This window comes from Centrocercus urophasianus, unplaced genomic scaffold (genome assembly GCF_019232065.1).
Source record: "Centrocercus urophasianus isolate 14NV4802_14NV808 unplaced genomic scaffold, USGS_Curo_1.0 seq_16, whole genome shotgun sequence".
Lineage (NCBI taxonomy): Eukaryota > Metazoa > Chordata > Aves > Galliformes > Phasianidae > Centrocercus > Centrocercus urophasianus.
Window position 1 is genome coordinate 32,359,581 of NW_024884711.1, and position 288,358 is coordinate 32,647,938.

The window sequence follows — 288,358 nt, forward strand, 5'->3', positions numbered from 1 at the left end:
GTATTAAGAGAAAATCACATTCTTCTCAGTGGTACCTACTGACAGAACTGAAGGAAATGGGAACAAGTTAAAAAAAATTCAATGTGAACACAAGAAAACACTTTGGTGGTGGTTTGTTTGTTTGTTTTTTACTGTGAGTGAAACAGAGGAAAAGGTTGCTTAGAGAGGCTGTGGAGTCCCCACCTGTTGATATCAACTGGTCCTCAGCAACCTGCTCTGGATTTTCCTGCTTGACCAGACAATCTCTAAAGGTGCATTCCAACTTCAGTGATTCTGTCATTCTGTAGAAAGCTGGAACCTCATTCAAATGAGGAAAGTACAAATGAATATAAACTACAACAAGTATATGTAAAAGCAGAATAATATGAAACATTAAAACCTGGCAGGAGGGAGTAAGAAGATGGAGCCAGACTTCTTGTCATCATTGCCTAATGACAGGACAAGGGGCAACAGGCACAATTTATAATACAAGCTTCCCCACTTTGTGATTCTGTTTTAAAAATATCCTAAAAGTACACGTATAGTGAAGAGCTCTGCTGTGGTTGTTACCACGCCAGAAGGAGCGTGCAGGATTTCAGATGCATAAACATTGTTAAAGCGTAGGAATCAAAGAACAGGAATAAAGATGCAATGTAAGGAAGTAGAAAAAAATATAATACACAATTGTATGAATATATCAGTTCAGATCTTAGTGGTCACAAGTGAAGTGAATAAAAGTGAATAAGTGAAATAAAATTAGAAAATATTCAAAAATATTCATAGAAACCATTCCTCACTGGCACTCATATTTTGTGTACTTTCTACACTTCTAGTCTTCTCATCTGAAAAAAAAAAAAAAAGATACAGTAGGCTAAAACTAGAATTGTAATGATAACCATAGGAGGAGTAATCAGGCAGATCAGGATTCCTCTTGCTATTAAAGAACCCCATAAAACTATCAGAGGATATGATGGAAATCTATAAAATAATGAGTGGCATGGACTAAGCTGATATATAGTTGCTCATTTTCTATTCTAATATGAGAAATCAAATGAAAGTAGCAGATGTAGAGTATAAAATTAAGACTATATATGTACTCCTAGTTAGCTGTACAACTCCTTGCTACTTGAGGCTTTAGATGATAAGTGCTATTATGGTTTCAAAATATATGGATGAGAAATTCATTCCTATGAATCAAAATATAATTATTATTGAAAAGAATTGTAGCTATTGTAGATTAAGACACTATGGGCTCAGAAAGTCCTGGGTCACAAAATGCTGAAGGATGCATTAACATTTTAGGGAAGTACCATTACATGGTCTTGCTGAGGACACTACTGTTCCTGGTGACAGATGGGCTTTGATTGGACCCAATAAAACTGGTTGCCCAAATTTGAATTCACATTTCTTTGTGCGTTTCTTCCAGTGATTGTGGCAGCTTTAATACAGATCACGTTTGGCTTACTTGGCAGTCACTGCCTTGATGCTGTATCTCTGCCCTTTGCCCTCCAGGTCCTCAGATTTTTCATGATTGCTTCATGATTGCAAAGAGCGTTGTGTCGTGCAAAGAGTGTGATACTGCTGACAGTGGTTACTAAATCCACCCAGTGCCATTCTGACAGCTAATCCTACCAGGTCATAAAACCAAAGGCTAGATGAGGTATGCTAAACCTTCAGAAGGGATTATGGATAAGACGATCCCAAAGTAGGGATAGAGTTATCTCTTCCCTTCCTTGCTTAATGTTATCCATGTTAAGTACTAGAAGCAACTGGAGAAAGTTACATAAATATGTTCTTTCTGAAATGCAAAATAACTTAATTCCTGATTCTTCTCCCTTCAAATGATCACTTAAAGTAAAATCTTGTTAGAAATGAGAAGTTCTTTCAGAACAACTGCTTTCTGAGAAGGACCTCCAATTGTCTTGCTTGTGGGAAATAACAGATTTTGCTAATGTAAAAAAGTACTCCACAAAGACACATGCTTACCTTATCTTAAACTTTGGCAAGTTTACTGTATTCACAGAAAACCTCTTTAGCTCTGCCACCAACACAGGAAATCCGAAACAAATCCAAAAATTGCTTTTGAAAAATGCATGAAGCAGTGTAGAAACAGCAAGCTTTGGATAATGCTCTACTACTTTATATTTCACTAATATTCAGAGAAAATACTTCATGTGAACTTGGTTTGTCAGATATTCTTTGATATTCTTTTTCTGTCTTCTGATCTTAATGGTAAATATATCATACATTGTGCTGCACTGGATACAAACACACTTGAACAAAGAACAATTCACAGCATAAACTGTTCAATGTTTATGAAGTACACATAAAATTGGACTGCAGGAAAACTAACACTCAAACTCTGTTGTGCTTTCTGTCTCCTTTGAAAGCCGCTGTCTTACCTTTTTCATTGTTTCTTTACAGTCGGTGGTAGATGTAGCTCAAATATCATACCTGTTTTCTTATTATTTAAAGTATAATGAAAGTATTGTCAGGAATCTAACAATCGTAAACAGGAATCTACTTTATATCATTATTTAAATATCTCTATAGTTACCTTAGAGACATTTAAAAAAGAATATTTAGGTCATCCAGTCTTTAAAGCTGTCCTTAGTTTAAAGATTCATGACATGATGCAGGAAGATAAAATGCCATTTTTCAGATAACTGCTTGCATTAAGTGGGATTAAATGATTAATCAATTGATCTGAACAAAATTGAATGGAACTAGGAGGTGGCAAGCCTTTCTCACCATTTTCCAGTAGAGAAGGAAGATGTGGTGTATCTTGAATATTACACCATACACTTATCTATATAACAGCATTTAAATGCAAACAACTAATTTTTATTATTCTTATTATGATTTTCATCAAGCAGGTTACTTTAGCACAAAATCTGGAATCTATTCATCATCATTATGCAAGATGCTCTTAACAATCTACAAAATACTTGTTGATTTTCTCTGAAAAATCCTGTTATATCACTATCATGTATAAACCTAAGGCATATATGTCTTGGCATCTTTAATGGCCAAAACACTATTTTTCTTCTTGTTCTTCTCCAAACAGCTGACTCTTGTCTGTTATGACTCCAACACCATGTGTAATCCAGGTTTTAAAACTGAGTTGACTATAAGCAGTGTATTTTAATTGTCCACAGCTAATGTACTTGCAGTCTTAAATCTCCCCTTTCTGTCCACAGAAAGTAAGCAGGCACTGAGAGTATGAACAAATGGGAGTGCCCAGCTCTTGCTGCTGTTGGAGATGAGGGGAGAGATAAATATTATGCAGTTGCTTCATAAAAATAAGCTGGATTCTTCAGAAAAGGAGTGGCTAACCACAGTAATCACATTTACATTGTGGTCTCCAGAGAAGTCCTCCTCAGAGTTCTGAGTCTTCTTTCACTCCTTGTTGCTATTTGCTGAATATGAAATCATAAGGATGTGTTACTGTGTTTAAGCATGTCATGCAGAAAAGGAACTTCCCTGAATCTGACATATGATGACAGTCACTCATACAAATTTTGCAAATTCCTGCATGAAGAAGAGAAAACGTTTGAGCATGTGTACACATGTTGTTTCTGCTAGGAGTCACTGATGAGCTTAGTAATCAGGCTTGTTTCATGGTGACTCGTAACTGCTGACTCACTATCAGGACCATATATACTTTGGGTCAGCCACACAATCTAGAAATGGGATAGAAGAAGATGTCTTTGCAACAGGAGACCTGTAGATTGCTGTCAGCATCTTTCCGAAGTGGCTGAGCTTCTCAGCTTTTGCTGGACATTGTGCTGAGTTGGCACAACTAAGAAAACCCTTAGAAGAACCTATGAATTAAGGGCTTTGGGATATAAAGATGTTCATCAGTGTACTTAAAAAGCCTAAATAGAACCTGTAAATTTCAAAGCATCTTTTAACTTGTGATAGCATCGGTAATTAAAGAGACAGCAGGAGAGCCGTGCAGTTAAGTAGCCACTTTCTGACCAGGAAATTCACGGCTCATGTAAAACCAGACAGTGCTGACAGGGAAAACACAAACCACTGGCTTCCTTTTCAAATCAGCCCTTGATCTTTCTGCCATCTTCTATGGTAAACACAATTATCTCCATGTTTAAGCCACAGAAGCTAAGGCAGACTGTTGAAGTGAACTGACCAAAGACTCCTAGGCACAAAATTCACAGAGTGAGGCCTTGTTTATTCCAGGTGGTCTCTCATATTACTGACTCATGTCTGACACACTCGTCTTTGTTGCTAAGGGTATAGCACAGCAGGAATGAGCTGGATGGAAGTCCTTCTAGCCCTTGCTTGCCCTCAGTGGCAGCCCAAGGGAACACAGCTGTGCAAAGGTACCAGGGTCCCTTGAGGACACACAAAATTGAATGGCCCATCATTACAGATCTCAGTACTAAGTAAGGGGCTGTAAGTAACTGCCCATCTTTTGAGAGAGGCAATCACAGTTAGTCAGTCTCAATGACCTGTTTTCATGGTCAATGAAATGGCTGAAAGCCAAAGGACTACCACCTCTCTTTTCCTTAAATTGAGGATTAATTGAGACAAGGTGATTTAGGGTCTCCACCGAGTTGCAATTTTATATCAGTAGGATCTGGATGCTCCAAGATTTGGGGAGCAGAACTGTGATAAAGACTGTCCCAGATCCGTAATATATTGGACAGAGAATTTCAATACTGAAATTACAGGAGATACCTTTGTCAAGATGTTTTCCTTTCTTTGTCACATCCCTCAAGTAATCAAAACCTCAGGAACACTGATCTCATACACTTGCTGCAGCTGAGATGGAGCTGACATTTTTCTGTTTCTCTGAGTCCTGGATCTAGTCAGGAACTAGGCAGCTTTTATGAAGGACTGTAAAAGCATGGAGAGAAGTACTCTGTACTCTGAAGTCCAAATTTAATCTTTCTTTCACTATACATCTCCGTATGTGGGAGGAACTGACTTGGAACCAGTTATTCTAGTTTTCCACCACTGGACCATTTCCCTTAGCTGTTTATGAGGAATAAGGCGTGGATGTATAATAATTAAAAACTATTATATGCAGAGAAGTTAATCTGTTTGGTACTATTCTGATAGAATATAAAAGAGATCACTGAAAAAAATCAAGAATAAAGGGAATAGGAAGTAAAAATGCAGTCAAAAACTTTCCATTGTTCTTCTAGGAAGAGTAATAATCAGGCAGGGCTAATGATGCTGTTGTGGCTTGGACCTCCAAAATCTGAGGCCAGGATCAAAAGGGATCATAAAAGACGAAAATTTCCACAATTATTAAAGAAAAGATTTGGTTCAGTTGTCATAAGCGAGGACTCCTGATGAGTCCTGAAAAGCATGCAGGAAAGCAGACAGACAGACATGAATTACAGCAGGCTAGATGTCTCTCCCAAATCAGAGACAGCTTCACTGGAAATATCCTACACAAGTTTCATGGCAAAATAAGCTAATATTTAGTTCTAATGGTTGTATGTTTCTTCGTGAATAATGCTTCACTTTGAAGAAACTATGTCTGAAATGCTTTAATCATCCACTACCACTGGCTTCTGGAGTACAGCTGGTACATGCACAACACGGCCTCGCTTTCTGGAGTTAAAATAGGTGTCACAGACTGCAAACAGGTCAACTGCTGCAGACAGATTTGATGTCAGATAACTACTCGGCTCTGTACAAGGACAACACAAAGAAACACTGGTTCTTAAGGGGCATGCTGAGGAAGGTCTAAAGCATCACATCCATATGCATGAACTATAAGACGTTCATGCAGGGCAAGTTTTGCCTGCTTTCATGTGTCTGTTTATCATTAAGGTGAAGGATCTGATTGCCATACTGAAAAATTCTTCCTTCTGTGTGACATACAGAATTAAAATCTGAATCATGACTAATACCCATATTGAATAGTTTGATTCTGTGACTACAATGAGAAACAACAAAAAACAAATAACAAAATACACATTGCAGAATACTTTGCTGTTTGGGTCCACCTTCCAAATACAAATTCCAATTCTGTTCCACCCTAAGATCCCACAGGTCCTTAACACAGCATGATAAACTACAAAGTATAAACACACTCTCTTCCTGGACCACTGCAAAGCATAATCCACACCAAGAAAACAAATCTCAAATTATTACAAATAAACAGGCACAGTCCTGGTATACAAACAGCTATTTGCCCAGGCTTGATTATAGAACATGCCTTGATAACTCATAATTATTGTCATTATATTCATCTTAGGAGCTTGTTTTCTCAGGCAAAAGAGGCAGGACAGCAGATCCTGAAGATGGGAAGTGTATGGTATATGGCACCGGAACTGTTTACTACATAAAAGAATGGTCGCTGTCTTGATCCAGTAACCCAGCTGAAGGCAACTGTGCTGCAAAAAGAACTCTTTGTCGCTAAAGAGCTGTGCCCTCTGAAGTCTTCATGCTGACAAAAACAGTAAAACAGTCTAATCCATCTAATGCAAAACGCTGATGTGGGCTGATGTCTTTCATAGAATCACAGAATCACCAAGGTTGGAAAAGATTCCAAGACCATCCAGTCCAACCGTTCACCTACCACCAGTATTTCCCCACTAAACCATGTCTCTTAGTACATGTAAACATTTCTTGACACCTTCAGGGTTAGTGACTCCACCACCTCCCTGGACATCCCATTCCAGTGCCTGACCACTCTTTCAAAAAAGAAATTTTTCCTAACATTCAATGTGATCCAACTTGAGGCCTCTCGTAGTAGTGCTTGTTACGTGGGAGAAAAGGCTGACCTCCACCTCACCACAGCCTCCTTCCAGGCAGTTGTAGACAGCTGTAACATCTCTCCTGATCCTCCTCCAGCCTGAACAATCCCAGTTCCCTCAGTCACTCCCCATAAGCCTTGTGCTACAGATCCCTCACAGCTTTATCCTTTTCTGGACACACTCCAGGGCCTCAATGTCTTGCTTGTACTGAGGGGCCCAAAACTGAACACAGTACTCAAGGTGTGATTACAAAAGAGTCTTGAGCTTTTTGCATATGCTAAAGCCAGTATTTGCAGATGAGAAGATGCTGTCTTGCTGGCCTAGGAGCTACAATAAGAACAATTTCAGACATCAGACATACATTTGATTAGTAATAAAAGAGATTCCCTCAATTACATGTGGTCAGAGGGAGGCATTGAGCTGTAAATAGCAGGGTAGCCAGACCAGTTATAAAGAGCCTTTCCCACTGCAATCAAGTTAGAAAAACGTTCAGGGTTTTTATGGAAGGGCTCTGCTGGGTATGTTTTTTTGCAAGTTATCTGCAGCCTTGCTATCTTTCTAAAAGCTCCCTCAGGAACCTCACAGCTTTCACTCTCTAAAAGTGTCGAGGAACACACATTGCAAGCACATCTAGGGATTGTCAGGGGCCGGTCCTTTCTGCTCTTTCATTGTTTTCACAACGAAGCACGTTCAGAAAAATTTACCTGGAAATAAAATGTTACTGTCAAAGCATACAGATGTCGAAGATGGGAAACAAAAGGCTGAGCATAACCACTGGCCAACCATTGCCATGGTGACACGCCCAGAGGCGCCCACCACCAACCCCCTGGTCTGCCAGCCTTAGGGACGAACAGGGCTGGTAATTAAATGCCCTACGTGTTGGTGACCGGCTGACCAGAGTTCTCAGCTCTAGCAGTGCGGATACAGGCAGCTGGCCGTCACCCTGCAGATCAAGCTTTCTCCTTCCCGTCTGCAATCCCAATAGGATTTCTTTTTTCATCGATTTCCGACAGCAGAAACCGAAGACCAACGCTCAGGGCTCTCTATCCCCAACGACTTGTCCAGCACCAGTAGCACAGCTCGTGCAACGCTCACAGGTGAGCGCCGAACCCCTCACCCATCCGCACACAAGCGCCCTCTCCTCGCCTCGCCCCAACCCCTCTGCGAGCGCCGGCTCGGCTCCCTCCGCTCTGCGCACGCGCCAACCGAAGGGCGGGGGCTGTTTTCCTCCTCTTCCCCGCTGCCGGCACGGCTTCGGCGCACGCGCGGAGCGGCCTGCGAGGGGTGAGCGCAAAGGGGCGGCTGTGCGCGCAGGCGCAGGCGGTGCGGCCGCAGCCCGAGTGGGGAACGTCTGTCGGTCGGGGCCGGGCGCGCCGACGGGATGGACGAGGACGTGCTGACCACGCTGAAGATTCTCATTATCGGCGAGAGCGGCGTCGGCAAGTCCAGGTGAGGGGCTCCGTGCCCGGCGGTCTCTCCGCTCCGCTCGGCCCGGGCCCCCGGCGCCGCGTTGGACACTCCGCCCCCACCTCCGCCTCGGCGCGGCCTGGGCGCGGCCTGCCCGGGGTTGGGGGGAGCTTCCTCGGCCTCTGCGGGCTGGCCCCGCTCGGTCTGCCGGCCTCCTTCTCTGGTGTTCCGTCCGGGGGGAGAGTGGCGGGGCCGCCTGAGCCGAGCGGAGGAGCGGCCGAGCCCTGCGGACCCTGACTCGGGGACTTGGGCCTCCCTGCGCTCTCTGAGCCTTTGTCGTCATCGTGCTGTGCTTACTCATCTTCCTCCTGCCTTGGGGTCGAGCCTCACGTGTGCTCGTGTAGTCGCACACACGTCCCGGTGCTGAGGGAGAGGAGGGGGGCACTAAAGTACATATCGAAGTCGGTCTGCCGCTGACTCCTGTTGTGCTTTCCCAAGTCCTTGGGGCTGGTGTTTCACAGCGCTGTCACATCTTTTGTTTAAGCTGCCTTCTTTTGTCTTTTTTTTCTCCTTATTTTTTTGATAGTGCCATAGACCTTAATAAAATAAGTGATTTATGAATGTAGGCCATCTGGGAACATACCACGTTTCTTATGTTGATTATTACTATTTTCTTTTTTTGTGTGCATGGCCCTAAAAAACCTGTAAGTTGCTAATGGGAGAAAATAACCAACACCCTATTAATTATAAATCTGTCAGCCCTCCTTCGAGTTAGCTGCTGAATCAGCAGCCCAGTGTGGTAGGCCTCTTGTGACAGACATGACTTGAGATTCTCTCAACTAAAAGAAATCTACCCTTTTGTGTGTGGGTATGTGACACACAGTGCGCACAAATGCATAAACAAACATTCAGAACTTTATTTCTTCAAAACAGAAGAAATAGCTGTTTCTTGATTAGAATGTATTTGATGCTGAACTTGGGTTAGTTTGACATAGCATGTGGTTGAAGTCCTGACTTCTCAAACAAATGCTGTACACCTGGACCCTGCAGCAGTGCTGTGCTTTGTAGAAGACATCTCTCTTTGAAATAATGGCAAAATGAGGGATTGGCTGAGTTTAGCTCTCCAGGCTTACAAACTGATGTTTTTGTTCCAGTAGCAGTATGAGGGTTCCATATTTTGCCTTCTTTAGAGAATTAGTTCTGGTTGTCACTAAAATAGCTGCTCTTAAATAGCGTCTCCCAAAAAGTAAACAAGGCTTTGTTTTGTTTCCCTAGCCTGGAAATGAACAGAAGCTGTCAGTCATAGCCAGCAGCTGTCTGCCACATGGCCGTATTTGCTCACCACAGATGAATAAGGTTACTGATTAAAAAAAAGAAATAGCATACTAAGAAACTTTGTCTTGCCAAAATATTTACATTTGGCACAAGTGCTGTGGCTTATGGGTACTTCTAGGAAGGACCCTACTACTATAATGTGGGAGTAAATTTTGCTTGCATCTGGTTTATTGGTAACAAACATCTGTGGATAGGGAGAAATGTTGTATATGTTAAAGCTGTTGTGTGCAGAAATGGTACAAAACTGTAAAATGATTTGGAGTTATTTCTGCTGTTCAGTGCCTGTGTCTTTTTCTAATGGGTGTAATCCTTATTCTGCTGCATGCCTAATTCCAGGAATTATTTCTTACATCAAAAGCTGACTTGGAATTTTCTTCCCAAGCTTACGGAAATACTCTGTGAGACAGTGTGAAACTGAGAGAATCTTGCAGTCATACTGAGGCCTGGGAAAAGAGGAATAGAAGCAGATCACCTGGCTGTTAGGCAACCAATCTGACAGCTTGAGTGGCACTCCTTCAGGAACTCTGTAATGGTTGTATAGAAAAAGGCTGACATAGCGTGACTACTGTATTATTTTGTTTCCTTGTTTGTTTTATGTTGCAGGGTAAGGATGGGAAAATGAGATGTATTTTTCTTTAGCTATGTAATCTTGCTATTACTTTCAGATGTGTAATTTATAGGCTTTTGGCAAGCCTATGTAATAAGTGAATATGCTGCAATAACTAATTCTTTGTTTTTTTTTCCATCAGCCTTCTGCTGCGATTCACAGATGACACATTTGACCCAGAACTCGCAGCAACAATCGGTAAGTATGTGCTGATGCTACCTGAAAAAAATTTACACCGACTGCAGAATGAAATAGCAGTTTGTTTAGACTTGCCAAACCAGTAGAGAAGTTCAGTCATGTCTGTTATTCTGTGAGGAAAGAATGATGTGCATACAGTTTAGCATGTAGTAGTAATTAGTGTATTGTCTGTACTGGGCAGTAGTCATCCCCTTTGTGGTAAAATGTATCCTTGGCTGGGAAAACAGATGGTAAATGTCATCCTTGGTGAAGCTGTAAGTCATGTGTGGGTAGTGGGAAGCTCTAGTACAACAATCTGCCAATTTTTTCTAGCACTTCAGGCTAAAATGGAGTTGTAACAAACACCGTTATGTCTCCCTCTGATTTATTTGCAAAGTAGCTGTGAAGATGTTTGGATAGTCCAGAACTATCTGGACTGAGTAATACGATATTTGGGTAGCTTGAGTGTTAAAAATACTTCGGACTCTCTATTAGAGAATGTCAGCTTTTGCAACTTGAATAGTACTGGAGTGTGCTAGGCACTGTGTAGCTTCTGTATTTTCTGTACAGGGAAGAAATCACAATGTGTCTTATGTTTTTTCTAGTTACTAATCAGTTCCTTGGCAGCTAATAGTATTGAAAAATATTGAAGAGAGCCATGAAACTGGAGTTGGGGAACAAAGGAGTGAGATCATGACTGTGTTGATGTGATGCCTACCAACAGGGAAATTAATTGTGTTTGTGGAAAATGGTGCAGGAATGCAAGATATCCTATGTAGAGAGTTGCATCATGTTCTTAGAAGTTTGATTGTGCTTCCTTTGGTGGCCATCTGTGCCACATTAATAACTGAAGTAATGTAAAATGAAAGTAACTTCTCTGTAGAATGCATTTCAATTCTAAGATGTTTTGTACTTCCTCTACAAAGTTCTGGTTGAGGACTCTGATTAGGAGCAGCCAAACTTAGGGGAAAAAATGAATCTCGGTCAGCTTTGTTTGTTTAAGAAGTCTTCAATAATGTTAGTAAAATACAGGAGCACTTTTCATGTGGAGCTTTGAGAAATGTAATGATAGTGAATTCAAGGCAAGATAAGGCTTAATAAATAGCGTTACTTCTCTGTATGGCTTCTGCTGGGTGTGGCTGCTGTGTGGGAATCACTGCTGTAAGCGTATTAATGTTGGGGAATGATCATATGCAAAGGCAGTAAACAGGCACGTGTTGCTGCTGAGCACTGCTGAGGCTTTCCTATAGGTGTTGTATAACTTCCTGAGAAGGTGTCAGGGGTGGTATTTTTCCAGCAGATCATAGAGGTGCAGTACTGTGTGCTGGCCCAATTAAAACCAGCATGCTGACCTCTTCAGAAATGCAGGGGTTGGGGTTTTATTCTGAAGATTTTAAAACTTCGCGAAAGACTGAAATTCACTTCTGGATGGAGATGTTTTCAGAGTGTCCCTAACTCAACTTCAAATATCTGCCTAGCTGGGCAATGACAACATTTCAGAGTTGGTATTGAATTTGTAAGTGATAGCTTTCATGTGCCATCAAGCCTGAATACAGTGCTTCATCACCAAAAGAACAATTTTAATTTGTCCCAGAAAGGACAAAACAGTCATTTAAGCTGCTTCTGTTTTCTTTGACAAGTGTATGCCATGAGGAAATAATTGCTGGGCTGTGCATTGAGGATGCACGTTAGTTTGCTTGTTTTAAATAAAAACAATAAAAGTTCAGGTAGCATTGTGCCACTGTTTTCATTTTCAATTGTGTGATGCACAAATCAGTATCTTATTAGTTTGGAGCTAAATATATTGAAATCATGCATTGTGGTTTGTGACATTTGATTGCTGGGTAATAAGAAGCACACGTTTCCATGAGTAAATGAAACTGCATTACAAGAGAAGTTAGTCATGGCATACATTACTGCAAGCTCACTGTCAGACCATGTAAAACGTCAATCTCTGTCAAGAGCCCTTCTAGTTGAATGGCTGTGGTGAGCTCTTTCCAGAGGTCTTTCATTCTCTGGACTGAATGAGAGCAGCTCCCCCAGCCTGTCTTTGCAGGGCAAATCCTCTAGCTCTGAGCATCCTCATGGCCCCCTTCTGTACCCCTTCCATGTCCCTGTTGTGCTGGGTGCCCCAGGCCTGGGCACAGTGATGCCCACAGAGCCTCATAAAGGCAGAGCAAAGTGGGGAAAAATCTAGAATAGATGCTGAAAGATCCTGATGTGATTCCTTTTCTTCGGGATTTGCCGCACTGTATGACAGTAGTTAAGGTTTTGCAGCATCTTGTGTGGAGCACTTGTGGGATAGCAAATTACTGTGGATTTTTTTCCCCCATTTAAATGAAAAGGGAACAGAATCTGGGTTGTACTTGGCGTGTTTTTTTTTTTTTTTTTTGTCTTTAAAGCAGCTAAGCTGCAGCATCTCCACTTTCTGACGATTGTGTTACTGAGAGGCAGCCTTTCAGCTCTTAGGACAGGCTTTGTTTGTAGAGATGAAGTATTTGGGGGTGAATTCTTAGAGAATTCTTTACTGCTACAGGACACATCCTGGATGCGAAATACCAGGGTTTGCAAGATGGTGAGATGACAAAACGTTTTGTGAATCTTTACTTTTTTTTGAGTTGATCAAACGCAGTTTCACTTCGAGTTTGGGGTTGGAAGTACTTTCTACTGGGACTGCAGAGCACCACGCGTTTCCAAAATGTGTGGATCGATTACAGATAGTGTTATCTTTCAATGTCATCTGCTTACTGACTGCTGAATTGAGTGAGATGTCTTTGGCTTTCACTTAGAATAAAAAATGAAGAGAGAATACTGGGTTAAGGTTGGCTGCAGCAAGGCTGGTCTCTTTCCTGTTGAGACACGAGGAAAAGTGATCTTTGTGTCTTGCACAAATCTGCAGCTGCTGGGCGCAATATAAACTTCAAGCCGTTTGTTTGCAGGGTTTTTATTATTTAGGATTTACTAATAATCCTGCAATATTCGCAGGAGTATAAACTGATTCAGGTAAGTATTTTGGCTTCAGTAGCTTCTGCAGGATTAACCATGTCCTGTTCTTCTTACCAGGTCATTGTCCTCTTTGTGTTCTTTTGAGGCAGACTTGTTGCAGGGCTTCATCTCATGGATCAGATTGTGCCCCACCATTTTCTGTAGTCCTCACTGCTTTTGCCTGTCTCCTTGCTCTCTGTATGAGAGATTCTAGATGATCGTGAAATGCAGTCCTTATTTCATAAGTGAAATTACATACATCTCTTAGCTTTGTAGCCTTCCTTGCACTTGGAGTCCTGCAGCTCCCAGATGCCTGGCTTCTCAGTTACCTTTAACACAGATAACGTGCTCCAGCTGACTTTGCACTTGGTACAAATGCAGCATGCCATGGTGGACTAAGAGCAGCGGCAGCATGAAAAGGACAGAACTGTTTCTTGCAGACTGTAAGTCTGTAGTCTGTTGGTGTGCAGTGCTGGACACCCAGGCAGTATGGGTCTCCACACAGGAGTACAGGGTGGGACCGTGCTCCCTGGGTTTTGGCTGCCTCCTAGAGTATGGTGGAAAGCATTGTCAGCTTTCTGTTGTCAGGGTGACAAATGTCAACTCATCTTGCAAGCTTAGAACTGATACTTGTCACAGGAACGTGTCTGCATTTCACTGATTCACTTACAGAATAGAAATGTGCTGTTTGTTCTCTTTAACAAACAATTTTCTAGAGGCCTGAAGTTTTCTACTTGCTTTCTTATATTGTTTTTAAAAAAATATGTCTTAAAACATTTGATGTGTCTTAATCACTTGAAAAGATATATTTTAATGTGCTTTTTTTCTCTTAGCAATCAGTCTATAACACATGCAGTTTATTCACTATTTTAGTGTCTTAATTTATACAAATTGTGTGTGCAAATTTTAAACATTACCTCTTGATTTTAAGCTTATCAGCAAGGCTAACTTAAAGGTGCATGTGCACTTTCCATTAAGTGAAAATTGCAGAATAGACACGACATTTGGTCTGTTAACTTAATGGGAGCACAATAACCTGGCTTTGAAACACAGTTGATGCTCTAAAGGGGAAAAAAGTCCTTCTTGAAACTGCTGTGACATGCTTTGGGTTTATGTGAAGTATCCGATAGACTTGTAACACCTACAGTTATGGATTTTAATATCAGATTGATGGGTGTATCTGTACTATTAGCAGTCAGACATTCTAGCTGAGCAATGGTGATTTTCACAGTTCAGGGAAAGAAATACAGCATTGCTGTGGAGGAGGAGATTCTATTAGTGTAAAAGTTACTGCTGAATGCTGGAAAATTGTTGGGACAGGATGTTCTTTAGGACCAAGTTGTGGCAACCTGCTAGCATAGCAGCCTGCTGTGAACTAAGTTCTATGAACTGGTGTTTAAAAGATGAAAAGCTAGTGGTGGCACTTCTTTTCTGTGAACATAACTGTAGAATAATGTGCCATACTTGTGCATGGCATAAAGCTTTATATTACTGCTTAGTTGGGGATTAAGAGTCTTTGCCACTGGAAAATTATATTATACTTCATTTCAGAGCTGCTGGCTGATGGGGAGCAAAATGAAACATAACTGTACCCGACCTCTCCCTCACTTGTATTGCCGTAGTCTTTAACTTTGTCCTCCTGTTGTTGTGTGTAGCTTTTCTTGAGGAAGTGACAGGCTCTTAGCTCCCATGTATTAAAAACAAAGTAATAATAAAATCTTGATGTAGAGGTTGATTATTCATATTGACATTAGAGGTGTTACCATGATGTCTGTCTGTGTCTCCATCGTTGTGTGCAGTGCTTGAGTCCCTAATGCTGCTGGAATCCTCACAAGAGGCATACTCCATGTTCAGATAACCTGGAGCTTATTTGATGTGCTCTCGTTAGAGCAATTAGTGTCATCTGACGTTGTTTGTCACAGGATAGAGGTCATGTGTTAGATCAGTCCCTGTCTGTGCTAGTCTACCTCTGGCTGATCATGCTGATGGGACTTGGTCAGAATGTTAGAGATGAGCTTATTTGCTCTGTTTCCCTGCCTTGCTACTGCTTCCTCCTTTATTTTGAAAGGATGTTGTTCAAGGTCAGTGATATGCTCAAGAACATGTCTTTGAGTAATGCATTGAAAGTTAATCCATTTGAATTAAAACTTGAATGCTTGTCATAGAAAGTGCACTTTAATGTTGGCATTTTTTTCCCTTATTTCTGTAAAATATTTGAGTCAATGACCTAAAATGTCATTGGGCTTTTACAGAAACCCTTCAATAAAACCTTAAGAGTGTTAAGAACAAAGTGTGGAAGTAACCAATAGAACTTACTGCTGCTTGTTTTATGAGTTTGATTTTTTTTTTTTTTTTTTTCTTGTTTTCAATTTCCAGAACACATGAAGTATATATTTGAAGGAGTAACATTTTTTTTTTCCTTCTCCAGGTGTGGACTTCAAGGTGAAAACTATTTCAGTTGATGGAAACAAAGCTAAACTAGCAATATGGGTAAGTCTTGTCTTGTTCTTAATATATTGCTTTGTTTTGGGAATGGTGATGGCTTGTGTAGGGTGTAACTTGTATTGAATCATTTTATGTTTAACAGGATGGTAATTTGGAGGCGTGGGGGTTTTAGTACCTGAAGTCACTTACATTTTTGATATGTGAAGTCTGCAGCATGTTACTGCTCAGATAGATTAAATTATGTTCTGAACTTCGATAAGGAATGAGCACTCTTAATAGCTGTGGGGGTTTTCTTGTTCTCTTTGCTAAACTGTTGGCACTTCAAATTTGAGGATGTAAAGTTGAATTTACTTTAAAACATACATGCTTCTTCCAGCTCTGTCATGGGATGTTTTTTAATTGCATTTATCCTGGGTCTTTGGACTGAGATGTTAGAAGTGAGGAACATACCTCTACTACAGATTTTGATGCTTGCGATAAAATCTTAGTGTTACAGCTGTGTTTCTGGCTGGCTGCTGCCTGCTAGCTGTAGAACAAATGCTACAGCAGAAATAGTCTAATCGTTCTCTAATCCAGTTATTCACTGCACTTGACAGTTTAAATGTGTTTCCTGGGACAGACTATGCAGAATCTCAAAGTTAATGTGAGTGAAACAACAGAAGCAGATGTAAATTCAGTTATTCAGATTGTTGCGTATACTAAATTACTCTGAGTCTTATATTGTGTATTCTGTAGCATACCTGAGAGCTAAAATAGATTCTGCTCAAATTCTGAGTAACAGAACTTTTTGGATGGCTTTTTAGGATACTGCAGGTCAGGAGCGGTTCAGAACACTAACACCCAGTTACTACAGAGGTGCACAGGGTGTTATTCTTGGTAAGTACAGCTTTGCGTGCAATTTTGAATAAGTTGATGGTTTTCTCATGCATTGGAGTACTGACTCACCTAACCTTTCTATGCTATCCAATTGATTTTGAAAGCTTTTTTGTACCTTTGTGTGGAACAGTACCTATACTAAAAGATCTTGCGTTTTGTCTGGCTACTGTGTAGTCTGTCTCACAGGTCTGAGAAACAGGGATTGTGCATGAGTTTAAAAGCTGCTGCTTCTTAAAGGGATATCTTAGAGCTCTTTAAAGCTTCCTCTGATTGGAGACATTCTTGAGTAAGCAGTTATTGTCTCCAGTCCAACTGCTTAATTTGAAGTAACCTGTCAACGAGATTTCCTGGTGGGTTTTGTTTTGTAGGTACTGTTTTTCAAGTTCCATTATGTTCCCCATGTAGGAAAACACTGTCAAAACATGTCTTAAGTTCCTTAAGTGTTGCCTCTGAATTTACTACTTAGTATTAAATGCCTTGAAAGTAAGCAAACACTATTTGGGAGTTAGGAAGTTCTGTTGAGATTAGCCCTCTGTCTTCGTAAAATAATCCTCTACTATTTTTTGTTCAACAACTTTCTAGAAATCAGACTGTTCTTGCAAGTGAAACTGTTGCTTTGAGTGAAATGAACTGTTAATACTTATTTACATATAGGGTGGGAGAATGAAGAAAAAAGATTTTTCAGAGCTTGAAATGGTCATTATAGGTACCACTGGCTCCTGAAATTTAGATCTAGGATACATTACTTGTACCTCATATAAAATGCTACATAAAAAGGAATGCTAATAAAATGCTATATAAAAAGGGCATTAGTTGTCAGTTTACTTTCTTAGCTAAAAATGAGGAGTGACTGAAGAAATTGTGGCTGTTTGGTCTGGTGGAAGCTGAAGGGAGACCTTGTTAGTCATTTATAAATTGCACCATGGAGGATGTTTGTCTCAGGTGTCTTAGAGATAGAATGCAAGGAAACATTCTCAAATAATGCCAGGGGAGGTGGTTAGATTGGGTATTAAGAAGGATTTCTTCACAGAGAGGGTGATAAAGCATTGGAGTGGGCTGCCCAGGGTAGTTGTGGAGTTCCCAGCACTGGAAGTACTTGAAATGTGTGGACATGGCATTGCAGCGTGTAGCTTAGTGGTGAGACTGAGGAGATCATATTGATGGTTGGACATAATGATCTCAAAGCTCATTTTCCAGCCTAGATGATTCTGCAATTCTGTCGGCACCATAGCAGTGCAGTGTAAGTAACACTTTACAAGTGAGATGCTCAGTGCAGAAGGTCATGACATCCTCTAGGTGTATCTTCTGTAGTGATGTATGTAAGTATCCTATATCTGTGGTTTGCAGACATGGAATTCTTTGAAGATAACGGTCTCTATCTTATAAACCAGAATGTCTAAACATAACTGAATCTTAGAGTTGTTCTGCATTTGTATCCTCAATGGTTGGAGCTGGTGAATGAAGTCTAAATTGGATTCCTTGGGGTTTCTTTGATTTTTCTAATTCAAAAAACATAACTTTTGCTCTTGTTCTAATGTAGGGTGTCTTTCTTGGAAAAAATATTGTGAAATAACACTTATATCTTTCAGTTTATGATGTTACAAGAAGAGATACTTTTGTCAAGCTGGATAACTGGTTAAATGAACTGGAAACGTACTGCACAAGGAATGACATAGTGAAAATGCTTGTTGGAAACAAGATTGATAAGGTAAATGTGGTTCAACTGCACTGAATGTTCTGCTAGTGTATTTTGCTAATAATACATATTAATGCTGTCTTGTAGGAAAACCGTGAAGTTGACAGAAACGAAGGTCTCAAATTTGCGAGAAAACATTCCATGTTGTTCATAGGTATGTTACAGATACTTGCAGAGATTTTACTTCAGTTTTTGTTAGATGATGAAAGTAGCACTTCTGTAGGACTGAATTTTTATACAAATAAGTCGTGTTTCTCAGCTGCAGTAGGTGCAAAGGTAAGTTACACCCATCTTCTATAAATCTGTCTCTAACTGTGTCTAGTGGTCTAGCTTAACTGTCAATGAGTATACTTGAGAGCTCTGTAAGAATTAAGGGTGGAATACAAGATTGACTGTACTTTGACAAAAACTGTTATTGCTTTGAGGTTCTGCCTGGTTTCTTATAATTGTTAGTTGTTTTTTTTTCCCCCCCCTTAGTCCAGACCTACTTGCTGAGTTACAAACAGAAGCAAGGTGAATCAGGGAAAACTGGTACTGACAGCCAACTTTCAGTATAGCAAAAGAGCTGGTACTTGACAAACCTACAGTAAAAATGGAATGTAAAAAGAAGTGGGAGTGTAGTTAACTTGTAAATGGTGGGTAGGATGGAATAGTGACTGTCCTGACCGGAGGAAAGATGTTGGTCTCATTTTGCTGTGGGTGAGATGGGTTTAAAATTGAATTTAGAATGTGTAGTGAATTGATTCTTTATGCCCAAGTTTGTTAATCCTTTCATATAAGAATCAGCAAGAAGTACTTTATAGGATGGTTCAAGTAGCAAAGCAGTTCACTGATGTGCTCTGTGTTCCTCTGTGACGTAGATATGTTCCTCATCTGCAACTAATAACATGTTTTTGTTTAGCACTTTGCAGTGTTTTTGGCGTTAGAGTCAGATGTGAAAATTTAAGAAGCTCAAAACTGAGGTGCAAGCTGTTAAGTGCATGGAATATAAAAGGAAACGTAAAACTTAGTATACATGTGTTTGTGTGACTGTACAGAAGAACAGGGCAAGCCTTAGTGGAACTGAATAGTTGCAGATGGTTTCTGTTTGCTCTCATAATACACCCAGTGAGCAGTGTTTTGTGGTTTTGATGAAAGAAGTATTCCTGAATGAGATTACCAAGAATTCTGCTCAGTGCAGAAGAAATGAGACCCCTGATCAGTTTTTAACAGAATAGTTTTATCATGGAGGTTGATCCACAAACCTACATCATGGAGTCCTTTGCTTCTAATGATAGTAGTGCTGCAGTTCAGGCAGCAGAAAATTTTCCAGTCTTTCTTTTACTGAACTGCTTTCCACAGCAAAAATAAATGTAAACTGTAAGTCTCCATATATTCTAGTGACATTCAATCTAAAAGTTCTCTTAATAAAGCAGCAACTAGTGGGAACAAACGTCTGTGTAACTGCTAATTATGCTGCTACATGTTGTAGAACACGCTGTAAATCTAGGTGTTAGGTTAAGATTTTTCTGAAAGAAGCAGCACTGAACAAATTATTGGCAGCTATGCTAACATTGGACTTCTTGTGTCACTTTTCCAGAGGCAAGTGCAAAAACGTGCGATGGTGTACAGTGTGCCTTTGAAGAACTTGTTGAAAAAATCATTCAGACTCCTGGACTGTGGGAGAGTGAGAGCCAAAACAAAGGTGTAAAATTATCAAACAAGGAAGAAGGACATGGAGGAGGCGCTTGTGGTGGATATTGTTCTATGTTATAAACTTTGGGAGGCTTATTCTTTGCATATTTAAACAGATAGTGACATCTTTCTGTAAATAAATCCATTAAATGCTATTTTTAGGGACCTTGCAGTTTGCACATACTTGTTTTGTATCATGGCAGTGAACACTTGTAGGAAAAATGTTCTGCAGCTTTCCCAGTTTGAGAATGTTATGGTAAGCATGCTCAATTTGCCATCTTCAGGTTTTTATAAAGTAGCATAAATAATGTGCAGGAACAAATGCACTAAAAGTTTTATGATTATATACATCCATCATGTAAGTATTCTAAACAAATCCATCTAACACATGTACATTACTACATTGTCTGCTTTCTGTCTCATTTTTAAGTACTCTGAAATTACAGAACTGCGTAGTGTACACAGACCTTGAAAACAGTGTAAGCTATAAATGTAACATTTCATCTCTTCTAGTAGATGCTTTTTTGGTATTAAAAACACCACGATTATACAGTTCTTAAGTAAATGCTGAACTTTTATTTCAGCTGAGCTGTCAAAAATACAAATTGGCACAGGCCATAATTGATATCAGCACCTTCTGGAAGAGATGCCATGAAAGCTTCCTTTGCAAAGCTGAGGGATGCCCTTTTTTCTTTTTAATCATCACTTCAGTTGATGGCTTAACTGGAGTTTTAATCCTGTGATATTTATATACTAAATTTGTGGTACTCTTGCACTCTAGGTTTTTATGATGCAGTCTACTCTAGGCCTGCTATAGAAAGTCTTCATTTTTGGCAAGGAGTCTAAATGACATCTTTGTTCTTTCATTGTGGATCAGTTTGCCACTCTTCAGTACAGATGCCTCATTTTCTTAAATGTTTATAACTATCTCAAACTGTAGCTCACTATGGCTGTGAAGATCTGTATTATGTCTGCTTTGTGTGGCTACCTGTTTGGAAATATAACTTCCTATCACAGACACTAAATGGGAAGCTCTGGGGCTACTGTATGGAAAATACTATTACAATGAGTATTCACTTGAATTAACTGTATCAAAGCCAATGGTTTGTTTCAGAAGACTTGTATAGACTAATAAATTTTTTTTTTCCACAGTATTCAACTTTTCTAACCTCTTTCTATTGTAGAGTTGTATATTTTCTAGCACATGCAATTTAAACAAGGTCATTTCTTACAGAGAAATTATTTCTGATCTGTGAAGGACAAGACAAGGATGCTGTGTTAATTTTTATTTTTTTAATAATCACTATAGTGCAATCAGTAACTGAACTTTGGGCAACTTCTTGTAAATACAGCGAATGACTGCCTTTTCTTACTGCAAGGTTTTGTGTACATGTCAGCGTACATGATCTGTATTTTGCAGCAGATCTTGGCTGCTTCTGTTAAAATACACTTTTCTTCACATGGAAACTGCTTTCTATTCTGTTGTACACTTGCTTGAAGACGATATCAAAATTTGGAGACTTAACCACACTAGTTGTTTTTACCAAATATTGTATCTATAGTATTGTTGATGTAGTAGAATAATTTAAATATGTAAATGTAATTGTTATTAAATACACATACATATTATATTGAAGTGTTAGATTTGTATTACTGTTTCATGATGCAGAATGTGGGCTGAGCACATCTTACTGTTAGTGTTGAGGTCACTGGTTCTTGTTTAGTGTAGGTTAGTAGCAGTGGAGACCTGTAGAAGCATTAAAGCTCTGAATAACTTATTTTGGTATGATTTCACTAATGTTGGGCAGATGTTGTAATGCAGACGGAGGCCAGTAGTACTTCCACACCCATTTTTCCATCTGTTTTGAGTGCATCTTTATATCGCGAAAGGACTTAATTTTTAGTTTGTGTCAAAAAGATCCTTTTATCACAGGACCAGGATTCATCTTGTATTCTGATTCTGCCTAATCTGACAGCTTCTCTTCCCAAAGGGAGAGGAACTGTGGGGGACTCTGAATAGTGGCATTGTTCTGCAGAAGAATGAAGTCATTTGCTTCTTTCCCTGGAAAACTGGAGAGGAGGTGAGGGGAGAGAGTAGTATTTTGGAACAGCCTGCTTAGTAAGGCTCAAACAGAGCTGTCTTTTTTGTTTGTTTGTTTTGAAGAGTTCTCTATTTGATATGCAAGTAGATTTCTTCTTCCTCTTCTAAGCATGTTTAGATATGTCCTTAAGGAATGGCTTTTTCTGAGTCTCACTTTTTCCCTCACTGCTCTTTCAAGGAGCTGTGCACTGGAGGAGAGGTTTCCTGTGCTTCCAGTATGTTAGAGCAAACTTAGCATCATGTGTTCTTCCTCTATTTCTTTTGTTTCAAACTTTTTTTTTTTTTTAATTTTGTGGTTGCCGTCTTTCAAATTTTTCCATACTTTCACTGTTTTCTCTTTGCAGGTGAGTGTTGTACCAACACTTTGCCCAGTCCACTGTCACTGGCTGTAATGCAAGCATGTCTAAAACTACTGTGGGAAGTATCATGATTTGTCTTATTGATTTAAGAATTGATTGCTTTTAGAAGCATGTGGAACCTTAATGGGTAGCTGAGGGATAAAGGGGATGATAATTGATTTTATTTTTTATGGGGTAATGACAGCTCTTTCTTCTCCAGAAGAGTGGTCAGGTGCTGGAAGGGGCTGCCCAGGTGGTGGAGCCGCTGTCCCTGGAGGTGTTGAAGAAACATTTAGATGTTGTACTGAGGGACATGATTTAGTGGGAACTATTGGTGATAGCTGGGTGGTTGGACTGGATGATCTTGGAGGTCTTTTCCAACACTGGTGATTCTATGACTGTCCTCTTCAATGGCAGATAGTTTTATAAGCAAATACTGAACCACAATGAAGTAACTGGGATCGTGGAAGAGAATTAAGCCTTGTTTTGTTTCATTTATTTTGTTTTCAGTGTTGAAAACATCAAGCATCAGTTAAATACTGATGGCTAGCAGTGGTTGTAAGCTCTGGAAGCCTGGAAGAATATAGCAGAGCAGGTAGATCATCTTAAATTTACACTTCACAATACTACTGTTATGGTTTTATCTTTGATTCCTCCTTTCACTTTTTTAATATGTTAGAAAAAGGGAAGATGATAGGACAGGCTTTTGGTGCAGGTTTCAAGATGCTCTTTTTTAATTGATCTACTATTTCTGCTAGAAGGGCTTTTATCCAAAGGAAAGAGTCACTTTCCCCTGTTCTCCTACTGCCATAATGAGATCAGCAGCTGGCTCAAAGTTAAATGAAAATGTCAGTTCAGTAAATCCCTGAATGCCATCAACTGTCTCATTGACCTTGGCAGTGCTTCAGGAAGCAGCGGTGGTCTTGATGTCATTACGTATGGCAGTGGCAACTCCTCTGTATGCTTTGTTTTATTTTCCTTGTCTGTCAATTACCTGAAAGATGCATAGTGAATTGCAACAGTTCATTTAATCTTGGCCAATAGTTTTGTATAGTTTAAAAATGTTTTGAGGCTGGACTGGCTGTGATTTACTTTTTACTCTTAAACACTTGCAGCACATGGCTAGGCTGTGTTTTGATCACCACAAGTTATTGCTGTTTAGCTACTGGAGGATTGGTCAAGTGCTCAGGGCACTGCATCCACTTCACCTGTGCTATCTTGTTCAAAGCTCCTGTAATATCTTACAATGTCTCCTGCCTCCTTGATGAAGCAGCATTATCAGATACAAAAGTAGCATTATTATTAGATTATTAAAAGTAGCATTATTATTATTATTAAAGTAGCATTATTATTATATTATCACAAGATAGCAGGGCTATCTTGTGTTACCAGATACAACGTTGCATGGTTTATAGGGGTAGTTGAGACTTCAAGGGCAAAGTACAAGATGCTTTTCATGGTGATTTTCTAACGGTGTAAGACTTTTTAAGGGGGGAAAAGGAGAAGCGGTCCATTAATACTGTATCAAAACTCAAGTTTTCTAAGATTTCCTCATATTCATTCGTGAGTACCTGTGGCACCTTAATTAAAAATGTAGGGGCTATATGTAGGCAAAGGATTGCGAAGCCATGTTTCCAAACTGCTGCGTGCTTATCTTCCATGGCTGATGTCAGTGCAAGAGTAAAAAGCTCTGACCTTGTGCTTGTGCCAGAGAAACATCTGGTCCTTTAAGTTACAATAGTCCTGGGGATTAACTACTAAAGTTCTCATAGTGCTGGTTTCTGTAGTGTCTATGCATAAAAATAATAATAGTGATGTTCCAGAACTCTTGGGCTCTAGTTCTTTATCTTACAAGCTCCAAAAATACAGAACTGTTTAAAAAAAAAAAAAAAGCGTCTAGTTGCCATTAGAAACTTTTCTGGTGGAATGATCAGCTCTGGATTTACTTTGTTCTGGAAACGTCTTCTAGTTGGATCTTTTCAGTAGTTCTTGATTCCCCTGTTTTAACATCTGTCAGGCTGGGCTTTCTGGTAGGATGAAGCTGTTGTGATGTTGGTGAGAGCATGAACCTTGGTCTTTAAGCTTGAGCTACTTGTTGCTTTCTAAGGCTAGGAGCAAATCTATAAGGCAGAGGTCAGGGAACAAAGTTAGCAATAGTCCAAACTTTGAAGGCATTTACATATTTTAATATATACAGTAATATAAGTGTATGTTCTGCACTTCAGCCTCAGACACAACGAGTTCCTGTAATGCAGGGTTGGTACGACACGGCCTGCAGCCCAGTTTCATCCAGAAGAACAAGATTGCCTTTTTTGTACTTTTTTGGAGGCAAGAGTGAGTTACGTACATTGACAGTGCCTGAGCTTGGTGTGAGAACAAAGCTGGTTCCTGGTCAAGTTGGAGTGCCAGAAGACAGAGACGGTGTCTGCCTCGCTGTGGTTTCACTCAGAACCTCTGAAGAGTATCCTCGGTGAGGCTGGCACAGATCTCGGTTCAGCTGGTCCAACCCCTGCTCCAGTGGGGACACCCAGAGCAGGGGGCCAGGCCTGTGTCCAGGTGGCTTCTGAAGTTCTCTAGGGAGGAGACCGCAGCCTCTCCTGGCTGCCCCATCACCTGCACTGCGCATAAATACCACGGGCTTGTGCCACCAGCGTCTCTTGTCCTGTCGCTGGGCACTGGGCACTGCTCCAAAGCATCAGCTGTCTCTATGCGTTCACAAGCTCCTTGTGGAGCCGCCTCAGTGCTGAGCAGAGGGGAAGGATCACCTTCTGGGCTCCCTGCTGCACCACTCGTAACACAGCAGGACACCCCCTGGGCTTTGGCGGTACGGTGGTGCTGCTGACGCACTTCTGCCACAGCTTTTTTCCTCCCCACATCCTTTTTTTCTCTGTAAGGAGCTGAACTCTGTGAGGGCCCAGCGCGTGCAGCTGCCTGGGGCTGTTCCTCCCTGGGGGCGGGATTTTCTGCTTTTATCTTTCGGACTTTCCTGTTGGACTTTAAAAGGGAGCCTCCGTCCCTGGGTGGGCTCGAACCACCAACCTTTCGGTTAACAGCCGAACGCGCTAACCGATTGCGCCACAGAGACCTGTGCAATTGTTGGCAGAACAATATTGCTGATTCCATTTGCATTACCTGCTGCAGGTGGTGGCTGCGTGCGTGTGAATATCGATCACAGCCACCACGCTCCTGTGCTGGGCTTGAGGTGTCCTTGTATCAGAATAGTGCAGGAGATGCAAAGAAATCTGCCTACTGTGGAGTGCAAAAGATGAGGTTCTTTTCATTCGGAGAAGTAGCTCATGTTGCTCAGGAAGGAGGGCTTGGCATGGTGGTGTTAGGCCATGCTCGTATCTCAGGGGTGGGTGAGCTGTACGCTTCTTCTAAGCCAAAGCTGCAGAGTGGCCCAGCGGCACAGTGCTTGCTGCTTGTATGGGCACGGCTGTGAGAACTCTGGCAACCTCTGTGGCTCTGAGCTTCAAAGCAATTAAAGACATCTGCTCTTTGGAGCACAGGCTGAGACCCCAGGTGATGGTGATCCCTGGAGGAGTCTCACTGTGCCTGAGGACGAGAGGTTGGGAACGTTGGCTGGCCTAAAGATAAAGTGAAGATTTCATGGTTGAAATTACATATATATATAATTTTTTTTAATAGATGTGCTACCTCAAAGAAACCACAGATTACATCTGGTTTCTTGTGGGTGTGTTTCGCCAGCCAGGAAAGGGCAGAGCCTTTCACTGTATATTCCCTTGCAAGACTGCACTTCTGATTACTCCTGACAATATTGCTGAGAAATCCTTCTGCAGCTTAACAGCGTGAGTGTAGGAAGATGTCTGCTAATTATTTTAGAATTGACTTGAGTAATTTGCTTTCAGAGAGTTAGGAAACACTAGGTAAGAGAAATGACATGGGGCATGGCTGCAGATTCTTTTGTCCTGAGCTGGAATTGGAGGGCAGCTGAGTCCCGTGGGCATGAGAGCTCAAACGTAGCAGATTCAATGTAGGGAGGGGGAGGGAAAAAAACTGGAGAGCTGAACTTAGTATAGAACCTTCTGTGTTTTTAGGTAAGTGTTAATATTGGTCTTTCCAATGGTTTCCATGATTATCTTTTGGAGCACTAACAGCATTCAAGCTTTGGCAATAATGTTTGAACTAAGAAATTACAGGTTTTCAAGGCATTACTCATACAGTCTTTTCTCTAACTTAGAGTTTGAGACAAAGCTTGGAGGAGAGAGAAGGCATTAAATTAACAGGTCAAGCTGGAAGATCCAAGTGTTCAAGCAGGGGAGGTCCTGTCTCAGGTCTGTGGAAAGGCTGCAGTAATGCTGTTGGTGCGGTGTCCTGCTTTTTCTGGGTGTGAACAAATGTGTGATGAAATATGATGGGAAAGCTAACAGGTTTCTGTAGACCAAGCCAGAGGGTGAGTTCAAGCATAGGAATATGCCGCTTGCCTCTCTTCATCCTCTAAACAGAAAGAAAAAGCCATCTTCTCATCCTCAAATTTCCCTACTTTCAAAATCTACAGTGGGCTATAGGAAAGAAGGAGGCAGGTTCTTTAGGAGGGTTTGTTGTGTCAGGACAAGGGGAAATGGTTTCAAACTAAAAGAGGGGAGAGTTAGACTGGATGTAAGGAAGACCTTTTTCACACTAAAGGTGATGAGGCACTGGCACAGGTTGCCCAGAGAGGTGATAGATGCCCCATCCCTGGAGACAACCAAGGTCAGGCTGGACAGGGCTCTGAGCACCTGATCCAGTGTAGGTGTCCCTGTTCATTGCAGGGGAGTTGGACCCGATGACCGTTAAGTGTCCTTTCCGAATCAAATGATTCTATTATAATATATATATTTTTGCTTCCACAGATGACCTCTTCCGCTGTGGTGTTTTTTTTTTTTTTTTTTTTTGTTTTTTTGTTTTTTTTTTTAATAACCTTACCAGGGGATGCTTTCCCTCCAGCTTGGCTTTATCTCCTTTGCTGTAACTTCTTTTGCTGGGTCTGCTACTGACAGTGGCATTTGCAGGTGATACTTCCATGCTGAACAAAACCAGGCCAAAGGCTGTCTTGTTCATGACAAGTAAAAATGAAAAAAGCAATTACATTTCTTGCTGGGCTGGAAAGTTGCTCATTGCAAAGCAATGCCTTTTTAATATTTTCTGCTTTTTAGGGTAAATACAGTGCAGAACTAGGAATGCAAACTCTGAGCATTTGTTCTTTTTCATGCATTGTTCTGTGTGGAAGTGAATCATACAATCGTATCAAAATGCTTAAACATAGTGATAGACTTAATTTGTGGTGTGACTGAGGAAAACAGCTGAACTGCTTTGTAGCTCTGTAGTTGTATTTGGTATACAGGGAAACGTTTTTGTTAAAACTGAGTTCTGCTCAAGCACCTTGTAGTAGCCTGAATATTGCAGATGAGGTATTCTGTCCCCTGGAAGCAGTGCTGCCAAGGGCTCCAGGCAGATCCCTGGGGCTCACCAGCGCCGGTGATACTGTGCTTCAGGAACTGGGTGGGTGCACTGGGAAACACAGAAAAATACAGGGAAAACAAGTGATGAAGAGCCCCTGATTTCTTGGGCAGGTGTTTTTTTTTTTTTTTTTTTTTTCCTATGCAAGTAAATCATTCAGTTGAAAACCAAATCACTTCAGTTGTTTACATTCACACTTTATTTTTCTGCCCTTGTGCTTTGTCCTCAGGAGTTGCTTGATGACTGCATGCTTGCTACAACCTTTGGCAGCCTGTCCTGCACCTGCAGCATGGGCCAAACCCTCTGTCTGTCCTTGCAGAGATCCCTAGGCACTTGTATGGCATACCAATATGGGGAAGTGGGGGAGAAACTTAGCAAGAGGAACAAAGGAAGAAAAGTAGCCCTGTGAGGTTAAAGATGCTATCTATCTCTCTGCCTCTACCAACCCCAAGCTGCCTGCAAGACAAATTGTCAGCAAAGCCCATTTGTAGGAGGTCTGTGCCATTGTTCAAGCACATGTAAGCTTCAGAAGAAAAATGATAGCAAATCATGTGCAAAATGCATTTAAGCTGTGAATTTGTGTGTGTTCTCATTCTCTATGACCTCTGCCTCCCTCATGGACTTTCATGTAGGCTTTGTCATAGTTAGAGGAGTTATCACCAAGTAGAACTCTCCTCAAGAGCTTGTATCGTTAAAACAACTCACAGAAAAATTCTCCTTTTGCTTGTGTGTGACTGACTTTTATGAACTCCTGCTGAATCTCCTAATCCCGTTTTGGTCTTTTGGTGCAATTTACTTTTATCCCAAAGCTCAGCTCTCCAAACTTGCCAAAGAAAACACCGGGCACCATAGAAAGACTGGTTTAAATGGAGCTGCTTGAGGGAGCCTGGTAGGGAAGTTTAAAAAGACAGAAGTCAATGTGTTTTTTATATCTTTATATATAAAAAATCTTGATGTTCTGATTAGGGAGTAAGTGGACCCTTGAAACCACAGTCCCTTTCCTTACTGAAATTTTATATTTCTCAGTTAATATGGGGCAATGAAAGTGCTGGGATTTTTATTTAAAGAGCGAAGTGAACATTTAATAAGATATTTGTAGGCATAACTGAGAAATGCTGCAAAACTAGATTTTGCAAATTGGTAAAAGAGAAGATAGTCCATTTGTCTCAGGCATCTGCAGCTCTCCATTAACTTGGAGTGGAGCTCTCCAGATCGTTTACTCTTTGCAGTGCTTTGAGATGGGTAGACTTGCTAAGTCACTGCAAGACCAGCATGTGTTTCTGCAGAAGCATTTAGATGGTTAGATGCAAACTCACTTTTGAGTATTTGGGTATAAATTTTTATATGAAATCTGCCAAGGACAAAGAAACCTTCAGCTTGAACTGACAAGCCTAAGGTCCCATCTGGTGCAAACATGAAGTCAACTGGTTCTTTTCCTCCAGTGTGGTATATGTGGCTTCTTAAAAATTTGGTGATGCTATATATATGAAAACTTCACATAGTGATGCTTGGAATAGAGGGAAATATGGATTATGGTTTGACCCAGGAGCCATTAGGTTGTGTACACAAGTGTGGCTGAGTACAGTTCTAACAGTGTGGCTTGAGGTAAGAAGGCACCATTACTCTTCCTCTGGATTAGAGCAGACCTCAGAGTTTAGTTCTGGAACAGTCCGGAGATGATATGGTGAATATATATATATATTAGCATATATATATATATATATATATATATAGCATATATATATATGCTCTTGCAATAGACATAGCATTTACTGATATCACATAGTTCAGGATTTTTCTTTAGACTACCTGATATTGATGAAGGATCAAACTCCTTCAAAACCTGCATCATTTCTCTTACTGCTTACATTGCACTTTCCCTAAAGAAGGAAAATATTTCCCCGGTGACACCTCTGCATTTAAAGATGTTTAATTTTCCAGCTATTCTACTTTCTGGTCAGCTTCAGCTAGTTAAAGACTTGGGCTTTTGACTGGGCTCAGGCACCGCTTGTACCTTACATACCCCACTTGGTGCAGTTCCATGCAGTTCTGAAGGATGTAAAAGCTCCCTAGCGATCCTCTTCGTTCTGTAGTTCAGCTCTCTGGTTCATCCCTCCTTGCATGTTTTCTTGTTTTTATTCTTTATTAATGGAATACAGTATTATCTTTCTACTGCACTGTCTGAGGCCTACTTGTGTATAGTTGGCCTGTAGTCCAGGGATTCCTACTTGCCTTTTTGGATACAGATACAATACTGCAACTTCTCTACTGTGTGGAGTTTAAAAAAAAAAAAAAAAGTGTTTGTGTGAGTGCAGGACTCTCACAATGTTACGCTCTTGTTGTGACACAGTAGAGAACATTTAAATGCAAACCAGTGCCTTAGCCTTCCCTCTCTCCTCTCGTGGGCACTCCTTGTCTGAGATCTCTTTTCTGTCCTGCTGTGATGAAAGTGACAAAAGGCGGAATACTGTTTGAGACTGTACACAAATTGTCCCAGCAAAGCTCCCTGCAGTCCTGCATATGCAGTCTTTTTTGCCTTACAGATGGAGAAATTACAGCCTGGTCTATGTGCTGGCTTCAGGCTGAGCTGGAATACTCTTGCTTATCCTAGTAAGCATGTTAAGAGTTTCATCTTTGGTTAAACTGGTTCTGCTGGCAGTGCAGAGAAGACCGGAGATAGAGTGCAGAGAATGGCTTGCTAAAGATGCAGCAGAAGTGATGACTTTATCCTGCAAATGCTGATGGGCCCCAGCTGGCTACATTGGCTGGCACGAGGAGCCTTGTGTGAGGCACTGTGCTGCACTGTCACAGTGCACTGCTCCCCCTGACTTCCTGGACACTCTGAGAAATACAGGAAAATCAGAGCTGAAGTGACTTCCACAAAGCAGAATTCACCACAGTAGGCAGATCATTGTAAAGCAATTACTTTTTAAACTAAGAAAAAATTTGTTATTAGTTACAGGGTAAACCAAATGATATGAGAAAAGCAGCAAAGGAGGAAGAGCTTTTAGGCCAAATGCTTTACAAAGCCTCTTCCATAAGATGGCAGCAGCTTATTTTGTGAAATATGCTGCGAGGCAGAGTGAAAGGATGGCTGTGGGAACCTGTGGAATGGGTGCTTTATCTTTGTGGGCTTTGTATCTGTCTTTTGCTTGGTCCATGGGCCGTTTGGTCCGTGCCCTTTGTGACTGTCCTCACACAGGTTAGTCAGCAGCCTCGCTGTACATGGTAAAACATTTTCTCTTATTTGATGCAGTGGTGATAAATATAAACACAAGCAGAGATACTAAAAAACAAGCTGCAGGAGCCATGAGTATCTGATCACACTTCAGCATTTGCTGTGGGCAGGTGTGCAGAATGCAGGGGAAGGTGATGCTGTACGTTGTTTGCCCTGTTTCAGATTTTCTTTCTTGCGTGTGACTGTTTTGTTAAGAACTGCCCAAAGTGACCTGAGTTTTGAGAGCAGGAGAGGTAGAAGAACAGGTGTTTTTTTTTCTCCTTCCAAAACACGAGATCTGTTTAATGCCACAGTCAAACCGACCACGCTTTGTTCTGAAGGAAGGGATTGTGGAGAGGGCTATTATTCGTCTAACAGAAAGTGGTTGAAAGAAAATACATTGGAGATGAGCTATTTTCTGAAATCTTTTGATATAAAGAATTTCATGTCTCAAGTGTTCCAGTTATTCTTTCTGAGCATGTTCCATGTTCTCAGTGATGCCCACCATTCTGTGTGCAGCACATACGTATGCACGTTGTCTCCTTCTCCGTTTTTTTCCTTTACAGGTGCATACCAAATATTTAATAGTCATAAATAGTGTGATTTGCTCTAACAGTAGGTTCTATTTAAGAGCGAATTACGGATTATTTTCTCAGTTGTTTTTCTTGTTCTGAATGGGTAACACGGGAGGAGCTAAAAGAAACTTCCTTTTGGCTTTCCCCATTTACTGCCTCTTGTTAGGCACTGCTTGTGTGCCCTGTGGCCCTTTAGCATCCATCTATCACCAGTATTGTGGTAACTAATGTGAGCTTGAAGAGTGGGAGGAGAAAAACTCAGCGATCTTTGTCTTCCATTCACGTTTAAATAGAACTGCTGGACTTTGTGGTTTTGATCTCTGCATTGGTGGAGTGCAGACAAGTCCCTCATGAGCCTTTCCCATGTCACTCCTCTGTCCTCGTTTCTGGGGACTGGATCCTGTCTGAAAGTGAATGGACTGATTGCAGCAAGGAAGCACAGTTACACAGGCATGCGGGGAAAGAGAGGCACTCCAGTTCCCAATGGGGGTTCCGAAGGTTTAATCACATCTCAGAATTTGGGGGCTTAAAGGCTGAGAATTGCTCTTCCTTTGCTCTTGGACCTGCTTTTCTACTGCAGACAGCGATGGAGATGGGATGCTTTCATCCCTTTTCCTTTTTTTGAATTTTGTCTCAACTTCAACTAGGAAAAGACAGGCTTTCTGCTCTCAGATTTTGGCCAATGGTAAAGCTTTAAAGAGTTTGAAGAAGTTTTGCTTGGCAGGAAACTCAATATTTTAAGGGGTCATTTCATTGTTACTGGTCTACAGTGCGTGCTGCCTGATTTATACCAAGGAGACTCCTGGAATGCGTCCTGCTTACTTCTTTCTTTCTTTCCAATTAACTTTAAGGAAATAAAAGAAGAGATGAAAGTGAGTTATTTGGATAACATATAGGATGTTTTATTTATTCTAGAAAGGTTCAAATTCTTTCCAAGAGTCCAACAACTTCCATTTTCAGAAAGGAGCCCTTTTCACCTCAAATTATTTACATTGCAATTGCATCCAGGGGCTCTGGTCAGGATGGCTCCAGAGGGCTTGGGGAAACAAATGGGGTGAAAAGAAATGGAAAAGTAAATGAGAGCAGTTTGGAGCATATGGGGAGCCCTGGGCTTCATGCAGATCAGCAAGGGGCTGGACTGCAGCATGGAGGCTCTGGCTCCCGTTGCTTGGGTGGGGTGGATAGGGTGAGGGGTGGCCAAGCTCTGTGCAAGCCAAGGATGGGGCTTCTCGTGGCCATGTGAGCTGCTCTGCTTTGCCTTTCTGCAACGTTCTGTTATAAAACATGTTAATGGCAACCATTTTGGTTAGCAACTAATTCCTTAGAGCAAATGTCTTTAAGTCAATTGTGTATCAGATGTTGCCATATATTACTTTGTTTTGGTGTTTAGCCACAAATAGCTCGTGACAATATTTTTGTGTTATAACACACCATAATTTACTTCTACCAAGCATGTAATTCCTGAGAGATGGAGTGGCACTCAGCTTATATATTCTTTGGTCTTTGCTATATTCAGTCCAACACAATGGGTGCAGCTGAATGATTTAATGTCATCCCGAAAGTATTCACACAGACTGCTGAAAAAGAAAGCTGGCCATGGAAATAATTTGTAACTAAATGCATACATAAATGTAGGGCTACAATGCACACAGAGGCGGTGTATTGCTGTCCCCTGCTGAACTTTTCAATAATCTTGGACCTGTGCCTTCCTGGGGGATAAGGAAAAAAAAGCACCCTGTAAGGTAAATTTGGTTAAATAGTGAGCTCTGTGAAATGTTCCTTTGATGTCAAACAGGTGGAAGATCTGGAAGAAACGAGGACCATCCCAAAAATGCAGGTACTCTATTGACCCACTCGTTTGAAGTATAAGTAAGGAATCTAGGAAGTCTGCTCCCATCTATCTCCCCGCGAGATGGAGGGAATCTGGAGAGGTTTCAGGGCTGCTGTGTATGACAGCAGCAGTTTGCTGCTTCACAGTGTTTGCCGGAGAAAAAGAAGTCTTGGAGCTTTAGTGTCCATTGTGGAGGCACGTGCCAAGCCTGGGTGGGGGCTTGCTACATGTCTGACTGTTCCTGGGACAAGATCCTGACATGACACCAGCTGCAAAATCACTACAAATTCAGTGTTCTGTTTGATAAACCAGTTATCTGCTGGGCTTGACAGGTTGAAAGCTTGATACTTTGTTAGGATAGGGAAACAGCTTGCACCATTACCTTGCCTTGCACCATTTCTAGCAAACCGACTATGTTTTGATTTTGGAGGAGTTACATTTTAAATTTGTCAGCTTTCAACTCGGAAAAGCTATTAACCTCTTATTTACTGGAGCACCCCCATGGTTCCTTGCATTAGGATGCTCGTTAATTTTGCTGTGTGTTAACTGTGTCAAAAATCCACCGAAGTGAGTTCAGAAGCTTTCCTTGCCAGATATTTCAGTATATTTCTGGTGATTTATTCTACTTCTAGCTTATTTTATTTAAGCTTATAGCTGCTTGATATTCCTGAATGTGGGCCTAAATAAATCATTTTTATTTCAAAAACAATGGAAGTACCTTCAACTAATACTTGAGAAGATATTGCTAAGCAAGTGTAGTGCTTGCAGTATGGATTCTCTCTTGAAATAGTGCCTACAGCAATGCTAAATCAGATTTTTGGGGTAAAAATGTCCCCAGACCTGTAATAGAATCTACCAGTTAGCAAACTTGCAGCCCCTGAATCCCACCCAATGCTGGGTGTCTCTGTGAGCTTAGGGAACAGGGTCATTACAGTTGGAAAAGACCGCTAAGGTCATCATGTCTAACTGTCAGCCCACTCCTGCCATGCTCACTAACCACGTTCCTCAGTGCAACATCTACATGTTTCTTGAACACCTCCAGGGATGATGACTCCACCAGCCTGGGCAGGCTGTGTCAATGCCTCACCACTCTTTCTGAGAAGAAATTTTTCCTAATATCTTAACTGAGCCTCCTGTATTGCAACTTGAGGCCATTCCCTGATGTCCCATTGCTGTTACCTGGGAGACAATCTCCTTTCAGGGATCTGTAGAAAGGTGAGCAGTGCTGCCAGGTGGGGCTGTGAGATGGATACAGTGGCTCTTGGGAATGGTGAGTCCTGCAGCACATCTCTGACCTTCACAGCTGTGAGGGCTTGGGCTGCTGCCTGCTGCTCTCCTGGTGTGAGGCAGTTAAAGACCAGACAGAATGGACAAAACACAAGAGTTTTCCCCCCCTTCTTGCATCCATACAGGCTGATGCTGTTTAAAGTGCCTTTTCTTTGAGAGATCAGTACCAATAAAATACGCACCGGTAAGAAGCCAATTTATGTACCAGAAATGACTACATGTGTTACATAATTAGAATACCTGCCCCGACTCCTGAAATCCATCACCCATAGACCTGCTTTTAATCTTGTGTCATCTCCCTGGCTTATGAGATGAAATGTAGCTGGGGAGCGTTATGGGAACCAGATGGAGAGCTTGGCTGTGGGGCTGCTCGGAGCGCAGTGTGCGCGTACCTTGCAGGATACCTTAATCCATGATAAAGACAGACAGCTCACTCTTCCAAAATCAAAACCATACCCATCAATGGTAACCTCTTCCCAATGCAGCACGAGCTGCTGCCGCTCGGATATAGGCAGCTTGGAGCGCCTGATGTAGGCAGAGCTGGACAGCGGCCGTGCATGGATGAGATAAAATCAGTTGGCTACCTCATAAATAAATTTGAAAGATATTCTAGGATGATATAAATTCAAGTACTAACTTGATCTGACTTGATCCCAGAGGGGTGTTTGCTCCACCTTTCACTCACTGGATCCTGATTTATAGCACACATTTTTAGGCTTTATTATTCAAGAAAGAAAACCTTCAAACTACATCTGGCTGACCCAGCGCGCTCTGCCCGGAGAGCTTCATGCTGCTTAAATTAATACAACTTGTTCAAAAACGTCGCAGAATGGATGGGTTTTTAAGTCAGCGAGGATTCAGTTTGGGTAACTGAATGTTATTCCTACATGGTAAAATACCAGTAGAAGTAAAGTCAATAAACTCTAAAGGCAAATATATTAAAGAATTCTTATGCATCATGATTTTCCTCTTGCCATCGAGGGAAAAGATTGTATTTTATACAGGAACTGAGATGTTTCCCTTTCTGTAGTCCTGTGTGGATTTAACTAAAGCAGCAACTAAGAGAAACACAACGTTTCATAAAGAAAGCCTTGTTGATAATTATAGAATGGTGGTAAGCGTATGTTCATGGCCTTTATTTTTCTTGTTCAGAACTTTATTATGAATCTTTAAGTTTCAAATGACTCTTGATACTTTGCATGTGTGAGACAGATTTTAGGTAAATAAATATGACTTATTATTTTGGGACAATACTTCAAATATATATTTTAAAGGTCATGTTCTTTGTTTGACCACATATGACTCTTATAGATCTATATGCAAACAATTCCACACCAGATTTTCAGGTGGTAAATAGGAGAGGATGGAGCAAAAGGGAGAAATAAATGATGTTTCTAGGAACAGTTCTATTTCTGGCAAACCAGTCTTACCTGAAGCAGGCGTAAATTATGTAGTTACTCAAAGTCTTCATCAGTGCCAGAGGTAGAAAAATTAGCTATAACTACATAAAAATATTATGTTCATTTATGTAATTACAGGCTGTTGCTAAGTTTGCAGAAAAATGAGAGTATTTGACAGCTATCTTGTGAACAATCTGTTGTGATTTTTATCTCCTGTGTGCTTCACTAAGAGTAGAAATCAGTTGAGAAAAGCAAAACTCAGCATACCGAGTTCTGCCTTCACAAAGATAAAATATCTGCTTGGTTGGGATTTTGCCTGCTGCTTCTCTTGACCTCCACCAGTGGTGGTGTTACTGTGTAGTGCTGCAGATGCGAACAGTTTGATGGTAGCAGTAAACTTCAGTGTACTCCATTCATTGGTCTGGAAGAAAAACTGTCACCTCTGTAACTGCTTTTCTTTCCAAGTAGTGCTCTCTTTGGTAAACCATTGATATTAAACAACATATTCCGCTGAACACGGAGCATATGGCTGATGCAAACCTGCAGTATATGTCGTGGTGACTGCAGCACTGTGTGTATGGGGGAGTCATTTTCACAAAGTGTTGATTTAGAAGAGCATGTTTTGAAACTTCTGAAAGCTGAACAAAAGACTTCCATCCAGCAGGAGGTGTGAGCCGCCGTCACAGTTTGCCACATGCTGTAGCATGTGATGGATATTCAGACATACGCTCCATAGATCTTTCTTGGCTGTAGTCTATTACCTCCTCTTTTTTGCCAGAAAAAATTTGGGTAGCAAAATTAATCACAGCAGTCCTTTGAGCCCATATTTAAAAGTTTTGAATTTTAAAGAGCCTTACACCATGTTCCCACTGTTTCATGCTAGTCCTATCCCCATTTGCATATGACACTGTGAATTTTTCTGATTCACTTTTTTAGTCAAGGAAAGAGAGGAACATTCTACTGTGAGTTATAACAAATTATGTTACTGACTTCTTACATGCTGGAAGGCCAAGAGCCCGTGGTCTGTCTTGCTCAGATTTATTCTGTCCCAAGGTGTTGTGCAGGTCCTTATTCATGCTTTATTTGGGATTCCAGCCATTTAAAGAATGCTATTCTGCTAGTTATACAAAGCATTTATTTCATTGCACATAGCTGCTTTGTTATTTAATGCCACACAGAGTCTTCAAGGTGGCTTAGACTATAAGCAAAAGGGCAGTGTCAACTATTGATATCTACAACTTAAACCAGACCTGATACAGCAAAGGGAAAACCATTAATCATCAGACACGTGAGTGCCTGCACTGAGACTTGCCCTTGCATGGCAAGACAGGTCCCATGGGCAGATCCAGCATTGTTTGGCCCAGCTCCTCCATGTGCCCAGCACAGCAGGAGTTGCTGGTGGCTTTGAGCTGAGGGAGGCAGCGGCAGAGCCCCTCTGGAGGGTGACACCCAATGGATCGACGGTGTCAGGGGGCAGGTGTGCTGGTGGGGAGGCCGAGCCCTGAGAGCTGGCCTTGCTGAGCTGTGTGTGAAGGGAAGCAGGGTGGTAGGCTCAGAAAGCTGGAGTTAAAACCTGTCTGATTTCTTATTGGCAGTAGCACTGTCTGTATCTCCAAGAGACATTTTGTATGACTCGGGGTTCTGAAGGCAGATAGTGGAGACGTGGGTGTGTTGAGCCTCCTCTGAACTAATGTTCCCTGCCTGTCACTTGCTTCATATACAATATATTTCAATGTGAAGAGCATAGCTAGAGTAAATTCTTCCACAAAGAAGAAAGTGAAGCTTTTCACCATCTAATCAATATTTCCTTAAGACGTGCCAATGTTTACTGAGCAGAAATATGGTCTCTCTGTTATAAATTATATAATTCTGACCCCAATTCTTCCCTGCCCAGATGTCCTCTCTCCTGATGAGTGACATTTAGAACAGGAGTATTTGCTTTTAGGATGGGGACGGTGTGTGCTATGAAGCACACACTCTGGTGCTTTGCATAAAATAATCACTGAGTTAGTCCTGATGACAATTTTTGGGAAATTCTGACTGCCTCGGTCCATATGTCAGATTCCTGGGCTGTGTCCAGGAGGGTATTATTTATAACAAACATCAGAACTGCAGCCATCCACTGCAGCTAACTGCCATCTTGGAGGAAGATTAGTTTGTACACTTGTACTGCATGCAGACATATACAAAGTCTGGCTTTCTCTTGAAAAAGCTTGATGTTTTGGTGACTGACTAGATGAATAAACATATAAACTTTCAGGAGCTGGCAGAGCAGCATCCAGTTCTGGTTACCCTCTTTGCTTCCCTCCACCCTTTGGCTCTCACCATAATTGAAGACAACTGCTCTGACCACTGAGCTCAACATCTGTAAGATGAAGTTGTACATCTTGGGACTGAGGTCTCCAGACTTGGCACCCAGCTGCCAGCACATTGCTTTCTCTGGTATGCTCTGGACCTCAGCCTTGGCCTTGGAGCTGTCTACCTGTCTCTGACACTGCTGTTATGCTCTCCTAGCCGTTGTGGATAGCACTGGATTCCTGTGATGCTCTCCATTATGTTATGCAGAGGGGAAAGAATGGGTGATATTGTGAGAGACAGTTATATGAAGCTATCACTACACTCTTGCAAATTCACCCAGAGCAGCTGGCTGTTCTCACATCTTTCTGTGACCCAGATGTGAGCAGAAGAGCACTCTGCCGTCGTGCCGTGGCTCAGGGTACCTGTTCTGTAACAATAGCGCTTGATTTTCTATTTTATTTTATTTTTGGTGGAATACTATTACCAGAAAATTGTTAACATTTGCATGGAGGATGTTAACTCTTTTAAGTGGCTTCATGCCATTAAGTAGGAATGTAACCACTCAGTAGAGCAGTTTGTCCATGGAGAGGAAAAATAACCCTTCAAAATTCTGGCACCAGTTCCACATTAGAGCTAAATTACTGTAACAGATTGAAATGACAAGACTCACATTTTTAAATGAGCATGTAAACGAAGCATGTGCCCAGATTGGCATGGGACAGGAATCCTAATTTGCACATATGCTTTGGGATTTGCACACACACACACACAAAAGCAATTAAAAAATAATCTGGTGAAGCATGTCTAACACAAAGCTGAAGGGATGAGTTTAATGTTCTCACATGGTGGTGTGAAAAGACCTAAGCAGGCTTTAAATATTCAGTGTTTTCTTTAGTAGGCAGTATCAGGACGGCTGAAGGCAGCTCATCACAAATGATGGAGAAATACAATGCAGTATCTCCTCCACACTTTTGCATGGAGTTGGGTGAGGCACAGACCTGTCAAAATGCATCTGGAGGAAGACCAGAAAAATAATCCCGGGGATGGAACACCTCTCCTATGAGGACAGGCTGAGAGAGCTGGGACTGTGCGGCCTGGAGAAGAGAAGGCTATGGGGAGAGCTGAGAGTGGCCTGTCAGTATCTGCAGGAGACTATAAGGGGGCAGACTCCTTAGCAGAGCGTGTTGGGATAGGACAAGGGAAAATGGACTCAAACTAAGAGGGAAGATTTAGACTGGATATAAGAAAGACAGTTTTTAACCTAAGGATGATGAGGCATTGGCACAGATTGCCCAGAGAGGTGGTGGATACCCCATCTTTGGAGACACTGTCAGACTGGATGGGGCTCTGAGCACCTGATCAGTATAGGTGTCCCTGTTCATTGCAGGGGATTTGGACCAGATGACCTTTAAGGGTCCCTTCCAACTCAAATGATTCTATGATTCTATGATTTCTCCATGAGAAGGTGATATTTTATCATTAGGCTATCTAATACCACTGGATTTTTTGTTATAATAGCTGACTTTCAAATATGATCACACTGTGAAGTAACTGTGTGCAATTTTGTAGATACTTAAGAACAGACTCAGGGCTCCATCACAATGTGTCTACCACACACTGAAGTGACTGACCCTGATCCACAGCCGTGAGTTCAGCTCTGTTGCTGCTCAAACCCATATTACATACCATTTTTTCGGTCTTTTTTCTTCTGCTTAGTGGAAAGCTGTGGAGTGTACGTGCTGTCCATTGTGTCTGTGTGTGTACAGATGCTCACTTGCACCCCACTTGCTGGCAGTGTTACAATGCACCAAATAATCACTTTTTAAAAGTTGGTTTTAAAGATGATTTTAAAAAAGAAAAAAGGCATGAAAAGAGTCATGGGGTGGCTTTCCCAACAACATCTTGAACTTGTAATTCTGCAGTGTTGTCTCTGAGCCATTAATGAGATCCATATTGCGGGGATGGCCTTCAAGTAATGGAGGAAGGCAAAAGCAGCTGTACTTGCTATCCCGTGGCTCTGTCTTTTTCATTATTCTCACCCTTATTTTTGTGGTGGGGTGTATTTTCTGAAGCAAACAAGCTCCCCAGGGCTGGCATGCTGTGCAGCAGGTTGAGGGCTGGGGCTGTGATGCGGTGAACCCGCTCAGAGGAGCACTGCGGTGCCTCAGAAGGCAGAGATACTTTCCGTGGGTGAGAGTCCTGGCACAAATATCTGACTAAAAGACTCTGAGCCTATTACCAAAAACCAACCCAACCAGCAAGATACTGCCAGAGTTAGCTGAATGATCCAAGCATTTCACACAGTTGACGACCAGGGCAGATTTATCCTCCCTGAGTGACACATTGGAATAATATTAGCTAACTGTCTGTAGCTGGTTGGGGCGTCTCCTTCCAGACACATAATTGTTACTGTCACCTCTCATGCTGTATGGTATGCAAGGCTGATGCCTGTGAATTTTGCCCAAGTGCTTTTAAAGAGCTCTGGAGGCAGCCAGCCTTGAATGCTGAACAAACGGTGATGGCTCAGTTAATAATGGGCTGAAAAGTGCAAAATTAAAGCATGTGTTAGAGTGCATGCATTAGCTAGATAGTTTTTCAACAAACTGTCAGCCAGTATATGTAAGAAAAGTAGGGCTACCATGGTGGAGACAAAGACTGCTGTTGAATAACTGAAGCACACAGCACATCTTTGATCAGCTTTGCAGGGCTGGATCTGCTGTGCTTCTCCCAACTTCCCGTGAGCAGTGACTGCCTGGAGTGGGGCTGCAGCTTGGATGGAATAGGAGAGCCCCAGAAGAGGGGTTAATCCTCGTCAGCTCTCTGCAGTGTGCAGACAAATCTTCCCCCTAATGAAAGGCTGTGAAACTGAAACAGAATTTATTAGACACTGGCTGCGTTTTAAAAAGATCCAAATAATATAGGCGCATTGCTGCTTGATTTTTGGCTATCTGGTAGCTAATTTCTCCCAACTTGAATCTGCACATTTGTAATGCAAAATGTTTTACTTCACATTAAAGTAAGAGTGTTTGTTTATGCAGTTTCATTTCCAATAAAAGCTATGCTTTACAGTGCATTATACAGAATGACAGCGGTGCACTGAATTACAAGGTCATGCTATAGATCATACTCCCTCTGCCAAACACCCAGTGAGGAATTTTGAAGTCGTAGTAAGGGGCTGAGCGGCGAGCAGAGCCAGAAACAATACAGGTTAGAAAAATGTTTGTTTTATTTAGTGAAAGAAGAAAGAGCTTGACTTATTAGGGAGGGTTTTCCTACCATATTCATTCTGGGTCCAGATCCTGGAAAGAATGTTTGGGATGGAACTTCCTGCAGTTGACCCTAATCTGTCCTCAGAGTCTCATGCATCTTTCCCTAAACCGTGCAATACTGGGTGTGTTTGAAGATATAACTAGCAGTTTATGCTTAGCACTATTACATTACCAGACATGACTTTTCCATAATGTGTGTGAGGATGTGTCTGGCAAAAGGTGAGGAAGTGTCATCTGCACACAGACTGGCTGGGTGCTACTGTGCTTCTGAAAGCTGTGCCCTAGATAGTAAGAGTGCCTCTGTCCAGATGTTTACAAGGATCACGAAAATGATCTAAGGGATGGAATACCTGCCCTATGAAGACAGGCTGAGAGAGACAGGGCTCTGCAGCCTGGAGAAAAGAAGGATCCAGGGAGAGCTGAGTGTGACCTGTCAGTATCTACAGGGGGCTGTAAGAAAGAAGGGGACAGACTCTTCAGCAGGGTCAGCTGTGACATGACAATTGGAAAATTTCAAACTGAAAAAGGGGAGATTTAGACTGGATATAAGAAAGAAGTTTTTCAGCCTAAGGGTGATGAGGCACTGGCACAGGTTGCCCAGAGAGATTGTGGATGCCAATTCCCTGGAGACACTCAGGGCAGGTGGCTCTGAGCACATGGTGGAGCTGTAGGTCCTATTCATTGCTGAGGACTGGATCAGATGACTTCTTCCAACTGAAAAAACTTGATGATTCTAAAAAAATGGCTCCAGAGCAGAGAGAGACCTGAACAATGCAGCCACTACTTGCATTAGTGCATTTGCTGTGTGTGGAAAAGAATTTGGAGATAATTGTTTGGCTATGTAGAAGGCCAAGAAGTGCTGAAGCCAACATGGTGGATAATTTCAATATGGGAGTCAGTTTCTCAGCCCATTTCAGATGTGAGATAAGAGAAGTAGCATGAATGGTAAAAGCAGACACCCACAGGAGGAATGATTGTCAGATCTGCAGAAAACCCAGTATCAAAGTGAGATTTCAGTGTCAAATATGCTGTTCTCTAGATGTGACCAGTGAGATGAACCTGAAAATGGAGCTGTCTGTAGTGAACTGTCTTCCAAAAAAAACAAAGCTGAGTCACTGCTTTCTTTTGTTTCAACAATGGTGGTATTCTGACAAAGCTGGATGGCACTTTGGGGATCGAGCTTTTTGGTGGGGTTGTACTGCCTGAGGGGTACAGTTTGGGCAGCACAGAGATGGTGAGGCCATCTTAGAAGTCTCTTTTGACTTGGACTCTACCAGGTTCTTCTCTGCAGATAAAAAACTTGATGAGATGAGGAGCCACTCCAGTGCAATGTGATATTTTGTTGATGCAGAGAAAGCACAAGAAACTCAAAAATGAACAGCAGAAAACATTTCCAAGCTTCTCACTACGGGTGAATTTAGTAGGACTGCTTGCTTCTTTAAACCCAGCATGCAGGCCTATATTAGCAGTGATTTTTTGGCGGGAGGCTCTAGTACTGTTGCCTTTCTCAACCTGCCAGGTAATCACACCACACCACATGGTTTTGGTTGGCAGATACTGTTACAGCATGAGACTGATTCTTGCAGTGCCCTGAGGCTCCTGTCCCACTGTTCTCAGCTCAGATCTCTGCTCTGAATTCTGTTGGAGGATTCCATTTGTGACTGTTTGCTGAGAAGCTGAGTGGCTTCTGTGGCTGACCTAGAGAAAGGCTGAATCTTCTGCAATGAACTTCAGGGAATCCAAACAGAAGCAACGTCAATGGCCGCGCTGAGGAACTTTCATAAAAATAAGTGCTCCGTCACTCTGTCATGTTATTGCAGTTCTTTGCTTAGGCTGCACACCCTGTCTCTACACTTCTGAGCACAGTGGGGTCTGCAGTATGTCATACCAGGCCAATTAATCATTCTCTGTAGCCAAAACATATCTCCACTCCCCCTGCATCTGCCACGATTGCCTTCTGTCCAGAGTCCTTCAGCCTCACCACACAGGAGGGCAATGTTTTTCACTCAGTCTAAGAGGACTGTGCAATGCCATGGCCTCTGTGGTGAACAGCATTACCAGCAGAAACTGGATCAAGCTTTATTGGCAGTTCATCATTGAACAAGTCATGCTGATTGTTCCTTGTTCTAGGCTGCAGATATCACACAACTGCAATATCAGGTCAGATATGTCACACCTTTGCACTGGTTAGAGGTGTGTGGCTTTTGCTAGAAGCTACTGTCATCATGTTCTGAAGAAGACTTTTTTCTGGACAGATTAATGTCTTTGTCATGGTGGTTACTTCTGGAAATCTGTTACTCCTCAGAAAGTGCAGAAAAAGCAGGGCTGACTGCAGCAGGATAGATTGCATTTATTGAATTCTTTGATTAAAGCTCTTACTGTTTTCCCGCTGTTTTGGTGTCACAGTTTAGATTTTTACATTGAATGACAGGAGAAGGGGGAAAAAAGAGGAAATGTTTATTTAATTCATGTTACAGAATGTAATGACAAGAGATTGTTTCCATACGTACTGTTTTTCTTGACCTTTTAACATTTGGAAATGTCAGGAAATTCCATTACTGTAGGTCTATCCAGCTTTAACGCTACAATAACTTTATAGCTATTCACAAGGGAAAATATTGTATGTTGCCTGAAACAGTGAAGGTGCATACACACAGATCTCCTTTTCTTCTTCCCTGCCAAACAGATATCTGTGGCTGCATGCCTTCTTAGCTAAGCATGCAACTTTTGTGTCCCAGTAACTATGCCTTTTCTTTAAAACCTGCTGGATTTACTGAGACAGCAAAGAGAAGTATTTCTTTGAAGTCTAAAGAAACTCCTAGTATTGTAAAGTGGATTTTGACTTCCTTTGATTAGACAATGACCAAAATCATGTACGGTTTTTCAAATATAAACATTAATTTTGGTGGCTTCTCTTTTGCTTTGTTAATGTTTTTGAGGGGGCCTATTGTGAAGCCAGAGAGGCTCAGGAGGAATTTTGATCCTTGCATGTCATCTGCCCTTTAAAACTGAACAACAGATTCCTATCACGACTTTGATACATGAGCTGCGAAAACCCTGGAGGGTCTGCTGTTTAAGTAATGCACTTCTTGGTCGTGGTAGTGGTGCAGTACACATCTGTATCTTGTCATTGCCCAGACTTTGATGCAGAGCCACGAGGAGCCCATCACCTTGGACAGCACCAGGCCGGCCTGGGACCCATGTGTGCGAGGTCAGCTCCCTGCTGCCTGCGGCTGAGGTCCCAGCAGAACAAAACAGCAGCAGGGACGTGGTGTGGGAGATTCTGGCCCACCAGGAGTCAGACCTTCAGTGCTTCTGGAGGGTTGATGCTTTGTCCTTTGTTTAAGAAGACTCAACACATGATGGGAATGAGTCAGCTGAGCACTTAGAATATAAAAGAAGGGAAATTGAAACCAGAGAACACGTATACGCATATTTTAAAAAGTAATCTGAAGGATTAAAATTAATATTGGGAATGTGCATAATGATTGCTTGCTTTACGGAACACAACCACTTAAATGTTAGGGAATTACCCATAAGGTTATCATTAACATTACACTGTCTGCCAGAAATATCCTGGATCTTCCATATGCTGATGCAAGAAACTCTTCTGTCTTCAGGAGAATCACAATCAGCTGTGGATGTGGTCGATTTCACTTATCATGCATACAATTAAGAAACAGCAATCCCCCGAGTCCCCAGCTAGAAATGCCCTCCACCACGATTGTAATGTGAACTAATGAAGTGGTCCTGTTGTTATCACTTTGCAAGCTTAATTGGATTTTTAAACAAAGTAATTTTGAAGTACAACAACTGAATAATAATTGTCAGGTGTAATTTATTACTTTGCAGAAGTTTGGAAATGAGAACTGTGAAAACTTGCTACCCTAGAGCATGAACAAATCTCTTTTATTGACTGAGATCAAGCTCTCAGATGAAGTTTGTATGGGTTGTTGAAAGAATTTATGAGAAGAGTTTAGATTTTGACACAATCTGGATTTACTTGCATGTAACCTTTTAATTATATATAATTTATGCATGTGTTTCTTTAAATATAGTCTCATCCACACGGAGTAATCTGAGTACACTGTCAAAGTTCTCCATTGCAATTATTTTTTGCAATATCAGTGTTACCAAATGTTAGCTTCCAGATGTACTGAAAAAGGGCCTGAATATAAGCTTTCCAGTCATAATTTGCTAAATGTTTTTGCAAACCATGGATAATATTCAAAACACTGAACAGTAATGAATTATTCTGGTAATGACTTAAACTTCTTTATTTCTTATTCATTACATCAGTTAGGAAAAAATGAAATTAATTTTTATAAAACATCATTAAAAAATTTAGAGGGTCTTTGCATTTACACATATGTAGCCATGCAGTTATATCTCTATGTATGTTCATATGTATGTATAGACACACATAAACACACATGGGATTCAGCTTCTCGGATAAATTCTCTACACTTGTGGACAGCCACTTTCCAAAATTTTGCAAAGGTGTAAACTATAACTGAGAATTTAGAATGGTATAGTCATGCTGTGTTTAGGACTGTAGCATGCATGTACTTTATTACTTTGTCTCAATAACAATTTATGATATTTAATTATAAACTCATTCACTGTTATATGCATGGATACTAACAGACGTGCTTCATCTACAGCTGCAATGTAGTTCTAAATTGTTACATGTGATTTCTGGTGGTGTATGTTGTCTTTCTGACACCATTCTCATCTACATACTAAATAGATATATATTTTTTTTAATTCGGTAGATTTCTGATAAGTATAATTAAGTACAAAAATGATCATTAATTCACCTGACATTCAGTACATCAACCCAGTGGTGACCTTTTCAAGATTTTGCAGTTTTTCCAGACTAATTTGAGTCCATGAAGGATAGAAGATTTATTAGCCAGGCTCTTATTGCTACTGCTTGAAACAGAAACTCGGCTTCAGTGCTTCAGCCTGTTCAGAGTGCCCAAGTGCTAGGACTGGAGTGATTCCTGGGTGAGACACAGGCAGGAGAAGCAGATGACTGCAAGAAAACCTGAAAGAAAGCTCTATAAAATAATTGCTTGATATATAAGTCCATTACTCCTTATAAGAGAAACTAAAATGTGCAGTAACTAACTTTGGAGCCATCTGGAGTCGTCTATTGGAAGATGAGCCTGATGGTCTGACCACTACGCTACGGACCAGTGGGGAGAGAAGGAAGGAAAGAGGACAATGTTGCCTTCTCCTCACTTCCGGGAACAGATTTATGGATGTTCTCTGCCACATCTGCCCATGTATTCCCACAGTTTGTCAGGAATTGCAGTGGACATCTAATCACAGAAGTGACACAGTGCTTCTCCTGGCCCAGACCAAAGGGTGTGATTCCCCTTTTCAACCTGCAACACTGAGCAGGCAGAAGCGTGTTCAGAACTATCAGCCTGTTTGCACAACCTAAATTTCTGTATAATGATGCCTGATTCAAATCTTTTCAGTTACATTTATTTCCTTGGATAGAAAAATGACATATTAAACAACAGGTATATGAGTCAAATTACCTAAGTGAAGTAGCAACAGCCTTGAAAGAGTGACAAAAGCTAACATCTTTGAGGTACGGTGGCCTTGGTTTTGTGAAAACATCAACAAAGACCAGCAGCAGGCTACAGAGTCGTGGACTGCAAGCCAGCAATCCAAACTTAGATATCACTCATGAAAAGCAAGGCTTGCTGCCTCCTTGCCTGCATTCCCTGCAGTAGTGGAAAAGACAAATAGTGCCTTTCGGCAGAAGCTTTTGTCAAGAGCTGAACAGTCTTCAGGCAGGAGTGGTAGGTGCTAAAAGGGAAAAATGTGCATGATTTGATGCGTATAGATTAGCAATGAGCACAGTGTTGAAAATTCCTGGCTGTGAGTCAGTTTAACATAACATTTGGACAACACTTCCCTGAACTGAAGTTTCTCAGTCTGGAAATCCAAACTGGTGATAACAATTAGTTGTTCCCTTTGCTTCTGCCCTTAATTAGGAACCTATGGGGAGAGGTGGGGAGCGAAGCAAATTAAAAGCAATCAATCATTTTCAAACCTGTCAGAAGGTGAAAGTCAACCTGAATTTAAACTGTGGCTTATGTTTGATTCAGATTTGATCTGTACCGCCACACACCCCTCATACTTTAATACATCCTAGCAGCCAGAAGGACTGCATTTTCACATCACTTACCAGACAGCGTCCAGATAGCTCCCTGCAGAAGGCTATGAGGAACTGAGAAAGACAGGAGGTCATCAGTGACCACTAAAGGATCAAAGAGGGGAAGCTGGGTGGTTTTGTACAGTGAATCTCCTGTGGTAAATGATTTTATATTGCTTAAAGTCCAACTCTGGTGCAGTCCATTTTTACTGCTTTTCTAAATACCCTGACTTGTTCAGAAATGCAGTAAAAAGCTCTTGTCCCGGCCCATTCAACTTAAAAAATGGAAAACAAAATCCTCTTAATCCCTGCTTGGATCAGCCTGCAGAATGAAGTAGCCAAACTGGTAGTCACAGTACTGCTATGGTGCTCAGCCTGCTGCGATTCCTACACCTTTTCCCTCTCGGATCACCAGTGGGATCAGTCATTCTCTATTAGGTTGGAAAAGCACAGAAAATAAGAACAATAAAAATGTTAAATGTGCTGTGGAATTTCATTCCACTTCTATAATGAGCTTAGCAAACCCTAAAGCAGAGAATACATAATTTCAAACAGATTTTTAAACAGCACTTTTGTCAGCTCTCTTGGAAGAGGAGCAGAGCCAGATGATGATATTTTTCAGGAGTAGAAGCAGCAGCTTTTGGGGCCAATCCTGCAAGGTGCTGGGGCTGCCTGGAGATGGGTGAGCTGCACCCATTTGGACACGGACCCATCTGGGGGTGGGTACTGAGCTGTGGTGGCAACAGAGGAACTCCTGTTAATCAGGCACAGAACAACCAGATGAGTCTTGTGGGGGAACCAGTGGCTTCTTTTTACAGGAGAATGAGGTCGTAATTGTAGTTTCAATAAATCCTCTGCCATGTGAAGCTTCATCTGACGCACTCCTTAACAGCTCTCTGCTTTCAAGAAGAGGAGAAAAAAGGCTTCTCTATCATGGGAATTTTTTGGGCACCTTAAGCAATGACTGTAAAGTAGAGTGGGAGGATTGCAACCCAACACCATCACATCTCTCTCCAAAGTCTTTCTCTCTGTTCTTAATCTCATTTGACTGGTAACTGTTCAACAGAGCAATAAGAAAAGCATTTGAAGCATCCCATCAAGCCAGCAAAGATTTTTAACACAAGCCAGTCCAATTAGACTATTATGGGTGGCCAAAATAAGATCCTTGTGCTCTTGATAAGTCAAATAAATAAAGTCCTGGTTGATCATGTTGTAGTGAGCTATTTGAAGCTGAAAGCAAGACAGTTTTGAGTCCCAGTTTCTGTCTAGAAAAACAGACAACGCAGGAAGGCTCTGCTGGTCCTGATTTTAAAAAATAGAGCTGGAAATGAAACAGATGAAACCATTAGTTTATTTCACTTGAAAGCTTCTGCTTTGAGGAGAGCTATGCCATATTGTTCTGTACAAGGACACCAGATTAATTGCCTTTTCTCTCTCCTTCACCTTTTATAGTGATGCTGCACAAATGGTATCAAGCTGACAGAGAAAATTATAAATATACTGTGGCTGCAATCTAGCAGCATTAATCACACAAATTTAGTAGTTTTAGATGGTAGTAGGTCATCCATTAGCTGAGAAGTTGACAGTTGTAGCATAGAAGCCTGAGTTCAGGCCTCATCTTCCCCTTTCAGGTCATCTATTTCTTTCTCAGCAAAAACATCTGGTCATTTCAAAACTGTAATTTTCATGCATTTTAGCTAACAGTGGAATGTTGAAAAGCTGTTCTGAAAAACATAGTTCTTTCCTGTGCCAAACCAGTTGGCCTAGAGTTAGCAAATGTTGTTATAAATCTTCCCTTTGCTTTTTCAACAGCTCTAAAACTACAGAATTAAATGCTTCATAAAGCAGTGGATGCAGGTTAGTACGCTGAAGAAGTTAAACATGCAAAGCCACCAAGACTTTTTGAAGGCTGCCCCAGTCACCCCACAGAGCTCAAGCATGGAGAACCCCAAAGCTGCCTCCCACACAGTGATTTTGGAGTCATATGTAAGAAAGAAAATTTTTACTTCAAGGAAAACAAAACAAAAACAAAACTAAAAACCCTAGACCTTAGACAGAGGATCCTTTTGCTTTCCTTCCCTACTCCCAAACACAGCTCAATATAAGGCAGAAAGAATGTAGTCCTGCCTTCAGTCACATGTGTGAGTGCTGTCCATTATTGTGAGCCAGTAGGGATGGTCTTTCTCACTGCTTATTCTCCAAATCTAGCTCCAGCCTTTGGTCATAAATAGTAAGCTGAGGGATTTCTCCCACTCACCTTATTTATTCGCCAAAATGAAAAAGTAGAGAGAAAGAAAAAGCATCACAGTGTTTATCAACCTAACATAATTAACACTGCGAGTGAAAATCTTGGAAGAAATAAAATCATTCCTTCCAAAGTAAATTTCATCCATAAACACTGAGGACATCAGGAGTGTGCCAGCCAGTGCATTGCTTAGACCCACCAACTCACGGCTCAAGAACCTTGGAATAGCAAACCCAATGTCTTGCTGCACTGGAAGTGCCCTACCCCCCCTGTTTCAATTGCGTATAGCAGGGCATGCTGCACACAGGCCTGTTTTGGCCCAAAACCCTGTTCAGAGCTAGGCACAGGGATACAGAACCCCATCTTTCCTCCCCATACAAGCCCCCCAGCTTCTGCTCTGGAGATGAACACAGGCAAGATACCATTTCCTATGCTGTGAACAGTGCATGGATCTGCAGGCAAATCAGTGCTGATTTTTTAAAAAACATGACTGGAAAGAAGACAACCAATTTAAGTGGGGATAGTGTTCCTGGTTTAAGGTTGAAAAGTTTGGAACTACTGAAGCTTCAAATTCTGAGCCAAAATTTATTTTACTGTCATACTGACTTTGGTTGGGGTCCTGACGCAGACAGTGGGGATTGAACATTCTTTACAACCAAGTCTTCACCTACTAATGCTGCTCATCAAGATCAGCAAGAGAGCAGGAGGAAAACACTGATTGCAGGGGATATTTTCTCAGGTTCGTGATAAAATTTCTGGTCAGAGGGAGACAGCTAGAAGAGCCCAGCAGAGCAGAGTACTAATTTAACATGTGAAGGAGAAAAGTTCAAGTTGTTTGTCTGCACAACAAATCCCCAAACAAGGACCAGGCTGCCAGGAGAGCTGGGTTCCACTCACTCTCGTTTTTGTTGTCTGTCATGTGAACTGCTCAGCTTTATGTAAGGATTATTCAGAGCAAAAAATGAAAACGTGAGCTGCAAATTGTGTCCGTGAGTCTGCTCAGAACAGGCACTAGCCAGCAAGCAGCTTTGCTCCTGTTCCATAGAAGAGCAAAAGACTTAAAAACCCTTCACCTGATACAGAGCAGGGACTTGAATGCATGTCTTTCCCAGTCTAGACAAACAAATGTAATGCTGGTACTCTGACTTGCAGACTCACTTTTTCTTATTCTACATAAAAATATGAAATAGCCGTATTTTCATTTGAAGAAGGCATTTTAAGAGCTCCCTAAGGTAACACAATCTGGGAACCTGAGTAGAAACTTTTTAGGAACCAGTCATGCATTTATGTTAGCAAGAAGAACCCCACAGAGTTGCCTTTAGCCCCCGCTGCTGGTCATGAACGCAGTGCCTGGCAGCCCAATACCTAGCCACTGGCCAGGGATTCTCAATACCTTGGGATCGTCCTTCCAGTTAGAGTGCAGCACCAGCCACGAGGATTGCCTATTTCTGAAACCTGATATTATGATTTGCTCACAGGCGGATCCCCTCAGCTCAGCCAAGACCTTCTCCTGCTGTCAAGCAGGCAGATAATACCTGCTCTCAAAGGGACCAAGAACTGCAGGTACAGAAGGTATGAGCCCAGGCTGTTGGCTGGATGAGCTCCCAGGCTCACGTTTCAGTAGAGCTCATGTGGAAAAACGTTTCTTATTTCCAACTCTTTTAGCCAGCCATGGTAAAATCACAGACTAGCTTGTGAGCCAATGCCTGCTGTCAATTGCTGTCCGTGAATGTGGAAGCACATTTATTTACTAACGGAATTGAACTGAGCAATGCTGCTTGCTTGCCTCCAGACCAGAATTTTTTACACGCTGGTAACGATATGGAAGAAGGACTTGTTGTCCCTCACCTCTGCTTTGCCTTAGTTGAAGCCCATATGCCTATACAAAACAGTGTAAAGTGATACTCTGATGACAAGGTGTTGTTATATAGCAAAATTGCAGAGGCAAATGGTGACTTTGAACACAGTAAGCTAGGTAAGAACAGATTGTGGTTACACTAACGTTCTCAGATCCTAGAAACAGAGCAGAATAGGGCAGGTATTGCTGAGACACCTGTGTCTTCCCTGTGGCTTGCTGCTGTCCCTCCACCCTGCAGGCAGGTGATCAGGACAGCAGCAAAGTTATCTCAGTACATCATAGAGACCTGGCCTTGGTTTTACCTTGCAACAAATTTAATTCCCCTCTATCTGCCCTGTACTTTCTCACTATTGGGCCTCCTGCCTGGATTTGTTTACCTAAAGCATGCTGATAGTTATTCTGTTAGGAAAAAAGAATATATATCATCCTCCAACTTGTCCACCTCTTTTTTGCACTGGGCAGCAATAGCCACGCAGGTTTCCTCCGTCTTCCATGTGCTGTCTGGGTTTCTGCATGCTCTTCAGGCAAGGGAGGCACACTGAATTTTGGTGCTGATCTGGGAGGCAGGGGCTGCCCTCCCACCTCCCGTGTGTGTGGGGCAGGCGCAGTGCAGGGCTCCTGGCCGCCGCTTGGGGCTGGCAGGTCTGTAGGCTGCAGCCTGGAGCCAAGGAGTAAAAATGTAGAAAGCTACTTAACAAAGAGATTGCACATGTGCGGTTCGACCTGAGGAATGAACAATTGCTTTTCTGACTGCTCTAAAAGGGGGCTGCTTTATTTCAGTATCAAAAAAGAGATTCTGGCTTCCTCCCCGGCTACGGGCAGGGCAATTCTTTATTAGTGACGTTGCATGGAGACTTGTCTCAGCCTCAGAGTGATCTCAGCTCCTTAATCTCCTTGAATACACCCTGCTTCACTGTCACTTTTGCCTCAAAAATGGCAGTCACGTGGCTCTCAACACCAGCCCTTGCTCACTGCTGTCCCTGGGAAGGCTCCTGGGCTACAGGCTGTGGACTGCCATTCCTTGCCCCATCTACTTCAGCACTGAATCTGTTTGGCCTCCACACAATGCAAACCAGGTAACTGCCCCTAGCCATGGGAGCAGAAGGGAGAAACAAAAATCTGTGAACTCAAAGCAAGGATTGTCTGTAGTGATTGGCAAACCAGTTGGAGGAAAATTCTCTCTGCAAAGCGTGTCGGAGGAGGGCAAAACAGTACAGAAAGGATGGGAACTGGAAGGGGAAGAGGCAGATGAAGCCTTGCCTTCAGAAAGCACTGGAGCCCTTTCAACAAGATCATATTACTTGCACAGTATTCTGTACAAACTGTTTACAAATGCCCAACGTTTGAATTATGGTGATGTCAGCAGCCATTAAAATTTGATGCACTGGAAGTATTTTATGCTAGTTGAAGCTCACCTCCTGCTCCAAGGCTCTTGAAAGAATTTCAGAAATAAAAACAAAATTTAGGGTTTTTTTAGTTCATCCCATCCTGAAAAGGCAAAGAAAAATATTTGAGATGTCCTCTCAGACAGAGTGACTACGTGGAAAAAGAAGAATAGCACAATCCCAGTAGAGCAACTGCACTGGTCTCACACAGGAGAAAGACTAACCAAGAATTTAGGAACAAGTAGTGCACCAGAATGATAAATACACAATGCTCCCCTAACCCTTGACCACAAATAAATTGTTAACTATCTGTGATGAATGGAATAGGTTGGATATTAAGAAAAATTTATTCTCAGAAAGAGTGGCATTGTACTGGAACAGGCTGCCCACGGAGGTGGAGCATCTGGGGCTGCTCCTAAATTGCATATGAGTGCGGCTGGACCCAGAGCCCATTAATGCACACATATGGATGCTTTCAATACTGGATCTCACACATTTGCTCTCTCCCATCTAGCAAAAGGTTAGCAATGTTGTGTTCCAATTGACGTCTTCATTTTGTAGATCTCAGAAGCAAATGTTCATTTTATCTTGAGCTTCCACATGTAGCAAACAAGACTGAGAAAACAAACATTTGTAATTATCCTCAGCAACCACTGGATGTCAGTGACTGCTGGATTTTAGCAGTTATTTTGGTTAAAAAAAATTAAAAGTCTACATTTTCAGTAGTGCCTGAGTTGCGTGCATGACTGAGACCAGGCAGTGCAAGTGCAAGCAGATGGTTTGACAGACCAGCACAGAAACAGATGTGCTCATTTGTTTAGACCACGTGCTTGTGTTTGCATCCACCCACATTTATACACAGTGGTTCATAAAAAATGCTTCAAAGCAGAGAAGAGATTGGTGAAAAAGAGGTGTGCTTTTGACTGACAGACCTGGTAGAGCTTAATTGTCTCAATTAGAACTGCTCTGCTGCAGGCTTAGGAGAGCATTTCAAAAGGTGCAATCTGAAAACGTGGCACTGATGCATAGGCACAGGGAACACATCAAGGAAGAGAAGGCCACTTGTCTGTGTGTGAGCACTCTCCAGGGCAGCACAAAGGAAAGCAGAAGGCATAGCAAAGCAATGCAAAACATTAGATAGACATCTCCTGGGTCTTGAAGGCAATTGCACCAAAAGTAGTAACCAGGCTTGCAATCAGTGCTGGTAACTCCAGACTAAGATCTGGTCCTGCACTGGAGTTGGATGTAGAAGCAATGCTGTCCACTGCGCAGTACTTTAAGAATGCTGAATGCTTCTCATATAGTCTGTAACCGAGGGGAAAAGTTGCAAATAGTAAAACTTGGATACCAATCTGTGAGCATGCTATAACAGTGATGGAAAACGCTACAGAGGCGAGCAAGATCACAGAAGGGATGGAAGGCAGGTTAACATGCTTAATTTCTTCTGCTTCCATGGTTAAAATGTGAGAAAGTACATGAATGACAAAGTAAATAACATGTTGCACTGCAAAATCAGCGGCACTGTGCGGCTCCCTGAGTTGCAGGGACATCAGAGGCTTCCAGAGGCTCTCAATACCACCAGACCTAGAGATTGCCTCCAGCAGCAACACTTAGTTCAGGTCTTCTCATCCCCAGCAAAACATCCTGGGCTGGGAAGGAGACCAAGAGACATATCCCATTTTAAGCACAGAACTTTCCAGATTCATAACAGCCCCAGATAAATTGTTCCAATGAAAAAATACCCAATTTTTAAAAAGAAAGTGTGTTTCAGGAGCTTAAATACACCTTCAGCAATATCAGAAGGATCACATAGCAGCCAGGTTGTTTGGCAGCAGCAGCATATGCTGTGACACCAGACTGCAGGACTGGGAGATAAATGTGTAAGCCTGCAAGGATCCAATCACAGTATTTCACTTTCTTTGTGGAAGCTCAAGAGTGTACACACTGAGCAGGACTAGCAGGACCAGCCCAGTGGCCTCTAAAGACTGCTACATACAGGTTAGGTTAGAAGTTACGAAGAGAGTTTTTACTCAGAGGGCAGCGAGGCACTGGCACAGGCTGCCTAGAGAAACTGTGGGTACCCCATTCCTGGAGATGTTCAAGACTGGGTTGGATGGGGCCACAGGCATTCTGAGCTGGTGGGTGGCAGCTCTGCCCACAGCAGGGGTTTGGAACTGTGTGAGCTTTACAGTTCCCTCCAACCTGAGCCATGACTGGTTGGAGGGCTCCTACCATGACTGCTACTTTGACCAAGAGGCCCACATCCCATCTCTTCTGGGCGTTTCAGCACAACAGGTGCAGAAGTTCGGCAGCCGTCCCTATACTATGGAGGACCATATGCTTGCAGCAACTTTGTGATGTGCTACATCTGGGACTACATACAAGGAACAAGATGAGGTGAGAGGCTGATGGGGCTTCAGCCCTGTGCAGCTCCCCTCCAGGCTGATTTGCCATTGAGCAACGTCTTTGCACCATGCTGTCAGGCTGCCAGCCATGCCCTGTTGCACTATGGGATGGCTGCAGGGGGCTGTCCCTACTCTCCTCACTCCTCCCAGCACTGCATCCCCCTGGGTGAGGTGGGGTCTGCTGGTGGGCTCCAGGAGCGCTGTGCCTGGGCAGAAGTGAGCTGGCCTTCAACACCATGTCCTGCACTGCTGAGCCAAGATGTAAAAGTTCTTTACTTTCTTCACTTTTTTTCTTCACCTGAATATAAAGGCTCCTTTCAGCGTATTGTTAATGTGCGTATCGAGGCAGTGCTCCCTTTCTAGAGCCTGTTTTCCCCAGCCCATGGGGCCCACAACAGTTCAGTTGCCCAGCTTCCTGTCACAATGTCTTGTAAGCTTTCAAGGAACTCTTGGGATTATTTGCCACCAATCATGTGTTCAGAATTGCTTGTTTTATAGCTAAAAATGATCCCCTGTTCCTGCTATCATCATCGTGTTTGTGAATCAAATTTAGCCTGACTGCTGTGGGATGGGAATGACTGTTAGGCCTGACATCAGTGCTAGCCCAGCAAAGCCTGCAGCCATGAGGAAACACTTGCAGCCCTGTCCCACATCAGGTACTGCAAATACAGCTGGGACAGGAACATTTCCAGCTCGCCTCTCACAGGGTGAGACTGCTTTGCCTTTAGAAGATAGCTGTAATAAATGAAGCAAATTTCCTTCCCGAGCATATGCTTACTGCTTTAGTTTTTCTGTGCATGGTATTTTATATCTCCATATATATCCAGAGGTACATTTTTAACATTGCTTGGAAAAAAGCACTTTATTATTTCAGATTCAGTAATTCTGTGTCACTCTGCAAAGAAACTTCAGTACTTTATAGCAATGCATTTCTCTTTATGTATTTACCACTGCTATTAGAAGGCTGGGAACAGAAGAGTGGGTAAAAAAGCTGACAGGTGTAGAACAAAGAGGAATAGATTTCAGAAGGTCTTTTTCAGACTACCAGAGAAAGCTGTTATGTAAATCCTAATCTTTAGGTTAAAAAAATCATGAAACAACTTCTCTCCCTTCCTCTTCAACATCCCCAAAAGCCCATTGAGGTAATTACTGCCTTTAACCACGTGGTGAAAGAGCTCAGATGAAGGGCAGCAGATTAATTTTAAATCTATGTATCCTTTCTTTACAGGTCATAAAGAGCCAATTTTGCTTTGAAAGCTATTGCGCCCCTCATCTGTCAAGCAGCATGAGGAGACCAGGAGCACCTGTACCATTTCAGCAGTGATTTAGCCAGATTTTGGGTAACCTGCTTGACTCAAAATGCAAGATATACCCCAGAAAGAGACAGAGCCTCTACATTTAGCTGTGATTCTCTGTAAAAACCAATCTCCCAGCAGCACAGCCAGCCAGCATCTCCCAGCGTGGGTGGCAAGGAAGGTCTCAGGCTGCTGACGAGCCCTCACAGGGGTGCTGGAAGAGCTGGAGCAAGCCTGGAGCATTCACACAGCCACTGATTTATTATCCCCCAGGCACACACGCATGACTTCCATTGCTAATAACAGACGCTGCTCACACAATGAGAGAGAATAGACTCTCAAACTAGTCCTGACATCTGCTCACCTCCTGATCACTGTATCCCATGTGCCTCTGTTGGTCTCCATCATACCCTGCTTAAGTGTTTTGCAGTCATTATAGGCCAGGCTCTGTACTGCTTCTCACCTTGTGCAGTCATTTGCACCTATGTGAAGTGAGTGCAAAGTTAAGTTTATTTCTACTCCATGCAGGTGTAAATGATTACACATCCGTGGAAGCTTAAGGCTCTCTACTGAGGCTGCTCTGGCCAGAAATTGTATCTCTGCTGAAGCATAAAGAATCCATGGAAGGCAGGTGATACAATTACTCAGGAGGAGAGAATAATGAATATGCCATGAAGAGAGAGTCTTTTTGTTTTAATGTGAGCTTAACATATCTTATAGCACACAACCATAGTTCTCAAAGGCACAATGATAATATATAACTTTATATTTGAATTATCTTAAGGTAACTATAACGTTTGCTACTTTGTCACAGGAGAGGGGAGGTGAAGCTGGGAATGAAATAGGGCTGGAAGAATTGTTTGGCTTGAAAGAATTTTTAGATAACTCAGTTCCTGCTAGCACACAGATGCATGTCACCTCATTTTAAAAAAGGACAGGTTTTTGCCTTGCCTCTGTAAGTAGAGCAGAAAACAAGGTTTGAATGTTCTTTTTGATGGGAAAAAAGTGTCCGGTTGTTCTATCAGAAGGCACTTGATTTTATACTGTAGATTTATTGACTGGAGGAAATCTGACATTACACAGATGAAGAGAGTCTTATAAAGAATGTTATAAATATGTCTGCAATTACAACCAAAGATCACATGTATTAATGATGATCTCAAAACGTTTAAGATAAAATAGAAGTATCACTTTCTGATCTGGGAGCTGTATATAGATGCTACTAGAAGGAGAAATTACTCACTGAGTTCTGTTATTTTGAGGCTGTTTTTTTTTAAGTCATAGTGTCCATCCAAAGTTTTCCTTCTCATCGCAGGAGGAAAGGAACACTGAAGGGTTGGCATTCTCCTCATAGTTCCTTGCCTTTTGGCAAAATATTTCTTTCTTATCTTTTCATCAAGTTTTTAGGACAAAATACTTAATTTCTTGCTCTTCTGTTACATTCTGTCCCTATCACAGGCACCCAAGGTTCACAAAATAAGACCAAGATATTTTTCTTTCCATGAATGCCTCTGTAACGATGGCAAAGTTTCACAGAATCACAGAATGGCCAGGGTTGGAAGGGACCTCAAGGATTGTGAATCTCCAATGCCCCTGCCACATGCAGGGCTACCAACCTCTCCATTTAATCCTAGACCAGGCTGCCCAGGGCCCCATCCAATCTGGCCTTGAACACCTCCAGGGACAGGGCATCCACAACTTCCCTGGGCAACCTGTTCCAGGCACCTCATCACTCTCTCTGTGAAGAACTTCCATGTGAAGGCTGTTGATGTGAGTTCCATAAAAGACTTGATGTCTTCCCTTTGAAAGGCAGCTACATTTAACCCTTAAATAACCTTTTTTTCACTGTCATCAACATGGAGTCTATAATGGTTGTAGTCTAAAGAATATGTTTTAGAACAAAAGAAAAATTATATGCACTATAAATATTCTTTAAGTAGTTATAATTAAAGAATAAGATACTACATTCTTATTCAACACTCTTTTGTCAGAATCTGTTCATTTTGCTATTTCAAAATGATTTTTCCATCCAAGCAGTGGTGAATACATATAAATAAAACCTTTACCTCAAGGTGTGCTTCAGTAATAAAATTAATCATCTCAAACTAAAACCTAAAACTTTTGTGTCAGTCAGGATGCTTTGAAAAACCTGTTGTTGCTGTAGCAATACTCTCCCTAAACTCTAAGTTCTGTGTCTGTTAGCACCTGTCTCCCATATGAAGGGCATTTTACAATATAGAAAAGCAAACAAATTGTGAATGGTGCTCCAAAAGCCATTGTAACTGTATTCTGATGATTATTGGGATGGTTTTCCATCACAAGCTCACCGAAGCTCACTGGTGTCCTGTGACATCTGCAAGCTCAGAATTAAGCCCCTTATCAGGAAACACAGTCATCCCAGATCCTGCTGTGCTAAGAAGAGTGGCTGATTCTGGATAGTCCCATGGTCATTTTGCCAGTGGGAATTCCTCAGGCATTTCCTGGCGGCCTGTATGGGAACTACTGAGTCACGGCCTGAACCTCTGATTGATCACCTGAGGCGAGCCATGAGCCAGCCAGAGGAGCACAGGTGAAGGCAATTCAGCTGTGCTGCCGCAACGGGTGGAGCCTGGCTGCACCCCTCCTAGACCTATTTAAGAGCTGGCTACCAGTAGGGAAGGATCTCATCTGGAGATCCTTCCTTCTGCTGTTTTGTGGTGAGCCTAGCATAAGGGTAAGCCTTCCATTTATTCTCTCTTGTTATCATAGTCCATTTTGCCTAACTCTCTTGTTTATTTTGTGATTGTAACATCTTGATATCCATTGATTATGCACTGTCCAATACCAATTCCTCAGGCAATTCCTGGCTGCCAAATGTTTTGTTTTGTTTTTTAATTAAAAAATTCTTTATTTAGAGTTTTTTTTGTAGCCTGTCAGACTTACTGTTGTCTTGTAACCTCTTTAAAATCACCCCATAGGGTCTGTGAGCCACCCCATAAGGAGCCAGAGGAGATGACATCCTTGGGGCACAGCTGTGAGAAGAACTTCTGAAGCAGCCTGGGGTGAAATGGGACATCCATAGAATGGAGACACTGGTGTCATGGAGTTAACAGAGGCTGAAAAGATGTTTGGCTGTATCTTCATGATGCTGCTCTTGTGGTCTGATCCCCTGTCCCACAGCAGGGCTCATGTAGCTGTATTCAGTGATTGCTGAGGGTTGTATTCTGCCACTGTGAAGCAGACCTGGCTCCACAGCTGCTTATCAACTCTGGAACAGAAAACAAAGTTGGCTCTTCTGCGACAGTGTTCCTGGCAGGACCACACGACATGGGGCTGCCTTTCTCCTGGACAACCCAAGGGGATAGCTCAGTCTTTCTAGAATTTCAAGCTGCCAAGAACATCTCCCACACTTTGCTCCTGTTAAGCTGAGAAGTGGATGCTTCATGACTACTTTGCTGTATCTCAGTCCTGTGCAGCTTTGGCATTGAGAGGGGGAACAACTCCAGGAACCTCTGGCGATGCTCTGTAAGCCATCCTCAGCTGCTTGAGGAAATGCTCAGCATCAAACAGCTTTCTTTTGCGTCTATCTATTTTCTCTCTCCTTTCTTATGTATGTTTACAACATCTGTTTACTTTGTCATACTTTTTTTCACCGCTTCCCTTTTTTTCCCTTTTTATTTGCTGCTAGTCTGACATGTCTAGCAGGGCCACGGAGGGGACAGATGCCTGCTTCCAATATACCAACACTTGAGCAAAGCTCCCTTTGAGATCCTAGGACTCTAAACAGGTTTTAGTCTCTGGGAAGTGATTTCTTTGACTAGAAAGCTTACTTATAATGGTGCCTTTCCCTGTTCTCTGCAAACCAGTTGCCTACAAATCATTTTGCTCACCTGTGCCACATATTTATAAATGAATTTTCACAGACAGAGTCTGTAAGACATGGTTTTCCTGGCACTTTCTCAGCTGTTAGGCATAATGAAATCCAAACTGTTTATTAGCTCATCCACTATCTCGGCTATCCAGAAATCTAGCTCAAATTCCAGATGTCCAATTTGCAAACCCAACTTTCCCGACTGTTGGACGGATGCACATTTCCCTGTCACTGTCTCCATTCAAGAGCAATTAGTTGGTTCAGTTTTGGACAGACTACCCTTACTGTTTTTAGCATGTCTGCTCTATTAATGGTTATTCTCAAGGCAATGTCCACTTTTTCCATACATTTCCCAGATACTGGCAGATGATTTATAGCTAGTCTCCTCTTTGTTGTTCATCTGCAAGGATCTAAACAAAAACCTGGGACTTCGTTTGCTTACCTCTGGCTTTTCAATGTGGCATCCTTGCAACTCTCAGACTGGGAAAAGGGCTTTTTACTAGGCTCTAGTGATGTTTTGTTCTGGCCCAGCCTCCTATTATAACAAGTTGACATTTTATAGCAAACTTTCTGTACCAGCACTTAACTGAACCGCTTTCTTCAGATTTTATTGCCAACTTCTCTTGTTTTACAAACCAAATCTATCACTTTTCCTAATTGTTCAAAAATGCCATAGACCAGACCAGAGTCACCTTTTCCATTTGACATATCTGTGCCTATGGGGCTCATGGCAATTAATGTCCATCTAGCAGCTGCTTCCTTTCCTGGTTGGCTGCAGTGGAGAGAAACTCAAATTGTGGGGCAAATTCCCCAGACCTCTGGGGTGTCTGATTTCTTTTTGCTGATGTGGCCCTGCAAGTCCAAGTCCAGTTAAAAGTATATAAGTTGTTCCACTGCCCATTTATCCTGGGAGTCCTTGTTTGCACCAGGTTATGCCAAGAACAGGTCTTGCCTGGTCCTCAGCCAGGCCAAAGGATTCAGCTTTCCCCTTGCTGCTAATTCTCTGACCTGGCACTTTTAGCCTGATGGCTGCCTGCAAGCCACATCTCAACAGCTCCTGCAAACTTGGAGCTCTTGGTAGTCTGTCATGAGCTGCTCCATAGCACGGATGGAGCTGGAAACCTCTCATATACCTCTTCCTAGCCACTCACTTGGGTGAGGTGCTGAGCAGAGCCAAGAAACCTGTCAAAGAGTTTTCCCTCAAATAAATCCGTTTTTGCATTATTTGAACTGGACAATCTCTCCTTTCCCTCATTGGCCTCTGAGGGTTACAAATGGGGTAGAAAATAGTTTTACTGAGGTCATTTGGCTAACCAAGTAGTACAGTCAGGTGGCTGAGTGAGGTCTGCTCTGACCTCTGCCTCTTTCATTGCTTTCTCAACACAGTTTCTGAGGTCTGTCATTCCTCTCTGCTCACGTCTATTAGCAGATCTGTGGTTGTCATGATACCTTTGAGTCTGCCTGGCACCATGGAAATCCTAGGTTCAGAGCAGACAGGTCTCTGCTCCCAGCTATGGGGTTTCCAGTCTGTCTAGACATTTTGTAGTGCTTGCTCCAAAAGCAATTCCATCCACCTAGAAGTCATCTCTCCACTATTATTGAGTCTCCTGGATGCTTTTGCTTCTTCATTTGATGCTTTCTCCTTTATTCGTGCACGACTCTTCTGGCTGTTATAGCTTGGTGAGCTGGAAAGAGCTCAGATGTGCTTGGGGCTGTCCCAGTTCTTTTCCATTGCCACACCAGTAACACAAGGTAATACTAACAGCCAAATGGCTGACACAGGACAGCCCTGTGCTTCCTCAGTTCAGCACCATGGAGCTGAGAGGAGTTGAGGGAGGAAGGGTAGTGGAGCTCTGGAGGTAAGAAGAGATGAGCAGGAGGAGAGACGGTGGAACAGCAAGATTTTGGTTGCCTGCAGGCTCCACAGCAGGCAGCTGCCAATTAGGTGCACCCTGTGAGCACCACACTTCCCACTCGGATTTCAGATTTGCTTACACCATGGCTGATTTGGGGGGCATCTCCATCACCCTGTCATATACAGCTCTATAATCTCTCCTGGAGCCTGGTTTTTGCTCCTGATCTGCACAGTAATGTACTCCAGGTCACCTGCCAAAATTCATAGTGCTGTGGACTGTATTGATTAGGAGATGAAGGTGATGATAGAGACAGACTTGTTTATTGTGGTCCTGTGTTAACAGGGGTGTGCAATGTCCCATATCCTCAGGTACAGGAGGTATTAAGAGCTGATTTTTCTTGTCACAATTGTCTTTTAATCAACTCAGCCAAAATCTCTCACTGTTTCTCTTTCCTTTCCACTGCTCTGCTCCTGTAGGCGTAATCCTGATGTTGTTTAGGCTGTCCTTGGCTTCTCTGATCTGCTCTGCCTTCTTTCCATGAACACACAAAAACAATAACCAGTGAGACACAAGACACCTGTAAGCAGAGGTAATTATTGTGTTTGTGCAGGAATGAATGCATGGAGACTGCTTTGGTTTTCTGGTTTCACAAAACATCTTGAAGAATTTTGCTTCTCATCTTTATCCCGAAGAGAGATGGTGACTGTTACACTGCACTGTGACACCTCTGAAGACAGTCTCAGTGCTTGCCTGGAACTGCAATTAGCATCTCACTTTAAAGAAAAGGCAGCATCGTGTTTATTTAGTTTTTTTACCAATCGATTAGCCTCAGTGTCACTTACTTTAGCACAGACTAAGTCACAAGATTATTATGAAGGGATATTTGTGGTGGCCTTAGTCCCATCCATTTAGATTGGTATTTACAGACATGAACAGCGGCCCTGGCTGAGAACTGTATTAGGATCATTAAGAGCTGATCACAGCAATAACAGGTCTGGGGGAAGGAGAATCCATTGCTGACCATCTGGGAGGGTATGGAGACAAATTAGCACTGTGCAGCCAGAAGGGCAGCTCTTCAGCTTCCTTTGCCTGCTGTGGACAGCAAGTGGAGTCTTTAGCCTCAAGCACAGCCTATCAAGGTTCTTCTGCCAATGCTAAATCCAATCATTAGGAAAAAAATACTCATTGGGGACCTCTTCAAGTGTGATGCAAAGCAGCACGGGTGGGAAGAGAGGTAGAGAACCACAGAGTGGCTGGACCAAAGCTCTGACTCTGTAATTCAAATGGAATGAGCTCAAATCCTTTGAAGTTTATCCATTTGAAAACATTTCTGCTAACTTTTTTTCCTCTCATCAATTTGCTTATAGATTAATTTTTATAAGCTTTCCATGGGGGGAAAAATTGATAATGTGACCCAAAATATTTCTCTTCCAAGAATGGCCAAGTTATAGTGGAAAAAAACAGTTCAGCCACATAAAGATGTGATCGCTATAAAAGCACTGTGAGGAACTTGCACAGCTCTCCACCTGCAGCTGCTAATTAAGAAGCAGAGGCTGAAGTCAGATCTTTCCCCTTCATCGGAAAGGATGGCTTCCTGTCCTCCAGCATGGCAAAATTTGGGGCCTGCATCTGCGATTATCCACTGCCTTCAGCAGGAAGCCAGCACCAGGGGAGCATGGTAGTTAAAAGCCCTTCCCAACAGCGACTGCTCTTTCACGGAGGTTGTAAATAATGGCAGAACTAGGCCCTCATTCTCTCTTTCCTGCAGGGTTTTAGTTAGGTGAGAGATCAAAGCAGCTGCAGTCTTAGGAAGGGGTTAGACTTTTATATAGCCAAATAAACTGGTTCAGTTCCTGCACAGCTGCTGTTGTCTTAGGTCTGCTACCTCTATGAGGAGGGACCAAGATGGAGCAACTCATCCTCAGCCACACAGCAAACCTCCAGGACACTCCAGGAGTTCAGTTCTTCTATCACATCTGCACTGTCTGAGGATATCCATAGGCCTATATTGTAACTCAAGACCTTTGGGCACATCACTTCTACACTATCTGGAGTCATCCATAGGGCTGTTATATATGTTGAGACTTTCAGCAGTTTACACCTGCCCTGTCTAGGGCATCTCTAGGTTTACCACGTACCTCAAGACCTTCAACACATCACATCTGCACAATATGGGGCAGCCATAGGTCAACTATGTACCTTGAGACCTTCAGCATCTCCAGGCACTGCCAAGTGCAACTTTTTCTGACTACCCTCTAATCCTCACCCCTCTGCGCCCTTTCTGCTCCACTACATCCATACCTGGGGTCTTGACAGGGCAAGGCAGAAAGGTTGCTGAAAACTCTATTGAGAATTGTACACCCACCAGGAGTGGGGTGTACATGCTTGTCTCATTGTCTTGGGTATGTGCCAAAGGAAGCCACATCAGATGGACCTGGAACATGACTACCTCAGAGACTACCTTTTGAGGTTTGTGTTCGAGCTCATTTTTGTCACGAGGTCTGCATTTGTTTATAGACCATGGCTGCAGTCACCTTTTAATGATGCACAGACGGAGAGTCAAGCACTGGATTTATGGACTGCAAGCACAGAAGAGAGAAGCTATGTAGCCCTTTAATTTTCCAGTTACTGTACCTCCATAGGTACATGCTGGGGCCTCATATTTGTTCCCCAAATGCCTTTAACATCCAGGCCAGAACAGGTCTGCATGCGTTTCCATTTTCTTGCTCTATGTTATGAGCTTTGGCAGAGCAGCCAGTGTCCTGCCAGGTCCTGGAAACAGAGAGCTTGCTGCACTGCAATGTAGCTGTCACACATCTCTGAGGTTAGGTTTCACTGGTGACCACCACTTATGTGGGGGTTTCTGAAGGTAGGTGTCCTCATGTGTGAGAGGCAGAGTGGAGGTGTAGAAAACTTACCAAGAAAAATGTGTTTTAGTGGGCGCCAAGTCCCTCTGCATGCTCGCTGGAAGTTTAGATGTGATCTCCATCATATAGTTGGGAATTGAAGTGCCTGTCTCACATGGAAACTTGTATTTATGCTCCCAAATCTGGTATCTCAAACTGAATCACACCCATAGGGGCTAAGCAGGAGTTGTTCTCAGGAGAGGATGCTTCTTTAGCTCTGGGCTTACTTTTCCTACCTGGATCCAACCACTCACTTGAACCTGGCCTTCATCCTTCCAGCTGTATCCTGCAACCATTAAACCCTGACATCAGGATCTCACACCAATGACATCTGCTTAACCTTCAGATGGAGCCATAAGAGAAAGAAACTAAGAGGTAGGATCACACGTTAGTTCTAACCAGATAATGACCTGTGGAAAATGCTTCAGCAGCTGGCCTCAAGATCTGTCACCAGCCTCTCTCTGATGGTAGAAGAAAACCCTGAGACAGCTTCCTCCACCCCTTTTTGGAGCTGAGTTGAACACCAGGCTCATGACATATCCCCAGCCTTGGAAAGAGAAAGTATTTCTTGAAAGCTTCAAATCTACTGTCACAGCTGTGCATGAAACTTGTCCTTGATGGTCACTGGGTTCCCAGCACATAATGCCACTGCAGGTTGCTTTCATGTGTCTACATGAGCTCTCTCCCAGTGCCTCGTGGTGCCTTGCACAAAAGCAGGCATGACCTCTGCCTGAAGGAATTCCACAAGGCAGTGAGATGTCTAGCTGCTAGAAAATCACCTGCAATTATTCACACCCTCAAAATTGCAGGAGCAAAATGAGACCCTGCTTTTCAAAATCAGGGCCATTATGTGTCTGCAAAGTATATAATCTCCACATAATTCATCAACACCATTAATCTAAACTCCTATGTACTGAGCTCAATAGCGCATGTGTTTTCCATGTGTGTGTAATATCAAACAAACGTGTGTTTAACTTGTCAGAATATAATCAACTTCCATTAATTACTTCAGTATGAAGTCTCCGGTACCAATGGTTCTTCATATAATAACTCAAGAAGATTTTACTGGGGAAGCTAAACAGCTCAATAACACTAATTAATTGTGTTTCTTGGATGACTGAGATTGTGTAAGTGAAAAGGTGGCTTTGGTACATTTCCCACTACATTGATTTTCACATTTCTGGAACGCATTTCCCCATAATAGTCATTAGTGCACAGAGAAAAGAGTTGGAAAGGTGCGGTAGGAGCACGGCATTCCTGAAATATGATTTGAGATTTGTACTGGATTTGCACAGTTTGCCAGAAATTCAAACTCTGGCAAATAACTTAGCCTTTCTAGGCTGGTTGCCCAATAGGCTGAGTGAAAAAAACAGCAAACCTAAAAATCTGCCGATATTTATGTACCAGTGTGAGATTCAATTGTTTTATTGCAGAGTGAAAGTGACGTAAGAGGGAGAGGAGGACTGAAACTGTGAGTCCAAGGAAAAATATGAAGCATTTGAATGCTAGTGTTAAGAATTTTAAGACCTTTAATTAAACCACCCCAAAACTCACAAGCTCCACAAAACTGAGAAAGAAAGAAAAAAGAGCAATTGCTCTCTTGGGGTTTTCAGGGCTTTACTTCTACACATATTTTTCTAATTCCACATAGAGGAAAAAGAATGTGCTTTTTTCCCACCTGAGAAGTGTTGTTTGGTGATTCATGAAGCTTTCTCCCCTGTCTGAAGCAGAGATTTCTCAGTTACGTACCCCAGGGCTGCGCCATTCCAGAACGGAAGAGCTGGCGGGGAGGGTGTGAGGCCCATGAAGCATTTTGGATCAGCAGGATATTACTTAGTGTCTTGTGTGTGTGTATTTATATATTAGGAGTAAATGAATTGTTGCACTCAGTGGCATGGAAAAGTAACTAAAAGCCTCTCTTGGCTGCATCATGAACGCTGGTAGTGGATTTGATATGTGTTTCAAGGCTCCATTCAGCGCTGGCTATTATGCTTTCAGGCACTCCATGCAGCTCCAGTGTTATCTCAAAAACACCATCTTTTTGTCTAACAAATATTCAGCAGCACTCAAAACACAAATCTTGTCCACGTGTTCATAGCTTTTCCTTTGAAAACTTTTTCCCCAGTCACATCATCATAAAATTCAGCTTCCACTCAATGGAAATATACAACACAGTCAGTGCCTTTGTAAATCAAGATCCAAATGTGCTTAAATCCTGAGGGAGAAGCTTATTCCTGTTTAGTAGTAAACATTGCCACAGGGAAGTCCTAATGTTAATCAGTGTGCTACTCAGCCAGGCCCTGTAAAAGCCAACCTAGCCCTAAAAAGACTTCCTTCATGAAGTGGCAAACACAGGTTGGGGAGAGTGATGAGGGAGGAAAAAATGTTTTAAATAAATGTACTGTGATGGCTTAGGGCTTTACACTTTCCCCCGTTCAGTAAGGCAGAGTTGATTTGGACTTGTGTTTATCTGAGGACTGAAGTCTGCACATTAACTCAGTAGCTCTCAGAAAGTAATGAAATAATAATGATAATGATTGACAGGAACTGGAACATCCACCATCGTGTTGCAAATCTGGTAGTTTGGAAAACAGGTGGTCCAACATTTTTGAGAAATAATAGAGAAAAATATAATTACAAACTTTCAGACTCTAATTTCTAAAAAGACTGCTTATAGATAATTATGTCTCTCTTCTTCATCCTGATGCCAACAGTCCTCTCAAAAGCCATTTAATGAAAAGCTGGTGTCAAGACACAAATAACAGTATCAGCTGTTCCTGTGAGAATCTCAAGAGACATTTCTCTCACTCCATACACAGCTATGCTTCTGTAAGTCAGTTTTTGCAACTTTCGTTAAAGATGCAGAATCTTAACATGAGAAAATGGATGTTGGCTGAAAAAAAAAATAAACCTTCAGTCTCTGAAATCATAATCAGAACCTCTTTAATCTCTGTTGCAAAGTGGAGTTGAGTGAGGTGTCCATGTTCTGTTGTTAACAGATCATGTCTGGTGTTGGTCAGATCTTTCAGATCTAGGACATCTGGCTCCTAGCGTGCAGTACTTCACTTTTATAATGAGCCTTCCTTAGCAGTATCTGTTTTATTTCTCTTTTCTATCTTGAGAGCCAAAGCCTGTTTCTATAAGGCTACATTTGGAACTGTTTCACGTTTCATTGTCCTCCTGAATGTTTCTGACCACTTACGAGAGTCCTTTGCATCAAGAATATCTCAGCCTTCAGCACAGTCGGATTGTCAGCCTTTGCAGCGAACACCTTGTGAATCATGTATTTGGCAGAGACGGGAAATTGTATTTGCGCTGGTCACTGGATCTGATACAATGGTAATAAAATTTTTGTCTTTTTTGTATCAAAAGAGATTGTTCATCTCTTTGGATAATGGAATTGCAGGTGCTTGCAAAAAAAAACCCAACGTTTTATCATAATGAATATATGCAACTCATGGGCACTGATTTTCTTTCCCTCTTTCTATTTCTGGCTCAGTCTCCATCTTTGTACGCGCTTTTACTTTCCCTATCCACTCGTTTCTTTCTGAAGCGCTCACACCTAGAAACAAATTCAAAGTGTCCCTTTGAGTTAATATACCAAGTCTTTTCATACCCAGAAGAGCCTTACTTCTGAATGATCCATCTTGTCGTGTAAGGAACATTCCTGATGTTTTTTTAAATATCCTGCCGGTGCGCTTTCACGGTGCGGCTCTGGGGATTCTCCCGCAGCAATTTCCTTGGCTTTGTGGTGCACAGCGCGATTCCTGACTTGGACTACAGGCATTTGTTTTCCTGTTAGTTAGCGGCATTGACCACAAACCAGCCTGTCAGAAAGGGTGTCAGTTAACATGTTCAGCCACCCCTTTTGAAGCTCGAGGTAAACTGTGAAATAATTTCTTCCCCTGTTGGCATCTTTTGTGAAACTAGAATTTCTCAGCAATCGCCAGAGGCTCTGGAGCAAGTGTTATTTGAAGCAGGTCGTAGGATCTATTCCCATGTTTTTCTTTGTGGTCCGCCTGCCTGTGTTAGACTCCAGAACACAGTGCAAATGTTCAGTCTCCCATGACACTGAATAGGGGGCGTATAGGCTAGTCCTGCAATATGGCATTCAGAAAGCTCAGTGCAGGAACTCCAAGTTCTGCTCAAAACAAACATACCTTCTGGAGGGTTTCTGCCCAAGTATTTTTTGTGGAGGCCAAAAGCACTTACAGAGCTCAGAGACCCTTCAGGAGTTGTTCCATTGCACCTAACTGGAAATTTCCTAGCTTTCTTCTGGCAATTTTAACTTTCATGTTAAATGTACATCCTTCTCTGTCAGCTTCTATGTTTATCAAGTCTGTTGTTGTCTTCCGTATGGGAACCACCTTTGTCCTTTATGTTAGGCTCTGAGAGGCTGGAAAAGTTAAACAGCCTCCAATGGATGGCTGCCCAGTCTCCTCTGCTGGCTGGTGGGATCAGAACTCGCTGTCCTTCCCCTCCACTCTTACACTTGGAATGTAAACACACCTCCTAAAAACAGCGGAATAAACCAGCTGCTATTCACTCTTTTAACCATCTATTGAGCAGCAGACTACTATGCCATGTTTATAAGGCAGACTGCTGAAATGGAAAACGAGAGTGAGGAGGCAACCTCAAGAGGCCAATCTGCCCCTAAGCAGGATCAATTACACCTATTTAACTCTTGATTAATCTGTCTCTAACTTGTTCTTAAGAAAAAACTTCAGCAATGGAAAGTCTACCACCCACATAGGCAACGTATTCCAATGCTTCTCCATCTAATACCTCTTCTTCCATTGGCATAATCTACCCAGTAATGAACCTACAGTCTCTTTTGCTGCAATTAAAGCCCATTATTTCTCAGCAGTAATTCAAAGAATAACCCCTTCATCTTCCTGCTGGCCACACGTATTTGAAGATTTTCATCTTCTCTACACTTAATAATCCAAAAATCAATCAATTTTTCCTCCTACATCTTGTTTGTTCCTAATCTAGTGACTATAGGCTCCTCCTGGTAGTTTTTTACCTCCATTAAGAGCAATGCGTTTGTGGTTCAACGCAACCTCAACAGAACTCACTAGAGTGGAATAGTTGATTTACATGTCTTATAAACCTAAAAATACAATTTCTTGTGACATTTCTTTTATTTATTTGTTTTTTAACAACAGGATGATTTCGGATCCTGTTCAATTCATGATCAGCTGTAAATTTCTGAAGAATTCCCAGCTATCTCCCCAAGCTTTGAGCACTTTACCAATTTTTTCCCCTCAGGCCTTCTCTATCTAGTTTATCAATTCTGTTATTTCTCAGGTCATTCCTGTATTTTGTCAGGTGATTTTGAATAACACTGCCTTCTCATGTACTGTGAAGAAGCACCCATTTGGGAACAAAAAAGTAACAAGTTTCTGCTGTGCAGCAACTCTGCTTTGTTCCAGACCACCATGACAAACATGCAGAGGCAGAGGGAGTACATCCTGGCAGCAACAGAGATATTTTCAGGGCTGTATGTTCCCTACAAACTTGTTTTATGAAATGAATAGCACATATCCTGCAGCCACGGATCCCCTGCTTTACTTTACTAACCAAGCTATTGTTGAAAATATTGAACAAAACCAACAAAGGACAGACCTCTGTGCAAGCCTTTCATCCATACTTCCACATATACCATAGATGTGTGTATAACCAAAGAATATTAGGATGCTATAATCACAAAATAAACAAGAGAGTTAGGCAAATTAGACTATGATAACAAAAGAGAATAAATGGAAGGCTTACCCTTATCCTGGGCTCACCCACAAAACACCAGTAGAGGCAGTCTCCAGAAGAGATCCTTCCCCAGTGGGAGCCAGCTCTTAAATAGGTCTAGGAGGGGTGGAGCCTTGCTTCCAGCAGCACAGGTGAATTGCCTTCACCTGAGCTCCTCTGGCTGACTCATGGCTCACCTCAGGTGATCAATTAGAAGTTCAGGCCATGACTCAGCAGTTCCCATACACTCCACCCCTTCATGGTGTGAACCAATGATCAGGTTAACTAAAGGGTAAGCTTTCCCTAATACAGAGATCCGCTATATTGCGATGCTTATACAATTTTTATCACGACACGTGTTGGTACAATTCAAGACGAGTGATGATCAGTGGATGTCCATATTCTTCTGTAGGCCAGTGCTCGATGATGTAACTGGAGGCATGCGGTCATGAGGTGCAGGTCCGTGCTATGTTCCATCAGTCCCATGCAGACCATCACCAGGTGTTGCATGTGATCTGACAGCAACACTGGAATGCTTGATGGCATTTTGTTCCTTCCGGTGATCCTGAAGGCTCACAGACTCACAGGGAGTAATACAGATGTTTCAGAGGTACCAGGAGGGGAAGGTCAGCTCTCCAGATACAGGCTGTATTTCTATCTTGGGTCAACACTTCTGCTTGTACTGGGGCACATCCTGGCTGCCTGTACCACACTTTCTGGCCGGATGTCTGTGGCTCCATAATGATATCAGGCACCAAAGGAGGTGTCCTGATCTGCCACAGGGACATGATGGGGGTCCCTTTGGCAATGAAGATTGGAGTGTTGACCACAATATCAGTAGGCCACGCACCTATTAGTGGAGGGACTACTGAGCCTCCCACCTCCAACAATCTCCCCCAAGGTGCAAGTAGGCCACACCACTTGGGTCCTACCTGCACCTTCCAGGGCCATTTTATTTTGTGAGTATCCGGATCTAAGTTCTCAGGGGCAGGGAGCAGAAGATTGTTTTCGTTACCAATCTGGGGTCTTATCTGATGATCAGTGCCTGTAATTTGGATCCTAAGCAGGGTGGCCCATGTTGTCTGCAACATTCTCAGGGCACTGGGTCTGCCGTCTCGAGGTCTTTCATTCAGGTCCACAGGGTTTCATACAGTCTTTTCATCCACCCCTGCAGGGACTGGGAGTCTGTCTTCAGGGCAGCCTTAAGAATATCGTTATAACGTTCGATGAGGCCTGCCCCCGTTGGATTATACGGCAGGTGGAATCACCATGCAATATTATTTTCTTTTGCCCAGCGCTGTATTGTTGCACCAGTAAAATGAGTCCCTTGGTTGCTCTCGATGACTTGAGGTGTCCCGTAGGCAGACATCAGTTTAGTGAGTGCCTTGATGGTATATGCCTGGTTTGCTTTCGGTACTGGATAGGCCTGCAGTAGCCCACTTGCAGTGTCGACGCAGGTCAGGGTGTATCTTGCCCCTTCAGAGCGAGGAAGGGGCCCGATGTAATCGACTTGCCATCGCTGGAGAGGATTGTGTCCCCTAGCAAGATGGGCTGTTGTTTTGGGCAACGATCTCGGTCTCAAATTGAAGCAAGCGTCGCAATCCTGGCATGCCTGGACAATATCAGATAGTTGTATGGGCAGCAGTCCCCATGCTTTAGCAGCTGCCCACACTGCCTTTTGTCCAGCATGGCATAGCTTCTGATGTAACCAGCAGGCGATGTTCTCGGTGAATTCTCAATCCATCGAACTCGGGCCAGTGTGTCGGCTTCATCGTTTCCTGGTGACTGTAGGGCTGATGACCAGAAACATGGTAGACATGTGCAGTCCTGTGTTTGACCGTACTCCATATATCTAACCACACGTCTTTGCCCCAGATCAGTCGGGCGTGGATAATCCATTCCTGGGTGGCCCACTGTGCAATCCAAAGAGTGAGCCCCCAGTACACAGCCCAACTATCTGTGCAGACGTTCAGGATACCATCACCGGGTTCCTTGGTTATAACCATCCACACAGCTCGCAGTTCTGCCCATTGGCTGCTCTGACCATCCCCCTCGTCGAACCAGGCATCTTCAGGGATAGGATATTTTCTCTCCTGACTCTTCTCTGGTGGAGAGACCAGTATTTCTTTTGGTACATCACTGTGATACGTCATTGGGCCTAGGATCTTCTGGAGTTCTTCTTTCAAGGGTGATGAAGACAGACCACTCATTTGGCTGAGATAGGTGACCCATCGTGCCAGTGCTTTGCTTGGGCTACCCTGTCTTAGGAAGGTGGGTCAGATCTTTCACCCACCCCTGAATTGGCAGAGTGGTCTTGACTATAACTGCAGCTGTTTGAGTTATTGGCTCTACTGCCTGTAATGCCGAATAGGCAGCCAATAACTGTTTTTCAATCATACTGTATCTTTCTTCTGCTCCGTGCCAAACCTGAGACCAGAAACCAATGGGGGTCCGAACAGAGCTCTGGCATTTCCACAGGCCCCAACCGAAGCCGTCTTGAGTAACATGAACGTCCAACTCAGCTGGGAGGGTAGGATTAAATACACCCAATGCCTGGGCTTGTTTAACTGCCAGTTTTGCTTGTTGGAAAGCATCCTGTTCGGTTTTCCCCCAGTCCCATAGCTGCCCCTTTTTTGTGAGTCTGTACAGTGGCCTTAGCAGCTGCGCTAGGTGAGGAATGCCAGTAACCCAATATACCTAGAAACTCTTGCAGCTGCTTTGATGTTGTAGGGACTGGGAATGCCTGAACCTTATCTATGACAGCACTGGGTAGTACTTTGGTCTTTCCTGACCAAACCACCCCCAGGAATTTTACGGACAGGCCTGGACCTTGCACCTTTTGGGGATTTATAGCCCATCCCCTCTGTTGTAAATAGGCGGTTAATGAATCTGCTGCCTGTCCTACTGCCTCCAGTGAGTCGGATGTCAGCAGGAGATCATCAATATGATACAGGTTAACATCATCAGGTTTTGTCCAATCAGCCAGGTCATGCGCCACTAGATTGTGACAATACTTTGGTGAATGCACGTACCCCTGTGGCAGGACCTGAAAGGTCTACTGCCTGCCTCCCCACGTAAACGCAAACTGATCATGCGATTCCTCAGCAATTGGGATACTGAAGAACGCATTTGCTAGATCTAGGACACAACGATAGGTTTTTATCTCCCTACTTAATGTGTCCATTAGGGAGGCAATATTGGGTACAGCTGCATGAATGGGAGGCGTGACCTTATTTAATTCTCTGTAATCTACTGTCATCCTCCATGTGCCATCCGACTTTCGCACTGGCCATATGGGGGAGTTATATGGGCTGTGTGCAGGTCTTATAATGCCCACTTTTTCTAATTCCTGCACCGTTCTCGATATTTCACCTTGCCCACCCGGGAGTCTATACTGTCTCACATTAGTAATCTGGTGCGGTTTCGGCAGGCAAACAGGCCCATGTTTCGCATGGCCTCGTAACATTGCCTGCACCGTCCAGATACTGATACATCTCTGTTGAAGTCTGAACTCTCCCATGGTTGTCTGGAGAGCCAGACCCTATAGAATATCTATGCCCAGGATGTATTCTTGGACTGGGGCAATAGACACCTTGTACTCCCAGGGTGGGAGACGCCCAACCCCCAATTTTAACCATGTTTGGGTGACAGGAATAGTCTGTCCCCCAAAACCACCAATCATCACTCTGTCCCCATCAAATTTTGTCAGATCTCTGTATATAATTGATGTTTCTGCTCCGGTGTCTACTAATGCCATAACTCTGAATATTTTTTTGGGACCAATAAATTGTTAATTCTACATAGGGCCTCTGGTCCTGTCTGGAGGCCCTACGGGGACTAACATCCCTTGTCACACCATGAATTGTGCTATGGCCAATTCTTTTGCTTCCAGTGGCTCAAGCATTGTGGCCCAAGACACCTGAGGCGGCTTTTTTTTTTTTCCCTATTTGGAACAACGAAATCTTCTAGGTTCCATACTGTTGGTATTCTCTCTATAACCCTCACCCTTGATTTCTCAGGGTAGTTCTGGAATTTTTGATTGTCCTTTAGTTGTCTCCAGAGCTAGAGAAGGACATGGTTGGGCTGGCAGTCAATCTTAGCAAATTGGACCCCAGCCTGAATTAAATCATTAAACATTTGTTTTCTTGAGAGCCTTATGGGTACTGATTGAGGAGGTCGAGTAGCTGGCATTTTGTTTTTACTTACCAGCAGGACCTCTGCTTCTTCCAACATCTGAATGTTGCGCCTAGTCCGCAGGCGTTCTGTTTCTCCCAAGTCGGCCACTAACTGGGCAGCCTCCTGAACTACAGCTTCTGAGGCCACCAGGGGATTTAAGATAGAGACTAGGGTACCATAGAGATGGGAGGGAGCTTGCTGTAAAATCAAATCTCTCATCCCTGCTGAAAATTTGACCATATCTGGGCCATCAAATGTGTCTTCATAGATAGCCTCTCTTACACCCAGTTCACGGATATAATTCTGGAGGTCCTCCATGGAGGACCACATACCTGTATGTAAAGGTATGTCCAATTTATTTGGCCATACCGTATGGCAGGCCACCATTAACCATTCTATTATAGAATGGTTTTCATCAAGGTATTGATTACCCGCATATAACCTCTGCCTGAGAGCAGGATGGACAGTCATGGTGGCCAACTTGGCTATTTCTGGGCCATTCACCAAAACACTTTCTGCCCCAGAATCTCACAGTCTCAATAACCAAGCCGGCACACTTTCTCTAGGCTTCTGCCGAAATCACTGTACTAAATCCATCAATTCTGCTACCGTGTATGGCCAGGCCGTTACATGTAAATGAGTCTGGGCAGGGGGCCACTGATCAGGCGGCACCCTGCTGGTCGGTCCTGCACTTTTTTTGTTTTCTGGGTTATGACAGGATGGACTTCCAGTGGATCGGTCAAAATTGGATATTCAAGATCTAGTTTGGATTTTTTATTTTCTTGATCAATGAAGTCTGTTGATTCAGGAGTCTGGTCATTGTTTATTGAAATGTTACGAACTTGGCCTATGGGAAGATGTAGAAGTGGCTTCTTCCCTGTTAATACGCCAAGTTCTTGTTCTAGTTTTTCAATACAGTCTTTCAAAAGTTGGTTTTCATTTTCAAAAGTATTATTTCTTATTTCCGCATGATTTAAGGCACTTAATAGTGGCCATGCCACCGTGGAGGCAGCCACTTGTCTTTCTATAGTAATGAGCACATCCTTGCTGAGTCCCTGAAAAGTAATCCGCCAAGCGATAAGGGGAGATAGTGCCCATAACATGTAAGGGACCCCATTTTTCAATGATAACCGCTAGCTCATAATAGGGGGGTCCCACAAATCCAGGGATCTGCCCTGGAATCATTTTCTCTAGAGGAGTATTGTTCTCCCCCTTGACCCATTTATAGGAATTCCAAAGAAAAGACATGATGTAAATTTTAGTATATTTGGCCTGCTTGGCTCACCATGAAAAAATTCACCTGTGCTTCTCTGGCTGGCTCATGGCTTGCCTCAGGTGATCAATCAGAGGTTCAGGCTGTGACTCAGCAGTTCCCATACAGATGTGGTACTTAGGGACATGGTTTAGAGGGCATGGTGGTGATGGGTTGATCTAAGAGGTCTTTTGCAACCTTAATGATGCAATGATTATATGATTTTTGTCTATGAGCCCCTGATAACCTCTCTAAGTAAGAGTTTTCAGGGTTTTTTTAACACTCTGAGTGGTAATTTCAGCTACAAGTTACGTCCTCTGTTTAGTTATGAGAATAGCATGTAAAACTGCCGAAAGCCAACCAGAGCCAGAGTGATTGTCAACACAGTAGTAGGGGAATACAGATGAGCAGGACTTGGCTGCATCTTAGAGCCATTTGCTCTCTGGGTTCATGCAGCAGTGCTTGATGATGAATCACCAGCACTTGCAGTCTTGTTGCTCTGCCTTTTTCTGAACTACAGCCTCTCTGAAGTGTGTGTTCTACCTGAGAGGTGGGAGTCGTCAGAGTGACATTCTAACATCGAATCCATTGGTTTTGTTGAACTCAGCCCAGAGGTTGTGATATTTAAACCTTCACAAATGAAAAGGCAGTGAGTCTTCCTCATGCTACAGAGGATTGTTTTTCTTTTCATTCTCACAGACCAGGTTTAAAAAAATTACACTTGGTATTTGGTTTCCATGCTACCATTCTGTTGCTGTTGAGGGAATGGAACAAGAAGTAGCTAAGTATTAGTTTACATAATAACATTTCCACATGCTTGTATTTGGTTTCCAGTTGTAAATCCAGGTTCCACCAGATCCCACTCTCATGCTGGTACATGTCCTCGTGAAACAGATATAGGGAGTATTTCATCTTATGAATTGGTTATAGAGTTCCCAATTCAGCTGCCCATTAGGAAACTGAAAGGAGATTGTAACCTTCCTCTATTTTTGTTCCTGAAAGGAAATATAATTGATGCTTCTTGGAAGTTATTTAATATCAATTTCATCATGTAAAAAAATATTTACAGTTGTTTACACAGTAAACACTTCTATTGCAAGTAGCCTTGGAGATAGCAGTTACAGAAATGTGTTGAAATCTTTAATCCTTGCTCAAAGGATGGCTTCATATACACCTCAAAGTGACAAAAGCACCAGCCTTTCTAGTCAAAGTACCCTCTGATTTTGCCCTGGACATCACTCAATGATGCCAGCCTGGGCAAGCTGCTCTCAAGAAGATTCTTCTACTGCCCACATGTCAGAAGCAGACACCAGTTTCAGGAAAGTAGCCAGGGGACTGGAAGACTAGAAAAGGCTAACACTTTTCTTGCTTCACATCTCAAAATGTGGAGGGTCACTGACATTTGTTTCCACATTTTAAAAATTTAGTTTCACCATGAACAAAATGTTGTGTCCAATCTTGGACTCTGAATTTTCTGGTTTCCTTTACACCAGCTAAGAAATATATTTTTATTGCTATTACATTCTCTCTTTAAGGCAGATGCCATCTTCAGCCTCACACCTTTGCTTTCTCTTGCTTTCTCTGTTATTTGCAATCAACAGGCATGAACAAGCATCACCATGCAGATGCCTCCTCTCCAAGGATGCAGAGTTCCAGTAAATGCTGCACCTGCCTGCTGTCTTAATTTTCTGGCCACATGAAAATTCTCTTCATTAACACAAAAAGTAAGAGGAAAAGTCCCACAGTTGTTCCTCAAGCAGTATTTTTCTGAAGGCAACACTGGCAGAAGAATGTCCTTCAGCAAAAACAGCATGGTGTTTGCTGAAATGTTCAGCACCAAAACTCGTACTCTAAAATGAAGTATCTAGATACAAATTGTGATATTCACAGATGACTGTGCAAAATTGCTCTGATTTTGTGAATACTGAGCATTAGAAGTCCTTCCATGCCACACTGGGGAATATCTTTTTTGTGTTCTGTGGAAATTTTTGATCTGTCAAAACTTTCTTTTTTTTTATATGGGATTGGAGAGTGTAAACATATAAACAAATAAATATGAAGAGCCAAAAGAACAATTTTTAAAAGTCAGTAAACATAATTTGGTAACCTCAATATTTTTGTAAGTTTCAATAATTTCTGCGTGGCTTTGATTGCAACCTTTTTGCAATAATTGTGTTGCATTTCAACACAAAATAAAATCTAGAAATTAAAAAAAAAAAAAAAAAAAAGGAAGAAGAAATATGGAGTTTTGGTACTCTCCAAACTTTCTTAAAATAAATTTTGAAAATAAATTAAATAGAATATTCCTGTTACAGAAAGCTTCCATTTTGCTGACTAGGCATTTAATTTGCAAAGGTTGAGCTGAAACATTGCTGACAACTTTTCATAACTACACCGACTGCTGTTGAGTACCTGGAAGTTTTAAAATCTGACCGCGTATTTTGTGACCATTTCACAAAATTAATGGATCTCAGGGTCTGGCTGTCAATTTACTAAAAGGGCATGAAAAAGGAACACATCATTTCTTAGAGTGACAATTATTATCCTCACACCCATGAGGAAGATGAGACACTTTGTTGAACATTTCCAAGTCACAAGGATTCTCCTTTGTGAAACATCTCCTCTTATATCCGAACTTTTGCATCCGCAGTGTTGGACTACAATAGAACTTCCTTTTTCAGCTGGATAGAGACATTTCCCCCTTCTTAAGATGATTTTATTTTATTTTTTCCAAGTGCTTCAGTGTGCTCCTCAGCTGGTGTTACAGAGAAAGATAGATAGTGCTGACCTGAGTCCAGCAGGTCTCTTTGTGATTTAGGATTTCACATCTTGTTTCTCTCGTTTCCCTTGACTTGACCTGTGTCTGGTTTGGACATTTACTATCAGTTAGAAGTTTATTTTCCTTTTGCTGTCGATGAAGAAATTCAAGTGCTGCAGAAGGTGATGCCTGCTCTGTGACATGTGCCCAAGATGCAGATTTCAATTACAGTAACATCAGATACCTAAAGTTCCTTAAATGCACCAAACTGAGGGTGCCACTTACAAAACTGCCCTCTCCTACCTTCAGAGTCTCATAGCAGCAGGGTGAGCAGTGGGGGACATCTTGTTGGTATGATCCTCATCTCATCATCCACTGGTATTCCACAGTGTTTAGAGTATCCTCAGAGGAGGGTGTCAGCCCTTGCATGTGGACCAAACCCTGGATGAGGATTCCCAAGGCTCATACTGGAAGCTTGCAACAGAGCAGGGCCTGTAGTCCAGTTTTTCACCAACAAGGTATCTTTTCTTACACTCAAGATAATGTGCGTTTACCGTAAAGAAAAAAATGTCCCTAATTTGTGGTTATTTACAGCACTGTAAATCAGGCACATGCCACGAAGTACCAATAAAAATTGTTTAAAATCAGCCTTAAATAGCTAAACTCTCAACAGCAGCTCATAAAATGAGACTTGGCAGTTCCTAGGTAGTTATGGTTAAATTGACGGTCCTTTGGGGAGTTAAGATAGCCAAAAGTAGTAGTAGTTAGGAGTGAAGTGATAGACGGTAGAGCTTGTTGGTTGAAGAGCCTCCACTACACACTCCTGAGACTTCATATGTTCACTGACCCCAGGCTGGGAGAAGGAAGATATTAGACTTCATCAGTGAACACTGACTTGTTGAATCGTACACCCTTCACCTATGTAGAACTTGAAACTGCAAAGCCAGACAGAAGTATGAGCTTTGGCATGAAGGATACCATTGCTGTCTGAATGTAACAGGAGACTTTTCAGGCAGGAAGAAAGAAGGAGAAGTAAGTCCAAAACAGGCTGAAAGGAAGGTTAAGGAAAACTGAAGAAGGGACCAACACCACAAATGAAAAAAAAAACCATCCATAAAGAAACCAGATCTCAGCTCCTTTTAAAAAGTCAGGTGCGTGAGTTATATTAGCCTTGAGCCAGGTCTAACTTCCGCTGCCAATAACCACTTCCACTGCCAATAACCCAAGCTGACATAACAGCAACATTAAGGAGTTTGGAGATTTTTTTTCTGTTGCATTAGGCATTGATGTATCTTTCCCAATTTTTTTTCTTGTCACAAGGGAGCCAGACTCCTTCCTTCTTGTTAAACAAGAGGAGTTTCAAGATGGGGCCCAAACCTAAACCCTGCCTCAGCACTGTGAAAGCTGCAGGGCTGGGTCTCAGTTCTGCTACTAATGAAGACCAAGCTCACTCAGTGCCTGGCAAACCAGCTCATCCAACATGAGCTCACATTCCAGCAGTGTCAAAACTGTGCTCTCAGACAGTTCAGCCCTTTGCGTCATGCTTCATCACTTTCCTGCCTTAGGTAGCTAATATAGGTAGATATTTCACCAAAGTGGCTCCCATCTGGCCATGTCCATCTACACACAATAGTTCAGCCATGCAGCGCAGTAGTGCTATCCTCTTTGAAATGTTAACCTGAGACCAGAGAAATCTGAGGACATTGCTGTGGACAAGTGCAGGCATAGACTAAGCAATGGTCCAAAAGTTATACAGACATACTCAAACTGTCCTGAGTCCAATCCGTGCTCTGCTGAGGATCTTGGTGTAGCAGCACAGGCTTGCTGCCATATTAAGGTGGCTACTAATTTCTGAACTAGAACACTTTTTTACACAGATAGCTCAGAGCTGGCAAACAACAGTCTGCAGTTATGTGAACAAAATCTGGCCTGCAGGTCTTTGGAAATGGTTAGATTTGTTAGATTAGGAACCTGATTCCCTTTAAGGTTCATTCTGATTCTCCAAGAGTCTCACAGATTGTTCAAAATAAAACAAGAATAAAACTGCAATCTGCCATAATTAAAGCTAGTACTGTGACTACCAAATTGAACTTAAGAGCTTTCTGGAGTACTAGAGAGTCTGACATCCTCAGTCCAGGCTCCCTTCTCCTTCAAGTAGGAGGCCAAGTTTTTGGAAAGCATAGTCACACTAAGGACTGAGTGAAAGGGAGACTTGAGTTGAGAGACTTTATTGCAAAACATTTGAGATTTCACAGCAGGAAAAATAGTGATATATGTGAGAAAGGTGGCTGTGCTAGGAGATGACTGTACTCTTCCCTTCTACAGAGCAAGTGGGCACCTGGGGCAGCAAAATCTCTGCTGCTGCAACTTGCTTCTTGTCAGCACTAGGATACTTGCTTTGCCAGAGCTGCCATTTTGAACGGGGAATTTGTGAATATGGTGTGAAGCACTGGTGACTTCTGGCTGCTCACAATTATCAGTAATCCCACCCATTTTTAAAATTAAGACTGCTTTCTGTAGTAGCATCTCATGCTTGGTGTTGTGTATCTATACTGGTGGATAGTTTAGGTGGATAAAGCACCAGGGCATATTCTGAAAAATTAGCTTAAAGAAGGGATGATGAAGAAACAGGTTTAAGCCCACATGTGCCTTATCTGTACCTAACTCAAAACCATTCTTTGCACAGTACAGAGGTGCTATTAACTCTTCCACATCTTCTAACCCAACAGTGCAATGGTTACTTTATGCACTCTACGTGTGGGCGTCCAAATCCAGGTACTGTCCTTCACAGAAACCCCAAGTTAGAACTTAAATCCAAGACACCAAATAATCAGATGATTTCAGAATACTCTGTATGTTGGCCTGTGGCTTGCTCTCATTCTGCTTGATGGAGCTGCTTCACCGTGAGGCCACAAAGTGAGAACTATAGCTTAGTGATTGTAGCTGTTGTATGAGATATTCCTGTTTATCTTTGCCTGTCTCATGCTTATATCCCATTATAGAGCAATCCTGCCTGTAAAAGGAAACCAGAAATGCAAATGACTAAGGAGAGATAAATGAATATTTAATTCAAACCAGCAAGATGTTGTTTGCAGTTATTTATTTTACTAAAATGGTTACATATGTTGAAACAAAGAAGAGCTATAGTAATAATGTTTGTTTTTCCAATATCATAAATAATTATTGAGTCTTCATTAGCTGTTGGCTCAGCACTGATTGTGATTCTTGTTATTTAAAAAAAGACACACACATAATTCATTAGAATTTGTGTTTTCAGAAAACTCTAAAGCAGCAGTAGAAAAAAAATAAATTAAAGGAAATGGTAACAAGAAATTATGCCAAGTATTTCTTAAATTTAAATCCACTTGATGTGTATTACAGATTATTCTTTGTGCTTTGATCATTTTAAAGAAAGAACCACGAACAAGTTGTTTATAGTATGGCTTGTCTTCTCCACTTTTGCTCCAGAGAAGTCACCAAAGGTACCATTTTTACATGACAAATGTTGTTGTCATTTATGCAGACAAAAACACTGTGAATATTCCTAACAGAAAAGTTTGTCAAAATCATCGATTTATTTTCATAAAATATTTAATACCAGAATAACTTAGAATAGTATGAACAAAAGTGAAGTATTAACTCTCCGCTATTAGTTATAAACTCACATTATTATGTCAAAATCCAGTAAAGTATAAAAAATTAATGTCACGGAATCTTAGACACATAATGATGCAAGTCAGTGAAACATATACTTCAACTGTTCATACAGTCATGACAACATACATTTCTTGCTTGGCACTTTAAGTCAATGCTAATCAGCAATTTAGAAAACAAAGTAAAAATATATATGTACAAAATATTCTCATATCAAATCATTTTCATTGTACACTAAATAAACCCAACAACATGTTATGTTACATCAAGAAGTTTCCTAAGAAGTCGCACCAAGGCTGATATTTGCAATGTGTCTTGACTATTTTAGTGCAACTGGAACAGCCTATACTTGCAAGTAAGTTTAATCATTAGCACAGTACTGCTTCCAGTGAAGTGGGAATTTGGCCATTAAACTCAGTGGAAGCAGGACTGAAGTCTTATCTTGTTCACTGATGGCTCATGAAAGAGGAAAGGGGTGAGGGATAAATAGGAAAAAACCTGACAGGATAACCACAGGAAGAAAAAAATCCAATTCCTAGCAACAATCAGTTCTTTTCCAGTTTTCTGTAACTGATTCAGTATAAATTGTATTTGGCTTTGCCACTGTAAATTGCTTTCATGTACATTCCATTCAAGCACTGTAAACCTCATTAGACTATTGTTATATGATTTAAGAATAACTTGTACACCCTAGAAAACCCTTAAAATAAACTGGGCTTTATGCTAGTTATTATGCTCAACAGCAGTCAAGTATAGAATGTGACATTTAATACATTTTAGTATCTATTTAAAACCCTCCGACATCAAATGATGGGATTTTTCAATGTTTCAAGTCCCATTTGTGTTACTACTGTGGGCTTTGATAGTTTATACTACAGCTTTTTCTCACTAAAATGTGAACTGTCAACTGTCCTCATCTATGCAGTACCTATAAAATAAAAAACATTTAAAACACATTGAAGTAATAATTTTCAGCATGGAAACAGTTTTGAGCTCCACTGTAAATAATAAATGGCACTACAGATTCAGTTTTGTACAAGAAGAGTTCCATTTTGTTTACTTATATAAAAACTTCCGTAAGTCACTAGCGAAGCTTTAGAACAATAGAAAATGGACTTTACAGCTAGTCTGGCTAGAACCTTCTCAACTAGAAATCTTGAACAAGCAACATGTCGGGAGCGTATGTGTAAGTTCAAAATAATCTGAACAATTAACTTATTTCCTAAATGTGTGTGTTCTAGAGTATTGCACTTTTCAAAGGAATGATTTTGGTTTTTTAATATACTGCATATACAGGTAAGAAACATGCATAACAATCTCATTGTCACTTTGACAAAACATACTGTACAATTTTTATAACACTGTTGATTAAAAAAGAGAAAAAATGATGTAACAATTTTATTAAGACTTGTCAATTCGGTCAAGTCTATTATGCACAATTCTCCAGGGCCTCCAGCAGTAATGTGTTTAGCCCTAGGCTGCTTAAGCCCACTTGGAATAATACACAAAGTTTAAGCATTATGGCATTGTCATTTTGAGGCATAATACTGTTGTACTATGCCCACGTTATAGCTTATTTTTTGAAAGCAAGGCACTTACTGTAATAGCAATGCAAACACCTTATGCGCACTTTGATTAACATAAAATAAGTTAATGTTTTGATAAAAACAGGTTTTTTTTATAATTTACATGCCTTTCAAAGAAGCAATCAAACATTTCATTTAATACAATGAAAACGTCAGAATCTGTAGGAACACTGTTTTTCAAACTGACTGTACTGTAAAAGGGGACCTATTTTCCACATCTGCCTCATATCTGCGAATCTGATTTTGCTGAAAACCAATCCTGTGAGGAAAACGTCCGCTTGACAAGAAAAAAGGAACTCATCTCTTTAAAACTGCTGGACTAATGGCACTTTAACAGTCTTTACTTCTGATATATGTGAGGATTTCTGGATGATGCAGCTGGTAGTTCCCTGCAGTTTGTCCTTCCCTTGGGCGAGGTTTGTTAGGGCCATGGCTGCGTTGATCTCCTTCCAGTATGTTTCGTCTTTGCTGGTTCCTTTTCTGTTAACTGCGCTAGATTCAAGCAATAACAAACAGTTACATACATAGCTTACATAGCAGCCTTCCAGTAGCTGAAAGGAGCCTATAGGAAAGCTGGAGAAGGACTTTTTATAAGGGCATGTAATGACATGACAAGGGGAAATGGCTTTAAACTGGAATAAGGCAGATTTAGACTAGATATTAGGAAGAAATTCTTTACGTGGTGAGACACTGGAACAGGTTGCCCAGAGGGCTTATGGATGCCCCCTCCCTGGAAGCATTGGAGGCCAGGCTGGATGAGGCTTTGAGCAACCTGGTCTAGAGGGAGGTGTCCCTGCCTATAGCAGGGGGTTGGAACTGGATGATCTTAAAGGTCTCTTCCAACCCAAACCGTTCCATGATTCTATGATTCTACATAGTGGCTACGCAATGTCAGGAAAGTTGTAAAAATAAGCATATGGGGAAATAGCACATTCCCTTACTCACCTTTCACACTTATTTGGTCCGTTCTCCAGAGTTTCTGAAAAATAATTTTAAAAAAATTACATCTATTTTCTTTCCGCAGTTTTTAAACAAACAAATTCATGAAATTGGCACATAGAAAAATGACTCCAGACTAATTCCAAAATTGACACAAAAAAAGCCCTTTGTTTGGACACATATGAAGGGTCAACTTCACTCAAGTGTCTCTCTGGAGAAACCCATTCTGAGCTTGAAGCAGACATAAATCAAAAAAACCCAATGTGGAGAAATTTCAGCCATGGAGAGGCTCCTGTGCCACAACTGTGTAAGAACAGGGTGTGCTGAGGCAGAGTTTGCTGAGCCTCTCCAGCACCACCCTGACAAGACCAGTGCCAAACTCTGCCCAGTGCACCCTGGAGTGGCCCTGTGTTTAAGTTTTATTGGCAATAGTGAGAATAATGCTGATCCTGGAGGTTCACCTACATTCTGCTGGGTGATGGAGTTTTTCCGTACATAAATCCCAAGGACATAAGGAATTACAAAAACTAAAAATAAAACCCAGTTTCATTTCCCTTTAGTGAATGCCTTCTTGTATGCACTAAAAATAGGACTTTCACCCATACACAGATGATGTGTGTGTTTTAAAGGCGACCCTTGCCTAGGCTGCACCTCAGTCCCAAAGGCAGGCTGAGCAGGACACAAGGAACAAGCACACGTGGCTAACAGCCTTCAGAGGTGAAATTGCATCACAGGAGTAAGCTACACTTTCCCATCAAGGGTCACATTTGTTCATTCATTAAGTCCTCGCATTGCAGAGAAGCCAGAAATATTTGCCAGGCAGAAATCTGTATGTGTTAGTCAGTGGGCTTCCTATCCTAACACAGAAACACATTATAGGGGAACGAGAAGCTGATGCCTAACCGCAATACCTATGGAGAATGAGTCAAACAAAAGAAAGTGTTTCTGCATGAGCTCTAGTGGCTACATGACCAAAATAAGTCCTAAATCTTGTAGAGTAATGAAGCAAGATTCCCAACTGGTAGTATACCCTACAGCTAGATTTCAACCAGATTATTAATTAAAAGCTGATCTTTTCTTTAAACAGAACTTCCAGGTGAATAGGTCCCAAAGCACACTGCATCCCTTGCTAGCACCATGCTTACAAATGGCTTTACCCGCCACCAAAGGGTGGCCAGTCTGCTCTTGCAGCCAACAAACCCAATACCTTGGCACAGCCACATTCCCTAGTGCTTGCAGGTGAGCAGCAAAGACCACAGGCTCACCAGAAAAAATGCAGGCAGACCATCTGTAATTTCACTGGTCAGATGTTTGCCAAGCTGTTTGATTTAACAAAACTTCATGCTTTTGCAAAACAGCTTTATAAATGTCCACAAATGAATGAGTCCTGGGTTTATATATTGCCCCAAAACATATCTTAAGCATATTTTAAGTCAGTGTCTCTTGACCTCCTACATCATTGCATGGGGGGGGGGAGTTCAATCTAGGCAGAAAAGAGAAACTGAGGATAAAAGTACATGCATATCTGTGATTTGCTGAAATGTACTGAATGACACCAAAAGTTTCCTTCTTCATAATGTACTGGGCTACAAACCATTTTTCAGCCCTGCTTCATTTAGCGCTTGCTGTTTTTTTTTAAATAGAGACAGTGTTAAAGAGCTTTAGGACTGAATAGGTCAGTAGGTATAGAAATGGAAATGGCAAGTAACAGAACACTGCTGCCAGAGCAAACCTGGATATAAATACACCTCTCTCATGCATCTGTCAGTTTCTTTTGCTGTTGGAAAATATTTCCTATGAACAAAAAAATTGCTTGTACAAACTTCTGAGGAAAGTAGGTGTGAATGGTGACACACATTCCAATTCCAGCATTTATTTGAAGGAGTATTTGCAAATATTTTTTAGTGGTGTTTAGCCAGCTCTAAAAGAAAGCAACTTGCCCAAGGTATAAAAAAGCAGCAGTAAAGCTAAAAAACACAACACAGGACCAAAGAGTTGTCCATTCATTAATTTTACTGGAGATCTTTTTTTATTCCATTCAGATTTTATATTTTTTAAACAAATAATTTATGGCAGAGAAATATGAAACTGGGTTACAATAAAAACATAATTGATAATTTGCAAAGCTCTTGCTAATAGCTGCTGTAAAAGCATGTTAGTACAAAGAAGTCTGACAATCCATCATTTCAGTGCACTGTTTCTTGCCAAAAATCCTTTTCTGCTATACCAAACCCATGACAGCATATCTTCTTTGCACTGCCACTGCATCCAAAGAGCTCACATCTGTCTGAATAGACCTTAGTGAAGGAAATTAGTATGATCACCATCTTTGGATGAGGAGAATCATTATGAGAAAGGCAAACAACCAGTTCTGCAAGAAACGTTGGTCCCCTGTTCCTTTGCCTTCTGAGGGGAAGGAGCTTTGCCCACGCTTCCAGGTCTTCCTTGAGATCTTGAAGGTCAAGCCATAGTGACCAAACTGATAAAGAAGGATTAGCTTAGCCTGGCAGAACTGTAGTCTGGAAATGTCTGGCTTTTACTGACAAGAGAGGGAAGGTAGAAGAAAAAATCTTACTGAATTTAAAAAAATTATGTGAATCTTGCCCATTAGCTTAGTCTTCATCTTTTGCAACCTGTCTGCTCTATTTCAGTTACTAACTTAAGCTTTTGACAAATACAACTTTGACACTTTACATACATGCAAAACTATTGCGGTCTATTTTAACTGTATAAGAAGAATGGTGAGACTAGTGAATGAATGTAACCGAAGAACAGCATTCCAGGTATATAAAGTGTTTGTTCTATTATACAGGGTTGAAAAGATGCACCATAGCTGCCTTCCCCAATCACTGTGAAAATCTTTAATCCAGAGTGCTTCCTAAACAAACTACAGTTGTGCTCAATCACGTATTGATTAAGGGAAAGCCAGATCTATTAGCTAATGATAAGAGTAATTTGTTCTGTCTCAGAAAGCAATGTGGGAAAGGATGTTGGTAGGCTCTCAGCAGATCTTGAGATCCTTAACATTAAACACTAGAAAAGTCTTATTTTTGTTAGAAGTCCTGCATTTGCTTAAATAAATTTGTTACCTGCTCTACAATTGGAAAGTTTAAAGCACTGTGAAAATGGAAACGCAATCACATATAATTGGAGTGGAGACTGTCATAAATGATCTCCCTTACTGGTGCTTCATTTTGCTCCCATTGCAAGCATCCAGAGAATCAGCTTTTGCCTGGCCAGGAATGTCTCATTCTTCTCTCACCATCCACCCAAAGAAACCAGCGATGTAGGATATTTGTTCCCTCTTGTTTATAGTAGGAAGTCACTATAAATCATTCACAAATGGAATCTTGTATACCTTTCCAGTAGTATAAGTTTTCAGTATACAGTTTACCATAGCACTCAGTGCCAAGAGTGTAGACACTGGACAATACCAGCTTTGTGATACAGTATGGCATTTTTCAGGACTCACATAATTATTAATAATACAAGTAGCATACATTTATATTTCTTTTTCACCATGAAATTTCTTCATAAATATTCACTGGCTGATCCTGACAGCTCTCTTGCAAGGTTGCTTGCAGTCCCATTTTAGCAGAGGTGGAAATGAGTCTCAGAAGCCCAAAGACAACATGGCTAGGCAATGCTTTGACCATTTATGTCAAAAGCATTTCAGAGCAGACTTTTCCAGGTTTTCTCCTATAGTTAAAACATTATCTTTTGTTCTTCTGCTATCAGAAAGGCTCACCCAAAGCAAATAAAACCCAGTGTTCTTGAAAGCAATGTATCCACAAACTGAACTGTAATCCACTTTCCTCCAGAGCACTGCCACTACATTTGACTGTTGTCAAAGTGATATTCAAATAATTAACCAGAAGATACATACATATATAAATACGTACACAGTGCCCTTTTAAACACCATTTCCAGTATTAGAGAAGAAACCCAGTGTATAAATGCTGCAGCACAGGTCTACTCCAATTTAGCACATAAAAAAGCTCCCTGGCTGCGTGGTGTTGCAGCACATTCAACTATTTCAGAACAATTCAGACCCTCACAGTTCTCTGAGTCCAGACTCATAACTTTCATATACTTGGATGCCATTAGGGGTGTGCTAACTAATGCTAATTTCAATTACATTTTATCCCTTTGAAATAGGAATTTTGATCTAAGAACACTGCATGTGTGTGGTAATGAAATGACTTCAGCCAAAGGCCCTGCAGGGAATAGCGAAGGAAAGACTGACTGCTTACATAGGACCAAGAAGCATCCACGTTGCTCCCACACTTGGTGTTACTTCTACACTGTTCAAGCCAAACTGCAACAACTGGCACAAACCCTGCTTTGTGTTATCAGGTAACACTGACAAAGCAAAGACGGCTGGAAAGCAAAAGGGGAAAGAATGTGTGAATGAGAGAATGAGACAGAGAGAAAAGGGCACTGAATATTGTACAGTGGAAAAAAAATGGACATGGAAATCAAGGTGCTGTAAGCTGGTTCCACATGGCTGTGATATTATTTGAAGCTACTTGAACATGTTCAGATTCCTCATGAATTACACACCACCTATTCTAGCTCAAAACGGGGGGAAAAAAAAGAACTGCTGGCCCCAAATGGTGAATACTATAAAATATTTGTTGGTTCAATAAAAGGTCCTGTATAACTTATCTTCATTTTAAAGTTGGCAGTGTTATTCAGCTGTTTCTCTCTCTGCCTTTCCTGAACTTTCTTTTGTTGGTTTTGGAGACTCTTGCTTAACATGTGTTGACCAGCATTTTCAAAACAAGCAAGAGGAAGAAAAAGAGGAGGAACAGGAAATAAATGGGGCAGCTGAATGAAAAACGAAGTTTACATGTGTGAGTAAATTAGTGGTGAGATGAGGTATTTCTGTAGGTCACACACAAAACACACACACACTGTCCCTTGAGTATCTAGTATTTTCCAAACCACAATTTCAGGGCATATATGACTTTCAGATCTCTGTTTTTCCAAGAATAAAATTGGGTCAACTGGAGCTAATACTCCCCTACTCTTCTACATTGATCCAGCTCCTTTTCTCCAAAAACACCCCAAAGTAAACCATGGATCACACAGTATCACTAGCATTCTTTCACCTCTGAGAGGGAAACTGGCTTAATACAGATTGCTCAGCAGTGCAAAGGAGGGAAAAGTAACAAGGATTTATTACCATGACAAGGATTTATTACTATGCCCTTTTATTGGGTAAGCTCTAGGCCTAGGCTCTAGAGAAATTTCCTTTTCAGCAAAGCTTTCATTTATCACTGCTAGTGCCTTCTTCTAGGAGGAGGTTCTGGAGCAGCCTGTAACGGTCACCCCCACGATCATGACACCTCACTTTTTTGGCTTCACACACCAAATATAATGCCTGACCACATCAGTCATCATCCTTTCAGATAAGCAAGATGCACCATGACAACAGAAGGTGATGAGGCACTGGCACAGGTTGCCCAGAGAAGCTGTGGATGTCTGATCCCTGGAAGCATTCAAGGCTGGGTTGCATGGAGCACTTGGCAGCCTGAGCTGCTGGGTGGGAATCCTGCCCATGGCAGAGGTGCTGTATCTAGATGGTCTTTGGGGTCCCTTCCAACCCATATCGATGATTCTATGATTCTATGATTCTGTGAAGTTCTGTTCACAGCGACTGTTACGTACTTTCCTATGTTCTCTAGGGGTCTTTCAGGAACACCTCTAGCCCTGGTCTGACTTCTTCTATTAAGACCCATAGGTTGGTTCTTGCCAGTGTTGGAAATCTCCCTTTGCCCTCATGCCCCAGACCAAAGTGTTTCAGGGAAAGCCTTCTCTGAAATTTTCTTCTTGTGCCAGAACATCAGATCTGAGATTGAACACCAAGGGACTGGTTTGCTCAAGTTTTTTTTCCTGAGTACCTAGGAAGCTGAAGACTTTTCCCTGTGCAGTCTGGAGACTGCTGAAGAGGGAGTAGACATCTAGTTATATTTTAATACATGTGATCTTTATGAAATGAGCGTACGTGCCCACAGAGACTGGGATAGGTGTATTTTATAAACCATAAAATAGAATTAAGTTTGCAGATCTACATTAACATTTACATTAATAAGTGCACAGAAAGCACCACATAATAGAAGGCTTGGTCCAAATGGTCTTACAGTCTTGGGCTATGCACCTGCATGTAAGAATTTATTAGTTAGCAAACTGGACACAAACCTGGTGTAAATCAATTCATTGTTCAGGCTGTCATGGCCAGCTCTGTATTTCCCATGGCTACTGACAGTGTGTTCTCTTTGCTGAGATTCAGGGCACTGTGTGAATTTGTTTTTTCAGCCAGGCTTTAGTAGAGCTTATAATAGGAGTCAGTGCCTTGTGGCATTAGAAGCGAATTGTTAACGAACTAAAGGTTATATAGTATTATGTTCTTTTCAGGTTTGCTGCAAAACTGACTGAATCAAATCTTTCCTCATTGAGTTGGCATGTAATTAATCGTGTAATGTTGTTGAATACCCTGGCGATAGTCTCCTGTGTGCATTTCATAATGGATAAACAAATATCTGACTTAGGTTTCTTTTTTTTGGTGTTATTTGGAAAGGGATTTACAGCATGTGCTATGCTGACTGGAAGGATGAAGTATTCAGCCCTCCTACTGCAAACCATTGTGGGTTAACATCAAGAAACAGGTTAGGCAGCAGAGAAGGGGGAGGGTGAAATAAAGGAAAGAGGAGAAAGGGAAGGGGGAAAAAAGAAATAAAGGAATGGCTATGGGAGATGTTAAAAAAGGAAGTAAGAAAATGGCAGATGAGAATTTGCTATGAAAAAGAAGAGAAAGGAGTATGGAGGGAGAAAATGAACCACAGTATTCATTTTTTTTTTAATTTTAATAGAAAAATATCCTTTTCCCACCCAGGAATTTCAGTGTTGTGCAGGCAGGCACGTTCAAGCTTTTACTCTGGATCTAAAAAGTTTAATTGGAAGCTCTTAAAGCCTAAAATAAGGCTTTAAAAGTAAAAAGCTAAAGTCAAATGCAGCCAGGGTAAGCACTATTACACTCCAGCCCGATTGTTTTTCATTAAAAATGTGGGGTGAAAGGCAGGGTTTCAAAGCCATATTTCAACCCTAGGCTGACACTACAGCAGTAAAATCTGATTTTGTTATGCTAGTTGGCTGTGGGTTTGGGAGCAGACCCTACATATGCAGTGTGAGGTTATGATATAAATGCATGCACAGAGGATATTTTCAGAAGTCTCCTGCACAATTCAGAGAAATGCGTCCCCCGTCTCCCACAGCTCTGCTTGATACGACTCCAGGAGCCAGCTCCTCTCCTGCCCCCCGGGCTGCCAAGCAGGCTCAGACATGGCATGGACTGCACAAAGGCAATTTAAATTACAAGGTGCTGTATTTTCAGGCAAGTGGAAGAACTTCTGCAGGAATGCCAGAACTGATTTCCAGAATGTGTTTAGCCAGCAGTACTGAGTAAAGAAAGGGTAAGTCTGTAAGTTAGAGGAAATTCACTGTTTCTTTCACTTGCCTGTAAGACAGAAACAGATAAGTATGATCTTTTTCAGCCCAGCTACTTCCAGCCAAAGCATGGGGTATTGTGTGTCCGCAATGGGATGCACACAACACTGATGTCCAACCAAATACTAAAACCCAGGTACCAAAGTTCCAGCTCAAACCAAGTCCACCGTGTGATCACAGCTACAGAAATTCAAGTATTTTGTAACGAGGTACATAGGCACATATATGTGTCCAACAGTCAAACAAATGGAAGGTCGGTTGTAGGCTGTGAAAGGGGTTCATAGTAACTCCAGACAAATACTGCACAAAAGATTCTACAGATCAATGGACTGCACATGAAATTTTAAAAATATATATTTATGTCTATAAGGAAATATTCAGATACTCAGATACACATCTGTATCTGTACCTGCTTCTATACCATGTGGGAATAAAGATGAGAATTCCAGGCAGTCTGCCTTCCCACCAAGCATACTGTAAGATATAATGGTACAGCTGCATGTGGCACTTGCTGTGTTTGCCACCTCCCCAGAGATGCAGGACGGAGCTGCCTGGGGCCAGAACCAGGATAGGAGGTAAGACCTTTCCCCCACAACCTCAGCATTACTGTGCAGCTGCTGCAAGACCATTGCAGGAGGGAACACAAGCAGATCGTCAGTCTTACCACCACCTAGCAAATCATGATGACAACTGACAGTCCCTCAGCTTGTGCCACAAGGTTATGTGTGGGGCCAGAAAAGCTGTTCCAACAAGCCTTTTCATATATGTTCACATACCTTGTCAGTCTCTGGATTCTGACCCAAGCCTGGGTCTTCATCTTCAGCAGTGCTGAGCACTTGCAGGTGCAAATAGGGTGAACATGAGCTATGCTTTGAGCGCATGAAGAGACATGAATACATGAGAATCCATGATGTCTTAGGTATTCAAAAGTAAGCCAATATCAGAGTGGTACAGTGCCACAGTTCCCGTCTGTGAGATCCTACAGACGTGATGAAAACAACTTCATTCAGTTTTGTCAAGGACCCGATGGAATGTGTCAGAGTGCTGAACAGCCCATCATTAATTACCTTCTCCTCAGAGAAGCTCAGCTGCATTCACTTTTGGCTTTACCAGTATAGAAGGGGCAATGAGCACCTGGTGAGAATCCAAGCTAGGATTTGATGCCCTTTCCAAACTGGGCTATCTCATGTTAGTCAGTAAAGTCTCTCTTTCCTCCTCTAGTTGGAGATATGATGGAAGCCCCTTTATTTTGCACATGGAGGAATTATAGGAACCTACAAAGAAAACAGTCACACACACCCTGACCTTACTTAGAATAGATAGCAGAAAATGCACTGAGTGAACTGCAGGGGGAACAGTTTCCCATGGATTAATTTCATCTCCAATTGCACAAAAAACATTTTACTGTTTGAATACAAATTTTTAGTTAAGTTTCTAGTTCTGCTGCCTTTGCTTTTCCCTTGTGAAGCTACTGCGGCATTTGTGCTCCTGCCCACCACAACTCACACTGTTATTATTTCCATTACAGTATTTCTTCCCAAACCTAAACATTCCCAGACACCTTCTGAACAGGCCCTCAGAGATTCTAGTAAACTGGGAAGCATCTCAAGAAGGGCTGTGTTTCCAGTTCTCCTATTCATTGGGACAGTGCAGCAAAGCAGGCAAAAGGGGGAAGGTTCTTGGAGCAGAAGAATTGCATGACCAGAATTATTCAGGAAGCTGTACCAATTTGCCAAGAGCTTTTGAAGAAGCAGAAACAGCTCCTTCTTCTCCAAGCATCATCTTGCATTTACAAATGGTTTGAGTCTTAGTGCAGTGCAATTTCAATTACTCAGCAGGAGAACTTTTCTTAGAAGAGCTGATAGACTGCCCTGGCTATCATGGAGATTGGTGCAGCACAACAAATCACCAAGACTGTGCTTGAATCCTCAAGGAACCGCAAAACTTTAGTGCTGCAGATGCTTGCTAATTGAAAGTTGTAAGAGCCATTCACAGCAGAGTCTGCGTAAGACAGATGAGGCTCCTGCACTCCAAAGGAGCATGTGTGGGAGGTCCTGAAACAGTAGTAGGCCAGCATTTAACATAGCAAAGGCCTTGGATATGAACAGCTTTGTGGAGGAAGGCGGAATTGCTCTTTTGGCAAAACATGTGAAACCGTCTGTGATAACAGGCATGTGAGCAAAGATGACTGAACAAATATTTGCACTGAATGCCTTGTCAGGACAGGGGAATTGCTACTGATAGGATCTTTACTTTCAACGTTACTGCTTCTGACAGTCCTACAGACTCTGCAGATGTTTATTGGCCACTAAATCATTCTTCAAGAATGTTGGCTCCATTCCCAAAACTGAAGAGTCTGAATGTGAAGGGGTTTGTTATTCAACACACACTGCTGCTTTTGGAGACAGCAATTTTTGAGAAACCAGCTCTCAGCAGCAGGGAAGCATCATCAACTGATAACGATGTAGGACTGGGTTCAGGCTTCTCAGAACTCAGGGCATGAGGCAGCCAGCATCAGTGTGTGACCTACCCCATGTGGCACAACACCACGTGGGGACACTGCCTGAGCTGTCGGTGCAAGGCCACATCAATGGACCTACATTGCAGCAAGGACTGCTAGGGGAAGGCAGCACTTAGCAGCCCATGCTGACCTTGATATACTGCCTGCAGTTCTTGGTATAGCAGAAAGACTGCATGAATTCGTGGGCCTCTGTAAAACTCGCTCCATGCTGCAGAGATTGTTGCTATTCCACTTGGCTCCTCTAGCTGTAGGATACATCGCATAGCAGCCAGGCACAGTCATACCCTCTGCTGTTGATCCCAGAAAGAGCAGTTTGCATAAATGCAGTGGCTGAGCTGTAGAGGACCATGAACCATGGGATTTCAAGCTAAGCACATTTGCTTTCAAACAGAGAGCATCTGAACCCTGGGCAGCATGCCCAGACTGTTTATCTGAAAGAAGATGCTGATTTCTCCAAGATCACTGCAAACAGCGCTCACCTGTAAAAGCTTTGCTGGCCAGTGGAAACATCAGCAGCGATAACAACCGTGACAGTGATAACACGTATCTTGTAAATAACAAGAGAAAAGAAAAATCCATGCCTTTATACAAACAAACCAATAAATTACTGAAGCATTATGTATTATCACTAGAATGGACAAATGTAGTATCTGGAAATATTAAATATATTTTTCCTAAAAAGGCAATAATTGTCTTGAGTAGTGTAGTCCATATCATGATAGTGAATATGATCTAAGAACATTAAAAGCCAACTGTCTTCTCTAAACCTAATTTTGTTGCCAGCTATCAGCCTCCAGCATCAAAGGCAGCGCTGCCAAAAGCATTCCCTCATAATGCGTTTTCCCCAACTCAAGTGAATATTGTTTGTTTAGAAATGTCAGGTTGCTGATGCAGAGACAGCATGCTTCAAGAGTATGTAAGATAGGTGCAGAAGGCAATAGTGTCATTTTCACTGCGTGCTTGTTCTACATTAGCTCATGCAAGTTTCCCTAGAAGTCAGGAGATTTCTGCTAGGGAATCATCTATTACAATTTGCTGTAACAGGGACTTAAAAAACGCATACACGTTTATGACAAAGCCTTATGGTATTTATGGTTAAATCAAGTGACAAGCTTTGAAAAACAGCCTTTTGGCAAAATGTGAGTAATATGAAAGATCTGTAGATCAAAAACAACTCCGAAATTTTATCAGCATGCATGAACAGTTCTCTTACCACAAATAAAAAAAATAACTTCACAAGTGAGGCTTTGGAACTGAGGGAAAGTGGGCTTACATATATGCACAAGGACATGCAAAATGTCTGCATTCACAGAATACAATTCCTCACACGGAAATCAGTATGGATTTTTTGCTCATGTAGTTACAAATGAACTTTATCCCAAAGTAACACGTATTTAAGTAGCTTGCTCATATGTCTTCCCTGATCTGCTCAACTGCTTTCAAAAGGACAGGCAGCATACGCCACAATCAAATATTTGTATAAGTAGCCTTGCAAGCTCATCTTCCTTTTAAGAGTTAAAATCCTGGATTTCCACTTCTATAAAGAAAAGCATACAACAGGAAGCCATGGCTACAGACATAAATAACAGTCATATTTTTTTCAGTATCTACACTGAAAAAAATGTGAGATACTTTGATTCCCACCACACTGCACAACTCCAGGCTTTGAGCTTTTTGACAGAGGATGAGATTAGGACTCTGGGCAGCCATGCAAGCCAGACAGCTACAACACAAAGATTTCAAGCTCTGTGAATTTATATGCTTCTCTAATTATCTCACAGCTATTATTAGTAGTACTCCTGTTTCCACTTTTAGAACAATAAAAGCTTTTTCTTTCGTTTTGCAAGAGTTTTTACTTCTTACTTTGACTAGAAGCCAAAGCTCTCCTGTAGAGTGACAGTCTATACACCAGAGTTTGCAAAACTGATGCAGACCTGCAAAGGGTCTGCAAAACATACACAGCAAACCACACTCATGTACATAATGCCTGTTTTCTTCCCCACTCTGCAACACTGGGCAAACAGACTGTGTCCTCATAGCAAACACTGTTTAAGGGTACAGATTCACATTTCATGTGCCCATAAAATCTACCCAGTTGGCTACCACGAACCATCTCAGTCATGCTGAAAGACAGTATGTTTCACACTAGTCATATCTGCTGAGCTTACTAGGTCGGCAAATTGCAAAGACACGTCAAGACTCCAGAACGGGAGCAAGCAAAAGAAGGAGTAAAAGAACTAGATAAGCTCAAGCAAAGACAGCTGTGTTTTCATGACTGAAAGTTACCTGAGCAACCACTGAATTGAGGATGCGTGACCACCAGCTCACATTCAAGAGGAGATTGAGGTCTTGGAAAAAGGTGGACATTGCAGGGAAAGTATGAACACGTATTAGGCACATAATGAATATATACATTGTAATTGCATATAGTCATGCATGCATAAGCAAAGGTAGAGAGCTACTTTGGGTGTTAACCCTCATTATTTCACATACTACAATAAAGGATACCTGCTGATTACAATTGCTATTCAACTGTTAAGTTACTGGATGTTTAGCTCCTTGACACAATATCATCCTCTTTTCTATCAACTTCTTTCTCTTCTTCCTCATTTCAAACTTTATGCTCTCTATTCTTTAGGTGCAATGATAGGGAAAGAAAAACCTGAAGCAAGAAGAGATTCCATTGCCAGTATTCATCTGAGACAACCTGGTGGGACAATACATGGTGTGTGGAGACAGAGGCATACTGTAGCAACACATGACATAGGAGGCTTTGCTTGGCTACTGACATCAAGTTGTCACCATAAGGATTTGTCAGAAAGTTGACATTTTGATTGCTAGTCAAAAAGAGAAAAAGGCAGATTGGGAAATATGACTTGTGGATAACAGGCACAGGGACTTTGGAAAGTTTCCCCTACATATAAAGTTGGGCATGTGCAATCTCCCCCTCAATTATGTGTAGGTTGGCTTAGACAAAGCACTTCACATGAAGAAAAGCATCCCTATAGAAGTGTCTCAAAGCAGAGATACTGGCAGTGGATGAGAGTCATATACTGTAATCACTGAATGTAAAGTTTGGAGAAGACTTCTTATATTTTGCTTCTTTACATAGGACTCCAAATGCTGTAGCCTGTATAATCAAGGGAGCAAAATGCTTTCTGTTCAAATGGCTGGCAATGTAAAAGCAGCAAATTAGCATATTAAAATGAAGCCTTAAATTGTACTACACTTTGAATACTTGTCTCTTCCCTTCCCTTCCCTTCCCTTCCCTTCCCTTCCCTTCCCTTCCTTCTTTCCTTCTCTGTATCTCCGATTAAAAAAAAGAAATTGTGGAAAAAGGTAGTAGGAGAATACATTTTAGAAAAATGGGCAAAAGCTATAAATGGAAATACTATCTTTCCAACAAATATGAAAATAGTATGTAGATACGTAGGGGCATGAAGTCGGCTGCCTAAATGTTATTGTACTTGCTCAAATAATTTATAAAAGTATATGCTTTTCTGTTTGAAGGAAAAAGAAGAAAAATTTCTCTGATGATACAAAGAAGCTTCAAATGAGTTGACAGCTCCTTCTCTAACCATTGCTCTTGTTCTCACAGATTTGTGCAAGACGCATTACCTTACAAAACATGCCTCACTTCTAAGCAGCAGAAAGGACGCCCTCCTTTGGGCAAATATAGACTTTTCATTCATTTGGACAAAATAAAATAAAATAAACAGAATGAATTCCCAATCAACACTCGTTAATTTGAAACACAAAGAACTCTCCCATATTGAAAGCAGATTGCTCTGTAAAAATGCTTGTTTTCAAGGTCATAACAGTGCTGGCAAAACTCAAAAAAGTTATAGTCCAACTTGCTTGTGCTCAGCTGTGTTTACTTAGCCTCAACTTGACAAAAGTCTGCCTCTGATTATACATAGCAGTCATCTGCCCACAGATAAATAGATATTACACAAACGTTTGGAGAGAATGACATTTGGCTACCATTATTTTTGGAATAATTTACCCTGCATCCTGAGCTTAAAACACCAAAATGATTCATAATGTTTTTTTGGAACCAAGTATTTCCATTTGACAAATAAATTGACCTCTGTGACCCTTGTGTACTTTACATTGTGCACTTCAGTGGAAAAAACAGAACAAAAAAGAGGTAATTTTGTGAAATTTTCTGTATATTTGGAAAAGGTAGATTTACTTATTCAGGCCTTCCTCTGCCCAAAACCAGTGGCACACCTGGGCAGAGCCCAGCCCCTGCACTGCAAACAGCTGCACAAGACATCCCACTAAAGCAACCTGTGAGCAAATGCACAGAGCTCAGCTATCTGCAGAGAGGGCACCTGCAGCTAAAGTCCGTGCACGTAAACCTAACAGCAGTGCCAGAAATGCAAATGTATTTTATATTTCAAATGTACTTATTTCAGACAAAAACTTTATAGCTTTCTGCTTATTATTTGTAGGAGGAAAAACGAATACATACTGCTCATGTTCCCAGACGCCAAACTGAAATTCTGCCTTATCTGAGGCAGATAGATCATAGAATCATAGAATGGTTTGGGTTGGAAAGGACCTTTAAGATCACCTGGTTCCAACTCCCCTGCTATAGACAGGGACACCTCCCTCTAGACTGGGTTGCTCACAGCCCCATCCAGCCTGGCCTCCAATGCTTCCAGGGAGGGGGCATCCACAACCCCTCTGGGCAACCTGTTTAAATGTCTCTCTACCATCACAATAAAGAATTTCTTGCTAGTATCTAGTCTAAATCTGCCTTCTTCCATTTTAAAGCCATTTCCTTTTGTTCTGTCACTGCATGCCCTTATAAAAAGTACCTCCCCAGCTTTCCTATAGGCCCTTCAGATACTGGAAGGCTGCTATAAGGTCTCCTCAGAGCCTTCTCTTCTCCCAGCTGAAAAGTCCTAAATCTGTCAGTCTCTCCCCATAGGGGAAGTGCTCCAGCTCTTTGGTCATCTTCACGACCCTTCTCTGGACCTGCTCCAACAGCTCCACATCAGATGTTTAATGACATTTATATTTTACAGCAGACCTACAATTTCTCTGATGTGGATAAAAATTGTGTCCAGTTAGAAATGTTACTTAGCTTAGAGCACCTTGTGCTATAAATTATCCAGAAATAAGGTAAAAACTTACAAATAAATTATAGTTCCTTCTCCCATTTCTCCCCTGGTGCCTATTCCTAGTTCTCACTCTATAAACCCCTACCAGTTCCCAAACACTGACTGCCCCAATTGTGCTTCCATGTCAAATCCTGGAATTATCAAGAGCAATTCGAAGCCCATTAAGAATACTGTCACTGCTGTATATTTAAAGTGGAAGATTTTTCTTGAGAATGACAACAGATGGGAGAATAAAACCTAGACAAGACAGAGAGACAGACAGATTAGTTTCTGTAAAGTTAGCATGCTTTCGGAAATGTCTTTTCAATTAGAATACCAAAATTAAGAAAGGCTCTGATGCAATAGGAACCATATGTGTTTGACATATCCAGCTTCTCTATCTTTGACATCTAAATATTCCGTTTAAAGAAAATTAAGACATTTGTTTATGAAGAACTAGTTTATGTGTTTACAAGACTAAGCTGAATGTTTTTAGATGCAGTGATTATACACCAGTCATTTCCTCTCATTTTCCCTTGATTCAGGAAGGAATATTGCTGTGAAGATGGAACGTGTTATGTATGTGAACAGCTGAAGGTACAGAAAGCAGATTTCTGTCACGTGGAACTAACAGCTAATCCCTTCTGCAGAGGCTGTTCTTCTACAAAGACCATGTATTAGGAGCTCATCACGCTGTGATGCAAAACCCCACTCCTTCAAAAGTGTGCTAATGGTCACAACCCAAAGAAGAGTTAATTCAGATGGAATCCAGGAAAATGAGGCAGCACAGAAACCTCATCAGCAGTCCAATCACATGACAAAATGTGAGGCATCTCCAAAGCCACTGCCTGCCAAAAAAAGAAAGGCTGCTGCAAGAAAAATACTTTCACAGCTTGATATCTAGGTCTTGTGACTGCTATCCAAACAAGGAGTAAAAGTGGTACTATATAATGTGGCAGGGTAAACAGAACCACCCACTCGTCATCACCAATCGTGTTTTTAATTCAGATAAATTCTGTTTCTTTAAAAAATGAGGGGGAAAGAAAGAAACAAAGCCTTTTGCTCAACTTGAAAATTATACATATAATCTGATCTGGCATGACATATTTTAGGTTCATATATATCATGAACTACATAGGAATGCATGATCTGCCATGCCAGATCAGACTATTGGTGCATCCCAGGCAATATCCTTTCTCTGCTACTGACCAATGTTCATCCCAGGGGAGCACAAAAGCATTGCTCTCAACCAGATATGCAGCAGGTTAAGAATATTTTCTATCTGCTACTTACAGATGATGAACTGAAAAATTTTCCAACAGGTGATCTGATCTGAAGATTACAGAAGTAGACTTGGGAGAAGTTCAACCTTTCAGGAATGCTGGATAAGAGAAGCCTCCACATTTTGCTGACCTGTCGTACACTAGCCTGAAAACTAGTTACAGTTTTCAAAATAGGTCTTGGTAGGAGTCTCCAAAGCCCAAACTGGGAACGATGAAGCCAAGGTATGAAAACGCTATATTTCTTCATTCAGCTTTGTTAGGAGTGCAGATGTACCAAGAAACAGCCACACACACCACACAAACAGATGTCCTCTTGCCACCAAAATTGGGGTACTATGAACTTAGTTCAGGTTTTCACCGAGTCATGAGCAATGGATCAATACGCCTTGTGTTTTAAGCAAGGTCATACCCTTTTCTAGATGTGCCTTTGCTCCTAGCCTGACTAACACAGAAAAAAAAAAAAAAAAAAAAAAAAAAAAAAGCCAAGAAGTACTAATTAGATTCAAAGGTGCTTTCCAAGTAGAGTGGTAAAATATCTCTTGAATGCATGTCCACCCTTATCCGTCAAACACTTTGAGAGGGAAAAATGTCAAACCTTATTTTGAATTGTGAAAAATGCTTCTATCACTTCTCTGATTTACACTAGAGCTTCTTTCCACTGCACCCGAGATTCCTAACAATATTTCCATCATATCCACTTTACTTTCTTACTTTCATCCCTTGATCTCCTTTCTTCCATTAGTCTTCCCTTTCCTCTTCCTTTTTTCGTTCTTGCTCTCAATTCTGCATTCCCCTTTGCTCACCTACTCTCCCTTCTTTACTATCTTCCAAAAGTTTCTATCCAATATTTTCCCACCTGTATTTATTTCCTGATTGTACATTTTCCTTTTTCCCTTCTCCTTCTCTCCTTTCTTCTGCCTTTCACCTCCTAGAGCTAAAATGATTCTCCAGCAATAACCTACCAGAAAAGCGAGTTACATCTTTTAAGTCCATTGTCAGTGCTAAAGGGATGGAAAGTGTCTCACAAAGAGCTAAATGACTATTCCAGCCCCTGCCTCGGACAAACAAGTGTAGCTGCCACTGACAGCTGGAGGAGTTCAACGCCTGAGTCAAGTAGTTCCCCATTTTCTACCAAGCACTGCTTCGTGTGGGAGTCCTGCTATAGCAATCTGTCCCCACACCAGGGCACGCCAAGACAGACAGAATTACTTGTGGTGGCCGCAGGGTGTTGGTGATGAGAAAAACAACTCAGATAATGTAAGGCCTTTCTTCCCTCTTGACGGGAAACTTGCATCTAACAGAAGCTAAAATTTTGCTGAAACTTAGAAGAGCAAGGAAGAAATTGATATGAATGTGGACACAGATACACACTGCTTCACACCCTGATTCTGATGGGCGTCTAAGAAAATATCAAACCATAGTAAGAAAAGTTCCTGGTCTGGCATGCACAGCGTAATTAATACTGTAGCTAATGAAAATCTTGTGAGACTCCTCTCTCTCTTAGCTTCAGGGAGAGGAATGAGGTGAAAATCACTCCTGGTTTAATGTCCCTGGAAGGGACAGAATTACACCATGCAAGCAATTGAGTCTGAGAGGATAAGACTAAGCAGCATTGATTCCCTGAACTTTTTGAGATCTGCCCATCAAAACAGTAAATGTTTGCTTTCCGAGATGAAACAAGTTAATAGAAACATGCACTGGAAATCGTATTTATGGCCAAAACTCCAGAAAAAGTACTAGGGAACACTTGTTTTTCATGGTAAATTTATCGGCCCTGTGACACAAATGCCTTGCTCCCTGCCCAGCTGCGCGGCATGGGCAAGCTCAAGCTGCCTGCACGCGGCCCAATTCAACTTGCACGCCCAGTCTTTCAAAGATTCCTCTGTTTGCTTTGTCTCACTCATTTTCACATTACTTCTGCTGGTTTGCGTGTGTTTTTGCTGCCACTCGCTTCCCACCCTCACTACTCTCCAACCGCTCGCTGGGCAGGCGCAGCAATTCCATGTAAGGAGCACGGCAAAGAGAAGCATGCCTTGATTTTTTGCACACAGTAACTCGCACGACATTTGATCATACACAGAGATTAAGTCATTCATGAATAGGGCCCAAAGGGAGGAACAGCTCCAGAAAAACAACCCTCCTCACTGGTAGTGCAGCATCCAGAACTCCGCAGTCATCACTGCCACACTTACAGTTTGTAGTCTATCTGGCAAAGCCAGGAATCCAACAGCAGGCTCTGTGGTTTAAATAAAATGTATCTACAGCAGCTTGGATCAGTGTTTAAAAATGTTCCATGTTATTTTAGTCCAAGGACAAGCTTTTAAAATTAAAAGAAAACTTTGGCTTTAATTACAAATTAAAAGTGAAAGTTGTTGAAAAAGAATGCAAATTCTGAGCAAAACAGAAACTATTTAAAATTTAAAACTCGTTCTTCTCTCCCCCACTGTATGACAAAACTCCTTGTAAATATTTAAAACAAAAGCTTGAAAGTGATTAATTGGAGGACAATATCTAGGGTGCTTCTGCCTCGCTGTCGTGGATCTTTGGCATAGCTTGATTTTTTCCTACATTTATGTTTTCAAGCTGAAATAAATGTCAGATTTTGATGTGTGTTGCAATGGCCAAAAAAGAACCACAACAATAACTTTCACCCACTTTTTCCCTAAATGTTGTTATTATATATGCGTGATGCAGCACATCACTACTCTATATGTAAATGCAAAGGGTTTATTCTCGACCAGGTATGAGCAACGCGATCCCAAAGTAGTTAGATACTACAATGGAGAAGCTGCCGCTTTTGGGATGATTTTCAGCAACAATGGCCCATCTGAAAATCATTAGTGCATAGCAGTGGATTTTCCACATGTTCATACGCTGGACAAGCAGGTTGCCCTTGAAGTATGGTTCCCTGGGGGAAGAAGGAAAACCCAGAGAAAAGTATTCTATTGTCAGATCACGGTTTTGCTAAAGCCAGACAAAAATATGGTCAAACATTCACTTGGCTGCTCTGCTGGCAAAACTATAGGGTACTGAAATGGAGACAGCTAATGAAGAAGGCAAAGAATGAAGCTCAGGAAGAAGACCTTAAAGGAGGATAGATTTTTTTTCTTTTGAAAAATCAGAAGTAAGGTTAAATAAGCAAATTTCATTACTTTCGTATTACTGACCTTTATTTTTATTAGGACAAAAATGTTTGGAAAGGGTAGCCTTTTCTCTATACAGTATCTCATCTTTTAATACAACCATGTTTGATGTACCAACAAGAAAATAGTGAAGGAACCTAAATAAAAACAGGGATGAATATAACTAGGTAGTATTCGATATTTAATGCCCCATTAATTGATAATTTGGCTTGAAGGAGGAAGAAAAGTTGGCAAAAAGGTATGGAATTCTTTAGCTCCTTGTTTTACTTTAGAAAAATTCCCAATGGGTTTCACTTAAACAAAGAACTTTAGTTTTCCACTGGAAAGACAAAAAGAAAATCTTGGTCTAGCATGTCCTGCCACATGCTTTAACTACACAGTAAAAGAGTACTTACTTGGATCCCAGGCACATTTCAAAAGTGTAATATTTATTAGCTGCTCTGTTGCCAAGTTCCACCATTATCATTTTATTATAACTAAGGTACATTTTTACTAACTAAATTATATTTAGGGCTTTTGTTTAAGCATTTGAAGGTATCAGTGTCACATACAGACAGCATACGATATATCAAAAGAATTTGTTGATTTTCTCCCTCCTCCTCTCCTTGATAAACAGTTATCCTATATATGTGATCCTGGGGCATGTGACTCTCCTAAACCCATAACCCAGCTGTAAAGGCACGTGCGGGTCAGTGGGCAGTGCAGTCCTAGCTCTGTGCACTGCCTGCTACACCTCGTTACAGCCCCCTCTGCTCCCCTTTGCTCAGTCTCACTCAGACCTGACTTTTTGCCAAGACCTCCTTTCTCATTGGCAGCAGACATGGGGTGGTGGCACACAGATTCCCCATAAACAAGGTGGGGACATGGTGAGAGTGCTGAGATGTGCACAGAGGCAGTTGGAACAATGGGATGGGAAGAGGACATGGCCATAAGGATGGGTCCACCAAGGGCTTTGGTAGGCTCATTAGAATATGGGTTTCAGTTGATCTGGGCAGGGACATGGTGTCTCCAAGCAGCTGTGAGTCCCACAGAGAGATGACAGAGCTCCTCAAACCTCAGCAAGTGCAGCAGTACCATATGGCTAAATAAAGCCTTTATTTTTCCTATTTTGTGCAAGGAATGAAGGAAGAGCAGTACCCAAATATAAGCACTGACATTCTCCAAGGGTCACAGTCTTTGATCTATGAGCAAAGATCACATTGAAAGCAGCTGGAGTTCACCGTAAGAAGTTTGGAGAGCTTTGGAAACACACAAATTTTGCGTGTCAAACTATGCAGTATGCACTTGAAAATGAGACGAGGCCTTGGTGAAATGGATCTTTGCTTCATCCAACACCATGCATTTGAAAAAGCTTGATTTTAGAACATCTGAGTGCCTATCCATTGATTACCAAGTCAAACTACAGGCACTGTGAATCAGACATTTGATATAATTATTGGCTCATTTTGAAATAATGGGGTAGCGAGTCAAGGAAATTAATCTGTAAGTACTTTGAATGGAGCACAGACTATCAAGGAATACTGGTGATTTTTCTCTGTGGAGATCTAAAAAAACTGTAGCAAAATATAATTCTTACATGTGTTTGTTGCCAGAAGAAATTATATCATTCACTGTCTAATGAGATAAGGGCTGAAAACAGACACCCAGCATTTTAACTCCTTTAAAATGTTTAAACAAGCATTTCTTTGGTTTAGCAAAAGTCTAGGCCAGCAAAAATGGCCATCACATAAACCATCAGCTTCACTGAGACCAATGTTTATAGGTAAACATCATCTTCTCTTCATTAACGGGACTTCGGGCTTTGCAGTGAGCTGGAGCAAGCACAGAAGATACCTAATGACTCATTGGCAATGCAGTTGGGAGACTAATTTTCCCTGTTTTTGCTAACATTGCCACACTGAACTCGAATGCTTCAAGCTGAAACAGAAAATGTGGCGAAACGGCACAGTCACACAGAAATTACCACTGGAATACAGCATTGAGGGAACGTGTGTATGCATCTATAGATAGGTATTTACATACAGAAGTATGAATATATTTCATAGATGTATGAACACGTGTATGTGAAAGATTGTCACACATCACTACAGTTTCTGGAGCTGGCCAGAGCAAGACAGCCTTTATGGCTTCTCCCCATACAGTGCTTCAATACTCTGCAAGCCCGTGATCGCTGCACCTGCTGGTATTGCTGAGGGGAGAGGCCGCAAGCTCACACAGCGCACGCATAACACCCATGAGAAGGCAGTCCCAGGGCTCAGGGAATCAGCTGGCAGTAGCCACAAGCTACACACCAGCTAAACTACAGAAAATGAAAAAAACCAGGACACAGAGCGTGTCTGTGTAACTCCACCACCCAGCCCTTAGGCTGTGTCGCCTGCACACCACTGCCATAAATCCAGAGTGTGTACACAGAGCACAGATCTGGCCACACCAAGGCAGCCCCACACCTGGCTCCTTAAGATGGAGCAGCAGCTTGAGGAGTGGGACCTTGGGTGGACATCCTGCAGCCAAGGGCACAGAGGGGCCTCTGGTATGCTGAGGCCTCAGCGCTGACTGCTGTGTCTAGCCCACAAAGTACATCCAGTGCAGGAGAACGATCCTGCTGCTGTTTTGCAATGCATTACAAAATAGTTTGGCGAGCAGCAGGAATTTGAGGCAATTCGCTCCTGAAGAGCCAGGTCGTGAGGAGCCTTCGTTTTTCCAGCAAATTGGATTTAAGTTGACAAATAGGAACTGAGAGAAAAAAAAAGCCTGACAAAGTAAAGGGGAGATGGAGAAACCGACAACATTTAACTTGATCTTCAATGGTGTAAATCTGTCAATACCCACAAATGACCACGAGGCTTCAGGCCAGCTTCTACTCTGAGATACCGTAACTAAGACGTTTGGCTGGTACCTCACATTGGAAAGAAAGTTTTTACATTTAGAAATGTAAAACATTGTAACATTTAAAGAATTTTGGCTACAGCCCACTAGCCAGCCTTCCGCCAGCTCCAGCTAGAGGATTATTTTGAATGCTGCCTTGCCTTTCATGCATCTGTTGCCTAAATCAATGTGGAGGCATGAGGGAGGGACTGAAAACTGGCTTTAGAAATAGTGGTATATTTCAGTGTCGTAACTTAGAGTCTTGGCAATCTCTTTTAACTTGAAATGTCAATGCCATACCGAATGATCTGGTCATCATAACCTCAGCTTCTGGCCATCAGCAAAAGAACAGAGATAAAGGCTCCAACATCAGGTTTCAAGGCCACGGCGAAAAATTAAGGAAAACACATTTTATGGCTCATTGGAATTTCATTTTACCTATTTTTGTGTGCTTCTCTTCAGATGTTCCAGCCCTAGCTGTTTACCTGATCTCTTTCTGTTCTAATTGTTTTTATTTTTTCAAGATTTTCTACAATGCAGCTTACTTCTCCAACTTACTTCCCTGCTTTAACCTCCAGCTCCTCTCTTGCAGCTCACATAAACTTTGCTTAGTACATTACATAAAACGTTTGAGTGCTTTGACTGTTAGGACGCATGTCTTCTTTAGCATATCTAAAATGGCTATCTGATGCCATTTGCATTCCATAAAGCATAAAAGACCTGTAATAGCATTTAGGCCCCATTGACAGTTTCCACACTTACCCCTTGTTTCTCACACCCAAATTTCTACACTGAGAATGAAGTGGATTGAGCAAAACAGAATCCAATTCTGCTTCTCTGGTTTTGAATACACAGAAATTATCTGATTTCCACAGATGTGGGACATTCTGGGGAAACAGGTATTTCTACAAGCATTCCCCCACCTCCATTACGATGGCAAGAATCTTATACAGAGCACCCACGGACTCTCCACATTTTCAGAGCACAACCAATTCTGAATGTCAGAGCATGGACTCATCTGCATCCCACGCAGAGACAAATTCCAGGTTCTCTCAATCCTCCTGTCAAATTATGCCAAAGTTTCTGGTATTCACATTATGGACAAATGACCTAAAAAATTTCAGTTAAACACATAAAGGAGTTTTTAAAGTTGTGGAATTACTTTCAAAAACCACAAACCTGCAAGAGGAAATAGGATTTGCTGGATCAGATAAGATTACTGGTCTATCTGGTCAGGCAACATCCAGCTTGTAGCTTCTTAGAAAATAGTGATGGTGAATAAAACTAATACTAGTTCAGTTTAATACTAGAATTGTTTTAAAGATATTCTGAGAAAATCTGAATCAGAAATCCCGCTCAGGACAAAACAACCTGATCTTTTAATTTCTCTTTTTTTTTTTCTTCTTTAATTATGATCAACAGAAAAATTCTGGTGCTTGCATTGATGTGGACACAGCTTTTTATGCTACCTGAGAGTGAACAAACTCTGCTGTGGAGCAAGATGCTGTACAAGTTCATGCATTTTTCACCCATGTCAAAATATTGTCATGGTAAGAAAAATGCATGTGCCTGTGCATGTAAGCACAGAAAAACTCAAAGTACGTTTTTATTTACCATCTATACAGCTGAATACAAGCACGCTGCTTTTCACCAGTCTCATCAAGAGCATAAAATATTTCAAACTCCAGGACTCCTAAGAAGCTTACTGATTTATTCAGCAGTCACCATGCTCCAGATTTACAAGCCCAGTCAAGATGACTACAATTGGGATGTACCTGCTCAAATCCCTTCCCCAGATGGGAGAACGAATGCTTCCCATGCCAAGTTTCAGTATGGATTGAATTTTTACAGCTGGGTCATAAATTTGTGGATTAAAGGGGTTCTAATGGAAACACAGATACAGCCCTAACTACAGCAACATGAACAGCAGTGCCGAAACACTGCGCAGACAGCCCATGCTCCAAGCTGGATGCACCAGGTTACCCAGTGGCGCGCTACTGATCCTAAGCCAAGGAGGGACAGTGGTGCATGCAGGAACCCCGCGTCAGGCATGAAGTTTCTGTTCGGGCATTTTTCCAGAGAGAAGTGAAAAACTTTAATGGGCTCCCCATTCTTTCTCATTTGCTGCCATGGACAGTGCAATGCCGCACTGCAGGCGCGCAGCCTGCCTGCACCCTACCCTTCAGCACACGTTCGGCATATTGCATATGGATTACTCTGTTAACACACATCACCAAAGACAGAGGTTGCTTGTGAAGAAAACGGATTTATGATTTCACATGTAACCACTGGGCAAAAAGGATGGATTTTGTCCCTGTAATTTCTCTTCTTTTATGTGCAGGTGCCACAGGATGCAGGGTAGACGCATTTTGCAACTGTGTCGGGTCCATTTCACTGAGCCGTTTTTCCCAAACTGTAGGTTCCCACACACACTTCAAACATTTATTGAATTAACTGTTAATTTTCTTAATGATTTCCCTATTACATTCATAATTAATCATACAGTCTACAGCTTAAGCTGGAAAACACTCTGATTAATGCTCCTGTACTTTTTCCACACACATTATTTCCTGAAATATTTGCATTTGGGCTGACCCCAGGTTTTAAGACCAAGCATTTGAAGCCATTTTGAACAATGGGAAAATGGGGATATTTCCTTCTCCTTGAAGGACACGCCCTCATTAAATTAATGAGTCCTGATGCTTGGCCGGAAGCATTTGCTAAAAAGGAGCATTAAAATATATGGTTGTTGGCAATTTGTGATAGCACAGCACATTTTCCTTGCTGAGAGACATCCTAGGAAAGCACAGGGGTCTCCTGCTTTTTGGCTGCTGCTGTGAATATCTGCACTGCGGAGATAATGGTCTCAGAGCCACACTAGCAGGCTGCTGGGAGGACATGGGCAGCAGAAACTGTGGCCATGGTATTTGGTCTCACTGAGTTTTTGGTGAGATGCTGTCACTTTTTCAAGTCATTCACATGAAAGCATCTCAGTCTCTGCGATGCTAATGCTGTTGGGAGCCATAGGGGCTGTGCTGCTGCCCCAATATAAGCTGCACCGTGGACAAATGCAGCACACAGAAAATACTCTGTAACTACAGCAGCAACCAAACTAATGGCAGAGGTGTGTGTGCACCTCTCCTGGGTCTACACAGCAATCACACCCAACTCTGCCCATTAACATGGTGCTGGCAGAAGCCCAGCACACGACCCATTCTCCAGAACTGCTAACACTTTGGGTTTTATAAAAACAAAAAGCACAGCACAATGTGGTCCTCTTCCACACTGCCACCTGAGACCTTCTGGTTGAAACAGGTACATTTCCACCAAAAACAACTAAAGTCAGTTTTGATGAAGCACCATTTTCCACTGTTGTGTGGAAATAATCCTGACACATTCCACGTGCAAGTGCCGAGAAATCAAGAAACTAAAGAGGAGTAGAAAGAAAACTAGAAAAAAAAAGTGTATTTGATTTTCTCTGTTCAAACTGAAAAAAATTTAAGACTTAACATGAGGGGAGCAGGAAGGATCTTTAAAATCCTCAAGTTTGGGCTACCATCATATATATCGAATCTGACGCTGTCCCTGCAGCATAGCAGTTTCCTTTTAGTCTTTCTTTAGGAAAAGCCATTAAGGAAGCAAATTAAAGACAATCTGTTCCTCCATTCTCAATTCCACACTATTTCAGCATTGATGAATCTGGTCGTGTAATAATAAAATTCCTGCTGAAATATGATCTTAACTGTGCAACCTCCACACTGCAGTTACAGTGCTTTGCGCATTTAATACTCTGCTCTACATTCCCCTTTTCAGTTTCATTTCTGGATAACATTAGGATCTGCAACAAGGACCTCCTTTAGCTCTCCCTGGTTTACATTGATTTTAAAGCATCCCCAAGGTCCCCAGTACCATTCAGAAGGAACTTGCAAAAGTCACTAAAGCTCACAGCTTTTGCTGGTCCCTTGAGTTGTCTCTGAAAACAGGTTCCATTGTGTTCACATTATGCTTTTACATTTTATGGCTCGTTTTTAAATTACATGTTAATTTCTACAAATGTTAAATTGAGAGGAGAAGTTGGCAAGGACCACACATAACCACAAGGCCACAATACAGTCTGCGTGTCTGCAGAGCATTTCTGTGAGCACCCTTACACCTAAGTGCTGTGCAGGAATGTGAGCCCAATCCTTCATTGCGCCCAGTGCTCTGTTCATTGCAAGAAGCGCCCTACGATCCTGCTTTATAAATCACAGACTTTGCAGGATTCCAAATTAAAGAAAAAACAAGGAAGGCAAGAGGAAAGAAAAAGGCAGCAGTAATGAAAACATCACAAGCTAAACACACTCCTGAGTATAAACGCCTAAAAATAGAGATCAAACATCTTCAAAAATCAACCACTCATTCAGGAGTTTTTTTTCAAAGCCACCCTCCTTCACAGGCCTGCAAGTCTTTGGTTTCCTCACTATTTTTATTTGTTCTGGCTTTTCTGCTGCGCTAAGTAACACATAAAGTAGAGTCAATGAAAACCTGCTGACATAAAAAAGTCTGAAAACTCCCTGTCCTGCCATTTCATCCCTCTCTTTGTCTCATTTTAATTTTTGCTTTCCTCTATCCAATACAACTCACCAGACAGCGATATCCCAGAAAAGTTGGGATTTTTCATTTCCTTGAACTCCAGCAATGCAGAACACTTTGTTTCCGCAGGTAACAAACGACACTGGCCTCGCAGAGCACTGTTAGCACTGTCCATAATTACAAAAATAAGTCAACGTGCTGGCAATCCATAAACCAAAGTATGATGTGGGTGCTTCAATCCAGGCTCACTACAAGGATTATTAAATCTTTTTGCAGTATATTTCTGGAGTACTTGTTGCAGTCTGACCATTGTTTCTATGTGCATTTGTGCATCAACTAGAGATAGGCATGTCTGGTTTTAGTTATTGGTGTCATACAGGGAACCTGCAGAGATGAGATAGCTTGCCAAGGAATTAATGAAAACTTCTCTAACATGGATTTTTAACTAAACAAAAGTACTGAGTGCCTTTCAGTGGTCAGCTTAAGGCATATTTGAGCAATGATACATACTTACACATTATACCTGTTCAAGGACTAATATGAACAGAAATTTTCTGCCTTAAGTGAACACATTCACGTATGTCACTTTATATACATATAAGCGTATCAGTTTATGACAGAAACGCTTACATATGTGACATGTCTGAGTACGTTCACAGTCTGATTATGCTCCCAGTCTTTTCTCAGTGCTCTGCTCTCTCTCAGTTGGTGCAACAAATGTCCTCACATCGTGCACTGTGTCCCCTTGCATCCAGTACCACTTCCATTTGCGTCGCACACCATATCCTCCTCATTCTGCTCTGCATCCCCCCCACCTCGCATTGCATCCCCTGCATTTTACACCACATTCCCTTCGTCCTGCACTGTGTCCCCCACACCCTGCTCTGCATCCTGCTGCATTCCATATCCTGTCTCAGAGAGGACAGGGCTGTAGAATCTGCGACATAGATACCGCAGGGACTGAGCCTTGGTGTTTACTGCTCCTATTCCAGCACTAAAAATGCTCCCTGCGATCTCACAGTGCAGAGGTACAAACCAAGGCTGATCTCCCGACACAGCGTTACGCAGCCTGTCCTTGATCTTTGCATGGGATTTCACAGTTGCATGAATGCAGAGCAGCATATGGGCCAGTGTTTATAAGCATGTTAATGACCGAAATGGGAAATGGCACTACCCATTTTCCTTATAAACTTTAAACTGCAATTTCTTGTTTCTGTCACCGGACACTGCTCATACCCAGCTAACGCAGCACAGGCTGCCGAGCCGCCTGCAGCCACGCTAACTGCAGGCCCAGTGGGCACCAAAGTGGCCGAGAGCAGAGAGCAGCCTACAGCACGGATCAGCCCCGGGCAGTAAACTCCCTGCTCATGAAGTGCTACAAAAAACCTGCTTTTCCAGGAAAGCACAATAAAGATTTCCCTTCAAAACAAATGACTTTCTGCTCATGGAAGCACCGCAAGCTTGCCAAAGTTTTCTCCAAAATTAGACGTCGCTCAATTTTCACCACACGCTTTTTGACATCTCACTGAAAACGTCTTTATAAACTAAAACATCTAGCAAGAACTTCAAAAATCTGCTTCAGCTTCTTTCTGTTAAAAGTCCACTGATTCATGTAACACAGCACTGCAGAGGGGAGCTCCTTCTAAGTGCTGACACCACACTTAAAAACTCCCTTGCTGCTCAGAGGGGCGCAGTTGGACACACTCTGCTGTCTCACCCAAGCAGATGGGATTGGTTACAGTTATTTTGCACAAATTGCTGCACAACTGCACGAGCTGCCATCGCAGGTGTTCAGACTACACAGAAAATATTTAAAAAAATAAAATGTCCTTATTTATCCCTTCCTATCTAACAGTCATTTGGGTAATTCCCTCTATTTCTGAACAGGTTTCAGGATAACACAGAAATATCTACATTTAGTCATGAGGTAATCAATTCCTGCATGTTACAGCACCACCAGTGGGGCTATAGCCTTATAACTGACAAAAGCCTGCTTTTGTATGTTATTTCCTGAGCGTACACACGCATGCGGGCAGGACATACCAAATAATTGATCTTTTTGTTTCTGTTGTCAGGCTACTGCTTGTCTGCTTTGGGAGTGCAAAAAGAATAACATTATATCCTGAAAGCTGCTGCTGTTTTCTCAGCAGAGGCCACGACACTTAACAAAGATGTTTAAAAAGTGACTTAAATACCATCGCATGAGCAGTCTCAGGAAAGCCAGTTCTAAGCTTTATGGACAAATGCTGTTTTTCGGTCAGCCAAGCCCAGCCTGCAAACTCACTGCCGTCAGAGCGTGCCCATCTCAGCCTTCTCTTTGAAGACCATATTTTTCAGTGCAGTTAGAAACTTGGCAAGAAGAACTTAACCAGTAGCAAATTTATTACAATTTTTAAAAAGTCACTGTGTCCTTTTTTAAGTTATGGTATAAAAGTACAGAAAAACAGAAGTTTACATATCTGAGCTGCTGCATCTGTTCTTGAGTAACTTTTCACTTAAAAATAAAACTTGGCAGACAATGTGCCCATAATGCAGACCAAATGCATTTGGTATGTTGAAAAAGAAATATCTTAAATGAGCAGAGAGAATTAATTTTGAAACGTATTCATCATGCATGCACTGTTCTTGCTCCCCATGAGATCCTTTTCCTCTATGGGTCCTCCACTCCCCCTTGGTCATTCCCAGACTACCCACGTGCACCAACATCCTCCCACCCCCACCACAGCATTAGACCTTCTGGAAATCTGCTATTCCCCCACAGGGACACAAACCATGTTAAATATACTTGGGAAGAAGGAGCACACCAAGGCTGCAAACCTGAGGGGCTGTGGAGGTGATGGGCAGTGAGGCAGCCCAAAGGGGAGCCATGAGAAGCCAAGTACTGCATCTACATCTGTGCTAGTTAAATGCAAAGCCCTCCAGCATCTTGCATCAGTGTCCGTCCATCCATCCTCCAAGCAATGATGCTTGAGAAACGGCCAACCTCACAGGCTGCTGCAATGGGTGTAAACCCTGAGATGCTGGTGGAGGCCTCCAAAGCTTTAGAGGAGCTCTCCAGCACTTGCTGCCCTTCAGGGACCTAAGCAGTTCCAACATTGCCCTAATTTATGGTAATCTGAAGGCATGGACCAGGCAGTGCCACATTCTTTCCTCTGGCCAGCAACACAATGGACGGTATAAATCACCCTTTTATGCTGTTACTGATTAGATCTAAGTTATAAATTACATGTAACCTCTCCAGAACATTAAATCAAGATATTTATTGGCCAAATTTATGGCACCTTAGTCCAGTGCACTGTGTCTGGAGAGTGATGCAGAGATTGGTCTGAATTCATGTAATCATAAGAGATCCAAAGGGCCACATGATTGAGAAGGCACCCTGAGGACAGTGAATAGAATGAACAGTAGGGGAAAAAAAGTCATGTGCACTCCCCCAATGAGCATATGGCCACAAACACCCACCAGGAAAACACAAAGCTCTCTACCCTGTGTCTGGGGCTACACAGCACATCCCTCTACTTCTCCAGCCCTCCCTTACAAACAAAATGCTCAGGAGTTGTTTTCCTCATCAGGCTTGCCTTAGTGCCAGCAAACAGATCTGTGAGCATCCTTCAAAAGTCTGCCCTGCTCTATTTAAAAGGAAGAAGCAGCTTCATTAAGCAGTCAGTAACAGCATGGAGCTTCAGTACAGCAAAGTAGACAGCTCCAAGGAATGGGAGAGGTTGGACAAGAGTTATCCACTCTCAAACAAAGGTATGGACAGGAGTTACCTCTCCTGTAATAGAGGATGGACAGGAGTCATCGGCTCTCATAAAAGGCCCAACTAGGCAAAACCCATTCCAGGTGAGAACAAGCACCAAAGCCAACTGTATCAAAAATGATGTAGGAAGAATCCCTTACCTGTCCGGTAGACAAAATTGCCTTCTGTCTCTGATGATGATGGAGACACCAATTCCTCCTCAAATTCATTGGAACTAAATGAACCAGAGTGATTCCTTTGCCTTGTTTTTTCCATCATAGCTGCGTTAGTAGCCATGACATGTCTCAATGAGTCATTCAGGTAACGATTCAATAAGCTGTTTTTGTATTTGGGAGGTGACACGTAATCCTCATTGGCACTTGTTTCTGGTCTCACTCCTGTTTTTATGACTGAGCTTTCAGTTTTAATCACAGTGTGATGAACTGGTTTGTTGTATCCCCCTTCATTCATATGGTTTCTTGGAGGATTTTCTCCATCTGAAAACAAATGAAGAAAGATACAGTAACATAGCAAATGTCTAATATTTAACAAAAGGCATTCTCTTCATGTTTAAATTGCTATAAATACAACTAAAGCTAGTAATTTTTTAGTAATTTTTTACTTCAGTGTTAGAAAGTGATTTTCATTTTCTTCTGTTCGCACATTGCTCACTGTAGTTTCCAGAGTTCTCAGACATTCCAACTATTATTATCAACTGTAGAAACAGTCTCTAGGTCTAATTTGTTCATAATGAAGGTGAGGCAGGTAGAAAAAAAAAAAAAAGAAAAATGAGAAGTACCTTAAACCAGTGGTAAGTTTCTCAAAATATGGATGAATAAGCTTAATTCTTATGATCATAGCTTCTCCTGAATATTATGGCATACTTAAGCATATTTGATTAAACTGTACTTTTTTGGCTGTCCTGCAACCAATCTTTCAAATGAAAGTGCTGTCCAAAGAAATGTGAGTACAAACTGAAATCGGAACAAACAGAACTGAAGCTGAGCACAATTTGAAATGTTTTCTTCTAAAAATCCACATACACATCTCTGGCATCATTTTGTAGCCTTTTTCCCTCACAATAGGCAGAAAAAAAGCCCCCATACATGACTAGTAACAATGTTCTATTAAAAATGTGGGTTACTGTTTAAAAAACTCCTACATTTGTTAATTTGGGCAGGAGAAATTTCCTGTGAATCTTTAAGGCTAATGTTTGTGGGTGAAATACAGAAACAAACACAATAGTATGAAACTACACACAGTATTATCTACAGTGGTGTATATATTAGGGTAAAAAAAGCCCCCTGGAAGTTAATAAGATTCTCTTGATTATGTGACATCCATGCATCCCTTCCCTTTAGAATAGTAACGGTCCAGAGACTTCTCATTTCCCTAAACTGACAAATGAAAGCTTTTTTTCTTTTAAATCAGAATTGCCTTGCAGAATTGAATGCACTATCAATTCTTTTTGTAGTTGGAAAGCTACACAAAGCAGGCAAATAACATGCAACCCTACACAACCCATCTTGCAAGTGTTTTGCAACTACTCTTAATTGTATTTGGAAGCCAGAAAAAAAGTCTGATTCACAAGCAGAGGTGGCTCTGCTGAGTGTTATAAGAAACCAGAGCTAACCTGTGGTATTTGAGACTTTCTAAATGCATTTTGATTGGTGTAAAATTGATAAAAAAAGCACCAACAAACCTTCAGAGCACGAGTCATCACTGCTCACGCTCAGCCTTTCGGCATTCCCTTGGACGTATTTGTTGTACAGTTTTATTCGCAAAGCCCAGCTGAGGTCTGGTTGCCTGACCGTGTTCTTAAGGCGACGTCTTGCATTGGCAAACCAGTTTGAGACCTGCTTAAAAATTAATGTATTAGCTTCCCTGGAAAACAATGGGAATAAATAAATCTGGCCCACACAGTGTACACAAGCTTTATGTATGTCCCACGAAAAGAGCAGATGAGGAAAACACCCCGGGGCACCGGGAGTCTGAAACTGCTGCTGAGAAGCTCAGGTTCTGCCTTTCCACCTTTCAGCAGTGTCAGCAAACCCTCAATAGGTTATTAACAAACATTTAATAAAGGTGCCCACAAATATTCATCTTCCTTTCTTTTTAAGGATAACATCCCAAACTTCCCATACAAATCTTTGATATATTACTAACATCCTAAATTAAAATTAATAATTGATGTTAGGTAGTTTACATTTGACATTTACATGGGCTACAATAAAACTGCTGAAGAGCTGTTCTGCATTTGGTTATCCGAAAGCCTAAATTCTTTCAGGACACAAAGAGAGCGCTGAGGGTATCGGGGCGGCACAGCACTGACCACAGCACACATTGAGTTACACAGAAATCAGACATTTGCTCTACAGAGCAGCAGCTTCTGCAACTGTGAAGACCAGCAGAGATACAAACCTTGCACAGTCATTGCTAAAGATGGGAACTTATGCATTTTCTTAGCTCCCAGATGCAGAGCATTTTCTAGAGTGTGACACAGCAAAAGGACACGTGGTGCTGTCCCTCAGGCCTACACAGTCAACACAGAACAAAGCACATCATTTGCAGCAACAGGTTAGGAGACCAAAGCCGTAGCTGGCAGCAAAGAGTAAGTAACAGTGACTCTTCTCCAAGGCTGCTTGTTTATATTCATCACATTGACACAGCAATCATTATAGTACACCAGAAAGGGTGGCCTGGCACCCATCCACCTTCTGATGCCATGAACAAACTTGCTGCAGACCTCTCAGCTGCAGCACGAGCCACTGCCTGCAGCGCGGTGTAGGGGAGCTCGGAAACCAGACACGGGACGATAAGAACAGACCAGCCTGGAGTCCAGTATCACCTCACTGAGCCAGCAGCTCCCTGCCATCTCGCGAGAGAGATTTTGTTTTGCTGCGTACCATCATACTTTGAAATATTTTATCGATATTTCATCATAGGAAAGGAAGAGACGATAGTATTAGAGTGACTCAAACATAAAAGCAATTAAATTTAGCGAGAGTGATTTTTGCCTGGTACTCTTGGTTTATTTTGGGCTTGTTTTTCCTGTGCCAACTCGTTGCATCCTGCATATCAGTGTGACAAGATGAGTCATATTTCAAGTTTTCTGCTATGAGAGGAGGAAGTCGTAGTTACGTGATCACTGTGGAATAACCTTCAGTCAGCATTTACAGGAAAGGCTTTCTGGTAAAACACAAAGCAGCGAGCACTCACTCCAGAAACTCATTCCAAATTAAACAAGGCATGCTGAGGATGAAAGAAAGTTAGGTAAATCCACTCAAGAGCCAGCCATCTTCCATGAAGGTCCTACCTTATATTACTGTGATCTCCAAACATCTCAAAACCAAACCAAAACAATAAAACCTGCAGTGATTTATATACAAGGCATAGTAAAAAAAGGTTTATCTCTGAAATCCCCAGGAACTAAGCATCCTGAAAAACTGCACAACCGAACCCATTTCTCTTGTCAGCAACAATCATACAGCTATTCCGTACAAATGAAAAGACCAGAAAAAGCCAACAGGGAGAACGATAACAGAAAGTGCTTCCTTGCATTCATGCTTTACATCAGCTCAGCCGTTTCCAGAGAGCATCAAGTACTTATATCGGCATCAAGAAATATTGACCCTCTGGCTTTGCTTCTGAAGAGCCTCCTCAGACCAGTTGTGATTTGTTCTGCTTCAGTGCTTAAGAGTGGCTGAGGTTTCAGAATGGGAACAAATCGAGCAATGCTCCTCCCCCAGTAATCCTGATATGCCTGTATGGATCCGAACACTATTAAATCCACAGCAGCGCATGACCCGTGTATTAATCCTAGTATTGCAGAAAGCTGCTCTTCTACAATACAGCTATTCATGTTTCTTTCTGGAAGGAATAGATCGCCGTTTTTCTTTTTTATTTCACAAGAACGTCTAAAACAAAATTTAAAAAAAAATAAATCAAGCACTGCGGTAATAATGCAAATGAAAATGTAGCACGTTAATAGCACATTAATAGGAGAAATTATTGGATTCTGAATCAGAATCTAATTGGAGTAAAACATAAAATGCTTTCTCAATTTATATTGCTTTTCTGGTTTCCTGCTTTGGCAGTTTGGGAAGCAGAAAACTTTCGGCTGTTGGACTGCAAGCTGCAATAACATTTGCCTTGAGGACTCCTGAAGACCTCGTTGGACTGCTCAGGAAGAAGTCAGCCCAGAATATGCACAGGGTTTTGCTACTACTTATTGAGAAACAAGATGATTTATGATTGCTGCAAAATCCTACCTCCCTGAAAGAGTCTGACTTCCCCTCTGAAGGTGGGAGAGCCCCTCTGTCACGCTGCACCAGGGAGCACAGGGCTAAGCCGAAGTACTGGCGAAGAAGGAGAAATTAATTTAAAATCAGCCAACTGGGTGACAGCAGAACTAATGAAAATAAAATAGTGGAAAATATGGCATTCTGATTCTGTCCTAATGATACAGTGAAAAACGGAGCTGTGTGTTTACCTCTTTATCTCACAAAAGAATTACCTGTATCCATGCCATAGTCTGCAAATGTTCTTTTGGGCAGATAGCACAGACGGGAATATGGTATGTACTGGAGTAAGCTTTGTCAGATGAAAGGAAAGAAGGGCTGCAGCCTCATCACTGATGCCACACGGACCAACACCACACCCCAGGCACCTACTGAAGAACTTTCCTAAGATTGGCGCACAGGTGAAAAACAGGACAGGTCCTCAACCTTTCACTGCCTCAGTGACATTTTGGTGGAAGCCTGGAGGGATTTTCAACAGCGCCCTTTGGAGAAGAAAGCTGCAACTTGAAATCTGAGAAATGGGGGAAGAGTAAGGCGCGAATTCAGCATGAAGATGCATAACCCAGAGGGAAGACACCACACTGATTCCTGGTTCTCTGCTAATGTTCAGTGTTATTAGTCTAGAAAAGCAATCCCCAGAGACACTGCCTGGGGGGGGGGGAGGGGGGCGGACAAAGCGTTCCAACAGATACTGAAGCCTAAACCCAGACTGCTCTTGGCTATAGCAGCCCCATCTGGATAAGCCCGGGCTCCAGGGAGGTTGTTACAGATGCACCCAGTGTGGCTGAAATCACCAAGAATAGGAACACTGATCTGGACTGCAGCCTGGCTCTCTCTGGGCACATGAAAGCCAAGGAGGGGTGGGTGCTGTCTTGTTCCACCAGGCTCAGGGATTGCTGCTGCTGCCAGACCTACTTATTTACCTCTTGTGCAGATGCTACACTATTCCTGAATTAAAAAAGCAGTGCACCCAAGTGATGGAAGAAACATCTGGGGCTTCTTTTTGATGGCGTGCTTCTGTAAATGAAGATGGATGTGCTGCTTCGCACAACTCTTTCAAATATTCCATTTTGTAGAAATAAACTGCTCAACTTCAGCTTCGGTGTAAATCCAGCAGAGCCATGGGGGTCTAGCAGGGATAAATGCAGCACTCTGTAACTCTTTTTCATTTCATCCTACACCTGCCATAAATCATAGTGCTCCGTGGAGCAGTGGCCATGGTTCCCTTGGTGCTGTTACAGAGACAAACACAGCACATCCCAACCGGGACCTACTGAGGAGTACTGCAAAAACCACCACCAGACACTTTCCCATTCTATATTCATTCTGTGGCTTTTATAAAGAAAGAAGAGAAGTCCTCAATATGTCACAAATGTGAAGTTCTCCAGACACGTATTCTGGATGTACGTTTTAAATTTCATGTAAAAATATGGGAATATTCTGAAAGCTGGAGTTCAATAAACTGCTCCTATTGAATTGCAGCACTGCATGGACAGTGTTTATCCAATCATATTTTTAAAAGTCTGAGCAAACCTTACATGCATGTTTTTACAAAACAAAGAAGTTATTTTAACTGTATCTTCCAGCTACAACTGGCATTTTCTGAGACATTAATATTATTTTTGTCGAAGTAATGGTGTTTTGGTAGTGCAGCAGTTCCACAATGAGGTACTGAAGTGTAAAAGTGTCCCCTTTCGCCAACGTTATGAGAACAGGAGCTCGAAGCCCTGCCTTTTCTGCAGGAGCTCAGAACCATAACTCCAGATTGCCACCTGCTCTCCCATTCTGATATCATCAAGTGCCCCACAGCTGACACATCAAAGATTGGGTAGAGCACTGAGGACTCATCCTGCCGACACGTGTTTCCCGTTATTCACCCAGCAGCAGTACGGGAATGAGACCATTCACAATACATCAATCCTTGCAGCATCCAGAGCCAGGACAGCATCGCTCAGCGACCGGCAGCATCACACCACATGTTTGCACAGAGCACCAGATGGCAAAAGGGAATGAAGCCATCAGATTTACCAACATCTGCAGCCAACTGCACCCCTCCTGCTGTGGCAGCAGGGCTGTACCTGCGAGCACAGCTACCTCTGGCTGCACTGCGTGGCACCGAAGTGCTCCATCAGTCGCTGAGCACTGCGTGGCACGTGGCAGAGTGGGTTTGGGCTTGACAGGTGGTGGCTGCTATCAGAGCAGTGCGATGCTTTCTGTTCCAGACTGTTTTCAAGAGGGAAACGAGTTGCTCCCTACAGCTTCCTGAACAAGTCCTGCCGTATGCTGACATCTCCCGTTACCGATTCTGGGGTGAACCTGAAGTTTTTTAAAGCCCATGCAAAACTCTTTCCGTTGTACTCATGGATAGGATAAAGGATGCAGCGCCTTCTCCCAGCAAGGGAGGAGGGGAAACGGGTTTCGCTGCCCTCAGCCCTCACAGTCCACGTGTGGGAACTGCCACCAGCGGGCACGGGGCGATGCTGGAGGGCGGCAGAGGGAAGGACGCGCCCAGATCTCTCCGGCCGCGCCGATGACCCCGACCGCACCTGCGGCCCCAGCATTGGCTGCCCCCATCCCTCCCGTCCGGGCGGGGGGTCCCTTACCTGCACCAGGGTCATCTGGGAGCCGAGGGCCAGCAGGATCTTCTCGGTCTTGGTGGGGTACGGGTTGTCGCGGTGTTTGTAGAGCCACTGCTTGAGCGGCCGTGCCATGTCCTGCAGCGCCTGCCGCTTGTGCCGCACCTTGCCGCCGTTCTGCCGAGCCCTGCAGCCGAGAAAGGGGCTCAGGGGTGCAGAGGACAACGGGGGGAACTCTGTCCCGAGATGCGCCGACGGGGAGCGGGGGGGAAGCGTGGGGATTTCGGCCCTGGGGCGGTGCGGGATTGCGGTGGTGCTCCGGAACGGGGCAGAGCGGGGCCCGAGCTCGGCTCTTTCGGCTCCGGCCGTCTCCGCGGCGTGAAGCCGCCCGAATCCCTACCCAGGGGGAGACACGCGCGGCACCGAGCGCGGCGGTGAACGGCGGTCATGGGGGAGCGTTTCCGAAAGGAAAAATTGGTGGGAAAAAATAGAAAAAAAAAAAAAAAAAAAAAAAAAAAAGGTAAACGATCAGAAGGGGGAAATGAAACTCAGCCACCGACAGGAAAAAAGAAAGAAAGACAGAAAGAAAGAAAGACAGAAAGAAAGAATAATAAAGGATTTTTTTAAAAAGAGTAAAGAGGAAAAAAAAAAAAAAAAAGGGACGGGGGGGGAGTTGCGGGAGGAGGAAGGTGTTTGGTGTTCGTTCTTTTTAAATAAAGCATCGGAAAGCAAATGCACAGAGCGCGCCCGGGGGCAGCAGAAGGGCGCGGGGGCAGCAGGGGGCGCCGCGGGGCCGGGCCGGGCAGTGCCGGACGAGACTCCCCGCAGCCCGGAGCCTCCGCGCTCGGCCGGGAGCAGCGCCTGCCTGGGACGAGCTCCGCGCTGCCGTCCCGCAGCGCCGCTACTGCGGGTAGCTGATGCAATCGTTAAGGTGGAAATGAGGAGCGAAAAGAGCTCCTCGGAAAGGTTCGCGCTCGGTATCTTCTCGCCGCGTTCCTTTAGTTTCTAAAGCTGACCCGAAACGCTCGGTCGGCGGCCGCCGGTTCAACCCTCTGCTCTCCGGCCGAGCTCCCGGGTCCTCCCATCTCCTCTTATTCCACCTGTCCCACAGCGAGCCAAGCAGCCGCGAGCGGCTCACGTGCCTTCGGAGCAAATCCCCGCTCTACCGCGGGCCGTTATTCCGCTTTAAATCCCCGCTCCGGGAGCGCACCGACACCGGCATCTCCTTCCTCCCCCTGCGGCTCCGAACGCCGCAAGTACAGCGGCAGCGGGGGTGTCCCGCACCGCCACGCGTCCAACTAAAGGCAGCACTCAGCTGCAGCCGTGCGCCTCGCGGCTCCGTTTTGGGGTTTTGTTACGCGCGGCTCCCAAGCGAAGGGGACCGCGGATCGCCCCGCTCTGGTTGTGCCCGCGCCGGAGGAGGCTGTCACGCCGCCGGACGGACGCGTTCCGACAGCTCGAGCGTTTTTGCATTACCCATCGGCGGAATTTGCCACCGGGGGAGACCCGGGAACGTCGTGGCGGGGGCGAAGGGAGCCCGTCCGACCTCCCCCCCCACCAGCGACCCCAACCCGTGCCGGGGCCGAGCGCGGGGCATACCCCGTCCTCCGGTTGCGCAGGCTGAGGCTCTCCTTGATGGACGGGCTGTCGGGGAGCAGCACCTCGGCGTGGTGCGGGCCCTCCACCACCCCCACGTAGGGCCGGCCGCCCCGCTCCCGTTCCTTGGCGTCCTCCTCGAAAAGCACCTGGCCGCTCAGCTTGCTGAAGACGATGGTGTTCATGGTGGGGGGGCTGGGGGCCGCCGTCGGGCTGGCCGCCGGCTTCGAGGTGCGGGGGCTCCGCTCTGCGCTGCGGGGAGGCGGCAGCGGTCACCCGGCGGCCGCGCGCACCGCCCCGGGCAGCCCCGGGCGCCGTCTGCCCACCCCCGGGAGCCGCCCGCCCTCCGCCCGCTCCCACGGCCGCGGCCCGCTCCGCCCGCACCTCGCCGCAGCCTGCGCCGCGCTCCTCGCTCTGTGTCGCAATAGTTCGGAGCGCGGCTTTCTGTGCCGTTTCTCTCTTTCTCCCCCTCCTTTTTTTTTTTTTTTTTTTTTTTTTTTTTTTTTTTTTTTCCCTTTCCCTTCCCCTCCCCTCCTCCGGAACAATTTTCCCCTTCCCCCTCCCCAAACGTATCGGGGGGGAGGGAAACAAATTGTTTTTAACGACCACCAAATGCGCAGCGCCAGCGCCCGAGTGAGGCACAGCCTCCGCGCAGCAGCCCGCACCCCGGGACCGCCGCTCCCCTCTCGGGGCGGAGGGCACCGCTGGTCGGGGGACCCCGCGAAGGGCAACGGCCCCGCCCGGGCGGCGCTGCGGAGGCGGTGCGCAGGGCGGCGGTGGGAGCGGTCCTCGCGGTGCGCGGCGGAGGGCTTCCGGCCGAGGACACCCGATGGGGCAGCGCTGCCCACGGGGCGCAGCTGGCGCCGGTGCGGGCGGAGCAGTCACGCGCAGCTCATTAACGCCTCCGTTAACGGAGCCGAACCGGCAAACATCTCCCTCCGCTCCTCTCGTCCCCCTCCCTCGCCCCCCCGTTCCGTCTCACAGCGTCTATAAGATCTATGAGGGCGAACTCCGAACCGGAGGCAGCTTGCGCCCTGCAGCATGCGCGGTGCTGCCCGCACGCCCCCAGCAACCCCGAGCCCGGTCCCTCTGGGTTTCACATCTCGGTTCCAGCTTGCAGCAACGCAGAAGATGGCCACAGTCAGTATTTACACGGATGTCATTCAGACGCTGTTTGATCAGCACCGTCCGCTCCGCGCTGCCCCCTCCCGCAGTGCGGTCCTCCCCTGCCCGTCAGCCCCCCGGGGAATTCTGTCCCGACCGCTCCCGATCCCACCCGCCGGGGCAGGGAGTGCTTCTGCTGCGGCGTTCAGATGGGAGCGTGACGTCACGGCCACACTCTTTGACATCACACAGCCACGCAAGCCGTGAAGGGGGTCTGTGGGCACTCTGGTGGTGGGGTCACCCACCCCGTGGTGCTTGCAGCATGGAAATGCGAGAGGCAATGTACTGAGCACACCCCGTTGTCGCTCAGGGGAACAAATCACTGCCCCTCTCTGCCGCCACTGTGGGGAAAAAAAACGAACATGTCACCGATGGTCCCCATCTAAGAAAAATCCAAATAGATATAAATGAGAACACAGGTACAGCCAATGTACAGTGCTGTCATGACTCTGGGGCAAAGCATTGCACAGTGGCTCCATTACTGCCATGCCTGAGTGAGCTGCCTGTAACTGGGAAGTGCCGTTGTGGTTGTATTACATAGAGGGGGCTGAGAAAATGAGAAGCTTTGTGAGAGCCAAGCATTGCCATGTGGGGAGGTGATCCTTCCACCTGCAGCTGTGCTGCTTTCCCGTGTCCCTCTGCTCCCAGCTGCCCACTGTGGATGAGGGTGCTCAGAAGGGGGAGCCTCAGTGGAAGACACTCATTTCCACCTCTGGGATCTCTGGGTACCTTTGGGCTGAACTGCAGGAAGAAATCCCACAGCTGCGCCTCCACTGTTCCCAGTATGCACTGTCCCATGCCTACACCCATGGCTAACGCAGACTGCGTGGGGCTGCATATGGATGGTGGGACCCTTCGTTCAGACAATGTGTGGACAGCCTCTACCCCACTCAGACAAAGGGGTTCCCCCTCCATCTCCTGCTGATGCCACTCAGTGGGGCTGCTCTGGCAGCAGGGCCGCAGGTTGCTGTGGTCCTGGCACATCCCCACCTGCACCCAGAACAAATCACAGCAACCAGAGCTGAAGGCAAGGATCAGCATTCGGAAAGCAGTGCTAGAAATAACCAAAACCTACACAGAGCGAATGCTACCATGGCGGGGAGCAGTGGCAGGAGCTGTTGGCACTGCAGCGCCTTCTGAGCCTCTGACAAAACGACATCTCCCATATCATCACATGTAAACCTCACACACATCCTCCCACTCCATATTTTATTTCCTAGATCACAGTTGAAAAGCTTAAATGAAAACAGGACTTCTATTTCCAGAGCTTGTTTAACATTACTGATGTGATAGGAGCTGCAGGCTTCGTGTTTTTAATTAAGGTGACTCACCCTGCTGATCACGGCACAGGCAATGGCTGCTCCAGGCCGGAGCAGCACCAGCAGCACGAGGTGTTCTGGTCCCACTGAGGGCAGGTGACACTCCTGCGGCAGCTGGCAGAGGGGTTGCTTTGCTCCCTCCCTACTTCATGGGTGTTTTGTATGCTTTCAGCAGTACTCCCTTGACAGTGCATTCTCACAGCATCCCCCTCCAGCTGTGGATTCCTTCCCAGTAAACACGTGTGTTGGAAATTCCAAGAATTTCCCTGTGTCCCTGGTACATGGTGCTATGGCATGCTGGGCGGCTGAATAACTGTGTGTTGGGCGAGTGTGGGATTGTTCGGGATTATGCAAAATGGGTCTTATCTACAGTGCAACACAGCTACCCGCAGAGGCTGCAGAGAGCACTGCCATCCATGGAAGAATCATAGGGCTGGCACGAGGACCACCTGATGACCGGAGGTGGCTGAAATGGTGCTTCCTGGAATGTGCTCTGCGTCTGCAGGCAGCCAGAGCCCAGCTGTGGCTGCTCACTGCACTCATAGCACAGAGATGGCATCAAGCAGGAATGGGGCTAAATCTCATACCAGTGAAATCACCACAGAATCATAGAATATAGAATCATAGAATCATAGAAGGGCTTATGTTGGAAGGGAACAAAAAGGTCATCCTATTCCAATCTCTGGTTGCCACCTGCAAGATCAGATTGACCAGGGCTCCATCCACTCTGGCTGTGAACACCTCCAGGGAAGGGGAGCCCATGACTTTTCTGGGCATATATTTCTAAGGAAGGAGGAAGGACCTATCCTTGGGCACCTCGCAGGGTCAGTGCCCATAAATTACACTGCTGGGTCATTTTGCTGGGCGGACAGTACCTATGGTGGAGATCATTTTGTTGTCCCTCTGGAAAGCAAAGATAGGCTGTGAAGTTGCCTCCTGTTTATGGAGCTTCCTGCATGCACAAAGTGGAGCAATGAGATTTGGGAGGTATCTCAACAGCATCAAAAGTACATGAAAGATAAAATGTGGGCTTTTTTTTTTTTTTTTTTTTTTTCCTGTATGGGTATTTGGTTTGGATAAGTTAATAGGAAGATGTACTGAGATGGAAATCTGTGTGCAGGGCACAAACACACCAGCACAATGTGTGACTGAGCCCATTTCTGCTTTGCTGGTGCCTTTTTTGGTGTAACTCATAAAACCATAGAATCCTTTGAGTTGGAAAGGACCCTTAAAGGCCTCAGGTCCAACCCTCCTGCAACAAACAGAGACACCTACACTAGATCAGGTGCTCAGAGCCCCCTCCAGCCTGACCTCGAGTGTCTCCAAGAATGGGGCATCCACCACCCTCTAGACACTGTATTATTCTTAGTATGTGATATATCAACATAGTCAATCATAGCAAAACATGAGTAGTTTCGCTGTGTTACACGTCTCATTCTTTTCCTGACCACACTTGTTTTAACTGAGTTTTAAAATCTGCATTTTGCATTTGCAGACACAGCTCAGTGCTTCACCACTCTCCCTGGTCAGAGGATGATGGTGTTGTTCTGCAGTGTCTCATGTGGCTGATGGCTGCTCTACGTTTGAGAAGTGAACGTGGATTTGTTTGGATGTAATGCCAACTGCAGATCATGCTGCAGAAACTTCCTATCTACTTTGAAAATGTAGGGATAAACTTTGAAAAGTTGATAACAACAATAATAATTATGGTAATTTTTCTTCAGCCACCTGTGCAGAAATAAACATCACACAGTGTTACTGAATTCCTTACTATTTATTCCTGTTTTCCCATCTAGCATCACTGGAAACTCTGAAGTCAGGTATTTTACTCCCAATACTCTTCAGCATGATGGATTCAGAGGTCCAGTCATTGTTTTGAATAATCCTCTGCTCAAAACCATGGGGAGCTCTGAGCCCCAGGTGGGGGAAGAGCAGCTAGTGGTGGCAGCAGGAGCCCCAGCTCCCCAGCAGCTCCCGGGTAACTGAACATATGACTGATGCCAGCAGGGTGAGGAGGTGAGAGTGGGCTGTGTTAAGGTTAGGGTTTTAGGGTTAGGGTTAGTTGGGCTTAAGGTTAGGTGGAGGTTACTGCAGCACGGTGGGACCCTGCTTCCCACTCAGCCACATGCATTTCTGCACGACCTCCAGGATTGCACAACCTCCGCGCCTCTATTCTGCAGCTGCGACGTGGGAATAATAACACTTCCTCTCCTTTCCCTGCTTCCTCCTCTGTTTTTGGCACGCAGCTAATGCGAGAAGGCTTGATCTCAGTTGGAATCTATCAGTGCTACTGACATGTTAATAATACTCGCGGAGACGTTTCCTCTCTGCCTCGCACTGACAGCGCTCTGCGCAAGGCTCCCGGCGTGTCAGCCTGCGCCGTATTGCCTTTCAACCCCAGATCTGAGGCTCTTTCCGGAGACAAGACAGAGAGCATGCACAATTCCTTCTGACTTTTAGGATTTTAAGCAGAGAGACGCAGCCATAACACGCTTCAGTTTGATGGCCCTCCTGTTGCTGTGTAGAGCTCTCGAACACTCTGAGCTGCTTGCACTGCATAAAGCCTCATATGGGTCACAGAATCATAGAATCATTAAGGTTGGAAAAGACTTCTAAGATCATCTAGTCCAACCGTCTGCCTACCACCAATGTTGCCCACTAAACCATGTTCCTTAGTACCACACATCTACATATTTTTCAGCACCTTTGGGGATGGTGACTTCACTACTTCACCACTATGGTGGCCCGACCACAGGATAGCCTAATATCCAGCCTGGTGCAAGTTGAGGCCATTCTCTCTCATCCTGTTGCTGTTACCTGAGAGAAGAGGCTGACCCCAACCTCCGCACAACCTCCTTTCAGACAGTAGTACAGATGGTCGGGCAGGGCTGCAGGGGTGCTCTGCCTGGAAGTGATGCAATTGAGAGAGATCTGTGTCCTTGAGGGAAACCCCAAAGGCAAAGCACCACATCTGCAGGCAGTGTGGGTCACTGCGGGCTGGTGGGACCCTGCTTACAGTGCTCTGCTTGGGCTCACCCTACAGATGGAGCCTGAGAAAGTCACAGAACAAAATGGGATTGAGGGAAAGATTCTCTTGAGATGCTTTGCAATTAATGTTTTTGGCCCAAGTTTGAAAATGTCCTTCCTTATAACTTGCAGTTATATAAAAATGTCTCCCCAGTTGCTCTCGTTCTTACATAATTGATCATTCATAAATCTGTGATGACTTAGATGGTTTCTCTGTGTTTTCCAGTAATAATAAATACAAATGTTTGTCCAAGCAGATTAAAAAGCCAGGCAGATCCTATTAATCTGCATAGCCGGTGCTGATAGCTGTATTCTTTTCTTTTAGTGGGACTGAATTTAAAGCTCTGTGAAGAGTTTTAAAATACACAAATGCCATTCCCGAGGGGCCAAAAGCCAGCAATTCAGCAGCAGCTCAGTGTTGGCCATGCCAGCGGCGTCCGCAGCCAGTGCCCACCAAGGGGCACTGAGCTCACACACCGTGTTCTCCTGTCTGTGTGCAGGGAGTGGGTCCTGCAGGGTGCAAACCGCGCGGTGCGGCACTGCAGCTCCTGTACAAACAGTTCGTATTTATTATTGGTGAGGCTGAGGCATGCACGCCAGTGGAGGAAATAGCTGGCACATCTTCATTAATTCCTTTTGGTTCTAAAGTAGTTTTCAGGAAATAATTCTGCAAGCCCTTGGCTCCGCACACAGCGCATTTATTCAGAGCTGGCAGGGGCAGCGGGAGCCGTGTAGTTCACAGAGCCCCACGTTCCTCTGCGTCCTGGAGGTGTTTATCAGAAAGGGCTCTCCGGCCGATCGCAGCCCCACACATCCATGGGGCAGTCCCAGGGCACACACCGGCAGCTCCAAGCACCTGTGGCTCAATCCTTGCCCCCATCCACCTGTGAATAATCATAGGGAATGCCTCGATGCCATTAGGGGTACTGCGGAGGAAGTGCTGCCCACCCGAGCACGTCAAGTGAATGTTGCCTTTGTCGGTCATTTGACTGTAACTGTTATCTTTTCCTCTGTAGCGGGACTATTTGACTTGCAACCTCAGGAATACTTTTGCTGTCGCTTTGAGATCTCGCCATGACTAAAACCAGAAGTTTAGCGATATGTTCAGGCTTTTTTTTAATGTCTGAAAAATAGACTGAAAATCTTGAATATCAGTCTCCCTCATGAGATGTCCTGATTTCACGCATTACAGCGGGGCCAGAAATAACATGGGAACAGCTTTTCTCACAGTATTTCGGTAGTTCTTTCCTGGCCATTGCCAAAAGCAGGATGTGAAGACATGCATGAACATTAAAGCAAACTCCTATTAGAACAGTTCAAGTTCCTCCAGCATTGTGGTAAAAATTTGTGTCAATTTTTATTCTATTCAGACTGTTTCAACCCTTTCAATACTTCAAAAATCCATCAGTGTTTTCTCTTAATAAATCATTCTGCTAGTTTAAATGTGATTTGTGGGTTTTCATCCTTTTTTTTTTGTTTGTTTTAAACACGCTCCAAGAAAATGACAAAGCGCTCTGACCTAAATTGAGCATTTGATCATGTGCATAAATGTTGGCTCTCCCCCTGGCTGCCCCTCTGGCTTTGCCATTTCTCCTCTATGTGATGTACATGTGCAGTGCAGTGAGTGTTTGCTGGGCTGGAGACAGGAGCTGCCCCGAGTGCCTGGTGACGATTCGCGGGATCGTGCCTTGTGATGTAAGGACAGAATCAGCCTCAGCTTTGCGTATTAAATTGTTTCTTTCAAAGCTGTCAACAAATTCAGGTGCCAGTCACCTCTCGGAGTTTCCACAAAGTAGCAAAAGGGTATGGAGTTACTGCTGTGCTGCCAGGGTAAACAGCGGCCGTGAGAGCAAGCAGAGAGTGGGGTCACAGCCTGCTGCTGCTGCACCACGTGTCCGCACAATCACACAATCATTAAGATTGGAAAAGACCTCTGAGATCACCCCATCCAACCATCCCCCTGCCACCAATGTTGTCCACTTCCCCTTGTCCCTTAGTACCACATCCACTTCCGGGGATGGTGACTGCACCACCACCCTGGGCAGCCTATTCCAGTGCTCAAACAGTCTTTCTGGGAAGAAGTTTTCCCAAATATCCAATCTGACACCGTGTCCACGTCCATGTGTGTGCTCCTCTGGGCAATTCATACCCAAGGCAATTAGCCCCATCAGGCTGGGGATGTCCTTGGGCTGAAACTCCAGCCTGAAGGAGAGGTTACCTGTGTGCACCAGTCCTGGTGATATACTGGCAGGGTCATGTCCTTCTGCAAGGGCGAGATGCTGCAAGCATCTTGGAGTGGTGCTCCAAGCATGCTGGTGTGGCACAGCAGGGCATCTAACCCTCCTGGACTCTGCCTTCTCCATCAGGTTAAAACAAAGCATAGTCTGGCATGTTGTAAGGCTGTATTTGCCTGTTTTCTCCTTGCCAGTTCTGTAAGGAAAGAAATTCAGGGACTAGTGAGCAGCACTTCAGACACTGCTAACAGGAGTGATGCTTTTTCCAGTGAGGATCCAGGTGCCTCTCTCATAATCTCCCATAAACCAGGTTCTTCAATGAGAGGAAAAGTGTACAGCACCACGGACTTATCCAGGCAGCACTGAGAGCCCAGATCTCAATGGATCTGAGTACTGGCTGGTAGCCCAGAACCAGCAGTGTCACCAGGAGGTTGGCCCACACACTGCCCTTCTTAGGAAAGCTCTCAGCCTATTAGTGCTGTGGTGAAGTGAGTCGGGCCATGGTTAAGTACAGAGAGAAGACCTCTGCTTTTGTGCTGAGAATCTCGCTGAGGACAGCTGAGGTACTGGTGCCTTTCTACAGGTGGGTCTGGCAGCCACAGTTCACCAGGATGCTTACAGAATTCTAGCCTGCACTTTGTGATCCAGCCCTGCTATTATGTATCCTGGATCTCAGATCAAGAGGGTACTTGGGAACAGACAAAGTAAAAGCCAATCTGAGGATCTTGCATTTCACTGTTCTACAGACAATGTCTGGGTTAAAACCACTGAAACGACCCAAGATCAGGCAGATCATGCCATTTCAAATTGAGTGCTCTGAAGGGATGCTGTTCTGGATACACTGTCCATTCTCTGCTGGGAGTTAAATGGAGATGTGTAGCAGAAAAGGTGGGAAGAAGGTCCTTTCTGTGAGATTTGTCTGCCTCTGTGCATCAGGATGCAGATATTTGATGAGAAGCCCTCTGCAGTGCACAGGCAACATTTCTGCCTTTACAGAAGAGGCTGGAGCCCTTGAGGAAGGCATCCTCAGCAGCTTCTGGGACTCAGTGAACTCATCCATGAGAACTGTTCCAGTGTCATTGTCACCACTGTCCTGTAACAGGCTGTGACAATGATGCCAGCACCCAGATAGAATCACTTCCTCCAAAAAAAGGCTCTTCAGTTAGTGCCTGTGTTTGTGTGGGAGACTCTCCATGGATTGAGCCATAAAATACCAGTTAAGGTAATTCTCTTTGGCAGCAACACTAGATAGTTTGCAATGAACATTTTCAGTCCAGCCAAAGAATATGATTTCTCACAAAAAAAGAAAAAAAAAAAAAAAAAAAAAAAAAGAAAAAAAAAAAGAAAAATGAAAATGCAGCTTTTTAATGTTTATACTCATGGATTTGCTTCAAGCAGTCACTGTGCTTCTGCCCTCCCTTGGATAGACTCCTCCACCCTGTAACCAGGTGGCTGATTGTGCAGAAATGCTCAGCTCCTTGGAATGGACACAGTCATGTCAGTCATCTCCAATGAAGGTAGCAGTCACAAACACATGGGTTTGCCAAAAGTCTTCAACCAGTTCCAGGAAGCCTTCATTTGTTTGCATTGCTAATCTAGCACAGTCTGGGACTGCTTGGGGAGATATCGAACCTTTTGTAAATTCTCTCTCATACCACTTCTTTTGAGATCTGCAGGATAGAAGCCATCTGAGAAGGTTTCGGGAGACTGACCGAGTTATTGGGCTGAGACAGAAGGAGCTGTTCTGAGCTGGAGGCAAGGCAGCCCCTGGAGCCTAGCGTGTTTTCATTCTGCAAGTCTTCTTTTGCTTTCCTTGTGGTTCAGCTTCTTGCCAGGGGTGGGAAATAGAAAACCTCACTACAGAGGAGTCAGGACAGACTGATGGGGTCCCCTTCTGAGTGTTTCCCTTTGGCATTCAGTGAGTGCTGGGGCACCAGGAGGGCACTGAATCACAGGTCATGTTGCAAACAGCACTGCAAGAAAGGTTTCTATAAGTACTCTTGCAGCTCCCTTTTCATAGGAGAGTGAGGAGGATGACTGATATCATCACAGACTTTCAAGTTGTTAGGGAAAGGAGAGCAGCATGAGAGTAGTGTATGAAGCATCCATCTTTGGATTTACCACCTGCAGCTGCCCAAGGAACCTGTGCTTGCCCATAGCAGGTTGGCTCCCATCACACCCTCAGCCACGAGGACTTTTCCTACATCTCCTTCTGTCTCACACCATCATCTGGGGAGCAGTTGTTTAAGATCACAGTTGGCCATTGAGAAATGTTACCTGCCCAGGCTAAATGAGAGCCAAGGCCAAGACTTCATGTGTTTTTCCACAAACATTATTGATTAAAACCTTGAATGAGTGCCTGCAGGTGGCAGCCACCTTTTGTAATGGCATTTCTTCCATATTCTTAGCAGTTTGCTAAAGTGCTACTAGTTGATTGTATCAACACTATTTTCTTACTTTGTTGGACTGCTTCATTTTAGAAAGGTAAATCTTGTGGACTTCTGACAATTACTAATTTTCTTGTTGGATTAAATTCTTAGACAGCTTTATCGTTTCATGCTGCGGGGTTTTCCAGGGTTTTCTTTGGCTGGCTCAGCCTTTCTAAACTGCCACTTAGATCTACTATGCAAACGCATGCCTCTGTGCACCCAGCGCACTCTGCCAGGCCATGGGCCCAGCATACCATGCTGCTGGATGCCTACGGATCTCCAGTGCTGGGGCCCTTCAGTCCCCCCATGTTGCTTTCCATATTCTTGAATATTTTTGGACATCTCCACTGCATGGACTTGCTGAATTCACCAAGTTTGGGGCCTGCGGCACTGGGAAACATGGTAGAGAAGCTCTGTGTTCGATCTCAGCCCTCTAAGGGTCACAGACACTTGCTGTAGTTAGCAAAGAGCTGCTGGAGTTGAGCATTTCAGTCAGTGCTTTCTGAGGTCCCAGTATCACATCTGTATTTTGTCCTGCCCTGGCTGTCCACAGTATAAAATAGCCATTCCCAGGCCACAGGGCTCCTCTCTCACATCGGCTTTCTCTGATGGGGATTCCCTGGGATGTACAGAGGATCTGGGGGTGCTGCTTGGCACTTGAGCCTGCACTCCCCATCTCCCAGAGCACAGATGCCCATGGTGGAGTACAGGGTATTCTGCTCTTAAAGCTGAAATGTGTTTCAATTCTTCAGGATGGTGAATGTGGATGTGACGGTCATGTAGGAGAGGAAACATATGATTCACATTCCCTTCTAGCAAAAGTTAAAGTGGTTTCTATTACACATTCCTACAAAGTTCAGACTGGATTAAGTGGTAATTAGATATCAGTAATTGCCAGTGGAACTAAAATCGTAACACAGCTCTCAATAACAGTGTTGATTTAGAAATGCTGGCAATTATGAATCTATGCTGGTACTTGTACAGCCCTAAGACTATAGAGTATGAGCATGTCCACAGGATAGAAGAACCTCAAAGATATGCAATGGTATAGAAAGAAACATGGGGAGAATTAAGAAAGTTATGTTTCGGGGGTGTTTTTTCTTTATGCTGAGTTTGGAAAGAATTAGGCCTCAGTCTCTTCAGAGAAATCACTCTTCTTTGTTTCGCACCTCTTCGTCCCACATCAGATCCAGTGCTTGGCAGCCACCTCTACTCCTGAGTTGCTACGCTGAATAACATTCACCTAGTCATTACATTCTGGGAAGCATACCAAGGCTGGCCCACAGATGTCCGCTTTTCCAAATAGTTTTCCTTTTACATGACAGCCCACCACAGACAGTTGTGGAACGGGCTGGAAGGAGGCATCAATCTGACCGTAACTTCTGCTTCTGAACATACTCTGCCCCTCAGCTGCAAGTGCATACTGAATATTTCTCTCCAAGAGTTTCTCCAGCTCTGTGGTAAATATTTTCCTGCCTAACCTCAGGCTGAGGTAAGAGCTACATATTCTGCTTTCCAAATGGTCTAATTAGAAAAGAACATCAGCCATGAGTATAACGAAGGTCTGCAGAGCAAGACAAGCAACCATGGGGAAAGGAATTTTCCAAATACTGGGCAAAGAGCTCAGAAGGTGCCCTGCACTGACACATCAATCATGATCAAGCACAGTTATAAAGGACGAGGTGCTTTTAGTGAGAGTGAAGCAGCATGTGCCTCTTCTATGAGCACATCAGAAGCTGGCTTTCCTTCCAGGTGGCCCCCAAGGAATTTCATTATGCCTATTTAATGCAAGGCAACATCCCTCAGTGGGTCTAAGCTTGGCCACAGTCAACTTAGTTCCACAACCAAAGCTTACTAACCTCTGACCATCCACCACTATGCTCCTTTTAACATTTTTTTGGAGAGTCTGTTTGTCCCAATATGGGTTCCCCCACCCTTCCGTCACTGGAAGGTTTAATGCTGAGTGAAAAACCACGAATAGACTTTGAATGTGTTCTGCCAAGTCTCTTTACAGTACAATACTGGCAGGAGCGAAACACTGGGGCCAGGGAAATATGCAAGCTTCATCACATTAAAGGAAGCAGAGCAGCATGGCTATTGCATCATTCTATGGTTTCCCAGACGTTGCTGTTATTTTTTCATTAGAGCAACAGAAATGCACTTGGTGCTTTTTGCTGAAGAGCCAAGGAGGCCCCAAAAGGCTGTCGACTGGAGGAGAATGCAGCAACTGGAAAGCTGAGCGGTTTACTGCACTAATTTTATAGCACAGCCTTTACCAGTCTGTGGTAGAGGGAACCAGCAACATGATCTGAGTTCACATTTTTTTTTACAAAAGAGACACATAGCCAATGCTTAAAACTATTTGCTTGTTCAAGACAAGTTATTCAAAAATTTTAACTACTACTGAATCAACCGGCATTTTTCATTTCAATTCTGTATCATATGTTTTTAATTTTATCAGCATCTGTAACGTTTTAATTACCGTTTTTATTAAACCCTTCTTTTACTTTTTTCAGAAGCAGTACACAAATCCCTCGTTATTTAACCTGGGTATTAGAACGTGCAGCTCACAGCTTGGCCAGAGAAGCAAATCCCCACTGCTAGATGTGCCCTGCAGACCATAGGTGCTCTGCGCTGCTCTCCTGCAACTGCCACGCTCCTCGGAGAAGCTGAAATTGTCTCAGCATGTCCAGGCAGAAATTACCATTGTGATTTTAATGAACATATTTGCCCCCCAAAGCGCCTAAGCAGATTCCCAGCTAACAAAGAGGAGGGAATCTTTAAGGCATTCAGGGTCCTGCTGCAATGGGGAGTTTCATGGAAATTAATGTTTTATGACCTAATGTTTCATGGTTCAGCATTGAGATAATGTCATTGTTCTGGCCCTTGTCCAGCATATGCTCAAAGTGACAACATTCAACGTTTTTGACATCAAGATTCCCAAATGTTGGATGAAAACACACAAAAATTAGCAAAGATGGTTTTGTGTAGCTTGAGAGCTGCAAAAGTGGCAGGGTTAGGTCACATAATATAATTTGGTAGCCAAAGCTAAAACTACCCTTCATGGGTTTACGAATGTTTCAGGAAGAAAACCTTTGTATACAAAATAAAGTTTATTACAGTTGTCATAAAAGAAATATCAGACAGCTAAAGACAGTGTGCTGCCTGTAGACTGGGATAAAACATACAACTTGCCAATGACAACAACTGAGAGAGGGAGCAGACCTTGCCAACTGAAAGGTGTCTGGCAGATAGCACACAAAAGTTGAGAGAATAAACACAAGCTTAGGCAATGCTGTCCAAGGAGATCCTTTGCAGCAAGCAATGGCTACTGCTGAAATGATAGCCAAGCAATTCCACAGAAAGCATAAAGTCGAACTGCACCCAAGGAAAAGATTCCTGAAAGTGATTGATTCTTTACTTGCTTCAGTTCCTAAAGCAGCAAAATGTGAAGCACTGAGGAATATCTCTGCTTATGCAGAGAATTAAACAATAATTGGTAAGATTTTTTCCTTCTGAAGCTGTGTAATGTAGCATCCCCCTACAGTTCCTTCTCTTGTTCTGGATCTTGAGCAGTGTGCGCAAACTTTAAGTGGCTAAAGAAGAGGCAAGCCACAATTTACAGTTGGGGAGCAGTTAGCTTCTGCCTCTGGAAATAAGCTCTGCAAACTGCCTGCATGAAAACTTGAATACCATTGCTGAAGAAAGATATCATATGTTTCCATTGTAGTCATTCTGTTGTCGTGTGTAAGACAAAGATTAGTTTCATATAGATGTTCAAGGAACATACAATTTATTATGAGATGAAACTCTTAAACTAACATGTTATCTTGCTCAACCTCCTGGGACAGTTCCCATCTCACCCCAGTGTCAGCAGCTCATTTGACTCCTTTTAGGTGACATGGACTGAAAGAGGTATCACAGTTTCACAAAAGACAGCCCCATGAATCTCTTGCTCATTCATTCACCAAAGAAAAATTTTGGTGACGAAGCAAAATAACAGCCCTTAATACATCACAGATCCAGCGCACCCAGGCCATGAAGTTTATTTTTCCCCAACAACTTGGAGACAGTGTGGTGTGTCAGAACACATGCACTTGCCATTAGCATGAACATTAAAAGGAAATGAACATAAATCCCAGATTTAAATGTGCAGTTTGAACATCCTGGGGCAATTAAATTATTGATAATGGTTATCTGTCACCAAGCAATAAATCATGAACTCACAGAGGGGTAAAAGAAAAGCTGTCTTGCTGCTGACAGATGCACAGACTGAAAGATTTGATGGACCTTTCAGGTTCCAGAAGTAATTACATCAAGGTGAAAGATTTCTTCTCTTGCTTTTTTTCTCACCAACTCTAGTATTTCCATACTTGAAGCAATGCTTTCAGCTGACAACCTTTCTTACGTGGCCTCTAGATTTTCTGACATTTTGATGAAAATGAGGAACTTTTGACATTTTGATGAAAGCGAGCTGCTTAAAGGAGCAGCTGGGGAAGAGCAGGCCTGTTATATCGCTGCGAGCTGCAGCACAGAGCTCTGTGCTGACGGAGGAGCTCCCAGAACTGTGCACAGTGATGGGTACTCTCAGCTGATGGTAACACCAGTGTAAACAAACAGCGGGTGGTAAAAAGACTGAAAATACAGAAACAGATCAAGAAGGAGGGAGCAGGACACAGCAAAGGAAGGGGACAGAGGATCAACTTCGTGCATCAAATTGCACTGAAAATAATAGCTCGAGACTCCACATCAGCGTATTTCCTTGGAGGCTTCAGGGTTATGTGGGTAAGGACTGGGAGAGGGATGGAGGCACTCCCTGCCAGGAGCAGTGAGGAGCGAGCCAGCCAGCGCCCGGCTCTCAGCACTGCAAATGGCGGGGCTGCTGCCAGGCCGGAGTGGGCTGCAGGCCTGCAAAGCCTGAATGGGATGTGGGCCGCCAGGAAGGGATGTGCGTGGGCCTGGCACCCTGCTTTGTGAGCTGCCAGCACCCTGCTTTGTGAGCAGGCTTTTCAGGAGGCTGTGGTGTTGTGGAACTCAGCGCTGCTCTGCTGAGAAAGTGGAAGCTTTTCCAGTGTACAGGCTGTACTGTGGCCTTTAGGGAGCCAGGAACCGGGTTCATTTATTCATTTTCCAACAGCTAAATCTCTTTATACTAATTATGTGGAATTCAGCAGCTTTGGCCAAGGAAGATGTACTTTTTAATACTGATCCTTGGACTGTGTAGAGATCAATTCCAAAACTACTTGTACAGAACTTAAAAAGTGTGGGCATGGTAGAAGAAAAGAAAATAGCATGAAAATAATTTGGTTTAAGTCTGGGATGAACTGTCTGAGAACTTAAAATAAAAGACTTCAGATTAACTACTCAGAGGCGTATGGGCTACCAGCCTGAGTGTCAAACTGAGGCCATTTAATTGTCAGGAAACTGACATTTATTGCCCTGACACCTGTATCATAAAATTAGGTTTACTTTAGAACTTGTTCCATATGAAATCTGTGTTGAACAGTCAAGAGTGCCTTGAAAGGTCACAATAAGGACAATTATTGTTGAGGAATCTTTTTCCCCACAAAAGTAAGAAAAATCATCCACCAGTTTATGTATTTTTCATAAGCAAGACAGTGACAAACTGTACCTATAGCTACTCTTACAGAAAAATGAATTAATAAATAATAACTATAATTTAAAAAAAATCAAATCTATCCTCTTCCAAATGAATCTGGCAATTTTATACCCATAAGTATTTTTTGGTACAGCAATAAGGCATATGATATTACTATAGCAGTGTCATCAGAACGGTTATATGGATGCACCAGGTCTATAGGGCTGAGCTGGAAAATACATGGACTAATATTTGCTTAGTTGTTGACAGAATTGGTGACAAGCTCATGATCATGCACTCATCAGAAAATACTAATTGGATTCATATTTTGATCTCCACACTGCCAGCACCTGTCCTTAGTTTGTTTTAAGATACTCTTTATTACTTACCAAAGGGCCCGATGCAATCCTCCTTTCTCAGGACTCTATCAGTCTTCTAAGAAGAAACTTTAAATGAGCTTTTAAAACAAATGAAAAGCTGGATTTACATTTTGTCTTCATTAGAAGCTGCCAACAGTAAAATTAGTTGCCTTTAGTAGCCATGACAGATAGAGGAGCAATAACGGAATTTTAAACTGCTTCCAAAACAAGAAAATGGTTAATTACTATGTGAGGCAGAAAATCATTCAGGGGTACTTGACAAACACGTTATTTAAACATTTGGTTTAAGGTGGTTTTGTTTTGTTTTTAGATTTGTCAGATGACTGTGCTCATAACTAAGACATTCCTGCTCTCAAGGAAATGTCTTTGTGTTATTTGTTGAGTATAGCATGTAGAGTGGTCCTCTTATCTGTACTAACAACAAGAAACACGTGATTATTGAAATGAACTCTGTGAATATAATTTTATGCAGAAAATAAAGTAATTACATCAATACAATGTTGTACTCATTTTAAAAATGGAAAAACAATCAGATAATGTGTAAACAAATGTAATGCTCTACTTATTATTTACAGCTGGTAAATTTTAATTTTATTTAAAGACATGTGTTAATTAAAACACATTTCACCAGCTACCTACAAACTTAAGCTCAATTTTGTTTGATTTTGTTAGAAACAGGAAATTTTGAGTGATGCCCACAGCTACAGCTGTTTGCAGTCCTTATGTAACACCAGATGTAAGATTGATGTGTATTTTGTCCTCTCCTGTGAGTTGCAGGTGATCAAACAGGCAAAAACATAATGACAGAATGATTAGACTAATTTAGCACAAAGGGAATTGTTCAAGACATTCATCAATTACCTCACAAGCACACACACAATGATGGAGAATGTATTTATTGCAATGTCACAGATAAGCAAAACCACTATTTATCTACAATTAATTTCAAAGACAAAGACAAGCTTATTGTTGTAGAAAGCATCTTTTTGACATGACTGGTATTCTTTTGTAAGATGTAATACTAAAACATCCAGAAAACTAGCTGAGTGTTGTCTGAACTTTAGGCGTGACAAATCATTAAAGCAAATCCAAAAACCATTTTCCACAGATGTATTTTTTTAAATGAACTATTCTCATTCAAATGAGCTCTGCTATGAAACACCAATGCTAGAAGTAATCACATATTCAAATGTCGTTGGATTGCAACTCAAGGGTGTTGGTAAAAGGTGTTAAAGCATCAGCCATACTTTGCTTTTTCTGTTGCTAGAGCCAATCTGCGAATGTTTGCTATGCAACCAGCTGCTGCCTCCTGCAGAGTTTCATCTGTAGAGCCTACCATAGCCAGTAGGAGCTAGTGAAAATAACAATAAAAATAGTATAAGAAATAGAAATAAGTACACTACTATTTAAAAAATTTTCAAATCATACTTTGAACATTTGTAGGCTACTACTTAAAAATACTCAAATCGTACTTTGAACAACTGTATGCATTTACTCACACGTACAAGAAATAAAACATTGAATATTATATTAACAAAAACACTGTATTGTATAGGTACATATATATACACATTTATGTATGGTTTTTATATCTATATGCATTAACATACTTATAGAGCACCACACCTTATATTTGGTTATATTTGTACCTGTAATTTGATATTTTCTTGTCTGATTTTCTATTTATTTTTTCACGCCTGTCTACTGGTTCTGAATTGGATTTTTTTCTTGTAAGTAGGAATTGAATATATGCAAACCAAAAATCACTGTTTCCCCTGAAGGCATATTAATGTATTTGTATATGCTCCAGACTTCTAATAAACAAGACTGTGCTTTTCTTTTTGGCTTTCATCATAAAACATGTGAAGTCTGTTTTCTAGCGTCCTGCTGTTTGCAGTAGGTTTCCTCACCGTCACAGCAAACCACTTGTGTGAAACTGCTTGACGGATACAGACCTGGACATGCCATTCTTACATATTTGCATGGAAAAACACAAAACAAAGGCCCAACAGAGGCAACAAACTTTTGGAATCAATTCAGCTCTTCAATCATGTGGAGTAGATCCTTTACTTTGGAAGTCATTCAATTTTTTCAATGGAAATTCCCTTGGAGTAAGGTGCTGTTCCACACCAGCATGACATAACACAGACCTTGATGATAAAACACTTTTACATATCAGAAAATCATTAATAATACTCTGTGATCTCTTTTTTGAAAATATTGCAAGCCTATGATGCAACTGTAAATACAATATATGCTAGAAAACAGCAGAAAAAACAGATTCTTTGCTAGTTTAAATCAGCACTTCACAATCCTCAGATTTCTGAAAATCTGCCAAGCATAGTGCGCGTCCAGGTATTTTGAAGCTCAGACAGCTCTAATTAAAACCTGTATTTTCAGTCTGCAATACTTAGGATTCTGTGTTCACCCAAACAATGTTGAATCAAACCACAAAAAAAAATCTGTTATCACTCAACTCTAGTATATATTTTTCATATAGCTAAAATATTACATAAAATTATGAACTGCTAAATATAAAAGCATAAATTGAATGCAGACATCAAATTCATACGCTACCTTTTTCTAACCTTCCAGCAATAGTGAGGCATGGGCCACAGCTGCACACATATGGCATTTGCTTATAGAGATCAAAGCATTTCATACTTGAGGAAGTATTTGTGTTAGCCAAATGTACCAAACAAGCATCTTGCCAGTCACCTTTCACCCTTTGACCCCTATATGCAACTTGTAAGAGTGCTTGCAACATGCACATATCATGTCAAAAAGACTATTACTATTATTATTAAGTAAATTAAGCATCAATCATGTAATTTTCTAGTAATTCTTCCTACTATTATTTCCATTCATGTAACAAACTATGTCCAAATAGCTAGATAAGAATTCTTAACAGTGTGAACACTTCTGAACGGATATAGAACAGGAAAAATGGCACAATTAGAAGATGTAATAAGAAAGCTTTATACTCCTGTGCTTTATTTGCAGGCAAAATCTGAGCCAGGTTCAGTGGCTAGTGGAGTCAGTGAAGCTTCACCATTGCCTTCAGCTGGTGGAATGGCCTAGCAGCATGCGTCTGCTCAACAAAGCACAAGGGCCAGAACGCAAGCCTTACCAGGAACCTAGCATTTTTAAGAGAAATACTGCTAAATGAAGATCTTTCTCCCTCCTAATTTCCACCAGACTTCTCATTAACCCAAATGTTTCTTTGGGTGCCTCTCTTCCTTCTTGTATAAGTTACAGAAAAAAACTGATAGAGATCCTTCACATCCCTGACTCAAAACCAAAAATATGTATGCACATACCGTTTATACGGTGGTTTTGGTAACACCATAACTTTCAAATTTGGGAGCAAGGAAACTATATGCCTTATGTAATTATTCACTGCATCTTCATAAACCTAATGTAAAGCTTTCTGAAATGAAGTGAATGTGGAACTCAAACTTTTATAATAAATTCAGCATGAGTTTTTATCAGTACATGAGAACAGAAGTTTGTCATGAAATTAATATTTCAGAAACATATTTTTAACTACAAATATAGCAAAAAAAAAAAAAAAACCAACAAAAATAAACCTCTGCCTCTGTTATGACTCCGTGTTAGGTAGTCCTTGATACTAGGTTACTGATATCATCTCTTAGTCATCTCTTAGTCATCTCTTACTTCTGGGCTCAGAAGACTTAGGAAAATAAATACTTCTTGTAGCATCCTATGGTGAACTTAATGTTCAGCAATGGTGACTGTAGAGGCAGGGTTGAAAGGGGTGATCTCCACTCTTTATTGCAGCTGCTTTTTGGAGAGTCAGGGCTTAGTATCAAAGGACAACACCTTACAGAACACAGATCTGAAGTATCTCTTCTGATTCCTTAAGAATTAGTACAATACAACAATGCAACAGTAATTTTTACAAAAACATTAAAAACTGTGTTTGTTTTTTTTTTTTGTTTTTGTTTTTGTTTTTTTCCTTCCCCTTCTGAGTTCGGCGGTTAAAGGATCAATTGCTCTCTGATTTGTTGTTCTTCTAAATCACTTGCCAGTGGTAACATCCATAAGAACTGCCACGTTATACAAAATCCTTGTTCAGGATTTTCAGAACATGACTTCAAAGAAATATTCCTGGAAACAGAGTCTAATACAGTAGCAGCTGCTAGGGATAGAGGATATACAGAAACATTTGTCTGTCAACTTACTCCATGTTATGAGAAGGAAAGTGGAGAGAAGATTATTGAAAATGCAACATATTTAAATGCATGTGAGTAATTCTTACATATTTAGGAATGTAACATCAAAGATTTTGATATAAATGCTGTTTTAAACGAAGCAAAATTTTATCATTTTCATATATACCAACTAAGCTATAATTCTCTCACTTCCCGACTGCCACTTCTCAAACTGTGGTGGATTCATTTCACTTTACTGGTAATTTGGGTCACCCAATTCAGCTGTGGAAATGTATTCACAGAATGTATACACAGACCATGTCCACATATTGCATATATTTGACAAGTCCAAGAAAACTTTTTTCTTTTTAGTTCCAGTACACCAGTGCAATATTGCATGTCCTTCTTCTTGATGCAGTGCCCTTGAACTTCATGTATCCCTTCCCTTTACTGTTCAGGTATTGTTTTCTGACACATGTAAATGTTAACAGATGTGAGAAGCAATAAAAAAGCATGTGGTATAAATGCTTCTTTCTGGCACATAAAAGGCACTTTCCATAGACAGAGAAAGCATTTGCAGTACTATGTAGACTTCTTTTTCAGTTGGCAGGTATCTATATTCTAAGGCAAGAGTCCAAAATTTTTTGCACAGTTAGCACGTCATACCAGCAAATAAGCACAAATACAAGCTGTTTGGAGAACGTACAGAGCATATGTAGCATATATGGGTTCCAAAAGCAAGAGTTACGCACAGCCAAATCATTTAAATATTCAGAACAATTAAGAAGATTTTGCTATTACTGTCCTAGCTTTAAAACAGCACAGAATGGTGTGGCCACTTCAGAGCAGCAAAGTCAGAGTAGCCCCGAATGCAAGGGGTCTCAAAAGGTCTCTGGTGTTCATGCACAGTTCATGCACAAAACAGGGTCAGCCATCAGATTAGACCGGGTTGCTCTGGGATTTATGCAGCCCAATCTTGAAAACCTTTGAGGACAGAGACTGCATAATCTCTTTGAGCAACCTGTTCCAGCGTTTGTCTGTCTTCATAGGGAAAAGATTTTCCCTATATTCAATCTCCCTTCTTTCAGTTTATGCCTGTTGACTCTCACCCAAAAGCCATATATCACTGGGAAAAGCCTTGCTACATATGTTTGATGACTGACCTCCTTGTAGGTACTGGGAAGCTGATGTTAATTTCACTAGAAGCCCTCTCTTCTCCATGCTGAAAAATCCACTTTGTTGAGTTTTTCCTCACAGGACAGGTGCACCAATTTTAATCCTCGTGGCACTCTGCTGGTCCCACTAGCTCTGGTTTAGCCAATTCTTTCCTGTATTGGAGGGCTGGCTGCAGTATTCTAGGAGTGGTCTAATGAGTACTATGGGGAAGAAAAATCATTTCCTTCAACATACTGACCACACTCCTTCTATTGCAGCCCAGTTCTGTGCCTTCTTTGCTTTCAGGAGACACTGCTGGCTAATGTAGCCCTCTGCCTACTGAAATCCTCATGCCCTTTTCCATATAAGTGTTCCACATCCACTCAGTCCCTAGCCAGCATCACTGTGAGGGCAAGCGCAAGTGCAGGTCCTCAGCTGCAGGATGTTGCATTTATCCTTACTAAATTTCATAATGTTACACTGATCTGTTTCAGCTTTGCCCTGGAATATATGGAAACCACCTTCCTCTCTGGCAATCATGTTCTCTGGTATATCAAAGTTATGACAGTTGTTCTTCAAGGCAATAGTCAGACATACGAGGGTAAGCCAGAATATTGGCTTGCATGTTACTGTACCATGAATGATGCTGCCTGATACTCTCTGAAAGCAGAGCTTCCTGAGAATATTATCTCTGAAATCACAAAATCACCAACTGATTTTTTTTTTTTTTTAAAAACAAAATAAATCAAGAGTTGATAAAAGAACTTGTAAACGTATCCTTCCAAAATGGGTAATAAAAGTTAGTAATTCTTTTTTCTGTGAAGATGTCTTTCTAGAATTTTTCACTTCTACAAAAGCATAGCATAAGAGGATTTTAAAGAAGAAAGAGATGCAGACAAGTATTCCTCCAGTAAACTAATAAACAAAATCTTGTAAGGTTCAGATGCTCCACGCACTGGGTACAATAATTCCTAAGTCCTCCCTTTCCTACATTCCTTTAGTCACAATCATTGCAGCTTTCGGACTCACAGGTGGGAAGCAGGAAACAGAAGAAGCACTGTTTTCAGAAAGAATATAGTTTGCACATATTCTTTAAAAGGGGGTTGGTCACTTGATGCTTGTGCAAGTTTTCCAAAACAGTGGGAAGAGTGGAACAGTGCTATGGAGAGAGGTTCCTTTGCTCACGCGAAACAGAAATATAGATCAGCCTAAGCAATACTCTGGAGTCCTGTGAAAATGAAAGCAAAAAATGAAGGAAGAAGAGCTATCAAAATAATTTTTAATGCCAATTTTTCAAGCCTTTTTCTTTTTTAGAAGGAAATCTAGACAGGCTCCTTCAACAAGATTCATATCTATACTGGGAAGCTAGTCACAGTTCACATCGAGCTTACAATTCCTGGAAATAAAGACTCTCAACATAACTGCTGCTTCTATCTGCTATGCTGGTGATGACATCTTGCAGACTGACAGCATTTCCAGTTGGTGATAGGACTTGCCATTTCTTTTTTTATGAAGATTTAGTATCTGAATTATTTTATTTGCAACATTTCCTAAAGGATACTGATTTTCTAGCACTGTGATTTTCTAATTGTGTAACACTTCTTTTCCAAAAAAGACATTTTTCACATGCTTTTTATAAACCTAACCTAAGAGAAAAAAATACTTTAAATAAAAGCATATGGTAGAAGCTTATCCAAGAAAGTATCAGTCTAGATCCAGCCAGCAGTTTGCTAACTTTCAACACCATAGTGCACACTGGAAAATATTAAAGCACCTAGTTTGAGTATTACATTACACGTATTCCTATGAAAATATTTCTCATGAAATTAAATTCTAAATAATAAAGCATACTCCACAATCAAAGCATAATTAAGGTTAAAGTAAGCCGCTGCTTCTAAATTGAAATTCAGGACCTTTTTCTGATTTTCTGTCTCAGCAGAAAGGATGTACCATGTGCAATGCATGTTTCCCTAAGAAGATGCTTCTGCAAGTTCTGCAGTGTTTTCTCCTGATTTTGTTTTTGTTTTTTTGATTTTGTTTGTTGCTTATGCAACACAAAGACAATAAATTTCAGATGCAAAGTCTTTGGGTCAGGGAACGCTGAGCTAGCAGAGGTGGAAAGCCCAGCACTACAAGTCCCAGTAAGTGCAAAAGATGGGCAGGACAGACACGGACTATGTTGACTACCTTTCATGGAACGCCACTCTTCTCTGGAACTGAAGTCAGTGCAGCCCAGCTTGCTCGCACAGAATGTGAAGGTGCAGGAACTGAAGCTCCTTGTTTGGGCATGGTGAAATCCTAGGAAGATCCCACCTAGTTTCTTCTTCTTCATTCTCTTATTCCTATCTTTCCTCTTTTCTCTCCCCTGAAACACATCTCCATTCTAGCAGCCATGGAAAAAGAATAACAGCCCTTGATAGTCAAGCACTACAGAAGGATGACAAGGCCTGAAAGATACAGGCCAAGGCACACCTGAAAGTGGTGGCAGTCAGCAGATTGGGCAGGATCTGTCTCCTTTGTCTCATCTTTTTCTTACTCCTTCCAAAAGAACAAAAACAAAAAAAACCAACCAAGCAAAACAAAACCAACAGTGAAAAGAGTGCAGGAGAAAATCTGTATCCTTTCTGCAAACAGGTGCAGAACCTGGTGGGAAAAACTTGTCTGCAGTTTGCAGTGCACTTTGCTATCTATTCTTTTGTAGATCTTGTATATCTTCCATTTAGTTTTGTATATCTTCTGTATCTTTTGTTTAGTTACAGCTAAACCAAAAAAGGGGCAACAGCTAGCTTTCTGAACCATGCCTTCCTTGCTCTTGAAGAGAAATCCTCGTAGGCAAACACTAACAAAATACAAAATAAATTGTAACTCCCATACTATCCAATTATTTTAAAGGAGGAATTACTTCACTTGTTGGCAGTGTTGCATAAAGGAAATTATAATATGGTATGCAACTTAAATATACCTACATAATTCCTAATCTATGTATGTGTACAAAATATGAACAAAATATTCTACAGCTTATTCAACACCTCATCTGTATTAACTGTCTATTTTTCACAGTAAAATAATTATTTTGGGAAGGGTGCCCCACTTCTGTGCAAAAGCAGCAGATTCTGAATACCTGACAAGAAACAAAATGCTAAATGGTAAAATGTAGAATAGTTTTAATAGTTTTAAAACTTGGTAAACTTGCACTAAAATACACTAAGTTGAATGGCTTTTCCATCACAAAGAATATTCCCTGCAATTTCAGATAGAAGTGAATATAAACATATCATAGAAAGGTAATAAAGCTAAATAAAACTAGTAATAAAAGCAACTTTAAATCACTGTTTAAAAGGTACGATTACATACAACCTATCAGAGTCCTTAAAGGCAGATAATCTGAGTCCACATTCAGCTGTAAGAAGTTTGGTGCAATATTAAGAAAGAATTCAATCATCATGAACATTCCAATGTACAGAAGGGTCTTACAGGATATTAAATTCATCCCACAAAAAGCAATAGGCAGATCTGATAATCCAGAAGTGAAGAAGCCCAAGGTCTTACAGCATGTTTTCATTTGAACCACTTCATTTTATCCTTATTTCATGTCGTTTTCAAGAGAAGATTAACACATAAAAGGCCCTTGGTGGCACAGATAGAATAAAGAACTTTTTCATAACATCAGTACAGTTACATTAAAAAAAAAATACAAAAAACACTTTTTTTCAATTCATTGGAAATTCATTGTATTAAAACAGGAGCCTGCTTACTTAACAACATGTAATGGACACAAGCAGGCTCATGGACTTTCCTTTCCTTTCATAATGCAGTCTGGCTCTGTAACACATTGGAGACTATTTCTTTATTTTATTGCACCCTGATCAATCTTTCTTTTTATTCCCTGCTCACTTTCAGTACTCATCTGCTTTTTCATTCCTGCTCTTTTCATACTTTTCTTTCTTTTTCATTTTACAGAAGCATAACTTCTGCCTTCCCTTCCTTCCTTAATATTTCTGCGAAGGTAGTATAGGAAGTTTGAGAAAGAAATGCTAATTCAGTTTTGGTTTTCAAAATGTAAAAAAAATGACTATTATTAAAAATACTGTCTCTGTCTATCAATTTGTGAGTCACACGAGGGCTATATAGAAGCTAAGGGAGGTCAGTTGCAAATAAACTCTCAGGAGCAAGTCAGAAAAAAAAAGGAGACTTGAGCTGTCCAGGAACCCTCATGCACTAACAGATTCTGCCTGACTTCCCAGCAAAACCCTGAAAACATCTTACATGTTGTTCTCTTGTTTACCTACTATTCCTGAAGTGCTTTATTTTTGAAGTCAGCACTGAACAACAGTAAAGGGAAACCGCAGCTTCTGGACTACTGACAAATGCTTTGATGTTATCTTAAGCTGCATCTTATTCTGAGAACAAGGTGCAAAACCTCACTGTACTACTGCTTTAAAAATATGTTACATCTACTGGTATGCATGGACCAACTTCAAACTCTCTTCTGTATTCAATTCCAACTTCTGGTTTTGATTCTATAACACCAACATAGATTTAAGTCCAATGGTCCAAGTGTGTGTCTCTCTGCCTTAGTAGAACTGTAGTGATCAAAACCAACGGGGTGCTTCTGCTAGTAAACCTTACGTATGACATTTTGGGGATAAAGGCAGGACAGTCATGCTGTAGACACTGACAACAGCATTTATTTCAAATAAAGATTCAAGTCACTTTTTTGGGGGGTGTACAAGAAGAACTATATCCTCATGTTTTAAGATCTGTGGTAACAGTGCATATATTTACGTAAACTGGAAGGTGACTGGCATTGTTCAATTTATAGTCTGTTTTTAAACTAGAGAACATTTGTATAATCAATAGATATCAAGATGTTACAATCACAAAATAAACAAGAGAGTTAGGCAAAGTAGACAATAAACAAAAAGATAACAAAAAGAGAATAAGTAGAAGAGCTTACCCTACAGCTGGGCTCACCACAAAACACCAAGAGAGGTGATCTCCAGAAGAGATCCTTCCTCTCTGGTAGCCAGCTCTTAAATAGGTCTAGGAGGGGTGCAGCCAGGCTCCACCCATTCCGGCAGCACAGGTGAGTTGCCTTCAGCTGTGCTCCTCTGGCTGACTCATGGCTCACCTCAGGTGATCGATCAGAGGTTCAGGCCCTGACTCCGCAGTTCCCATACAACATTCCATTAGAATGTTTCATTAAACTAATACAAAAAATTACTGTATACAGTCAAAAAATAATAAACAACTACTGTAATACAATCTGGATAGATTCTGAGATGAAAAATAGAATTTAATAATGATAACTTAATTTTGATTTAATTTTTCACATTTTGAAGTCCCTCCTAACTAAAGGTAACTTCCCAAAACAAATAATATTTAACATGAAATAAGAATAAACACGTACATAAATTAACTATCCCTTTGGACACAGTTAGAAACTCTTCCAGTCTAGAAAGGCAATCATTTCTCTTAGGTGTAAATATGAGAAGCCTTTTCAAACTGATTATGTGGTTGTTTCTCTTCCTGTATTAACTTCTTTTATGTTCGGGCACTACTATGGATAATTAGTAGAGTACAACTACATTAAACACAGGAAAAAAAAGAAAACTAGCACAGCATAAATCAATGTATGGAACATGGTTCAGCTTTACTGAAAGAAATACTAAATTCTGAATGTGAGAAAGCAAGAAATGAGACAGGTTGCTTCATGGATAAAGATCTGGGTGCAGTGTTAATTCATATCTGTAGATTTAAAAAAAAACTTCTTAGTCTACTTCTTAGTTTTCTACTTTGCAAGTTTTTGCTTTGGATTACAGAGACAGATTAATTGCTAGAATGCATTTTCCTATCTTTAAATTGATTTTGGCATTTAGAGAACTCTGTATATACTGCACATTTTGTATTTCTTTTTTATCATCACTTTTGTGATGTATGAAGGACAAAAGACACAGAAGTAAATGTATGGTATGTAAAAAAGGTGACATAGCAATTTTATTTCTTTATGAGTTTTTGGTGAAGAGCTCTCTTGAACAGATTTCTACAACACAAGGGGGTAAACCCAATACTTACAATAAGAAGAGGATTACTGCACATGAATAAAAAGAGTACGACTACCGATGAGAAGATGAAACACTTCAAGAAGCAAAAGACTAATAAAATACTATTTACACAGTGAATGCTCAGGAAATCCAGGACAAAATTATGTCAGAGTTTGAAATATATACACACTCCATTAGCCTACAATACCTCTGAAGTCCAGAAATTCTCTCTTTGGATTTCTGTAAAGGGGGTAAGCCAATCTGATGACTTTTGGATTCATGCGAGTTTTACGGATAAACGTATAGAGGTAAAAATATCAAATTAACCCGATTCTTCCTGCATACCTGGGCTCAAGATAGGCGTTAGGCAAAAAGTTGTGAACTCTCCAGGGCAATTCTGAATTTAGGTGTTCTAAATAACGTTTGGAGATTTTTTTTTTTCTTTTGCTACAGAGACCAAAATTATATATCTTACCCTTAGTCGAGTATTTGGAACTGTAATTTCTGTATGGCATTGTGGAAGCAACTTCATGCATGCCTGTTTACTCAATTCTTTATCATGTACAGTTTCGTATTTTTATCTTTATCTTCAACACAAATGCAGTGAGCATATTGGATACGACCTAAATTCACTTATGATCTATCTTACTTGTTTCCTGCATATTTTGCAGTTTATCAGACTCCTTTTGTAACTGACTCGCGATACTGACCAATACTCTCTTATTTCAACATTCATTTATTTCTCTGCAAAACTTCCAGAGATTAAACATAAACAGTTGCAATTAGTTGCACTGATTAGTAGCTGGTAAATACAGTCAGTTATGATCCTTGCAGATAAATGTGAAATTCAATAAAAAGAGATTTTTTTATAAAATGAAAATGCATGGACTTTTGTAGTCTAGCAGAAGATATATTTTAGCCTTTGGTTGATTGTTGTATAATCACCATTGCAACTGTGACTCGTAATCTGATTCAGCCCTCACTGAAGTCAGCGACGCAATTCTCATCAACCTCATGTGCTCTGGGAGCCTGGTCAAATCTTTAGACTTTATGCCAAAATATGGAACGCTAATCAGCAACATTAACACAAGGGCCCATTTCATCATCTACGCATTGCAAGGGGACTTTTCCTTCGCATCTTTACCGTGAAAGTGACAGCAGCAAGATGTGCCATATTATTAAAAGATACTGCAGAGTGCTCTTTGAAACGGCAACATAAAAGAGAATACAATGTCTAGGGCTTGAAGCCAGCTCTAACTGAGTGATTGATCCTGCAGGAAGAAGAAGAAAGGAGAGTTTTCATAGACAACAATGTGAAATGTAAAATTTGGTACATTTCAATTACATTACAATTACATTACAATTCAGTCTCTATTTACACATATGTATTTCTACATATCTACGCATGTATATATTGCCCTTATTATTTCTTATATTCATCTTCTTTGAAAAGCTCCTTACAGACAAGGAAACTATTTTTGATCAGCTGAATGCCAAAAATAATTACCTGGCATTCTGCCCTTGTGCATTAAGCCAAGTACCTCTCAATTAACAAAACTAATTCTAATATCAGACAATGTAGCTACTACTCCATGTAAAATAAAATATTTCAATGTTTTTTTTCTTATTATTACCAAATTCAAAACAAATACTTCACACAGACACAGGGATGAGACTTAGTACAGGGAGCTAAACAATTGCAAGAAGCTCTTCTGTGTATTTCTGTGGTTTAGAAAAAAGTGCCAAGTCGGAAGGAAAAGACATTCTCTGCATTTTCTAAAGCAAGATAAATACAGAAAAGAAATATAGATGAAAGATGGAACAGCTATCTATGGACTCTGCCAGATTCCTTGGCTTTTTGGCACACCTATTGATGCTGGCAGACTTAGCCAGTAGCAATCTTTTCCATTAAAAGAAGCACCATATATTTTGGTTTAACATACTTTGTTTGTGCATTTTTAAGCTTCAAAAATGTCTATTTAAATTTTTTTAATGATTCCTTCTGCACAGTTGGCTGCAATTGCACTTATTTGAAGCAGTTCATTTATCACTAAAAGAGCTGCAGGGCACAGCTACTGTTAAACAGCTCCAACAAACCTACAGCTTAGTGGGACAAGCTTCTTTTTATAAGACTGAAAGATGCTTAACTTGTGCCAAGTGGAGTTTTATGCCAGCCTCTAGGTTTGTTATCCAAACGTTACTAAATTAGAGGTCTTCTGAAGCATAGGATTTGGGCAAAGATAAGCTGATCTCCCTCGGGCTGCTGTTTTTACCTATCGGGGTAAGCCAGATTTTGACAGAACACTTGCTACATATCATAAACTTTAGCAGTGTAAAATTTTTAAAAATCACTGAAACTTTGAGGCTTAATCTACACTGAAGTCAAACGTCATTACCTTTGGCAATGGTGCAAAAGTGAAGTGTTTTAAATGTAAGTACCCCTACTTTATGAATGGTGAATTCTACTTATTAAGAAGGTAGAGGCTTACTGGTTTCTGTTTCTTGGAGCTGAAACTGTAAGAAAAATGTACACAGCTGGCAGTTGCCAACACAATAGAAATTGCACTGGTGTAACATTGTCAGCTATCATTAATCCTTCTGAAACAAAACAACAAATGCCAGTATCTTACTTAGCTTGTGGAAAATCTTGCATATCTGTGGTTGAAGGAACTGGGTGTAATTTCTGTAGCCAACAGCCATGCAGCAATTTTGCCATCTAGTGCCCTCTTCCTTGACATCTAAGAACTGTAACAACTGATTTATGAAAAACAACAAGCATGGGCCTGGAGGTATGGTGCCAAACAACTGTATCTCCAGTCTGAACAGTGGAGCCTGAATAAAGCCAACCATGACTGTTAAAAAGAGGGCTCTTCTAAACTGAAAATAAAAACGTAAATATGCGAATATGCAGGTATATATGTATTGCACATGGATAATGTTACTGCATAGATACTATATAGAATATTTTGGATTGATTTTAAAAATTATTTTCTTAAAGGTTAATAACATAAAACTATATTCTGTATCAATGTTCTCAACAAAGACCCCCCACAAAAAAACTAACCCTCTGATCAAACACAACTAAAGAATTAGGTGTGCAAGTGCATTTGTACTTCAGTTTCTGATCCTCAGATATATATACTATATGCTGAAGAGCATATAATATGATAAAGAGCATATAATTTGGTAAAAATTCCTAGTAATCATCTTCCATAGTTTATAGTTCACAAAGACGATCTTATGAAAGTCTTTTCGTGTTAAAAAAATTAGCCAAAACTTGTAAGGATTTATGGTTTAGTAAGTAATGAGCAAAATTTGAAAGCAATTCAAAATAAAATACCCAAAATACATTCTTTAATACAGTCATTATAACAAAGTACAGAAAAACTCTTCAAACAGAAAAATGTCATTTCATAGTAAACTTTTGTAAATCATGGTTAAACCAGCTATTTTTAAATCGTAGATTGTAACAAGGGAAAGGAAGAGCCTTTGTGTGATTAGCTTTTCTACCATTAATAATAGAATTCAAAAAGTACAAATACTTCATAGATTAATTCATAGTACAATTTAGAAAATATATCTTAGCTATGACAGCTTCTTTGCAAAAATAAAAGCTAACAAAATGAAAAACAACTATGCGTCACTTGAGGATGTAGCATGAGAAGTAGAAAAAATGTGATGAATTAATTAAGAATATATCTATTGATATGTATAAGGACATAGATACATCAAGGAGCATCTTGTACACTCCTAGAAGCACGAGACTCTATTTTACCTTTCTTGTATCAAGGTTTTAAAATTAAGTTTTCAATATTCCTGCTGAAGATCCTACTAGCTGTAACTAATATTCCAGAAGGTATTTACTGACATTTTGCAATATTATGAAAACTGAGCGCTCCTACAATTGTGCAAATAATTCAGTGAGACCAAAGAGTAAGGCTAAAGATCAGTTCTATACACTGGCAAGTTGGATGGACACTTTCAATATTAAAAAGTGCCAGAACATAAATTGGAAAGTCTGATCTGCATTTCAGATATGCACTGCAATTTGTGGATCTTCTGTCCCAAAAATGTCTACATTCAATGGAATAACAGGTGAAAATAGAGTTATACATAGTGCAGGAAAAAATACCATCTTTATATCAACTTTTCTGAATAACAAGAACAGTCTAGAAGAAAAAAGAGCTCAACAAGCTACCATATATGGCTGACTTTCTGTAGCCTTTGGCAGATAGACAGTAGCACCAGCTATGGCTCTCGTATGGGTTAAGTACCTTAATATCTGGGTGACTGGGTACTATCTGGTGGCTCTGCTCTCTTGATTTTCACAAAAAGTTTACAGCCAGCATCTTGTATTTATATTTTGCTTATAATAATAGAGTTGGAGTTGCAAATTAGCAGTGATTGATCTCGGTTTGCTTAAATTACCACATATAAGCAACATATGTATTTTTTAGATTTTTTCCTACTATTTAATTCCTATCTGCTCACCTCCACCTTGTTGTGCCCTACATTCAAACAATAGGTTTTCTGAGGTCTTTTTCTGATACAGCCATACATCACTGCCTAGCAAGGTGAACAATTCAACTGGGATCAATGGCTTTAGGTGCTCTGGCAATATAGATAAACAAGTGAATAAGTTTAATAACATTATTTATTAGTTAGGAATTCAAGCACAAACTTTACTCAAAGTCAAAATGCCAGTAGATCCTCATTCATCTCACTGGGAAAATATCCCTGAATGTTTTAGAATATCTGTACACCATCCGATCAGCTGCTTGCAAATGCAAAATATTCAGCAAACAGAATGTGTGGGTTTTAGCCTCATACTTTACAATCAAAACAACTAATATGTTTTACATAGACCTTAATCCATTTGTGCCTACATAGCTCAACTCTCAGCCAGAAAACTTCAGTTTTCTAACAAATCATGTCTCTGCCAAAACTGGAATCTTCTGTTATGGAAAAGGCTGCATTTTGCTTTAAAGGCATTATTGGAAGAGTCACTGTGTTGGTGTCTTAAGATTTTCTTTTCTAAAATAATAAAATGCTTGAATGCATTTTGTGGCTGCTTTTATACTGTAAATGATTAATATAAAAAAAGATAGGTAACTCATCTGAGATTTACAAAGTTTATTGACAAAATTACAGAATGATTTAATCTCTAGGGGAAAAAAAAGAGTTTACTTCACTAGGTCTAAATTCATTAGTGATTTATATCAACAGTATTACCTTATGTTAACTTCTGCCTTCGTGTGGGAAAGCATTCTAGCATGGGAATGGCTAGCCTGGTGAACAGTCAAAGAAGAAAACTGGCCGAATATGAACTTTGAGGGCAATTCTGAGGCCAAACAGAATGATGAAAATCTCTGATGTTCAAACGGAGCTTACATAGAGACAGGGAAGTTATTTTACCTGTTTTAAGAATTTATGCTACTATTACTGGAATAGTGAATTCTGTACTGAAATACGCTGAAATTGAGTCCAAAAAAGGAAAGTTCAGAAAAAAAGATTCAGAGCTGACCCACCAAAATAAACAATAGAAAAGACAGAGATTACATTGGAGATTACACTCATTAAAGTGATGTCAGTGGAATGATTTGATTTCACTACGAGAACATTCATGAAAACAGAAGCTATATAAGGCTTTTCAGTTTACCAAGCAACAGTATCATACATGTAATGGCATAAGATAAAACTTTAGGCTACAAATAAGATGCAAATGTTTTTATGGGGAAGGTATTTAACGACTGGAAAAAGTTTTGATGGCTCTACTAGATTTTCCATTGCTGGAATTTTTTAAGTAAAGAGTCAGTGTTTTTCTAAAAGATATACTCTATTCTAAACAGAAATAAATTGAAGCCATGTCTCTGGCTTGTATGAGCAAAGCTCATCAGACCAGACCATTACAATCATTTCTTCTAGGATTATAATGTACAGCGTAGTACTATAATGCATATCTATGATTATTCAACATCAGAATAGTGTCCAGTTTACAGGACTATAATCTTATTTAGGCTTTTAAAATACTGGCACACTACTTTTCTCTGAACCCTTCAAGTTTCCTTGTACTGCAAAGCTTACCAAAAATCAACATTCAGGAGGATAGTAATTTAAATTTAGCTGTCTGAAAGCCAGCTGTTTAGTCTGAGCTACAGACCTAGGTTCTTTCAATACTTAGTGGAGAAAACAAGAAACCTTCATGAGCCTCTACTTTTCTAATATTCTGGGCATCTAATCTCAGCTAGCATAAGTCTGCAGGTGCCTCTCTTTCCATTGGCTAATGAAGGTGTCTTAGTTTAGATTGCTTTAAACACCACACCTAAAAGTGGCCAAATTCAGATGAATGGAATCCATCCCTAATACTCCAAAGTCCTTCTTCAAAATCCCTGGATTCAAGTTAGTTAGATCCACTAATTCAAAACATCTGTCTTTGTTAGGTCATGTTTAAAGTGTGCTTCAGTTACTGTTGGGCAGATAGTGTTTCATCACCAACATATCATAAATACACCTCACCTGTATTTTTCCAAGAGCAAAGTACTCTTTCATATTGCACTATTGTTCGGAAGTCTGTCATTCCTATCTAATAATGAACTGGACTGCAGTTCATGTCCACATGTATGAACTTTGTGAGGCACCCCCTTAAACACAGATATGGGGGGATGCAATTGCGTAAATCTGACCTTTGTACCTGCACTTCCATTATAGTTAAAGGAGACCAGACAGTATTGCTGGTAGAGACTGGGGTGCCTTATCTTTGCATAAATGTCTAAATTAGGAGAGAGATGAAACACAGTAAAGGGTCTAGAGATGAAGAAACATAAGGAGTGGCTGAAGCTCCTTGGTTTGTTTTCTCTGGTAACAAGTGATAGAACTTGAGGGAACGGCATGGTCTGCAGCAGGGGAGGTTCAGGCTGGGTGTCAGTTAAAGGTTCTTCACCTTAAAAGAGAAAGCTTTAGCAGAGATCTTTTCTTGAACAAGTTCAATTTCTCTAAAGTTTCAAGAGCACACAACCATAGGTAAAAGTCTTTGCTCCTTTGCAACAGCTTCATGTTTCCATGAAGAATGCTATGATCCCAGGTGATTTTACTATTTCTCTTCTGTAATTGTAAGGGAACTCCAAATGTGAAGCATGTTGCCTGGCACTCATGTGTATCTTGGCTGAAAACTGCTAATCCACTGCCGGATTTCTCTTCTTGGTCTGTGGACAGCTATTTCCCATCTTGAATTCAAGGTGATGCCTGTTCCTTACTCTAATGTCTAAAAATTCCCCATGTTCTAGTGTCCCACACATCATTACTTGATCTTTGAAAAAGTTTTACAGTACAGCTATGAATTTTTACTTCAGAAGGAGGAAATATTTTCTGGTGTTTGATAGAAAGAAAGCATTGATTCTCCTGTCACATCATAACCATTGTTCCATTCCTAGTCAGAAGAATAGAATGTGGAAATGAACATAAAAGAAAAAACTTCCTTCGTTGCCTTTCTAAACTTCCTCCAAAATCGTCCTTTTGTCTTCACATACACCAGTATTTCCATAACTTCTTGCCACTCAGACTCGCATGAAAAACTGACTGTATATTGGGTGCAGCTACAAATATTTGAGAACTTGAAACTGTTCTTCTTTCACAACTGTGCACATATACCTGTTGTTTTGAAACAAGTGATTAGCAATTATTTTTTGCAGTAGTAAAATACGAAATATGAGAATCTGCCTCTATATATTTTTATTCCTGGTTTCCTAGATAGAACTTTGTGTGTATACATTGTGTAGAGAATGGTCAGAAATCTCATGCGTTGCAAAGGTCTCTGATGAACTGCTCAAGCATTCAGGGGATGTGTTATTCATGCAGAGTAAATGTTTCCCTGAAACATCAGACTTTCTGTGCACTTGAACATAGCACATGAACAAGGGTTGAGGAACATCCAGGATTCAGAATGTATTGCAGCTCGTCAGAGTCACAGTAGCTACTCCATTAATCCAACCAGTCACAATTACTGAAACATTAGATATCTGGTAGAGGGTGAAAAATATCAAAGGAATCCAGAAAAAAATTCCAGAAGTAAAAATAGGATGTGTCATGGAAACTTCTGGACACAATAACCTGTACGTAATTATAAAAGCATGCTCTCAGTCAGCTCTTAACTAGAGAGACTGGGCAACCCTGGGTGCAACTCTGCCCATGGCACTAGATGGAACTAAATGATCTTCAAGGTCTTTTCCAACCCAAGCCATTCTATGGTTCTATGAACCCCTCTTAAAAGTTTGCAATTACCTAGTACATTTGACTGCCTGCTAGCTGACACTCTTCGATATGGATGGCATCAACCTTCCAACTGGTTTGACTGAAAAAACACTGCCAAACTTCCATTATTTTTTTTTTCGGGGGGGCAGCAATAGCTAAACCATCTCGTATATTATTGCCTTCAAAGGTTATTTTATTTTTACTGCCAGTAAGAAGAATAGGCACTAAAGAACCAGTGTTCCTTTTCCCGCCTAACTGTTTGGTTCATGGACACCTCCTAGCTACAAGAAGATTCCAGTCTACCAAATGGAACAGCTTATGGCATCAGTTGACAGTGGAGCCTTGGAATATTATAGATGGTATTTCAAATCAACTTAAAAAAAAGTCCTTCCCAAGACTTTTGTGTAGTGTGACACCTAGCAGGTATAAAGAGCTGTTCCAGGTCCTTCATGGCAAAATGTGGTCATCAGTGTTTTTGTCTTAATACTCTCCATTAATCTCTTAATACTTGATCACATTAGGATGCATTTTAAGGATCTATTAAGGAGCCAGGTTTTTTTGCAGTAAGACTGTTTTCCCCTAAAAATTGAGATTCTGAGAACTATAGAGGAGAATTAGCAAAACTTTGTAGAATTCTGAAATACTTTGAGGTATGTGGAATAACACTGCATCTCTTAGTCACTTACATTTGAAAACCAGACCTAAAATTCAAGTGAATTGCCTGCTTATGGAATGAATATTCCATTTCTGAATGATAAAGAGTAGAATTCAGACACTTTATCCTACACTTCTCTTTAACTACCTAAAAGCAGACTGATTAAATCTGTTATTCTAACAATATTTCTTTTGAGATGCTCATTTCACAAAGTACACTGAAGAACGGGTGACTGCTTCTGCATAGAAAATAGAAAAGACTAGTATCACAAAAAACCAGCTATTTTCCCTAAGTGGATATGCCACAGGAATGAATCAATAAAATACAGAGAAAAGATGTAGTATACTTCTCCACTATCAAAGGACTGTGGAATTCTGCAAAGTTCAATCATTATTCTCCATCCGTTAGAAGTCAGATGATCTTGATTACCAAATCACACAGGTTTGAAGGTTATCTCATCAAGGCTGACCTTCTGCTCAAAGTAAGGTCAGCTTTGAATCCAGAAAAGGTTGCTGATTTCTTTCAAGAGAGGTTTTCAGATTTTCTTGGATGTAGATTCCACAGCCACTGTAGGAAAGTGTTCCAGTGTACCCTCCTGGTGGAATGTTTTTTCCTTATATCTAGCTGGAATCCATCAGTTTCAATCATCTCTTGTCCTGGTATCATGCAATTCAGTAAAGAACCTCTCTTCGTTATGAGATAAAACCTTTCAGAAATCATTTTCACAGAAAAATTCTTTCTGGAACCTTTACAAAATGTTCTCCTGCTGAATTCTTAAAATAAGATTTTTCATTATTGCATGGTTCCAGGTAAACTTCATTTCTTAATTTTAATGTTAAATTTTCCCCAAATCCAGTTACACACAGTGTCTTTTTGCCACAGTGGCCAACTATCCATGCTGTTAAAATACATGAATCAAGCATGCTGATAAAATGCTGAGGTAATGTGACTACCAGCTGAGGTCGAAGTCAAGTGAAGCACTCTAGAAATGAATGTTGATGTCATAACATCACCAAGCTGTAATAATTTTAGCACTCAAACACTCTTTACTATTTCACTGCCATCGAGCTTTTCTAGGACAAAGCTCAGAATATTTGAGGTACTCTGCAGTATTTAAAAGCTATTTCAAATGAAAAATCTCTTTTACCAAATCAGATAAGAAAATTTCTATCTCACCTTCACCACTCCATTTTCATGCATGGTGATACAGTTGCTGGGATCCTCTGAAAGCTGATACAAAGCCCGAGCTGTAGCTCTATGGACCAATGGATCATTTGACTTCAAGTAGCGTACTAGAGGAGCTACTGCCTTGTTCTCTCCAAAGGTAACTCTATTGTTTCCCCACAGGCAACAGTGAGAAATGGCCTCTGCTAAGTGATGTCTTAATTTGTCATTGTTCTGAAGAAGGTAAAAACATAATAAATTAACAGAAATATAATACAATAAAAAATTTCATAGAAAGCAGAACTGCGTTCTCAAACATCTTTAAGTCATCTCAATTTTACTGTAGCACGATTAAGGATTAGAATGAACTGTGAGACATGGAGCTAGTAGCACTTTATAAGAAGTGCTGCTAATTTTTATATTGTTTTAAACATGCTTTTAGACTGGCTGGAAATTTTATAAGTGTAGCATCAAAATTTAACACACAGCCCTATAATTATGATTCCCTGTGTGTTTCAGATTTATTGCTCTCTCAATTCTCCATGCTTTTTCCATAAAGCAGCTGTGAGAAGCAATAGTCGGCAACAGTGATTATTAAAATGGAGCTCATCTTCCAAAGCAATTTTAGTACCAGCCACAGAGCACTTTCATGTCCAAAATACAGCTCATAGAAGAGGAATTCTATAGCTCTTCCTTATAGCTGCTGAAAAATCTATCACTCTTGTCACAATCTTTTATTTGGATACAATGCAGATTAATGAAAGAAATTCAGATACTTAATACAATATGTTTAGCTGTTACTTACTGTGTTTACTAGTTTAGACAACAGAGGGACAACTCCATGATCTGTTATAACAGCTAAATTTTCTTCATCTTTAGCTATATTTGTAATGGCTGCACAGACACTTGCTAAAACTTCTTTATTCTTTGATTTTAGCAAATTGACTATAAGCTCCAAGCCACCCACGAAGGACCGAACCATTTCCCCTGCATCCTAAATAAGAATAAAAGGAAACATTATTTTAGAATACTGAGTCTATATCATATTAAAATATTACATACAACAAAGAGACAACAAAGGGTCAGAAGAATTTTTTAAAATTGCAACTAATTTCTTCACCAAGAAATATGGCTACATAGGAAAGTCAAACTTTCTTGACTGACAGATAAGAGGTAGACTGTTTACATACCACCACATAGGCAGAAATTCAATGCCTAAGTAAAGGTATCTAGTGTCATTTTAGATACCATGGGATGTTCTTTATGATCTCAGCTTGTCATTCCAAAAAGTGTGCAAGTTTCCCATACCTGCTATATTGTATTTCCCAGGATGTGCCTCATATACTCTATGGCATCTAAAACAACAGTGGACACCCTTGTTTAGAATCACAGAATCCTAAGAGTTGGAATGGACATTTGAAAGTCATCTAGTCCATCTCCCCTACAATGAACAAGGACATACACATCCAGACCCTGTTGCTCAGACCTCGGTCCAGCCTGGCCTTGAGTGTCTCCACGGATGGAACAGCCACATCTCTGGGTAGCCTGTTCCAGTGCCTCACCACCCTCACTGTAAAAGGCTTTTTCCTTCCATCCAACCTAAATTTATCCTCTTTAAGTTTAGGCTCTCCTAAATGTCTTCTGTTTCTCACACTTTCTGGCAGCTAAGACATAGGAGTGGTAATATTCTTTTCTTCAGTGCTCTTCAGGAATACTTTAAACATATTCAAGAGGAGGTTACACAAGTCATGACAGCAACTGTGAGAGAATCATGTGCGCTTCAGAGTCCGAACAATCAACATAAAATGTAGGTAACAGACACAAATACAAAATTAGAAAAATGTCTTTCTAGATAAGAAATAGAAAAGTAGACATAGAACATCATTATGCCTCCATATAAATTAATAGTGTATCTTAATTGTGAATTTAGGATGCAGATGTGCTCCATTTTTTCCATCTAAAAAATTACAGTAAAATTAGCAAAGATTTAGGGAAAGACAACAAGAATAATCAAAGGAAGGAAACCGCTCTCTAGAAGGAATGATTAATCTACTACAACATTTAAGGCTGTAAAAGTGAAAAATGAGAATGGATGTGATAGAAGTGTATAGAATCTTGAGATGAATAGAAAGGTCATACAGGAAATCTTTCTTCTAAGAGAAAACTGGAAGCATCAGATGAAATTAGTTGACGGCATGTTAGCATAGTTATGATGTTGAAGTCCTTGGAGCAGCATTATAGGAGCTGCTAAAAGTTTTTAAGTTTGAAATTTGCTGGACTAATTCACAGGGAAAAAAAAATCATTAAAGTTTATTTAGTATAAAAGCATCCTCTGATTTTCAAAGTTCAAGGGCCATAGATCTCTCAAAGGTGGGAGAGAATTCTGGGGAGGGGAGCCACTGCTATGAGTTTGCCACATTCTTCTATCTTTATCTTCTATCTTTCTTTAGGCATTCCCAATAGGCCAGGATGAGAAACAGAATACTGGGTCAGTGAACCTTTGACCTAACACAGAATTGGCTGTACTTATATTCTTGTGTTTATTAGTTAACTCAAATTAGCAAGCACATGTTTGCATGTTAATGCGTAAAACAGAAAAACCAGCAGTTTTGTCACTGTGAGACTGAGCTAACAGGTATGGAATTCATTTGGTTGCCTCAGGCAAAGAGGAACTGGCAGTTATCTCATAAAGTGGCATGCAGCATGCAGTACTTCATGTACCCTTAAATGCACACAGGATATAAACCTAAGTTTTGTTTAAGCACAAATTCTTAACTAATTAAATTACAGTCACTGACTAATACTGTACAACAAGATTCATTACAGTCCATGAAACTGTCAGAAATGAAATGTCTCTCTATTTCTTTGTTCCACCATGTATTACTTTAGTCAATCTCTTTTCACATTCCTCCTGAAAAAAAAAGCCAGAATAGAAAAACATCAACTTCTTCAAACGTTTTATAAATTTATTTATTCAATCTGTAGTTAATTCCAAGAAGCATTCTGTTAGCGACCTACGAGAGATTCACAGGATGCCTACTTACAAAAAGCCTGAGACACAACACTGTGAAGTGCAGTATCATTTTCAGAAACTTAATTGCAAGCATAAAAATTACCAGAGGTGGGTGGAACATCAAGTGCTTATCCAGAGGATACCAAGCACTGCAGTATAAGCTAAACAAATCACTATTGTTATCTGAACTGGCCCTTCACTTACTTACATGAGTGAACCTGTATACTAAGCACAGATACCTGATATTATCACTCCTTAAAATAATCTGTAACACTGACTTGGTAAATTCTCAACCTTTCAAGTATTGGCGTGGGAAAATGAGCAGTTCTCTTAAAGCTCTTTGGTCAGTGATCACACAAACTAACAAATGACTAAATTTTGGTTAACAAGGATTTCGGTAGAAGCATAAAACCTAACATAACCCGCTGATCCTGAAAAAGATAAAAAGATAAACAGTCAGAAACTACTGCGGGAAAACCTTCATGTGTTTTTTTTTCTACAGTCATCTAATTTTTATGGAAAACTATTTACCAAAAGTGTGCCATTAGTACCCAAATGCGATCCTTCATGAATGGATTAATAACAAGGACACTGTTTTTATGAACAAGTAGAAACCATGGATCTAGTTGAAGACAACTATCAGATATAACTAGAGAGGATTATCTTTGAGAATTCTGTTGATATTGTTTAGACAGGTGGATGTAGTGGATTCCCTTTTGCTGTTTATAGAGATATATTATTGGAAGAGAAGGCTGTTAAAGCCTCAGAGGACATCCAATAAGTACGTAAGCAGGTGGCATTTGATTCTGTTAGTCTGTATTCTGTTAGTCTGGATAGAGATGCTTGAAATATTCTGAGATTAAAATTGCTATGGCACATTTCCAGGCAGAAGCCTTTCCAACTAATAGATCAAAAATACACCTGATGCTTACTTAAGCACTAATCTTGAGCTCTGAGATAAAACACTTCAGTTTCTCAGTATCTGAGAAGTCCCAGTCCTGAAATACATAAATTATGGCATATACTTGAATCTCCAATTTGCATTCAAGCAATCTGAAGTGCTTGGTGCTGCAAGGCAGTGATGGCCAGAGCACTCTATTCCTGAAGAACCCTGGAGTCTAGTTTGAGAGGGCTGAGAGACAACAAATAATATGCACTTTGAGAAGCTAAGTTAAGTAAAGCTGGAGCACTCCAATGGATCTCAACAGTGCTGTTCAACTGAGCACAAAACCTTGCCTTTGGCAGAGCTAGAGTCCCTTTCTCCCAAGGGGACCTTCAAAACCATTCTTCTATACATTACTGGACTTCTTAGCATAGGCTAGAGATTTGTAAACCTCTAAATAAGAATACTACTTGCAATCATCAGTTGAATGACAATAATACATTTGCAGTATAAGACAAAAATAAGGTAGTAAAGACACATGGATTCAAAGACTGGTGTAAATGAATTCTCTTTAAGAATGCTAACATTAATATTAATTCTAAGAAAGATTTGTAACTATTCTGTGTCTGCTGGGGAAAGGCAGAATCCAAGAGCACTAAGTACATGTTCTTTTGAAAAATTCTCGGTGACATCTTACTGTACACAGGGGCATCAGAAGGGCTGGAGTCAAACTCTTATTACACTCAAAGGAGAGTAGAAGTATCCAGTTAAATGGTCAGAAGTAAATTTGCAGAAGAAATTTTAGTCTGTGCACATCAGTGATGGAAAATGTGAAAAGAAAGGTCTGCAAGTGGAATTTAATTCATGCATTTTCCTTACAAGGTCAATAGGAAAACTTTGAAGAAAACAACCACAATCTCTCCTGAAACCTTTCTGGAGTGACAAGTCTTCAGATTTCATGAAAACACAAACACAGACCGTACAAACTTTCCTAGGGCCAGGGAGAGACCTTAACACTAAGAATGGTTTAGATTATATTTATTTCTTTTTCTGGGCTAATTTATGAGCAGAGAAGGGCTCCAACTGTATTGTGCTAGTTTTGCTGAGCAAATCAATCAAATTGCTCATGGATTTAGTAAATAAAAATTCCTACTTTTCTAATTCTGGGTTTATACACCAAACAGAACTCTCTCCTGTAATTCTTCCTTTGAACAAAAAGCAAAAGCAGTGGGAAGGCCCATCAGGAGCACATTTTCCACCACAGGCAAGGCAGTTCTTGAGGCTGGAAAGGTTAAATCCATACAGTTTGACGGTCAAAACCAGAAGCCACAAAATGTGGAGGAAGGATAATATCCAAGAGCAAACTTTAGGCTTAAGTCCCAAAATTAACTGAATGAATAAATAACAGAGTTTCTAACAGATATTAAAAGAGGACTTAGATATTCAAGCAAAATAAGGACAACATATATTTGTGACTCAAAGAAGCAGCTGAAACACAGAAGAAAGAACCGCATTCTGCCAATCCTATTGCCACATGAGCTGAATGTAAAGGGAGGTGGGCTTACAGCATGTTTCCCATGGATATGTAGGATAGAGGTGTCTGTATCATCGCTGGTTTATATTATGTCTGCAATCACTTGACTAAAAGTGATATTTCTAGATAAGAATGTTTATATCTTACTTGATATTTTAAAACTTGATCAAAAGCTAGAGAAAATGTGAAAAAAAATCTATAAAGAAATTTCTTACTGCGTGTATCAGAGATCTGAACAGCCAAGTGATTAGATACTGGAAAATAAAATGTATTTTATATTTACTTAAATTCTTTGAAACTTACTACATAGATGTGCATGACCTTGTGTCTAAACATTGACTCAACAAACGAGAAAGGCTTCTGTTCAACAAATAAACCCTACAGTAATTATCTAGGATTTGTACAGGGCCCAGCTATAAAAGCATATGATATGGCTTTTCTCCATGGTTCCAGTATCCCTGTATTATTTGTGTTCTTTGAAAAAGTTTCAAGAAGACAGAAGATAAACTATCTCCCACTGTGATCAACTAGCAAGTAGATCTTGTATGTTCCTACCTGTATATATTTTCTTTCCAGATGATTAGAAACCTACTTGTTAAACTTCTCTTCTGACAAGATTGTATTTTCCACATTTTGTAAAAGAGTACAGACGTATTGAACGAATGGAATAATATATAAACAATCCAGAAGTAAAGTAGGTAAAAGAAGGGAGTTTCAATAATTGTCTGTGAAACCAGCTAAATGCAGGGACAGAACTTTCTACCAGTGATGAAAAGCAGAGGGAAACTGCAGAAACCACATGTCAGGAAAGTTTCCCAAATGTGATTGTGGGTGTAGTCTGGTGGTCTGTACAAGACAAAGAGAAAAGCAAGAAAGCAAGAAATTTGAAGAACAATGAGCAGAAAGACGGAATAAAATGAAAGCTTTAAAATCCATTGCTATTTACAAAAATTTTCTTCTTTCAAAGAAGTTTAAACGATGATTTTGATATAATTTAGCAAAACCATAGTTCCACTTTGTACAGTAAATTTCCACTTTCTTTTCTTCTACTGCAATGTCTATGTATAATATATAGTTTCCATACTTTAAAGACATTGTCATGTGAAGAAATTATACAAAGCTGTGCTTGTGATTGCAGGGGTCTGGACTCAATTCTTTTGAATTTGTGTTCGAGTATAATTTCATTAATGGTCAGGTAACTATTCACACTAAAAAGTCTAAACAAATTCCATGATTTTTGTTTCCAAATCCAATAGTTACCTCAGGCATTTTCATCTGCATTTATTTTTGTAACATAAGAGAAGAAAAATCAGATATAAAATGTTTTTGGAAATTTTTTTGTTCTTTTGGGTTCAGGTTAAAAAAATAGCAACCTTTAATTTCCACCTTTAAAAATAATCAAAGAACAGCTTTGATATGAGCTTTAACTCAAAGAGATAGTCATTTCCAGATATTTGTGTGTATTAAGCTTTCGTATTTACCTGTAGTCCTTAAAACTCACTGCACAAATGTACATGGCATTGTTTCAAAGTCTGGGCTGTACAACTAGCTTAATATCAGATAATGACATTTAAGAAAGACATTTAAAGAAACAATAAAAATATAAAAAAACATAGGCAAAAACATTGTACTGTACCAGCAGGAAATATCTTCATTTAAGATCATCCAAGTTTCAATGCAAAATTTAATCTAATGTAACTGATACAAAAAAAATTTGGTTTGTTATACTAGTTTTTAAGTGGTTGGAAAAGATAGGAGGAGATAACAGAATTTTTCATTACTTCACAAGACCACATCCTTCTTCTAACTACTGGGCAGCAACATTTTTGTTCTCAGAAAGTAGGATAAATATTATTTCAATGGTGGATTCAAAGAGAGGAGTTTGCAATTTCAAGAAGTTAAAAAAAAAATAAGGAATAGCTGGCATAGATACTGAGGACAGCAAGTTACCTGCCATGCTAGTAAAAGGTTCATCCTCATACTCTTTAATCACATACTTTCAGCATGATCACTATCAAAATTAAGTTAACTTTCCCTATTAAGAAAATTAACTGTCTCTATTCAGATACTTTTACTTTGGCTTCTGCCAAGAGCAGACATACTGTGAGATAGACAATTTTTCTTAATTTTTTTTTTTAATTGAGAGCAGAAAGCACTACAATATTTGCAAAAAAGATTTGGAAAAATCATTTGATCTTTGCAATACTTATGCAAGAAGAACGCTTGGGATTTTTAACTTCTCTTGTTATCATATTATGCGTGTTTTGTTTTGTTTTGTAGTTACTTCATTAAATAAATAAAGTTGATCAGCCTCAGTTGAGACATACAGTACTTAAACAGGCACTACTGAATACTTTTGTAATTTGATTCCGTTCTTATTTCTCCCAAAATGAATACTGCTTTCTCTATTTGAAAGATTTAAAGCTAAACTGTATTAAAAAATTCATTGTGTTTATCTTTAAAAATACTCCACTTGAAAGTTAAATGTTTCTCCATTAAAAACAAGTAGCATTTCACTCTTAGAACATCATAAAAAGCTTAAGGTGTCACAACTGATTTGTCAAATTGAAATGCTTTTGCCCAAAAAAGTGATGGTATGACTGTGTAAATAAACTTTAATTATCTAGAATCATCTTTGGTCTACCTTCACTTTACTGAAGGAAGCAGTCCATTTCTATCCCCTGTTGCCAACTGAACTACTTACCATAACGCAAAATCAACTTAAGATTAAAAATAAAGGAATGCAATAGATAAATTTCTATATTACAACTGTTCAGTGGAAAAAGGAAATACAACTTACGTATGAATATTTCTATTCATCTTTCAAATTAAACATAACAGTAATATTAATTCAAATGATTTTATATTTAAATATTAATTTTATTCCAGTCTGTAGAGCTTCATGCTTCCACTGTAGTAGAACAAAGAAAAATCTCTTGCAAGATGAGACCATTTTACTACATCTCACAACTCCTCTCTAGAATGCAATCTTGTGAGAAAGTAACAGCAGACTGTCAAAATATATTTTTCTGTCCTCTTTACATCTCGGAAGCAGCTGATGTCAGAGAAGGCTTAGTGAAGAGAAGGCTTACACAATTAGTAGTATCAATGTTGCTCCAGAATAGGATTAAAAGTAGCTTGGAAGAGCAGAATCATCTATTTCTGGTTCTCCAAGGATAGGATCATTTCACACCTAAATATTTGGTGGGTATATCGCTATTGATAGTTTAAAGAAACAAAGGTAAAGTCTATTAGCCAAGTATACTGGCCAATAAAGCATGCAATGCTTATTCTCTAAAAGTTAGTGGGGAAAGGATTTTCGTAGTCTCTCACAAAATTTATAAAGTCCTTTTGTCTATTCCTTACTTTTCAGCCTAGCAGACTACTTCTACTCTTCCTCTCCTCCTCCCCTTCACTCCTCACAACTCTCAGTCTCATGTAAATGCCAAATCCTATTTTTCTTTTCATAGAAGAAGTTAAACTACTAATATCAGAGTCCTTTGAGGCCACAGTGGCAAAAACATCATGATTTGCTTTAGATTATTTTGAAAAGTGTTATAATAATGGAAGCATGAGAAACTGATGACATTGAATAATTGAAAAAACTAAACATTGTGTCCATTGGATTTGAGTTGAACTGAATCCAAGTAAGTGCTCAAAACATTGAGTCTAAGTGTCTAAGTAAACTTCTTCATATAATTATAACATACTTATGAAATACTGGTGATAATGTGGGTTAATACTGTAGTGTTACAAGACAGTAATATTAGAATGTTCCAAGGATAGTTTAGCAAAACAATCAATGCACTGACCACACAAACAAATGAATTGTTATAACAATTACTGTTTGTGTCGTTGCAACTCATGGCATGGTTCCATAAATTAGAGTGGTATTTGAGAAGGCAATCATATCATATTTTACCAATTACAATTACAGACCACTAAGAATCTGAGTGAGCAACATGAGGCATAATATATAATTCAGTCAAAAGCTTCTGGACTAGATAAAATGATTGCTTGAAATGGTCTGGTTTGTATTATGCAGCAAATGAGACACAGTGATCTCCATGCTCTTTTTTTGCCTTAAAATCTACAGCAGTCCCATGTGGTAAGTGAGGGGGTAAAACGTGAGATGGACAAGGATAAGCAGAAAAGAGATTAAAAAAAGACTGAGAGGAATATGAGCTTTAAGCTTTTTATAGATTTTTAAATCTGATTAGCAAGTCTAATTTAAAAGTACAGAAGCTACATGACAAGCTGTTGACTAGTATATGTATCTATTATAAACTAAGCTACAAGGAAGGCTGGTTGAATATTTTCCAGTGGAATAGTATTCCATCAGAAAACGCTAATGGAATGGAACCAAAACCTACCATAAGAACACGACTTCTTGAAAAGTTTTGACAGAAACCAGGCATAAAGGCAGGCTAAATTACCAACGTGCCTCTTCATCTTTCTCTTGTCAGCCAGACGGCTGGTGAATAGCCTGCCAGGCTTCTGGTTTTCACAGAATCCCTGACTTCTTGCCCAAAGAGCTGCCAAACAGCTGGAAAGCCAGGACTCCAGGAGCTCCTATGCTTTTTGGCTTCTTAAGTTCTTCAAGCTCTCACTCAGCTTCTTTGAATGGAACTTCAAATCTGAGTCTCCCCAGTGAAAGAGACATGGGTTATGCTCTTAGTTTCCTGTTAGTTCCCAGCTTTCAGGTTGTGTTTTACATGAATTGGGCTCCTAAGGACCTCAGGGCAATTTACGGGAGTCCCTTCAAGATCTCTAGGATATGTCTACTGGAACCCAAACTCTGTGATGATTGGTTCATTAGACTTCTATGCAGCCTGTAGCAAAAGTCATTGAAAAGGTTGGTTCTTCATGCCCTCAGCAAGAATGGCAGCCAACTGTGAGCTCACCAAGTTTGACTTCGTAGACATCCTATATCTCCAAGGACTCTGTTTTTCTGGAGTGGCAAGCTAAAAATTCCTCTTTGTCTCTCTTACAGTAACTTTTGAAGTTCAGTTCATAGAAATAGTTTAAAATTTGGAAAGTCTACATTCTGATAATACAGATTTTAAAAGCATTTAAATGAGGTCAAGTATAGAGTAGATACAAATGACATTAAAGTATCATAATGGCTAGAGAGAGAAATTGGAAAATTGAGAGAAAGGACTAAAGAGCATTATTATGAACTGCTGAGGTTTCTGTATATGAATGTATGAGGCACAGCAACAAAAACAAAGAAACTGGAAAATGCTGTACATACTCAAGCAGGGAACTGTGACATAGGTTTAGCAAAAGAATAGTATTTTAACAGCGATATATAGATACAATTTTTAAAATATAAGCACAAGAACAGCAGTTTGCATAATGGAGAAATCTTCATACAGAAGTTATTGATCAGTAAAATGTGTAAAAAAAAATCAACCTTATTAATATAGAACAGTAAATAATTTTAGCATTTGTTAAATATCAGAACACCAAGTTCAATTTGCAAGTTCAACTACATTTCTTTGTTATTCTAACAGAGAAATGTCCTTCCTGATTTTATACATGTGGTTAAATTAAAATTTCAGTAACAAGAAAATTTTATATAAGAATCCTAAATAGGATCTACATAGTCATCTGCAGCACATTTTCAACCTGTAGTTTAACTTCAGATTAGTCTTTCCAGAGTGTTTCCCTGTGTTCAGGAAATACACAGTAATCTTTATATGTCCAATGGTCCTCCATCACACCCATGAAATTCCACTGTTGGGCTGAAAAGGAGCCAATAGTATAGGGGGAGAGGAGGAAATCACACTTCACTAGAAACAGGAGATAGTATTTTACAAGTACATTTTAAGAAAATAAGATTAAAAAAGATTCTTTCTCTCTTCCCTCAAATCAAAATTCTCAGACTGTTTACTTAAATTGTTTTGACAGACTTTACACATACCTTATTTCCTGAAATTCCTTAGGAGAACCTTTACAGTTGTAGTCAGAACAAAAGTTAGAATTTAAACTTAAGAAAGCTAACAAGCAAACACAGAAAAAAAGACAGAGGAGAGGATGTGCCTGACAATTAACTGTTTGCACCCAGAATTCTGTTAAGTACAATGAATGAAAATAACCTCTGAATAACATGTCTTTTTGTTTTTATTTCAAAGCATGCTATTTAAAGGTTAATCTGTGAGGAAATAGGTATTCCTATACAAACTCAATTTGGTAGTGCTCCTATTTCTGGCAAAATATCTTTGAATTCTATAATAGCCTAAATAACATCTTTGTACAGTTTCTCTCAGTTTTTCTGTCTGGGCTGATGTACATGGGGACAACACTATGAATACTGTTTTTCAAAGTAGCATCATAACCAAGTATTGCTGTTCCAACATCAACAGAGTTGAGTAGACTTTTCTTAGCAATTTTTCATAATCATTTGTGTTTCTTGGATGGTGCACTTATACTTTACCAATGTGCCTGCAGTAGTAACCTTTCCTTTTGGAAGTAACTAATTAATAAGAACCTGCTTCTATTACAATAATTCACTTGAAAAAAAAATGACAACTCTTTTTAAAGAAAAGTGTACACTAATTTATCCAAAATTAGAAGTCTTTTTTTTTTTTTTTTTTTTTTTTTTAAATTCTAAAAAATAGCACTGAAAAGGGCAAAAAAAATTTTCTCAGGAGAGTTCTACCCCCTAAACTATGTCACTGGCAATCTACCTTCAGATTTTCACTCGACAAACAATTCTGAAGACTAAAAATTTTTAAAACTAGTGCTGGCTATCAAAAGTGAGGATGGGCCAATATTATGACAGGCAGAGTTGTAACAATTTATGTACTGTAATGTATAATTCAATCCTCTATTTTAAAAGTCTTCAATCTGTCACAGACCAAATATCACTGCCCTAAATCCTATTGATGTAATAAACAATATCACTTAGCTAAAACATATGGGTGCATTCAACAACGTTGCCAATCAAATTCTATGATGCTATTCCATAGGAAGTACTCTGAACCAGTTATTGTGAAGTAACTGGTAATTCATATAACCTAGACCCACAGGCACTTAGATTCTCCTCCCTTGCTTTCTATTAACTTTGTGTCTAGCAACGGGCAAATTATTTAGATCCAAATGCCCAAAACTATTCTTGAGATTTCAGGACTGGGCATTTTTTGACTTTGTACGTTCTAATTGTGAAACAGAAATGGTGGATTTTCTAAAATAACAGTCTGTGGCAAGATTAAGTGTGTGAGATACCTGTGTACTCATATTATGACAATAAAAGGCTGAAAGCTACTTGAAACATGCTTTGCAGTTTCAAGCACAGCCTTGGAAAATCCAGAAAACCCATAACTCATTTGAAGTCATATGCTTATTCCTACATTTGAATCAAACATTGCATAAACCAGACTGTGCTTTTTGGAAGACCGTGTAAATTATTGAGTATTATTAACTGTGAATGAAGATGAAAATTTAGTTTAGATAGAAATAGTCACTGTATCCCCACAGTTTGGCTATAGTTGTCATTTTATACATATTTCTTCCCATTTAAAGTCAGAGGACAGGGTTTTATTGGAAGATTTGTTTCAGTGTGCCACTCTGCCTCAGTCTCACACAAAGAAGTCTTTGTGAGGTTGCAGATTAGCATTTGGGCAGGCAGCCGAGAGATGAAAGGAGAGTGGCTACACTAAGGATGTACATGGCTTACACTCATCAAATACCCGGAGGAAAAAACAGAGAGAAACAGCCCACATCGTCTGTAATTTCAGTTGCTATACTCTATTTCTCTAGTTTCTGAAAAAGCATTTTTAGTGATGCTCTAGGAATGCGTAGTTCTACTCTGACACTGTAGGTCACAGAGTTTTTTATATAATGAGTATTGCCTAAGTAATGAGATAAAGCAGTATCTTACCATTTAGTTACAGAAATATCGTTTACAAAAGAGGCAGATATGGCCATACTTTGACAGAAGAGACACGTATACAACCCACCATTAGGTAATATAAAACTTTTATACTAGAATGTATGTTACAACAACAACAACAGAAGATAATTCAGAATAACCAGGATGTTTGGAAAGTGGCAATTAAGGTATCATTGTAAAAATCGTTTTGAAGAAATAGAAACTGTGTAAGTTATAAAGATCACAAGCAAATGTCCTAGAAATGCCTTCATCTATATAGCTATACCTATATCTATTTATATAGGTAAGTAGCAACCACACAGGCTCAAATCCGAACAGGAAACACTACCTGCAGAGGATGGTAAGGATAACACTACTTTGAGTGAATTTCCATTCTTAACATAGTCACACTGCAAATAACAGATAGAAGAATCTGTACGCGTGGTACAGTAGAGAGAAAATGAAAAAGTTACATTGAATAGATAATTGAATCAGAAATTGAAGATATTGCTGTACGAAGATTAATGTTAGTATTCCATGAAACTAATGAGAGACAAAATCTTCTGCATTTATTTTACCAATTCATTGAAGATGAGCTAGAAATTATACACACCATTTTATCTGTGTGGGAATCAACACAAAATAAATGAATAGCTCAGTCTTCTGTGCACAACTGACTTGCACAACAACCACTATTCACAACTGGCACTTTTTGTTGGCAGTCTGAACAGAAAATCTAAGGATTACATTGGCAGCGAGTCTGAAATATGCTCTGAAACCAAGAGGCAGTCTCTTGAGAATACAGCTGAAGTACCTCATAGTGGTGAACAACTACAACTACCTGCACTATTCGTAGATCATGAGTAAAAGCTTTCTGAGTAAAAGTGTTTCCAGCACTGTCAGATAGACTTTTTCAGCATGCTTTGTTTGGGAACAGTAAGTTTGGATCCTTCTTAGTTATTAAAATATATTCTCTAAATACACTAAGTGCTTTTAAGGCAAAACAGAATGCTTCTCTCTGGTACAAAATAAGTGCTAGATGGAGGACTTTTGCTACATTTTAAATAATTATTTCACCAATTATTTAAAGCAGAGAAATTAACAGAGAGTAAGTATAGTAAGAAGTAATACTTTGCAAACAGCAAAGTATTGCTAGAAGTCATCTATCTAAATATAACCATTACATCTGACTATCTATGTAACAAAACTATTACTTTCTCACCTTGGCATTTTCAATGCAAGGACAAATAGCCCAAGCTGCATTTGCTTGAACATCTGGATTAGGATTTTTCAGCAATGACCATAACAAACGAACTCCATCTAAACGGTCAATTATCCTATTGCAGAAATAGAACAGAAAAAAAGAGGTATTTAATTATGGAGTACACAATGTTCAATTTTAACTTATGTTTGTTTGTTTGGAAAATTGCTTTAAAAAGTATTGGTATGGTTTTCCTTAGCATACTATTTTGCTTTACATGAGTGCTTGTGTTTTATTGTCAGTTGATTGCCATTAACATATACAGTAGGCATTTCTTGCTATTGAAGATAAGTGTGTACAAATTATGTTAAGATAGAATACATTTTCTAAATCTCGTGCATCTTGTTTACATTTTTCTGAGTGCTGTGACGTGAAATGCTTACAGAAGATAAATGAATTGCATTATTGCCAGAACTTGCATAAAAGTAAAAACAAGCATGTGACTTTTTAATGATCTGCATGCAAAGTAGAATCCGAATTCAAGCATACTGGCTTCTTTCACATAGTAACAAATACTTTCCAAAACAAATATTTATGCCCAAAATATGTACTTAACTTTTTATTCAGTCTATGCTTAATGTATTTACTTTACTGTACAACATATTCCAAAGTTCTATGTTACTAATCTAGCATTAGAAATTAAAATGGTCACACCACACTGCATCCTTTGTGGGTTGTGAATAACGTGCAACTTGTTTCCCAGGTATTCCTCACCAAGAAGACTAATACTGAACACTATGTTATAATTACTTAAATACACTGAAATCAAAGTATCTTCACGACTAGCTGAATTATCATCAGAATCATCACTATGCCATCTGTTTAATGTTTACATAACAATCAGACTTGGGGATCATAGGGTCCAGAGAGTACCTTAAAAGGAAATGAAGGTCAAACAAAACTTAATAGCCTTTAAAAACTTACTTTTCTTAAAAAGATATATTAAACCCAAAGCAGATGAGTTGAAGATAAAGAAGAAAAAGTGTACTTTGGTTTTCTAACTTCAAAAGTAAAAAATCTGCTGTATACATGGAAGTCTACATCTTTAATTGTAAATACAAAATAAGAGAAATAAAATACGGTTTACTTCTAAAAACATCACATAAAACATCTAACCTGTGTTCACTATATGTATATTTGCCAAGAAATTTCAAAACTAATTATAAAACTATTTATGCACTCAATTCTACCATCATTTGAAAGACAAAAGTATAGTTAAGGACGTGAACTCTGTCTACAGTAACCAGGGACTTTATTTGAAACATTTTTGTCCAAGCTGGTTAAAAAAATCTTTGTTTTCAAAACAATGACTTTTTGCTTAATAGATCAGTTAAGCTGATGAACTATTAATTTTTAAGACCTGATAATTTTAATGCAGCTTATTATACATACTCAGCTCCAAATCAACTGCATATCATTATTTAAAGGGAAAATTCAGAAACACAACAAATTAGAACAGCATGAGCACAAACCATACAATAACACATACATGTTCAGAGTAAGGATGACTTTAGTAAAAACATCCAAACAAGCTCTTAAATCCCTGTGCTTTCAAGCAATTTTTAATAATGCTTTCCTGTAATTTCAGAAAATAGAAATACTTTTTTCCCATATTGGAAAAAAATCCAGAAGTCTATCTTCATGAGTCAAGCAGACTACTGACCATTTACCAACATGCAATACTTCTTCCCAAGAGGAACTAAATATGAATTACTCAACTCCAATCAGTATACAAAAATCAAGCAATAGAAGCCAAATGCTGATTGCATTGCAATGCACAGATTTTTCAATCATGTTTAAGAAAATAATCTCAGGGATGGTTTATCTTTCCTTTTCTTCTCTTTTTTTCAAAGCCTTCTTCTCAATATAAAATTTACTTTTCGGTTTTCTTGTCTTTTCTTCACCTTTCCTACAGCTCCATTTGTGAAGAAATTTCTTGCTTTCAGTTGAAGACCAGAAAGAGCAGTTGTTTTAGACCCAATGGAAAAGTCAATCAAAGTAGAAACATTTATGTTATGTTATGTTATAAATAACTGCTTTCCTTTTCTTCAGTATAAGTAGTAACAACACATGAACATGCAAGTCTCAAAATCAAGAGCCCAGATTCGGAACTGCCATGGTTTAACACGACTAAAGCTTCTCAGAATAAACCTGCATCTCTCATTCAAAATTATGACATCTTGTCATAGACTGATAATTGATACTATTTAGAATAAGGTGTAAATTATTCTGCACCTCAAAAAACCTAATATGTGATTGTATTGGTAGGTGGACGCAGGTGGAGTGAGGAGGTGCCCCTGTCGTGCATTCTGGTATCAGTCAGACATGATGAGAGCAAAGGTGAAGGGATACGGCTACTACTAATGTTTTCAGCATCACTTTTTCAGCAGATTAATTACAGGGCATGTGAGCAAAATACTTTCCTGGCTTCCACACAGAACAGTTTATGTACTGTGAATATAGAATACACCGTAGGGGCAAATAATTTTAATGAAATTAATGCCATTCTTAGACTACTTGAGTACCTAGATGATCCTCTGAGCAATCTCAGGTTACTGTGAATTGCTATTTGCTACTTGATCAGTGCAGGTAGTTCAACAAGATAATTTTCTGAATGACTTTCACTGGCTGTTTACAGATGAAAGTTTAGTAAAAGCTTTTTTGCATCATTTCATTTCAGAAACTTGATGTCATAGCCTCATTGAACATTGTAATACATCTATGCAAAAAAAAAAAAGGGTCACAATTCCCAGAATTTATGCTGCTTTATAAAATACCTGAAACTAACTAAGCTGCTGATTTGATATAGTTCTCTTCAGAACTCAGATTTAATACTGACCATTTCCTGTAGAAAAGTCAAAATGAATGGTTGAATACACATACACACGCATAGCCTACACGTCTGTTTGTCATATCTACCATCTTTTTCTGTTACAGTATTATTTGCCAGATCTTTTGAGAACTCTAGCACTATAGCCTGCCAATCTAGACCACAAATACAAATGTAAATAAACAAAGTTATACTGACTGTATTGTGCTCACTGGAAAGATTACAGGGTCTGGTAGAATGTAATCTTGTCTTTTCTGAAACCACAATTTAGCATGTTTCTTAAAACTTTCACTATTTGCTATAGGGTGCTTTGTACCAGTGAGTCAAACTCCATCCGTCTGGCTAAAATATAGTGCTCACCAGAATGTCATACATTTACCTGTATTTTTTAAATAGGACTTAATGACTGGGAAACTGTTTATCTGATCTATATCATAAAGCTGTAGCAGCATTTGTTTTCAAAGTAGGAATTTGTACATGCTACTACACATACACTATCAAAATATATAACCTTAACTTGTGGTCCATTATCCCCTTCAAGGATGTGGCATCACAGAAACACATCACATCCAGTACTCAGAATTTGAGCACCCATGAACCAACCAGTGTTCAATTCTGGAATTCATGTCATTTATTTATTTATCGAATTGAGCAGAAACATATAAATGTTTCTTGATGTTAAAAAAATTCTCAGAAACAAAAGTCTTAGTCCCCAGTTCTGCAATTGGGACAAAATGGTATTACAGACTATACTCCTTGTATTTGGCCACTTACTCTTCTCAAAAAAGAGAAAAGGGGTCTGTATGAAAAGCTACAGCTTCAATTCCTTCTATACTGGTCTAAGGAGAAGGAACAAGAAATGGGTGGTCTTTGTTTCTAGGGGGAAGAAATTGAATACCTCAACTCTGCTAGAGGCAGAGCAAAAACCAAACAAATTATTTAGATGTGAGTAATTGTACTGACATGAGTGTCTGAACTAAGTGTTGTTTAAATATTTTCCTCTATCAGGATCAAAATTGTCCTCACCTGGTTGAATCATATTTCTGATAAAGATAGCATTATCTTTTCTAGTGCTACAAGTCTGAACTTCCGCTACAACAATACTTCCAGTAAATATCACAGTCTTGCTTACGTGAGCAATTTTTGTGTTAATGTATTAATTAGCATATTTTGCTCCTGGACTAAGATCTTCCTTATTCATTAATGTTATAAAATATTTTTAAAAACAAACAAGCAAGGAACAAAACTTTTTCAATGTTGAGAACCTTCACTAGAGAATTTTTTCATATGAACTGAATTCAACATTTGAATCCTTCACCAGCTCTTGGCAAACTTTGAAATTTCCTCCCAAACAACCTGCACTCTCTCCTCCTGAAAAACAAGCTGGACTTTGTTTTATCACAATTTTAGCAGCAATTTGTGTTATTTTTGGTGCTTATACTGACCGCATTCCAGTGTGAAGCTATCCATACTGGATAACAGAAGTGATAGTCCTGAGTCTGAGATTTCATAATATCCATTTATATTTGAAATTTATTTGAAATTTCTCATTTGATTTGCAGTGTTAATTTTGGTAACATATTCCTGTAGAGGTAGAAGTTTAGTATTCTTCATTTCAGATATGTAGTGAAGATTTTTTCATTTACATGCACTTTTACACTACATGGCTGACAGTTTGCACAACCCATGTTTACAGTTGTGTACCATCTATCCTTTTGCCACTGGGTGACAGCCAAAGCATGAAAACAAACACCCTATTCAGGAAAAGAATTCCCTGCACTGCTATATGAATATCAAGTGAATTATGCAAATCAGATCAGGAAGAGCTTACTAAAACTTTCTTTCTGATCTTCCATCTGTGTAAGGAGGGAAATATGCAGAGAATCTTGAGGTAAATATCCCTGCTAGGGAACAGTAAGCACAGTAAATGCCCACCACAACTTTTAACTGGAATGCTTAATCATAAAAGTCAAGAAACTTTGTAAGCTGTACAAATCTACATAACAAAACCTAGGAGAGTAGCAACTCTTTCAGTAATAAGGCAGTCTTTTTCTTCAGTCTTGTAAAGAAGTAAGAAGGGGAAAAGAGGGTCAAGGAAAGTATTAGTTCTTAAATGATGAAGGTGGACAAAACTTATAAAATACAAATAATACTCTGTTTCAAAAAATTCCATATTATTTTTTATGACAGTGAATGCCCACCTTCCTTCTGAAATGGCTTTCTCTAATTTAGGAAATTATTTATTACAATACGATAACAGTAGGATAGTAGATAGTCCATCAACTGCCTGAGTTAAACTCCATGAACTGTAAATATCTTTTCAAACATCTCTACTACATGAACTAACTATTCTGTGATTGCAATGCCATAAAATTCCATTTGAACATAAGAAAAACAAAACAAAACAAAACAAAACAAAACAAAACAAAACTATCTTGCATTGAGGAAGTTAAAAAACTGGAGAAGGTTTCCCAGAGAAGCTGCTGAGTCTCTATCCATGAAGATATTCATCACCTGACTGGATGTGATCCTGGGCAACCTGCTTTAGGTGTCTATGCTTGAGCAGGAAGGGTGGACTAGATGATCTGAATAGGCCCTTTACAAGCACATTGGTTCTGTGATATCTGATTACTGAGATACATCTTTTTTTACCTTTAATGTTCACCCAAAAATATTAACGTCTTTCAGTAATTATTTTTTCAGTATTTAAAAATATGAATAGCTTACATCATATTCTCATGTTCTGTTGCACAAGCTCCCACTGCTTTCGTGACGTTCACAAGTAATGCCTGATTAGTTCCAGTAAGTAACTTCACTAGGGGTGGTATTCCACCACATTTACGGATAATTGATCGATTTGCTGGTTCTTGGCAACATTCCCCCAGTGCTCCAACGATATTTACAAGAACTTCTTCAGGTTGATCAGTGAGCAGTCCTACCAAAGCTTCTGTGACTTTATATTCATGAAATCTAGACAACAGCAATAAAAACAAAGTTGTTATTTTCAGAGTGTTACCATTGTAAGGTAATCCTAAGGAAGTTATCTTGCAGAACAAATCACAGTATAGGTAAAACATCCAAATCAGTTATTGAAAGGTTGACATACAGCACCACTTCTTATTTTACATTTTTTAATACATTTCTCTGATTTAACTTTCTGAGAATCTACAGAGTCATTTGAGGGCTGTTTAAAACTTAACATATAGATGCATTATCTATAACTAGCTGAAAACACTGAAAGACTGGCAAGTAAAGTGGCATCCTAATTTCCAGTTCTTTTTCCTGCCATATCAACAACAGCTCAAGCAGGAGTATATGAGACTCTCTTACACTTCACTGGAGCCAAAGGATCACCCGTACTTTTCAATAAATGTTAGTCTCACAAGTTCTATATCTTGCTCAAGCCTAATATGTGCATTTTCTTAATTCTTATTTTTTAGATTCTGATGGCATATGTACAGCAGTTACAATAGAAGTAAGTTTTTCCAAGCTGGTTTCAATATAACAATTAACGTAATCCAGAAAGGAGAAACTCCTTTTTCATGATTTGCTTGTGTTTTATATACTTTAACTTAAAGAAAAAAATCTTTATTTGTTCAATTTAATTTGGAAATGTCTCTTTTTTTCTTTTTTCAAGAGGAGACATTCATAGCATGAAAAAAAAAAAGCAACAAAGTAAGTGAAAAATTTTAAATATTTGTTTCTCTGGCTATTTTATCTTTGTTGCAGATTAATTGCTTCATAGGTGAAATAATATGAGCAGGCTCTGAGATGGACAGGCTACAGACTGACGGAGTTGCTGGCTCGGGCCATCTTGTGTCCAGAAGCAGTACGGCTGCTCGCACACTAATGAATCTGAGCTAGTCATGCCCAGGCACCTGTATCAGCTCACTGCTGAGTCAGCACAACTTCTCAGCAATTTATTTCTTGTAGAGGAAGTACTGCAGAGTAGTCTGGAGATAATTATTAAGTGGTCCTGCAGGAACCAGTCAGCTTTGCTAGTTCTAGCTTCGTGCCAAACTCAAGTTCATCCCTCCAGATCTACTCTGTGTTTTCACATTATCCTCCCTCACTGTTCTGCAGTGTACTCCCATCCTGACTTCAGATAGGATTTACTGCTTCAGACTCAGCAGTACATAATACATCAATTCAGCCCAAGTCTGGAGCAACGCCTGACTAGCAACCTTCACAGAGCTTCATGCCCTTGTGAAGATACATGAGTAACCTGGAAAAAATCTGTTTGAATTTTCACAGAATTATTGGCAATAGCTACACTAATTATTTATTTAACAGGCAAAAGCTCATTCTGTAGCCTTGAGGACAAGAAGCACAACATAGCATCTGTGTCAGTAAAATCTTTTGTCCTCACCATTCAGGGTGGCCTCACCCCTTCTGCTTAATGGAAAAAATCTATTGCTTCTGCTGGCCATGCCTGAGCATTCCCCAGGAGACTGCTTCCTGGCACAGGACAAACCATGCAAGAGACTGCTAGAACTTAAACAGTATGGATAACCGTAATTTAGTGATGGAACCCAAGGCATAGTCCTACTTATTTTATTAGTATAGATGGAGACATTCAGTTCACTAAATCATTGGTCTGAAACCTATGTGCAGATAACCAAAGCCCACAGAAAAGAAGGATACACCTTGCTGAAAAGCCAGGTTACTGTAAAATGAGCAATGCAAGAAGTAGGACAGAAGAAAAGTATGTAGAGACCAAGGTTCTGTATAACAACAGTTTGGTGACTCATACAGAACAATAAAAAGCCAGATTTTAAACTAAGATTATTGGAATTATTTCAGATTTTTATCCAGCATTTACTCATTGTATCTGCATGTCCAGCAGAGTACTAAAATTAGGGCTGCAGGAAGAGGTTACTTCTTACTGTTTCACCTCCCAGTCTGTCAATCTTGCATTCCTCTGCAGGGTAGGGTATCTTCAGCAGAAAGCCTAATACATACTCCAGTGGAGCAGGCGTTTTACCAAGGTAATGTGCATTAATCTGATGAATTAATTCAAAATGAGAGGGGCTACATATTCTCAGTCATTAAACTGAGATTAAATTCAAATCATCATAAAAGACAGAGAGTGATAAGTCATGATGCCAAATTCTTAGATAATTGTTCTGGGCCCTGATACTGAGAAAATATATATGTATCTATGCTAGGATTCCTAACACTTAAATCTAGTCCTTTAGAAGCTGAGTGTCCAGATTAAGTTGCTTTCCTGAGCTTCTTCTGTAGTTAAAAAGAGAGGATTCTAGGTTAATTGTTCTAGATTCCAATATATTTCTAAAAAAGTGGACCTAATATGTGCCTCAGAATGAGATAATGTGTATTCTCCTATTCAACCTGAACTGTTAAAGCTAAATGTACTGGCTACTCTCCACCAGGTAGCCATGATCCCAGTTCGTAAGACAGAGAGGAGCGGGGATATCAGATATACTCACATGTAACATGTTTTCTGTTTTAGTACACCTCCTGCCTCAATGCTCTATACTCAGAGCCACCAATTGTCCGCAATCACCTTTAAGATTCTAGGAAATTAACACTGTTTCCTGGGCACTCTGATGAAGTCACACAGCAATTTTTTCTCAGTATCTAAGTTGAAAGCCTCACTAAATACAAAACATGGTTTTGTGGAATCACAAAACAATATTTTTCACAAAAATAGAAGCCCATAAAATAAAGACATTATAATGTAACAAAAAAAATTGTGAAGCTGAATAGTTACTTTGATACGTTTTCTTCACTGATTGCACATTTCCAGATTGCTCCAGTCACAGCTGCTAAAAGTCTTTTATTTTCAGAGTTATTAAGTAGAACAGACAGTGGTTGTAGACCTCCATGCTGTCTAACCAGGTCACGTGTCTCCTTATCTTCTGCACACTATTCAAAAAATTAAATACATATATTATACAAAATACGTAGAGCAGCATCTTCAAAATGTAGGTATATTATGATGTAACTAGTCAAAACTCATACAGAAGAAAATGCAAATATTTTTATTAAATTACTTGAATATGCTGACATCTCACTAAGGGAAATCAGGCAGTAAAGAGTTACTAAATATGTAGCAGTGCTTCTGAAGTCGTACTGTTGATGTTGCCTGCACATAAACATTAAAAATGTTGCTTTTTGCACCACCTCACCCCATTGGTTAACAGTGGAATTTAGGTCTTACATACAAGAGGAGCAAGAATGGGACTGCAATATCAAATATGCAGTGAAAACACCCTCATAAGTTTAGCAAAAGAACATCAATTATTTTTGCAAAATAATTTCTCACACTTTAGGGAAATAGTAAAACTGAGGAATATCAAAGATAAGTGAAAACTACATACAAAAATAAAGCACAAATCCTGGCTCCTATCTACTGATTAAGATAATACAGTTACCTTGAATATGGCACTAGCACAATGCATTTGAAGCTCCTCATGTTCACTTCTCAGATTTTTCACAAGGTTTTCAATCATTCCTTCTGTTCTTATTGCAAGTCTGTAACTTGGCTAAAAATACAAACAGTGCATTTTAAACCCTGTGCATTAACAGTGACAATAGTCAATGCAGTCAGTATCACTAATCCCAGTAATAACACAGTACTAAAATTCTAGGCTTTGATATTGTGAAACTTTGTATTCTATTTTAAACTCAAGTCAACTATAATGCCTTGAATATACCATTTATGTTCTCAAAGTTAAACAAATACATAAATTCACTGTAGGGCTGTGTCACAATAAAACCAGGAACTGCAGTGCCTACATTGTAACCAGCTTGCTTAACCAGAATGCAGAATGTTCTGAAAGGTGTTCAGACTTCCTGCTCAGAGCCAGGGAAGAAACAGATTCTTCAGAACTGGATTACCAATACCCATTCATTTCATCCACAGTCATTAACCAGAACAAAAGATCTATTCACTATTTGAAAGGAACTTATAACAATATGGAGACTGACTTCTTACACTGAATGATAGATAGCACAGGTATAAAAGGGTTTTTAACTAAAAAAGAGGAGATTCAGGTTAGATGCTAGAAGGGAACTTTTTTACTTAGAGGGCAGTGAAGCACTGGAACAGACTGCCCAGAGAAGCTGTGGATGCCCCATCCTTGGAGGAGTGCAAGGCCATGCTGATGAGGGCCCTGGGCAGTCTGGTCAATGGTTGGTGTCCCTGATCAGAGAGGGAGGTCGGAATGGGATGATCTTTAAGGTCCCTTCCAACCTAAGGCATTCTGTAATTCTATGGTTCCTATAATAAGGTTAGAAAAACATATTCTTAGCATTAATATTTTTCATTGATCTTTCCCCAGTTTTTTACCGAGACACTGGAGCAGAGCACCATTAATTAAGAGAAGAGAAACAGCTGTGTAAACTCATTTAGAGTTCCCCCCAATGTATGTCCAAATTTGGCCAGGTAAGGAACTCTTTAATACTTTTCCTTCTCATTATTAAAGCTAAGAATGCTGTCACATTGAGCATGTATAAGTTTGTGTAGTTCAAGAAACTATTTTTGAAAATATAAACTTTTATAATGAAAAATCATTTGAAAAATTATATCTGTCTCAAATTCATCAAGAAAAGTTATCTGTATCTTTGACCTTAAGCACAACATACCTTTAATTTCAAATGAGTCCACAAATGGAGAAATAACAATTCATCTAAGATGGATAGGGTGAAAACAATTGTATTCAAATTTAAAAATTTAATACACTCAAAGCTGTGAAACCTGACAAGAAAATCTGTAGAAAAATCACATATATTCTTTTCTTCTTTTTGCAATTGATCAGATGCATTGTCAGCGTGAATTAAGTGAGATGGTAGAACACACTGCCTGCATCTTACATTGGATCTTCTTGGCAACATTTGCAGATTATCATTGCAGAACTTGAATGTCCTGATTAACTAAATATATCATCTTAATTTGCCAAACTTCATTCATTAAGCTCCATGGAAAAATGAGAAGCTCGTTAAGTATTTCATTTCTCTCTCTCTATTTTTTTCATAAAGTACTCTTAGCCTTAAAAATAAAAATAAAAAAGTGGTCCTTAATACAACCTGCAATCTTCTCAAAAACACTTTGCACAGAGTTTGCAATGCAAACTTCCTGATGGGATAAATGCCATGGTAACTGTCCTGGAGAAAATTCATTTCTAAATGATAGTCAAGTGCAATACTTCCTTTTAATAGTTACTTGTCTTAGCGATTAGAAATAGCATATACATAGGTTTTACTTACCTCTGAGGCGCATTCTTGTAATATCCCTACAACTGGGGTTAGGATGTCTACATGTGAACTTTTAAGCCACTTAGCTAATAATGGAATGCCGCCAGCTTTACGGATTGCTTCCTTATTTTTGGTACTTCTGCTGCAGCTCCAGAGTGCTAAAGCCCCACAGCGTGCTTTTTCAGTATCTTTTGCTTGATACGGTGTAAGACCAGTCGATTTCACTGACATACAATCCAACAGCCCAACCTAGAAAAAACAAACATATTTTTAATTTTCTACAAGTGTGTTTGATGCTATACTGCTTTTTTCAGTGATGGCAACTACTATCTGAAGAACCGTATAAACAACACATCACAAACGTTTTATGAAAAAAATCTATGCATTTTTTAATAATAAGAATAAGACATAAGAAATGTCTGCTTACCAGTCTCTTGATTCCTCCATAATGTCTTACTGTACTTCGTGCTCGTTTAAATCTAGCAACATTAGCAATTGTTTCAGCAGCCAAACATTTTAGATCTGTATCTGGAGAGTCCAATATTTTCACCATGATCTGTAAGCCTTCAAGATCCACAATTGCATGTCTGATCAGTGTATTTTGACTAATTTCTTTTAGGATTTTTAATGAACCAATCTAAATAATGAAATATAATAGACAATAAGTGTTATTTAGGAATACATAAATAGAAAAAATATTTTAAATGTTTAAAATGTTGGGTTACATAACAATTCATCATTCAAATAGGATCAGAAGAAAAGAAGGAAACCAAAAATCAAGGAAAATGATTTTTTCTAAGGAGTCCTTGAAATTGAGAAAATGTAGGAATAAAATGAGAAAAAAAATCATTACTTTGTATCCTATACAAGCTAAAAATTCTGGAAAAAAAAAATCCTAATAGAAAAGGTATGCTTACTGCTCTATTCAAAAAAGCTGCTTACCTGACATTTAATTTCTTCTGTATCAAGCAAATTAATTAACACTTCAAGACATCCAATGTCTCTGATGGCCAGCTGGCAAGTTTCTTGAGAAAGGTTGAAGTCTCTCATTGCACACAGTGCAATTACAGTAGCTGTTGGATTACCTCCCTAAAACATAGCAAATAATTAACATATATACAGACTATTAAGTATGAAACTAATCTCTTCTACTAATTCTAGTAAAACTACTTCTAAAGAAGAAATCTGCTCCATTTTTTTTATTCTATGTTATTAAATAATATAGACATAATAAGAAATGGAATTGTTGATCAAGACTTCAAATAACACATAGATTGAAGTGAGAATAATTAGCACAGATGACAAATGACCAATACAGCCTATTTAGAATGGACTGGCAAATTAGATAGTCAAGTATTGAATATTTGAGGGGAAAGAAACAAAAATTATTCAAGGTTCTTTCAGACTAGAAGAGGCCTTCAGTGTTAGGGATGGCACTGAGCAAGTATATAGGGACTGACCATTCAAAGTTTCCTTTAATACTGACTTTGTCTCTCTTAATATTGAGATATAATAGGAAACAGGTTAAAAATAAATAGAAGAAGTTTGTTCCTAAAAAAGGTATTAGACAAGTAGAATTAGTTGTGAAAGGATTCTATGAAAACCAATACTTCAGAAGAATGATTTCATGAAAAATAATCAGTCGAAGTTAAGTAAATCATAAATATCTCAGTTTTCAACTGCCTCAGCTACACACGGGTAGGGCTGGGAGAATATTAGAGAGACTTGTATTTGCCATGTTCCTATCCTGCCCTGGGCATCCACTTATGGGTCTTGGTTTCTTCTTCCTTGGTAGATTACAAGCAGGTTCACATTACTGTAAGTTATGTAGCAAATTTCCCACATTTGTGGAAATCAAAGGTTAGTCCATCTGGAGTGGAAGAGAAGAGCTTTAAGCAAAGAAAACTTTTGTTGTGAACATTCTATCTCCCTTCCTTTTGCAGTCAGGATATTGGGCTACACTGACTTATGATCTGCCCCAGACCAGTCTTTTCAAGTCCAAATTCAAGTTCACTTACATGTGAATAGAAGTTGTTGTAAGCCTGCAAGACTGTTGTTACGAAACAGACATGAGATGCACTATTCAGTTTATTAAAAAGTAGGTTAAGGCATGATTTATTCATAATGAAAGAGTACAACTGTGAGAAAAAGTAATGTAATCACAGAGCAATCTAGCAAGTCAGCATGATGTGTGATTTGAAGTTAAAGGTACTCAAATTTACATGAGGAGTAAAGTGTGAGTTTTTGACTACATTGTTAATCATCTTTTGGAAGAAATTACTTTGAGTGACATTAAATTTTCCAGCAGTGGAAATTTTTTTTCAGTCAAGACTGGATAGAGTATATCTTAGCAACAGCTACTATGCTGAGACTAAGAGAAAGGCCAAAAATAAATCGAACGGTAGGCAGAAAGTTAAACGATGTGATAATAATGGATTATTTTGAACTCATAATGCAGATTCAGTGTTTATCAAATCAGGGAGGAATCCAGCTGCACAGAAATTAGGAGGGTTGACCTACAATGGAACTGCAATAGAAGCTGGAGTGTACAAACAATGCCAACTGGTGCTCATGAAGAAGTTACAACTTAGTGCACACAGAAAATTGAACTACTGTCTCAATCTCCAAAATGCCTTTGAATTCCAGAGAAGCCTTGGCTCACATCCAGATCTGAACTGAGCCACCAAGCCCATCTCCTTTAAATGACACCTCTGCAACTGTCAAGGACTTGAGGGCAACACTCCCCAAAATTTGTTAATCGGAGCACAACATTTTGAAATACAGAACATATAGAAGATGAGTAATGCTTGTGAAGCAAAACAAATAGATCTAGCAAAAACATTAACATTTTGCAGCATATCTCTAAAATGTAAACAGAAGCAGTAAAACAAATATACTGTAAAAAAGTATTTAAATTTAACATGCTCTTCAACATAAAAGGTAGTAGAGAATCACAAATGAGAAAATATTATAAAATCAGTGAGAGAAAAACACTTGACGAAGTTTCAGATTGATAAATTATAACAGGTAAAACATTTCTGATTATCAATGAAGTATACGTGGATGGCACTTCATAGCCAATTTTCACTTACATTTCTTGCAACTACACCCATCCACAGAATTTTTCGACAGCAAATTGTTTAAATGCATCTATAAGCATCTGTAACATATATTGTACTGAAGAAAGATTCCTACAATTTTATTATCTTTTTTAGTTTTGTTATAATTTTGATTTCAGTAGAAAATGAAACTTGTGATTAGCTCGAAGAACATATTCTGATCTATTCCTACAGAATAAAATACTGTAACAATTTCTCAAATATTTTCCTATAGAAATAAGTTTGTCCACATATTAAGGTTTAAATGATCTCTTTTAGTGAAAGTCTACAAAATATGATAGCAAACCAGACAGGATATTCTGTAGCTCAGAAGAATTAACAGTTATCCTTTAGTAAAGTTTCTGGTCTTTTCATACAGCTTAGACTTTGAGATTTACTTGGCTTTAAATTATATTGCTAACCTATGCTGTCTCTTCCTATAGGGAAACTACATTTGCACATAATATAGTAATTCATGTTTCACTTATCTTACATGCAGAATGCTTGGCATTAGATATTTAATATGGCCCAAATTTTACAAAATAATACAATTTGTTTTTTCCTATATTGAATATATAGAAGTATATATATACATGTATTTAATTTTTCAGTTTCAAAGCTGATGGTAAAAGCACATAACCTATATTTTTAAAATAAAATCACAATAAAATCTTTGTCATATGTTCTGAAGCATCAGTTCTATTAAATATGACACTGCAGCTCCAAAAATCATTTTTTTCTTTTTTGGAGTTATCATTTCAGCAGGTCTTCCAATACTTACAAAGTTTAACATGCACAGAAATAGTTACCCCTCCACTTAGTCGACATAAAACCTACATCATATTGCTATAGCATTTGAAATCTGGTACGCTGGATAGAAAATAAACCCTACAGGCAATAATCATTTTAAGGCTTCACATAAAGCACAGATTTAGTTCAAAGTCTACCTCTCTTCGTATACGTTGGTATAACACACATATACCCACAAAATGAATGAAAGTAGAACTTCATTACTGCTAGATTATAAGTAAAATGTCTTTTGTGAAATGCATGTAATGTCTCTATTCTGATACTCAGAGCTCAGCTGAGAATTACAGAACTGATAGCTGTATAAAATTAAAGTAGAACGAGTAGCAAAGCTTCTGTTCTCTTGCTTTTATTTTTGAAGTGTTTAATAGAGCACTATTATAATACTATAACGCATATATTAATCTACTTACAAATTCTAATGTATTAATACAAAGGCAGATGTATGAGATAATGATTGTACACACATCTGTGAGTACAATCTTGCTTTCTACACTGGGAGGAAGACTAGAAAAAGACCTGTATGTGACCTTACCAGAAAATTTCTCCATTACAACTCTGAGCAGGGTGTGGAGTCTGTCTTTACATTCCTTCCTCAACTTAAAAAGGATTTTCAGCAATGGTGAAAGCTACAGAGGTGTCATACAAAATTTGCTGAGTTATGTTTTCATTCTTAAAAAGGTTTTCTGAAGGCAGCCCTCACTGTTACATGTATATTCTGAATTCTGTATGCCTGTCTAACTTCACAGCTAGGCATCATGAAATACATTTGAACTGAATGGAGACAGCCTGCCAAGCAATTCAGATCTGCGTATCAGATGTTGTGTAGTTATTCCACATTCTTTGCCATTTCCAGTTTTCAGGAGTGCTCTCATATTTACATCCAGAACTCAATAATAAAACAAATAAATAAATGAATTCTGACCAGTGCTTGGTTGTCAGTTCAATATTAGAAACATCCTTATTCGATGATGTTTCCCCAGTTGGCTGAAATTATCAGTCAGTCCATGCTGACTGCACAGCAAGATGCAAACTTGTGCAAGGTGCATGAACTTCTACCTGCATCCAGGTCCCCTTTGCTTGCATCAGGCTTTCAGAAATTTTTCCATAGGATCTCAAAGAATGCTGGGCTTTGCTTTGGGGGTATTTATAGAATAACAGAATCATAGAATGGCCTGGGTTGAAAAGGACCGCAATGTTCATCTAGTTTCAACCACACTGCTATGTGCAGAGTTGCCAACCACTAGACCAGGCTGCCCAGAGGACACCTTCTGACAGCTTCTGGCAAAAATGCATTCCAGTACAGCATGCCCCCAAGACACTGCTCAAGGATCTCAAGTTCTGGTTTCTCCTCAACAACAGCAGGGGCAGAAAGACAGAACTAAGAACTAAGAGCTACAAAGACAATCGTGTGTTCTCCATGTTGCTTGTGGATAAGAGACGACAGAGTTACCCAGTATCAGGCCTGATTTATACTAGGTATAAGAAAAAAATAATGTACACAATATCTGTATTTTGAATACACTGTTTCTACCAGTAATGAAATCTCCATTGAAGAAAAGAAATACTGTGAAGAAGATAGAGAAATTAACATGCAAAGAATTGTTCATTTTTGCTAGTAAGCAGGAGTAAATGTCTTCCTAGGCCTAATTTCTATCATTTATTTTTTCATAAACTTTCATTAGCATGAAATTTTATGAATATATTTTTAATATCTCATTGTCTTCTTTTAAACAATTACCTCAATTATAATGTAATAATAGATAATTAATTGTACAAGATTAAGATTTCAACATCACATATCCCATCCTACATAAAACCCTTCTCAATTAATATAAAACTTTAAATTTTGAAACCATGATTTCAGTTCAGTAAGACTACAGGAGAAAGATACAGAAGTTCCTCTGGAGTAATCTCTGGATCATGAACGTTTTTGCAGATGTTCTACCAGCAGTTGGAAACATTAGCTCTTCAAAGAGCTGAGACTGTAAGGAGCTGTATAGGAGATTCTTGGAATACCTAACCCATTTTCATCTGGTACAGTCCAAGTTAGGGGACGCATTGTTCTTTGCTTTTTGTTCTAACCCTCCAATAGCTGCGTTATGGGAGTACAAATAATAAAAGTACTAACAAGGCTATAATGAAACAGATTCTAAAAGTGTTGCCCAATTCATAGGAAAATGTACGTACACGCATGGAAAAATAATATTATTATAAAGAAGTTGCAGTGCATTTCAGTTTCGTGAGACAAAAAATTAAAGAAAAATGAAATATATACAACTTCTGACTCAGAAGCATTTTTATAAATATACTTATTCAAAGGTGTATTTTTGTATTAATACATTCAACTTGTATTTGGATTTAGACTAATATGATTCAATATAACCAGAAAAGAAACTCATAGAACAACACCATGGTTAAAGTGGAATTCCATCCCAAACTACTATTCTTACAAAACAAGAAAGTAAAAACAAGTAGCAAAGTACAAAACAGAACTCTTAATTTAAATCTTTCCAACATTTTGATTTTATATTGAACTTGACTATCTCAAATCTCAGATCATTTTGTGATTTATTGCTGGAAATTTAAAATAAATTTTGATAAAGCTTAATGGAAGACTGAGAACTGCAATATAGTATGCATGACATGCTTCAGCAAAGCAATTTTTCTATGCTAGTGAACCTTCAAACACTTCGTTTTGTTCTGGTTTAAATACAAGTTCCAATTTTTCATTTTAGTTTATAAGACATACAAGCTGCAACTTGTTAGAGATGAGTTATGGACAAGTATAACTCAGCTGTGGAATAATTCCCTTCCCCACTTCCTGAATCTTCCAGAGTTCTTGGGCTACAGCCTGGCAATGCGTAAACCATAACGGTTAGATTATAGCTAAAGCCAGTGGAAAATAACAGGCATTAAAAATCACACAATCCAAAACGTTTATGTTGGACTACAAGTTACAGTGCTTAGAAGTTGTGTGATTTTAGTTACAGATTAATTTTTTCACCTTGCTCCTGTGTCACAGTGGCAGAAGCAACATACACATTAGGACCCAGGCTCAGTGAGTAAAAATTGTCATGATCTTTCATGAAATTGAAAAAAAAAAAAGTGACTTTGAAACAAAAGAATGAATCTATTATTATTATTATTTTCTGAGTGAACCAGAAGTTTTTGTTAAACAATGTGATTCCTTCTCGAAAATTCTGCCTAAACATATACCCATTCTGTTAGTTTTCATTTTTGGTGCTTAGCAATTGGATTGAAGAGTCAGTGAAATTCATGTGGAAACATACATTGTGTCTTAACAATCTGCTCATTTCTGAAATTTTCATGTTAGGAGTGTATTTGTTCTCCAGTTGCATTTAGACAATTTCGTAGAGACAATGGACTACTCTTTCTGAACCCAAACAAATCTGCAGAGAAAAGTAAGAAGGTTATACAGTGGGCAACAAACCCACAATCCCATTATGATTTCTAGATCAGATTGCTGCAATATATGTTAATCTGAGATTTAATCTTACAGATCAATCAGAAACTACTGCTGTTGCAAAATGGCATTATTCATGAGAATGTGTAAACACTGAAGTCATCCTGAGTTTTAGCTCTGGCTTCAGTTTTAGCTACCACACACCATCTGTAGTACCTTTGGTAGCCATAACAGAGTTCAGACTTCAGTTTCATCTGTCAGAGTATCTTGAAGCAACCACATCTACGCAGTAAGTCTTAGATTGCCTCCAACTCAAAACATAGGCTTCAAATGACACTCCAGCGTGAAAGAACTCAGATTCAACAACTGTCTAAAATTTCCTCTCCATAACAGTTCCTTTCAGCATACACACATTGCATGACTTCATCTTCCACCATTCTCTATAAGAGAAGCCACCTTCCTTGGTCTTGGTACTGTCTTCAGTTTCCACTGTCACAAAACCAGACGCAGACCATATACAAATGATTTACTTCAGCATTTCTAATGAAAGGACCTTGTTTGTGCAAAGTAACAGGTCACAAATTTCCTCAGGCCAAACCTGAAGAAGGTTGCTCATTCACATGTTTTTACCATGACATTCCAAATCTCAGCTACTGCTCAGCTCTCTCTTCACTTTCAGAACAATCACAGAATCACAGAACTGTAGGGGTTGGAAGGGACCTCTAGAGATCATCGAGACCAACCCCCCCTGCCAAAGCAGGTTCCCTAAACCAAGTCGCACAGGTGGGTGCCCAGGCAAGACTTGAATATCTCCAGAGAAGGAGACTCCACAACCCCCTGGGCAGCCTGTTCCAGTGCTCTGTCACCCTCACCGTAAAGAAGTTCTTACGCACATTTGTACGGAACTTCCTATGCTGCAGCATAGAAATTGCTCTGGAGAGCAAAGACTTACATACTCATAAGTCACATGCAACAGGATAGCCATCCTTTTCAATGCTCATCAGTATTTAAATGCAAAGCTTTCTGCCTCCCCTCATCAGTGTCCAAAAGGTCTGACAAATCCCTCTAGAAATAGTCATATTAATTTCTGTGATCAAGAAAGGAATAATTTTGGAATGGGAAACTACACTGGTAGAATAATTGTAATAGCAGCATGCAATGTCCTGGACTATGTTGATAATAACTTCCTCTTCCAAGTAGTACAGGAGCCCATGCAAAAAAGGTGCTATGCTGGACCTTGTCCTCACAACAAGGAAGGGCTGCTGAGTAATGTGAATCTCAAGGGCAGACTTGGCTATAGTGACCACAAAATGGTGGAGCTCAAAATCCTTAGGGTATCAAAGAGGGTGCACAGCAAGCTTGCTACTCTGGACTTCAGGAATGCAGACTTCAACCTCTTCAGGGAACAACTTGGCAGGGAGAAAGCCCTGGAGGGAAGAGGGGTCCAAGAAAGCTGGTCAGTATTCAAGAAGCATCTCATTCAAGCCCAGAAGCAGACAAAAAGGAAGACATAAAAGAATGCCACGAGGCCTCTGTGGAGCAACAAGGAGATCCTGGTCTTACTCAAACTCAAAAAGAAAATCTATGGGAAAAGGAAGCAGGAACAAGTTACATTGGAGGACTAAAAAGAAGCTGTCTGAGTGTCCAGGGGTCTGATTAAAAAAACTAAAAGAAATTCTACAGGTATATCATCAGTGATAAAAAGAAGATCAGGAAGAATGTGGGCCCTCTCTGGAAGGAAGCTAGAGACCTGGTCATAAGGGATACAGAGAAAGCTAAAGTGTGCAATGTCTTTTTTGTGTCAGTTGTCACCAGGAAGGACACTAGTAACACTACACAAGTTGCAGAAAGCAATGGTAAGAACTTGTAGAAGGTAGATCTGCCTGCTGTAAGTGAAGACCCTTCAAGACCATCTAAAGAACCTGAAGGTGCACAGGTTCATGGGACCACTGAGATCCATCCACAGGTGCTGAGGAACTGGTAGATGAAATTGCCAAGCTACTATCCACCATATTTGAAAGGTCATGGCAGTTTGGCTAAGTTCCCCACTGACCGAAAAAGGGGAAATATAACCTCCATTTTCAAGAAGGGAAAAAAAATCAACAGAACCAACTACAAGCCAGTCACTGTTACCTCTTGCTTGGCAAAATCATGGAGCAGATCCTCCTGAAGGCGATAATAAGGCAAATGACAAATTGGTGGTTGGTGGTAACCAATGTGGTTTCACCAGGGACAAGTCATGCCTGACAAATTTGGTGGCCTTTTATGACAGAGTTTCAGCATCAGTGGATAAAGGAAGAGCAACTGATGTCATCTACCTGGACTTGTGCAAAGTGTTTGACACTGTCTTGAATGACATCCCAGTTGTCAAATAGGAGAAAAAGGGATTTGGGGAATGGACTACTCACTGGAAAAGGAATTGGCTGGATGGTCATACTCAAAGAGTTGCATTCAGCAGCTCAGTGTCCAAGCAGAAACCTGTGACGAGTGGCATCCCCAGAGATCAGTACTGGGACTGGTGTTATTTAACACCTCTGTAAGTGACATGGACAGTGGGATCGAGTGAACCCTCAGCAAGTTTGCAGACAACACCAAGCTCAGTGGTGCAGTTGACGTGCTAAGAAGATGGGATACCATCCAGAGGACCTGGACAGGCCTGAGTGGCAGGCCCATGCCACCCCTATGTAGTTCAACAAGGTCAAGTGCAAGGTCCTGCACCTGGGTTGGGGCAATTCCAAGCACAGATACAGGTTAGGTGGAGAACATTTTGAGAGCAGCCCTGAAGAGAAGGATTTAGGAGTGTCAATTGATGTAAGATTCAACATCAGCTGTCTTTGTAATCCAGAAGGCCAACTGTATCCTGGGTTGCATCAAGAGAAGTATGACCAGCAGGTTAAGGGAAGTGATTCTGCCCCTCTACTCTGCTCTCATGAGATCCCACGTGGAGTACTGCATCCCCCAACACAAGGACATTGTTGGAGCAGGTCCAGAGGAGGGGCAGGAAGCTGATCAGAGGGCTGGAGCATCTCCTTCACAGAGAGAGGCTGAGAGAGCTGAGGCTCCTCAACTGAAAGAAGGGAAGACTCTGAGGAGACCTTACAGTGGCTCTCCAGTACCTGAAGGGGGGGGGGCCTACAGGAAAGCTGGGGACTTTTTATAAGGGTGTGTAGTGACAGAATGAGGGCAAATGGTTTTAAACTGGAAGAGGGTAGATTCAGACTAGATATCAGGAAGAAATTATTTACTGTGAGGGTGGTTAGATACTTGAATAGGTTGCCCAGTGAGGTTCTGAATGCCCTCTGCCTGGAAGCATTCAAGGTCAGGCTGGATGGGACTTTGAACAACCTGGTCTAGAAGGAGGTGTCCCTGATTACAGCAGAGGAGTTGAAACCAGATGATCTTAAAGGTACCTTGCCAAACTATTCTATGATTCTTCCTTGTTTTTCATTGAATTTTACTTTTATTTTATTTTATTTTTAATTTCTGACCTGTCTCTCAATACATCAGCTAGGAAACACATAGAAATGGGTGATCCTTAGGATAGTAATTAACCTCTACCTCTACATTAGAGTTGGTGTTTATGGTCAAAAATCAACTGGCAGTTATATATTTTATATGTCTCTTGTGATTAGGAATGATTGTACAGTATTTTGAGGAGAGAGCTATGCAAGTTCTTCAGAGCTGCCAATTATAATAATAATAATATGAGAGTTCTCCATTTGCCAATATTTCCTACCCAGTAAATTTATCATAAAAATTCTTTTTCAGGACTAGCACTGGCTAAATTGTTAAAAAATACATATCTTAACTACAAAAAATAGTTTTTCCATGTCTTTATCCTACTGTTTTTTCAGCATTCACTTTTTTTTTTTTTTTTTCCCAAAAAATTTAAAAGAAAATCTCAGCTAATACCAGAAGATGGGAACAGGAGATGTTCACGTACAGTGCAGAAGTGAAGGTTATAAAAAGATTACTTGCCAAAGCTGACAGGTTAGCCAAATATGTGCCTAGAAACACTAGCAGGTGGCACATGATTATGTCTCATGTGTTTGGTATTTTCTGAAGAATATCAGTCTACCACTTCACCAAACTGCAATAAAATTATTTTTTCATCTTGACCCTCAAGTTGAGTTGAATACTCTCCAGTGAATATTTTGCAAGGGCAGATTAAAGATTTAGTGTTAGATACTCTACTAATAAGGTCATCTAAATTATTTGCAAACTTGGCAGTTCTCAAAAAATGCGTTATGCACTTGTAAAATAATTTTATATGGAAATGTTATATACATTCATATACAATAATTTAGTAGCTAAAATCAAATGCAAGCCTTGCTAACGTGATAGTATAAAAAAATAACATCTTTTTCCACAGATTGTGGGAAAAAATAACATAACATGCAACACATTTCCTATACAGATATTTTGCTATTAGATTGTAATATTTGCTTCTATTACACATCCAGGACTGAATTTCACGATTACAGATAAATCCCTTTAATAATATTGCACACAAAATAATTTCTAAGTTAGTTACATATCTACCCAAGTTCCTAACATCTATGTTAACATCCAGCTATCCAATTATAGTTGTACCGTTGTACCCAGCAGTTAATCTTCCCAGGAAAATGGAAGCCAAATCAAAAAAGACAGTTAGTTCCTCAGAAGTGGTGTTTACATTTCTCTGTGCAGTTTGATATTCAGCGATATCTGAGAACATTCAATTTTAGACTTTTTCTATTGCTACCAGAAAATATTTAAGTGGTATTGCAATATGTAAAATAACTAGACCAGCAAGTAATGTTTTAGAGGATACACTGCAATACTAATGCCATTTTTTCTTTTTTTTACAAGATTTAAAATAACTTTTAATTAGTTTCACTTGAGATGAATCAGTATTAGAAGACTATTTTATTCCTTAGACTAATATGTTCAGAGCTATTTTGAGATTCAGTATTTGAAAATAAAACAAAATTACTTTTCTGCTACTCCCAAAATACAACTGATTTCTTAATCCATACATTTTTATGAAGCTGATTTAAGATTTTATAATGAGTACAATGTAATCTTAAGTATATGGAACATTGCCAGTATCACTGTAATTTAAGAAAGCTAGATTTCTCAATTTTGCAGTTAGAAATAGTGTACCTATCCTCTATTTCATACAAAAATTGAAAAAAAAAAAACCTATAAGCCATATCAGTGTTTAACCAAGTGCCATAAATTTATAATTGATTCTTTAAAAAGTGTTGCTGTATACACGATCTGCTAAACTTCAGGAGGGATGAGATTGCTACATAACACTCTTCAGCAAGTCTTTCATTTGCACAACAAAATAATTGGTTATTTTGAAAGGCTGAATGTTTTCTGCCACAAATTTTATGAGAAAGTTTCAGATAACTAAAACCTCAGACCTCAAATACGAGAAATCTCAGATTATACAAAAACTCTGATTGACTACTAATATATAATAGTGTGTATGCCATTGTTGCTGCTTCTCCCTTCCCCCCAGGCAGAGAAATGTCACACTGCAAACCCCACAGAGTGCAAAAGAACTCCCAGACACACACGCTTCTTCCATTTAAGACTGTTTTGGATACTCTGAGTCCAGTGTTCTGAAACAGGCTCCCTGTTTCTGCAACAGGTTGAACCTTTCCTGCCCACACTTCTTCCTTTCATTCACACATGGATTTTCTGCACTTTGATATGCCCCAACCATGAAAATATCAATCTCCAGATGTCTCTCTGCCTTTTCATTGGGAAGAAAACCCTCTCAGACTGTTTATCAACAATATCTATTTAACCTTTCTTTCTAAACTCTTCATCTTAGCTCCTGGCAGAGCTTTCCTGCATATTTTCATTATTTCACCTGCATTTTTAACCAGTACATTTCTTTCCCAAGAATGCTAGTACTCTCCACGTACAAAAATCTCAGCCAAGGAACCATTGTGTCTTCTTGCAAATTCCATTTCTGTAACTGATAAGTTTGAGCTCCCTAAGAAATGGAAATAAATTCTGCCACCAGCCACGACAGTCTTCTATCTTAGCTCTGCTTACACTGCAAAGGGGATGTAGCTCTTTCCCAACTCATTGTAACACTTGCATTATAAAAACTAGACTGATAGCTTAGATTTCTTTGATACTTATTCCTTGAGCCAGTTTCCCAGGAGAAAAAATTAGGACTTTTAGATGAATCTTGAGTTGTTTTTGATTTTTTTTTTGGTAGAGTGGTTTTTGATAATTTTTTTTCCCAGTGATCAACCTCAGCTCTGTTGAAAAGAAGGTAAAGTACTGGTACCCCTCGATCTCCTATTCTAGCAAAAAAGTTGGTGTAAAATATGACCCCCTCACTCTATTTCTTAAGTTTTTTTCACATGTACAATGCAGTCCTTCCTCCAGAAATCCAATATGTCAGAAACATTATTTTAATAGATAATGTAAAATCGGAACTAAGCTGTAACAGTAGAATTCACTTAGTTGAAATATTAACAATTCTTCATTCCAAATTTACCCAATCTAGTCCCAACAGATTCTTAACACAATGCTGTCACCAACCTCACTGATCTTCCTTTATTGCCCATTCTTAAGCCAATGAGGAGACATGGCAATCAGACACATGCTCTATGCTCTGTTTCGCAGCTCTGGGAAGCTTGAAGGTAGGACAAGGAGCCAGACCACAGAAGCAGCTGCTTCCCAGTGGAGCAATTCCAACATGGTTGCTCTTTCACAGAGAAAGGCAAAACAGGGAAGGGCAAAAAGTCAGAAGGGAATTTCCACTGTATTAGAATTTTTGTCCTTGTCATTGTCTGCAAGTACAATTCACAGGACCCAGCAAATTTACTTTATACAGGATGCAACTGTCTTTTTAAGATGGTAATCTAATAGAGCCATAAAAACCAGGTATTTTCCAGGTTTTATGGAACTTTTGTGTTTGTACATTAATGTTATGGAGTCTTGCTGAACTGTAAATCACGTTTACTGCAGCAGATATTCAAAAATAGTCACATCTAGAAATGACTGCATTTTCTAACATCTATTATTTATTTCCTTTGATTTTTAAAGTGTGCAAACAATGTATTCATCTTTTCAAAACGTAAACCCTCCAAAATGTATGCTTCTGTGTAAATATGTTTGTAGATACTTAAATATTGCAGTCATAAATTTATGTTCTCTTACGTTGCATGTGTCAAGAACACTTGCCTACAAGAACAACAAGATTGCCAAAAAATCTTCCAAGTCTGGCCAGAAGTGCAGTATTTATACTTGAATTAAAATTAATTCCATGTGCAGGCTAAAGTAGCACTCCATCAATAAAGCATTTCAACCACTGTCTGTGGTATGGCACAGAGGCATCTCTTTTCAGCTTTATCTGACACTAGGGATTTCTTGCTTTACATAGCTAAAAATTGACAGAGAACTATTTTAAGTATATCTTCAAGTACTTTGTTTAATTTATACCTAGTTTAAATAGCTTGGAAGACTTGGGTGTACATTAAAACATGAACAAGTATACGTTTAAATTCTGAAAACAAAGTCTTTTCATATGATGGAATTTTGTATTAAAAATACATCTTACCAGGTACTCACTACAGGATCTCCATTCTAATTCTAGTTCTAAGCCATTGAGTAATTTTGCGTGTTGACATTTCAAATAAAATACATTTATTTCTAAAATGGAGGAGCATGAAAAATTTATTTTCCTATTTGCCCTTCTCATACTTCACTCAAAATGGTTTCAAACAAATGTAAATATGTTTCAGTATTGAATCATGTCCAGTGCTAAAATCTAAATGTATGTATATGAAGGATCTAATGAGGAGAGAAAGTTTGTGAACTACATCATCAGGAGCCATTTAGCTAAAGAGGGCGGTTCATAGATATGCCAATGAAAAGATTTCTAGGCGTTCATCAACAGTAATGAATTTCAAGTATTCTCTCTGGGAGGATCTGAGGGTTATTACTAAAAAGCAACCTGGTTATTTCTCTCAACTCTCAGAAAGGTACAAAGACGTGGTCCATAAAACAGAAACAAGCTATCAGTCAACTGAAAGATTTTAAAACCACATCTTGGACTGAACTCACATGCAAATCAAAACAAAAACAAACAAACAAAAAAACAACCTGTATCATGGAAATCATATATGTAGTGTGTTCAGCATCAGGGATAGCTGAACAAGTTACTTGCTGGATGTTATATCAGATTAAACTCATGAAGATTTACTTTAGAGTAGCTAAAATGACAAGAATATAGAGGTTAAATCTAGAAAGGATGAAGCATAAAGAGTTTAGAGACTTGTATTATCCATCTGTTTCCATGCCTCTGGCTACGGACAGTAGCACAGGTCTCACATACATGAGCTAAGAAAAAACACTGAGAGTGCATTAAAATACTTTTCTCTGATGCTGAAAGGACTGGAAGAAGATCAATCTGTTCTTACTCCTCATCAGTAATTTTGTTGTACCAACAAGTACAACAACACAATCATTTTTATCTGTCGGATGTGTATGCTCTGCAGCTGTACTAAAAAAAAACAGATAAACCAGCAACTTCATTAGTAACTTACATTACTTAAATTCCTGTACAAACTTGTGAAGGAATTTTTCCTGAGAGAAAAACATGACTAGTTCTAGAGTTTTCCAGAAGAGTTGAGGGGATTTGTTTTGTTTTGTTTTCAGACATACACAGAAGTCTAAGAATCTTTACTTGTATACTCCAAAAGATTTTCAACAACTCTGTGTAAAAAGCCTTTTTTGCTTTAGAGGATCTGTTTATCATATATTTTCCTGCTCACTGAGAGAAACCATCCAGACACAAGACCATGTTAGAACTACTTCAGTCATGCGTTAATCATAGTTGATGAAAGACTTTAGGCAAGTATTCAGTTTTAATAAAAACTCCTGAAAGTTACTATCCACATAAAGAACTATCTTGGAAAGTTTCGAAAAGCAAAATAGAAACCTAATAATTAATAAAGAAATTATACCATCTTAAGTTTTAAATAACACTGAACAGATGGCTTAATCTAAGGGTCTACATAAGCCAAAAACAGCAGATAAAAATGCAGGGGAATAAGGGTGGGTGTTAGGAAAGCAAACAGCTCAAGTCTTCAAGCATGTGACATGGCAGGGCTATCGTAAAATAAAAAAAAAAAAAAGATACAAAGAACGAGAAGTTGATATGGTGTCCTCAGATGTAGAGAAGAAAAAAAGAAAGTGGCTTTTTTTTTTTTTTTTTTTTAAATCAATACTCCTAACTTACCCTTAAATATTTTGCAAGTTTCTGAATTCCCCAGTATTCTGATGGCAAATCAGTGCTTCCTTCCTGGTGACGTACAGGTTGTTCTTCATCTTCATCAGTCTCTGAAGAACTTTCACTAACTTCTTCAAACATGTCTGATATTTTACTAAAAATGAATGAAGACCATCATTCACTTTAGGTAGCTTTAAAGGATTATGAACAAGCATATGTTAAATAGATATAACAATCCTGACTAATAATAGCATTGGAAACACGTGATTATCACTACCAAACACTAAGTATGGTGATAAATACTGTAAATACAGGAAATATTAATTAAAATTCTGAAGAAAAGACAAGTAAGCCATACCATTTTAAAGCTGATCGTGTTTTAACAGATTCAGAAGAAGTACCAGAGGCTTTCTTTTTTTTTTTCCCAGATACAGTACTCTTTCTCTGTTGTTCTTTTTCTCTTGCAACTTTGTCACTAAAATGTAAGAAAAAGCTATGTTTGGATACAGATTATATCAGCACATACGACTTTATGAATCTGCACAGTAGATTTCATTAAAAAGAAAACATGCTGTATCTTAAATGACTAATTTTATTTTATGAAAACAGTGGAATATTTTAAAATTTGCATGATGCCAACCTGTATGTAAAACAAGATCAATGAAGTATATGCAGCCAGACCACTGGTTCATCTGTCTTAGCATACCATCTCCAACCATGACCACTAGCAGCTTACTAGGTAATAGTACAAGATCAACAGAGGAATCGTTTTTTTCCAGAATATTTCTCAGAAAATTTTGGTTCAGGGAAATCTTAAGTGTCCTCACATAAGCAGTTCTGAATTATTTTTTTTTCCCATGAATTTGTCGGCTTGCTTTTTTTTATCTCAAGAAAATGAACGGACTTTAACTTCCTGTGGCAAATAATAATAATAATGATAATAATATTTTTAGAGCTTAGATGTGTTCTGTGAAAAAAAATAGGTCCCTTTGTTCTGAACTTTCAGTCTCACTGAGACTCGCTTCACTTGATGTCCTATGTTTTTTGTATTAGAACAGACATCTTCTTCAGTCATAACTCATGTTTTCAAAACTCTCATTTTCCTCCAGGTATCTTTTCTCCAGGTAGAGGAGTCCTAGTCTGTTTAGCTGTTCTTGACACTGAATTGTTCCACTGTTTTGATCGTGGGCCCAATATTATGTATCTTCCTTTCCTTGTATTTCAAGAAGAGTCCCAGGCCCAACTGAGGAAAACTTTTGGTGCTTTTTTGGTTCCTAATTTACTGTGCTGTGAAAACGAAATGTACTTTTTTGCCTGGGTTGGTCATACTAAAATAGAAATAACAGTAATTGCTAGCACAAGTTAGGGAGAGCTACAGAAAATTCAATTATAAAGATAACTACTTACCTGCGGGCAGCAGAAAGACCAATATTCTTCCACTTCATAGATGGTTCTAATGTCCTCTTGTCAGTGGATCTGCTTTTTTCAGCAGAACTTTTCTTTTTCTCATGTTCATTCTTTTCTGTGTAATCATCAAGGTTTGGGGATTGGCCAGAGACCTTAGCAACTACTTCTACATGCTGATCATTTTTCTCATGTGTCAGTTCTTTAAAAAATGTAAATTCCTTACAAAAGAAGAAGATAGGTTTTGCCAGTCATACTTCTAAATGAGCAATGGACATTAAAACAATAACTTATCAGCAAAATTTGAGGTGAAGGGCTTAAAAATGTATTTATTAAATGTAGAATTAAATTATAGGTATAAAATGAGATTACCTTTAAAGGAATGAAAGGTTAGGTTAATCTGAAAAGCAAATGCATGCAGACTAAAAGTTTCAAAATAAATGAAATAAATAGATTTGGAATTTCTTGAATAGACTTGTGTATTAAGTGTATTTCATTTCCTAGTATGTTAAATAATTTGCAATACAAACACTTTTATAGAACCTAATGCCCAATAAGTTTTAAGACTTGGTCATTCTGCTCTCTATGGATTCCTTATATTAATAAATATTTCCTTGCACAAAGCATTTACAAAAAAATCCCATCAAAAAAATAAACAAAAGTAAAACTGAAAATAGGCTATAATAAACTGCTAGACTTCAGTTCCAAGTAATTTAATTTGATATAGTTTAGAATTAATATAAATGCTTTCCATTTCAGTTTTTTTCATTTTCTGTCTCTCAAAAGAGCCAATGGTGAACAAGACACATGTCAAAACAGAGCTGAGTGGCACCTACCAATCCTTCAGCTGTCAATGTCTGGTACCATGGCTGATCAAAAATATCCAGAACAGCAAAGACTCCTGTCAACTGTTATTTTCTATTGGAACATACTCAATTTTTACAGGAAAGATAGCATATGATCGTTACTCATTATTGTTGCAGCTGTCTCTACCAGATAGGCAAAGACATTCTTTTGTATCTGATATAAGGCAGTTTTAAGGAGACTGTCACAGTATGATCTGTCTTCGATTAGTCTCTGATGAGAATGGGCTGTTCCTAGCTTGCTAACCCAACTGTCTTATCATAAATTAACTCTTGTTAATTCTCCTATTCCAAAAAGATACTCTAAACAAGGCAATTTACCGTGATTGTCAGGGAATTGATGCTGTTGCTACACCAGCTAAACATGTTTTTAAAAGTATATTTCCTACAGCAGTGTATGCCAACACAGCACTTGAAGATGCTAACAAACAAGGCCAAGAAGATATTAAGCAAGTTAATTGGCTCTGCAATATACGTGTACATAACTAGCCTTTTGAAACGCTCCTCAGAAAATAAACCAAAATGGTTTCCACTTGTACTTTATTTCATACAGGCGATCTTGAAAATAGTTTTTTTGTCCTTTTTATAGTTCTAGTGCAGAGGTGATTTTCCTTTAAACACAAATGTAGTGCTGCACGACAGAAATAACTCATTTATATTCTAATTTTAGAATGCAGAGTGTACTAAACAAGCTCATCAGCAAGGCAACCAGATAGGATATTCCTATTGAATAGGATGGCATGGATGACACTCTTCAGGGAATACAGAATCAATTATTTATACGACTACTAAAGGAATACAACGTAAATTCTATTTGCTTAGTCTTATTTAACTTTTAAACACTTAACTTTTAAACATAGTTACAGTATATTTATCAGCTCCATTGCCATTTAGAATTAGAATTTTGAAAAATATTAAAATATCAACTTATTTTACATTTCATGACCATCACATGAAGCCAAATCACTTTGATAATGCTTTAAAACAGTAACGACCTAAACATTCATACATTGGCCCATTTATGAAATGTAAACCAATATGTAGATATAAGATTAAAGAAATATTTGCATACAGGATAAGTAAAATCCACATTAGAACTTCTGCACTCATTGCACTTTTGAACGAAACAACTTACAAATTTAATTCCATTACCATAAGCTACTGTACCTATGTGTACAATTTAAAATGTACTGTTCTTTCAGAACTGTCAAATTTTCTTGTCTCAAAAAAGTAAATATCAGCCCTAAACCTCCCCAGACTGGTACCTAAGCAAATGAAATTTTCCCTGTTAATGTCTTCCTCCTTAAGATAATTTTTGGTAATGATTTTTACCACAAAGCTATTAATCTGTTATAAGCACAACAGAAGTCTGAAAAAAATGTGTTGGTTTTTTTTTAATAACAGGAATGATGGAACAACTACAGTTGTAGTGGCACAACTGATTCTGTTTTAACAAACAAAACATGATGCTTCTAACTCTAATTTAGAGCTCTAAACAAATGGCAAATGCATTTTTGAGTGACTGAAACAACAGTGATTGTGTAAACTGGACACATAACTCTTAGCTCTGAAATTTAAATCAGGCAGTTCTTGTAAAAAAAAAAAAATTGGGCTACTTATATTTGAGTAACAAAAAATGAAGATAAAAATTCAAGTGGTTTCGATCATGGAAAAATATTGTCATAAAAAGTTGACCTTTTCTGTAAGGATATCATATTTTCCTACTCTGACATTTCAAGTGTTCCATAAGGAATAACATCAGAAGACAAGTAGAATTTTTTATGCAAAATTAGAAACTGACCTCACATGCTGGATCAAACCTCATGACACTGTATGATAGAACTATAACTGAAATAGTGTAGTATCTGCTTTCAAGTAAAGAAAATGAAAAACCAAAAACTTGAGTCCCCAATTCTAAAATGTAAGCAATTTTAATAACATTAAGGATTACGAGGGTTAGTATTAATACTACATATCAAGTGCCATATTCGAGGTAAGCACTCTAGCTTTGCTCATGTTGTTCTTCCTGTTGACCTGAGAAATTTTTCATATGCATACAACAGCAGTTCTTCCTTTTATATTTTTTTATTTGTTTCTTTTGTGATTGGGCTGGGTTCTGCTAACATCTGCAAAGGACATGACCAGCTGAACCAGTATCAGTTGCATAAAGCTTGCAGATACATTAGATTCCAATGCAGGTTTATTCTGCATTCAGGCTGATTCCAGAGGGAAGGTGAGGTTTCATTGAAGCCATGCTACAGAGGAACAGGCTGTGTAGTTGGACACAAGGAGTACAAGCCCTCTCCACAAGTAACAGAACCCCAGTCAACTCTGTGCCTTTAAACAGACACTAAGACTTTCTTTTAAGCACACAATTCATGGTTTTATCATAGAATTGTTATTTTCAAATAAACAAAAGTGAAGAAGAATTGTACCTTCCTGAAATCTTGAACACATGTATGTTTTATTCAAGACTACACATTAATAATTATTGCTTATTAAGGTTTTTATTTTCCATTTCACGACAGTGGAGCTAACTTACTCTGAAGCACAAACTGATATCTCAGAAGGTTTAGACCAGCCATAAAATAAAGTCTGTGATGTCAGTACTTCTTAACTAACAACTATCTGAATGTAAACTGGCAGCTATTGCACTTTAAGTTACATCGCAATTATCAGGAAGTTAAGTTGGTTAGAATAACAAGTCTGAATTCAAGGTGTGATTAGAGTAAGGATGAAACTTACTACTTCTGTAAGACAGAATAACTCCCTTTTTACACCACAACTTAATTATTCGCAAAAAGCATGTATTTAACTGAGATTTGAGAATGTGCAAACAAAAATAATGAAGGCATCTCTCATACTTCAAAATTCTGCATTTAACCAAAGATTTAACTTTGATATAGAACATCAATATTCAGGTCTATAATGTGATTCCTATCAATATACATTTGTACAAACTAGAATATACGCTTACAATCAATATATACATACCTGCTTAGCCATATTTTCCACAAACTTAGGTGATCTTTCTCTTAAAAATGTGACAATATCTTTATACACATCACTTTTTCTTTCATAGTCAATTTCATCTTTACCCTTTATTTCACCCTTCAAGAAAGAATAAATTGAAGTTATTAACAGTATTGCTTAATTCAATCTGTATCATAAAACACTGCCAAAGAGCACATGGGTCATGCACTGTAAAGAATTAGGTGCAGAAGCCTCACACTTAGCACAGAGTTCATCAGACTTCAGTAAATGACACTGAAAATGCATGGATCACCTCTATGGATCCATCAGATAATTAAGGTCCTATATGCAGTTCTGCAAGTTAAAGTTCACTGTACTGCATGTTGTTCAACTGAAAAGGATTTAGGACTCGTAGCAAAAAAACAAACAAACAAAAGCAAACAAACTAAACGTGATCTATTTTTTAATTCTTAGGAAAAGCATTTCGTAAAGTTACACTTGATGGACATCAGTTTCTCTTCAAAATATTGGTCCCTGCTTAAACTAAATAAAGGACTATTATCCCTCTACAAAATCTGCAAAGAGCTAACTGGAATGAAAAGCAGACAAAAAGAGATAAAGAATTTCTTGAATAGCTTCACTGAAAGTAGAAAGAACTGCTTATATCTTATAAGAATACAAATGCAAGCTCATATGTATGAGTGACAATATAAAGCATCATCAGTATTAGCCATACAGTGACATCACATCCTAGATCAGGATCAGTGAAGACCTAGAGATGTACCTAGTCCCACAGTGCTTTCAATAGGGGTAGTGTGAAGGACTTCAGGCACATGCAAAGACCAAACAAGCTCTGCTACCAAAAAACACTGAATACACTCCTGCTATAGAGCTTAAAGAAAAAGCACTCTAAATGTATGGGAAAATTAGTATATTATTCCTTCCCACTACTAGATTACTATTTCTTCTCCATCAGTATAAGCAAACTAACTCTACATCTTCAATACTGTTACCCCAAACCTGATGGACTTTTTATTGTAGCACATAAAAATATTTTTTACTCTATGGTATTCCTTAATATTACTTACTCCATTTAAAAACACTCCTGCTGTGCTGCAAGTGATACACAAAGGATCAGTGTCGTGTGGTTTGATGATTAAGTAACAAATTTCCCCGTGCACTTGTCTCCATGGAGGAGCTCTGCATCCATTAGAGAATGTGTAATCTGTAACCAATTAGCATTAGTGTTTTTATCCAATTTAGAATTATATTTTCTGAAGATTAGTATAATACACGTGCAAATCAAGCTCCTTGAACAATATGTTGCACTTAAGTATTCACACTCTGTTGGGAATCAGTCATACAAAACTCTGTGCACCACAGCCTAACCCAACAAAGAACTGTGACTATGCCTAACACGTTTCATGTTCAAGGACTCAGTTTATTACCTCTACTTCTAGTGAAGACATGTGATATTTCTCTAAGTAAAGGCTAGAGAAGCACATTCCATATCTGAAAATATATTTTATTTGACTTCCTATCTTTAAAGAGGAAAAAAAAAAAACAACAATTTTAATTTATTAATGGAATTATTTTAACACATTCCATGTAACAGTCAAGTACTTCAATAAAGGTATACGTAAATGCTAGATATGATAAAATTTGGACCTGATGTGTATTCCAGTGATTCCAGTACTGTATTCTCTCCTTTCCCAGAGAAATTCTTGAGAAGATTCACTTCATTATTCACAGCAGCTGGGTTTAGTCTTACATCTCTGCAATTAATATAAAACAGTCTAAAATCTATTCACCAAAAGGATGCACACTGAGATATTAAAATGGAATACAATACGATTTTTTTCTTGTACACAAAGTTTTAGTAGTAGCAACTGAGGTCCGGGATGGGTCACTTACCATTGATTTTCTTTGTTTTACCTATTAGTTCAAAGACATTTAATTCACAGGTAGGAAGTTCTTGTAACTATGAAACAGACTCAAGTGTTTTCACGAAGAAATAATCAGTTCCTTGAAAATACTTAACTGCTACTTTGTTATTTGTACAAATTACTTCAATTTGCTATGAAATGCAAAACACACGCAATAAAAAACCTAAACACTTGTAGGCACACACGTACCCACACCTACAGCAAAATCTTTAGGGAAAAGAACTTTTCAGTAACTTAGCAAACAGTGAAAGTTATTTCAATAAATATATTACATGAAAAGCACATGTTGTGGGTTGAAAACAATGTAATTTAACAATAAAATGAAAAATATGCATGAGCTGACATACTAAGGTTGCCTTTGAAGTGCACTTACTGTGAAATGTGTTTTAAAGAATTGTTAAGGAGTTGCATATCCAGCTGATGAAGAAGAATAGCGATTTTCATTTTCATCTCTGTTTGAGGATCATCATCATTTTTCATTTTTTCAAGTAAGCACAACAGTGATGTATCTTCTCCTTCAACAGTCCCATATTCAGGGCCAAGAATTTTAACTATAGGATCCCTGTTAGCTGTAAACATGAAATAGAATCCATGTAATGGGGTGTTACATTGAAAAGAAAAGATTAGTTAGTGAGACCAACACTTTTTATCTCAACTGCTGAACAATTTTATGTTATAGATCTACAAAATTAATTTTTAAAAAAATAATGACATCAAGAGATGATTATTAAATAGTCCTTTTTATCAAAAGTCTGCTTTCCTCTAAATATGCCCAGTTGATGATCAAAACAGGAAATGAATGGGCTTAACTCACTGAAAACAGATCATTTGGGAAACAAGATTTAGTGTTAAAGAAAGTATTTAAAGTTTTCTAGCAGCGTTCCCAATGGCTCCATTACTTCTTCAGCTGTGCCAGCTGTCCTTTTTTTTTGGTAAAGAGTGACATGACTGCATGTCAGTGGGTTTTACAAAAACAATTTGCCCTCTTCTTGAAAATGAAGTCCCATGCAGCTGTGAATGTATCAGCACGATACTCTGCCCATATTATTCATGGTTGATCACTGTAAGCAACAGGACCTCGGCTCAGATGAGTCTTAAGTTTGATTCAGTGTATTTACAGTTTCAGATTGCAGATCCAATTTCTATTAACAGTACTTAGAAATACTTCTGATCTCTTTTACTTCCCGTGAGAGGGGGATATCCAGTTTAGCACAGGGATCTTGTCAGTTGGAAACACGGGACTAGAATACGACACCACAAAAGTAGCTGTGCCTGTGTTTTTAAGTTTTTGTGAGAATGACCTGGAAGTGTACACTATGAAGCTTGTGCAGGTAAGAATGTCTTAAGCATATGAGGTTTAATTTGAAAATCCTTACAGGGTGTAACATTTTAAAAGGGCATTAAACTATGGACATAGGAAAAAAGTGCTATTAGCCTCTAATGATACATTGTTCTTCTGAAACTTAAACCTACTGTCTGTTGCAATATAGTCTGCATTATTCAGTATACATGATTTTGAATATGTAAATCAGCAGTTTAATTTTATTTCATATTTCTCTGTTACTGATTACTGTGAAGTAAAAGAACAGAAACTTCATTAAGCCCTGGATCAGCACTTTCAGCCACGTTCTTGAGTCAACGCCTTTTAAAACACCTACAATGAAGACATGCATTTCTTTTTTCACATTTCATAAACACAAATCCAAGGAAAAGAGGTATTTTTTAAGAGAGAGGAAAGACTGGGGTGTAGGGGGGGAAGAAGAAAAAGAAAAAAGGAAACCTTCAAGGCATGCCTGTGCTTCCTTTAACTTTTTATCCACGTTAATTTGTAGCAAATGGGACAGCTGGTCAAAATTGCGAACTTTGAGATTTGAGGCTGTGAGGAGAAGTAAGGGTTGTCCATCTTCATCTTTGGCTTCAGACTGAACGGTTGCTTCACTGGAAAAAAAAAAAAAGTAAATGATATCTTTTTAAAGTAGGAACAGCAAATTTTAAAAGATGAATCTTGAATGTTATTCAAGCTTCACATGATAAATCATTACAATTTCTTTAAGATGTATTTCAGTAAGCTTCCAGGATAAACCAATTTATTCACTGCAGATCACACCTGTAACTCATTTGCTTTACCCTGGTAACACCTTTAAATATAATTTTGAAAAGCTGAGTTTGTGACTGAAATCTTTTCAGACAGCATCCATCAAAATCTCTCTGAAAGTCCCTTCTTTAGGCTTAGGTTACTATGTTTTACAACAAAGCTTGCTACTTCCTGTCTCCTCCTCCTGCTTTTTTAAAACTCCAAGAAATATACAGGCATAAATACTGACCACAAGAAAGAATCAAGCAGCATAGAGAAGCTTATACAGCTTATCTGGCTGTATTTTTACCATTTTGTTAGATTGAAGAAACAAGCATGTGCGTCTGGACTATTTATTTTTCAATGTTAATTTTGAAATTCTAGAAGAATTCTTAAAGTATTTGAAAAGTAGGTCAAAGCAGTATAACTGCTATGCTGATCAAGACTGAAATTGTGTTAGTATATTAAAACTGCCTTCTCATAAAGATCTTGGAAACTATAGTTCCCAAAGAAGCTGAAATTCAAGATTGTGCTTGTTAGTCCACTTCAGAAGCAGCATTAAAACCTATACTTCTAACATTTTTGAGAATCACAGAGTTAATCAGTTAGACACCTTGTCAGAAGTCATAAGAATAGATACTGCAGTTTGTACAGACTGCTAACCAGGAAGGTCTGTATCACAATCAACACAGAACAGTCACAAACTCTCCAAAACAAAAACAAAAACATTTTTAAGTTAAAAATTTCAACATATAAAGGTAAAAAATCTCACCCATGTTAGCATCTGAAATACACTAAAGTTTTACACTGAATTAGTACAATTTCACTTTGTTGTTCACCTCCAACATTTCAAACCATGCTATAGCTCAGACTTACTCTGTCTCATAACCCTCTCCAAACGCTGAACAGCCCAACTGCGTTTTCCACTCTAGGGGCTCCCTGAAGACAAATGCTGCTTCCTGAGGGTGTCTAGTGCTGAAATCCTCTGCAAACTTAACAATCTGATTTAAAAGAGATTCATTCAGAGGAGTGATTTCAAGCGTGCCAGTTCCAGAACCAGCAGCAGTCCACTGTGCAGCTCTTGCCAGTGCCGCTCCCATGGTCTTGGCTTGTCTCACAGGTGGACACCTTATCAAACAAACACAGAGAATGACTAAACTGAGCTCTTGAATGATAAGGACAATATGCTGTAATTAGATACAGCTGTAGGTTTCCTGGTTTGCTGCAGGAGAGTTTCAGTGTGCCTTCCAACTCAAGTGATTCCATGATTCTGTAACAAACATACTTAAGAACTGGATTCTTTTACTTTAGGTAAATTCATGAAGGGGGGATTGAAGAAAAGAACTTGACAAATTTCTTTAAAGTGAAGAGGAAAACTGGTGGGAAAAGGGTAAAAAAGAAAAAAAAAGGAAAAAAAAACTTTCTAATTTTGATTATTTCCTGGCACTATTAGTAACTCAGGGAGCTGACAGCAGATCTGTCAGGACTAAAAACATTCATTTTCATAGAATCATAGAATGGCTTGGGTTGGAACGGCCCCTGCCACAGGCAGTGCCACCAACCTCCAAATCTGGCACTAGAGCAGGCTGCCCAGGGCCCCATCCAACCTGGCCTTAAACACCTCCAGAGATGGGGCATCCACAGCCTCTCTGGGCACCCTGTTCCAGCACCTCACCTCCCTCTCTTTAAAAGAACTTCTCCCTGACATGCAATCTAGACATTCCCTCCTTGAGCTTAAACCATTCTCCCTTGTCCTATTGCAACTTACCCTTGTAAAAAGTTGATTCCCCTCCTTTTTATAATCTCCTTTTAAATACTGTCAGCCTGCAATGAGGTCACCCGGCAGCATTCTCTTCTCCTGCTGAGCACGCCCACCTCCCTCAGCCTGTCTGTGCAGGGCAGGTGCTCCAGCCCCCTTTGCACCCTCTCCAACAGCTCTGCATCGTTCTTGCGCTGCTGACCCCAGACCCTGACGCAGCGCTCCAGCTGGGGCCTCACGAGGGCGGAGTACCGAGGGACAATCACCTCTCTGTCCCTGCTGGACACCCCTCTGTATTCCAAAGGACAAAAGGTTCTTGCAAAGTTGACGCCGCTCTTACAAACAATATATGAGCCCCCTCAGTGCGAGGAGACCCACCTACACAACTCCCTCAGTGACTATTCCCCGCTTTTTTAAACGGAGGGGATTAAAAGAAGCTCCAGACCCGCCCCTCGAGCCTGTGAGGCCATACCTTGCCCTGGACAAACCGAGCCGGCCCCCGCCATCGCCTCTCGGGCCGCAAGCGAGGCGATGCGTTGCTATGGCGGCGGGGCCCGCGGCAGCCGTTACCCGGAGCAGCGGGCAAACAGCGCGAGCGGTCGCGCCTCCGGGCAGGGGGCGGGACGGGCCGAGGGGAAGCGGCGGTGCACGAGCGAGGTGCTGCACTGAGGACGGCCCGACGGGCAGGCGTGGGTATGCTGAGGGAAGCTGAGGTAAAAAGGGCAGGGAATTTCCCAGCATAGAGCGGGAGAAGCTGTGCATGTATGTCTGTATGTAAAATAATGAAAGCAGGAATGTGTTTTTGGTGTGGAATTGAATGAAGTCATTCAGTTGGTCGAAGTTGCTTCGCACCAGCATTTAAAGGAAGACCACTGACTGCTTCGGAGGTTGAAGTCAAGCCGGTACAACTCAAACCTTTCACTGGCTTTTGGTCATTACAAGCTTTAATTCATAAGGTGAACATGGACCGTTTTTATTTCTTGAGTCAGCGTGACAGATTATGCTTGAAATGCTCTTTAATTAAAGAAAATATAATGTGAAATTAGTGCTTCTTGAAAGAAGCAAAGGAAATGAAGGTAAGCTATGCCAATGAATAAAGTCCTCCCCACATATTAAGGGCAAAATGATAAATATCCAAATGTAGCAGCCCAGGCACAGAGAGGAAAGCATTGCTGTTCCCCCAGGCATGAGGCCAAAATGCCCGTTCTGTGGTGACAGCCAGCTTCAACCCAGGAGAAATGGTTACGAGTGCATTCTGGCTGAGGCTAGCAAGCTGCGCTCACCTTCTTACTGCCATGCATCTCCTTCCAAAGGCGTAGGAAAAGAATCCCTTCAAGGGCAGTCTAGCTGAAGAACCCAGCTGTCCCAACAACACAGAGTTAACGCAACCAAGGGTTATTTTACCAACTGAGAACTCAGCTGGGTAGGAAACCGCTAATAATGAGGAGGGTCAGGAAATGTATGGGGGATGTAGTTCGAAGAATAACAGTGTGGGATTAATGCATTTTTTCATCGAGATGATTGTCCGTACACATTTTACTTACTGAACCTTTCCAGCAATAACTACAGATGAGTATATGCAGTCTGCACAATAATGACTTAAGAATAGTATTGGCTTTTCTTGGTTCACTGCATAAGACTGAGAAGACAGAAAATGGATCTTTTGATTAGGTGAAAATGAAAGAGCATTTTTAGTCAAAAGCCTGGCTTAGGACTTAACGCAATTATTATTATTTTTCCTTTTTTGAACAGTATTGATGAAGGCACTTGCAGAATGGATTACACCTCTTCTTTTTACTGAAATAATGACCATGTAAATGTTGAAATTGGTAGGCAGAAGGTGCAAACAGCAAAATATGAAAGGGAATAAAAGCATGTTGTACCATGGGTGGTGAGGAGTGAAGACAGTGAGTTTTCACACAGAGCTAAGTATTTTAAGCAAGAAGTCGGTGGAGTAAGAAATAGAATTCTTAAATGAGATCACTCTGTTCTACTGAAGAGTGAGAAAGGAAGATATTTCAGTGGCTAAGATAAATGGCATGTTCTGCCCTGACAGAGCATGCATCTCCACTGACCATAAAAGGAACTTGGCTTCGTTACCAATAGAACTTCCTGTGGAGGCAGATAAGTTAAAAAATGAACATGCAGAACACGTCCAGTGAGCCAGCAGTGAGGAGTCTGGGAACAGACATTAGTGGGCTATGGATAGTGTAGAGGTTGGAGGTATTCTGCCATTTATTTCTTGGTAGCTCAACTGTTCTCATAGGAGGACTGCTGAGATTCTAACACTTCTGAAGACTGCTCTTCTGATTCAATTTCTAATCTTATGTGATTAGTTTGTGTTTATTTGGTTTTGCACCTTTACCGTATTTTCAACAGCTATTCCTCCTCCTTAGTTTTTACACCCAGTTTGAACTGGAGATTTTTTCTTAGACTTCACTTTAGTAGACTAAACAAGTTTAGCTCTTCTAGTCCCTGCCTGCAATTTATTCATTTCATTTATCTTAGTATCCCTTATTTGCCTGTTTCAGTATAAGTTATTTTTCTTAAGTAGCTGTGACAGTATTTCTAATACTATTTTAGCAGGACCCTTTACAACGCAACTGATTGTCTTTATCTCCTTTGGAGTTCCTCAACTTCTACATTCTTTGTTGCTTTTGTTTGTGAGGTTATGTTTGTGGTTGTTGTTATCTTGAAGTTGAATTATACAAACAATTGTTTTTCCCTTACTTTCATGTGCAGCTGGTGAGTTAGTAGCTTTTGTAGGTTTTAAGCAAAATATAGCAGTTCAGCCTTACAACATCTAATTCCATTTGTAAAGGAAAGAAAATACAGCATACTGTCTTCGGTGCCAAAACTCTTAATTCACTCCCTTATGTGATAGGAGCTATTTCTGTTGCTACTCTTGGTTTCTGTGCACTGTAGTCTTTTGCATATTATCAGATGTAAGTTGGCTGTAACAAGTCATTGCTGCTGTTATTTTGCTGGTAATGAAGCCCTGGGTGATTTCCTTCGTTGTGTGCAGGCTTGTTTTTGTGGATGATGGGAAGTTGTGCCTTCTTGTATCAGCTGTCACAAAAATAGAAGCACTTAGGAACTCTCACTTTAGCTAGACTGAAGGATATTATTATTTAATACCACTTTTTGCTTTTAGCGGATTTCATTTATCAATGCTCTTAGCAAAAGAATCTGAACAGCTATCTTAGAAAGCTTTGCCTAAGAGCTCAAGTTTTGAGCAATTTTATAAGAGTGTGAAAGTATTCTTGTGGTGACTTGAAAACACAGAAATTAAAGACTGGATGAAAAATGTGTTGTCATTTGCACAATTCTTAATGTAAAAGATAAAACAGTAGATGAAATGTTTGCCTGAGCTTAGTCAAAGATGAGATCATTAGTTACTGGCGCAAAGAAATGGGGAATATGAAGAATTTGTTAACATGGAGAGAAAGGCTGTTGGAAAATTTTTTACGGTCTCAGAGTTGCAGCCAGAGTGTGTATGCAGTTTTGCTCGTGTATTTTTTCCTCACATTTCAGTGGAATACTTTTAAAGTAGAACAGTAACACAAGCTGTAAAAAAAACTGTTGTGGAAGCTTATATAAAATAAAAAAGGCCATTCAAGGTAAATAATATCGTGTATTCGTTCCTCTAAATAGCAGTTTAGCCGTTCACGGGCACCTTGTCAGACAAGTTAAAAATCGGGAGAAAATGAGTTCGTATTTGTCAGATTCCGTTGGTTGCTCATTCACTTGCTCTTGTTGCAATTATTTACATATTTTTGGCACTCATGGAACAAACAAAAGTTGTGCTGTTTTGATGAAGAGGTAAATGAAAGGGAAATAAAAAGATCTAGTTCTGTTGCATTTGCTTTGTTTTGTATGTGTATAAAGGCAGTACTTAGGTGCCTAGAGTTGTTAATGAACTTTTTTAATGCAGCTTAATTTTTTGCAACCTGTTGTTACATCTTTTTAAAGTAGTGCTCTGCAGAATGGCAGGGTTTCAGCTTGAGAGCTCTCAGAGAACGCAAAAAGAGAGAGGATGTGATGAGTCTGTTGATACCTTTTCTTTCAACATTCCTTTTCATAAAAAAGAATGCTTAAAACCTAAGCAAGTGACTACTCATTTTTCACTGAGTCTCTGCTTTCTGTGTTGTGATTATCTGCTTACCTCTTGTTTTCTATGTATTTACGTGCTTCAGAAAGGCCAAACGATGTCAAGTGAGCTTTATTAAACATTGGACACCATTCAATATAGCTTCTTGGCTCTTGAAATTAAAGAAAATTGTAAAAAGTCAATGTTTCAAGTAGGAGTTAATGCAAGAAACAAAAAGGTACGGTGTTTTGTGCATGGGTGTCCGGCAAAGAGATGGTTACTTCAACAGTCTTCAAGAAAAATGAAGCAAGAAAATATTTTGGTTAAGAAGTTCTGGATGAGTTTCTGGATAGCTCTTTTCCCAACAATGACAATAACAGAGATGCTGCTGTTCTTTTTTAGACATGGCTTCCAGATGGGAATCGTGGTGTACAGTCCAAGATTGTACATGATTTAATAGTTTTTTTTTTTATCAGTAAGGAATATAATATTTCAGAATATGAACTTAGTTACTAGTCTGTGCTTCCATCTATTTTTAGATTGTTGTTTCTTCTCTTATTTTGTTCATTTTTGCTTGCCGAGGTCTTCTGAGTTTTTTTGAGTATGATTTGGAGGAAAAAATCCCAGTACTGTTCAATAACTTTATGACTTGGTCTATATTGTAACAACAGTTGGAGTACCAGGTAAGAACACTGTGCTTTTTTAACACATAGTAAATTCCTTCATATATTTTCTGTGTAGCATCAAAACAAGATATAGTTCAGGCTGTCACAGACCTCAACATGCTGACGTATCTTTTCAATGAAACCCAGTCTTTTTTTTTTTTCTGAATTAGTAGTACTTTACTGGGGAATAATTACATTGAATGATTTTTCTGTTAAATTTCTACCCTATCACACTATATCCTCTTCACATAATATTTCAGCTTGACATTTCTCCTATTAGAATGTGTGAACGTGCAACAACTGTGAGGAAAGGTTTGGAGAAGGATATTCTGGAACACAGTTATGTGATTATCATCTCAATTGTAACTTATTTTAAGATGCTGATTGTAGAGAGTCACTGAAGTATTGGCTCCATACGGCGCCTTTGCTGCTTCGTGTAGCAGTGCAGCCCTTTGTACAGAGAAAAGATTAATGGCCAATTCTCTTTACATTTCTGATTCATTCTTCCACACTTCAGTTTTTTCTTCTTTTCTTCTATGTATATTTTTCCAGATAGAAGGAGTATCTTTGCATTCTGATGTTTATATGAAGTACTTTTGCTAGAGCTACTTAATTATTTTGACTTTAATAGCGTGGCAACTCAGTATTCATATGAAGTACCCAAGATTTTTTTAAAACTTGCCTGTTAGTTGAAGTGTAACTAAAAAATGAATAGGGTTTCTGTATCAGAAAGATACAGAAATCTTTTAAGGTTCCAGTGTCAATCAGAGTTTTTAATTTCTATTATAAAAATGAATGGATCTTCAACAGTGATACTTTTCACCAAAGCAATCGAGATTCGATTACAAAAAGTGAATCAGATTTTTTTCCTGAGCAGCCAGTGCTGAGCAGTAACCCCCCAAATCAAGCACCCTACTGAGGGCTTCTAGAACCCTTTCTCACTTTGGCAGCTTCCAAAAGGTTTTGGCCATCTGCTCAGTAAAACAGAAAAGGGGGAGGTAGTTTAAAATGCAGCAAACAAAATTGCTACCTCTGTTTATTAGTTACTGTGTTCAGGCTCTGGTTCTGGACGTTGGAAATAACTTGATAATAAGAGCAGTGCTGCACACCAGTGTGTCTCATGCTGTGATTGAAGGGTGTTCTCTGCTTTCAGACATAATCCTTTGCAAATGAATGCTACCGACATGCCCAAATGCCTTCTGCTTTCCTGCTGGTTTTTAAAAATTCTCGCCTTTTTTCAAGGGAGAAAAATGAGAAAGGATTGGGCTGTTTGTTTTAGGGCAAGAGTGTGAAAGGGGGATTGTTTTAAAATTAGAAATAGTATGTCATAAGTAATCTCCATTTATGGATTTCTTTTCTTAGAGGAAAAATGAGAAGTATTGGTGGAAAATATTTTGGGCTTTAACTTGGCGCTGTTAATCAGGAAAGAGAGTTTGGCTGTTTCATAAAGACCATTTTCTCACATGAAGCGCTGATACAAACATGCAGAAAACACTCCACTACATGATCTTATTTTAAAAAGAGGGATTTTAGCTATTTTTTTATACCTTTGTACTTCTCAGGTATTCATCTTGCAGTTACCACTGTGATAGTCCCAGTTCACTCTCTAAGCAATTACCAGTGCAGAATTAGTGTTCTGGATAATTCCCTGCATACTTCATACGAAAGTAACATAAAAAATAAAAAGATAAAAACTCCAAATCATTTTTCCCATTATACAATCAGGAAAAAAAAGGCCAAGAAAAGACATCGGGGCTCTTTCCCTTCTTTGTAGGTCATTGTAAGGCAGAAATTCACGCACCTTGGAGCAATCACAGGTTTTGAAGAGACGGCTTCTATCATTTATGGTGGTATGGTAATATTATATGGGAAAATGTGAAATGGTGAGAGGAGTGCAGGTCAGAATAAAGCCAAATTGCTACAGGGTTTGAGCAGCAACTGGCTGTAAAGTCAATGTGGAGCTGAAGCTGGATGTTGCCAGGTTGAGCGTTAAACCAGCACCTGGTAGAAAAATAGTTTATCTCAGTTTCTGCTTCACTGTGGTTGTGTTGTGCAAGCTACTGAACAAAACAAAATAAGACCAACCCTCTACCAAGTCCATGGTTTATATTTCACGATACTGACATCTTCAGTCAATGTGAAGATGAAACATACACGTTATATGGGTGGGAGCAACTCCATTCCAAACCCATTTCCAGTAGAACTTCAAACTGGGGAGGAAATTTTTCTTTTTATCAAAATTATTTTTACTGAGAAAAACAGAGCTGCGTGTTACATATACATGTCTTCTTGCATAGTGTACATTCTGATACAGTTAATTCAGCCAATTTTCTGGTATTATTCTCAAGATCTGTGCCATGGATATTAGAGTCCTCCATATGGGTACATTTACTCCTCTGCTTTTTTTCCACTACCTCTTGTAATAACTGCAGAAAATCAAGTGTTTTAGTCGAAATTTAGAGTCATTACAGTTGTTTTAGAGGATCTGAAGCTCTCTCATATTTTGTTTGTTTATTATAGAAAAAGTTGTGTCTAGTTGCTACGTCTTCATTTATTTTTTATAGTCCAAGCAGAGGTGTTTTTCAAAGCCCTCTATTCTTTTTACACCTAATTTATGCATAAATGAACATTTCATGTATGTTTTTTTTTGCTTTTTTCTTTAAAAGTTGTGGATTTCCAGCAAGCTTTCAACTGGGGCTGTGAAATGTAGGGGATGAAACTGCCGTTGTTTCAAAATGCCAGCACACGGGCTTTGCTTGACGTTGGAAGGAGCAGCACTGAATATTTTGAGCGTCATTTTTCCTGGAATATCAAGCTAGCATCTATTGCTGTTGTATTGTAAAGGTCGCCGATTGTGATGCCAGGACTGTTTTATGGGGTGGTTTGAAATCACTGCTCAGGTTTGGAAAGGGATTCCGGCCCTGCTGGAAAATCCTACAGGGCGAGGCTTTAGTATCAGTTCCCACTGCCATCAGCGTCCGTGGATTTTGTGGGGTGAAAATTTGGCCCATCAGCAATACAGTCAGACTGCAGTTTAACTTGATTTTAACAGACTTTCAAATCTTCTCATCCCTGTGACTTTCTGAGAGAGAATGTAGCTATGTTAATTAAATTTCTTGGCTGAGGTTTCAGTGTAAAGGGTTTGTGATTCATTATGGTGAAGGCTTTTGCACTGGAAGTAAGGATGGTCATTGTATGACAGGATTAGAAGCAGTTAGGCTGAAGGTCCTGAAGAATTCTTGTGATCAGCTGTTGTTTAAGGAGATAGAAGCATATTTAATTGTGTAAGCACAAACTGCTGTGCTGGAGTGATCGATTCTACAGCGTTGTATTTTTTCAATACTTTTGTTAGTAAGCACCACTACATTAGAAGCAGTGATGTTTAAGTGCTAAAAAAGTTCTGTGCCATTAAATGGGTAAGCACAGAACAGAACTTGAGGACTCCAATCTGCAAAATTTTTTATGCCAGCAGTCCTTTGCATCCCCTGCTGGATGTGCTGTACTGCACAAGGAGTACGGTGCAGAGCTTGGTGCCAGAGCTTGCTCATGCCCTGGAAGCAGGCTAGCCTATTTGTGCAGTGCTTTGCCAAAGCTGATTTACTCTGCTAAGAAACGGAGTAAATGAGACAGAATGTGGCACTAAGCGATGTGGTGAAGCTGCTCAATTTACCCAGGCTGGCTCCTCCTGAGCTGCTCTGGTGATTCCTGCTCAGCGCTGCGCTGTGCAGCACAGGCATGCCTTGTGTGACATTGGTGTGTGTGAAAAGTGCTCAGGTAGGGAAGGACTGATGAACTGTACTCATCTTCTCCAGAAAGAAAATCTGTCCTCAGATACGTGCAGAATGTTGAGCAAAGCATGTCTTTGAATACCTACAGCGTAAATGTCATTGCATTTGACCTCAGGAATGTGATTCTCTGAGTAAACACAGAAAATGGAGGCAGCACAACTGATTGTAATTAAATATAAGTGGCTAAGCACAAATCTGTGGAATAAATAGATGTGTTAGGGCTGACAGTGAAACTATGAGTTCGGCTTACATGCGAGTCTTTGCATTACTCATGTAAATCAATGTTCTCACTTACCAGAGAAACCTCAGAATTTACCACTACCCATAAAGTATCCTCTCTGTAATCAGTGGTGATTCCGCTACAGAATTATTGTGCAGAGCACCCTTTCTTCCATCCATATCCTCAGTATGATTGCTGTATGGTTTGGCAACACTACAGAAGATTACCCAGTGAGCTCAGTACTTCTCTGTGGGGAAGGACTCAGCTGCCCTAATTTGGTACAAAACTTCCATTCAGCTTAAAGTAAGCAAAACTGGAATTAAGTTCTCCAAATGGTGAGGGACTAGTGTGATCTTCAGGGGGAAAAAATGATTTCTATCTATCTCTTTGTGTTTAGGCTTCACATTGAAGTTCAGCATTTTTTATTCTATCTAGAAGTGGAATGCACTTATTGCTGTCTGCCATATGGATAAGAGCGTGGACAGTGTGGCCATTCTTCCTTCTCCACATTTTGGTTAAATTCATATTTCGCATTTGAGACTGAGTGCAGACTGTATTTAGATACACCTCAAAATATTATGCTACTTTCTGATGAAGTGACTGCAACGTGCCTGCAAAGCAAACCAGAGCTGAGGACGGTGAAGTTGTGGCTCTGGGTTATACAGGAACCTGAATACTTCACAGCTTGCAGCTTCCTTGGAAAGCCCAGCTGGGTCCCAGAGCCCACCGAGGGATGGCCTGGAAGATGCCAGAGCACATGGTGTGAAGGAAACACCTGCAGGTCTGTCCTTCCTGGGGCTTAGAAGAAGCTAGAGAAGGTAGTTAAGAGAAACAGAAGCATTGGCACTCAGCAGATTGACCGGACCAAAGTGATGGAGCTGAGGGAATTTAGGTCTTACAGTCAGTCAAGCAGAGGTTTTCTGAATTGCTTTTGTGGATTTGGATTGCCTGAACTTCGTATTTGGTTCCTTGAGAGCATCCTGAGTATGTGGCTCTGTGCTCCAACAAAAACACAGGCTGCATCTCAAGTAAACAAAGTGAAGGAAACAAATAACAGTTTTTCCATTTCAGTATATGATCACAAGGACTGCAAGAAAAAACTCATGCAGTTTTCTGGTCACTGACGTAACTAATGCCTATGGTGGAACTGAGCACACCTCTACTGAAACAGGCTGCCTCTCTTTCCTCTTTTGGAGTGGGCTGCCCAGGGAGGTGGTGGTCACCCTCATCAGGGGTGTTAAAGAAGCGTGTAGATGTGGCACTGAGAGATGTGGTCACTGGGCATGGAGGGGATGGGCTGGCACTGGACTAGGTGGTCTGAGAGGTCTTTTCTTTAAGAATCTTTAAGGGTTCTATGACTCTTCCAGTTACATGGAACGGACGCTTCCACATGTAATGTTTCACAAAGCTATGATCATCTAATGGGGGGACAGAAAAATCTTCTGATAAAATAGGGTAAACAAAATAAATAAATGGCATGTTTGGAAGAAATCATAATTCTCCGTGGCATTTGATTAGACATGTAAGATTGAGGAGTGAGAGACAAAGTATTTAAGCTGGCAAAGATATTTATACAACAGAAATCTGCAAAGTTGTATGCTTTCCTGGTCTCATCTTATTTTCTTTGCGTGAAATCTGTGGCTTTTTTTCTTTCTCCTCTTGATATATGGCTAGCTGTGTATATAACTGCTATACATTTTTCCTTTAATTTGTGAGCTATGAGATAGATCACATCATTGCATAAACCATCCTGTTTTATTTTGAGAGTAAACAGAAGGGTCATGCATCACTTCTAGACATTTTTTTAGTAAAGTGTCTGATGTGTCTTTTTCAACTTTCACCAGCAGAGCAGTGCAGTATTTTTAGTGTTCTCTTCCTGCTGTACAGTGTTAAGACTGGGGGGGGGGAGGGGAAGGAGGGAGAAATACACAGTGTCCATTGAATCCCTAACAATTGCTTTGCATATAGGCAGTAAAAATAGATACGTACTCACAGTACTGATTCATTAATGGCGTCAGTGAGCGTTGGGGCTGTGATACAATATCTCCATTTGAAAGCTTAAAAAAGCAACATGCTGCAAGGCCAGACACGTGCTCAACAGCAACGTTCCCAATGCTCAGGTTAGCAGAAGTATCTTAAACAGCGTTGCTCACAAATGCTCTCTCTGTATTTAGCCTGACATTTGCTATTTTAGTTTTTGGTACAAGGAAGAAGTTTGAGACATTTCCTTCCCCCTTGCCGTTCAGCCCTCCAGCATCCTCTCCCCTTTTGCTGCCTCTTCTCCTGGCAGGAGCATGGTGCTCCAATGGTTCCTTCCTGGGCTTGGAGCTCCACAGGGACAGCACCACAGGTGAGAACTCCATGGTTAATAACTGGCTTCAATCTATGCACAGTGTGGCTCGTCAGAGCAGGAATGAGCACAGTGTGCGCAGTTCAATGGCAGCTACTGGTAGAGCCATGTGCAAACAAGCAGCAAACAAGGAAGCTTTACTTGCAGAGTAGCTTGCACAATTATCTCTTCCTGCAACAAACTCATCGCAGTGTGAAAGCTGATTTTGCATGAAGCATTGTTAGAGGCATGGAGCTGAACAGCTCCACAGCTCCCTTCGTACTAGCAGCTATCATTTTAGTAACGAAAGATGCCGCTTCTAACTGTAATAAGTACAAATGTATTTTTTGGAAATAGGACACAGTCTGCTTTCTTTGCACTTAAAAGCTATTTCAGATCAAAACAGGTCTAAATGAAACCAAAGTAGCACTATGCACTTACAGTAACTATATTCATTTTTACTAAAATTACAATAAAGAGAAAAGAATTGCCATAGGTGGGGAATCAAAGGAGAAAAGTGCAATATTCCCAGAGGGGTTCACTGCTCTGTCCACTCTCTGTAAGCACGTGCTCTGCTCGGCCATTCCATCACAGAGATCCCAGGCAGCGCTGTGCCATTTAAGGGTTATTTGCACGCAGCGCAATCCATACACCTTCTCTGCTCTGTTACTCCCATGTTAGCAGGCTAACAGACAGCTTGGGTTTAGCCTGGGAGCTGGGAGGAAAACTTCTAACACACAGATGCTGCAGTCTGACTGCGAACCATGGTGTGTAAGCAGGCGTCTGCAAGAGGTCAGGGAACGATGGGCTGCTGTGATGGGAAAGCAAGGCTTGCAGCAAATCCGAAATGCTGCAAACGGTTCTGAATACACGTTGAACTAAAAGTGGATGTTTCTGAAACAAATTATACCAATCATTTATAAATGTAATCTGAAAGCACCGTGGCTCCTGGCTTCTGTACAGCTGCTGTCTGGCAGCACGCTGTGTATCATCTGCAGCGTCTCGTCCAGAATCCCTGCACCCTGGCTTTGGGGAACGCTTTAAATCTCCCTAAATTCTGATGATTCTGATGTCATTCTCTAAGCTTACAGTGTTCTTTCGTGTGTCATCAATCATGGCTCAACCTGGCCTCTCCTGCCACAGATGACAAAGGCTCCTATTTTTAAACTTTCAGACAAATACAGCCTGGATAACTTTTTTTTTGGCCAAAAATACGTCAGTTCAGATCTCGCTATTCTGAGTGTATTCTGTTCTTCTGGGATGCTTGTCAGCTGGCCTATTTATATCAGATTTATAAGAAATGAGATGTATTTTCAGAAGTAAAATAACAGACTTGGTGAACAGTGCTTCCACCTTGCAGTATTAATAGAATTCCTGATAATCTGTGGCGAAATTGTCAGAGAGCGTGGAGACTAATTGCACAGAGCCAACTATTCACTCTGTGTGGTGGCTACGATGGATAAATGAATAAAAATGATTTGTATGAGTGCCTGCAGTCTCTTGTAAATGTCAAATAATTTCTTGACATTCTAAAGCCCGGGCTGCACAGTGAAAGTGGGAAAGCAGCATTTCGTATTAATTGAAAAATGCATAAAACTGATTACCCTCTCTGAGCACTACATGTTTTGCTGTTGGTGACAACCCTCAGTGCTGCTGAGAGCTGGCAGCAGTGCTGCGTGCCGTCAGCTCACGGTGTCTCTCCTTTTGCATTCAGCAGAGCAGAGCAGGGGCTGTTTTACTTCAGATAAATAAGATTTTACTTCTTGTGTAACAAGGTATTTATGGAGGTTCCCCACAACCACTGCTACTTGGAGAATGCTGTAAAGATTCACAGCCTCTGTCCTCTGCCGTTCCATGAAAGAAGAGTTTGTTCCTTTTGTGCTCCTTCTGTGTAATCCCAGCCACATGTGTCCATCTTCACAGATCTCAGTGCTGTCGCTTCAGCTCCTCGCTGCTCCCTTTAACCAGCCAGCAGGGCTCGAAGAACACCTGGATATATTCCCATCTGCTACTCCTTAAAACATTTACAGAATGTTCTCGTGCAGAGGATTTAGGATATTTCCTTGCTTCACCCCACTTGTGTACCTACCATACATCTGCTGGGCTCTGGTTTTTACTCCGCTGTAGCAGAATTATGCACAGGTGAAACCGCACTGACAAAAGTGTTAATATTTCTCTAAAACAGATCACTTATATTTAGTACAGCTGACATGTTGCTCATTGTTCTCGTTAATACCCACGTTTATTCCAAAAGTGTTGTGAAATGAAATCATCAAAAAGCCACCAGCTGTACAAGTCTTCTGAAGCCGCTGTCGTCTGGCTCTGCCTTATGCATTGCAAAAACATGCAGAAAGGCTTAGAGATAGCTTAAAAAAAAAAAAAAAAAAAAAAAAAAAAAAAAAAAAAAGAATATCCAGGTGGCTTTTTAACTGTGGAATACAATAAAAAAGAGTTTGGAAAGTATTACGCAGAAATATAACGAAAAAACAAGATACGTGATTTACAAGTTGAACTCTGCAGTGCTGTGCCCTTGGAGCTGAGCCCAGCCGGTGGGCAGAGTGTGCTGCGTGCGTTCACAGGGACAGCCAACAGCACCGGGGTCACAACTTGTGTGCAACAGCTCACAGGTGTGCACAGCAACAAAAGAAAATCCTCAAGAGTTAAGGTTAATTGAGGTTAATTGTTCTGAAATTCTGTTTTGGAGAGTTCTGCACGGGGTGCTCAGTGATGGGGATGAATTGTGGCCTCCATCTCGAGGGTGTGTGAGAGCATTTGAGAAGGTAGGGCAGGAACATATCATAGGTGTAAGGGAAATGTGACACTGGAGGAGCTGAGCGGCACAGGGCATGTCAGCCCACTTAGCACAACGCTGCAACTTACACTGGGTAGTGCAGACAAAGACTCAGTAGGTTTGTCAGCAAATTCATTATTGTTTTCAGATTAGGATTCATTTGAATTCAAATTCACTCCCAGATTCTAATCATAGAATGGCTTAGCTTGGGAGGGACCTTAAAGCCCACCCAGTTCCAACCCCCTGCCATGAGCAGGGCTGCCCCCACCAGCTGAGTCTGTGCAGGGCCCCATCCAACCCAGCTCTGAGCACTTGCAGGGACGGGGCACCCACGACTGACTGCCAGGCAGTGATCCAAAGATAATAATCAAGCAGCTTCCCACATCTGTTGGCTCACCCAACTATTGACCATCGTTGCTGCTGGCCCCAGTGCCAGTCCCTGCACCCAGGGGAGCCCTCAGCTGCAGCCCATCGTGGGCGGTGATCACAGCGACCACACAGCAAGCACAAAGTCGGGCAGTACATCAGCCAGGCCTGGCAACAGATTACAGCGGCTTCTAAGCGAAGATCACTCATTTCCCAGGCACAGGAAGACCAGAGGTAAAATCCTGATTCTGTTAAAATCAAAATGAAACTTCCCAACTTAGTTCAATAGCACCGCTCTTGTTATCCTCCGCCATCTTCTCCGTTTTGCACTTGACTGCATAACCAGCCCTGTGTTTCTCAGTGGTGCAGATGAGCCCGGCTATAGGAGGAGTTCCTACTGTTGCTCATTTAAGGCTTGAAGTGGTGTCAGGTATCTGCCGATATTTCATCCCTGTCCCACACCCCTAATACAGAAAGCAGCAGCAGCAGCCATTAGATATGAGCAGTGAAGCAATTCAGACTAAGCACTTTCCAATAACACAAAATGAGGCAATTTACCAGGAAGAGAGGGAGTTGCATTAGCGTGAAAAAAAAAAAATCTAAGTTATTCTCAAGATGCTGAAAGAGAGGAAGACTCATCAATTCTGAGCACTGAAACTGTGAGGATCCATAAGGATTTTACATGATACCAGTGAACCCAAGCCAAGGAACCACTGCTGGAGCTAAGCTGCACAGGGAGCAGCATAGCATAGTTGCCTTCCTTTGCTCAGTACGAAAGATCTCAGTTTTAGGGACAGTCTGGTCTCATGTGTTTTCCATGGGCACTGTGATAGACAAGTCACTGGGAGCAACCCAGGAGTTCCAACAGGAGGTCTGCTTGTGAGCATGAGGGAAGCTCAGGGCTAAGGATGCAGCTGTCCGGTCAGTGACACGGGCACAACCATGCACTTCCCAGGACCCAGTGGCCTGACTGTAGGAGAAGGCAGGTCCAGATCCTTGAAAAGTCACAGAAATGTCTTTACTTGTTTGGTACCTTTGGGTGATGGGAACTTTTGGGATGATATTTATAAATTCCGTAAGATAACTCTTGCCTTCGTGCAGCCAGAAGAAAAACAGAAGAGTGTGCAGTCATATTAGTAGTGTCTGAAAATCAGAAGTGTCAAATAAACTTCAGAAGATTAAAAATGAAATAGTATTTTCCTCTCTTACTCAGTTATTTTCTACTCTTATCAGAAACAGCATCTCCACTCCTGAACACGGGCACAGCCCAGGGCTCCCTGGCTCCCCTCCTGGCCCCAGGGCTGCAGAGCCCCTGGCCTGAGCCTGGCCCATGGCAACAGGGAGTGCAGCTCAGGACGGTATACGTGTTAGTTGGATGTTTGAAGGGAAAATAGAACCTGATACCTCTGTTCCCACAGGATGCCACCACAGAGACTATTTGCTGTAAAACGAAACCTGTGGGGTGGTGTTCTACACCACAGCATCATGTGAAAGGCAACAGGCAGCCCAGCGATACTCCTACACCGACAGATCCCGCATCTTCTGACAGCTTCACATTTCTCTATCTGGCAAGCACAAAATTGTGGTCTATGTACGAAGCTGCCTTTTTATTTAGAGAACAATTAAACTAATCACAGCAGGATTTCATGTTTAACGAGGTTTGTAGCAAACACGTCTGTAGCCTGCATTCAATCAAGCTCTTTTGACTTTCACAAAATAGGGGAAAAACAGTGGAGTTGAAATATAAAAATCTATGCTGCCTGGGATACGGGCAAGACCCGAGTGAGTAGAACTGCTGATCTATTTGCTGAAATTTCAGTATTTTATCAAATAGATGTCTGTTAATTCTGTTAATCTTCCAATTAAGCAATAAGCAGTTTTTTGAAAACCTGCCTTTTCCATCGGAGTGATTGGTATACACTGCAGCTCTTGATAAACACACACATATGCATATGTATGCACACATGCACAACACACAATAAAATGGAGTTGATGTTGGCATGGGGGCAGTGTTTGCTGCACTCATTACAAGATGCAGGCTCGTGGCCCTCAAAGTCTCACCTCTTCAGAAATGCGGTGCAAGTCTGTGCGCTTCTTGATTTGCTTTGAGTTTGGGTTGGATCCAGCTGTGGCCAATGATGATCTGAATTCGATGAAGTCACAAGAAGATAATAATTCAGTTTCGTTTCTGTTTTTTGACATAACAGTGGTTCAAATCAATCTTTGGTTTTGGTTCTACTTCCTGCTTAACAGCTGTGTAAAGAAAAACATCTGGAGTAACGCTCCAGTAGGGCCAATAACTGAGGCTGCTCTTTCATACTATCCAGATAGCACCGGTAATAACAAAATGTTCAAGCCAGTCTTCAATAACAAGAAAAACAAACAAGCACAAAAAATGTTGCACTTTAGTCCTCATAGCAGCCAGGGCTGCAAATGGAACTTCATCTGCACCACCACTGAAAAGTGGCCTTTGCCCAGAGCTGTGGCTCTGAAGGAGCCTGGCTCAACACAGCCCTCACAAATGCAGCCAAGCTTTCTCCCCAGCCCAGCCCACAGCCTCACCATCCCCACCATGCCTGGGATGCACTCAGCATTGAAGCCCTGCAGAAGCCCCCAGCCCTCTGACTCTCTGCGAGGTGCTGGCTTCCACCTGCCTGTCCCATTGCACCAACACAGCCTCTGGAGCCATCTTGGCGAAGGGCTGCACCCACTGCATCATTTTGAAGCTTCTTGCTGGCCCCCACGAATTGGTTGTCACTGTTTTAGTGAGTTCACTGAACCAGGGCCTGCCTTTTGTTCCCATGTTCATACAGCGCCTAACACAGGCCAGTCTTCATTTGGGAGCAGGCCTCTGGAAGCTGCATCACACTAGGCTTAATGGGAAAGCATCACCCATACACAGTATGCAAAGCTCTCAGGAAGAGTGAAGGGCTCTGTGGAGTGGTCTCAACCCACGCTTCCCATCTGTGTGATTTCCACGTCATTAAAGTGGAAGTTTTTGATCATGAAACATGGCGACTACTCCTAGCACCAGCTGCAATTCAGGAAGCCATCATTTCTTAAGAACAGGCAACCAACGCATGACTAGGAGAGGGTGGGGGATTGTGAAACATCACACACACAACAAACACAACTGCTCCAAGCTGCCATTCTCTTCAACATGGACTCCTATAGCCAGAACTGTCTGCATAAATGTAAAATTGCTTGTGGTGTGTTTCATCCCACACTGCTCTTATGAATCCAGAGCTGTTGTATCTCCATGGGACAAAAGACTGCTCATGTGATCTCCTCCTGAATCAAGCTCTGCACCACTTTGGTTCAGAAACACACTGCCGCCAGTGTCATCCACAGGGAGATAAGTAAAAAGTAAAAAAATGTCCCTTGACAAAAATGTCCAACTGCTGGTGCCTCACTGTTTCCAAGGAGGAATCAGTTACTGAGATTATTCAACTGAGTCTGTACAAGGCCATGAGGAAAAACAGAATGCCATTGCTACAGTTAAGCACAGTTTGGTGAGTTTCTGTTAAAGCTGTGCTCTTTGTACTCTTCCTGTAAAAGTTAACAAAATGAGAAGAAAACAGCAAGTGCTTCATTGACCAATAGCACTCCTTCTGGGTACTACACTTCAACTCCTCCAAACTAATTTTGGCTTTGCTTACCAGTAAAGATCTACTGGCACTTGTTTATATTTACCAAAGAGGGAATAGAAACCACAGAGCATTAGCAGCCTGCTTGCTAAACTCCTCCAGTCCAGTGACTGACAAAACAGAGATGGTTCCCAGCACGGTGCCCTCATCTGTAACATTCCCAGACCCTCTCTCTACCATACCACAGGCCTGCTGCCTTTAAAACATGCAGTGAATCCCTCAAACTCTGCTTCCCGAAGTCTGAATCTGATCCTATCAGACACTCGTGACATCTTTGTTAAACCACAAATCTAAGTTCACTAGAGGAAAATTGTAGCAGGCCTTCTGTTTCTTTAACACAGTCAACTCCTGAACATCAGTACAACTCCTAAAAGAATAGTTATAAAAGAAATTATAGCTTAATTTTATTTCTTATCAAGAAGTTTTCAAATATTTTTATGCTGTTGAAACCCTCTTGAGAACTCTGAAGATATTTACTCTTGTATTGAAATGGGTAGCTGGCAGCTTTGTGCCAACAAATCTTTAAGTGTTTGTTTAAACAGACATATGTGTCCCACTAATACAGATGCCAAACAAAGTGCTGATATTCATGGTTCACCCTCTTTGTTAAAGTGTTGGATGTCAGCTACACCAAATGGTACAGTATTTTATTATCAAGACGCAAACTCATTCCATGCAGTCTTCCAAATATCCAACTTGTATTTCAGACAAAGACACCAAGAGGGAAAAAGCACCCAGCTGCCTGGAGTTCCAAATGCTCTCATTTGTACTGTCATTTAAAATAAGACAAAATTTAAACCAGACTTTAACTGTTTCCAAATGTTTTTGTGTATGCTTCTGCTGAAACCTTCAGCCGTTAGCATGTGCTAGAACTCTCAAACAACCAATGCATGCTCTGCTCCTTTACCTTTGCTTTCAGACATTTTTCTGATGAATGCTTGTTGTCACACATTGATCATGGTAATACATGATAAATACTTAATGATCTTGAGAGCATCTTGGGTAAATTGCCAGTACAAGTTATTCTACACACTGATACACAGAATACTCTTACTCCTGTGGGGAATGATTGTAGAAACCACAGTAGCAAAAATGCACTCAGATTATAGTTTTAATTGTAAATCTCTGAAGAAACGATACATCCTTCAAATCAATGCATAAAAAATCAATACTAGCTTTACTGAGGAAAGAATTCTGCATGCACAGGAGAAACCTGAACTTAAATACATGTGGGAAATGCAGAATACTGTACTGAAACAAAACAGAAGGGGCTAAAATTGTTCTCTCTAATCCTAGCACGTGTTGGGCTTTTATTCCTGGAAAAGATGTAAGGCAGTACAAAAAGCAACTCAGTTAAAGAATTACCTTCCACAAGTGGTAGGAATGAGCACAGCCTCCCCCATGACCTGTGAGCACAGCAGGAGCGCACGCGGCCGACAGCTCGGCCGTCACTCCATGCACTTTGCAAACACGGCAGTGTCTGCCTGACCTCCTGCGTGGCGCCCGCTTTGGAGAGCAAACAGGTTAGTGGGCAGGAAAGGATCTTGCAGGAGAATTCACCAACAGAAATGAAAAATTAAGCATTTCAGTCTTTGATCTAGGTTGCTTTATGCTCCCATTTAAAGATAATTGGGGGGTGACAGTCAGTAATAGAAATCTTAGGCAGTTTTTCTTTTACAGTCAGCACATTTTTAAGTCCCTGCGCTTTATGGTGCAAATTACAATGGAGAAGAAAACACCTGCTGTGATATATCAATAATTTATTGTTTTGCATAAAGAAGGTAAGAGTGCAGGTAAGACATCAACCAATGACCTGATGGCAAATTCAAGTACAGAGCTTGGTACAATATGAAAAAATACTACCCCTTTTTTTTTGACTATGGCAAACAGCTAGAACACAACAAAAACATCTGTCAAAAAACACAGTTCCTAAAAGCCCACACAGCACAACTTGAATATCTGGAATATTGAAACCACCTTGAGTCGCCTTCGTTCCCAAATGTTCAGAGTCAGAAGAAGCACACAGCCCTCCCCACGGAACCTCAGAACAATTTGGCACGTGAGTTCAGAGCAGGTTCCGTGCTGTCAGAACTGGTGGGCTGAGACATCTTTCTGCCTTGAACTTACATCATCCCTGCCTGCCTTGCAGAGCCCAGAAGCTTCTATTTTTTTTTTTGTTTTTTTTTTGGAAGCAACCACTGCAATAACATTGATTTTCAAGAGCAATCTAGTGATTTAGCTAACACCACCTCTCACTGTGTGCACATTTTGCTCGGCAGGATTTATGTTTTTGTGATTCCCTTCCCTTGCAGGTGTTACAACTCAGGACTCGGCTCCCAGCCCACAGACAGGGCAGGCAGCCATCCGCCTCTCTGCCTCCAAAGCGCCTGCAGGGCTGCACCAGGGACCAGCAGCAGCGTCTTCATGAAGGCAGCAGAGCACAGCGCTGCCCATGGCTGCCCAGCACAGCGTGCTGCAGAATGTCCTCTGAGACTGCACCGACCCAGGAATGGGAACTGCAATCTTTTTCAAAAGGACAAGACAGACAGCATGCAGGACTGCTCTGGACAGAGACTTTGCAGAATATTCCAGCACCACTTTCTCAAAGAGAAAAGCAGGTCCCTTATGGGAGTGCTATTCTACACTGAAGTTCTGATACACTGCAGGTCAGAAGCAGCACTGAGTTGCTCATTAAGGTGGGAAGTGGCCAGATATCAAGGGATGCAGAGCCCTCTCTCCAAGCTGTTGGTTGGAAGAAGTGGTGAGGGCGCTCGGTTCTTTGCAGGCAAAGGCAAGCAGGCACCCAATTCCAGATCCCCAGAAAAACAGTGTGATTTTCAGTAATTAAAAATAATAGAAAACATCTTCTCAACCCACATAACCCGCATGCAATTAACTTAATCTCAAATCTCAATTTATGTTACAAAAATTTTTCCTCCTGAAAAATGGTGAAGTTTGACAAAAGTTACATTACAGTGCTTCAAACAGAGCATTTACCATACTGAGATTCTGTACATCTGTGACTCCCACATAAACATTTCCAGACTTGGAGGGATTTTGCTGCTGTTGCTTGCATTTCATTTGTTTTACACAACTCTACGCTACGTGCAGTGACCCGCAAATTAAATACGCATTTAGAATTAAACTGCGGCATCTGATGGCTTTATCAGCACATGAACTGAAATAAAAAGTTTACATGGAATGTTGAGCTCAATTTACAGAGACAGTGTTTTGAATTACAGTCTTCGTAATCTGTTTAATAAATGAACACATTGACAAGAAATTTAAAAACTTAACATCCCTTTTTAACCCTCCATAAATATATAAAGTTTCACTAAATTCTTTTTCCCTGAAACAAGACATCTATATTCTCTTTACAGATTAACATGAAATAACTGCTTCCTGTTTGAATGCCACAGATGTGATGACCTGAATTTACAAGCTCCTATACGTTCTTTACTTACAGACACATTCACAACACAACACACAGGTGTTCCTTGGTCTTTACAGATGTACTCATTTCCTGCATATCAGCAGTAAAGAAAGAAAAATACCAAATTATCTATATTAAAATACATCATCTATGATACATATGATTACACTGCCACATCAAATTCAAGATGAGGTTTCCATCTGTATCGGACCACTGATGGAGATTTTTTTGTAATGAGGACTACAGCACTAATTTGTTTCTGGATGGAGATAAGACGTCTGTTACACTATCAAAACAAGTACCGCTACATAGCAAACAATGGAAAGAACTGACTTATTGCAGCTGCTTCCAGGTCTCCACAGCATCCTCACCAATTGTTTGAAAAATTCTGAAGGGAAAGCTGTTCCAAGGTTTGCTAAAAGTTCTTGATATCAATTTAAAGGAAAAAAAAAAAAGTACTCTTTACTTGGTTGCTATTCATACTGCTTCGTCACCTATTTTACAGAAGATTAATCCTAAAGACTTTGAAGTTATATACACAGTAACCCTATTTAAATAAATATTCCCGTGAGTTCTATTCGTTGTGCCACAAAGCATGCATGAAAATACCTTCAATCTGTGCATGCTCACAGCAGGGATTTTCACAACTGAGCCACTGAATACATCTTTCTTTTCATGACTACGTAAGTGCAAAGGAATACTGCAATCATTCTGTACATGTAAGACAAGACTCACGTCTATAAAAGTAAAAACACTTATCTTGCTGCGCATAGGAAGTCCTCCCCATAAAAATGTTGGTCACTTTTGCCTATTTCAGTTCTCTCGAGCACTTAAGGGATAATAACTTCCAAGTGCTGATGTGCTTTTTATGAGAGCAGTTAGACTTACAACCACCAAAGTGCTGATCTCCAGTATTAATTACTATCTTCTGCAGACTCTCCATTAAAAAAGCTTACCTTGTAAATGGACATACGAGTGAGAGAGAGACATTTGGCAGTTTTGTTACACGAGTATTTGCTCGCTTTACTGATCTTAGTAAGACTTCGGTTCCGCATGACTGTCCCAAAATTGTGAACAGGAGGATGAAGACACAGGAAAACAAGACCAGTGCCAAGTATGTGAAGAGTGCACTTGCTGCTCAGGTAGAGTTAGAAAGCCCTTCTCCCAAGAAAATGCCCCTTAAGTATTGCCTAACCACGCACACGTCTGGATCGGGATGCATTGGCTGCCTTGTGAACGCGAAACGCTACGAGTGCAACCAGCTGACGGGAACCCAGAAGGTCTCAGTCTCCAGTCTGTCAAAGGTTGCCTTAAGCTCACTGTAGGCTGTTGCGAGGTCATCATTGATGATCACCTTATCGAAGAGGTGGCCGTACTGGCTCTCCATCACCTGGGCAGACTTAATCATCTCTTGAAAATCTTCTTCCTAATGAGATCAGTGCAGGGAACAGTCAGTCCACAGAAACAAGACACCTAATTCTGTGGTGAATGTGGTGAAAACTACTTGCTTATGGAAGTGGAAACGGGGCTTTTTATGAAAAAAAAAAAAAAAAAAAGCAGAAACTACCCTTCCTGATAATCTCAGGGAACACTCTTACAAGCAGAGTTTGCCCAATGGAGACGGACAATTCTTTAATCTTTCCTCTTGCAATAACACACTTGTCACTGCATGGCAATTTCAGAGCCATCTTCTGTTAGCAGCACTAGTGGAAAACATTTCTAGTTGTTTATTTCGATGATGCTTTTAAAGTTTCATTACTTAAGTCTCAGCTTGCTATTAGCACATGATATATTACAAGGCAGCCTTTTTCTTTTAAAAGCTTGGCAGGAGCTGTCTTCCTGTGCCTTGTTAGTCTTGTTTGGGCCTGGTTGGGTGCATTTCTATTCATGTTTGGGGAGGGAACAAATCTTAGGAATTTAATTGATGACACAACTATGAGTAAAACGTTCCTAACTAAACAATGTCTTGAAGATTGCTCTTAAGAATGAACCCCTCTTACATTTTATATATGACAGAAAGTATTGTTATAATACATTATTTCTAAACTATGTCAAAAACATATCCTACAAAGACACAGTCACAAAAATAAATAGGCAATATGTATCTAGATCTGCTCTGTCTAAGTCATCCATCCCCATGACTCTGTTCACGACTCAGCTTAAAAACACAATCTAGCAAATCCTAAATAACAACTTATATCTGAGTACAGGAAAATCATACATACAGTACATGTACATAACAAAGTGTAACCATGGTTGGCTTTCATTTACCTTCAATTAAAATATTTTTTCATTGTACTTCCAGGAAGTAAATAAGCTACTAATGGGTAATGACTAATATTTTTTCCCTGATTATCGACAAGATGCAGCCCTTGTGCCTTTTGCTTCCTTAGATATTTCACATTCTTTCTTAGAATATTCATTTCCCTGTAACATTTTTTAGTTGTGTATCTTATCCACAAATACGGTCTTTTTATTAAGGCAGCATTTGATGTTTCAGGTTTCCTCTAAATATAAGATTCAAAATTAGAAATGATACAAGGAAATTCATATGCATAAATAGAAACATCTAAATGCGAATTTTTTTTTAAAGGAAATCCTCAGCATTCTTCAATTACATAAACTCATACTGAGGACCATGGACATGTGAATATCTACGAGCACAGCAAAGAATGAGAACATCACAGCAAGTTTAGGGTGACAGAAATTGGGAAATAATGTGTAGGTTGTCTAAGCCCTGACAAGTACTATGAATAGAGACCCAGCAATAATCTTTATTTCCAAGGTAAAACAATACAAACTCTTAAATATACTTACCGTAAAGGGCTTTGCAGTTCCCCTATCATCCTTACTTGAAATAATCTTGGCATTTTTTCTAGTCTCTCTCAAGCGGTCAAGTGGTGGAGGCTTTATAAATATAACAAAGGGCTTAAACTCGTATGTCCGTAAGTGTTTCACTGTCTGATAAGAGGAAAAATTTTAATTAGCTTATTTTTCACAATGCAATTTACCACAGTAAAAGAAACCCTCTGCTAACCAGACTGAACCCACAAAGCACTTCTAGAAGTCTGTCTTTCAGTTTCTGCCATCCAATTGTGTTGATCAGCACTGATTCCTACAAGGAGAGTTTCCATGTGAAGGGTAAGATAACTCTTTGTTTCCACAAACATAAAGTAGTGCCCAACGTCAGGAGGAGGATGGAAGGTAGGGCAGGGAGTTCTGCAGGAGTGGAAAAGTTCTACACATTTTAGCAGTAACATCTTCTGAAAAGCAGTGTGTGCAAGAGCCTGTGCCAGAATCACAGGAGGTCAGCTGTTTCTTCTCTTCAGTGCTGTGTACTCACTAAACAACTCCCTGTTGTTACTGTTCCTGAGAGAGTGAAGTGATCCTACCAATGAAATCAGAGGTCTACAACTCTGATTGCAGCACAGTGTGGAGCAGGGATGGCCAGCCAGCTTTCGGTCATCTTTGCATTGCCAGGGCCCACAAGAAAACAACGTGACAGAGAACATGACCCCAGAAGGGCTCACAAGACCAGGTCCTCTGGAGAATTTAGTGGTTCACTGAAAAACTGGGCTGCACTGGACACACAGTGCTCTCACTAAGCCCCAGAAGCCCCAGCCCAGCTCTCCTGGTGTGAGCTTGGCTTCTCCAGCTGCTCCTGTGCTGGCACAGCCCACTTGCTGCTGCTTTAAGCAAAGCCCCACATCCAAAAATGCACCGGGAACTGCTCACAAACTGCTGGGGTTCAGAAGCCACGGGCTGGCCACCCTTGGAGAAGAAATACTTTGGCTCCATATAAACAAACTGGTCCAGCTCTTGGAAGCACTGCAGTTGTTGGGAGAATAAAAATTCCCAGAGGAGCTGTTGAGTTGGGTTGAAAGACACAGTCAGGGCAATAACAAATGGCTTAGACAGGAACAACTATTTAACAATTATCTGGCCAACAATACACCAAGCATGTTCCTTAACTTGTGTCTGCCTTACGTGGAAACTCTTTGCATGAACAGACCCACTAAACGTAGGACAGTAGCTGGACTGCGTGGCAGCTTAAAGCCATTCTGAAATTTAAGTTTCAGAGAGAACCTCTTAACACAAAACAGCAAAAAGATGAATGAAAATTTGGAAGCATTTTATAATGTCTTTGGTATTATGCTGTGGGCTTTCAATACAGTAATTCCTAAGCAGAATACTAGCAATATGTATTGGAGTTTCCTTCTTCTCCTTCCAGCAAGTCTTGATGTGATAAAGTCACCTATCAAGCTCACTTGATAGTAATTCAGGATGGAATAAAATATATATTTTTAGAACAGTTAAGTTTCTGGAATCCTACGTAACATGGAGAACTACAGGATTCCAAAAGATATGCTTACTTACATGAGGCTGCACATCCAACAGACAGACTTTGTTTTTAGCGAGGACTGACCGAACAGAGTCTAAGCTTGTGCCATAGTAGTTGTTCTTATACTCGCCGTACTCGATAAACCTATGGCAGAGGGTGAAAACATTAGAATCATTTCCATTTTCTCCAGCAAAAACTTATCGTTTTGGTTTATAAGATCTGATTCAGGAGCAAATATATGTTACTTTACATGCGAGTTTTACCATGTTTTATAAAGGAAATGCTGTCAAGTACTTCAACATGTCAATTTTAAGAAATCTTCTATTTTACCACGTTCAAATCAGTAACACCTGCTTGTATTACAGTTAAAGAGAAAAAAGCACTGTAGTCCAACAGCCCACTAATGTTTTCCATCACCTCTTTTTCTGAACTAATGCAATGCAATAAAACAGTGGATAAGCTAAACAATAGAAACTACTGAAATTTCATTGCACACTGCAGAATATCCAAATTCCATCTCGAAGAGGAGGAGGAGCTACGACAGTGCTAATGGAACCAAGGCGGCTGCTTATGCGCTATAAAAGCACAAGTACAATTTGCCAAAAAAGCAAAGCACAGTTTGAAGTTTCCATAAAACCCACAGCTTTGTGTCTAATACACTTTTGCCCCCTGAAACACTGGGACAGAATTTCAAGCTGCAATATTTTACAGGCTGCTAGAGAGCACGATGCTACCATTGTCTTCATTTTAGTTTAATTTCTGGAGTGTTTACAGACAGGGGCTTCTCTGTAGGTCTCTACGTTCAAAAGCACAGGAAGCGCCTGTCCTGAAAGAGTGCAGAACTACGCAAACATTGATTCAAGCACGTTTGCAGCCCTTTCAAGCACACTTCCAGGCCCCCATCTCCCAGTGCTGCAAGGCTTCACTGCCATCAAGGATAATGCCCCATGAAAGAGAGCTCCCCCACCTCAACACCTACAATTTCAGGGTCTTATTGATGAGCTGAAGTGCTGAAACTACTTGGAAGCACAGAAGCATTTCTGTCTGTATATTCTGCTGGGTTTTTTTTGTTTCTTCAGCTTCTTTGAACTGCTTATGTATCAAAATGTAAATCCAACATCTTCAAATCACTACGGCTTACATCCACTTTGAATTACTATCTAAAATTACAACCAGCCCCATTTTATAACACAGCCATTGTTTTAACTGTGGTTCTAGTTAAAGCCTCTTCAACATACTTGTTATTCTGTACGTCTGTCTCAAACAAGTGCTTGGAAATGAAAATGTATTCAACACCATCGCTTTCTTGGCTTCTTCTTGCTCGGGTGGTGTCTGCAGTTTCATTAAAAGAAAAAGAAAAAAAAAGAAAGGATGCACAAAACAATATAATGCAAACCAGTTCAGGAAACATTCAGAAGCCCACAGCCCTTGTGCAATACTCAGCACAGCAGTTCCTCGCTCCTGACTAAAACGAGGTGGCACTCAGCATGTGACGGGATTGAGTTTAAAAGCACACACAGGGAAAAAAACTACTGGACAAGTGTCAGATTATCATTTTTATTAAGTGGTGGAAAAATCCAATAAAATGAGGAAGCTGAATAATAAAATGAGCAGCAGTTCATAACAATTACCCAACTTCGCCACTCGTTAAACTTATTAGCATACAAGACCATAAAGGGAAACAAAGTTCACCAACCTGATTTATAAAATATTACATTCATTAGCAACAACTGCAGCTATGGTATGTGGAGTACGACAGTAAAGAAACGGGGCGTGAATTTTATGATTTAGTTCTTTCCGTTTCCTGGTGATTCCTTTTTCTTCCAGCGGTCTTGCTTTATCTTTACTTGCCTTCAAGCTCTAGGCATAAAGGTTCTGCTTACAAACTTGTGGGATTGCCACTTACGGGTAATGAGCACACTTAAAAATCATATTTAATACAAGATGCATATTACAGCATCACATATTTTTCATCATAAGTGAACACACACAACCTGCTTGCAGAAGCACAGCCTGGAATGCCATTTGATGGCTCGCTTTTCTTAGGTTGACACAAAGAGAAATATTTCCAAGAATGTCATTTCTCCACACAAGTCCTGACTTATTGAATTTCAGGGAGAAGGATTTCTTTACTTGTTTGTTTTAAATTATAACCACAAATTTGGAAGAGAAAAAAGAAAAGGCAGCTTGATGAATCCTGGCAATTTTTAGAGAAATGCTTCTGGGCAAATGACTGCATATGCAGTGTGTTAAATATTTGGGAACATCTGGCTTTTTTGTTGCAGTTTTCAATACCCAGCTGAGGAAAATATTTGCAAATGAAATGACTTGCTAAAAACAAATGTATTCATTTTTCTACCTAGAAAATTCATTCATATGTATTTTTATAGAATACCTGTACTTGCAAAGAAAAACATGAATTCCTGAATTCAGTGCTGGACCCTTAATTTGAAGGATCCATATAGGAGGCAAAATTACAAGTACAAACAGACAAAGAAATGGCAGAGCAGCTAACACTATCAAGCCCTCCACATGAAAGAAAACCCAATAAAGTATTGTAGAATTTAGTTCAGAACAATGTTATTCATCATCGTTCAAATTACACGACACGGTCAGACAGGGGAAAGAGGGGAGAAAAATCCCCAAATAACTTTTCTAAAGCTAGTCAAAGGATTAAAATCATTTATTCATCGAGGTTCAAAACTGTTTATCATCCATCTTTATTTTTCAGCCTTAATGTAAAAGGGCATTTTGCTGAAAGCAAGCATTGCTAACAGAGTACTTTTCACTGCTTTGCAGCTAAATCCAGCGTGTTCTTTAGCTGAGTTTCATTTACCAAACACCGCTGACATCAATCACGCTAAACCTGTAGTAAAAATCTACTGCAGTGCCTCTGAGCCAAAACATCCTATCAATTTAATCAATGCTACTTAAAATACTACTGCAGCAGCACTTTCAAAAATTAGAAGAGTAATCTGGATGCCAAGCATGCATTTAGAGACTCAAATTTAAAAGTGCCTTTAGTTAATGCAATAATAAAGGGAACCAAGTGTAGCATCAAGAGAACAGAAGAGTGTTTCTACTTACGTGGCACTGTTACGCCGTAATGCTGGGTGTCACTGATCAGCAATTTTCGTTTGAGCTCATTCAGTCCAACCCCCACTGGTCCTAAAAAAAAGAAACAGTGCTGTTTCCCAGCAGCCAGGCCTCTCATCTTCAGGCACAAGTGCTCTCTGAGGTAAGTCCAAAAGGCACACAGCTATAACACAAACTATCTTCTAACCATTTAGAAATGTCTATGGTTATAGCGTCTCCTAAGATATACAATGCTGACAAACATGAGGGGACAGACAGTAGTTTGTCTGGCCTGACTCTACCACTGAGGAAAAAAGGCATGGAAAAAGTTCAATCATAGAATCGTTTGAGCTGAAAGGGACCCTTCAAGGTCATCTAATCTAAGGCAAAGCAATTTCTCCACTACCCTCAACACATATCCCCATCCTTGGCCCTACACAGACGTGGCACCTTAACCTTAATCAAAATTGGCATGATTATTTATTTTGCCAGAATATCTCAAACTTCTGGAGCAGAGCCTCCCAGCCAGCAGGTGAAGGCCATTCTTCTCCTTCTTTTCGAGGGGTCAGGTCAGGAATGAGTGGGAAGAAGAAGGAAGGGCAGCTCCTCTCCATGCACTTGGTGCTCTTGGTCACAACCCATTTGGGGTGCTTCTGTTTCCTTCTTTGTTGTTGGTTTTCTTTAAACTCTGCTTGTACGCTGCCTGCTGTCTGAACTGCTCCAAAATAAATATTTCTTTCTTCATGCAGCTGCCAAGGGAGACCACTCTTGGAAGGAGGTTGGCAGGAAGAAACAAAGACTGCATGGTTGTTTTCTGACCCATCCCATCCACCTCCACTTGACTACTGCCGTGCTATAAATTATTAAGGAAGCATTTTGATTTTTCATGTGCCCCCCACTCTTAGCCATTTGATAATGGTTCTTAAACCACTTCCTACCCACAGGTACCCTATTTCATGCTGATATGTGCATGAAGAAGCCCAGCTGAGGGTTCATGGGTTTCTGATGGAGTACTGTCTTTGTTTCCACTGAGTCAGGTCAAGAGCAAAATGTAGAAGAAGATCATTTAATCACATCCCAAGTGATATGAGAATAGTGCATATTATGGAAAATTCTTACTATTGTATGAAAAGTGATGCAACCATGCATTCAGTTCTTTCTAATAAAGGCATTTTAGAGATTAGAAATACAAAATGTAATAAGCATGTTAATGAAATAGTGATGTACTGGTTAATTACTAATGAGAGTCTGGCATCAAAAAGCAACGACTGATGCTTCAGCACCTTCATCTGCACCCACCCTGTGTGGTTAGAAACACGTGACGATGAAAAGCAAGCGTCTCCTACTACCCTCAGACTATGGTTGCTCTGTAAAGTCCTAGAGTTTCTGCATTTATAATTTTATATGTTTACATAAGTTAAACACACAACTACATTTCAAGTTCCATCTCTGACCTGCCAGTAAATTAATCTATCAGTAAGTATAAATGTTTATTTAATATGGTGTACAGCAGCCTCTACTGGTGCATGTCTGCAGAGAAAAGCAATGTGTCATGCAGATAATGACATTACTTTTGTGCTTTCTATTTTTTTCCTCTTTTAATGGCACAGCTATTTAAACAAATACCTTTTTTCTTTCCAGAAAAGTAGTTAAAGTAGTTAAAATTCTCAATAGATTCTATTAACATTGAATGAAACAAGTGGAATTCAAGTAAAAAGAAGCATTAAATTCCCTTCAAGCAAAATTTTTTTCACATCATATCTACGCAAATATTATCTCCTTAGACTATACACTGTCAAATCAACACGCTTTCAGCTCTATTTATATATAAATAGTCCAGGCTTTAGTTACTGTGGTGGATGCTTTAGAAACTTAGATCAGATCTGTTTTAAGATCTAAACCTCATTACTATGCTGTCTCCCCTTCCAGATTACCATTTTAAACTCATCTTTAAATTTAACTACTGGAAGGTGTAGATTCCTCTTTTTCAGCACAGAATTCTCTTAACAACAGCATATGGATTCTGAGGACTGATTCCTGGTAGTAATGCCATCCATTGTGCTTCTTTTGGCACTACATCTCCTCAGTGTAAAGAATACTTCTATTCTGGTCCTTATTTTCATGTTGATGCTACAAAGATGCTAGTTTTTAATAATTAGAATCTGAATCTGACCTAAAGATGAGCATAAAACACTAGGATTGAGAAGGACAATCCAGATTCTCATTGCAGAATGCCAAGCAAGTGGGATACATAGCTGTAGCATTATTTTAGTTTACTATAACTCACCCCTGGCAGCAATATTAAGTGGTTCAGTGACAGATTTAGTAATAATTGCTTATTTTTCTAAAGCAACATTTACTTTACTTGCTGTTCCATATTTAGACACATCAACCAAGTAACCGTAGTATCCTGCGCAAACAAACTGCAACACCTAATTCTTCTTACTGACAGTCACCTGCAGAAGTAGACCACCAATCACTACAATGTGCATGAAGCTTTGTACTATTCAGATATGCCTCAAGAAAGCTGGAAAAACTGTTTAATAGAATAAGTTCAGGTCTCAGGATGATTAACCTCATCAGTTATTCTTCAGCAGCAGGCACAAAGGGATCTCCTAAAAGTTGGTTCATTTGAAAGTGGTCTTTCAGAAAAGACTCTGGGAGTCAGGTGCCCTCTGCTGAGACCACAAAGACCCTGTAGAAAAGGTGCGTTGAGGTTCTACGGCTCAACTATTCCTTCTTCAGTAAAATGGATCAGCGTAATGCAGTGACTGCATACGTATGTCCAACCATGACACAACGACATATGAAGCAGGAAAACAGAATCTCATTTTTCTGTTTTTCAGTAAACTGTAACTAGCAGTGGGAAGGTACTTCTAGACTGACCGTGCACTGAAGCAGGATTGGGACTTGACACTGGTTTTCTGACTGGCAAGGCTAGCCAATGTAGATTTCTGAGCGTTCAGTCAGAAAGGTTTAATGAAGATATCAATTCTAAGTCTTCTTCTTTGTTGTCCAAGTGGTTCACGTGGTATAGCATGGTCATATAGTTTGGCCTTCATCTTTACTGAAGCAGAAGCGTTTGCAAGAAGGATTTTTTCCTTGTTCATGTAAATGAGAATTCTATTGCCTAAACAGTATGTTTCATATCAAAACATTCTGCCTCAGCTTGGTAAGGCCGCAAAGTATTACAGTTCGGATGCAGACAATATTTTTGAAGACCTTAAGGATTTTCTGTGGCCTAGGAATGGTAAGTTATCAGAAGAACAGTGGTCACATGGTACTGGATCATTTCACTTTTAGCAGACTCATCACATTCATAATATCTGAGAGACAGCACAGCAGAAGCATCTGCAATATTATCACTCCAGATTATCCATTATTTTAGCCCCAAGGATATACAGGGCTTTTTTCATAAGCGTACATTTGCAGAGGGGGTGAAAGCTTGACAAACTAATACATCTAGCTGTGGCTGAGACTAATATTCTATCACATTACAGGGCACTAAAAATTACTGTGTGTGCAATTTGCATTCTGTAAATTAGAGCAGATCAATTTAAAATGAGGCTGAAAGAAATTTCTCCTTTGCAGCTGTCAAACTCTCTCTGACAAAAAGGACATAACAAAAACCCCAAAGCCTTCCAACAGTAAATTATTTATTAGGCATTAGCATAACACAGTAGATATTCAGTGTCCTCCCCAATTAAAGCTATAAATTTGTTATCTGTCCCTTTGTTTCCTGATAACAGTACCCACCTTTTATTTGACACACTATACTCTATGCTGCTACCGGCACACAAAAGCTTGTTGAATGCATTCACTCCTACTGTACCTGTGTTGCTTAGCTCTGCTACTTTTTCCACATTTTGCCCAAGACATTTTTATGGAATTGGCCAGACTTAAGCTGCTCTTAATATCCAGAGAAAAATATTAGAATTACTGAAGTCTGCAATAAATTTCTGAACTGCTTTTGTTACTAAAAAAGCACTCTTTCTTCACTTGATTTATTACCACAAAAATCCAATGAAATCTCTAGGTATTCTTTAGATCAGACATATGCAATTTGTTATAAAAAGTCTACTTATCACACTTTTGCACCACATATTGTTGATGTAAGTGTAAAATCAACTCAACCATGTTATTACTGCTTGTATATAGCCCACAATCTCACAATGATCACACTGGTAGGTGGCTGAATTTTAGCTCTGGAAAGTGACAAAGCTGTTTATTAAAAACTAAACTTAATGTTCCCTTGGATATGACTGACAGAAAAACATAGCTACATAGCTACTCAACAGTACAAAACAGACCCTGATAGAAGGTCGTATTTCTCTGCTCTGTTATTTTCAGAATGGAGGAAACTTTACTAATGATGCAACAGCCTACGTTCTACTGCAAAGAAACAATAACTAATGAGACATTATTAATTGGTTGCAATGGTTACACTCACTGGTGCTCCAATGGCTACCTTTGAAGCAGTTAAGATAATATACTTCCTGTATATATATATGCATATATACTTTTTTTTTAGGAGACTGAAGCAATGCAATTTGATTAGGTGATAAATGCTATTATAGCAGTGGCAGATTACAGAGGAACAGAAAGCTGAGGATGACATCTTAAGTCTTCTGCAGCTATGTTTACATCTGCTCTTGGCACACAGAAGCCCACCTCTCATCCACCTTTCTCTCAACTTGCTTATTTACTTGTTCTAACACAGTAGGTTTTGTTGCTCTCCATGTATATATTCTGCCTTGACCGACCACAAGTATTTATTCCTTTTTTTTTTGTCTTTCTCTACTCTGCTATATTGATTGATCTCTTAAAAGAGCAGAGCGCTACCGTAATTCTTATGAGTTTCAGTACAGATGGACAAACAGGTTCAGATTAGTCACCATGGTAGCTATATTTAAATATTATCTCTTTTTATTTTAAGGCTATAGACATTGTCTCCAAAAGCATCCTTACATATTAGTTGAGATACTGTATCTGAATTGGTGGTGTACAAGACAGGTGAAAAGTAAAGGGATGACCATGCTTGAAGGGTAGGGACTATTGGTCTGTTCTATACTGGGTAACTCACTGGAAGTGGAGCTCCTCTGGAGGATGTACGACTTCATAGCTTCATTAAGAAAAATGTCAGCCAACACAGAATAGCCCCTGTTGAGTTTGCAGATGCCAAACTGGTTGGTTTAGACTTGTCTGAGAATAGAGCTGCAACACAGAGGGACCTCAGCAAGTTACACGAATGGGCTGGCAGATCTTTGGAAAATTTGATGAAGACAAATGCAAAGTTCTGCACATACAACAGACTGCAGTACCAGATGAGGACTGACTGGCTGTGGAGCGGATTAGATGAAACGGACCTGAAGGACCAGGCAGCAACTGAGCTAAGCATGTGACCACAGGGACACTGCAGTGAGGAGTGCTACCCTGGGCTAAATCAGGAAAGGGATAGCCACTGAATGGAGGTGATTCTTCCCATTAATTAGACACTGCAAGAAATGGTCAGTCTGTACTGGGGCCTTTATTAGAAGAAAGATGCTGATAAACTGGAGCAAGGTCAGCAAAGAGTTTCTAAGATTACAGGAAGATGAAGAATAACCTACATGTGAGACAAGATGAGAGAACAGGGCTTGGAGAAGAGACTGCTTCAGGGGGACCCACCAGCATCCATCTAACACTTATTGAGATGATGTAGCCTTCCTCTTCACTGAGGTGAATGGTGGGAACAAAAGAGAAGACATAGTAGGAAGACAAGTTCCCAAGGGTGCTGTCACCAGAAACCTGCTCTGAATTCAGAATTGCTCCTGCTTTGAGTGGGAAGCTGGACAAGCTGATCTCTTAAGATCTACTCCAGGCTGAATTACTCTGTGATAAGCACTGCGCTAATCAGCAGTCCTAAGTTTCACCAAGTTAAAAATAAGGAAAACAACTTACCAACCAAAACTACAAGCCTGTATTTGTCATTAGGTTGTCGTCTATATTTTGCAACTTCTTCATATGTTGGGATATCTGCTGTATCGTACTGATCACTCTTCTTGCACTCATACATAGATTTGTTTGTTTTTTTATCTTTTCTGCTAAGGCGAAAGCTTCTTCTAAAACCAGCTGCAATAAGAACAGGATTTTTTCAAAATAAGAAAGCAAGTCTATCCAAAGCTGTAAACAGTCTCTTCCAAACACTCGAGGACCGGTGCATGAAATAAAAGAACATACTGCATGTTAAATAAGCCATGGCACTAGAATGATTTTTTGCCGCGGTTTTAAACTGTATCAGTTGCCTACTTGAACTGAAGAATTAGGATTACCAATTAGATCATGACATTTGCAACAAGTTGTAAAAATAATTACAGTAAATTGTTAACATATTTAGATAATTTGAGTGTCTTACACATTAGTATGCATACACAAGGAAAACATTCATGCAGTACAGACTCTCATACCACACAATACATTTCTGTTAAATCATCATGGCATACAGACACAGCAAATACAACACAAGAACACATCTGGTGGTTGAAAGGATTAATGAAAATTAATTCCTTGAATAACTTTTTGTGCTTGAGTCCATGCTGACACCATAAAAAAGCGCACAGAATCTTTCCTGAAGATGTTTAAGACTAAAACCAAACACTGTTAGTTAAATGCCAAAACACCATGAAACATGTTAGACAATATAGTTGCCGTATGACGGATATGTTAGCATTAAACTGAAAGTTAATATTCCTATTAAACTTGCATTTACAATTTCCAATTGTGTCAACAACGTTACATCTCCAGCATCTATCTGCAAGACTGGGTATTTCAAATAATCACAAAGGAGATCACAGGCGTATTCAAACAGAGCAGTATAAAAAAGGCTTCTAACACTGTATTTTAAAAACTAATTTGACTCATTTGTTAATGGTTACCTTACAGTTCTTCAGTAAATCCTTTACATTAATTTTACCAGTATCTCTATTGCACTACTTTTGTTCTAGCAGGACTGCAAAACTGATTCCATTAATTGGGAACAGGAAAGTAAAACTCAAATTCTACACACACTTTAAAATTATTGAAAAAATCCTGACACCATTTTCCCCCCAGGAATATTCTGTAGGACAGTAAACATACGTAAACTTTTGGTGACCCCAAATTTTTCAGCAATATATTTTCATAAACTTGTAAAAACCCGTATGTTTAGGTGTTTGAGAAGTAGTCATATTACAGTTTCATCTTCAAAGGCAGTATCTGGCAAATTCAACACTCACTTCTGCAAATACTTAAAAGCAAAATCTTATAGAGCTTAGTTACAGGCTTAGCATGTTCTGCACAGTTCCATTTAGCATAAATCTTTGCAGAATCTGGATCAAAAATAATGTTAACCAACTAATTTTGCTGCTGTAAATCTCTGTATCGATAGGAATTCACAATACATGCATACATGCACATAAAAGTTCAAAATATGAAAAAGTAAAATAAAAACCGATGAAGAAGAGCAAACATCTACAGAACAGGACACCGGTATTTTTAAGAGTGTTGGGCTGAGAGCTGGGCTGAGATAGAAGAGTGACAAAAATATGAGACAGGAACACATACCAAAATATACTGAAATATGCTATTTTCTTATGCAAATAAACAACACTAACACTGAAGTGACTGCAGTGAGAAAAGTTTTGTCAAAATATTGATAACTGTAAACACATCCAAGAGAAAGCCCAGGCGATCTTGTCCAGTATAGAGTGAAAATCCATTAGGATGCAAAGATGCTGTAGGAACCTTCTTTAGCAGAGAGGCTGGACTGATGATCTCCAGAGGTCCCTTCCAACCACTACAATTCTCATTCTCTGGTGCTACGTCACCTCATCTAACTGCATACACAACTGTATAAAGAAAGGTTAAAAGTAACAGCAGCTACAAAAGGGGGCTGTAAATTTCATAGAAGGCACCAGATCAAAAAACTGCTCTAAAAACAAGTTGAAAATTGTTTTGAAAATTGTACTGTACAAGCATCTAGAGAAAAAATGGTAAGCCTTTACCATTTACTTCTAAACAGTTGACAGAATAAAGAGCTTTGTCACAGCATACAGCACCTGCATATCTACAAAGGTTCCGTTCTGTGCTACAAGGCCAGCATCTCCCCACTCCACTGTTGAGAATGAGGGTAGGCAGCAAATGAAGCCAACCAATCCCCCCTGTACCACTTTGGTTTTAGGCTTACAAACACCAAGAGTTCCACGCCTCTGAGCAGCTGTCTCACAGCAGCACATTTACCAACAGCTCCTTAACTTCAGCTTAAATACCTGGAATTTTTTGGAAAAAGCTTGCTTTAAGATACTTTCAAAACTAAGGAAAATGTACAGTGCAGAGACAAGAGATGAGACTGTTTTCAATACATCCCCCATTTTTATGGTACTGCTACTGCATTCCTTGAAACATGTCTCTCCCCCTCTCAAATCTGTGATTATATATCCTCGTGTTTGTGGCTTAACTGTACTGTGACCTTCAGAAGCTGTTTTACAAAGAACTGTTAATAAATATTTTCTATTAACTTTGCATTTATAATATATGTTGGGCAGCTATGACTGCATGAAAAGATTAAGCTGAACTGAAACTACATTATACTCACAAGGCAGGAGAACATTCATGAGCAAGCAAAAAAGCACTCTCATAGTGTTTGCATATTTCTCAATTTAGGAAAGATGAAAATCAAACTTAATAAATTTAAATTAATTATAGAGCATTATTAAAAATATAGAGAAAATCACTGTGGAAAAACAAAAGGAAGATTGATTTCCAATAGAAAAATAAAGTTTCTATAAAATGATTAAGCTTGAAAGTAAACGTCTAAAATAGAACAGAGGGAAAAAGAATTACTTGCCTGAGATATTTGATCAAATAAAACTCAGTGAACACAAAAGGAGTTGCGACCTATACTGTCTGCAGAATATGGATATCAGCAAAAATTAATCTCAGCTGCCAAGAATGCAGACTATAAAATAAAAGGGGAAAACTTTGTGACTAGCATTGTGAGCATTAGGAAGCTTGCACCAGTCCACTGGTTTCAGCTACATGACTAGAAGCTACTGAACGTACTAACCCATAAACTGCCCCTGGAATGTAACAAGTTTGGTGAAATAGCTGCTGGAAGGAAATAAGAAGAACAAACGCTCTACAGCTTCAAATGCCTGCAAACCGTATGGCACTCCTCAACATGAAACAAAAATCATCAGCTGTTACTAACACTTAGATAAGGGCCAACAACAACCCAAGAGGAATTATTTATCTCTATAAGATTAGGAATGTAAACACACAAACAAACAAACAAGTCTAGAATAACAGCCCAATTTGTCTTCTAATCACTGGCAATGTACATCCTTACATCTGCACAGAGAAAGCCGCCTGGGCTTCATGCAGAAATGCAGAGTGAAAACTGGCAGCGTGCAAACATATCCAGTTCTAAAACACTTCTAAAGGACAACAATGTAAAATGTTGCATTTCTTTAGATTTAATAATAAAATCCTAAAGAAGGGAACAAAAATTGTGACTATGTTGAGTAAATTTGGATTTAAATATCTTTACAAAGCTAGAAAGCTGATTTCACAAAGAGAAACTGCGCTAAAAGTACTATAATTTACATTCATGTGTGCTACATTCACCAGGAAGGCTCCAGAATGCTGTAAGGCACGGAGACGTGCTTTGTTCATTTTCATTCAGTAAAACAAGGATTAAAATTTGCATTAACTTTGTGTATTCTTCATGGAATTTAGTCTAAATTTACACAACTTGTAGTGAACAAATGGTGCTTATCTGTAAATGAATTTACAAGTACTTTTGGTATTCACATGCGTGTTACTGACAAAAGTAATTGTGGCACCCTGGTCATTACCGAGGTGCAATTTTTTATGAGATATTTCTGGATGTTCTTTTTCCCCTTCAAAATATTGTCATTTTTTTATACCCACTCGTATACTGAGTATTTCTATTGTTACACAGCAACTGCACAAACACAGAGCAGACGTCTTACGCTGCCTGCTTCTGGACTGATTCCCAGCTTGCACATTTAGGCAGGGTTAATAAAAATTTAGATTATGTCTGGAGTTTTAAGACAAAGTTGAGACTAGTAAACAGATGATATTCATCTAATACCTACTATATGTTGATAACGGTTCAGGCAATGTAACTGCATTTTAAGCTTGGCACAGACATGGTCCTAATGTTCTCCCCAGCAGTTCCTCAGGAAATTACAGCAGAAACATCTGATACTACACTGTAACTGAAGTATTAGAATTCAGTGAAAAATTGTGAAATTTATTTGAGTCACTTTAGAGGTGAGAGTTCAAATTAATAGTCTGATAACCCTGAACATAACAGATCTGATAACCCTGAACATAACGCTGTCTGAAAGATGACTCTTCTATCACTCTCCATGACCACCTCATGTGTGTCTGAAGTACGTATCCTTTTAGAGAAGTCTGGATATTCAGAGAGCATCCTGGTTCACAGATCGGAATGTGAACGCATACGGAGCTCGAAACCCACAAGCCATAACACTGACTTAAAAATCAAGGACAAATATAGAATTGTTGTGGTTCGTTTGGTGTGGTTACGCAATACCAAAAGCAGCACGAAGTACAACTTACTATTTTGATTTTCGGAAGCTGTCAGTGCATCTATACTTTGAAAACTGTTTCTAAAATTTACATGTGCAAAAAATTCACCACACTTAGCTGATAGTAACTGTTCATATGTGTGACTATAATCAGCCCTAAATACGAGGTAATACAGCTCCGCTCCTTCGTCAGTGGTGAAGGGAATTTGGACTGCCTTGTTCTTGTGACAGGCTAGAGCACACTGACAACAGGCCGTTAACTCGGCTGTCACAAAACCATCCCAACCTTGTTGGTGTGACTCAAGTCCTTCATTGACTGCGTTTAGGCTTTCTTTTCAGACTTTACATTACAATACTGAAAGTTTGCCTAGAAATTTAGTTACTTAGTAAGCCAGGAGAGCCATTAAATGCTTGCCATCTTTCAAGAATGCTCAGGATAAGCTCCAAAAAACAGTACTACAAAACATGGATGGACATTCAGAATACACGGTTTTCAAAATCAGACAGATTCACTGTGAGGAAGCCTGATCCTTTCTTGGAGAGTAAAGAGTTCTTGTGTCTCTTCCACTCAACTGGTCCTAGCCTTAGATAGGTCTATTTTCTGTATATTGTTCTGCCTTCCAGCTCCCACCTGTCACCTCATTTCCAACAGCACAGACCCAGCACAGGGCTGCAGGGCTGCCTGTGGACTGATGGCAGCTCTCCAACACATGGCAGCTCTCAAAAGATTAAGCCGTTACCTGCAGTGTGCAGTTGTTTTCCAGTAATATTTGTAACAATTTTTTGTTCTTTGCACTGAGAACAATAGTAGTCTCTTTCTCAAGACATCTCCTTCCTAGGCGATGGAGCCATTTGGCAACTACTGACCCCAATATTTCACTGAATGGGAAATAGCATTAAGACGACAAATTTTGTTTTGCAGCCTTTCTACTCATATCAAGCAGCAACCGACTAAGATCTGATTGCAAAACCATGATAGTCTGACCCTGATAATTCACGCTGTGTGTATTTGCATTCAGAGAGAAAAGATGAAAAAAATATTTTCTTCTTCAACGAAAATATCTAACAACAAAAATGTAATGCAGCCAGAATCACATCCAAAGTCCAAAGCGCCGTTTTCCAGGTATGCTTCAATATCTCCACGCAGTTACAATTCAATATTAATACAGTTGATTTACTAACAAATCAAAAATTTTACTTTCAGCACAATCAGATGGCCATTAGTTATTATGTAAATGCATGATAAAATTATACTCTGCTAAGGTTTTGAAAAGAGATTAAGGTTCTTTCAGTTAGATAGTTCGTGTGTTCCCAATGCTGTTTATATACACCACATTTAAAAACAGCACACTACAAAGTGAAAACCGTCTCTGATTTACAGTCCTGGTTTAAGGTGCGTCAGTGAACCCGATCACTTGGATGTACTAAAGCACTCTGACATGTTTCTTCCTCTTCCGCTTGCAGTAGGAGGATGAAAGCCTTGGGAAAAGGGCTGGTTGCCACTAAATCCACTCCAGCCAGCTTTCAGCTGGCAGGAATTCTGGACAATTTCAACCAAAATATTTTTACATAGCTTTTAAAATGGCACAAATTAAAAAGCTGAAACATATAATGGAACATTCACCTTTTTAAAATGTTTCTTTTGTTTGAAATTTGGAATGCTGAAGCCAAAGGACTCCTTCCCCTCCTCCCCGCCCCTTGCAATGATACATTGAGTTCAGACTAGCTTTAAAGCAAAATTTAAGCTGTTGGGTTGCTAAGAATTATTTTGTAACATGGGAAAAAAAACAAAAACAAACAAACAAAAAAAAAACAGTGACTACAAATTTGCTTTGTATTCTTACTGTATAACTGTGTGCTCACAAAATTGGTAGATAAACGTACAAAGAATGAGAAGGTAAGCAAAACTTGGATAAAACATTGAAAGTGTGCCTTTAAAGTCTTTTCATGATATAGTAACCTTTCTGTTGTGTTAAATACATTGCTGACACAACATGCCTAAAAAGTCAGTATTTCTCCCAAATTTATGTTTTTTAAATTTAAACAATATTTTAGTACCTTATTATTAACCAGATAGTGGCATACCACACTACATAAATCCTTTATGTCAAATCCAATGAGCCATTTTTAAAACCTTCATATTCATGCTTTTCTCATGCACGGTACAGACATTTGTATGCAGATTACCCCCAAAAGCAAAGTGGACACAGTAGTTCCAGGGAAAAGGGGCTGAAAGAAAAGAAGAAATTGTCTGTTGTAACCAATTGCTCACCTAGATAGGATCCACTGTTGTGACCAGCACATTCAGCATCTTCTGGACGAAGGGTAAAAGCACACAGAATAAGAGCCAAGAAACAAAGCAGAATTGTTAGAAGCCCAGCAAAAAATACAGAAGTACTTTAAAATGACAACTGTACAAAGCATAGCATTAGAAAGCCTTCAATAAGCCATTTTCTTAAAAACATAAAACAACGCTTATTGTTTTATATTTTAGCTGAAGATGTTCTGGAATTTTGCAGCATGCACACTGATCCTTTCAACTTCTCAAGCGGAAATTTTGATGACAGCAAACATTCTGCACAGAATTCTTACAATGTATTATTCACGCTTTATCAGTGAATAGAAAATATGATGCCACTTAAAAGAAAGCAAAATGTATTTGATGTAAATCAAGCTTTTTTGTAAATTATACATTATCAGACTTCAGCTTTAAGTTTTGGCTCACTGGATTAGACAGAAAGGTTTTTGATCAAAAACACATCCTCTCATTTGATATGAAATAACTATAATGTGCATTTTTACGTACCGGAGGCCCTTTGATCAAAAGTATGAGCTACAACTTCTAACGCTTTATAAACAAAGGCCTCTTAAGTTAAAAAAAAAAGAAATGCAAGAGATCAGCTGCTATTACTTTAACATATGCTGCAAGCATAACAGTAACCGGCTACACTCGGAGGGAAAACAGTACAGATGATACTACGTGGATGAACTTTCTACCATCTCAGAGAAATACTTCCTTACTATTAATTAGAAATGCAAGAGCTCTCTTGGCCACGTAATTAGGTCAGAACCACCTTCCAACCCAGCCCACCCAAGTTTTGCACTGTTTTTTTATGATACTTCTCTTTACACATCTTCCAACAGTTCAAGAAAGAGGGAAAGCAGTTAAAAACAACAGTTCAAATAATAGATCTTTGCATGAAGCAACCAAGAGCATTTTGGTACCTTCATCTACTTTAAAAATGATTCAGTCTACCTGGTGGCAATATAGAAGCATTATATGTACAACACCTCTTAGAAACATTTCACTTTTTTCAGTTTAATTCTAAACACATGTTCTCTAAATAAAATTATTGGGCTATGCAGGGAAACTTTTGTACATGTACCTTCAATTTCCTCTGAGAAGCACAAAGGAAAAATAGGAAAGGAAATCATTAAATGGAGAGAAAGCATAACTTAAGAAAGAAAAGTTAAATCTAAGAAGAAAAAAGCACCTACCACACTCAACCGCTTCCTCATCTTAGAACAGCCAAAAAAACAAAGTATTATTGTTTAATACTTCATAAATAGAAAGAAAATGTAGCTATGTAAGCTACTCTAAAATCCTCAACAGCACCTATTATATTGAAATATTTACCATCATGTCGGCACCGCGTTTCACTTAAAGGTTTAACTACATTTAAAGCCAGAAAAGGACCTGAGAAGAAACTGAAATATGGTGCGTGCGCTGTAAGCTTCCTATAGGAGATCTTCTGGTAGCAGTGCTCTTACCCAGCTGTCATGGAAGATCTCTTTTGTATTAAAGGCAGAGTTTGTTAATTCCATTTAACCTAGAATTTCTAAGAATCAGAACCATAAATGTGATCTCACTATTTTTCTGCACTTTAAATAACAGTTGCTACTGCCTCGCAGCTGGGTTTTGGAGGTTTCTTTTGTATTTTTTGGAATGTCTTTAGCTGTAGCTTAAATAACGCTGAAAGAATTCATATACTCTGTTATTTCTCTGACACCACACTAATATAATAGATCTCCTTAAGACTTTCTGTTTACCCATACTAAATCAATACATTTCTGCCTCCTCAACAGTGGAAAATTTACATTCTTACAATCGTTTTAGGGCTAGCATAGAAAAGTAACATATATATAATGGATTTTTGTACACAGAGATATTACATATTGAGGTCTAGATTTATATGGAGATTTTACAATCTAAATGTTATTTAAATTTCCTTTGAAGCTTGGATAAATAAGTCTGAAATATACACACTTCAAAGTTTCCATGAAGCCGGTCTGCCCTCGGAACATGAATATTCAAGAGATACTTTAAAATCTTTCATGCATGGCTGACATTTCAAGCAAAGGCTAGGTCAAAAGTCTCCTCTCTATCAGAGTAGAGAAGAGTTTCTCACTTCATCCCATGACATGAATACAAAAGGATTTTCTGCTTGAGGGCTTATTCAAAAAAAAATATTAATTCAAAAGATTTCTTTAAATAATATTCACAATTTATTGCTATTCAAGGTGACCATATGGGTTCAGTAGGCTGGGGTGGGAGAAAAGGAGGCATGTGCACATGGGTACGCACTCATACAACTCTGCCTGCATGGTTGGGAGATGGTGGAGCTACAGCAGCTGAGCTAAGACAGTTGAAAAGAGCCCAGGCTTGTGGTAGGAAAGGGAATGGTCTTAATTCATCAGTTTAATTCGTAATTTAATGCTATAATTTAAGATGTTAGGATAACCAAGTGAGCCAGCTGATGCCAGAAGGCAGAAGCCAATATGTCTACAAGTTGAGGTTTAATTCTGAGATGAAGTTTTGAAATTCTACTTTTTGTTTTGCTTTGTTATAAGATTTCCTTCTTTGTACTGCTCTTGGTTTTCTTGTGCTACTCCAAAGGTTGAAAGTAACACTCCATAATGAAAAATTGTGGGAAATAAGTGGTCTTCACAACTTAATGCAGCTATGAAACAGCCATCACCACATACATCCCAATTCAAATTTCACCGGGAATTTTACTAGGGCTATTGTCTGTCTGCATTAACGTCAGAGATTATTTGCCAGCAAACTTTATAACAGAGCTCTGTGTGAATCAATTGGATGTATACAGCAGATATTTGCAGATACACGTCAAAAGTTCAAAAGCTTGGAGAGACGGAAAATTAGGATAGGACTTCTCAGGAAGCGTCACTAAATTGAAGCAGCGTGGGAGAAGAAGCAGAGATGCTCATCTGAAAGGAAAAAATAACAGACTAAAAGAGGGTATAGAATAAGGAGGAAGAGATCTGTTGGGAAATAGGAAAATAAAAACAAAACAAAACAAAAAACCAACACAAGGCAACACAGAATGAATAAAACACTGAGAAAAGAAGAAATACCATTAATTAAACTTAGTGTGATAAGGCAGAAGTTACAAAGAAAATATTCATGGAAGGAGCTCATGAAACAACAATGAAGTAGTGTCATGATATAAATGAGAAAAAGAAATAGGAAACACAAGTGCAATGGAAGCTTAGGATAGAAGTGGTTTTATTTGCTTTAGAAAGATTTCAGGATAGCCAATAAGCTACACTGCAACAATGCAGAATAGTAGTTACATACTTTGTATTTTTGTATGTATTTTAACTGAAATTTATTTAGATCGATGCGGGGGCCTCATGTAGACTACATTACTTCAGACAACCTGTGCCATTTCAGAAACTTCTTTGGAACAGTTCAGCACCAGATCAAAATTTTTTACTCTTGCTGAATTTCAATCATATTTCATCAAAGAATCTCATCTGAATGTTTCTCAGTCTGAAATGAAAACCAATAGCTCTGTTCACATTACATAATCCCTGAAATCCTATTTCACTGTACTGAACAAGAAATTGTGTAAGAAACAGTATAATACAATGACCTACACTACAAATACATTAAACAGTTGATTTTTTAGCGATGCACCACACAGCAACTGATATTTATACTGTTTTATGCAGTTTTCATCCTATAGGATGCTACAGGTCAAATGATGCACATATGTTCATGTTATCAAAAATTTAAGGTGATCTAATTTAATTGTCTCATAACATCCTCAGACAGCAGTATCTCTGCAATTTGGAAAATGAAGAAATATAGTCCTGTGGTGAAGAACAGAGCAAGAGTTTATGACATCCATTTCCACTTCTGTCTCATGTGACCTTGGTTCAAGTGCCATCCAGCTCCAGGTTTCTTTAATTTCTCTGTGTAGTAGGAAGTTAGTATTTGTAAGGACAGAAGACTTCTGAACAAAGATGCTAATGTGCTAATTGAACTGTAAAGATCTGGTGTATTTTTTGTTCTTAATCCTAACTACTTGCAGGTGGGCAATCAAGTATCAAATAGGAAAACAGAAAAATACTGAGAAGAAAGGCACAGTTGAGCTCGTGCAGCAATTATAACACGCAAAGAGTCCTACTACACACTTATCCTAAATGTTTAGTTTTCAATACAAGTGGTACAAAGCATTCATTCTTTTGCCATGTTTAAATTCTTTTGCTGGCAGAACACGATCTTCAATTCACAAGACACTCATCCATGGATAAAGTGGGTTACATCTTGTTTGAATGAATACCATTTGGCTGCAGTTAAATCTTTCCTCTTGCTCATACAATGCCAATCACATATGGTAAATCAAAATTGGACGTAAAATAGGTTTTAAGTTCTTGAAAAAATATTTGATGACTTCTCCACAGTAAGCATTTACATTTAGCATTACATATACAGAACAAATGTATTTTCAAGAAAAAATCATCTCCAAACAGCTCTGTCTTATGTACTTCCTATATACCCAAATGTACACACAGAGCATGGATTCATGTATTTCATAAATATACACACATGCATGCACTGCGTAAGTTAACAGAAGTTACTGATAGCACTAGCACAAAATACAAAGTTGCCACTAATTTTCATACCAGAGACAATACATATATACTTAACAACAACTGCTATGAAAGCAAAATTATGATGAAGGGATATAATATCTTGGCTGATTACTGTGGTTCATAACTGCAGAACAGCAACTGAATTATTTGGTTATTATCCAAAGAAATTTACTTCCCTCCCTCTCTCCCGTCTTCCAACCCCCTCTACCCCCCCCCCCCCCCCCCAAAAAAAAAGAAAAAAAAAAAACAACAGTTGGTCAATATTTTATCTACAAACTACAGTAAAAATTAAAGAATTAAAGTAAGCAACAAATGTAAAAATTGCCGTGTTCCCTGGCAGTGACTATTACAGTAAGAGCGTGATTACTCTTTGCATTCAAGTTAGCAGACTGGGAACTATTAAAAGAATTCTCTGTACAAAATCTCTTGGCACTCCTTGGACTGGATACAGAGAAAGGCGAATTCACAGTGCCAACTCTGGCTGCAAAGTTGTGCCCAAGCTGAGTTCCTAAAGCCAGGAATTCTGTTAAGCACTATTCAGGAATACCATAGCAGCAGATTCCATCCGAGCTGGCCTTCAGCCATGGCTAACAAGCTCAGACACACTTCAGTGGATTTCATGCAGCCAGCACTGCCCCCTCCCTTCTACATCCCAAAGAACACTTCATGCCTCGTGTCAGGTGTATGGCAGGTGCACTCTTCCAGCACAGCAGAGTTAGTCCTGCTCACACAATCTCATGCATCTCTATTCCTTTATTTCCATTCCATTTATTCTGTTTCTTCTCACTATTTTTTCCAATGCAATTTTCCCATGGGATTAATGCACAAGCAACACTGCTTTTTGCTGAAAATTCACTGCTGTTAAATATTGAGAGAAATGCTGAGAAGGCTTGAGAGGTTTGTTAGCCTTTCATCATTTCTGCACTTGGTAATAATGCTATCTATTTGATCAGCAGGTCAGTACATCTAACTGCACTTATCTCAGGTTTTTAAAACTCTTTAAATCTTATTGAAATTACTATAAGGGCTTTCTAACCATTAATAAAAAACTGAAATGGCTCAGAGTTCGTATTAGCAATTTTTGCATTCACTGTTTCAAAAACTTTAACAAAACAAATATGTTAGTGTTGGGTTTAAACTGAATCAGGAATCAATTGAACTACAGCATAAATATTGTCTATTGCAGTGCTCTTGCATAATACTGTCAGTTGCACTTATTTGATCGCTTCAAAGCCCACCCTCTATGGCTATTGTCTAAGAGGTTGATGGCCAACTTTTGTCCACCAGTTCTTCCATTTTCCTTGTTTCTTTTCCCCATCGCCCTGTATTTCTCCTGTTCTTCGTCCTCAGTACTAAATTTCATTTCTATACTTCTACCCTTATTTTAAAACTAAAAGTGAAATAGAAAGAAATCTTCCCAAAATCTAGCTGCCTGCAGGATTTGAAACATACTTAATTAACAAAGCAGATCCTGATAGATGTTAGTGTTACTGTGAATAGCTGTTGACTAAATTTCAGAGAGCTCTTCTAGTTAAATACAACTGCCCTCCCCAGTTCCCAACACTGCCTTGAGAGACAGAAAAAAAAGTTCTCAGATATTTCTTGCATACAATTTTGATTCGTTTTTAACTTTGAAGTAGAAGGACACTACTTCTCTGGAAGCCCGCCTAGGAAATCAGAGCTGATTCACATCATCTTGGTATTCAACAAAACAGAATCACTATCTTCAATTCTGCCTGTTAAAAACAATGCCATCTATCTAGATTTACTCCTCATTACAAAATGTGGGATGTGGGGAGTGAGCTGACTAAACGGAGCAGACTGGAATCCAGCGCTACTTCCCTTGTCTCAAGAAAGCTTCCAGAACATCTCAGTTCTCCCAGGAAATGAACTTCTAGTAGCAGATCTGCTGAAATCAACAGGTGTCTTTTGTCTTTTGGAAGCTATTAGATATTTCTCTTTCCATCCAAACTGCTATGGAAATTCAGGCTGTATGATTGTGTGGGACCTACAACATTAACAAACTTTTCCATGTATAGCTATAAAGATCTACAGAACATCACTTTCCCCACACAACCAGCCTTCCAAACAATGAAGAGCCTTGCATCAAGTTGAAAGCCCATAGCACAGAACTAAAAAAAAAATCAGGCAAAATCAAGCATTAAGGACTTCTTACCTCTCTACTGGGGGGGTGTTGCTAAAACAAACTTTAGAGGATGTGCCCAATACAGAAAAGGGGGGAAAAAAATGACAGATCTTTCCAGTTTTCTAATCTCTACATCCCCTTCCTCGCATATTTCTGATATTGGCAGTATGCTGTTTGTTCAGCCAACTAATGCATTGCTCTCCAGCATCAGTTTTGGTATGGTATTTACCGTGCACAAGTATAGACAAGACCTCCATATCTCATAGTTTCACATCCGTGTTTGGTAACTGGAAAAACCTTCCTAACTTTAGAAGGGTGTAGATTCTCCCAGCTTTCATGGAATCTTCTTGAAAAGCCAAATAAGTGGAAGGTTTTCCTGAGAGTAAGTCGTGCAATTTTCTAGTCATGAAATTTTTCTACAGGTGAATTATGGTCCTTAAAATGCTTTCTCAATGCAGGATGTAAATACTCTCCCAACACTAAAAACATCTTTGATCCTCGAATAAGGAGATGGAACTCAGAACAGTACTGCCAATCTTCTGGCAGATTTATCAGCAAATTGTCCTAAGAGCTAAGGAAGAGAGAGAATGACAAATCTCCATTACTATGCTGTCTTTCCTTCACACTTAAAGAATCTGTCTTCTAGATGACCTCTGTCCTCCAGATGACAGTTGCATGGATCTAGCTTTGTTTAGAGGAAGTCTAAAAGAGAATGCTAACAAGGATACAGTTTCACTTAAATACTCTGTTGAGTTTTAAAGGAAAGGGGAAGAAGAGAGAAAATCTCCTTTCTTGCTTAAGGTTGATAAGACAAAGAAAATAGTATCAGCATGAACAACAATAGCAGCCATAATACTGCAGGATTTATCTGGATTGTAATTTTGTCAATTCCAAGTCAAGAAGAGTGAGAAACATGTTGTAAAACCTTTCACTTGAGGGTTGCTGAAAAGATGCAGTCCTTTTTGAAGGAAATCATGCAGTGTTGCTGCAACTGATTCACCTCTTCGTAAGCACCACTGCACTCTTAATTGTAGGATCTTTTTGAGGGTTTTATCCAGGTTTGAGAACAGTGGGCAGAGAGAAATAGATACACACTAGGACCAGACACTTCCAAAACTGGGGCACAGCAGACCTTAAATAATAGATTTACTACAAATCAGAGAAACTCCTCTTTGTCCTAAGTAAATTACAAATGCTACAGTTATTGAAATTACACAGCTAACTGAGTGCTCTCAAGTTAATAATAGAATTAGGGCATGCAATCAAATAGTGAAATGGAATGAAAGATAGAAAGAGCAGATTAGAAAACTAACATTGACCATCAAAATCCAGAACACGAAAGTCACAGAAAGGAGTTAGAAAAACTGCAACAGAAAACCCAGTGAGTTTTAAGGTTGCATGCATTTAGCTTTGCACTCAGTGTGCCAGTATCCATTGTTTCCCATAGTATCTGTACTTGTTACTGTTAGAGAATAAAAGATAGTTGGACATTTTAGAGTATTTTTTGAATAATTCTAGTTGAACTCACAAGCATGTTTGTATTTATCATTTAGATCCTACTGAAGTGTGATAGTTTCTAACACTGTACTCACTGTTACGAATCTGTACAACTGAAAAAAATAACAGGTCAAGTAAAATATGCAATAATACTTAAAACAGATGTTGATGTAAATTCCAGCGGACAGAAAATATTTGTTTCAATGTATGCACTTTCTTACAGCTTAATTTTCTTACATTCTGCAACTGCTGTATTTAAAAGCAGAAACTATTAAGACTAAATTTGCTTAAAAAACAGTAAGAAGTTGTTCCATAAAATCCTGTAAAAGAACTGTGTCCTGACTTTTAAAAAATCATACTCCTTCCTAAGACACAAAAAATTACTAACTATATGGGAAAGGACGAATAACCAGTCCTTTATCTCACTTTCATTATAAATTTCTTCATATTAATGCAGTCCGAATTATATAAACTGTTGAGCCAATTCTGCACTATTTCAACAGGAAAAGAACACTCTTCTACCTTTGAAATTTTATATATCAAAACATTAATTGGGCTCAGTGCTTTGAAAACAAAGTCAGAGGATTTAGGAATCATTGTTGCTGCTGTTAAAACTTTTCGTTTAAGCTGCTACAGTTATCTATTTTCCTTTTGATACAATGCAATCAAGTTGTGTCCTGGAGAAATGCATCCTCTAGTCACAACACTGAAACAAAATGCTATTTTATAAGGTTAGAGATCAAGAGTATGATTTCTTTTCCAGGTTAACAGACTTACATGATTTTCTGTTGGAAATTTTCAGTGGCTGAATCTGCACTTCTGGTCTTCTTAGTGCAAATCTCCTACAAAATGGGAGGTGGTAAGGTAAAGACACAAACTCCTTAGTTTTCACTGCAAATTTGGGATTAATAAACACTTAACATCATGAGACTATTGCAAAATATCCAGAAGACTTAAGACATAAGAAATTAACTTTAAACAATGCAATCTACTTACAGTGTAAAAATTAAATTCTGAGCCTCAAATTTTTGTAAGCTCTCCAAAATCTGCGCAGTTCTTATTTCTGCATAGTACATCAGTGTGAATAGAGATACTGATGTGCTATTTTCCATATGTTTTTTCTTTCAATCTGGAGCAGTGTTATCCTACCAGTTTTTGTCATTATTAGTTGTAGCCAGACTAATAAGGAAATCCAAAGTATTTCAACAACAGGTTTCCAAGTTCAATTGTCTTGCTACAAATGCAGGTTTATCGTGACCTTGTAATCTATGACCATACATATGACAACTATGCTAACTTAACCACTTGGAGAATAAGTTATTTCTTACCATAAAAGATAATGAAACTATGCTTCTCAGTAGCTCACCTCTCCTGGAAATGCTTTGAAGGGATCAAGCCTGCTCTGGGATTGGCATCACCTTCGTGTTTGGCCTGCCACCAGGTTGCATCATCCTGGCTCATGATCTGAAGTACATCTCCTTTTCTGAAAGCAAGTCCAGCTTCTTTACAAGGAATTGCTTTATCCTCATTAGGATCATAGTCAAATAGGGCTCTGATAAACATCTGAAACAAACAGTGCTTTTTCCTTAGAATCAAAGTATTAACATGTAATCCAAAGGTATCTTCTGTTTTTGCTTTCACTGTTCAAAAACATTGCACTAAATAACATAAAGCAATAAAAATTTACTGCTGTAAATCATTCTCATGGAAGTTTAACATCAGAAGTTAATAAAGAAATGTTTTATTCATTGCTCCTACAAACACAATCCCTATGTAGTAAAGGTTGCAAGATCCAACTCCCAAAATCAAAGAGAACTTCAGACTTTCCAGGTGTGTGCTTATATGAGCAAGAGAAGATACTTTTGAACTAAGGTGCTACGAAGAGCCTTTTGCCCACTGTAAGATAGGAGGAATACTTGGAGGGAAGCCAGGTGCTCACAGAAGATTGCGAATTACCTCTGCCAACTTCATCGCTGCAGAGTTCGGGCTTAAGAACCTCGCTGCACTCACCTGTCAATCTACACATTAGTATCGCATTAGAAAAACTGATGACTGTGGCAGAAGAGACGTTTTTGGGTTCTGCCATCTAAGCAAACAATGCTGATCCTCAGCAATGATGTTTACTGCATTTACCTTCTGAAATATTCTTGAATACTTGCCTACCTTGCCTTCTTTCGATGGTGTTTCTTCCTTTACACTGGGTATAATTTTAAATGTAATTGCTCCTTGAGACTGAGCCTGTTGAACATTCAAAAAGATAATGCACAAAGAATTAAAAAGGCATTTTTCAAAGAAAACTTAAAAGGAAAAGAAAATTCAAATTAATTAAAAAAATACTCAAAATACAATGAGTCTTTCCTCTCTCCAAATATTACTGATGGAATTTGACAGGCTTCACCATACCGAACTTTGAATTGCAAAAATTCCTAGTGTCCATTGATGGGCAGAGTTGGACTGCTGGAGTCTGGCACCTGCATGTTTTGAAGGTTCCACTTCTTCACTGAAAGCAGGAGCAAATGCTACAGCTAAAATATACACATATTAGAAGCTACTGCTGGACTCTTGGCACAGTTTGAACATCTCTGGAAAAATCTAACTAGCATTTCATTTTTCAGAAAAACCTGATAGAAAAATTCAGATACGTTTGTGCCATATTTATCATATAAAACTATTGGGGGATTTATTCTTTTGGCAAGTAAAAGAAACTAGAAAAGAAAAATATTTTTGAATAGGCTACACGTACCAAATGGAAAAAAAGCCCTGCACTATAAATCTTAAAACAAGTTAGCCATCATCAACCACCTCATCCATTCATCTTTCCCTGTATCCCTCTTTAAGTGTGTCTGGCTACATTTTACTTATTAACCACAATATATTCCCATTGCCTCCGTGACATTTTGCCATTGAAGGAAGTGCTAATCAGCTGGAGACTCTGCTACTATTGCATGCAGCCGACAAGTTTCATAAAACTCACAGAGTGCAACAGACAGCCAACGATTTAAGCAAAATGGAAACAGGCCTGTCCACTACCAAGTGAGACATACTTCTGCTGCATGTCTGCGATCCAAGAGCTCACTGTTTGACAAACAGCAGCCAAGTTCTTATTTCACCAGCCACAGGGCTGGAATCAATAATTCTGTTACTTTTGAAACAAGCTCTAACTAGCTTTTGATGTTTATATTGTACCTCAAGGAGGTAAATGGGGAAATTGTTCACACCTTTTGTAGTGCTATTGTATTTCTAGAGATTTTTAAATATTAATTTTTGCAGGAAAATATGTTTCTGTAGGGAATGCAAAGCCATAAAGCAAATATGAATGTCATGAGCTAACACTTGAAATGGATCATCTTGGCTACTGAATTACAAGAAACTGCCATTCAACACAGTAGGACAGCAACGTATTTATGTATGTAGATATGGGTGCACCATAAGGAGCTCTCATGACCTTCATCAGTTTATTTGGTGTAAAAATACTAAATATTTCTGGAAGAATCAAAATTATTACTTGCAGTAGTGATCCTTAAGTGAGTAAGCAGGTTGGCTTTAGAGACTATGTTCACATATATCATATGTAAATCTTAAGAGTATGGTTTACAAAGCAAAGTCTTAATATACTATCTATTTTCCTATCAAGTACACGTATTATGAATTCATCTTCCCTTGGAGTTAATGAATTAGAAATTAGTAAATTTAAACATTTGAATCCAACAGATCATTATGGGTCTTATAAACTTCAGGTGATACATCGAGGTCTGCAACATATTTACCGCCACGTAGTCATCATTAACTCCTCACAAGTCATTTGTTATTGTTCAGATCTGATACATTTTTAAGAGAATTAGAGGTTTGTAAATGATTATACTAGAAGAAAATGACCTATTGTAACATAAACTATTTACTAAGAAACACATCAGAAATTTTAAGTACAATCACCTGACTCTCCTGAATTAATTTTAAAATGTTATTTACCAAAATACGTATTATTTCTTCAGGTTTCTTATCATCCACAGGAATCCCATTGACTTCCCTGAGTTCATCACCAACATGAATAAGACCTACAGAAGGCAAAAACGAGTTGTTAAGTGGTAGCTATGTATAACACAAAAAGTGCTGTCAACACTCAGCTTTTTCCTTTAAGTTCTTACTTAAAAGCAGGGATATATGGTGAACACAACTACAGCTACTGTCCCCATAGATAAGCTTGAGACTGTTGATTTATTCACCTCCCTTCCTTCCTCCCAAAAATTAGTATGATTCCTCTATGACTTTTCCAGACTCTTATGCAGATGTTTGAAAAATACCCGTGCCAATTCTTTTTCTACTCATACTACTTGTTGCTACACAGCTGCAAGTACTGCAAAGATGACTTAAGCTGTGAGTGCTAATTTGAGGTACAAACGTTTCCTAATTTAATGATATTTATACAGATTTACTCCACTATCCTATCTAAGTGGGAAACATGGCTCTTTGAGGCTCTCCTAAATGAAAAGAGATACATTAGGAGAATAATTGCAGGATCTCCTGCTTGAGTTCTTGAAGATTTTGAGGACCTGAAGATAAACACTGGATCCAGGGGTAGTCTGGTATTTAGATAATTACTCCAAAAGGATGCACTAATATAAATAATGCAGCCATTCTGAGTTCCTCCATCAGTAGGTTGTGCTATTGGCTTGTCACATCACTTCTAAGAGGAATTCTTCAACTGAAAACAAACCATGATAAATCTCCAAACAAGCAAACAACACCCCAAAAAAACCACCAGCTTTCTCCATCTTCTAACTCAGATACCTAATTGCCAGCGATTTCAGGGAAAAAAATCTGCACAAATACTTTCACCAGTATCACTTCAAAAAATTATCCCAAGCCTCGAATTCTTTTGATAGTGATGTATTTAATGGGAACAAAACAATCCCGTTTTACCACATCATCTACATTTTATAACTGGAATGGCTTGTGCCAAGAAGCAACACCTTACCACTTCTATCTGCAGCTCCTCCACGCATTATCCTTGCCACCACAATCGCGCCAGTATGTTCATCCCTTTTAATCGTAGCCCCCTTTAAAAGAAAAAGGTTGCTCAGTTAGCTCAACCACAATTTAAACTCCCGGCAGTGAAAAATACTTCTATGCAAAAACGCAAAAAGTTGATAAAATGTCTATGCATGAATAAGCCAGAAATGATACTTGCTCATGCAAAGAATTACAAACTATGTTGCTCTGTTACCAACCTATTAAATTGTGTCCTTTCTTTATTTTAGTGGTGAATTCATTATGCAAACTGCTCTGAAAAAGCACAAACGGTATAAAAAGTTTACTTAACAATTCAATGTTAACTGTAACTGTAGACTATTTGAGTCTGTTGCTAAAATCATGCTAAACTATTGCTGAGAAGTGACAAACTGTGCCTGCAATAAGGGCCTTCTTACCTCCTATAGTTACAAAGTGTTTGTCTGTGCTCCTAATGGTTGCACTTCACTCTCAGAACTGCCCATGCAGGCACTGATCTATATTTTGCTTTCCAGTTATCAATAAACTCAAAAAATGCTTTGTAATCAGAACTGTAGGGGTTTTCCAAAAAGAGGCTCGAAGTGATGAGCAGGATTCAGGCAGTGGTAGACAGGAAGAAATTCAAGGACACCAGAGCTTGGAACTGCTGTTTAAGAGGCAGTGGCACTTCCTTGAAGCACAGCAGACTGTGAGGTGAGCAGACAGTGGCCTTACTCTGCAGGGCAGAATCCCCAGAATGAAGCAGATGATTGTAGCTATAGAAGTCATACTGTATAATCACTTCTAAGATGGTTACCCAATCTTGGTTTTTCAAAACCAACACCAAAAAAGCACTTCCTGGCCACCAGTTTTCTATCTGCACATGATCACTTGCCATGTTAATGTAGTCAGCAACAGCTAAAACATTGTTCATCAACAAATGTCTATAATGAATTCAGTGATTAGTACCACTTCAACTCTGAGCACAGCAGTGCTACATGTTCACTGCCATCACTGATCAGCATTTCCTCCATCAAAGGAGGGTTATGATTGAAATAAGGTAAACCAGTATTTCAAGTTGACTAAATAAATTGATTTTATTCATAGCTTTCGATATTTGATTAAACATGGGTATTACATCTAGCATTACTTCATTTTTAAAGTATTTCATGAACATAAAGCTGAAATATGTGCAAGTAATGGGGATGACATTTTACTACAGTTAACACGTTTACCAACTAAACAGAGTAACTAGACTTTTACCAACTAAAAAGAAAATCTTCCTTCCCCTCTGCCTCTAAGATGTAAACATGACACACCAAATGAAACATGGGAGATCAATTTATTTTTAATATATGCAAGCTGCATTTACTGCAACTAGGAAAAAACTGCCTCAGAAAAGTTCATATTGTCACTAAATCATTATTTTTTGTTCAAGCTTTAAAAGTAGCCAACACTCCAAAGCAACGTTTACACGCTAACTCTGTGCATTTTATTTTACATCCAAAGTTGTTCTGTATGAAATTTCATCAGTAAGCAAAGTAATCCTGCAATTTGACAAGCTTATTCTTATGCCCTGCATATAGTGTTGGTATTTGTAGGCATTTGTTTGTATGTCTTACTACGATCTCTATTTTAAATTAGACGGCGCTTCAGAAAAAATAAGATGTGGCTGCAGCTATTCTCACTGTAAAAATTCATTATTAGACTTTAAGCAAAATGAATATGGCAGTATTACGAATGTATAAACATGGCATTAACCCCACTAGCCTATGCCTCAATATTAAGCTCTGACTGCAGCAACAGCAATTAATTTAGTTTATTATTAAAACCCATAAAGCTGCACCTGTTCAAATGTACATTTTTCTTTTTATTATATCCATCAAAAAGAAAAAAACATTAGGATGCAACAACCAAATATAAACAGAACTTCTATACTATGTTGTCCACACAAAACACTGGCTCCCTCATTCATCAGTTAAAAAGCCCTGAACAGAGACTGCACACTATTCACTTGGAAGTTGATACTGTTAAACTCCATCCGTGCTTAACTTCAACTATCTACCTGTGTAAAAGTTTATTTCCCTCCTGTTTATAATCCCCTTTTAAACACTGGAAAGCTGCAGTGAGGTCTCCTCACAGCCTTCTCTGCTCCAGGTTGAACAAGCGCAGCTCTTTCAGCCTGTCTTCATTGGAGAGGTGCTCCAACCCTCAGAACACCTTTGCAGCCCCCTCTGGAGAATATACTGGCACAGATTGACTGATTTGAAAGATGTCCCAGTAAAGGTAAAAGGTAATTTGGGATTTTCACACCAAGCACATAATCAAGCCAGAAATTATTTAATCCTGGCTATGTAAGTGTTAAAGAGTCCTTTATGGCAATCTCAAAGTGAATGGCCAGACCCACAGACTGCCTGAGTTCATGTATATTTGATGTACCTACAGAACAGAAAGAAAAAAGGGAGTTGTTTAACCTCCTCTTCACTCCAAATTTGGAATACTTAAAAAGAAATCACCAAACAAATGGATTTCTTGTTGAGCACTTGAAGAGTTGTTATTTTGAAAAAGCAGCTTCCATTATGCTGCTGCCAGCCCTACTTAAATTATGAGGTATATATAATCTGGCAGGAATTTCTCCTTATGAGATGTTCAGTCCCAGTACTTGCAGTTACATGTGCAGTGCAGCTCCTCATTTAGAGCTTCAGAAATGGAAGAAGGTTAGGCTGGACCTCGAGAGCTGGAAAATATTTTCAGTGTTGCTTGCCAAAAGTGTAAGTTACCCTAAATGAGACATATACAGATGTAATAGCATAGCTCAGTTTAAAATACTTTTAAAGGGAAAAATAAGGAGTTAGGCAGCCGTATAGTGATCAGACTGAGAAAACGTTTAAAGGTATACTATGCAAAAGCACTAAAAATAATACAAGGTCCTTCAGCAGGGAAGAAGATTGTTTTTAATGTAGAAGCACTGATTGGTGAGGATCACTCAAGAGTTTCACAAATGCAACCTTTAACAATTAAGCCATTTATCTGATGGTTCCAGAATAGAGACAAAGACTCTATTTTTTAAGAAAAAAGAAGACTTCTGTAATTTACTAATAAAAGAGTATGAAGTATCAGGTTTTTTGCATACTTTTCTGTTAAACAAAAACGTATGCAGATGTTGAGAGTAAAGGAGTACTTCAATAAGGTCTATTTTAATTCATTCTTCATTTAGGATGTAAATGAAGACATCAGTTACCCACTTGATAGTGCACAGTTATTTAAAAGTTGATGCCCATGCACATTAGACTATACACACTAAGGCTGTCCCTGCACCCTAACTAATACTACCTATAACATGGCTGTGTTGATTCAATAACAAGAACTGAACTGTAGGGGCTTAGAGGAAAAGGCACAGAGGAAGAGCTGGGGAATCTGCATCAACAAACATGTATGTGATAATTTCTAATCACTACAATTTGTTTCCCCCAAGTTCAGCTATGGAAATCAAATATCTAGTTCACACTAGGTGTCAAGGCTACTGCTGTAGTTAATGAAAACAAATAGGCAGCTCCAAAGAATGAATTAGTCATTCCTTCACTAGGACATGTATCTTAAATAGAAGGAATGATTTATTCTCTGAAACTGCCCGCTTTTCTCTTGACTGTAGAATACAGTCCTAGAGAAGTGGACTTTGGCATAAGTAAAAATCTTCCACACTATCTGACAAAAAGCCTAATTGCAATCTGGTGATTTTTGGACAATCTCTGGGAAAAAAAGATATCTCTACTTCTCTATATATAAGATTCTGAGAGATTCTAAAATTACTTTGTTCAGACAAAACCTCCTAACACACGATCTCACCTCACTTGAGTAAGAAGCTCTTTGAACAGCATTTGCTAAGAGAGCATTTAGAAACAACAACAACAAAATTTGTGGATGGATGAACCAAAAGTTTAAATTATCTCTCACAAAAGAAGTGGAGGAAAGTTAAGCAATGACTTCTGACCTGAAGAAAACTGGCAAACGCAAGGCTCTCCCACAAAACCTGTTTCCCTCTCTTGTGAGATGATTACTTCTAGGGACTCAGGCTTCATTAATATGTGATTAACACTGGTGGGTTGCTAAACTCAGAGAAAAGCACAAAGGAAATGTGGTTCAGCTTTACACAACAAGGTCACTAGATATACTGCAAAGAAGTTCAGAACGTGCCTAATTCACTTCACAGAGCACTGTTGAAAGTAATCCAAAGGAGATACTCAAAGTCAAGAATTTCCAGGCCTTGCAGCTGATGTAAAGCTTACTCCATTGCAGAAAAACAATCTCTGCTACTTGCTTGCAAACAGAGAATGAGAATGTATCCAAGGTGAAAGTAAGTTCAAAGAGCTCAGTATCTTCTGAAGTCAAGAAATCAGGTAATTTCCATCCCAGAAAAAATACTGTATGGTCGCAATCTATTCAAAAATTCAGCAGCAAGAATTCTGCTATATTTATGCAAGTGAAAGTTGCCTTTATGACTGGAAAAGTGTGATTAGCTATATTGAACAAGCAGAGACTCATTGATCTGTACTCAGCCAGGAATGTGCAAGTCTTCAAAACAAGCTCTAAAGGAAAAGCAATTAAAAAAACAATTAAATAGAAAACAAAATTTTAAATAGTCTAATAAGGGCATATCATGGCATATCCTTTCTTTAGTAAAGCAACTACAGGAAACACGAATGCAGTGGTTCTAATACACGTAGTGAAAACCTGTATTCAATTATTCTGCCATGCCGTATTCTGTTAAGACCTTAATCACAACATGTTACCTCTCACCCATACTTAAGAAAAAAATAATAATCTGTTGAAGACCAAAACAACAAACAAGTTGGGTATGTATTATGGTAATACTACCAAAAGAATAAGTGAACATAAATCTGCATCGCATAAATTAGCATCAGACATCAACATTAATATAGAAATGGAATGAAGGGGAATTATTGAAGGGGAGGAGGAGGACACTATCCTCTTGGAAGTCTTCTTGGAGAACAAGCAACATGTAAAACAGAACTCACCACAAGCTGTTCTCCAACAAAAATAAAACAGCAAGATAGGTTAGGGATTTGGAGAGTTCACAAGTGCTCCTTTCTCATGCAGTTACTGTTCAACCTTAGGAACATTAACTGAAGGGAAGCTTTAGAAGTTGTTTAGTCCAGCATCCTGCATACCTCCTGCTCAAAGCAGGACTACTGCCAATGCAAGATGAGGTCAGCCATTGCCTTACGACAACAGGCTGAAGATGCTACAAAGTCTCTGGCCAGCCTCCTCCAGTGCTGCATCTCCCACTGAAAGAAATTTAAGAATTTTTCTTAATACTCAGTAAACACCCTAGGGCTGCATCTTGTGGTCACTGCCTCATGCCCTGGCATCTTTCACTGGTAAGAAGACTTTGACTCTAATGCTCTTGAGTGCTTCTTACTCTCAAGTAGCTGGGGGCTGCAATTAGCTTCTTTCTACAGACATAGCAAAGTAAAAGTTATGGATGCCATTACAAGGCTGTTCTCACATTGATAATTAAACCAAACAATCTGATAAGAGAGGAACTGAGTTCTCCCACGTGCTCATTTCATATTGTATTTTCTGATTTCTTCACATATTTCAGAATAAACATTCTGACACGAAAGCAAGTTTGCTATTATTATTATTCAAATAATTTCTTAGATTAAAAAATGCTTGAAGTTATTGAAGCTATGATTTAAATATTTTGAGGGGGAAAAAAAAAAAAAGAAAAAAAAAGATGTTTAAAATGTTAAAACAAACAAAAAAAATTTCATATGGTCAAACTTTTATTTATGTCCATGGGCATCCACAGTCACTCAAAAATAAAACTTTTTTTGTTTTTTATTGATGCCAGAAATCCATCAAGTGTGATGGTAAGATCTACTGACATGCTACCCCTGTATATTTAACATATTTAACAGAGAAATCACTCTCTGTGTCATTTCAAGTGCAGAATTGTGGCTTTCTCAAAGTAATTTTGCAGGTATCTCTTCAAGATTGCAATCCATTGAAACAAATACCCAATATGACACAAAGCAAAGCCCGTACTGTTTTGCAGGAAACAAGACCACAGGTAAATTTTATTCAAGATTACTCCCACACTACAGCAAATAAAAACAACCAAATAAGTAAAATATTTTAATATACTTGTAACACAATCTAGTTTTAGTCCTTGCATTTTTCCAGATATCCCTATGAAGATATTAACTTTCTAGCATTCATAATCCAAAGTACAACAACAGACATCTTAAATTTGCCCAGATTTCAATTCAAGCATTTTAAAATATGTTTTTATGCTTTCCTTTCAGTGTATCAAAAGGTCATTTATTTTTATTTTTATTTTTTTTAAACACAGGCACAGTTCATAACCAAGGTCAAGATTTCTTTGGGGATTCATTCTCCCTCTCATTTTGAAACAAGTTCATGATTCAAATTCAAGAGAAAGGATGAATATATTACATATATAAGTGCTCAGGCTGGCCCACATCTATATAATGCTAAAACATCATGAATGAGCAAATTCTTACTATTCATTTCACGTACTTTACTAATAGTAACTGAGAATGGAATTCACAAGTATATTACTGAATGTCATGAATAAACGTGAACAATGTCCATTCACCCTGATAATGTTGTAACTCATATTTATAAAGTGAACACTACACACACAGAAAAAAAATAAATACAATAGAGAGGAAAACTTACCAATGGTTCCCTGTTTTTGACAAGTCTGATTATTTTAACTGAATCTTCTTCCTCATCAATATCATCAGGCATGGGAGGCAAGACAGGATCGTAGTTCTTCTGAGCAACAGTATCATGTACAGAGAGCAAAGCCTGGAAATATTAGGAGTCATGTTATTTGGCATCAGAAAAGTTCATGAAAGACAAAGCAGAGGCTATTATTTACAGCCTGATTCGATCAGCATGATGCAACTAGATTGAATATAATTTTTCTATATAATTTTAACATACGTAAATGGTGATGAAACAATTCCATAGGGTATATCTTTTCATACACACAACATATGTATCTAGTAAACCACGGATGCAGTTATACACATGAAAATATTGAGTGCTTTGCACATTAACTGAAATTACAATTATTATGGTTAGGAAAAATCTAAGTTGCCTAAAGTAAGTAAGAACATCATAGTACACTAAGCAGTCCTATGAATCAAATAAGCAAAATAAGCATCTTCTAGTACATCTGTTCAAGTATCAGGTGCACGACATTAAGCTATTGCCATTCCCTTCAGAGGAACTCTGGAAGCTGACTTGGTTACTGGATCCCTTTCATGCTTACTCCCTTTCATACGTGCTCCAAATTATCCTAGGAATGTTTAATTTATTGTGGAATTCATGACCGAGATTGAGGAACGCAGCGCTCAAACGATTTGGCTTACCAACCACCTGTCACGTCTTGCCCCCTTTCCTTCTCTTTGTAGTCTCTCCAGTTCATGCACGGATTGGCCAATAGATTCATTAAACTTTACTGTGACAAAAGGCTCAATCTTAACAACAAGATAATTTATGACCTTCCCAGAAACTCAAGAGTCTTGAAATCAAAGGAAGTTGGAAAGTTCATTTTCCTAAGGCTTAAAAAAATCTCCGTTACAATCCAAAGTTCATTTCTCTTCCTAGATACAGAGCTCTTTAAGTTCTTTTCCATTTCAAAAAGCCTACAGGATCTGTAACATCTCTCAAACAGGTGAAAAATAGTTATATAATGCTTTTTCTTCTGAAATGGAACTATGCAATACAGCGGGAATCACAGCAACTGCCAAACTTAGAATTGTAGCTACTGCTTTCAGTTGCTCCTGTTTTCATGTATTTGCCCATCAGAACCTGAATATTTTACATTTCGACCTGACATTTTTGCCTAAAGAGTCAATATTACTAAAGTTATAGTCAGAATCCAAAAGTAATTTGCACAGTGATAACCTTACTACCATAAAATGAACTCTTTTGGAAAATGTTGTGATGTTTAAGATTATGTAGAACAGATCAACCTTGATGACTTGGATGACATGAAAAACTATCACATCAGTGACTGTTACAATGAATCTAAAGGAACAATTATAATAGTAAACACCTTAATAAATAAGAACAGAAAACAGCCACATTTCTCTGATGCTAGTTTACTTGCTATAAAGATAACATCCAACTGAATATATAAATCATGCGATATATTACGTTCTCAAGGATAATGCATGTTCTTTAAAAAGCACATTACGCATCCCTTGTGCTATCAGGACTTTTTTTACTGACTAAAAGAGACTGTAAACAACTTCCAGACAATGTCGCATGCTATTCTGACACAAGCAGATGAGAAAGAGTGCATGGCAGCCCTGAAATTCTGCAGTTTCAATTGAAGTCAAGTCTTCAGCACAATAAACAGAAGGCAATCATGCCTGCTTCATGAGAATTTGCTATTATTGTCTTACTGATTTCTATTCATATTGTACAATTTGATAAAAACATTTTAACACTGTAGCTATATATTTCTATTTTTCCCCCCAAGATGCAGTTATCAATTTGAACTGTGTACCACTGCTACCTACTAGCTCTCTCTCACCATAGATTAGTTTTCCTTCAGGTCTCACCTAAAAACCTCTGGCTAGCAATTATGATTCCTTGTGGAAACGTGTACTGTGAAGCATTACAGTTGTAAAGTCCATGCAATCACATGCGGTGTTCTGACGATGTATGTGAAACATCAAAGAAACACTAAAACAAAAGTAGCATTTGCTTCAACTTTGAGCTACTTTTAGTTAAGACCTCAAAACTTCTGTTCTGCAACGACATTTTTCCACATAAAACTAGGGCACATTCACAGACTGGTTCAGCTTAATGAGGTTCTATATTGCAGTTTAAAATCAATCAAGCAGATAGAGAAAACAGATGAAACTAATCTAAAGTACCATTTCCATAGTAAAAGGCAGTGACTTATAACATGCTCAAAAGAAACTACCCTTGACAACAAAACGTGAAAACCAGGCTCCATCCAATACCAAACAGAACAATGCTATCAGTGTTAATAAGATGCTTCCCTGCTTTGACTGCTAGACCATACTCCCAGACACAGCATGCAAAAAAGCCACACAGCACAAGTATTACAATCCAATGCCAATCAGTGTCTGATCCTTATGATGCTTTTTCTTCACTCGCAGCAACTGTAACTAATCAGCCTCTTCCCTCCTTCTTCTGAAAAACATTTTGATCCACATTGTACCATACTTTCCCCCAAACTCTGCCATTATTTTATCTCAAAGCAAAGTTGCATTCTTCAGGTAGGAGTATGAGGGCCAGAAAATATATGCTTTTTTTCAATCAAGTTTCCAGCAGGGCTTCTGTCATCACAAACATTTTCATGCCGTACCTCTGAAAACACTAAATTTCTTGCCTGCTCGTCTTCCATCTCTTCTTTTAACACACTACTCTCTGTCCACAGCAGTTGCTCTTGAATAGTTGTAGAGACACTGCACAATGATTAATCTGCAAGTAAAACTTGTAAAGTTGTTTTGATTTCACTTAATGTTTCAACCAAAGATGATCAGCGTATGTCCTTAGAAGAACTTCCACATGTTTCATACACATGAAAAAACAACTGTACTCAGAGCAAAGAGCCATTGCTTCAGCAGCTTCTTGGGACTGTGTATTTAATAAAATGTATGCTTAGTCCAAAAAATTATGCATCAGACTAGGCTATATAAAAAAGCAAACAAATTACAGCCGCCAAGAAATAAGCCTTGGATTCGATCCTGAACAAGATTTACACAGAGTAATTGTGTAGTAAATTCATGAGGCAGTGTGAAGCCAGAAATGTTCCCTTTTTTGTACATAAGAAGTGATTAACTTATTCACTGCAGTTTTACACTGCATGATATTCAGGTTTGCCTAGGACAAGAAACTGTAAAAAGTGCAGATGATTTTGTTGTTGTTTTTGTTTACAAATGCACCCCTCTTCAGAACTATGCACAATGACTGAAGATCAGGGTCATGCATAGTTAAGCACCACTGGAAAAGAAGATTTTATTTCAGCTCTAAGTCCTATGCTTATGATTCACTAATGTAAACATGGTCCATATTTAGAACTTGAAAGAAGGTATGATTCAAACTCCTGCACTACCTAAACATAAATATTGACGTTCAGCTAAATTCTTAGACATGATCTAGCTGGAAATGAATACTTTCATCAGACCTCTGAAATGTCTAATAGCTGGTGCTGTATTTTTCATATTACAACTATCACTGGTCATTTCGCAGTTTATAAATTGAAATCCTACACTATCAACTTACACAAAGAAAATCTGACATCGAAAACATTTGAGGTGCTTTCTCTTAAACTGTTCGGAAACTTTAAATGTTTTTTTTTTTTAATTGAGATTGTTATTAAAGAAAACAGTTCTATGGTTTGAAAAATGTGTATCATTTAACTAACTGAATATATTTTTGCTCCTATAAAACAATGACAAATTTCATATCACTTTTTTCTTCTGTTTACATTTTGAGATCTGCACGAACAAAAATACCTCCAATAACCATGAGTTGTGAGCACAGCTTCCTGTGTTTATTTCTGACTATTTTAAAAACATCTCAATTTAGGCTTTGCTTTTCAGAAATATTTTGTCTTTACAACTCTATAAAAACATTTTAGAAAACAGCAAGTTGAACAAAGACATGAGAGAACGGATAAAGGAACAAAAGAACCTTTATCTTCTTGAAAAAATGCAAGATCGGAAAATTAAGCAATTAAGAGTGAGGACTTTGTTTCTAAAGCTGTGAGGACTGCAACTAACCTTCAGGAAAGCAGACAGCTGCAGCAAGTTAAGCCATTGCCAACCCCTCTGCTTGTTACTTTGCCTATAGTGGAGATGGCTGATCTGGCAGCAGTCAGCAAAACACCACAGAACGGCCATGACTTTGCTGCCTTGAACCACAGCTTGGACCATTGGCACAGGCCACATTTCCTGGCAGTTCTGAGCTGTGTCAGGTGAGACTGAGACATTTTCTCACCTCTCTGCTTTGTTGTGTCGATTGTAACTTCCACTGAGGCTGGGGGAGAAAATCTACATAGGAGAACACTGAGTTCACTTGCAAGCACAGCAATGTGACCCTCAGCTCAGCTGGCAGAGGTCTCACTCTAGAGAGCTGTTGCTGTATTTTATTTCCCTTTGTGTTAAGGTTACATAAGAAATACAGAAAGATAAGATGAAAGTATCAGTGGGAAAATTATTTCACACTGGAAAGACTGATTTATGAGGAGAATCCACTGAAGGACACTGAGCACCAAAACAGAAGGAGGAGCGTAAGAGGCAGAAGAGTTAGTTACATGCAAGAATTCAGAATACAGCAGAATAAAACCAGCAGAGAGCTGAAACCCAGTGGTGATGGCATCCAGGTTCTGGGCACAGAAAAGAAATGAGACTGGAGAACAGTTTAGAGAAGAAAGGACTAACAACATAAAATAGTTAGAGTCAAGCTGTACCATTAAGGACAACTGATAGACAGGTCTAAATGAACAGGGAGGTAGGAATTTAGGCAAGAGAAAGGTGGAAAAAAAGAGAACTCTTCTTTCTCTGAAGAGCTACTCTTCAAACTTACTATTCTCAAGGAGTTCATAGGGTGGACTTTGCATTGCTGTAGTGCAGGAAATACACGTAGTACACAGTGTTAAATAAATCATTTAACTTCCTATGGGGGGGGGTTTCACACACACTATTTAATCAACATAAACAAAGAAGCTTTAACAGTGATGGTAAGAAAACTGAACAAAGAATTAGGCGTGACTTTCAGTTTGCAACCAGAAAACCAACACGTGTATTAATATATAGAAGAAAAAAACAAACAAACAAAAAAAACCAACAGTATGGTTAATTTACTTCTTCCCATACCTCAAATATTGTATTTTCCTATATATCCTCTACAAATTCCCTAGTAAAGATATATTGTGTGAGAAGACAGAAGTTCGGTATGTATATTACAGAAAAAGTATTCCATGTGTGTGACTGTCTCATCTGCTCTCAAAAAAAAGTTGCCCAAAAGTTCATGCTTGTCCAGCTGGCAATTAAATTCCTTTCTGTTCCAACTTGACTTTCATGCAGTTGGGTCACAGTTCAAAATATTTAGTGATTCAAAATATTTAAAACACACAAAGCACATATGTGGTTTTCTGTTCTTAATATCTACCATATATTAATGACCTTAGCATAGCAACAACTCAGTTGGATCAATTTTAAGTACATATTACTTTTTCCTCTTTACTACAGTGGACTTTATTTCTGACTATATGAACTTCCTTTCACATAAGCATAATTTCCTTGCCTTAAAATGCAGTTTCTTAATTTCAAATTCACCAATCTGAACTGATGGGTTTACCTGCAGCTGGTAGTCAGACAGCAATAGCCAACAGAAAACTGAACTTTCGTCATCTCCAGACTCCTGCTTCCTTTCACTCATTGTTTGGATCCCCTGGAGATATTTCCAAAGTAACTATTCTCAGTGATCACAGACACATGCAGACCATCCATGTCATCTGGTAAAGGTGCTAATGTTTTTCCAGGTGACAGCCCTCTGTTTTCTTCGACTGTAGATCATGGTACAATAACTTGTGATTTAAGACCAATACTGAAGAACCTGAACACAGTATCTTTTACATTCACAACACAATTCATGTAGCTAAACTGTTCTTGGCATCTTAGGTCCTATTTTAGTAACTTCCAAGGTCACAAAATAGAAAAATGCCTAGACAGCAGCCCTATTCCAGTACGTTGATATATCAATTCCTTTTTTGAAGAATTGGTAGCATCCTGACCACGCTAAAACAATGGGTTGATTGCTTAGGCTTTAAGGGTTTTAGTAAATGGGGTTATATCAGGATGGCAGCCAGTCATTAGTGGAGTTCCCCAGGGCTCCACTTTAGCACAAGTCCTCTTTAATGATTTTATAAATGATCTGGATGCAAGAGTCTAATGCATACTAACTGAATTTGCAGATGAGCTTTGGGAGGAGCTATTGACTCCCTTGAAAGTAGAGAGATCTTGCAGACAGAGCTTGGCAAATTAGAGAACCACCAACCACTTAAGTTTAACAAGAGCAAGCGCCAGTATATATATATATAGCCAGTATATATATATATATATATATATATATATATATATAGCCAGCTATATATATATAGCGTCAGTATATATATATAGCAGTGTTGTAATTGAAGAACTAAAAAATATTAAAATAGATGTAGTGCAACAGTACAAACCCCGACTTCTAAACACTTTTTTAGAAAGGCAGCAACGTATCAAAAACAAAGCTGACAAATTCTCCTGAATTTCCAAAATATTTATATTAACAAATGTGATTAGCAAATTCACATATCTATAAACCATGCAATCATGGGAAGAGATGCACAGTCTTGCCACTGAATGGAAATTCAGCAGTAAGTAGAAAGGGAGAAAAATGATAAAAATAATTGTGACATTGTACTGGACCACTGTTGAAAAAATTCAGCAATGAGCTAGAAATGAGAAGACTGTTTAGAGTATGGAGAGTTCAGATAGAATATGGACTGGCAACTGGAAGGGAAAAGCATAACTGAAGGAAAAAGCAGCATAAAAAGATGACAACTGGTTTTCACTGGCAAAAGCACTATTTGTTTCACATTGTGCAGTTTTTCCATTTTCACTAGCTGAAAAGAACTGCAACTTCAAGGGGATGTGGTATTATCCATACTGATTTTTTCCTCCTCATATATTGCCAGCTTCAGTAACATTGCCAACTTTTATGTGCTGTAGGTGAATGCTACAAATACGCCATTTAGAAATCTCACATGTGTTATAGAGGATTAATTAGTGTGGTAAAGACTGTATGTGTAGCCATGGAATTCCTCTGATTTGCTTTTCCATTACATTTTTTTAATTATTATTTTCTCCTGCCAACCTGTCTGGCTTCACTTTTGTTTGTTTTATCTGCCTTTGTTTATTATACCTTAGCTGCCAATGAGCATTTTCATTTCCATACATCTAAGAGGATTGCAACACAGGCTTTTCACTTGACCTCAGCTCTGTTAACATGAGAAACAGACCTGAGAGCCATTCCAGAATAACATTTTGTTACTTAAATCTACTCATGCAGTATTACTTCAATTCCCTTCTATCATTTTACATCTGTGTTGTATGGCATGCTGTATACTGTCACATGTATACTCTGTCAGTTCCTACCACATTCAGAGTGTGCTGCAACTGCTTTCTGATTTTCTCTGTCTCATAAGAAAAATCAAAGCTTTTTTGCTGTTTGTAGGACAATATTGTTATTACATATTAGTTTTACTTCTTTCATTCTAATAACAAAAACATTCCAAAAATATAGATAGCAACGTATTCTCCCAGAGCTTCCCATCCAAAGAAGTTTTGTACAGAAAAATTCATTTAAACCTTGGATACAAGTGGAAATTGAAATAGGAAGTCAAGATCTAAAGCTGGAAAATCAGGAATAGAATGTATTTTTCCACTAGTGAGGATGCCAAAACGCGTGAGGGAGGGTTTCCCTACTATTTATTTTTTTTTTCTTCAAAAAACATACAAAAATAGCCTTTGATCTGTCTATCCAAACAAATAACAGAGACATTTCTTTTAAGATAAGTATATGAAATCACCTCAGCCTCCCTGCTCTCCTCCTTTCTCCTTGGCTCTCTCTTTTGCAAATAAAGGCAGGAAATACTGGGTAGAGGAGCTCACTCATGTCCTAACAAAGACTCCCTGGCACTGTGTACTCTCCTCTCCCAGTTCACGGTCGGTGTGCTCAGGACGTCTGCTGGCTACCAGCGTTATATACAGCAAATCATCATTGCTGTATTCCTTGCTTACAGTTGTGGAAATGTCAATATATTAGGTGGAAAATGAATAGTTCTTTCTTGCAGATGGTATTTCACAGCATACCACCCAAAATCAAGCACATTCTTGCTGATTTAGTACTGGCCTCTGATTTTGCAAATGAGTATTAGGTCACTTCTCTGTTGACATATGAAGTACATTGTGCTCCAGCTCACCATATATTAATAAACTACACTACAGTAAAATCTTTTAACCAGTCCTACCAGCAAACCTCAAAGACCATTGACAAGTAAATAGTTATAAATTATGGACAATTATGCTTCCTAAACAAATACTGCAGACTGTGTTACCGTACGTGAGCATGAATATTTCATTAAAAGAAGAAAAGTTTCCTAGGACGTGAGTAAAGAAAGAGAACACTGGTGCTGTCAGAGTCAAAAGGTCCTTCAAGTGCTTGGGATGCAGTAACAGCACAAATGGAGCTCAGATGTTAACTGATCTGAAATTTGTGTTTGGCTTTTCCAGATGCAAGACTTGAACAGTTGTAGGCAAATCCCAACAATTTCCAGCGGAAAGTGTTGACTTTGCAGAAACCACATATTTCAATGAAAAAGCCCTGATGGAAAATCCTCAGCAAGTCTAAAAACAAAGGAAATGGTGGAAAAAGGACAAGGTTTAGGTTCAGATTTTTTATAATTATGTTACAATAAAAGTTTCATAAAATTTTTGAAAACAGATTTGACTTAGTATTATTATAGCCCAATGTGGTCCTTAAATGCTTCGCGTGTTACAGTTCTCATAGAAGAAATGCCTGCTGTTTCCTGCCTAGTAAATTATACTGTCATTTTTTGCCACTAACTGTAAGGCAGCTTTATAAAGCTCTACTGATAAAAGCTTAAAATGTTTGGTTTTTTTTAACAGAACGAGTGAACACTTTGTTCCCAACAGTCTATTAGGACACCATGCAAATCTAGTAAGCTTCAGATGGCACAGGTACCAGCAGCAGTTGTTTACCAAGCCCAGGATTTACAAACTACTAATGAAATATAAGAAAAACAAACAGGATAGGACAATGAAAAAGCTACACTTCAAGCTAAAAGAAGACTTTTTTTTTTTTTTTTTTTTTTTTTTTTTTTAAGAAACCTAAATAAATATAGGGAACATTTAAATGAAGAATAAAAGCTGCTCTAAGCTGCTCTAGTTTCACTGCCTCCAGTTTTCATTTTAACTCATGGTTACATTCTGAAGGAAAGCCAAGAATGTACTTATTAGATGAAAATGTTTACTAATGCAAATTGTTTATGCTTGGTGAAATTGAAATAAACACTTTATTTAAATAGCAAGTTTTATTTATATTTATCTATGTATATAAAACCTATGTACAGTTTTCTGGCACATGCATTTCTGGTATATGCCATTTCAAGGCAATTAAAAAAAAAAATCAAAGCATCATAGTGCAAAGAATTGGTATTTCTTTGAATGGCACATTGAAGTTGTCCTTGAATAAATTAATCTGAAAACATTCCCAGTCATATATGAGAAGTTTTCCCTTTACTCTGCAACTTATCTTCAAATTACTTCCAAAATTCTATACATTCTACAGTAATAAAAGCAAAGCCAAGAAAAATACTTAAAGAATGTCCATGGCTTGTTCCCTGCATAGCTACAGGTACAGCTCCCAAAGTGTTCCAAATAATTTACATTCCCTTATACCATGATGCATTGAAGTCATTCACAGTTGTGCCTTGTGCCCTTGTTTATGTACCTGCTTCATGTTTTTAACTAGCAGTTGGCAACCCTTTCACTGCACATAAACAGAAGATAAACTCTGCTAAAATAGACAGAACCACCACTGGCATTCTTTGGAGGTTAAAAAAGTTTAATTTCCTTCAGGTCATAAGATGTATAAACATCCTCCAGAATAGCTTTAGCACAGTGGCAAAGGTTTTTAAAATAATTACTGTTCTGCTTAGTATACTGATGACTGCAAAAAACTATAATTTCATATTAATTTAAATTGCACTAAATTTATCATAACAGGGATTAACTTCAAATGATAAATTTCTCATTTTAATACATGATGATTAGGAAAGTAACTGCTGTTACAAACACAAAGTAAACAGCAAGTGAGATACAAATGAAATATCCAGTCTGTGTCAAAGTGAGTATAACTGAGATGAAATTATTCAATGAACTAAAAGATGGTCCATTATTTTTTTACCGATGCAGTTTACAGATGCATTAAAGAAAAAAGTACCTAAAATGTTAATTCCTACAGTTGATTGCTTTAGTTTTTCAGGTTTCCAATAATTAAAAAAGATAATAACAATTATGCTCTTGTGCTGTGGCACTGTACCAAAAAGAACAGTTTTTACAGCTTATCTGCAAATTCACCTTCCTAGTTCAAACTATTTAAATATATCTTTAAAAAATTGTAGAGAATTTTCTGGAGAAAAAGAAAAAGATGCTCCCATTTTTCCTACTTCATTCTAAAATGCAAAGCAGATTGTTGGTAAATAATACAGCTCTAGAGCTATTTCTGTTTTCATATTTCCTTGAAAAACACATACTGAAAAAAAGATACAATATCTACAACAGAAATACGTTAGGAAGAATATTCTTTACATTCTCTATGTAGCAAGTTAGAACTGTAGGCAAAGTTCTAAGTCATGACAATGAAATTTCCTTGATATTTAAAATGAAGAACTTACACTGAGAAATGGAATCTGAAGAATTTTGATCAGTTGAGGTTTCCCAAACATACAGTTGAATATAACTTAGTGGAGCATTTCTCAACAGCACATCAATACTCAACACATACCCCTTAACTG

At 39.8% G+C, this 288,358-nt stretch overlaps 4 protein-coding genes and 1 non-coding gene across 8 annotated transcripts in view; 1 reads left to right on the forward strand and 4 right to left on the reverse strand.

The window, feature by feature from the left end:
* The first annotated feature begins 8,031 nt into the window (after nt 1-8,031).
* Nucleotides 8,032-21,547, forward strand: RAB18 (RAB18, member RAS oncogene family). The gene is made up of 7 exons (XM_042817414.1): nt 8,032-8,165; nt 10,208-10,263; nt 15,656-15,717; nt 16,476-16,548; nt 18,138-18,256; nt 18,332-18,398; nt 19,824-21,547. The coding sequence occupies exons 1-7, from the start codon at nt 8,098-8,100 to the stop codon at nt 19,997-19,999; spliced, it is 621 nt and encodes a 206-aa protein (XP_042673348.1). The 5' UTR covers nt 8,032-8,097; the 3' UTR covers nt 20,000-21,547.
* Nucleotides 21,548-25,368: 3,821 nt separating this feature from the next.
* On the reverse strand, nt 25,369-25,442 carry TRNAN-GUU. Its single transcript has one exon. It is a non-coding gene; the product is annotated as a tRNA-Asn (tRNA).
* A 59,527-nt stretch (nt 25,443-84,969) lies between these two features.
* Nucleotides 84,970-125,180, reverse strand: MKX (mohawk homeobox). Its single transcript, XM_042817369.1, has 6 exons — nt 124,999-125,180; nt 123,427-123,586; nt 118,225-118,378; nt 116,684-117,019; nt 85,786-85,819; nt 84,970-85,332 (listed from the first exon to the last, which is right to left on the reverse strand). The coding sequence occupies exons 1-6, from the start codon at nt 125,178-125,180 to the stop codon at nt 85,146-85,148; spliced, it is 1,053 nt and encodes a 350-aa protein (XP_042673303.1). The 3' UTR covers nt 84,970-85,145.
* A 16,878-nt stretch (nt 125,181-142,058) lies between these two features.
* On the reverse strand, nt 142,059-216,308 carry ODAD2 (outer dynein arm docking complex subunit 2). Its single transcript, XM_042817427.1, has 20 exons — nt 216,275-216,308; nt 215,812-215,851; nt 213,750-213,907; nt 212,343-212,538; nt 211,692-211,798; nt 211,112-211,248; nt 210,045-210,161; nt 206,191-206,408; nt 205,142-205,258; nt 204,793-204,937; nt 189,147-189,293; nt 188,632-188,841; nt 188,217-188,453; nt 186,383-186,493; nt 185,719-185,873; nt 182,712-182,954; nt 177,116-177,230; nt 163,393-163,581; nt 162,600-162,821; nt 142,059-142,498 (listed from the first exon to the last, which is right to left on the reverse strand). The coding sequence occupies exons 1-20, from the start codon at nt 216,306-216,308 to the stop codon at nt 142,385-142,387; spliced, it is 3,012 nt and encodes a 1,003-aa protein (XP_042673361.1). The 3' UTR covers nt 142,059-142,384.
* A 19,133-nt stretch (nt 216,309-235,441) lies between these two features.
* MPP7 (membrane palmitoylated protein 7) overlaps nt 235,442-288,358 on the reverse strand; it is a 143,428-nt gene continuing 90,511 nt past the window's right edge. For all 4 annotated transcript variants that reach the window (XM_042816650.1, XM_042816649.1, XM_042816653.1 and 1 more), the window contains 12 exons: nt 277,402-277,533; nt 270,665-270,746; nt 269,659-269,744; nt 267,853-267,927; nt 267,056-267,252; nt 266,467-266,531; nt 250,489-250,659; nt 244,561-244,641; nt 242,712-242,805; nt 241,509-241,617; nt 239,949-240,092; nt 235,442-238,557 (listed from right to left, as the gene is read on the reverse strand). In XM_042816650.1, the coding sequence (XP_042672584.1) occupies nt 238,378-238,557; nt 239,949-240,092; nt 241,509-241,617; nt 242,712-242,805; nt 244,561-244,641; nt 250,489-250,659; nt 266,467-266,531; nt 267,056-267,252; nt 267,853-267,927; nt 269,659-269,744; nt 270,665-270,746; nt 277,402-277,533 (1,416 nt within the window). In that variant the 3' untranslated portion in view covers nt 235,442-238,377. The remainder of the gene's footprint in view (nt 238,558-239,948; nt 240,093-241,508; nt 241,618-242,711; nt 242,806-244,560; nt 244,642-250,488; nt 250,660-266,466; nt 266,532-267,055; nt 267,253-267,852; nt 267,928-269,658; nt 269,745-270,664; nt 270,747-277,401; nt 277,534-288,358) is intronic.

Bases quoted from the DNA above. Each gene is read 5' to 3' on its own strand.
- MKX (XM_042817369.1), bottom strand. From the start codon at position 125,180: ATGAACACCATCGTCTTCAGCAAGCTGAGCGGCCAGGTGCTTTTCGAG. The intron at 123,587-124,998 runs GTATGCCCCGCG...TCTCGGCTGCAG, and splicing joins CTGCGCAACCGGAGGACGGG to GGCTCGGCAGAACGGCGGCA. The intron at 85,333-85,785 runs GTGAGTAAGGGA...GCTTGAATCTAG, and splicing joins GGACCAAATAAGTGTGAAAG to CGCAGTTAACAGAAAAGGAA.
- ODAD2 (XM_042817427.1), bottom strand. From the start codon at position 216,308: ATGGCGGGGGCCGGCTCGGTTTGTCCAGGGCAAG. The intron at 211,249-211,691 runs GTCCAAATTTTA...AATTGGTTACAG, and splicing joins ATCACTGGAATACACATCAG to ATTACACATTCTCTAATGGA. The intron at 186,494-188,216 runs GTAAGTAAAACC...TTGTATTTTTAG, and splicing joins TACAAGAATGCGCCTCAGAG to CCAAGTTACAGACTTGCAAT.
- RAB18 (XM_042817414.1), top strand. From the start codon at position 8,098: ATGGACGAGGACGTGCTGACCACGCTGAAGATTCTCATTATCGGCGAG. The intron at 8,166-10,207 runs GTGAGGGGCTCC...TTTTTCCATCAG, and splicing joins AGCGGCGTCGGCAAGTCCAG to CCTTCTGCTGCGATTCACAG. The intron at 18,257-18,331 runs GTAAATGTGGTT...GCTGTCTTGTAG, and splicing joins TTGGAAACAAGATTGATAAG to GAAAACCGTGAAGTTGACAG.